Here is a 245583-nt window from a genome sequence, read left to right on the forward strand (position 1 = left end):
ATGCCCTCAAACGACCCACACGCAGAGGCGGGTCCAAATCCAAAGCTGAACCCCAGGAGCTGTGTGAACAAAGAAGAGAAAGGAAAATTTCTCCTAGTAGCCTCAGGAGCAGCGGATTAAAGCTCCACAATCAACTTGATGTACCGTGCATCGGTGAAGTACCTGAATAGACAACGAATCATCCCAAACTGAGGAGGTGGACTTTGGGAGCAAAGATATATATTTTTTCCCCTTTTTCTCTTTTTGTGAGTTTGTATGTTTCTGTGTGTGATTTTGCCTGTATAGCTTTGCTTTTACCATTTAACCTAGGGTTCTGTCCGTCCTTTTTTTGTTTTTACTTAAAAAATTTTTTTTCTTAATAATTAATTTTTATTTTAATAACTTTATCTTATTTTATTTTACTTTAATTTATCCTCTTTCTTTCTTTCTACTTTTTCTCCCTTTTATTCTGAGCTGTGTGGATGAAAGGCTCTTAGTGCTCCAGCCAAGAGTCAGTGCTGTGCCCCTGAGGTGGGAGAGCCAACGTCAGGACACTGGTCCACAAGAGACCACCCAGCTCCATGTAATATCAAACGGTGAAAATCTCCCAGAGATCTCTGTCTCAATGCCAAGATCCAGTTTCACTCAATGACCAGCAAGCTACAGTGCTGGCCACCCTATGCCAAACAACTAGCAAGACAAGAACACAACCCCATCCATTAGCAGAGAGGCTGCCTAAAATCATAATAAGGCCACAGATACCCCAAAACACACCACCAGACGTGGACCTGCCCAGCAGAAAGATAAGATCCAGCCTCATCCACCAGAACATAGGCACTAGTCCCCTCCACCAGGAAGCCTACACAACCCACTGAACCAACCTTAGCCACTTCGGACAGACACCAAAAACAATGGGAACTACGAACCTGCAGCCTGCGAAAAGGAGACACCAAACACAGTAAGTTAAGCAAAATGAGAAGACAGAAAAATATACAGCACATGAAGGAGCAAGGTAAAAAACGCACCAGACCTAACAAATGAAGAGGAAATACGCAGTCTATCTGAAAAAGAATTCAGAATAATGATAGTAAAGATGATCCAAAATCTTGGAAATAGAATAGAGAAAATACAAGAAACGTTTAAGAAGGACCTAGAAGAACTGAAGAGCAAACAAACAATGATGAACAACAGAATAAATGAAATTAAAAATTCTCTAGAAGGGATCAAGAGCAGAATAACTGAGGCAGAAGAACGGATAAGTGACCTGGAAGATAAAATAGTGGAAATAACTACTGCAGAGCAGAATAAAGAAAAAAGAATGAAAAGAACTGAGGACAGTCTCAGAGACCTCTGGGACAACATGAAACACACCAACATTTGAATTATAGGAGTCCCAGAAGAAGAAGAGAAAAAGAAAGGGACTGACAAAATATTTGAAGAGATTATAGTTGAAATTTCCCTAATATGGGAAAGGAAAAAGTCAATCAAGTTCAGGAAGCACAGAGTCCCATAAAGGATAAATCCAAGGAGAAACACTCCAAGACACATATTAATCAAACTGTCAAAAATTAAATACAAAGAAAACATATTAAAAGCAGCAAGGGAAAAACAACAAATAACACACAAGGGAATTCCCATAAGGTTAACAGCCGATCTTTCAGCAGAAACTCTGCAAGCCAGAAGGGAGTGGCAGGACATATTTAAAGTGATGAAGGAGAAAAACCTACAACCAAGATTACTCTATCCAGCATGGATCCCATTCAGATTTGATGGAGAAATTAAAACCTTCACAGACAAGCAAAAGCTAAGAGAATTCAGCACCACCAAACCAGCTTTACAACAAATGCTAAAGGAACTTCTCTAGGCAGGAAACACAAGAGAAGGAAAACACCTATAATAACAAACCCAAAACAATTAAGAAAATGGGAATAGGAACATACATATCGATAATTACCTTAAATGTAAATGGATTAAATGTTCCAACCAAAAGATACAGACTGGCTGAATGGATACAAAAACAAGACCCATATATATGCTGTCTACAAGACACCCACTTCAGACCTAGGGACACATACAGCCTGAAAGTGAGGGCATGGAAAAAGATATTCCATGCAAATGGAAACCAAAAGAAAGCTGGAGTAGCAATTCTCTTATCAGACAAAATAGACTTTAAAATAAAGACTATTAGAAGAGACAAAGAAGGACACTACATAATGATCAAGGGATTGATCCAAGAAGAAGATATAACAAGTGTAAATATTTATGCACTCAACATAGGAGCACCTCAATAAATAAGGCAAATACTAAAAGCCATAAAAGGGGAAAGTGACAGTAACACAAACATAGTAGGGGACTTTAACACCCCACTTTCACCAATGGACAGATCATCCAAAATGAAAATAAATAAGGAAACACAAGCTTTAAATGATACATTAAACAAGATGGACTTAATTGATATTTATAGGACATTCCATCCAAAAACAACAGAATACACTTTCTTCTCAAGTTCTCATGGAACATTCTCCAGGATAGATCATATCTTGGGTCACAAATCAAGCCTTGGTGAATTTAAGGAGATTGAAATCATATCAAGTATCTTTGCCAACCATAATGCTATGAAACTAGGTATCAATTACAGGAAAAAATCTGTAAAAAAACCAAACACATGGAGGCTAAACAATACACTACTTAGTAACCAAGAGGTCACTGAAGAAATCAAAGAGGAAATCAAAAAATACCTAGAAACAAATGACAATGGAGACATGATGACCCAAAACCTATGGGATGCAGCAAAAGCAGTTCTAAGAGGGAAGTTTATAGCAATACAATCCTACCTTAAGAAACAAGAAACATCTTGAATGAACAACCTAACCTTGCACCTAAAACAATTAGAGAAAGAAGAACAAAAAAACCCCAGAGTTAGCCGAAGGAAAGAAATCATAAAGATCAGATCAGAAATAAATGAAAAAGAAAGGAAGGAAACTATAGCAAAGATCAACAAAACTAAAAGCTGGTACTTTGAGAAGATAAACAAAATTGATAAACCATTAGTCAGATTCATCAAGAAAAAAAGGGAGAAGAGTCAAATCAATAGAATTAGAAATGAAAAAGGAGAAGTAACAACTAACACTGCAGAAATACAAAGGATCACGAGAGATTACTACAAGCAACTCTATGACAATAAAATGGACAACCTGGAAGAAATGGACAAATTCTTAGAAATGCACAACCTGCTGAGACTGAACCAGGAAGAAACAGAAAATATGAACAGACCAATCACAAGCACTGAAGTTGAAACTGTGATTAAAAATCTTCCAACAAGCAAAAGCTCAGGACCAGATGGCTTCACAGGTGAATTCTATCAAACATTTAGAGAAGAGCTAACACCTATCCTTCTCAAACTCTTCCAAAATATAGCAGAGGGAGGAACACTCCCAAACTCATTCTACGAGGCCACCATCACCCTGATACCAAAACCAGACAAAGATGTGACAAAGAAAGAAAACTACAGGCCAATATCACTGATGAACATAGATGCAAAAATCCTCAACAAAATACTAGCAAACAGCACATTAAAAGGATCATACACCATGATCAAGTGGGTTTGTCCCAGGAATGCAAGGGTTCTTCAATATATGCAAATCAATCAACGTGACATACCATATTAACAAATTGAAGTAGAAAAACCATATAATCATCTCAATCTATGCAGAGAAAGCTCTTGACAAAATTCAACACCCATTTATGATAAAAACCCTGCAGAAAGTAGGCATAGAGGGAACTTTCCTCAACATAATAAAGGCCATATATGACAAACCCACAGCAAACATTGTTCTCAATGGTGAAAAACTGAAAGCATTTCCACTAAGATCAGGAACAAGACAATGTTGCCCACTCTCACCGCTATTATTCAACATAGTTTTCGAAGTTTTAGCCACAGCAATCAGAGAAGAAAAGGAAATAAAAGGAATCCAAATTGAAAAAGAAGAAGTAAAGCTGTCACTGTTTGCAGGTGACATAATACTATACATAGAGAATCCTAAAGATGTTACCAGAAAAACCCTAGAGCTAATCAATGAATTTGGTAAAGGTGCAGGATACAAAATTAATGCACAGAAATCTCTGGCATTCCTATACACTAATGATGAAAAATATGAAAGTGAAATTAAGAACACACTCCCATTTACCATTGCAACAAAAAGAATAAAACACCTAGGAATAAATCTACCTAAGGAGACAAAAGTACTCTATGCAGAAAATTATAAGACACTAATGAAAGAAATTCAAGATGATACCAATAGATGGAGAGATACACCATGTTCTTGGATTGGAAGAATCAACATTGTGAAAATGACTCTACTACCCAAAGCAATCTACAGATTCAATGCAATCCCTATCAAAGTACCACTGGCATTTTTCACGGAACTAGAACAAAAAATGCCACAATTTGTATGGAAACACAAAAGACCCCGAATAGCCAAAGCAATCTTGAGAACGAAAAACAGAGCTGGAGGAAACAGGCTCCCTGACTTCAGACTATACTACAAAGCTACAGTAATCAAGATAGTATGGTACTGGCACAAAAACAGAAATATAGATCAATGGAACAGGATAGAAATCCCAGAGACAAACCCACACACATATGGTCACCTTATCTTTGATAAAGGAGGCAACAAGATACAGTGGAGAAAAGACAGCCTCTTCAAATAGTGGTGCTGGGAAAATTGGACAGGTACATGTAAAAGTATGAAATTAGAACATTCCCTAACACCATACACAAAAATAAACTCAAAATGGATTAAAGACCTAAACGTAAGGCCAGACACTATCAAACTCTTAGAGGAAAACATAGGAAGAACACTATGACATGAATCACAGCAAGATACTTTTTGACCCACCTCCTAGAGAAATGGAAATAAAAACAAAAATAAACTAATGGAACCGAATGAAACTTAAAAGCTTTTGCACAGCAAAGGAAACCATAAACAAGACCAAAAGACAACCCTCAGAATGGGAGAAAATATTTACAAATGAAGCAACTGACAAAGGATTAATCTCCAAAATTTACAAGCAGCTCCTGCAGCTCAATACCAAAAAAAAAAAAAAAAAAAACAACCCAATCCAAAAATGGGCAAAAGACCTAAATAGACATTTCTCCAAAGAAGGTATACAGATTGCCAACAAACACATGAAAGAATGCTCAACATCACTAATCATTAGAGAAATGCAAATCAAAACTACAATGAGCTATCATCTCACACCAGAATGGTCAGAATGGCCATCATCAAAACATCTAGAAACAATAAATGCTGGAGGGGGTGTGGAGAAAAGCGAACATTCTTGCACTGCTGGTGGGAATGTAAATTGATACAGCCACTATGGAGAACAGAATGGAGGTTCCTTAAAAAACTACAAATAGAACTATCATATGACCCAGCAATCCCACTACTGGGCATATACCCTGAGAAAACCATAATTCAAAAAGAGTTATGTACCAAAATGTTCACTGCAGCTCTATTTACAATAGCCAGGACATGGAAGCAACCTAAGTGTCCATCGACAGATGAATGGATAAACAAGATGTGGCACATATATACAATGGAATATTACTCAGCCATAAAAAGAAAGAAAATTGAGTTATTTGTAGTGAGGTGGATGGACCTAGAGTCTGTCATACAGAGTGAAGTAAATCAGAAAGAGAAAAACAAATACCGTATGCTAACACATATATATGGAATCTAAGAAAAAAAAAAGGGTCATGATGAACCTAGGGGCAAGATGGGAATAAAGACCGAGACCTACTAGAGAATGGACTTGAGGATATGGGGAGGTGGAAGGGTAACCTGTGACAAGGTGATAGAGTGGCATGGACATATATACACTACCAAACGTAAAATAGATAGCTAGTGGGAAGCAGCCCCATAGCACAGGGAGATCAGCTAGGTGCTTTGTGATCACCTAGAGGGGTGGGATAGGGAGTTTCGGAGGGAGGGAGACGGAAGAGGGAAGAGATATGGGAACATATGTGTATGTATAACTGATTCACTTTGTTATAAAGCAGAAACTAACACACCATTGTAAAGCAATTAAACTCCAATAAAGATGTTAAAAAAAAAAAAGAAAACCCATCTTATTTTTTTCAACTTTTAAAAAAATTTATCTATTTTATTTATTTATTTGTGGCTGCATTGGGTCTTTGTTGCTGCGTGTGGGCTTTCTTTAGTTGAGGCAAGCCGAGGCTACTGTTCATTGTGGTGCATGGGCTTCTCACTGCCGTGGCTTCTCTTGTTGCAGAGCACAGCCTCTAGGCATGAGGTCTTCAGTAGTTGTGGCATGAGGGCTCAGTAGTTGTGGCTTTTGGGCTCGAGAGCACAGGCTCAGTATTTGTGGCACAAAGGCTTAGCTGCTCTGCGGCATGTGGGATCTTCCTGTACCAGGGCTCGATCCTGAATCCCCTGCATTGGCAGGCGGATTCTTAACCATTGCACCACCAGGGAAGCCCCAAGAAAACCCACTTTAAATACAAACACTCAGAAAAGTTAAAGGCTGGGATGGGAAAAGATACACTGGGATGGGAAAACAATCCTAAGGAAACTGGAATGGCTGTATTTATATGAGATGAAATGGATTTCAAGACAGTGATTACTGTCAAAGACAAGAGATATTCTGCAATAATAAAGTGGTCAAATCCTCAAGAAGACATAATCCTACATGTGTATACATCCAAAAACAGATCTTAAAAAAATACAAAAAGCAAAAACTAACAAAACTGCAACAAACTTTTAACACTGTTTTCAGTTATTGATAGAAGTAAATAGAAAATCAGTAGAGATATAGATCAGAACCACACGTGGCCTAATTAACATTTACAGTTGACCCTTAAACATCATCGGTTTGAACTGCATGGGTCCACTTATACATGGATTTTTTTTCCAGTAAATATCTGCTACAAAATTAGTGCAGCCATTGTGGAAAATGGTATGGAGGTCTCTCAGAAAACTAAAAATAGAACTACCATATGACCTAGCAATTACACTCCTGGGTATACGCCTAATTGAAACAAAAACACTAATTTGAATAGATATGTGCATCCCAATGTTCACAGCAGCATTATTCACAATTGCCAAGACACGGAAACAACCGAAGAGTCCATCAACAGATGAATAGATGAAGAAGCTGTGAGATACACACACACACACACACACACTGGAACACTACTCAGCCATAAAAAAGAACAAAATTTTGCCATTTGCAGCAACATTCATGGACTTGAAGGGCATTATGCTAAGTGAAGTAAGTCAGAGAAAGATAAATACTGTATGGTCTTTGGTGGGGCTAATGGCAGACTCTCGGAGGTCTCATGCCAAGGAGTACTTCCCAGAACTTCTGCTGCCAGTGTCCTTGTCCCTACAGTGAGCAACAGCCACCCCCCGCCTCTGCAGGAGACCCTCCAACACTAGCAGGTGGGACTCCCCTGGGCAGCTGACATGAACCTGGTCTTCTCAGGACCTGCTGGGGCTTTGGCTTCTGGAACACATGGGGCTGAGTCCATGCTGACAGCGCGGGGGCTTCGGGACAACACAGGGTCGAGTCCACACTAACGGGAGCCAAGTCTCCTCAGGAGTTGCTGAGGCTTCGGCTTTGGGATGTTGTTGAGTCCAGCTCACGCTGACGGGAGCCCCGTCTCCTCAGGACCGGCCGGGAGGTGATGCGGCTGACGGAAAAGCCGTGTAGATGAAAGGCTCTTGGTGCTGCAGCCAGGAGTGAGTGCTGTGCCTCTGAGGTGGGAGACCCAACTTCAGGACCCTGGTACACAAGAGACCTCCCAGCTCCACATAATATCAAACGGCAAAAACCTCTCAGATATCTCCATCTCAACACCAGCAGCCAGCTTCACTGAATGACCAGCAAGCTACAGTGCTGGACACCCTATGCCAAACAACTAGCAAGACAGGAACACAACCCCATCTATTAGCAGAGAGGCTACCTAAAATCATAATAAGGCCACAGACACCCAAAACACACCAAAAACGTGGACATGACCACCAGAAAGACAAGATCCAGCCTCATCCACCAGAACACAGGCACTAGTCTCCTCCACCAGGAAGCCTACACAACCAACTGAACCAATCTTAGCCACTGGGGACAGACACCAAAAACAATGGGAACTACGAACCTGCAGCCTGCAAAAAGGAGACCCCAAACGCAGTAAGTTAAGCAAAATGAGAAGACAGAAAAACACACAACAGTTCAAGGAGCAAGATAAAAACCCACCAGACCTAACAAATGAAGAGGAAATAGGCAGTCTACCTGAAAAAGATTCAGAATACTGATAGTAAAGATGATCCAAAATCTTGGAAATAGAATAGACAAAATGCAAGAAACATTTAACAAGGACCTAGAAGAACTGGAGATGAAACAAGCAACGATAAACAACACAATAAATGAAATTAAAAATTCTCTAGATGGGATCAAGAGCAGAATAACTGAAGCAGAAAAACGGATAAATGACCTGGAAGATAAATAGTGGAAATAACTACTGCAGAGCAGAATAAAGAAAAAAGAAAGAAAAGAACTGAGGACAGTCTCAGAGACCTCTGGGACAACATGAAACACACCAACATTCAAATTATAGGGGCTCCAGAAGAAGGGAAAAGAAAGAGACTGAGAAAATATTTGAAGAGATTATAGTTGAAAACTTCCCTAATATGGGAAAGGAAATAGTTAATCAAGTCCAGGAAGCACAGAGAGTCCCATAAAGGATAAATCAAAGGAGAAATACGCCAAGACACATACTAACCAAACTGTCAAAAATTAAATACAAAGAAAGCATATTAAAAGCAGCAAGGGAAAAACAACAAATAACACACAAGGGAATCCCCATAAGGTTAACCACTGATCTTTCAGCAGAAACTCTGCTAGCCAGAAGGGAAAGGCAGGACATATTTAAAGTGATGAAGGAGAAAAACCTACAACCAAGATTACTCTATGCAGCAAGGATCCCATTCAGATTTGATGGAGAAACTAAAACTGTTACAGACAAGCAAAAGCTGAGACAGTTCAGCACCACCAAACCAGCTTTACAACAAATGCTAAAGGAACTTCTCTAGGCAAGAAACACAAGAGAAGGAAAAGACCTACAATAACAAACCCAAAACAATTAAGAAAATGGGAATAGGAACATACATATTGATAATTACCTTAAATGTAAGTGGATTAAATGCTCCCACCAAAAGACACAGATTGGCTGAATGGATACAAAAACAAGACCCTTATATGCTGTCTACAAGAGACCCACTTCAGACCTAGAGACAACATACAGACTGAAAGTAAGGGGATGGAAAAAGATATTCCATGCAAATGGAAACCAAAAGAAAGCTGGAGTAGCAATTCTCATATGAGACAAAATAGACTTTAAAATAAACACTATTAGAAGAGATAAAGAAGGACACTACATAATGATCAAGGGATCAATCCAAGAAGAAGATATAATAATAGTAAATATTTATGCACCCAACATAGGAGCAACTCAATACATAAGGCAGATACTAACAGCCATAAAAGGAGAAAGTGACAGTAACACATTCATAGTAGGGGACTTTAACACCCCACTTTCACCAATGGACAGATCATCCAAAATGAAAATAAATAAGGAAACACAAGCTTTAAATGATACATTAAACAAGATGGACTTAATTGATAATTATAGGACATTCCATCCAAAAACAACAGAATACACATTTTTCTCAAGTGCTCATGGAACATTCACCAGGATAGATCATATCTTGGGTCACAAATCAAGCCTTGGTACAATTAAGAGAATTGAAATTGTATCAAGTATCTTTGCCGACCACAATGTTATGAGACTAGGTATTACAGGAAAAGATCTGAAAAAAATACAGACACATGGAGGCTAAACAATACGCTACTTAATAACAAAGTAATCACTGAAGAAATCAAAGAGGAAATCAAAAAATACTTAGAAACAAATGACAGTGGAGACACGACGACCCAAATCCTATGGGATGCAGCAAAAGCAGTTCTAAGAGGGAAGTTTATAGCAATACAATCCTACCTTAAGAAACAAGAAACATCTTGAATGAACAACCTAACCTTGCACCTAAAGCAATTAGAGAAAGAAGAACAAAAAACCCCCCAAAGTTAGCAGAAGGAAAGAAATCATAAAGATCAGATCAGAAATAAATGAAAAGGAAATGAAGGAAACGATAGCAAAGATCAGTAAAACTAAAAGCTGGTTCTTTGAGAAGATAAACAAAATTGATAAATCATTAGCCAGACTCATCAAGAAAAAAAGGGAGAAGAGTCAAATCAATGGACTTAGAAATGAAAAAGGAGAAGTAACAACTGACACTGCAGAAATACAAAAGATCATGAGAGATTACTACAAGCAATTCTATGCCAATAAAATGGACAACCTGGAAGAAATGGACAAATTCTTAGAAATGCACAACGTGCCAAGACTGAATCAGGAAGAGATAGAAAGTATGAACAGACCAATCACAGGCACTGAAATTGAAGCAGAGATGAAAAATCTTCCAACAAGCAAAAGCTCAGGACCAGATGGCTTCACAGGCGAATTCTATCAAACATTTAGAGAAGAGCTAACACCTATCCTTCTCAAACTCTTCCAAAATATAGCAGAGGGAGGAACACTCCCAAACTCATTCTACGAGGCCACCATCACCTTGATACCAAAACCAGACAAGGATGTCACAAAGAAAGAAAACTACAGGCCAATATCACTGATGAACACACATGCAAAAATCTTCAACAAAATACTAGTAAACAGAATCCAACAGCACATTAAAAGGATCACACACCATGATCAAGTGGAGTTTATTCCAGGAATGCAAGGATTCTTCAGTATATGCAAATCAATCAACGTGATACACCATATTAACAAATTGAAGGAGAAAAACCATATGATCATCTCAATAGATGCAGAGAAAGCTTTTGACAAAATTCAACACCCATTTATGATAAAAAAAAACCCTGCAGAAAGTAGGCACAGAGGGAATTTTCCTCAAGATAATAAAGGCCATATATGACAAACCCACAGCGAACATCGTCCTCAATGGTGAAAAACTGAAAGCATTTCCACTAAGATCAGGAATAAGACAAGGTTGCCCACTCTCACCACTCTTATTCAACATAGTTTTGGAAGTTTTAGCCACAGCAATCAGAGAAGAAAAGGAAATAAAAGGAATCCAAATCGGAAAAGAAGAAATAAAGCTGTCACTGTTTGCAGATGTCATGATACTACACATAGAGAATCCTAAAGATGCTATGAGAAAACTACAAGAGCTAAATAATGAATTCGGTAATGTAACAGGATACAAAATTAATGCACAGAAATCTCTGGCATTCCTATACACTAATGATGAAAAATCTGAAAGTGAAATCAAGAAAACACTCCCATTTACCATTGCAACAAAAAGAATTAAATATCTAGGAATAAACCTACCTAAGGAGACAAAAGACCTGTATGCAGAAAAGTATAAGACACTGATGAAAGAAATTAAAGATGATCCAAATAGATGGAGAGATATACCATGTTCTTGGATTGGAAGAATCAACATTGTGAAAATGACTCTACTACCCAAAGCAATCTACAGATTCAATGCAATCCCTATCAAAGTACCACTGGCATTTTTCACGGAACTAGAACAAAAAATGCCACAATTTGTATGGAAACACAAAAGACCCCAAAAAGCCAAAGCAATCTTGAGAACGAAAAACAGAGCTGGAGGAAACAGGCTCCCTGACTTCAGACTATACTACAAAGGTACAATAATCAAGACAGTATGGTACTGGCACAAAAACAGAAAGACAGATCAATGGAACAGGATAGAAAGATAAACCCACGCACATATGGTCACCTTATCTTTGATAAAGGAGGCAGGAATGTACAGTGGATAAAGGACAGCCTCTTCAAATAGTGGTGCTGGGAAAACTGGACAGGTACATGTAAAAGTATAAGATTAGATCACTCCCTAACACCATACACAAAAATAAGCTCAAAATGGATTAAAGACCTAATCATAAGGCCAGACACTATCAAACTCTTAGAGGAAAACATAGGCAGGACACTCTATGACATAAATCACAGCAAGATCCTTTTTGACCCACTTCCTAGAGAAACGCAAATAGAAACAAAAATAAACAAATGGGACCAAATGAAACTTAAAAGCTTTTGCACAGCAAAGGAAACCATAAAGAAGACCAAAAGACAACCCTCAGAATGGGAGAAAATATTTACAAATGAAGCAACTGACAAAGGATTAATCTCCAAAATTTATAAGCAGCTCATGCAGCTCAATACCAAAAAAACAACCAACCCAATCCAAAAATGAGCAGAAGACCTAAATAGACATTTCTCCAAAGAAGATATACAGATTGCCAACAAACACATGAAAGAATGCTCAACATGACTAATCATTAGAGAAATGCAAATCAAAACTACAATGAGCTATCATCTCACACCAGAATGGTCAGAATGGCCATCATCAAAACATCTAGAAACAATAAATGCTGGAGAGGGTGTAGAGAAAAGGGAACACTCTTGCACTGCTGGTGGGAATGTGAATTGGTACAGTCACTATGGAGAACAGAATGGAGGTTCCTTAAAAAACTACAAATAGAACTACCATATGTCCCAGCAATCCCACTACTGGGCATATACCCTGAGAAAACCATAATTCAAAAAGAGTTATGTACCAAAATGTTCACTGCAGCTCTATTTACAATAGCCTGGAGGTGGAAGCAACCTAAGTGTCCATCATCGGTTGAATGGATAAAGAAGATGTGGCACATATATACAATGGAATATTACTCAGCCATAAAAAGAAACGAAATTGAGCTATTTGTAATGAGGTGGATAGACCTAGAGTCTCTCATACAAAGTGAAGTAAGTCAGGAAGAGAAATACAAATACCGTGTGCTAACACATATATATGGAATTTAAGAAACAAAAATTTCATGGGAAACCTAGGGGTAAGACAGGAATAAAGACACAGACCTACTAGAGAATGGACTTGAGGATATGGGGAATGGAAAGGGTAAGCTGTGACAAAGCGAGAGAGAGGCATGGACATATATACACTACCAAACATAAGGTAGATAGCTAGTGGGAAGCAGCCGCATAGCACAGGGAGATCAGCTCTGTGCTTTGTGACCGCCTGGAGGGGTGGGATAGGGAGGGTGGGAGGGAGGGAGAGGCAAGAAGGAAAAGATATGGGAACAGATGTATATGTATAACTGATTCACTTTGTTATAAAGCAGAAACTAACACACCATTTGTAAAGCAATTATACTCCAATAAAGATGTAAAAAAAAATACTTTATGATATCACTGACAAGTGGAATCTAAAACAAAATACAAACTAGTGACTATAATGTTCAAGAAGCAGACTCATGGATACAGAGAACAAACTAGTGGTTACTAGTGAGCAGTGGGGTGAGGGGTGATATAGGGGTGGGGGACAGGGAGGTACAAACTATTGGGTGTAAGATAGATTCAAGGGTATATTGTACAACATGGGGAACAGAACCAATATTTTGTAATAACTGTAAATGGAAGGTAAACTTTAAAAATTGTATTAAAAAAAGAAAAAACTTACTACAGTCCTACACAATCCACAGTTAGTGGAATCCTCAGATGTGGAACGGGGGATAAGGAGGGCCAACTGTAAAGTTATCCACAAATTTCTGACCACACAAGTGTTGGTGTCCCTAACCTCCATGTTGTTCAAGGGTCAGACCATCACACCCAAAAATAGCATAATAACATCTTTTCTTTTCTGCTATTTCATGCTGGTGATTTTTCTTTTTTAAAATGTAAGCCACTAATGTTTTAAGAAAAAATTTTAAACTAAAATTTGTATATTATTATTACACAAACTGAAACATAAGTGACTTTTAGCAAGTATATTCATGCTTACATAAACTCAAATATTTATACATTTAAAACAATTTCCATTCAACATACGAAATTTCTGAAATACATAAAAGCATTAATACTTTCTATAAAACTACAATTAAAACATCAATTTGCTACAAGCATATAAAACATCAAGTGCTTTCTTGGAGTTTCAAGTCACCTCTTTAAAATGAGATCTTGCTTGCATATACAGTCTTTCTCCAATAATCAGTGTGAGCTTTTTTTTTCCCCAGGAGGTTTATTTTCCAGGTACATTATAAGCTCAAGAAAACGGACCCAACAATTATGCAATGTAATTATGTCATAACAACTTAATTGCACATAATGCTTTAAAGTAGGTTTGGATGAAGTTCTCAAACTCTTTGGTATATGTTCTTCAGGGACTCCTATTAGAAAAAGCAGGAATTATAAGTCCCTTCAATCCACATTTTGTTTAAAATGGACAAGACTTTGGTTAAAGTTCTATGTTTTGGGCATTTATTATTAATTAAAATGGTCTCCAAACCAATAAATGGGGCTGATGTATTATTAGTTCACAAGATTTCATTTAACTTGTTCCTGATGCAGTGGGAGGCTATAGATATTCATTTATTATAACATGTCATTGATAGTTTCAATCTTTCACTTTTAAGCAGAGAAGTCAATAGGTTTAGTCAGTACTTCTCTGTTCATTTTCTGTTATAATCTAAATGAAACAGTAATTTGCAGTAACTATCAATACTGTTCCACAGTATATGTGATTACGATTGGAAAGATGTATAGAATTAAATTTAGAGTTACTCAGGCTAAGTCAATATTAGACTGTTCAGTAATTCTGCATTATCTATAGTAGGTTGTCAGGTAATGCTTATTTAAAAACCCCAAACCATTCCATTTACAAGAGAAATTGTTGCAAGTGTATAAAACAGCAGGTATACAAGGAGAACATCAAACATACTTTATTTTACACAAAAAAAGCAGCCATAACAAGGCACAGCAAGCAGAAACATACATTAGCAGTCAAAGGGTTAGTGTTGCAAACACAATGTGTTTTTGTGTGTGGCCTTGGCGATAGCCATTGCGATGTAAAATAACTTTCTGTAGCAGCAGGTAAGGAAACTACGGAGCACTCACCAGTGGTACAGAGCACGTTAACAAAAAGACACAAGAATGAATTCAACTACTTTAGTGCAAAATGTCTAGGACGGAACAGTAAATTCATTTCAATACTAAGCAGCAAACACTAGAACTTGGTATTACTTCCAAAATGGCTCACTCAAGTAGTATTGCATGCTATTCTAAGTGACAAAAAGGTGCTAAGTTATTTATAGATACAATGGTTGTACAGTTAACTTAAAACACATTGGGAATAGCTGCAGCAAGGTAGGCCTGCGTGTGATTTTTTAAGTTGACATGTGCAGTCGAATCACGGATTCATTAAAGTTGAATCTTTTTCTGTGCCTGTGATGACTTTGTGAACCATGAAGAAAATGAGACTAGAGGATTCCCAAACAAGTCAGATAAGGATAACTACAGTGGTTGCTGATTGTTGAGATTACTGTTAAACTGTAATTCATAATTTGGATGGCAGTATTTATCTCTGTTGTAAAGCCTCATAGCTGAATTGCTTAAGTACAAGCTATAGAATTTCAGCACACTTAATTTTTAATAGAATAACATCTTTTCAAGTATACATAATCAATTTATAGACAATGGCTCTAGGCCATGAAACATGCCTCAATGCATTTAACAGGATTGAAATTATACTTAATGTGTTCTGTGATGACATAAGAATTAAGCTAGAAATCACTAACAAAAAATATATAGGCAGAGCCTCTAAATATTTAGAAATTAAACAATGCACTTCTAACTATCCCATGGGTCAAAGAGGAAATATTACAAATATTCTCTACACAGAAAATTAGGAAATATTTTGAACTGAAATATTATGGAGATACATCATATTAAAATTTGTGGGATGCAACTAAAGCAGTACTTAGAGGGAAATTTATAGCTTTAAATGCTTATATTAGAAAAGAAAAAAGCCTCAAATCAATTATCTAAGCTTTCATCTTAAGAAGCTAGAAAATGAAGAGAAAATTCAACCAAACACAGGAGAAAACAGACATGGGCCAAGACGGAGTGAGACGATTACACTGACAGGCTGTTACACTGATATAAACTAAAATACTGGACAAAATACTAAGGGAACTACATGAGAACTCTGAAAAGTAAAGAAAAACAGGCAGATTGAGGAGTCCAAATATGAAGAAGCAACCTACATGGGGGTGCGTTTCCAGGGTCCCCCCGCCCCCTTGTTTTGCTTATGCTTTTGACCCAAGGGTGGGCTGTAGTCATGGTCCCCATGGAGTCTCCAGTCATTAAGGAAAATCAAAAGAGTTCTAAAAGAAATGCTAAAGGAAGTTCTTCAGGCAGAAGGAAGATGTTATCAGAGGAAAACTTGGAATTTCGGGAATGAGGAAGAGCATCAGATATGGTAAATATCTGTACTAATAAAAAACTATTTCTCTCCCCTTAAAATATGTACGACTATTGAAAACAAAAATCATAAGATTGTATGGTTCACATTTCCATGTATGTAGGTGTAGTACATTTGACAGTTATAACATAGAGAGGGGAAAGTAAAGACCAATAGGATTTTAAGTCTTCTACATGTTACTTGAAGCAGTAAAATATTACCTCTAAGTAGACAAAATTTATATATATAGTATATCCTAAAGCACCACTAAAACTAAAACAAACAAACAAAAAATCCCCACAAAAAAACAAAAGTTAAAGTCAAAAAGCCAACAGAAAAATTGAAATGGAATACTTATAATTCAAATGGAAATTAATCAATAATATTAAATGTCTAAATAATCTAAAAGAAGGTGTGAAATAGAAAACAGAGGAACAAAAATTAGAGTGGAAAACAAGACATAAGAAATCCTCTTCAAACATAAAAAAAGAGATAGGTCACAAGTAAAAAGATGGAGAAAAATATACCATGCTGGATTGGCTATACTATTATAAGACAAAGCAGATTTCAGAGCAAGGGCTTTTTCATAGATAAAGAGGGGCATTTCATAAAAATAAAGGCTCAATTCTCCAAGAAGACATAGCAATTTTAAATGTGTATGCCCCTAACAACAGAATTTCAAAATATGTGAAGCACAAACTTAACTGAAAAGATAGAGAGATCCACAATTATAGCTGGAGATTTCAACACTCTTCTCTCAGTGATCAATAAAACGAGTAGACAGAAGATTAGCAAGCATATAGAAGACATGAACAACAAGATCAACAATCTTGACCTGAATGATATTGATATGGAACACTTTACCCAACAGCAGCAGAATACACATTCTTTTCAAGTGCACATGGAACATTCACAATAGATCACATTCTGTGCCATAAAGAAAACATAGCAAATGTAAAATAATTGAAAGCAAGCTCTATTCTCTGAACATAATAGAATTAATCTAGAAATCAGTAACAGAAAGATATTTGGAAAATGCTAATATTTTTAATCACCAGAGCATCTGTATGTTTACGTATTACTTTTCTGTTTTATATACTTAAAAATTTCACAGTAAAAATGTAAACTAAAACTTTAAATGTTTAAACTAGTACAGAAGGATAGCTTGGTGAGAGTTAAAATAATGAGAGCTCCTCCTTATGACTAGATTGTTCTCAGAGACTGATAAAACTCGAAGGAGGGAGTGGGATGGATGGAAGAAAAGTGAAGACCCCTCCCAAACTACACGGAAAAATCTGTAATAATTAAGAACACCATAGCGTTGTCAATAGCAAGTGAAATCTGCAATGTAAATTATTAAATTGTGAAATGTAAGCCGTGGTTTTGTATGTTCTGTGACATTTGGTAAAGGTAGAAAATAAGAGAAGATTGAGAGCTTGCTGTCTCTCCAATAGCCTCTATTTGCCACTCCTCCCTTTGTCGGCCTCCTTTGTCTGCCACCACCAACTCTTTTCAACTTTAGAATCCCAGGCAGAGACTGGACAGAATCACAGCCTCCAGGTTTCATGAGCAATGTCGATTCAGGCCATGGAGAACATCCCACTCCTCTCCCCGCAACATAAGATATTTTGGTCAAACTCCACCTAAGCTTAGCAGACACCACTATTTCCAGGACGTGGCAATGAGAAGGCCCTGAGTCTCAACTGTGGGAATTTGGGCATGCCACCTGACTGCCTAGCCTTGGTTTCCTTATCTGGGAACTAGAGGTAATTAACCCACCTCACAGGAGTCGTGAGGATGAAATAAGATAATTGGTGTGAAAGTGCTTTGTCAGCAGGAAAAGTGCCTCTCAAATGATTTACTGCTAAAGACACCAGTCTCAGGATCTGGTGGTGGTGCTCACCTGGGGTAGTGATCAGTTTCTCTCAACCTCCTAGAAATGGTGTGACCTGAGTCGGTGAATCGTCCTGTCATACTTACTAGAGGGAGGGCAGAGATGGCCAGCTGACCACTCAAATCCCTGCTCCCCCTCCCATGGTGCAGAGTTGGTGCTAGAAAGTGGCTGACCAGCCAGAAACTGCATTTCCCAGTGCCCTTGGCATCCATGTGAGACCAAGGGTCTAGTTCTTGCCACTGGAATGTGAGCCACAGCTTTTACGAAGCAGAAGTGCTTTCTTGTTGCTTTTTTCTCTCCTTCTAGCTAGCTAAACGTGTAGGAAAACGATCTGACCCAGCTAATAGGCAGCCACAAGGCAGAAAGAACCCGAGTCCTGAATCAGCACATGGAAGAAGAGAGGCATCCAGTCACAAGAAACGCCTGCCTGGGGCCATTACATGAGAATGAAATAAAGATCTATGATGGATGTTTGAGCAGTCATACATTTTTGGAACATTTGATAAAGCAGTTGGCATGACCTTAACAAGGAGGGTACATAATGCTTCTAGGTTTAATTCCTCAATCTGTCAAGCTTTTGTGACCATGACCATGGTCCCATGGTACCTATACTCTTTATACCTCAGTTCCCTCACCAGTAAAATATGGATGATAATAGTTCTTAATGTGAACTCTGGGCTGTTGTGAACGCTAATTGATGTCACGCATACAAGGTAACAATAATGATAAATGTTCAATAAATGTGGGCTACTATTATTATTAAACAGCATAGAATTACCAAGCCTTTTTTGAAAGTTCATTCATTCCAGAAAAAAAATTTCTAACCCTGTAGCTTGTCTCCAGGTGACTGTGGCCATTATGCGCATATCAAATATTTTCCAAAGAAATTTTTTCAGGGCCTTAGCATTTTTCCTGGACAGTTTTTAATCTTTATTTGAACACAGTTAACTGGCAAATCTCCAAGTCTAAAGCTTAAGGCTCAGCTTATACCTGAAAGGTCATGTGTATTGATTTAATGATAGTTTGTGACTTGACCAACAACTTCTTAGAAGCCTCACGGACCTGCCCTCTCCAGGGTGTGGTCAAGAAGCCAAGGATGAGTTGCCTTACAGCTGCAGGTCCGACTGTAACCAGCAGAGGGAAATGCTGCACACACACCGCTGCAACGTTTGAAGATGCCCAGGGCCTTTCCATTATGAAGTTTTTTTTCCTCCCCATTTTCATTCCTTGCCTTTAGAACAATGACCATGATATTTCAAAAAAATCTGGTTATCCTCGGTTGAGCTCAGTTTTTACAGATCTTCTGAGTCTCTTGTGTGGTCACTGGCACTGGTGTGGTTGGGAGAGGCGTATTCCCTGAATGTAACAACAGGAGACCTCGTGCTCTCCTGGATCTGCTGGTCCAGCTGCCTGTGCTCCTCGTCCTCCCTTCCTGAGTCACTTGACACCCACCAGTTTCTGCAAATGATCCCCCCCGCCCATCTTCTCCCACCCATGGCAGATTCCAGGACTCTGGCCTGTTACCTCAGTCATTCTCAGCGGTGTGTTGGAAATGGAGTGGGAGGTTATGATGCATTTCAGAGTCTCCTATATGAAGTGTTCTGAAAACACACGTGCCTGGGTCTCACTCCAGAGCTCCTGAATCCGAGGCAGGGGTGGGCGAGGCTTTGAAGCAGCTCCTGGGGTGATCAAGGTCTGACAAGCACTCCCACTGCCACCCGGCATGCCGCTGGCGTAGTTAATGAGGACCCAGATGAGGCAAATAGCAGGCGAGGGAGAGGAGGGCCCAGTTGGGGGTGGAGTTGGCATGACTCAGTGATTGAACGGTGCTCTTACTCTCCCCATTTTTCCCCAGAGGGAAAATCTGAAACCCACTCCCTCCCAACAGGTGATTCACCTCTTTCTTAACTGAGAAAATTAAAGCTCTCCAACAGTTCTGCCCTCCTCTTAACACTGACTTCTTATCCACATTCTCCATCCTTCCTCCCCACCGGGTGCTCAGCCTGTCTTGGCCTCCACAGGTGTCTGGAGCCTGCTCACCTTCCCTTGGCTCTCTGGGGACCCCTCTACTCCGTTATCTGTTCCCCACCTGCACCTTTGGTTCTCCCTCTCTGGGGCTCCTTTCCTCCTTCCACAGCCCCATGGCCTGTGCTCAAAGCTTCCCTGTTACTCGCTCTCTCATGCAATCATCACCAGTTCTATGAGTTCTCTCTGCTCTGGATGATCCTTCCATTCCATCCCCTCTTCCCTGTCCTGTGCTGACCTCTGTTACTCCTTCCATGACAACAACACATCCTCTGAACTGGCCCGTGTCCACAAAGCTCACTCCCCAGACTGACTCCAGAGAGATTCTTTTAACATGCTAATCAGACATACTTTGCCCTGACTGCAGACTTTCACTGTCCCCGCCCACCACTGCTGGACAACCCCCCACACACACCTCACACATCACACAGGCCTTTCTCCATTTGCCCTTCCCCAGCCCTGCACTTCTCACTATGCACCCGCAAGCCTCTTAGGGAATCTTTGCCTTTGCTTAGTACTCCTTTCCCCATTTCGCTTCCTGAAGCAAACTCCCATTCATCCTACAAAACCCAGCTTGGGTACCATCTCGCATGAAGAGCTCCCTGATACCCTTGGAGAGATTTCATCCTTCTCTCTTGAAGAAGAGAGGGCTCTCACTGGTGCCCCTTCCTTCTCTTCAACGTTGGAGTCACTAAGTATTCCTTCTCTGCATACTCCATTCATTCACAATTCTCTCTTCTTTCCAAGCTGTGAGCTTCTTGAGGGCATAGGCTGAGAATGACTCATTTCAGCCCTCCTAGTGCCTAGCACAGCGCCTCTCTCAGTAATTGTGGGGAAGGCTTAGAGCTAGCCTCTCTGCTTCCTTTCACAGATCAAGTTCTTTAAAATATCAAATCCCTGCCTCTTCGGTATTTCCACTCCCACTCACCCCTGCACCCCCTAAAATCTGTTCTCCTCCCATGTTTCTGATCTTTTAAAGAAACAAATGACTCAGTCACATGTCTAAAGTACACTGTGCCCATTCCCTTCCCACCTTCTTTGACCTCTGGGTCTTCTGACCCTGGTGACTACCACCTGCTTTGACATTCTTCCCTTGGTTTGTGTAGTGGAGAGTCATTGTTTTGGCTGTATCCATTCTACCTCCCTCTGGGAACAGCACCCCAATCCTCCTCTAGGGAACTGTCCCTCCCTCATTCTCAGTCCATGTGGTTTGGATGCCTCCATTCGTAACTCGAGATGGATGTTGACTTAATTCTAAGCATCAGAGCATGACAACCCATTGGCTTAGAAATGGGCATATAATGGGCTACACCAGAGTCAGACTCATTCATAGAACTTCACTGAAACTGTCTGGAGGAGACCTGCTCTTCCTGATGGAGAAGATAGAATGGAGCTCCTAGCAGCTGTTTTGCCAGCATAAGGACAAGGTTCCTGGGCCAACATAGGGAAGAATAAGGTGAAAAGAGTAAAAACAAGTCCCCAAATCACTGAGTCCCTGAATACATCTGAGCCTGGACTACCCTGGGCTTACCTGTTACATGAGTCAATATACTCTTTTATTATTATTAAACCAATTTGAATTGAGTTTCCTATCACTTGTAAAAAAAAAATCCTATACACTACTATATATAAAATATATAACCAACAAGGACCTGCTGTATAGCACAGGAAACTCAATATTTTATAATAATCTATAAGGAAAAAGAATCTGAAAAAGAATATATATATATATACATATATATAAGTGAATCACTTTGCTGTACACCTGAAACTAACACAACCTTGTAAATCAACTATACATCAATTTAAAAAAATCCTGACTAATTGTGGTTATTATGATCTATAGTATATGAGGCCTCCCACAACATTCTCTTTCTCCTTCACTGGTTTCTCATTTTCCTCCTATCTCACACATGTAATCCTGATGCTAATAGAAATTTTCGTTTGCAGAATGTTTACAGCTCACAAGCCGCCTGGACAGAGCCCTCCCAGCTTTCACACATACTCTCCCTGTTGAACACACCAATTCTGTAGCTCCAGTTCCCCTATCTACAGGATGACCCAAATTCTCATCTCCAATTCCAACTTCCCCACAGAACCCCCAGCCTCACTGTTCTAACCACCTGCCATTCATTAGCATCCCACCAATTCCTCTGAATTGCCTGAAACCCAATTCTTCCTTTCCAATTTTTTCCAAAACCAGATTATCCTTTTTTCTTTTTTTTTTATTGAAGTATAATGGATTTACAATGCTGTGCCAATCTCTGCTATACAGCAAAGCGACTGCTTTACACATATAGTCATTTTTAAAAAATATTCTTTTCCAGTATGGTTTATCCCAGAAAACTGGATATAGTTCCCTGTGATTATCTTAATTTTGGTCAAGGTATTAAACTTTTCCATTTTCCCCTGGTCTGAAACCCAGGAGTTACCCTTCATTACTCCTTCCCTCTTAGTTTGGGAATCAGCCCTGACTCAAGCTGGGCTAATGAGAGTGCCCAAGACTAGTAGGAAAGAGATGTTCTCTCCTTCCTGAGTTCCAGGCTGGTAGGAGCTTTGAGTTGCGGGGGGGGGGGGGTCACTGTGCCTGCCTGAGGATGAAGCCAAGCTCGAGGGAAGCAGGGCTGAGAGAGGGAGAGGGCAGAAGACTCTCAATGGTGCCATCTGAACCCCTACACCCCGCCTTGATTGAAGCCAGACCTAAGCCCTGGACATTTCAGTTATATGAGCTATTAAATTACCTTTTTTGCTTCAGCCAGGTTGCCAATTTTCTCTTATAACCCTCTTGTAATACTGACACAGACTTTGTCTGTTGCTTGTCTCAAGGGTGCCAGAGCTGACTGTAGATGTTTAAGAAAGGTCAGACGACCACTGGCTGGTTACAGCTCTCATAGGGATCTGGACGGGATGGACTTAGATGTCCTTCCAGACTCTGAGAACCAGCGCTGGGTTCACTTGCAAACCTTCTCCCTTTTGGGAACATAGCCCCTCCCTTCCCAGCTCTTTCCCACAGGCACGTCTCACGTTCCGCCCTTCATCAGAGCTGCCACTGCTGCCTTTTCCTGTCTTCCCTATTAATGCAGGACCTCTTTGAGGGGATGTGGAGGCTGTGAGCTTTTCTTCTTAGTTTGGTCAGTGTTTACGGGAAAGAAGGGAGGGAGGAAAGGAGAGAACGATACAAAGGGAAGGGAAAGGAAGGCGAGAAATCTACTGTTCACGGTATTCTAAGCACATAATTGTGAAGCTCCATCTAGTCTCTTAATTATTGATTCAAAATCCCTCCTTGTTGTATTTGCTACTTTTTAAAATCTGAAATGCTCCTCTATGCTTTCAGGTCAATTTTAAAAATACAATCCATAGAGGACAGTGCTATGTAGCAAAGACGTCTGCAGCAAAGACGCTTTCACTCTAAACTCCAGTGTCGCCCTCTCTTGACCTTGTCTTCCTGCTCACCTCTCTTTTTTCTTGTGATTTTCTTAGTTTCCTTCTTTATCAGAATGAAGTGCCCGGACCCACAGCTGATACACTGGCTCGTAATGGTGTATCGGGGCATAGTTGCCAAGGATCCTTCCAGAGATATTTAGACAAGTGACACTATTGTCTAACTTGTCAAAGGAAAACTAGATAATGAGATAATACTCCCCAGTGAGTTACAGAAGCAAGTAATCTAAGATATGCCCTCTCTGTTTTCATTATCAGAGACTTGACACCTCCCACCAAAAAAAAAAAAAAAAAAAAGGAAGAAAGAAACACCCTAGGCACCATCTACTTTCCATTGTCTGGGAAGTTTTTCCATCCAGACATTTCTTAAGTAGTTAGAATGGTGCTGAGTGTAATTGTGGTGATGGGTCCAGCTGGCCCAGACTTCCCTACAAGGACCTCTGCATTGCAGCATGTTTAAAATAATAGTCACTGCCTCAAGTGGATGAGATTTCTAAGCGAATGTTACTGTTTCTCTACGCACCCAAGAATTCATATTTAAATGCTTACTGAGAACCCATTGTGTACTGCACTCTGTTAAACTGAGGGAGGAGATGCCAAAACAGGGAGGCACTGTCCTCGCTCCCTGGGTGTTTATCATCTAATTAGAGACAGGCCACATCCCCACACCTACAGATTTCACTTCAGCTGAGAACCTGAATCCAGGGGTTCTCAACTCTGGCCGCACATTAGTGTCACCTGAGAAGCTTTAGGAGCACTGTTGATGCCCGTGCCTCATGCTCAACAATTAAATGAGAAATATCTGGGTAGAGCCCAGGCATGTGAATACTGTTAACCCCTGCCTCGCCCACCCTCTCCCCACCTCCCGGCAAGTCTAAGGTGCAGTCAGATTTGAGAAACTTTGGCCTAAATGCTACCACTTCTTAAACACAGTGATCAGTTTGTCCTCCCTGACTGCCCCAGCCAGAAGGACTAAATATTACTGATTCTCAAAAGCCCAAGTGTTTCCATCAAAGAAACACTCAGGAAACTTCAGGCCAAGTCCTCTTTCCCAGAAGGCACAGGAGGAGGAGGTGGCAGGACAGTCGACATGCTGTAGCCCTTGCCCTCACCTGGAAGGTTTCTTTGCTCAGTACTAACAAAAGGCAGGGCCAATCAGCCAGCCTGGGAGATCATGGAGGTCCATCCAAATACATCCCAACTCTTGGACTAACTGTATATTTCTTTGCAGCCACTTGACTTGCTGGAAGGTGCCTCTGTTCATAAACTCGGGGTCTGGAAGTTACCTGGACCAAATGAGAAGTATATTTCAAATCATAAAACTGAAATCTTCAGAGGCAACAGAGATTGACCTAGATTTTCTCCTCCTAGGCCTCCATCTCTGACCACATTCCTGGCCAGTGCAGGTGCAGCGTCCCAGCTAACAGAAGCAGGCCGGGCCTTAGTGTCCCAGAACAGACATTCTTAGGCCCTGACTACAGCTGCCTGGCTGGGAGATATGACTTAGCCTTGATTAAAGTAGTCTTTTATTTCCCCTGAGTGACCCCATTCAGCCAGCATGAATCTGTTTGTCCAACTGATTCTAACCTAATCGCTGGCACAGCAGCCAAAACCTCTAAGGCCCTGACCTCTCTCTGTAATTGCTCTGACCAACATATCTGCGTCCTCTCTCTGACAGTTCAGATGAGCCGGGCCTCCAAGCTCTACCTCAGAATGTGATTCATCCAGAACATCAGAGCACGGGAGACGCAGACTGGAAACTTCTATGTTCTACGGGCAAAAATAAAGCGAGACTGAGCAATGGAGATGTAAGCTTCCATTTTTATAATTGTTTCTTAAGGGTATGGGCAGGATGCTTTGTGCAGAAGGTGGAAAGTTTTCCAAGGCTCCAGAGGGGCTCCTACTGCCGAGAAGGAAACAAGAGCTTTGTCACCAGTAGAAAAATTCAGCCCTTGAGCCCACTTGGACACCCAGTGTCAGAGTGGTCCGGGCCTCCCAGAAGGAGCCTGGCATCATAAAATCTCACTTGATCACAGCTGTGGTTGCTGGGAAGCAGTGACACCTGTGGCTCTGGTCCCTCAAGTACCTCCCCCAAATGTTGGCCCTGCCCTGAGGGGTAAGATCAGGCCATTTGACCCCCTTTGGCCCTCAGCCCTCCTGCCTCCGAGTCTCCAAGTATCACGATCATAAATGTCACCTCAAGACCATCTCTAGTCAATTCTCTTCTTCCCAGCCCTTATTTTGAATGAGCTTGGAGGGAGAGTGGAAATGCCCACCTCGAGCCTGTGTTCACAGAGGGCATTTCTGCAACAGCAGCAACAGAAGGTGGGGCCTGCTTTCCTGGGGGAGGCCCCTCACAGCACCAGCTGCATTGTAATGGTTCACTCCACCAACATTCACTCTGTTTCTACTACATGCCAGGTAAGAGATAAGCTGCACACTATACAGGATGCAAAGCTGAGCACGGAGGAGCCCCCAGGGAGCTTCTTCTCTAACAGACAGAAGGGAGGCTAGTGCTGCTCAGAATTCCTGGGGAGGGGCAGCAATATCAAGTGCTGTGATACTGATGTTGATCTAAAAGGATATCTCATACTTCGTTCAGGCCATTTACAAAAGGGGAAATTCCTCATCCGGATTCCATCTCAGAAGGAATTTGGAAACTTATCCCCTGTTGTCTCAGAGCTCCTCACTGAGACACTTGCTAATTTTCTGCTGTCCTGGCAGGGCAACTCCACAGGTGATTCATGTGGATTTCTGTATGGCTGTCCTGTTCATCACTGGTCATTGTCCTTCTTAAGAAGAGAGCAGCCTTAGGTATTCTACATAAGAATATGTGTGTTCCCTTCTGAACTTATTCTATGAGGTCAGCATCACCCTGATACCAAAACCAAAGATAACGCCAAAAAAAAAAAAAAAAAAACACAGGCCAATATCACTGATAAACATGGATGCAAAAATCCCCAACAACAAATAATTAGCAAACCAAATCCAACAATACATTAAAAGAATCATACACCATGATCAAGTGGGATTTATCCCAGGGATACAAGGATTTTTCGGTATCTGCAAATCAATTAATGTGATACACCACATGAACAAACTGAAGAATAAAAACCATATGATCATCTCAATAGATGCAGAAAAGGCTTTGACAAAATTCAAAATCCATTTATGATAAAAACTCTCCAGAAAGTGGGCTTAAAGGGAACCTACCTCAACATAATAAAGGCCATATATGACAAAGCCACAGCTAACATCATACTCAATGGTGAAAAGCTGAAAGCATTTCTTCTAAGATCAGGAACAAGACAAGAATGCCCACTCTTGCCACTTTTGTTTAACACAGTTTTAGAAGTTCTAGCCACAGTAATCAGATTAGAAAAAGAAATAAAATGAATACAAATTGGAAAGGAAGAAGTAAAACTGTCACTGTTTGCACATGACATGATACTACACATAGGAAATCCTAAAGATGCCACCAGAAAAATTATTAGAGCTCGTCAATGAATTCAGTAGTTGCAGGATACAAAATTAATATACAGAAATCTGTTGTATTTTTATATTAACGGTGAACTGTCAGAAAGAGAAATTAAGGAAACAGTCCCATTTATCATCGCATCAAAAAGGATGAAATACCTAGGAATAAACCTACCTAAGGAGGTAAAAGACCTGTACTTGGAAAACTATAAGATGCTGATGAAGGAACTTGAAGATGGCACAAAGAGATGGAAAGATATACCCTGTTCTTAGATTGGAAGAATTAACATTGTTAAAATGCCTATACTTCCCAAGGCAATCTACATATTCAGTGCAATCCCTATCAAAATACCAATGGCATTTTTCACAGAACAAGAACAAATAATTTTAAAATTTGTATGGAAACACAAAAAACCCTGAATAGCCAAAACAACTTTGAGAAAGAAGAACAGAGCTGGAGGAATCACATTACCTGACATCAGACTATACTACAAAGCTACAGTAATAAAAACAGTATGGTACTGGCACAAAAACAGACACATGGATCGATGGAAGAGAATAGAGAGGCCAGAAATAAACCAATGCACTTATGGTCAATTAATTTATGACAAAGGAGGCAAGAATATACAATGGAGAAAAGACAGTCACTTCAATAAGTGGTGCTAGGAAAACTGAACATCTACATGTAAAATAATGAAATTATAACATTCTCTAACACCATAAACAAAAATAAACTCAAAATGGATTAAAGACCTGAATGTAAGACCGGATACCATAAAACTCCTAGAGGAAAACATAGACAGAACACTCTTTGACACAAATTGTAGCAGTATTTTTTTTAACCTGTCTCCTCAAACAAAGGAAATAAAAGCAAAAATAAACAAATGGGACCTAATTAAACTTAAAAACTTTTGAACAGCAAAGGAAACTATCAACAAAATGAAAACACAACCTACTGAATGGGAGAAAATATTTGCAAATGACATGACCAATAAGGGGTTAGCATCCAACATATATAAATAGCTCATGCAACTCAACATCAAAAAAAAATCAAACAACCTGATTTTAAAATGGGCAGAAGAACTGAATAGACATTTTTCCAAAGAGGAGATGCAGATGGTCAACAGGCACATGGAAAGATGCTCAACATCACTCAACTTCAGGGAAATGCAAATCAAAACCACAATGAAATATTACTTCACACCTGTCAGAATGGCTATCATCAAAAAGAACACAAATGACAAATGTTGGCAAGGATGTGGAGAAAAGGGAACCCTCATGCACTGTTGGTGGTAACGTAAACTGGTGCAGCCTCTGGGGAAAACAGTATGGAGGTTTCTCAAAAAGCTAAAAACAGAACTACCATGTGAACCAGAAATTCCACTCCTGGGTATATATCCAATAAAAACAAAAACACTAATTCAAGAAGATACATGCACCCCAATGTCCATAGCTGCATTATTTATAACTGCAAAGATATGGAAACAACCTAAGTGTCCATCAACAGATGAATGGATAAAGAAGATGTGGTATATATACACAATGAAATATCACTCAGCCATAATAAAGAACAAAATCTTGCCATTTGCAGCAACATGGATGGAATTGGAGGGCATTATGCTAAGTAAAATAAGTCAGAGAAAGACAAATACTGTATGATATCACTTATATGTGGAATCTAAAAATACAACAAATTAGTGAACATAATAAAAATGAAGCAGACTCACAGATATAGAGAGCAAACTAGTGATTACCAGTGGGAAGAGGGAAGTGGGGTGGGGCAATATAGGGGTATGGGATTAAGAGATACAAACTATTAGGTATAAAATAAGCTACAAGAATATATCATACAGCACAGGGAATATAGCCAATATTTTATACTAACTATAAATGGAGTATAAGCTTTAAAATTTGTGAATCACTAAATTGTACACCTGTAACTCATATATTATTATACATCAACTATACTTCAATTTAAAAAAACTAAAAACCGGGCTTCCCTGGTGGCGCAGTGGTTGAGAGTCCGCCTGCCGATGCAGGGGACAAGGGTTCGTGCCCCGGTCCGGGAAGATCCCACGTGCCGCGGAGCGGCTGGGCCCGTGAGCCATGGCCGCTGAGCCTGCGCGTCCGGAGCCTGTGCTCCGCAACGGGAGAGGCCACAACAGTGAGAGGCCCGCGTACCACACACACACACAAAAAACAAAAACAAAAACCTAAAAACCAATTTTTTAAAACGGCAACCATCAGCAACAACAGGGATGGACCCTGAGGGCATTATGCTAAGTGAAATAAGTCAGACAGAAAAAGACAAATACTGCGTGTTCACAATAGATACACATACCAAATCATTATATTGTACACCTAAAACTGACACAATGTTATGTCAATTATGTCTCAATAAAAAGATAATTTAAAAAGTTTAAACAAAACAAAAAAGAGTACGTGTGTTCCCTTAGCTAATTCCCCCACCCGTAACGCAGAGCGGGGCAAAGAACCACATGAATTGGGGCATTTATCACCCTTCTCCCAGTGCTCAAAATAGTTCATTTGGAATAAAGATTAATTAAGGCAAAAGTGGGGAAAGTGTTCTTACATTCAGCTGTCCAGCAAAGTCCCACGGCAGTTCAACCAGAGAGAGTGCGGTGTCTTCGACCACGACAGGCCCTGCCCTTCATTCTGACCTCTTGAATCACCCCCAGCTTTTGTTCTCAATCACGCTTCCAGGAGAAGGCTTTGTGTGGCCATCCCCCATCTCATTGCAGCTATTTCGGTACATCTTCCTTTCCTAAGTCAGCATTTTTGGGACACATCTCTTAAACCGGGCTTCTTAACCTTGGCAGGGGGCTTTAAGTACTGATGCCTGAGCACAGCCCCAGGGTTCTGACTGGGTTGGTTTGGGGTGGGGCCAGGCATTGTGGGTTTCCAGCTTCCCAGGTGATTCTCATGTGTTGTTAAAGGGCTGCGCCTTTGGTTTTCTCTTGCCAGGCTTTCTCTTACACTTTGTATTCTATGTGCTCATTGTTATAAAGAGAGGGCTGAAGCCAGGGCAATAGCTCGGTTCTGGAAGTTCAACATTACACCACTGAAGGAATTTATCTCCCTTGTCTCTGGCCAGGGCTAAGAGACCTCTGGTTCCAGGGTCTTTTGAAATTTTATCCTCAATGTCACCAGTTCCCAGGAGAAGTACTCCCCATATTTCTGCTTGTATTTGTGGAAACCTAACCACATCTTTATAATCTAAAAAGCCACACAATGGGGCTGTGACTCCATATAAGTTGTGGCCATGTGTGGCACTCTGAGTGTGTCTTTTTCCATTTCTTTTTGTCTCTACTCTGCCCCTCAGTTTGTTCACCTTTAAAAAAGTCTTTGAATTATTATAAAATATAACTAAAATCCTTAATTTTTTCATGTTTATTTGAGACAAATTTTTGACCTTCATTCTTATTTTTTTTTAAGATACATTTGTCTCTGAAAGAAAAATAAATGCATTGCTACTTAGGTGGCCTCCCTCCAGTTTGTAAAGGCTGGGTGGGGTGGACAGAGCACTGTCCAGAGGTAACTAGAAGGCCCAAGCTTGCCTCCATCATTCACTAGCTACGTACCCTGAGATGCAAGCCACCAAAACATTCCTCTCTTCTCTCAGCCAGAAAATGTAGGATAACAGCTTCACGGTCCGTATCCACAGCCCACAACCATGGGTCATTATGAGAATCAAATGAGCCAGTATCTGTGAATAGTCTGAGGGGGAAGAAATGATTCCTTTTCGTCAGGTATATTGTGAGCTCGAATCTTTCCGCAAGAGAAATTTTCCATGCTCATTTCGATTTCTTTGGAAACCTTGCATTCAATCGTGTGATCAGAGCCCTTGCTGGTCTATAGGAGGCTCTTCTTTTTCTGGGAAGGCTGATCTTCAGACTGTCTGCTGTTTTCTGGAAGTTCCATTTCAGAAGGCAGCTCTGGGGAGCTCCATCTCGACATCTGCAAATCACATCCACGGGGAAAATGTGACTCACTTGAGTGACTGTATTAAGTTTTCATGGGTATTGTTCAGGGAGTAGGTGTTGTCTTTGGGCCAAATCACTTGAAACCATCATGACATCAGCCCCATCACTGAAAAACCGACTGTGCCCGCAACAGGAAGCAGAGAAAAAGGTGGAGGCTGGGAAGCAAGGTTACTCTAAGAAAAGTCGCTTTCCCAGCCCTCTGAAGTGTTAGAGATAAGGCAGTCAACAAACACAGCAGAGCACCCCGAGTACAGTAGGAGAGCAGTAAAGCGTGACCAGCCATTCCGGCCCTCTCATAAATAACCCAGTACAAACTGAAACAGCTAAGGTGACTCAACTCCTGCGAATGAGGAGAGACGCAAACAGCCCACACTTGAAGCTGCACAGGTGATGAGTATATGAAATTCCCACTCCCTTTTTTGGCTACATCTGACGTCACTAATTGGTTATCACATTGTCTGCAGGTGACCCTTGATGCAACTCCAGAATCCTTCGGGACTCAGTTTCAACAGCTGCTACTGGTCAATCCAGGATGTCAATTGCTATGAAACTGTTGGACGTTCCCAGTGAAAAGGTTTCAATTACCAGATCAATTCATGCATGTCACTAGGTCACTCAGATCCCAGCTTCCTCCTTCTCATCTTCATCATCAGTGACATCACTGTACCTATCACCATAAAGCAGACGAGAAGAATAGCCCCCTGAGGGGTCTGCAGGGTTTCTGGCCTGCAAACAAACAGGGGACCCAGCCCCCACATCCTCTAGTGCAGGCTCTCCTAAGGCAGCTTAGCAGGCTCTGACAATGCAGCTGTCAAAGCTGGTGGGCCAGAGACATGGCCACCTGCCCTTCTGAAGAAGATTCATGGGCATCTCTTTCCACTGCCACCAGATGAAGACTTCTACCCTAGGCTCATACGAAGGATTCTCCAGTATATAAGCTGGAAGAGAATATGTTAAGGTATAGGTGGAGGGTGAATGTAGGACAAGATGAAACTTACAAAAATTACTTTTAAAGAAATAGAATAAATGCCCTAAATTGTTTGTAAGTCATCACTTAGAATTCCCCTTGAATACAGTGCTGGAGAGATATGATGACCCAGTCAAATTAGAGAAACCCAAGAGGCCTTGATTGATCAGGAAACACAGACTGCTGTATGGAAATGAATGAACTCACCTCTGAGCCCTCCAGCCACTCCCACTGGATAGCCAGGCTAAAGGGGAGCTGAAGCATCAGGAGCGCCAAGCACACGTGCTGTGGGTGTGTGCTCACATGGGGGGCAGCTTGGTCTAGCACAAACCTGAGCAAAGAGTACAAGGCTCTCATTCAGACACACCTGTCATCACCTGGTCTCAGCAATCACTGTGGGAAACAAAGATTCCCAGGGCAGTGAGTCACGAAGGCCAGAAAAATCAGAGAGGACAGAAGTTACCCCATTTCAAGACTGACCAAGGAGCAGGCTGTGAGTAGACTCCCACTGAATATCCAAGGTCCTTCCCCTAGAATCTGAAAGATGGATGTGAAGGAGGGGTTGGAAGCCTTGAGTTTCCTCAAGAGCTGCCCAGTGAAGGTAGCTATGGACACCAGACTCTGAAATCCTAGGCCAAAAGGCACTAGGGCCCCCAATTCCAGCTTCACCGGGCCCTATGTTGTAGATGTGATGGAAATTGAGGCTTGAGGTGCGATAAGAAAGGAATTGAAATGATCACCTGTCTTGTGACGGGTCAAGATCCTTACTTATGTTTTCAGAGGTGGGAAAGAGGAATGTAGGATACAGATGGGAGGGAGGAAGCTGATGAGAATGGAGTAGAAATGCCATTAACATTTCCTCATTCTGGAGCAAAGGGAGTTTGGCTCTGTAAATAGCTTTTTTACCCCAAGTAAAACCAGTCATCACATCCCAACTCAGCCTGGGCCCATAATTTCCCAGGATAGTGTTACACCGTATACGACACCGTCATCCTCTGTGAATTCCTCAGCAACGCTATGGCGCCAAGGTAGGTAGATACTCCCACCTCTTAAGGAAATACTTGTCTCAGTCTCCCTGACTGGGACTGGGTGCATCGTTTGATGTCCTGTCTTGAAGGAAGCCTTCCCTGATTTCACCGCATCCTTCCTCTCACTCTCTAGCCGATACGCCTCTCATTGGTACTCCACAATATCTCGCCCACTGTGTCTCCATCCCATTAGAATGTGAGATTACCGAGGGCTGAAGCTTTATCATATTCCTGATATGTCCGCAGGGTCATATTACAGTCCATTAAACGTTTCTGGAAGAGAAAAGGGGGATCAACTGACCAACTTGCCCAGGTTTGCTGGGACTTTCCTGATTTTAGCATTGTAAGTCTTGTGTCCTGGGAAATCCCTCAGACTTGGGCAAACCGAACAACTGGTCACTCTGCCAGATGGGAAAGAGGGAGGGAGGGAGGAAGGAAGCCAAGAAAGAGGGAGGAAGGAATGGGCCTGGGGCAGGACCCTGGGTGCTCTGTCTTGCTGGCATGGGAGCCGCCTTCCTGTCCAGGTGGTGGCAGCTGAGCAACAGGTGAGCTGCTGGGGATTGCGGGACAGTCTATGAGCTCATCCCTATAAAGGAGCAAAGAGACAACGGGCCAGCCGTGATCCAGTCATAACTGAATTCTGAAAATAGACCTATTATATTCCCTCAGGGAGCATCTGTTGAGCACCAACCCTTTGTCAGGTTCCAGACGCTGAGAATATGGAAGAAGTAAGGACAGGCCCCGCCCGCTGGAAGCCAGAGGAGGCCGGACACGCTGAGGGAACGTGCTGTGCGCGTCCTGTTTCATCCCGTGGGTAGAGCTCTGCATACACAGCTGATGCACACAGCCACAGTGGGCAGTGTGTCTGCCAAGCTGGCAGACACATTGTCTACCTTGGGAATCCTAGCGGACACTGTTACCACCTCTAGAACAGAACTTCACCACGCATTCCCTTGTCTGTAAAACCCCCAGTGTAAGAGGGCTATTGGCTGCTTGGTTTTTGTTTTTGTTTTTTTTTGCAGTACGCGGGCCTCTTACTGTTGTGGCCTCTCCCGTTGCGGAGTACAGGCTCCGGACGCGCAGGCTCAGCGACCATGGCTCACGGGCCCAGCCGCTCCGCGGCATGTGGGATCTTCCTGGATCGGGGCACGAACCCGTATCCCCTGCATCGGCAGGCAGACTCTCAACCACTGCGCCACCAGGGAAGCCCGTCTGCTTGGTTTGTAACCAACACGCAGGCCTTCTCCGAGGGTTGTTAAGAGGATCACCAGGCCCCTCGCTTAAATTAGACTTGATGTCACGGCCAACAGACGTGAGGTTGCCAGGACCAGCTGGGGGCCAGGCACCGCGAGGAGGCCCAGGGAAGAGAAGGATGCGGGTTTCTGCTGAGCTCAGGGCTGATGGAGCTAATCCCCAGGTATCAGCCCCGCCTGCTCGTCCACCGCCCTCCAGTGAGCAGCTGCAGGGCCAATGGCCAGGCAGCTGCCTCCGAGCCCAGAGACGTGGCACAACCAGGCCTGTGGAACTGGACACAATGTCCTGCCCTGTTTTTCTTTACTCCCGATTTTCCGTTCTCAGCCACACGTTGTGGACCGAGAGGACTATTGCGGTGATTTTCTATCATGGCCCACGGAAGACAGACACGGCAAATGTAGAGTGCAGCTGACCATCTATCTCTTGGTTGGTCTCCAACCTATCCTGAGCATCAACCTCCACAGATCTGGCATTGTGTCTATTTGGCTCTTAATAACAGATGCATGATTTTTGTCCCCGAACTCCCGCCCCACCCTGATCCCCTACTGTGCATTCTGAGAATGGACTGGTTCATGGAAAAAGAAATATCACCTCTCTGAGTTGTTTCAGAACTCAGAAACATTGTGCAAGGCACTTTGTTTTACAAATCAGAGGGAAACAGACATGGAATAAGTCTCAGAATTAAGATAAAAACACCAAGCCTATAAATGATTTCTTTCCCTCTCCTCTTATCTGTTTATAGATTTTCTCTTTCTTCCTTCCCTCCCTTGTTTATGGCCATGAGCTGGGTGTATAACAGGAAAACTGGACGTGTTTTATGCCTTCTGGGAATTCACATGTAATTGGGGGTTATTACTATCACAAGGCAAAGACTTGGAGTTCAGCTCCTTAACAAGCAGGGTCATAGATGAAGCCCTCCCTCAATCTCCTGCCATTGCATTCATGTTAATAAAGTATTTAAACACAGTATGCTCAGCAAAGAGGGATTAACTAGGAGGGCCGGAGGGGAGAGAGGAAGGAGTAATCAGAAAGGCTTCACAGAGGAGTTGACAGTCAAGTTGAGATTTGGAGGATGAATAAGAGCGTATTATGTAGTTAAACTCAAACACAAATTCTCAGCAATCCATGATTAGGATAAGTCAAAAACATGAAAAAGGAAGTTTATAAGCAGAGATTTTGCTTTCAGGATAAACATGGGGGTTCTACGTATATTTCACCCAGGCTGGGACGCCTCCTTCCACAGACTCTCCAGCGTGCAATTGGTGTTCATGTCCAGGCTGCTGCCCTTTCAGGTGCTGTAAGAGCCCATGTTCCCCATCTGTAATGGAGATAAGAAAGTGAACTAACACTCTGTAGAAAGCTTTTCTAAATTTAGGGTTAAGACAGAACGATTTTGGCTCCATTTGTATTTAACTAGAAACTTCCATTAACCAAAATGTGCCATTCCCCAGGCCAGCTGGCTAATGGAGGTTGCGGCATTTCTCTCTTTGTTTTGCTTTCTTCCTTTCACTCTGGGTTCCTGTGCTCCTGTCTCTGCAGCAGCATCTTCTTCCCTTCCTCTCTCCTCTCCGCCCTCTCACTTGTCAGTGCCTGACTCAGCGGAGGTGTGTGGGATCGGGTGGGGAGTGAATCAGTGAGTTGAGATGCAGAAGGAGAGTCACTGTGCATTTACTCTTCACTTGCTAAGGTACACCTAGGGCCTCCCTAGCTGACCACTCTCGGTGAAGCTGTCTTTGTGGGCGAGGCCATAATCCCAGACCCCAGACCAAGTATAAAAAAGCAAAGCTCCTGGGATGGATGGTCAGAGAGATTTATGCTTCCGAGGGAGGAGACTGGAACCCTGACAAGACACAGCTGGCTGAGGGAGTGAGCTGGAAGACTCCGCCCTGGGGTGAGGCAGAAGAGTTGGGGGGTGTCTTTAAATAGCAGGTGGCTTCACTGTTTCTATAAGTGAAAACAGTACGTTTTCACTGAACACTGATTACGAAAATGGTCTTTTATTAGATAGCTGCCTCAACCCAAAGGACAGCCCTGGAGATGCTGGCTGGGGAACCTTCCCTGCAGTTCATAAACATGGTTGACTGCAGCTCACCATGGCGCCAGGAGTGTTTGTTATTTCTTTCTGCTCAAGGACTCTGCACAGGGCAGGAATGAGGGACCCGTGAGGGTATAAGGGCAGTAATAGTCCAGGGCTTTGCTTCAAGCGCCTGCCAGATGTAATTATCCTTGCCGTTTGTGTATTTATCTGAGAGTCATTCATCCTTCGAGGAGATTGAAAAAGAGTTCTGCCCTGGGGCCTTGGGGGAGGGCAGGGAGGAGGGTGCTGGGAAGAGCAAAGCTTGTAAAGACACCACTAAGTCTTCTTTCCACAAGGCAGAGCTGAATGTAATTGGTCTCTCCTCTCTTTAATTAACCGAAAAAGCCCTTCTGAAATGGCAGAGTTGGCAAGAGACTGAGGAGCACTGAGTAAATTACCTCTGAGTAAATCACCTGCCTTCTAGCCTCCTTGCTTTGAGGAAGCTGACCCCAATGTCTCACGGCAGGTTGGGGTAGCCCACTCCACTTGCCAACTCCCGGGAAAAACATGGTGGCCCAAGTGGTCGAGAAACCAGAGTCAGGGATGAGTCCAGACCTCACCACCTCACCCATGCTAAGCCAGGGGGTTCGCTGGTATTTCCCAAGAAGGAGTGAATAATAACAGCTGACATTTATTGAGCACATGCTATGCGCCAGGCACAGTGCTAGATGTTTTATACCCATGAACTCATTTCATTCTAGCAACTCCATGAAGACGTTCTATGTTCAGATAAAGCTGCCAAGAAGAGAGGAAAGAACCTACTCACAGAGACACAGCTGGTTGATGGCAGAGCCAGGATGCACACCCAGGTTGGTCAGAAGCCTAACACTCTTAACTACCCCCCTACACTGCCTCTCTTCACGCCGCATTGGGAAGGAGCTCAGAATATGCCACCCCCAAACAGGCCACTCTGGCACATTGACTATTTTGAGGTAAAGGCACTTGAAAAACAACAAGTACAAGAAAAACACTCTGACCGTCCTTCTTTTTCTTAGAAGCTGGAGATGAAATTCCCGCGTGAAAGATGTCTTCACCATAGAAAACAAATGTACGGCTACCAAAGGGGAAAGGAGGTGAAGGATAAATTAGGAGCTTGGGATTAACAGATACGCACTACTACATGCAAAATAGATAACCAACAAGGACCTACTGGTATAGCACAGGAACGCTGCTCAACAGTTTGTGATAACCTATAAGGGAAAAGAATGTGAAAATGAATAGATATGCATAACTGAATCGCTTTGCTGTACACCTGAAACTAACATGACATTGTAAATCAACTACACTTTAATAAAATAAAAAAATAAATAATAAAAAAAGAAAGATGTCTTCCCTATACCAGAAGGAAAGTAACATTCATATCACCAAGGATAAGATCAGATCGAGAGAACTCTATGCGAACAGACCTCGTTCAAAGAATGCCTATCTTCCTTTTGACTCCCCACGTAGTTTAGTCACTTTACAATTGCCTGTCTTTGTTCAACCTCATATAAAAGCAAGTAGGCTGCACCATTTCTTGGGTCTTCTTTTCCTTATGAGGGCTCCCATGTCACATAAAACTCGTATTAAATAAATGTGTATGTTGTTCTCCCGTTGATCTGCCTTCTGTCCGTTTAATTCGTAGGCCCAGCCAAAAAGAACCCTAAGAGGGTAAAGGTCAAAATTTGCCTGCCCCACAGCTGTTCCCTTCCAAATTCACCCTGTTCTCCCACCCTCATTTTATCTACTCAGCTGTCTTCCCAGACTTTCCTATGGACAGGTGGCATTGCGGTGGGGACTCCGTAAATGTCAGGTTTCCTTGGGCAGGTTTGCTTAGTGTGGGATTTTCTGCCAAGATATATCAGGGATATATATTACCACTTTGGATAATGCAAGCAGAAGTTGTGTGCGATCCATGTGTTAGGTGATGAAAAGAAATGCTGAAAGGCTACCTGGTCGAACCTCCCTCTTTAGAATCCTGAGAGGACAAGGAAGCCATAAGTGGAGTCAAGATCCCATCTAATCTAAGCCCTTCCAAGAGACAGCATTGTCCGGAGGCACATGATTCAAGAATATCCTACAGAATGAAGGCCTCTCTCAAATGTACATGTTGAAAAGCCATTTCAGCCAAGTGAGGAAGACTGATTTCTCAACATGGAAAGATAGTTTTGCCAGCAGCCCTGGAAAAAACACTGGGTCTTGGACATTCAGTCAAGTAAATTAGCTTGGAGGCTCAGCTGGGTTCCCCAAGCAAAGAGTGTGCAGCTTTGAAAACCCTTCTCGCCCTCAGAGGGACGGTAAGCAAACAGACACCCAAACGTTCCAGGAGCAGGCCTCGCAGGCGTCTTGTGGTGTGTCCAGTCCCCAGGGGAAGCACAAGGCAGCTCATCTACTTCCCAGATGGCGTGTTTTGACAGGGGCTGGCTGTTTCCCAAGCCCTTTCCTGATGGCCTGACTTTGGCTTAGGGACAAGGGTGGAGGCTGCTGCTCTGAGAAATGCATTTGCTCTTCCGTTGCAAAACATCTCCGGGTGATTGATGAACCAGCTCCAGGGAAGAAGAAATAAGTCACCAGCACCTGAAATACAGCCGCCGCTAGAAGAAAATATTTCATCCTTTCAGGAAGCCCCCAATCCACATAGACATTAATTAGAACAGAAATGAAAGAGGGTCAGATTCTGCTGCAGTTGTAGGGGCGATGGGCAGGCAAACAGAGGAGCCATGGTCCTCGTAAGAAGATGAGAAATGTAATCACTATAAACCGTGACCTTTGTTTTCCCCTTTGGCTAAATGTCCCTAGTATCGGATCCAGCCCCCCGCGGGGGCTATAACTCTTTCTCACCAGATGCTGTCGGCCAGCCCTAGGAAATCAAGCAACAGCCCTCCAGTCTGCATGTGGAAAGGTGGCAGACCCTACTGGCTAAGGGCACACTGCTGGCTTGGGGCAGAGCTGAGCTCAGAGCTCTTCCCTCAGGGAAACCACCAGCCTTGTTCAGGACAGATCACCAAACTTGGTGTCCTCATTTTGTGACCTTGTGACGGCAAAGTCACCTCTCTGGGCCTTTGATTCTTCTTGTATAAAAGGTAGGGATCAGACTAGAGATGTATTTTCACACCTGTACGAGCAGTGGAACCCATTTTATAGACTAAATACTATAAGACACCCAATAACACATAAAACAAATGCAAACAGAGCTTCTTCAAGATTGGTGTCATGTGATGGTGAGGAGTTTTATCATTCACGTTTCAGCTCTGTCACTTACTAGTTGTGTGACGTTGAGCAAGTTGCTTGTCTGCCGAGCCCTAGCCTTCTCATCCATAACATAGGAATTATAATAAGACCTACTTCATAGAGTGATTACAGGGAGTGTTGAGATAATGCATGTACAGCGCTTCCCATAGAAGGGTTGGCTAAGCACTTGTGACTACTATTCACCATCATCAGATTGTAGTGGGTGGCGAGGTCTCGAGTTTCACCCACTCAATCCTTCCCCTTCATTTGACTGCATCCTTCTGTAGCTCCAAAGAAGTGTTGAGAGACCTCGGGGCTCTGTGGGGCTCAGCTCAAAAACCACTGGATGGAGAGATGAGTGTTGCCCTGACTTTCTGAGATCGGTGTCTCCAGAGGTGCTTACCAGATACCTAGGGGACCAGACTTCAGGAGGTATGTGCAAGTCCCAGGGCTGTGTGCTTAACCTGCACACAAGGTGCTTCTTATGTTCAAGTTCTCTGGGGGAACACCGGAAGAGGATCCCAAGAGTCCCTTCAGCTCTAGTATGCCCGGATTCCACTTTGTTCTTTGCTCTACCAGGCTGGTTGGGAATGGCCTGAGCCCAGCTCTGGGGTGCCTGCTAGGAGAGACGGGGCTCACCCTCTCACTGACCTCCAGGACTCTGGCTTCTCACTCTAAACCCATGGCCCTTGCCTGTCCTCTCAGCCTCAGCTGACTTTCCTGGCCCTTGCATGTGCCTGCCCAGAACCAAGGTCTCTGCTTGACCTCCCCTTGGCCTGCCCTGTTCCCTTATTGCCAGCATCCTGGTGGGACAATTTCACAGGTGGAATCAGACTGAGTTACATAAGAAATTCCAAGAGATGCTATTTTCTGCCTAATCTGTTTTCTCTCCATGGGTCAATTTGGTTGCACTTTTATTTTGAAAGAAAAGAACCTAGAAACAAATGAGCAAACACCTTATTATTGAGAACCATCTGCGGAAAATCCCACGGAGCAGCTCCAAGGTCAAAGCTTATCTGTTCTGCCTCACACACAAAACAGCCAGCAGGCAGGCAGGATGGGAAATCATAGTATCATAAGAAGTCTGGGTAAAAGCAAGTATCTTCTTTTCAGTTGAATATAAAAGTAAGAGTTCTCTCTGCAACCCAAATCTTGAAACTAAGAGCTTCACAGAAACAACAATGATCCTATTGGGTTGGCTGGGGGGTGGTCAGGGAAGAATCCACAGCAGCCCGAAGACTCACGCTTGACTCTTTCCTTCTCTTTGATCTCAGATTTTCATTTTTTTAAAAAGTGCCATCTGTTCTTTCTGTCACTTTCACATTGAAGAAAAATAATTTCAGTTCTTGAAATTGTGTATCTTCTGACATTCTTTCCCCCAGGCTGGTTCCCTCTTTCGGCACAGGTGAAGGTAAGGGAGGGCATCAGAACTGAGTTTCTATTAATACTGTTTGTGACTAACTCCCACCAGAAAGGACGAGCCCTGTGAAGCCAGGCTCGTGAGCAGTGTTCCGAGTAGACACACAGTAGGGTTGGCTTGGCTTTGCCTGACGATGGGAACATTCTATATCTGCATTGGTCTGTAGGGTGGCCACTAGCCACATCTGGCTCATGAGCTCTTGAAATGTGCCTAGTGCAAGAGAGGAAGTGAATTTTTAAATTTATTTCATTTAAATTAATTTAAATCTGAAGTTAAATATTTAGATATGTGACACAGTTTAGGGGATTCGTTTTGTGTATGTGTGTGTGTGTGTGTGTGTGTGTGTGTGTGTGTGTGTGTGTGTATTAGGGGAGTCTTTAGGGGAGGTAGGCCATGCTAGGACGCTACAGCGGCAGGCTTTCACCCCCTCTGTCCTCTCTTGGTCTTCTCTTGGTCCATGGCCCTCCCATGCACCACCACCAATTGCCCCCCGAAAATATGGATGACTTGGAGGTGCATTTATTAGGCTGTTATTGTGTTATTATGGTTCATAGGACTTCTCTGTTACCAGTAGGCTTGGGGAAACTGGGTTACACAGTCATAAACAGAAACACAATAGTCTGAAATTAATTTTAAAATGTGATCTCAGCTCTTACAAAGGATCCTTCCCTGCTCAGGCAGTGTGGTCAGACCCTCAGTGTGATCTGAGGCAGAAGAAAGCCAGTGAAGGAAGTAAAACAAAGCACAGCACTTTTACAAAATGCTCACCTGTTTGCAGAAAAAATATGTTTTCAAAGAGAAGGGGAAAAAAGAAAGAAAGAAAACACCTGGGTGTCTTAGTAGTGGGCCAAGAAGAGACCCTGGAGGAGCAGGTAAGGCTACCAGCAACAACAACTAGCCCAGATCAGGCCTCGTGCCCTTCTGGGGCACAGCGAGGCCAAGGGGGTCTGGCCTCACTGCGTCTAGGGAGGCTTGCAGGCCTCCAAACACAGGATGCTCAACGAATACTCGTTAGCTGACTACCTAACTTTAAACTCTCAGGCATTTATATTTTTCAAGGAAATTTGGCAAAGGAAACCAAGTAACTATTTTTGGTTTCGCTTGAGGTTACACTTTATTCTGCACAATTTTGAGCCAATACAGTAAGAATATATAATTACATATGGGGTAGCTTTAGCAACTTCACAGAAGATGAACTTCCTGCCACTGGTATTTATGTTCTGGTGCAGAAGACATCAAAAGGAGGTGTCAGTGAACAGTTCACAGTTCCAGACATTTTATCCTCAATCTGCATTCTCTTTTCACCCATTTCCACGTCTTCTTTTCCTGGGAGAGTGGGGCTGAGGGTTGGGAGCACAGCCCAGCAAGATCGAGGGCTCTAGAACGTTCCTTTCCTTCAGGGCCTCTCGTATAGGGAGGGTGAACCAAGGAGCAGGGTCAGCACAATCCAGGCCTGTGGGGCAACGTCCGGGACAAGGAGGGAAAGAGGGGCTCTTGACTTCCTGTCACCTGGCTCTTCACCCTCCAAAATAAATGGCACCCCTTGAGGTGCTGGCCACTTCCAGGGAGAAGCTGTGTCCACACAGCTGACCTGCGTCTTCCTCACCCCCTTTGTCTTTCACCCAACTCTAAATTTTAAAACTCTTCATTTTCACTCTATCCTACATATGTATATTTTAATTTTATATAGTGTTTACAAATCCCATGTTATCATTAGCTTCACTTACTAACATGTTTTAAACTTCTCACCTCATGGCTTTTGGGTTTGATTTTAATCATGTATCACTTCATTTTTTATGTTTTTAATCCCCTGTTGGAGTTCAGCCATTTGTCTTATTTTAAATCTCGTCTAGTTGGAGTGTCTCTTTTGGAAAAAAACCCTAATATTCTTTTATCAGAATAACTTTTCTTCCAATTTCCTAGACACAAACTTTCTTACATCTTATTTTTTGAACTTGAAGACTTTTATTTCTCTCATTTTAAAACCCAATTTATTTTAATTATTTCTTCTTTATGTATTTTGAAATTTCAAAGTGCTTATTTTTAAACTTATTTTGACATAACTTTGTGTTTAATATGTTTGATTTTAAGCCCATCTTAATATTTCAGTCTTCCTTTGTTTTTTGAAATTAAATCTTCAGAAAGGTCATAACCTTTCTGTTCTTCATATATATAATATGTATATATGTGTATATATATGTATGTGTATATGCACATATATGTGTGTGTATTTTTTATTTTACATGATTTGTTTTCCAAATGGTCAGTGAAGTTGTAGCCCCAGAAGTATTAATAGTGGGGAGCTCCCCATAGACAGGATGGAGGTCACGTTCACTCCTGCTGCCCCTGAAGGCTCCCCTCTCTTCTCTTAACAGAGGAACCGCCCCAGTTCAGCGCTGTTTGACAAAGACCCTCTCCTCAACCAGCTGGAGAGCTCTAAATGTTAAAGCCCACCAGCCCCCAGGCAGTAAACCTCATTGTACACATGGAACCTTAGGAAAAATAATCCTGTGGGCCTCCATCCATTTCTGCCTCTCCTGTGCTCTGAGGATCTTCGGGGCCTGCCTGTGATCTGTGTGTCCTACTCTAAGCTTCCCCACTCTTCTCCGCTCTGCCGTGGGGAAAAGGATGCCATTCTGAGGAGATGAGCAGACAGCAGCGTGCCCAGGATGCCTGGCTCAACTCTCAGAGCCCCACTGGATTGATGAGATGCTGACACTATGTAATTTGCCTTCAAATCCCCTTTGAGTCCCTTTGGAGGAGTCCCCAAGCGGGGCCGTCTTCCCAAGATGGGGTCTGCCCCACTACTGCATACTCTGCAAACTACGTTCCCGCCTATTTGGTGAAGGGTATCTTCCTTACACCTTCCCTGACAGAGATTGGCCATCCCAACTGCCCTTCACTCCTGTCCCTGATGGTGCCGTCCCTGGTGGTGCCCCTTGAGAATGCTCCGCTGGCTCTGTTACTGGTGAGCTACCCCAGTGTAGAAGGCATGGCTCAGAGAGCCTGTGAGCCCCTTAATTCCAGAAAGTGTCTAAACATAAACTGTCGTAGCTTGGAGGAGTTTGGTCCACCAGATCTGATGAACCGTCTTACCAGGAAAAGTCCAACCAAATTCCACTCTAAAAAGCTGGACCTAAAGTCTCTGAGTATCAAATAAGAGAATCAGGTGGAGAAGCAGGTAAAGAATTCAGTGTGATTTGGGTATATTTAGGCCCAACTTTAGGCTGTGGAATTCTCTACTTAACCTGGGTAAAAACTGTCCTGTTGAGGAATAGTGACAGGATCCACTTTGTTTGGGTACATTATTCTCTGGGGAACCAAGAGCCGAAAGAAAAAAGGGTTTTTTTCCCCAGGAAACATGCCAGGTTTGCATTCGCCACAGTCCAATCTGCTGCTTTCTGTAGCTCTGTACCCAGAGAAGTCTCCTGCCTGTACCCAAGGAGCGAGCAGATGGGTCGGGGTGGGGTGGGGATCCGTGGAACTGGTGCCATAAAAAGCTCTCGACAGAAATAAAACCTTGTCTTTCCTACCGCACTTAATACTGCCTTTCCTACGGCGGATGCTTATTAAAATGTGTTGCGTGGCATCAAACCCAGGCCACAGGCTTCCCTTGCTGCCTCTGGGATGGCTAGACGGAGACCCTCCACATCAGTGGTGCTTCCTGGCCTCCAGAGGAAGCTCAAGGTTCCTCCAATCCTGAGCCCTGGGGTAGAGAGAGGAGAGAAGGAGGTGCAGGGAGGAGCCTCAAGCAGCGTGCTCTAGGCATTAGGACAGCGCTTGGCCCACCAGCTCCCTGGGCAGTGCTTGGCCGTGGTGCCACCTTGCCACCGGAGCTGTGAGTGTGGACAGAGGGGAAGGGAGCTGTGGATGCCCGAGGCCATTCAGGGGTGCCTGTCTCCCCCAGGTACTAGGTGGGGTGTGGCAGCAAAGGTCTGTGGCAACAGGGAGCCTGCATGGGCTCATCCTCATTCTCTGTACTTGTTCTGCTTCTCCCAGGAGACTCTGGGCTGGACTGGGAGGGAGGGAGGGAGGGAGGGAAAGAGGGAGGAGAAAGAGTGCCAGGAGAAGCACTGAGGACTGACAACCTTCAAATTCAGAAAAAGACCCTCCACCTGATGACAGTGACCTATAATATTCAACGCCACTGGCTATGCTGAAGGATGAGCGCTCTGACAATACTGATGAAGGCTAAGCTGAAGAACCTTTTTGAAGGACAATACGATCACAGGAAACCAATGCTTTTAAAAAGTTAATATCCTGAATTTGTGGACCATCCCTTAAGGGGTGAAAAATCATATTTGGAGCAAAGACTTAGGTAAAAGGAAGTCTATCACAACATTATCTACAATCCTGAAAAAACAGAGCAAACCAAAAAACCCCACAACTTAAATGCCAAGGGGTAGAGCTTAGTTAAATACATTCTAGTACATTCAGATGATGGACTATTTTGCAGTCATTATCCACCAGATTCTCACTACCTATCGACACAGGAAGATGCTCCAGTATAATCCCTATCTTTAAAAAACAACAAAAATTGGCCATATTTCCTCATTTTGAAGATACTAACAACTGAATAAGGCACCAGAGGCTTAACAAAAGTCTTTTAGGGAGAAACAATAATAGGACACTAAACATATATCAACTGTAAAATACATCCCAATTTAAGGAACATTAGAAAGTGAGAAATATGTGCCTTAGAATAGAAGAAATATATCTCTGGGATTACGGCTGATTTTTATTTTATTCTTTATACTTTTCTGTAATTTCCAAATCTTTAACAGTAAACATAATTGGGCTGTAGGAATGCCTGGACCCATGTCTGATGTTTTCTGCCATGTGAAGGCAAGTACCACTGCGGTTTCTCCCTGCCCCGACTCCCTCCATTCAGGGAGACCACAGGAGTCACCAGATTGGTGGGTTTAGAAGAGACACTGAACTTCCCAGCTCCTGCCAATCCCCTTCCATCATGGAACCCACCTACCAGCCCAGAGCACATCCTCTAGATCGCCCCAGCTCTTGGGAGGAAGGTTGGAGGGGCTGTCATTTGGGGATTCAGTTCAGCTCTGGGAGTCAATATTAGGAAGCCCACTTGCCTGCAGATATAAGCCCCATTCTCTAATATCAACTTTATCAGTGAACTGGTCATATTTTTTTGTCTTTTGCCTACTTTTTTGTCTTATTTCTCAGTTCGAAACCCAAGCATGGAAGACGGGTGCTATACTGAACTCTCTCAAAACCTCCAACAAACAGGCTGAATTTTATAGTCAGATAAGATCATTGAGCAAAGAAGAAATCCAGTTAAGCATAGCCAAGCCCCTTAGGGAACGATGCTTCCCGCACAGTGAGTTCTGCGTGGGCTCTAGGGAGGGGACAGGGACCAGGGCATTCAGGGCAGGCCCCTCTGGAGACCAGCGAGCAAGCGGGAACCCTAGGTCAGAGGTGCCTCTTCTCTTTGTGCTTCCGCATCTCAGTTACAAGATGCCACTGAGAGAAGAATCTGCTTTTCCTCTCCTTGCAGCATCTCTTGGTTGCTAAGCAGATCCCTTGGGTAACTATGTGGGCACAAAACCTTTGCAGAACTGCCAGGAATCTGCTTCACCCAATTGTCAAAGTGAAAAATGAAATCATTCCTCTCACCTGTCACTACTTTGCACAAAGCTTCCATTATTGAATGGTGATGGCCCAGAATGTTATTCTCACCTACTTGTGGGAATATAAATGAGTTTTGCATATTTCACCCCCAAGAGAGTGGGAGGGGAGGAAGCGGGTGTTGGGATCTCTCAGGTTGATACTCTTGTGAGTTAATGATTGCGGAGAAGCAGGTGGAACAAATCAGCAGTGTCCTCTGCCCTTGGAAAAATGGTGCTTCAGGCAGGTGAAGACTATTCTGATTTAGAGGACGCTCTCCTTAGGCCCAGAGATGCTCATGAACCCCTCTGATGGCCTCCTGAATTAGAGTCAGAATCTCTAAAGAGGAGGACAAGAAATTTCTGCATTTTAAAGAAATTCCTTAGATGATCCTTATGTGGACTGTGCACTTTAAAGTTTGAAAACCACTGCTTTTCTCTAACATGGATATGTATACAAACAAGTGCATTAAGAGGTGTTATGATAAATGTACGTCCTGGAAGGAGTGAGACACTATCGGAGGGAGGGTCCATTTTAACCGAGTGCAAGGAAAGTGTTGTTTTGAGTCTTGAGCAATGAGTACACATTGTCCAGGTAGAGGAGGAAGGGGAAAAGGACATCTTAGGCAGAGGAGAAATGCTAGCAAAGATACAGCTGCCTGAGGCTGGCCTGATGAGCTAAAAGTAATAAAAGCTTGAATGCACAGTGTTAGGAGGGGAACCACAAGTGAGGGGATGACAGAGGGGAGGATCTGGAGGTTTAGGAGTTTGGAATTTAACCTGTGGCCTGTGAGTTGCCCCCAAGAGTGGTATGTTCAGATTTGCATCTTAGAAAAGTCACTGTAAAGACTGGCACAGAAGATAGGTTGGGAGGGGCAAAACAGGAGGCGGGAAGACCACTAGAGGCTGTCCTAGCAGCCTGAGCCAGGCCCAGGCTGGGTATGAAGGTGACAGGAATCAAGCCACTTTTCTTCCTTGGCCCCGATCCACGCAGCCACCAAGTGTACAGCACCAAACCTGAACCACAACACTGCTCAAATACCCTACCTATGTATTGGAATAATCAAAACATACGGAAGTATTGCTTAAGCACCAAATACGATGATGATACTGCTTTCCAGATACTTAAAAATACAATTTTAAATCATCTCATGAAACAAGCTGTAATTCTTAGGCAAGTGGATTAATCTGGTGCTTCTCAAACCAGGGTATGATGGTGCTAAGGGTTACCAGAAGCCCCAAGGTCAGAAGAGTGTATCTTCTAGGAGCATACAACTTCTTTGAAGATTGGGGGGCATTATTTTTTATTAGTTCAAATGCAAACATACTATACTGTGGCGCACCAGTTTGGACTCTGATGGCTCATTCTTCTCAGCTATTGGCACATCTGTAAAATGCAGGGTTTGGTTTCCATGACCTCTAAAGTCTTTTCACGCTCCAATATGTAATTATTTTTTTCCTAACTAGTTAACATCGTCCTCCTTTCCCTCTAGATCTCAGAGATAGGTCATTTTTTTCTATTTCTGTAAGGTCACCCTCCTTAATTTGTACTCCTGCTGCTGGCAGCTCTTCTCCCAGTTCTCAGATCCTTTTAAGCATGAGGTGGGGCCTCTCACCCTCCGCCCCTGCAACGCTTGCTCAGCCAGAGTTTCTTGATCTCCCTCCATCTATCTTCTCTAGAGTTTGTCACCTTCCTCATCTCTAATTTAAAAAAGGAGGAGTGGGGGAGGCAATCAAGACAGAGTAGCCCTTTCTTCTGGACAGGGAGACTTCCATCCTCCTTTTGACCTTTCCCTCAATTACTGCTGGTTTGACATTTTTCCCCTTTCGTTCTAAGTCCCTCCTGAACTCTCTCATTTGGAGTTTGAATTATTTTGTATTCAATGACTTTTTCAGGTTTTGGTTTAACATTTAACAACTTTGCCTGTCAACCTCCCTTCTTTTTCCTCCAAAATGCTGAAATGCAGTAAAAGAGCAGAAAGGACTTTCCCTCACTTACAGTCATCACATCACTCAGAGTGGAATTTGGCTGAAACTTGAACCAAAATGTGATTGGTTTCATCAAGCAAGGAGTTAAGGATGTAAACCTGACGTCGCTAAGTTCATCATCTGCATTTTCCCAAACTTTTGATGTAATCACACACAGACACACGCATACACACACACACACACACACACACACACACGCACACACACCCCTCACTCCTAAAAACTATTTTTAGGGATTTGGTTGGAGATTGGAAAATACTGTCATGAAGAGAACACGGGTTTAAGACAGAAAACAAAGGCTAGGGATAAGTAAATTGATCTTTCAATGGAGAAGGAACCACAATAAAGTTTCTAGGGAGCACTCATTTAAATTTTAAAAATTAAATGTAGAGTATGAAACACTCACGAGGGCTTCCCTGGTGGCGCAGTGGTTGAGAGTCCTCCTGCCGATGCAGGGGACACGGGTTCGTGCCCCGGTCCGGGAAGATCCCACATGCCGCAGAGAGGCTGGGCCCGTGAGCCATGGCCGCTGAGCCTGCACGTCCGGAGCCTGTGCTCCGCAACGGGAGAGGCCACAGCAGTGAGAGGCCCGCGTACCACGCAAAAAAAAAAAAAGAAACACTCAGGAAACCTCCAGTTTTCAGAAGACTTTTCAGGTTATTAAATGATAATCTGATCAGGGCAAACCACAGAGTGGTCCCTCAATGATAGATGAATGGACGAGAACCTTGATAAAAGATCAGGGAGAAAAAGAGTTCAGTTACATATTTAGGGAGAAAGAATTTAAATTATACCTGTAAAATGATATCTGAATTTTCTATTATGTCCCAGAAAGTGTACAACATCATAAAGAAGTACAAATTAAAACCACAGTGCGATAACTCAGTACATGAACTATGCTAGTCAATATGGAACTTAGGAGTCACTGGAGGTTTATTAAGGAAATTAACCGGGTTCAATTGCTGGGGCTGAAACTAGAGTGAATGCTTTTGTATATTTAATGAGGATGTTGGAAACCAGAGTATGTGTGCGATAATGACAATGACAATAGTAGTGACGATGACAGTAACAATAAAGGGTAGAAGAAGCTACTCTTTATTGTGCCAAAGAAGGCATATTAGGAATTGAAACAATGGGGCAAAAGAACACTAAGTAATTATTTGAAGTTTCTGGATAGGGAAGAAAGAGAGAAAAATCAAGACTTCTCAGTTTAGAGAGACAAAGACTAATGGGATTTTATTAGTTTGCCATACACTGATAGCGCTAATTCCAACTAACTCCAATTGATCTAATTGCATAGTTTCCAATCAATCTTCCAATAATAATTTGGCTTTCCACATGGATTTGCCTATAGAAATATAAGTGCTGCTCCTGTGACCCGGCCTCTCCAGACCCTTGCCAGTTGGGACTGGCCAACTGCAGGACCAAGTTCAATCTTTGATTCTTTCAGGGATGCTTTCCCATCATCTATAAAATGAATGAGGTCTGAAAGGAGGAAATAGTTCTTTAAGCACTCTGAACTCTTGCAAATGAAGGTGCCATATACATGTAGGTAGAACTTAATATAATTTATCCTCCAAACTGGAATACTTTTGAAAGCGCTATTAATAATTAGGCTGGGCAACAGGTATACATAAAGACTATCATTCTGCACCATCACTGTGAGCAAGGACATGGTTTCCAAATGCTAGCTCAGTGACCAGGAGAAATCTCCATTATCCCACTGCAAAATCAGAGAAACGAGGGTCTGAAATAAATTTTTCTTAAATATTACAAAATATTTCATGCAAACAAAGAAGATTTGCAATTTATGTGTAAGGTATAAAGAATAAAATAACAGACAGATGAAGTCTTTATAAATTTCTTCTCAAACACATTCCTCTCCCTCTTCCCTAGATTCTATCATTATTCTGAATTTGTTTATCCTGACTCTTGAATTTGTGTTATCATTCCCTTGATTTTCTTTATAGCATTACTAGATACATATGTATCTCTAAAAATAGTTAGTTTGTAGGGTTTTTTTTAACATTATGTAAATGGAATAATCATTTGGTAGGTATTTTTATAGGATTTTTTTTTCCTAACATCTTATAAGTCAGGAAGGACACAGCATCACTTCTGCAGTATTCCTACCAAAAAACCTCAACCTGAATCAAATCATAAGGAGACATCAAGCAACCCTAATTGATTATTCTACCAATGACTTGCCTATAATTTTCAAAAGAGTCAAGATTATGAAAGTCAAGAAAAGACTGTGGAATTGTTCCAGATTGATGAAAACTAAAGAGACACAACTAAATGCAACGTGTGATTCGGAACCATATACTTTTGCTATAAAGGACATTTTGGGGACAATTAATGAAACTTGAATGGGGGTCTGAGAATTAGATGATAGTAATGTATCAGTACTAATTTTCTGATTTTGGTAGTTCTATCATGGTTATATAGGCTATCATTCTTGCTTGTAGAAAGTATAAATAAGAAATTTGTAGTATCTAATTTTTTCCCCAATAGCTAAATGTTCCAGTACCATTTATTGAATAGGCATCCTTTCCACACTAATATCAGTGCTAGTTCCATGGCATTTCAAGTTTCCATACATATTGGCTCAGTATCTGGGCACTCAAGTCCATTCCACTGGCCTTTCTGTCTGTCCCTGAGCCATAGAATCATGTTCATTTTTCCTGAAGAACATTTGGGATAAAAAAATTAAAATCCACTTACAATCAATTTGTACTATGACGGGGCCACCAGTCTGAATTGCTTCCCCCAGCCCCTCCCCCCTACCTTATATCTCACATGCCAGCCACTAAGAGGCTGCTGGCTTTCTGTTTCTCGCACACACACCAAGCCTGTGAAGCTGGACGCCATTTCTGGAGGAGCAGCCCCAAGCCCTTGGCTTCACCCCACGCCTCGGCTCCTGCCTGTAGCTTTTTTGATTGTGATGCCTCCATTCCTTGGTTCTGGACACCACCCTCCTTCCCCAACTCTGGACATTCTATGCTTGGAAATGAAACACCAGAGATTTCTTTTCTCACCATCTTTGGAAAGCAATGGTGCTTCGGAAAGAAGTAGCCATCAGTTAAAATAGTGCTCGCTGACGAGGAAAGCATGCGAGCAAGGAAAACAGGTTATAAGGCCTCTTCCACATGGGAGCTGTTAGGCCCCAGCTCACAAAAGAGGCTCTTCCTTTTGGAGCCCTACAACAGCCTCAGGCAGCGGCTCTCAGAGTGTGGTCTCCTGATCATCAGCGCCACCACCACCTAGGAACTTGTTAAAAATGCCTCTTCTCAGGACCCACCCTTGACCTAACTGAATCAGAAACACTGGGCTTTAGGAAGCCCTCCAGTAATTCTGATGCACTCAAGTTTGAAACCACTGGCCTGATGAATCTTCAGCCTGGACAAAAGTCTCTTCCCCCAGCTCTTGGTGGTACACAGGTGTGCTCAAATGTATAAAATTACTTTCTGCAGCAGAGCCCCAAGAAATCATCTGTCCGCACAATCAGCAAATGATTCATTGCACAAGTCTTGTCTCCTGAGCCAAGCTAAGGTTTCTAAGCACCTGCTGGGAACCTTCCCCACACCTGTCCTCCTGGGATGTCAGGCTCAGTGTTTCTTCTCCCTTAACCATTGCCAACTCCTGTGTAGATAAATGGCACTACTATTCCCTAGCCTAGAAACCTTGATACTTTCTTCAAATCCTCCCTCATCCTTCCTGTTCACATGCAATTACCAAATCCTATAGATTCTAAAGTCTCTGCTTTTCCATGTATAAGGGCTTTCTAGGTGTACTGCTTTTTGCTAAGCAGTTTATGTGTTACTTTATTTAGTCCCCACAACAAACCATGGAAGATAATACTATGATTATCATCCCCATCTTACATGGAGGAAACTGAGGTTTAGAGAGGAAGAGGAACTTCTCCAGAATCATCCAGCTATAATACTTCAAAGGCAGATATTTTAAAGGCAGATATGTCTGTCATACAACTCAACAAAAAAAACCCAGACAACCCAATTGAAAAATGGGCAGAAGACTTAAAGAGACATTTCTCCAAAGAAGAAATATGGATGAGCAACAGGCACATGAAAAGATGCTCAACTTGGCTAATTATTAGAAAGATGCAAATCAAAACTACAGTGAGGTACCACCTCATACCAGTCAGAATGGCCATCATTAAAAAGTCTACAAATAACAAATGATGGAGAGGGTGTGGAGAAAAGGGAACCCTCCTACACTGTTGGCGGGAAGGTACATTGGTACAGCCACTATGGAAAGCAGTATGGAGGTTCCTCAGAAAACTAAAAATAGAATTATCATATGATCCAGCAATCCCACTCCTGGGTATATATCCGGACAAAACTATACTTCAGAAAGACACATGCACTCCTATGTTCATAGTAGCACTATTCACAATAGCCAAAACATGGAAATAACCTAAATGTCCATCAACAGATGAATGGATAAAGAAGATGTGGTACATATATACAATGGAATACTACTCAGCCATAAAAAAGAACGAAATAATGCCATTTGAAGCAACATGGATACAACTAGAGATTATCATACTAAGTGAAGTAAGCCAGAAAGAGAAAGACAAATACCATATGGTATCACTTATATGTGGAATCTAAAATATGACACAAATGAACCTATCTATGAAACAGAAGCAGACTCAGACATAGAGAACATACTTGTGGTTGCCAAGAGGTAGGGGGTTGGAGGAGGGATGGAGTGGGAGGTTGGGGTTAGCAGATGTAAGCTATTATATATGGAATGGATAAAATACAAGGTCCTACAGTATAGCCCAGAGAACTATATTCAATATCTTACGATAAACCATAATGGAAAAGAATATTTTAAAAAGAATGTATGTATATAGATATGTATAACTGTATATATATGTACACTTTGCTGTACAGCAGAAATTAACACAACATTGTAAATCAACTATACTTTAATTAAAATAAGTAAATAAAAAAATAAATAATAAGTAATAAATAAATAAGCAAGGCAAATATGTCTGAAACTGAAATCAAATTCTGGATTTTAACCATCCTTATCTCCTTTTTCCCAAAAGAACTCTAAAATCATCATTACTTTCCTAGTGATGGTTTCTAACTGATACCTGGTCTTCAATTAATCCTTAATAACACCTTCAGGGATCTTTCTAGGAAGAGGGGGCATCCCATCACTCAAATCTTCCATGGAACTTCACTGCCTAAAGAATAATTCTAAACCCCCTAGTGCCTAAGGCCCTCCACACCCAGGCTCCACCTTCTTCCCCAAGCTTGCCTCCCACTCCATTCCTCCAACCTAAATCACATCTTGAACTTTGCATCTATTGCTGCTCAACTCAGGCATCCTGAAAGACCTTTAACCATCCAGGCAGTGGTACTTATCACTCAGGTTCTCCCACTGTTTCAAAGATGGCATATAAACGTCCCACCAGTATGTGTAAGTTAAGGTGGTAATTTTACAATAAAATTGAGAAATAACTCCCTCAGTGACCAAATGTCGCAGATTGTATTATTTTCCACAATTATCTCATCCTATTCCCTGGGGGAGGATTATCTTTTCCCTGTACCACTGACAGCAGCCTTGGCCATATGACTGACTTTGGCCAGTGGAATTGTAGTGGAAGAGCCTTAGATGACTTCCAAGCAGAAGTTTTAAAAGCTAACAGGTGGTTCACTGAACTCCCCAGCAGGAAATAGCAATGTTCTAGTTAGGGCCTACTGCATCAGCCTCAGTCCCAGAGTAGAGATAAGATGGGACACAGCCACAGCCAACTCACAATAGACACACAGCAAAAGCAAGAAATCAAACTTTGGTTTATAAGCTATGGAGCTTTCCAGGGTGTTGATGTTGAGGCACCATCCTGACTAAAGAAACAGAGAGTTGTTTTTTTCAATCTTCTCTCAATGGAACCAATTAGCCCTAGTCTGCATCCCTGACATCAAAAGAAGTAGAACTTGGCCAGTAGGGTGGGTGTGTTCTGTGTGATAAGAAGATGCTTGATCTGACTGACTTGGCCTTTCCCTGGGGCAAGTGAATAGATAGAACTTCAGTCCAGCTGCACCACAATCTAGATGGGTAATTACTATCCCACCCCCTAGTGCCGCAGATAGGAGATGAGCATCAGCAGCAAAAATGTCCTAACATAGGGGAGGGTAGAAGAGGAGAGTTGTGTCTATGTTCCCCACTTCCAACAGGCTCCTGCTTGAGGAGACTCAGTGTCAAAAACTCAAAGCCATTGGCTCAGGTGGCTCAGCAGTTGGAAAGAATTGGGATGCACCCCTTCCTCAACCTGAGCCAGTTCATCCCAGAAAGGTCAGACTCAATGCTGAATCAGATTAAAGCCAGGGGACCAAGAAGAACCTCCTGGTCACCCCACACACCTGTCTTGGTTGATAAGGCCCTATACACAGACTGGGATTAAGCTCAGGACAGACTGGAAGACTCCTCCTGGCTTTGGGACAGCTTATATGCTGCCTTCCTCAGGAGTGACCACTGTGCTTTTCACCTCTGATCCAGTGATCTCCTCTGCCCTTTCTGTAAAAACTAACCCAGGGTTGCCTGTGACAACATTGGACTTGTTCCTGAAGGTCAGCTCTGATGACACTTCCTCCACAAAGCCTTTCTTCCTCCGACTGCCAACTTTCTCCTCATTCTGGAAAGCGGTGGGCACTGTGCCAGACTGATTGAATTCTACATGCCATCGTCCACAGCAGCATCCTTGAGTAGTCACAATATTCATCATAATGGAGCAAGAACCTCCCACACATTCTGTCTTATTTTTTAAACCTAGCATTGATTGACCAAAGCCAATATAACAATTTCAAATGAAGCATGACATTGGCTTTAAGATTAGTTGCTAAGAGATGACGTCACTGTAACTTCAAAATCCAGAATCTCATTTTAACCTGCTTGATTCAATGTAAACTTTGTACCCTTAAGAGAGAGACAATCATCACTAAGACTCAGGTTTATAATCAGTGTTCAGGGAGTGAAGAGTGAGAATAATTGTACTTCAATCACTTTTTTAAAGTATTTATCTGCTAACACTAAAAAAAGTTCAGGTACCACAACAAAGTGAATACAGTTAGTTCCACCCGTCTGAGGGGGATACGGTCCAAGATCCCCAGTGATGCCTGAAACCGCAGACAGTACTGAACCCTGTATATACTATGCTTTTTCCTATACAGGCATACTTATGATAATGTTTAATTTATAAATTAGGCATGTAAAAGAATATCTGAATTGCCAGCATCACTATTCTTGCACTTTGGGCCGTTATTAAATAAAGTGTTGCCTTGACAGTTGATCTGATCGTTGTCACGGGAGGGATAGAACAGGATGGCATGAGATTTCATCATACTATGCAGAATGGCATGCAATTTAAAATTTATGAATTGTTTATTTTTGGAATTTTCCATTTAACATTTTCAGACCACAGCTGACCGTGGGTAACTGAAACCACAGAAAGCAAAACCACGGGTAAGGGGGAGACTGCTATATACTTATCCCTAAATCACACATTTAAAGTTTGTTACGACTTTAAAGGTATGTTATATGCTTTTCACCAAAATTTTTTAAAAGTTAAAGTCCAACTAGAACTACATAATGTGCCTTGGAAGGTCTCAGCGCCTCTGAATCCCCAAATGTGACGAGGGTAAGTCAAGCTGTAAGGGAATGCTATAGGCAAGAACCATTCTGTAGCTAAGTGCAGTTCTGTCTTTGCTCCACCCACATATTGGCTCAGATCTCCTGTGTCACTCACCACAGCAGGGGTGCTGTAAGCCCCATGGCCTGCTCATGAATGTCCTAGGGCTGCCATAGCAAATTCCCACACGCTGGGAGACTTAAAACAACAGAACTGTGTTCTCTCACAGGCTGGAGGTCAGAAGTCTGAAACCAGGATGTCAGCTGGGCCATGCTCCCCCCTAAGCTCTAGAGGAGAATTTCTCCTTGCCTCCTCTGAGCGCCTGGCGGTTGCTGGTTGTCAGCAATCCTTGGCACATCTTGACTTTTAGATGCACCACTCCAACCCCTGCCTGCGTCTTCACATGGGCCTCTTCCCTGTGGGTGAATCTCTCCACTCACACGGATTTAGGGCCCACCCGACTCCAGTTGACAACATCTGCAAAGACTCTATTCCCAAATAAGGTCATGTTCATAGGCACCAGGCTTAGGATGTCAACACACATTTTTGAGACACAAGTCAACCTACAACAGTCTGAAACTATTTTTTTCTTCACATTTCTTTGGCCAAGACAAAAATCAGAGACTTTCTAAAGGGACATTATGAAGAAAGTAAACACAAACAAACAATAGCAACAATACAACAGAAAGTACAAAGGCATGAAAATGGAGATGTTTATTCAAAGATTGTTGAAGTCTGGCCATGGTTTGACTTGTCTGCCAGAACGCATGAAGCCCTCTGGGGAAACCCTCCCCAAAGCATCCATTTCCTTCTCTTCCTTTTAGGGTTTCAACTCCTACAGGCCCAGGTGCCTTCCCAGATGGTCAGTGGAGGTGGATGAGCCCCTCCTGAAAGGTATACACACCTCCAGTTCCTCTGGGAGCTCTCAGGCTGCCCTATCACCTTCCTCAGTCAGAAATGTAAAAGAACAGTTTCCTTCCCAGTGCTTATAATTATTACCCAACCACCATTGTTTTAGATCCGGCACAAACCACACAAGGGCCCTTCCTTTGGGCTCAGACAGATTTCTCTGGGCCAGCCCAGGAGGCAGCGGCAGACCTGCAAGTGTTAGAGAGTCAGGCGCTGTCTCTGTGGCTTACATTCCAGCCAGCCCTTCTCAGCCGTCCAAATCTACTCACAAAGACCCTGTTCCTGAACCTTAAGGGATACAGTTTTGACTTTGCTTGGAAGAATAAATCCTCACCTTTGTGAAGGTAAGTCAGAGCCCTCCCACTAAACCCTGCATCACCATGGCAACAGAGAGTCCCCTTCTCTAATTCAGAAGGGTGTCTTTTGTGAAACTCTGCAGAAATAGCCATGGTGGCACCTTTCGCTCAGTCTGCTCGGTCTGAGAAGAGGTGACTACAATTAGTGTGCAGTCTTTCTAAGTCTTTCATAATCCCTTTAGAGTGGGAACTCCACCTCCCCTGATGCTGCTTCTCCTTTCCTCCATCTCTCCTTTCCTCGAAGAATTGTGGGCTAGGGTATTCAGGAGCAGTTTCCTACCACCACCTCTCCCTTCCCCCCACCAATCAAGTCCTCCATGCCTCCAAAACACCATATTATCTCCATGCCATTCCTGCATCCTCTATAGCCTACGAAAGAAAAGAAAATGGCAACAGCAAAATAAAGGAAAAAAGGACTCTATGAACTGAAAGAGACAGCAGGGATACTGTGATGAATATAAGGACTACCTGCTCCCCTTGCTTGCATTCTAAGCTTCAAGTACTAGAAATAAATAGGCAGGCTTTTATGTTGAAATTTTTTTGTATCCCCAGACAGCCAATCTCACATTTAGGGCAAGTAATTTCCAATCTGCTGAATTCTATTGTCATTAGGAAGGTAAATGGTAGAAAAAAATCAGTGAAATTTATTAAAACAAAAGTTAAATGAACACATTTGTATTTTAAAGGTGGTATTATCAGCTTCTCTACTGCAGGACTGCAGTACTTTAAAAGCACGTTCTCCACATGTTTCTTTTTTCAGGTTGTGTTCAACTCTATGTTGATTTGGCAGTATCTATCAAAAGGCTTTAAAAATTTGTACATTTTAACTCATAATTCCATTTTTAGAACTTGCTGAAAGAAAATAATGAGATGTATGTGCAAATATTTATAGACAAGGATACTCATTTTAGAATCATTTATAATAACCACAAGTTGGAAACAAATGTCCAGCATCAGATTATTGGTTAAATAGATGATGCTACATCATTATAATGGAATATTTACCACATATTAAAAATTATACTCAATGAATATTTAAGGATACGAAGGAAAATACTGTATACACACTCATACACATACACATACATCAGATGGGATTCTCTGGCTGCTGGTAACAACAAAAAATAATTTGAAATGGCTTAAGCTGGCAAAGGTGACTTTGCAGTGCATTGGAGAAGGGATGATACTCCATGAATGGGACTGGATCAATTCTTTGTCCATGAGGGAAAAGCTGCATTTTGATTTCTACCTTATATCATACATGAAAAATCAGTATCTATATATGTAACCTAAATGTGAAAGCTAGAATAAAACAGGAAAACTTTTAAAAAGAAACATACGAAAATCTCTCGATTACTACAGGGGTAAGGTAGGCAAAGTTTTCTTATATTGAACACAAAAACTAATGGTAAAGGAAAAAAGATAAATTGAATTTTACTAAAATAAACTTTGGTTTATCAAAAATCACTAAGAGAGTGAAAAATTAAGCTACAAAACGTTGGGGGGCTTGCAAAATATATATCCAACAAAGAACTCATATTCAGAACATGTACAGGAATCCTACCAAACAAACAAACAGACAGACAACATAATAGAAAAGTGGGCAAAAGATATGGACGGAAACTTAAAAAGATATCCAAATGGCCAATAAATCAATAAGTATATACAAAGATGTTCATCTTCTATAACCATCAGGGAAATGCAAATTTAAACCATAATGTGGTACCACTATAGAACCAACAGAATGGTTAAAGAGAAATAGACAAATAATACCAAGTGGTAACAAAGATATGAAACAACTGAAAATCTCACACAGTGCTGGTTGGAACTCAACTTTGGAAATATTTTGGCAGTGTCTACTAAAGCTGAACATAGGCATGCCACAACCCAGCAATTCTGTTCCTAGGTATTTACCCAGAAGAAAGGGTACACATACTCACTAAAAGATAGGTACAAGAATGTTCATAGCAGTACCATTTGTAATAGCCCCAAACTGGAAACAACTCAAATGTCCACCAACAGCAGATGAATAAATAAATTGGTGCATTTATAAACTGTACTACTGTATAGCAAAGAGAATGAACAAATAATGCTACAAACAACAGCATGGATAAATCTCACAAATGGTGAGCAGAAGAAGCCAAAAACAAAGGAAAAAAATATTGTGATTCCATTCACATGAAGCTGAAAAAACTAATTTATGGTTACTTGCAGATACTGGTTACCTAAGGAAGTGGGAGTGACTGGTAATCAATTATGGAAATGGTCTTTTTCTCGATATACCTATATTACATGTCTACACATGGATTAATAGCATACATGACTATACACATATCAGCTTTGAAAAAAATTCATCATGCTGTAAACTTGTGATTCATTTTCTGAATGTACTTCAAAATGAAAGCTATATTAATGGCTTAAAAGGGTAGAGGTTTATTTAACTCAAGCCACTCAAAGTTTAGAATTAGGCACTAAAGAACGTGAATGTTGTCTCAACAATGTTGTTGAGAATCCCGGCTCCCATCTTTATGCTCCTTCATGCTCAGCATGTGAATTTCATCCTCAAGTTTGCAAGATGGCTGTGATACCTCTAGGCATTGCATCTGCATTTGAGGAAGGCAGAAGGCAAAAGGCCCAAAATCAAAGACCCTACCAACTGAGTCTAGATCTATGGAATTGTGCATACTGTTTATTTTAGTCATCATTTTCCATAGTTTCCAAAAGTTCCACGGTGATACGTATTAAGGTTATTTTTTAAAAGAAAGCTCTATACATGTAAAAGAATCAAATTAGAACACTCCCTAACACCATACACAGAAATAAACTCAAAATGGATTAAAGACCTAAATGTAAGACTGGACACTATAAAACTCTTAGAGGAAAACAGAGGAAGAACATTCTTTGACATAAATCACAGCAAGATCTTTTTTGATCCACCTCCTAGAGTAATGGAAATAAAAACAAAAATAAACAAATGGGACCTAATGAAACTTAAAAGATTTTGCACAGCAAAGGAAACCATAAACAAGATGAAAAGACAACCCTCAGAATGGGAGAAAATATTTGCAAATGAAGCAACTGACAAAGGATTAATCTCCAAAATTTACAAGCAGCTCAACATTAAAAAAACAAACAACCCAATCCAAAAATGGGTAGAAGACCTAAATAGACATTTCTCCAAAGAAGACATACAGATGGCCAAGAAGCACATGAAAAGCTGCTCAACATCACTAATTATTAGAGAAATGCAAATCAAAACTACAATGAGGTACCACCTCACACCAGTTAGAATGGGCATCATCAGAAAATCTACAAACAACAAATGCTGGAGAGGGTGTGGAGAAAAGGGAACCCTCTTGTACTGTTGGTGGGAATGTAAATTGATACAGCCACTATGGAGTACAGTATGGAGGTTCCTTAAAAAACTAAAAATAGAATTACCATATGATACAGCAATCCTACTACTGGGCATATACCCAGAGAAAGCCATAATTCAAAAAGACACATGCACCCCAATGTTCATTGCAGCGCTATGTACAATAACCAGGTCATGGAAGCAACCTAAATGCCCATCGACAGACAAATGGATAAAGAAGATGTGGTACATATATACAATGGAATATTAGCCATAACAAGGAACGAAATTGGGTCATTTTTTGAGACGTGGATGGATCTAGAGACTGTCATACAGAGTGAAGTAAGTCAGAAAGAGAAAAACAAATATCGTATATTAACGCATATATGTGGAACCTAGAAAAATGGTACAGATGAACCGGTTTGCAGGGCAGAAACAGACACAGATGTAGAGAACACACCTATGGGCACCAATGGGGAAAAGCAGCAGGGGGGTGGGTGGGTGGGTATGAATTGGGCGATTGGGATTGACATGTATACACTGATGTGTATAAAATGGATGACTAATAGGGACCTGCTGTATAAAAAAAAAAATTAAATTAAATTAAAAAATTTAAAAAACAAAATAAAAAGAAAGCTCTAATTGAATGGGAACAAAGCAAAAATAATTTTCCGATTTTGAACTTCAAGCCCCGTAGAGGTAATTCACAGGGTTTCCCATCGGGCTGAATAAATGGAGACTCATTTCTATGCCTACAGGGGCAAAAAAGTAGCCCCGAACTCATTCTTGGGAGAGTGCAGAACAATGCACGGCTCCCCACTTCTCACATTATAAGGTGCATGCAAAGACTTTGTGTGGGGGCCCCCTAAATGCTACTCTTTGGGAGCAGAGGTGTTTCTGACCTGAAATGACTTGGGGAAAATGGCAACATCCCACACAGCCAGGGCTGGTGTGTAGGTGTCTGCTGCTGCTGTTCAACGCTCAAATGCATATTTTATCCATTTTCTGGAGCTCTGCAGGGTAGAACTTAGCTCAGAATAGTTAAGGAGAAATGCAAATCAAGAAATAAGCTTAGTTATAGTTTAATTCACTGAAGGAAGACAAGTAAAAAGCATTATAAATATTTCAACAGAGGTGATTTCCTGAAAAATGCCATTGATCAACAATTTTTCCTTAGAAAACGACCTTTGAAATAGCTTGTGTTTTGAATGAGTCAGGTTTATTCTCCCTATCTGGGTGATAATGCTTGACCTTGAGGTTTCAATCCTTCACTCACCTCCAGTCACTGAGAAAACTAGGTGACCGGCAAACAGACTCTGTTTGAAGCTTCTGCTTGAAGGACCCAAACATTTTTCTCCATCTGACTTACAATCCAAGGACTGTTTGGAGACAGCCCTCAAATATTCAAGTGGAGAGAAGCAGAAAGTTGACACACAGTGATTCTGAATGGTGAGAAGGGAAACTGTGTTAAAGAAGAACCAAAAATCTATATGATTTTCAGACTTCACTTTCAACAACATTTATTTACCACCCGATTTGTATGGGCCCTAAGCTAAAACCTAGGGTCTTCAGAGACAATCTCTCCCCCACAGGAGTCCTCCACTGCCATGCCCTAGAGTCATCCCAAAAGCCACTCCTTCCCCCTCCGTCCTTCTCCCCATCCCCAAGAGCTACACTGACCTTTGAGTCCCTCTCAGGCATCAGGCTATTTCTCACCTCCTCACCTCTTGCTTCCATAACCCACTCCCCTCAATCTGGCCAACTCCTATTCAGCCATCAGGTCTTACTGCAGACATTTCTTGTAAGAAAGCCCACCTAAGTCCTCCCAAGTGCCTCTGCCTACACTTTCACTTAGAACTTCTTTCCACTGAATAAACTTAAAAAGGCACAAAGAGACAAAAATAAAATGCCTTTTATGACTATACCTCTGGAGTCTTGCTTATTCAACACGCTAGTGATGTAAAACTAATGTTACTTGGTCACAAGATACGTTCTCTCCCTGCTTTGTACCCCATGATTCTTCAGCCTATATGCTCATTAGATCCCTGTGCTCCTGCCCTGGCCTCCTTGAAGGTGGGAATTGTGTCTTACTCATCTTTGTTCCCAGCAGGAATCAGTATGGTATCTTGATACAGTAGATGTTAAAAAATACATATTCAGATTGAACATAGTTAAATATAATATATTGAATTGACTCTAAATAAAGCTGGGCACTAAGCTTGCACCATCAAGGAGTCTCTATTCAGTCTTCCCAACTGGGTTTATACAAACTGGTTCAAGTTCACAGTAAATATGGAAACAATACACAATTTCCCATGACAAATTCAAGAAAAACTCTAGGCCAAATAGTGAAGTTGGTGCCTTTAAAACCAGACTTTTATAGAAATGAAAACTTGGAGGTCTATTGAATACCTATCAGTAATGAACTGGTTGAGTAGTCTATGATCCACCTTTCCAGTGGACTACATTTGGGCATTAAAATAGTGATGTGAATCTGTTTGTTGATGTGAGAAGATGTTCATGACATAGCTTTAAGTAACAAGAGCAGACTATGTAATAGTGATTTTATTTACATTTTTTAAAGCACGTGTGTGTGTGTCTGTGTGTGTATGCGTGCATGCACACACATACGAGGGAAAAAAGAGAAGAGCCTAGGAGGACACACACCAAATGTTAACACTGCTTCCCTCTGAGTGGTGAAATTAAGGATAATTTATCTTTTGCTCTAAATACTTTCCCTGAATGTTTGCAATGAGTAAAAACAGGAAAATATTAAGCTTTCATTGGAGATACAATGGCCATGGATAGTATGCCATGGAGAGCATGCGAAGGTGTGTGTGAGGACACTCTGCTTTTCTGAGGGGTACACTAGGCTCTTTGATTGTAATAAGTCCCTGCACTATAGCTGAATTAATAACAGCTAAAATCTTTGCTATTGTCATGTGCTGGCACTCTGCTAAGAATTTTACATACGTTAATTCTTTCTTTTACATGACACAACAACCCTTCCCTGCTTTATTTTTTTTTTATAGCACTTATCACTTTCTGATACTAAACAGTTTACTTATTTATCTCCTTTATTGTGTGTTGTTCCTCTCACTAGAATGTAAACTTCCTGTGGGCAGGGCTATTTGTTTTGATCACTGCTGGATCCCTAGTACCTATGGCAGTGCCTGGCAACTTAGTTAGTACTCAAATAAATGAATGAATAAATAACTAGTACTATTCCTTCCTTACAATGAGGACTCTAAAGGAGGCTAAACAATTCGCCCAAAGTCACACACTGTGAAGGAGCAGAGCCATGTCTCTCTCAACACAGATCTACATGATGATCTGTGTTCTAACCCGCTCTCATCAGTTACAACAAATCCTTGAATGAGAGTGTCCTCCTCCTCCCCCAACATGCAATCAGTCCCCAGGAGAGACAGTGAGATGTCACATAACAACTTTCAACTGTGGTTTCCTTCTGACTATTAAATTGGTAAGATCTTGACATAACAGAAGATGTTCTATCATTTGCAATGGTCATCTAACAGGCATGATATTTTTTCAGATCAAAAGCAGGAGGGACAGGGCCTAGAAATCTAATCAAGTATTCACTAAATGAAAAAAAAAAAAAACTAGAGCCTGGAAAATGCCCTTAAGGCATCTTTTTTTTTTTTTTTTAATTGTGAGTATAAGAATTTGGACTGAATAGATAAAACCCCCAAAGGACAAGGATTTTCTCAGGGAAAAATCCTCAGGGATGATGCAAGGAGAAAGTACTTGGAGCAGGAAACCCAAGTATTTGGGCCCATGGCTGGTCATGGCAGTTTAATAATGCTGACCATTAAGATCTTGCACATAACTTGCCTTGCTTTCCACATAACCAAACAATCTTTTGACTTACACAGAGCTTCCCATGTAAAAATCTGTCAGTTCTCCTGAGCATGTGGGATTTGAGAGGTAAAGAGCCACAGGCAGTATGTGCAGCCCAACACTGACCACGGTGGGTACCCGCAGGTCTTGGAGCTCAGGGCCCTAGAGAGAGAATCCTCTGACCAGAGATGTATGTTCTCCAGCCCCTTTGGCAATTTGATTTCTCACTACAGATTAAGCGATTGGCATCCTAAATTATCAATCAGTCTTCTGTGGGCTTGATTAATGTGGGTGAATCCCTGTGGAACTGACAACCTTTGGGAGCTCTGACCAATCCAGTTCCTAGATCTTCAGTGGGAAAACCAGCCCTGAATTGTAATGACAATTCTAACCCGGGAAGACCAGACCCTTCCCCTATACACACACATACACACACATATGAAATATGCACAACATACAGATGCACACACAAATACACTCACATACACACTTATATACACACCTGTGAGGCCCTGTCTGAGGCCCTGTTTGGCCAGGCAACTCCTTGGATGACATCATTATCTCATTTTCCCTGTAACTGAAAATTCATGCAGTTGAAAGATATAAAACATTTCCTTCAAATTTCCTTGTATTTCTCCATCTTTGGTGGTTGCCAACTTTTCATTGAGGGTAAACAGACTCAGTTCAACACAAAGTCTGCCCAGGTACAACAGCAGTTTTTCCCCACAGTTCTGCACTAGGCTGGTTCTAAAGGCAACTAGTGGTACATGTAAAAGTATGAGATTAGAACACTCCCTAACACTACACACAAAAATAATCTCAAAATGGATTAAAGACCTAAATGTAAGGCCAGACACTATCAAACTCTTAGAGGAAACACAGGCAGAACACTCTATGACATAAATCACAGCAAGATCCTTTTTGACCCACCTCCTAGACAAATGGAAATAAAAACAAAAATAAACAAATGGAACCTAATGAAACTTAAAAGCTTTTGCACAGCAAAGGAAACCATAAACAAGACCAAAAGACAACACTCAGAATGGGAGAAAATATTTGCAAATGAAGCAACTGACAAAGGATTAATCTCCAAAATATACAAGCAGCTCATGCAGCTCAATAACAAAAAAACAAACAACCCAATCCAAAAATGGGCAGAAGACCTAAACAGACATTTCTCCAAAGAAGATATACAGACTGCCAACAAACACATGAAGGATGCTCAACATCACTAACCATCAGAGAAATGAAAATCAAAACTACAGTGAGATATCATCTCACACCGGTCAAAATGGCCATCATCAAAAAATCTACAAACAATAAATGCTGGAGAGGGTGTGGAGAAAAGGGAACCCTCCTACACTGTTGCTGGGAATGTAAATTGATACAGCCACTATGGAGAACAGTATGGAGGTTCCTTAAAAAACTAAAAATAGAACTACCATATGACCCAGCAATCCCACTACTGGGCATATACCCTGAGAAAACCATAATTCAAAAAGAGTCATGTACCAAAATGTTCACTGCAGCTCTATTTACAATAGCCAGGACATGGAAGCAACCTAAGTGTCCATCAACAGATGAATGGATAAAGAAGGTGTGGCACATATATACAATGGAATATTACTCAGCCATAAAAAGAATGAAATTGAGTTATTTGTAGTGAGGTGGATGGACCTAGAGTCTGTCATACAGAGTGAAGTAAGTCAGAAAGAGAAAGACAAACACCATATGCTAACACATATATATAGAATCTAAGAAAAAAAAAAAGGTCATGAAGAACCTAGGGGTAAGATGGGAATAACGACACAGACCTACTAGAGAATGGACTTGAGGATATGGTGAGGGGGAAGGGTAAGCTGGAACGAAGTGAGAGAGTGGCATGGACATATATACACTACCAAACGTAAAATAGATAGCTAGTGGGAAGCAGCCACATAGCACAGGGAGATCAGCTCGGTGCTTTGTGACCACCTAGAGGGGTGGGATAGGGAGGGTGGAAGGGAGGGAGACACAAGAGGGAAGAGATATGGGAACATATGTATATGTATAACTGATTCACTTTGTTATAAAGCAGAAACTAACACACCATTGTAAAGCAATTATACTCCAATAAAGCTGTTAAATAAATAAATAAAGGCAACTAGTCAGCAGGGCTGCTCCCCTAGAAGGAGTGAGCAGGGCCACAGGGTTCCTGGACAGAGCTGAGAAGGGGACAGAGAACACCTTTTCTTCTCTCCCACCCATACCAGGCCCTTTCTTTGCAGGAGCTGAAAGCTGGCAAAGGCCAGCCCAGGGGACCTTTATGAAACATCCTGTTTAATGCTGAAAAACGCAATACCCAAACAAGTGAAAAGCCAGTTCTTTGAGACTGCCACTGCATTACTCCTCATACCTGTTACTTCTTGTTAACTCACCCAGAATATAACCTAAAGTCCTTACTTGGCCTTTAAGGGCATTATGAGCTGGTCCCCAGCTACTGTCTGCAGCCACAGCATTCTCTCCTCCTTGATTATTCCACTCCAGTCCCCTGGCCTCCTCACTGGTCTTTTAACACACCCCCATGCTGCTGCCTCAGGACTTCTACACTGCTGTTCTTTCTGTAGGGAATACTATTCCTTTGCAGATATCCACATGACCTGTTCCCTTACTTCATTTAGGTCTTTATTCAAATATCACCTTACTAGAGACGCTGTCCCGTCATACCTCCAATATATAGCAGTACTTGCCTCCTTTTGCTCATTCTCTCACCCTGATTTATTTTTCTTCCTAATTCTTATTCCCCACTGACATACTATGTATGTGTTTATTGTCTGTCTTCCTCCACTAAAATATAAGCTCCTTGCAAGCAGGGATTTTGTCTGATTTGATGACTGCCATTTTGCCAGGGTCTAGAATAGCACCCGACCCATAGTAAGTACTCAATAAATCTGTGTTGAATGAATGAAATGTGCTTCTCCTTCCCCATTTTCCTTTTTCCTATTTATTTTTCCTGAGGCCTCCAAAGTTACAAAGTCCTCAAATAACATGTTGACTCTGGAAGTGTATCATTCTCCCTGAAGTGCCTAACATGTAGTAAGGTCCTCTGTGGTGTCAGGCAGCCCAACACGAAGTCTGGAAGCTCGGGTTAGGTTGAGAAAGGATTTCCAATCATTAGCTAGTTGTACAGAAATCCACGGAAGGGAAGATACTACGGGATTCTAAAACCATTCTAAGGAGTAAGGGCCAAATTCATCTTTGGAAAAGAAGTGCTCTTTGGTTCAGGGAATTGCTTTTAATGGACCTTTTAGTTCTGCAAAGAAAGGCCTAAAGTCTGGGCAGGATAGAAGAGGCTGAGATTGAAGGGCACAATTTTGCTCTCAGTCTATTACAAAGGTGTCTATATTGGTAAGAGAAGTGTTTTTATGTTTTCTAGTTGCACTGGCTGATCTGAAAAAAACAAAGTTTAAACAGAGCTAGAAACTTAAAGAATAAAGTAGAATGGAGAGGTTTTCTGTTCAATATGTCTGGAAGACTGGGCTGAAGAAGGTATCAGAGGGGGCTCCTGGCAACATGAGGTGCTTCACATTCAGTTTTATTTTGTCTCATAATCTATGAAGAAATTTCCCTTATTAACCCCAAGTCTTCAACAGAAGCTATGTTAACCACTGCCAACGTCAGCCTTGTGTTAGCACTGCCTTAAGGAATCAATGGAGACTATGTCAATGTTTTGGATGGTGAAGGTCAAATGGGACCAGGGAAGCATGAAGAAGTAGTGGTGAGGCGGCTAGAGGAGGTGGAGGAGAATTTGGAGGACAGAGATGTCAACAAGGAGAATGTAATCACTTAGAGAAATTCTTGGAAATTTGACATAGGAATCAGAATTTCTTGCAATCAATATAATATCCGTATTTGGATAGTAAAAGAAAAGGGACTCGGAGAGAATGAGAAATTTAGGGACTTTGCGGTCCCTGAAGTGAATTCTGCATCACAGAATTCAGACTTGAATCTCAGTGGTTATCTACTTTTAAAACTTTATTTAGCCATAGAAACCTGTTCATCAAATAAACTATTATATAGAACCCAGCAGGTAAAACAGAATAAAACTGAGCCACTGCGATGGAAAGGGATAGAGGTTTGAATTTATGCCCAGTTGGCTTTCCCACTGGATCCCACGTTGGCCCTCAGGCCCCTCTGGGGAATCCCAGTACCCCAGGAACATAGTTTAAAAACCATGGATCTGGAACTCAAAGCAAGAATATACTCTTTAATATTCCAGATGTTTGATCTTTCAGCCTGACTCTGAGGGCTCATTACCTGCTAAGCAGCATGTCTCTGAGCCAGCTGTCACTGATGGGGTGTTCTCCTTTCTCTTGAACCAAATTCCTCAACCCTGGGACTTCTACCCACTGGTCCTGGTGTAAAAATCAAAATAAGCCTATTCTTCCCTTCAAGTCTTTGAAGACCTCTAATTTCCTTCCTTAACTTGTCTTTGTTCCAAGTTAAACATTCTCAACCCTCCAACTATTCGCAAACTATTCTTACAGTTCATATGCTATTTGGGCACCTGAAATTACTGATATTGATTAGAGAAAACAAACAGCATAGATAGAGTTAAGACCAAAACAGGGGCACATAAAAGAGAGGTACAACCACACACACTATTGAGGGTAGTAAAGGAAAATGAGAGATGTTGACCTGCTACTCTGAAAACTGTACAGAAATATGTCCTCCCCCCTACCCAACCCTGCCCGCCCCTGGCACTGTGAAGTGGGCTGGAAATCAGGTCGAACTTCATTCATCTCAGGGCTGTGCCCTGGATCACTCCCTAATAGTCACCAAATCAGAGATACGAGGGGATGGCTATCGACAGTGGAGGCACTCAGCTCTTACTATTATTATTTTGAAAACACCCCCAGCAGCTGGGCTCCGGAATTCAGGACAGTAAGTGCCTAGCATGGGTTCATCCCCACTAGTCTTAATTGACCACATGTGTATCCACACAGTTATTGATCCTTGCCTAATGCCATGGACTCTATTAAATAAAAACAAGTGACATTCTGTAACCATGGATCCATCACTTGTTTCGGAGCAGCATGTATCAGAATGTCAGCATCGTTCAGTGGTTATTATTGGATTTATCTTGGGCACTGGCTTTGGTGGAGGCTGTAGGGGTCAGGGAGGCGAGCTGCAACACGTAGGGCTAGTTGCACAGCTGGAAAGTATGCGGCCAGCTCAGTATGAGGGCGCCCCACCAACCTCCGTGAAACAAAACTTCGGCTTCCTGCTATCGAGGTGCTTCACACACACCCTATTGGTGGCTTGAGGCTTGGAGACACATGCATGTTGTGCATACCAGCAGTGGCAGACAAGGAAAACTGCACTTGACATAGGAAGGTCCTTTCAGTGCCGATCCTGCCTCTGCGTGCCTGGACCATATCCTTTGCCTGTGATAAAGCTCTTCCATGAGTATAAACTGCTTCAGTCCTGTGAGTTCCTTCAGAGATGATTAATGGGTAATTAACACAGCAAGGGTGAGAAGGGACTTCAGACACAAGCCATTCTGCGGCCTGAAGGGTGCTTCTGATGGGAGAGTGTTAGTGTTTGGTGCTGAAAGCACACAGTTTTGTAAGTGGGTGTGATGAAGTACAATACTTAGTTCTGTTGGATGTTAGGGAAGCACGTCCAGAAAAACAACAGGCACGTGGTCTGGTTTGCTCCAACAGAAAAATATTTCTAACTTTGAAAAAGAATGCATCCAGCCAGAGTTGCCAGGTATGTGTGCAAACAGATAGAGAAGGACCACAGTGTTCGTCCTCATTTTTTTTCTTTTTCCCACACGCTCTTTTATTTTGTCCCTGTACCTGATAGGGGCAACACTGTGGTTTCATGTCTTTTTTCCACAAATAGAATATTATACATGCTTCTGAATCCTAAATAACGTCATTGGTATTGAAGAAAGAATCAAGGTATCCCATGTCTGCCAGGACTATGACAGCATTGACAACAAAACAGAGGCTTGGGAAGGAAGTCAGTTCAGGAGGGAAGAGAATGTGTATATATGAATGAATGTATGTGTGCATACATGTATATTCAGATGTGTATGTGTGGTATGTGTGTGAGAGAGTATGTATACACACACGTAATTTTCACACACCACGTATATGTAGAAAAAATGATCTGTGATTAAAAATGAAACAAAATATAACCATTTTATTCTCTTAGCTCAGGATTTGAGCTATATCTAAATCCAGGCTCTGCCACCTGCCGGCTGTGACTATGTACAAGTCAGTTAACTGCTCTGAGACTGGTTTCCTCATCTATAAAATGGCAATTTTTATTGTGCAAGGTTCTGATGGGGATTAAAAGAGATAATGCATGGGCTCTACATGTTATCAACCATCAACAGATTTCCAGAAGAGAAATTTTGACCAAAATTTGCTAACTTCCTTTCTTTTCTCTGAGGATCTGTAGTGAGAAGAGGAAGGACAAGAAGGGAATGGAACTCAGAGAAGAAGGACCAAGGAGGAGGACATGAGGAAATAGCATTAACTTCACTCTACTTGTCTGCACTGGAATAATCCCCTAGGAACCAACCAGGAACTCGCCTATCAGTCAACAAAGGCAGCTAAAACATGATCTCCTGACCCCACTGTCCTCCCTGCCACCATCCACTTGCTACGGAGTCAGAGACAGGAGGCCACTTACTGGGGATGCAGTGGAGGGTTGGCCACAGAGGGTCTCCAGCATCCCCTGTCAGGATGTTTTAGCTAAAAATGCTGTGCCATTTCACATGCTTCTTTAATCTCATGTTTACAATTATCCTGAGAAAAAGGCATCACTAAAGCATCTGAGTTGCATAACGTGCTGACCTGTAAGGGCTGAATCACGATTTGAACCTAGTTCTTCCCATTACTACACGGCTTCCTCCTCGATACCAGAGCTGCTTCCAACTTGATGGGCGTTGCTGGCGTCCTGTCCCATTCGCCCCAGCTCACCTGAGTGCACCAGCAGCTGTATTAGAGGGTTGTCAGCCCTCTGTCAACTGTGTCAGGCACCTATGTTTCTTGTGCTCTTTGAGGGTTTTCTTGTGACCACAGGAGCTTGCAAGGAACACAACCTGGAAAGGTAGGGAGAGGGAATTTAATGTCCCCTAGGGTCCCCTGGGGCAATGCTCAACCAACTGGGGTTGGAGAGAAGCACTTACATTTCAGCCTCTGGCATGTTCTGAGTGGTTTCTGGGGATGCCCCCAGCATGAGAGCCCCAGATGTTCACAGTGTAATAACCCACCCATAAAACATGTCCTTCATCCGCTCTTGCCCCTTCCTGTCTCACTTTCCCCACTTCCTCACACGTGCTTCCTCGGACACCTCCTATGTAAAGAACCCAGGCTAAATCTTTACCTCGAGATCGACTTTTGGAGGAACCCCAACTGAGTCAAATTCTAAATTCCATGTGGTTGCTGCTACTGTTGTTATTGTTTTGAATTACACTACATTCCCACCAAAAAAAGTAACAATGACCGTGGGGTGCTGATCAGTCAGAACCTCATTAACACTTTTAAGGCTTGAAAACACTGAAGATAGTGTTTCCCATAAAGCAACAAGTTATTCCTCCTGTTTCACGAAGTACCCTTCTTCCCAGCAGCTGCTCCAATTTCAAAGCAGGATGATGAAGGCTTTGAAGGCGCTCTGTTAATGCAGTTACAGATCCAGATTGGGTATGCTAGCTCTTAAACAATGGACTTCAGGATATATGCCAAAAGTAGGACATTGTCTCTCGACATAAGAAAACAACTGAATTGGTAATATTAAAAAAAAATCTGTAAGTATGATCAAAGTGTTTATATTATGGAGAACAAGAGCAATCAGCTCAACATGCATTCTAGATTTATCAACTCTGCACACATATTTTAGGAAGATTTTGAGAGATTTCAATACAATGTCTAAAAATGACCCACCATTTTATTTTTAGCAAAAAGAGATTCTCAGTTTCTGGTAGTTGTCTGTAACTATAGGCTGAAAATGTTTCGATTTTAAAACATATATGTGTAAAATTCTCACATGAAAATGAGCGGTAGCACAACCCACTGCAGTGTGATGGCTTTTTATTCACAGTTTGTCCCGTCCAGAGATGCCAGACTCACGTCACATGCAGTAAGTTCACATCACACGTGTTGTTTTACAGACTCTAACCATTTATTTAACAAAATGGAAATTTCTAATATCTAGCACTTTTCTACATTTAAAATTACAGGGAAAAGAGACTCGTGTTCTACAGTATATAATGATTACAAAAGAGTTCGTTATCAGCTTTGAATGGTTAAAACACTTTCTCTGCTGGTTAGGACTCCACATCCTTTAGTGAAGTGAGATGACATTTTTCTTGTGGAAAAGGCCAGTGTTTCTTGTTGGAGGAGATGTGTCACCAGCACAACCTTCCCTTCACTCAGACCTGTCTATCTGAGGATTTCTTTTACCAGTGAAACAGGTGGGAGTCCATTTCACTATTTTGATTCCCAAGTCAGATATCAATCCTTTTAACTTAGGGAAGAACTCAAACGTATATAAACCAAAAGGCGGAGATTGCTTTTTCCATCCTTTTTACTCACATCACGCTCTGGAAAGTCACAGTTTTCTCGGTGGTTTTGCTCGTGTGCTGATCCCTGTTCCTGGAGCTATTACTAGTGCTCATGTGCAGGAGACGTTTTGAATAATGTCTAGCACCCACAGGAAAGAACAACAGACCCCCCAAATTTGAATTTTGTTCTTGCAAACTCTAAAAGCCAATGATCACTTGTGCCTTGCAGAATCTGGGGGCTCTATTCCCAGGTGCAAAGTGCATTTTCCGGGTTTCTCCAGAGCAAAGGCAGGGTGGACGCCCTCATTAAACCTGTGCCTGATGATGAAGAGCAACTGTCCAGTCTCAGAGTTTATAAACAGGAGCCTTTGGGTGGTGTAGTCCAGTAGGATGCCCACTCTGGCGGGACGCTCTGTCACGTGGACATCGCTCACAATGCCACTGTAGAAAAATGTGTATCTGAAATGGAATGGAATGGGAAGTGAAAACTTTGGAAATCTTGAAGGACCATGATAAAGAAAATCACTTGGAGATAACCGATTGTGCAGTTGTTCACCTCAATTCACAATGAGTTGCAATAACATTGTCCCAAATACTTTAACCAGATCCCTCCTAGATGCCAAAATGCATAGCTCTTCCCAACAGACGAGTATTTTTAATAATTTTGCTCCTTCTACATTAGGAGGCAGTCCCAGAATAACCAACATATGCCTCCCTTGTGATTTTTCTCAACATTTTAATTCTTTCCCAGCTGCCCACGTGTTTTAACTACTGCATTCATGGTGTGTCATTCTTTTGAATAAAACTCCTTTGAGCCTGCCATGTACTTTAAAAAGTACCGCGGGCTTGCCTTCCATAAAGTGTATTAATTTTACCATTTAAAAATTTTGTAAGTAACTTACATAAGGACCTTTATGAAGTTTAAGAAATATTTCATTATTTTTGCCCAACTTCATCTTTTGTACACTCCCACTGCCCCAAATCAACTTTCCTTTTCATCTTCTCACCCTTACAGCCAAGGGGAGGTGCCTTTGATTTCTTTCTTCAATTCAAACAAATTCAGTTCAACATGTAGTCATTGGGCATATCTGTGTGTCCTGTACTTTGCTGGACCTCTGCACCTCTGGGGGATATGCAGACCATAGCATACTGTCCTTGCCCCCAGGGACCCCATACTCTACTAAGCAGGAATGAAAATTGTTGATGACTTAAACATGGGCTGGGGCTGAGTGAGACTCCAGTTTAGAGCACAGATTGGTAAAGCGTTTCCTTACACATTTAATGGACCTGGTTTAGTTGTGAAAGGAAAGGTTCAAGGCCAGGCTGGCAAGGAGAAATTGCTGAACAGAAGAAGTTAAATTGCTCTATGCAAAAAAGTAACACAAGGTGGGAGTTTTCTCCTGGCAATCTTAGAAACAGAGGGTGGAGCCCTGAAAACAGAAGAATAGAAGAAATGAGAGATGGAAGAGAAGAAAAGAGATGAGGGACAGATCTGTGGATATGATAGGTCTGAGGGTGGGAGTGACACTGGGAAGACTGGGGCCGGAGAAACTGGGTGACTCTGGTGTGGCTGAGAAGGACAAGGACCTTGAAGACCTGTGACATCTCTCTTAAAGGCCCAGAAGCTTGAGTGCAGGAATATTTAGGAAATGGCAAGTTAGCAATTTCCTCGCTGAATGACGCTCATGTGAAAGGGCAGAGGTTCACAGGGATGGAAGGTAAGCGAGACTTCCACAATGATAAAGGACCTCTTCAGTGCCTTGCTAATGTGAAATACGGCAGAACATTATGAAGTTTTAGAACCTGTAAAGCACACAGAGGCTGCAGGTGGCAATGACGGAGAACAGCAGTGGGCTGTTGTTGGGCTGCCCAACTTCACCCTTGGAGAACAGATGGAGAACAGGCTGGGGCTCTTACAGAAGGGGCTTGGGGAGCAGATGGGCTCACATTCAGCCAAAGAAGAATGGTCAGAACCGGATGGGGAGAAAAGGGAGAAGGCGATCCAAGCCATCGGGGCAGCAGAAGCAGTGATGAGGTGGCAGAATAAACCTGTATGTCATGGAGAACATCACCATCTGATTGAGGGGTTAGGAGGGGACATGGGAATGACTTTAAGGATATTACCCGGATAGGTAAGTCAGAGGCCAGGCTCTAGACCTGCCCTGTCCAATAGAGTGGCCACCAGGCACATGTGGCCACTTAAATTAAAATTAAGTAAAATTAAGTAAAATTCAAAATTCAGTTCGTCAGTCCTATTAACCACATTTCAAGTTCTCAAGAGCCACATATGACACCATTTTTCTATTTTTGCAGAACGTGTGATTGCGCAGCACTGGTCTAGAGGGTTCTGAATGCCCATATAAGCCATCTCCCTACCCTGCTTAGAAGGTCCCCGGTGCCCACAGGCCCAGCCCTGGTCAGTCCCTGAGCTAATCGCTACCATGGAGGTCAAGGAGGGAAAGACATTCCTTGAAGCCTTGGACCCACCAGTTCTACAGGGCCTGGAATTCGCCCTGTCTTGTTTCTGCCTCCATTTCCTACTGAGCACATCACTTCCTTCTCCAACCTGCACTCCGGCCTGAAACCAAGCCTATCTGCCGCGGCCTGACTCCCTCCCTATCCTTTGGACTGCTGGTCCCTGCTCAAACAAAGGTCATCCAGAAGCCTGATTCTTGACGCCTGCATGACCCTGGAACTACCTTGGCGAGGTTTCCCACCTGGGTGGACCACCCTTGTGAATCTCACTGATGGCCCAGAATGAGCCCAGCCAGACTCCTCCCCACCCTGGTGGCCACTCCCCTCAGGCCTCCTCATACTCCAGCCTGGTCACATTCTTCCTGGCTTCCCCCTTCACTGTGGTCCCACCTGAGTGTCGACACCACTGTAGATGTTTGTAGATTTTTGAGCAGAAAAGGAAGGGACGTGATGCAAATGATGTTTGAGAAATATTTGTCAGCTGTGACACACAGAATGGCTTGGAGTGGGTGGAGACTGGAAGAAGAACACAGGCATGTTGGCTGTGGATGAAACTAGTAAAGGAAACAAAGCCTTGAACTAGAGAAGTAAGTTAGGAACAGACAGGATGAAATACCGTTGATTCTTTCTCCTTAGAATCTCTTCATTTCTCCTATCCAGTTGTGACATCTTAAAGCCTGATGCAAGTAGAATCAAGAGTAATACCGCTTGGGGCTTCCCTGGTGGCGCAGTGGTTGAGAGTCCGCCTGCCGATGCAGGGGACACGGGTTCGTGCCCCGGTCCGGGAAGATCCCACATGCCGCGGAGCGGCTGGGCCCGTGAGCCATGGCCGCTGAGCCTGCGCATCCGGAGCCTGTGCTCCTCAACGGGAGAGGCCACAACAGTGAGAGGCCCGCGTACCGCAAAAAAAAAAAAAAAAAAAAAAAGAGTAATACCGCTTGGTTTAAATCATGAAGAGAGAAAAATGGAAAAACACAGGAGGGTCTGCTATAGCAGTACTCTCAGTAACCTGAAGGCCAGGGTGCTCTGATTGGGAACATGAAATGAGGCATTTAAGACCTGACCTCTCTGTGCTGTGACCACACACAGCACACTCCTCCTCCCAAAATCTACAGAACCTACCCTGGGCCCACAAGAGCCAAAGACCAAAGTTGTTGAACCTGCTGAATGAAATGAACAGTTCTGTTTTCTAGAGTCTAGAACTCTGTATTGGACTCTCGTCTTTGGTTTGGGTTCTTAAGGGTTCAAGTGTCTAAGGAAATTTTCATGAAATCAATACCTAGTTCCAGCTCTAAGTCTACCGATGATAAACTCTGGGTTTGAATGATCTTTCAGCTCTAGGAGGAGGCTGAATATCAATTAATCATCATGGCTCTGCCTTGATGGAATGTGACTTTAAATAGCTCTTGGAGATGGTGTCCTTATGAACCATGTCAGAGAATCAAACTCTGTCAAGTAGGATGCAGGGAGAGATGTGCAGCCAGAAATATGCAAAATCCCAATCTGTGGGCCTTTTTCTGGGAACTTGCGAGCACTGCTTCCTTTTTAAGCATTACATTTGAATAATTCCTCACATTTGATTCTTTATGATTTCAAAGCTCTTCCTTGTACCTGACTTCATGTGATCCTCACAACCGTAAAATGTAGCAGACCAGGCATCACTGTCCCCTGACAAGACAGATGAGGCACATCAGATATGCTCATTAGATTAGCCAACTTCTGGGGAGTAGTCAATATGAGGCTAGTCGAGAAGGGAGCCAGGACTAAAATCAGGTTCCTGGCTCCAGTCTCATGCTCTTTTATTAGACTATCTTGTGCACATATTCAGTTCATAACATGCTCGCCTTAGCTAACACAGGTTAACAGCTTTTTCACATCAAGCGATTAAACAATACTAATGAGACAGGCTGGGACTTGGGACCCTTTACTGCAGCACTTGCACCTGGACAAATGTCTTCTTGAGCAACAAAATACAAAGAAACTATAAAGGACTAAAAATAACTGCATGCATGTCCACTTGGGGCAAAGTATGAACAACAAGATACAAAAAGGCCAAAACCCAACTGCCACTTCTGAGGTGCCGGGAGCAAAAGCAGGGTACTGCGCATGATCCGTGCCCGTGACACCGCCAAGGGGGTGGGCGGACCACCTAAGCCACGCCTCCCGCCTGACCCAGCAATCCTCCCCTACCCTCAGCCCATATGACGGACCAGCTCACCCCCCCTCACGGAGCGAGCGTGGGTACCTATTACTTGTTCTCGCTCTCTCCTGCTGCGGCAGGAGTCCCAATAAAGCCTTGCTTGCATTCCTCGTCTGGCCTCTTATCAATTTCTATTGATTAAAGAGTCCAAGAACCCAGGTCGGTAACACTAATAAGACCAGAGGTTAGTCAGCTTTGTCTGTAAAGGGCCAGAGAGTAAATATCTTAGGCTTTGGGGCCATTCAATCTCTTACAACTAGTCGTCTCTGCCATTGTAGCACAAAGGCAGCCGTAGGCAATACGTAAACAAATGAGCTTGACTGTGTTCCAATAAAACCACATTTACAAAAAAAGCAGCGGGTCATATTTGGCCTATTGGGCTATAGTTTGCCAACCCTTAATATAGACCAACGGCGGTGGGGTAGGGGGGTGGTACTGGGGACCTACTTCTTCCTCAGTCCTGTTGACTCCTCTGTGGAGGGAGCCCTTTTGGCCTTACCCTTGTGGTCTCTCCCCACCCTGGGGTGAGTTTTGAAGGAAAAATTGGCCATGCATGTGTTTCCCTAACTCTTCCTGACGAGTTTCCTGAGGAGATGCACATGCTTCTCCAGGAACCTACTCTGCCCCACAGGATGGGAAGCTGCCCTGGCCAAGGCTCTGCGTGGGGACAAGTCTGTCTATTAATAGGGTTCGATATAAGAAACATTCTTGCTTTCACATAGGAACCACATTCTCTAAAACCGGCTTCCTCAGTAATCAGAGTAGTAGTTGAATTTCCAAATACTTGAGTCTTCTGTTTTCTTTCTCAGCTGACTCAGAACTTGGGCAGGGAAGTGAGAGGTTATTTATTAGGTCCCTCAGAGCCCTCTGCCTAGACATCAACGCATGACACTTTGATTAAGTGGGGAGGGGCAGGCTCCGGCTTACCTCTGCGGCTCAGAGCAGTGCATGTACCACGCGGTCTCTCCTTGTCCCAGGGCACCAGCCTGCACCGCCGAGCTGGAGCAGATGCCCAGTCGGTACGCTGGGCAGTCTGTGACAGTGGTTTCCCAGTAGTGCTGGCCACAGGCAGGCAGCTCCTCACCCAGCACTGATGGGATTCTGCAGGCAAAGTTGATCAGGAATTGCCAGGCTTTGTCTCATAAACACCAACATTCATAAATGTGTACACAGTTTAAGCAGGATTCTATCCTCGGAAACTGCTGGAGTTTGACTAAAGACATTCATTGTTCATTGTGCCCCTGACCGTGACCTGATGGCCACAGAATTCCCCAAACCCTCAACATGTATTTAACACATTTCTACTGCCACACTCAACACACATGTATTACACATAGCGTCTCTTGGAGGGACTGGGAAACTGGAAATTAGAATAATGGCAGGATAAAAAGAAATGGCACAATCTCTGCTTTCAAAGAGAGTGAGGAAATATAAGGGAGGCAGGTGGAGAATTCCAAGAGAGCATGACTTGCAAAGTTTTCTTCCAAAACTTGCACATACACAAAAAGGAGTCTCTAAAACCTTCTCTCACAATGGGTTCCAGTGTCTGCTGACTTTCCTGGGCACAGAGACTGAAGACGGTGCTGCTCCTGAAGAGCAAGCTGTCTGGGGAGGCCAGAGCAGAGCGGAGTTCCACCTGGATGAACCAGGTGTAATGCTTGTGCTCCTCAGAGGCTTGTGGTCAACAGTCTTTGGGACTCTGGCCTCTTTAGATGGTAGCAGGTACACCTGAGAGGTTGTCGAAAGGTCTCTTTTTGTCTCACCTCAGCTATTTTTGTAACAGACACGGTGAAGTGAACCAAAGCACTTTCCACTGCGGATGGGTGACCTTGTTTGCATGAATTGCTCAATTTTGCTTTGAAATGGCTGAGACAGCAAGGAAGCATTTTTAATTTAAGCAGCATTAATATTCAGTCAGCACCCTCTCCCTCTCCCCTTTAACAGATGAGAAAGTGATTAATGCAAAGGAATGTACTTCATTTTCTCGTGTCTTTACCCAACAACCTCATTTCAGAGAGGGGGCTACTGATGGGCCCTTGCTCTCTGGAGCAAAGCCCAGCTGCCTGATATTTATGAGTTAATTTTCAGGTTAATAATAAATAAGTAAAATTCTATCAAATACATTAGTTATTATCTATGAACTCTTACCAACCTCCAATCTATTTCTTTTCTCTTTGATTTTTTTGAGAAATCCAAAAGAGACAGAAAAGCCCAATCTATTTCTTAAATCTTTTTTTCCCCTGAATTCACTCATTTGTACATGCTTAGCATCTCCAGTGTTCTGGGCCCCAGGCTAGATTCCGGAGATTAAAGATGCGGAAGACGAGGCTGTTGCTTGAGGACTAGTCAAAATAGAGCATCTGACCAACGACTCCACAAGTGCTCAGACCTTTTTGCGGATAAGATCAAGGGTGCCAGGGCCCAGAAAAGGCTTGGTCATTTCCAGGAGCAGGTAACACCTGAGCTGAGCCACAGACAGATGAATAGCAGACTGAGAGGAAAACAGCACAAGTCGCCGTTGGTGGGCTCAGGGCTATACTGTGAGAGCACCCTGGGCGCATCAGTGCCAACAGCAGTGTGTTTCACATGCTTTTCACGTACTTTCTCCCATTTGACCATTTTGACCCTCAAAATAACCACGAGAGAGTGCAGGCAAATTGCAGAGCAATCTCCCCACCGTGCCCTCAGCTTTTGGATTTCTTTACTTTGCTTCTTCCTTTTGTGGGAGCTTCTGGGGGATGTGGTGGTGGGGGGGAGGGCAAGATCCTGAAAGTCCTGCATGTGGCCAGAACCGGAAACTCAACAAAATGTCATTCTCCTCTATTCCTTTTCAAGTGGATAGATTCAAAATCTGGTTTGCTGTTGAAATAATAGAAGAATTAACCCAGGCTCTTTTTTCATTGAACCAGAGATAATGCCTTAGAACAGCCTATATGTTAAACAAAACCATCTGTGCTTATATTTCCAATAAAAATACTGACACTTGCTCCAAGTTTGAATGATCTCTGTCACTTTCCCCCTAGTAACGAACCATAACTGAACTGTATGTGTGCGTACCAATTTATGCTCAATGTCACACATACCAGGCATGTGCACTACACCAAGAATGTGCTCAGGTGAGGCCACACTGAGGTGACACCCTCAGAAGACTCTCCTGCGGAGGCATCTCGTGCTTTCTTCTTCTACTTACTCTGTCAGCCGTCTCCTCTCAGCGAAGCTGATCTCTGTGCCATCTGAGGAAATCTGCAGAGCGGGATGAGCCGTTTCCCTCAGCAGGAGAAATCTCGTTCCTATTATAGTTAGAAAATAGGATTATAACATTACTGCAATGTCGAGCGCTATCCCTGGGCCAAGCCCCGCATTTCAGATCGTAGTCTCCCTTGCTTCTAACATCAAAATCCTCTGCTCAGTGTTTTCAGATCCACAGCAAAATTTCATCCGTGATAAGGACTAGTGAACATCAGTGGCTGGTCACCTCACCCGGTGTGCTTCTCCCGTACTAGCGCTCACTCTATTATGCAAAGTATGCTCCCTGCACCAGCAGCACCTACCTACCTCACCTGGAAACTAGTTAGAAATGCAGAATCTCGGGCCTGCCCCAGACCTCCTGAACCACAATCGGTATTTTAACAAGCTTCTTGGGAGATTCACGCGCACATTAAAGTTGGAAGATGCAATGGTCTATCTAACCTCCAGGAGTGGTTCTAACAGTGGACAGTACAGGCACCATTTGGGACTGCAGGGAACACACTTCTGGACAGACAGCCCTCATGCCCTGTCTTTATAAACATCAGGCTGGCCCTAACCACATCACACCCAAGGTGCGTGCACAAGTTTTTGCTGGTTAAGCAAATCACGTAATGTGCCACCCTCAATCTTGCCATCTTTGGGTCTAGCATAAGATAATAAAATGATCACTCTTCCACTCCTCATTTCTTTTCACAATAATTGAGAACAGCCAAGCATTTTTTTGTTGGCACCATCAAGGGTATTTTCCCCAAAATGCCCTTGAACAGTTTCATCACTTTTTTGAGTTGCTCACTCATTCATTCATTCAACAAACATTAATGGGCACAAACCATGTGCTAGGCATGGAAAATAAACAGAAGAATAAGACTAGAAGCTTGTTCATAGAGTTCACAGTGTAATAAAATAAGAATATCCTCATCCCACTCTTCCCCCAACATACACACACTCAAAACATACCCACAAACGATAGCACATTGTGAACCAAACAAGGATCATCTGAGGAGATTTAAAACACTTGTCAGAGTCCATATCCAGGTAAATTAGACCAGGATCTCCAGGAGTGGGCTCCCCACATCAGTATTTTCTTAAGCACCTGGACTGATTGCTAATGGGTGGCCAAGGTTGAGAATGTCTTAAACCAGAAAAACAAAAGAAACACCTTGACCTTTGGCCAATCTTGGGTCCTCATGCCAAAAACCTAGCCCTGCCAGCAGGTTGGGGGCGTGAAGAAGTGGCCCTCTAGGATGTCTTCTCTGGGTGGTGGAAGGGAAGGAATGGGAAGGCTTGGAAATAGTTCTCTGTGTGCAAAGGAGAAGGTACCTCTGGTGGAAATGAGGGCAGCTTCACTCTGTTCACTTGTCCCAAATGCACTGATGGCTTTCACGTAGAAAAAGTAATTGTCATTGGGTTGGAGGTTAACTTTCAGTTGGAGTCCTTTAATTCCAGAGAAAGATCTAAATATGAAGGGAAAATAATAATTTTAAATATAACCCTATATGCTAAACAACTCATCATATTTCAATCCTGTAGTGAATGAACATCTTTTATTCACAACAAATCACTTATTTTTCCCTTTTTATGACCACCGAGTTAGCAAGCCAGATTTTATAAAATGGCCATTGTCCACTAAATTTACTTTATCAAATCATTTCTACCTTGATCAACTTTTGTCCAATATTGTGACTTCCAGAATGCTCTTTGGAATAGAGCCAACCAAACTTTTTTTTTTTAAATTCAGAAAATAGACTAATTTTGTGGTTATTGAGTCCCCAAGGATATGTTGTTTTCTCTATCAAATTTTGGCTGAGAGGGCACTTGTGGATTAAGATGATATTAAACCAACCTGTAACGCAAAAGACACCATCTCATTAACAGATCCTGAATAGTGGAAAACTTAAGGTGAGTGTTGATTTTGTACATGGTCATCATGCCAAAGCCAGCCAACTTATAGAAACTGAAGATCTCTAAAGAAGACAATACCCTTTAGAGCAAACTTAATCCTGGAGAGAAAAGAGAATTCTAACTGCCAAATACAATCCCCAAAGCTGCTGTTCCTAAACCTCCCATTTACATTAAAAGAAAAGTGCTGGTCGTGGTATCTAAATGGCAGCAGGCTTGGCAAGAACACTGTAACAGCCCAACCATTTAAGCACAAATGGACCTGTTGGATTTGAAGATGGAGCTCTGAACTTGCCAATGAGCTGGAATAATTTTTGTGCCTCTTTTCCATTCTCTTTTATCTGCTTGATATCGCGTCCTAGAGCATTTATACAAATAAAGTATACAAGTGCTCTTTCTTTTAGCCTCCATTTGGAGAGGCATTGGAGAGAGTTACAAGTTAGGCTCCTTGCTAATAAAAGAAGTCCTAATCTGAGTACTAAAGAATCAGAATCCTGTTCCTGTTAGATGTGCATTGGATACTAGTCATTGAAAACAATAGTACAATAGCCTTCAAGTTCATTCTCAGAGGGAGATGCGGGTTTTTTTAATCTGTTTGTTCCCTTTGTTTGTTTTTTATTTTCTTTGTGTTTGTTTTATTATTAATGAAGGTACCACGAAATCATTAGAATCAAAGAGTGGCCACTGTTCATTCTCAGACTGATTTTTGTTTTCAGGTTATTTCTACTTCTGTTGACTTACTTCATTCTCAGTACCTACCTTAGAGAATACCATGGAGAACCAGGAGAAGGAAAAAGTATCATTGACCCAAAAAACAGATGAACTTAGACTTTTTAGAAGCAGAAAATCTGTACAGAGTAACAATCCCTCCCCCATCAAAGCCCCATGTCTAAAAGCACAGAAAACTCACAGTGTGTTCCTCAGCAGGAGGGGGCAGGGAGGGGAGAAGCCTGGGTCTATTTGTATATTTGCTATTTAGTGCCTGCATCTGGTAAAGGTCAGTACAAACTCCCCAAACCTTATTGGTTGTTATTTCAGAACCTACCACCTGAGCAGGTCCTCACAGAGTACTATCTTTAGATGCATGGAGAATGCATGGATTGAGCCACACGTCCACTGACAACTAATAATGCTTCAATTTATTAACAAAAAAACCAGGTCCTATGACTGAGAATGCAATTCCCAACTGATACCTAGATTGTTATTCTGGGGTAGATGTATTTCTGATCTTATTTGCATTGATGACTGAAGAGATGTTTTCAATGTACATTAATTATAACAAGCTTATTGTCTCAATAAGCACACTCAGATCTGAACTGAATTTCAGACTTCATCCACTCATCAAATAAATACTTATTGATCACGTATCATGTGCCCAGGCCCTGTCCCTGCTTGAGGTGTAAGTGACAAGGAGAGGTGAGGAAATTTCATCTCTAGAAACTGGATAGAACATATGGGTTTCATTTTGTGATAATGCAGGTGTTAAATGCCAAGGATGCTGTTTTTTGGGTAAGTTTTGCTTTTAAATTTTATGCAGTCTGTCAAGGAGGAAATTCCATATATATAGTCAATTGTATGCTAAGTCTTATTAGTCATTTAAAGAATAAAAGTTTACATGGTACAGAAGCCAATATATGGGATAAGATCTGCTTTCAGTGCACGAACATGTCATGCAGACGTGACAAATATGCCTAATGCCCTCGCTGACTCTATAAAAGCACCAGGCATGAAAATGAAAGTAATATGAAATATGGTAGGGCTTTATTGTTTATAAGTTGCTGTCTTATGCTCAAGCACCAAGAACAAAGCAAAAAAGCTCAGCTACGAATGGTTCATTTCCACGTCTGTTTATTGTCTGACCTCACTTGAATGTCATAAAAGCCTTCATGTCAGCTGTCCCTGCTGTTTAGCCAAATGAAAGCTTCAAAAATTTTGGAATTTGAAATCTGAAGAGTGGCACTCTTCCATAGATTATATTTTTTACTTCAAAACCAAAAACTTGTCATAATTGCAACTGAAACCACGTGAGTTATAATAAGTTTTGCATAGTTTGGAGTAGAATTCAAATTCACAGAATATCCAAACTGAAGTAAGTGATTAGACAGCAAATGGAACCACAGCAAGTTGTTGATGCTTAGATAAGAAGAGATTTCAGCCTTATCAATAATGTGACTAACCTGACGATGTTAGAAGTCTAGAGCCAGTAATAAAATTCAAAAGGCAATAAGAAATTTGACTCAAAGGGTCTCACTTTGGGTCCTAAGTGTGGGATCCTCCCTACAAGTATCATAGTGCAATGGAAAGGGAAGGCTTTATATGTGGAGGTTCCGGGAATGTGAGGACAAGGAAGCATCTAGGAACCCTGACAGAGCAAATTAGCTGATTGCTGGTAGGGCATAAGCATGCTGTGGGGTTTGATCACAGAGCTCTGCACCCAGCAGGTCTTCAAAGGACTTTCGGCTTGCTCATTGGTAGGACAAAGGACATTTGTTAAACTCCAATGTTGTAAGGCAGAGAGAAATGATTCAAAGGAGACCCCTTGTCTCCTCAGAAGTCTGAAGGGCTGCCATGTAAATGAGAGTGGTCTCCTCTTCTGCTGTTTCAGAAGGAAACGAGTGGAAGCCCCCAGGAGGCTGACGTTTGTCCAATATAACAAAGACCTCTCTAGCCTGAGCCTTTTCCTTCTTTAATTTTTGCAAGGAATGACGGAAAAGTTTGCCACAACTAACCATAGACAATGAGGCAAGAATTATTGATATTTCACATGGGAATTGAAAAGGATCTTTATGAAGAAAAAAAACATTAGGGACTTAATGCTTAACGGGAAAATACTAAAAGCATTCCCATTAAGTCAGAGAGACAGACATGAGGTTAAAAAAAATTGGGAGGTAGGAGGTAAAATTATTACCATTTGCAGATGATATGACTGCTATCTAGAAAACCTAAGAAAATCAGACAAAAAACTCAGAATTTAGTGGAAGAGCTAGATGTGAAACTAATATAAGAAATCAAAACCGTTCATATACAAAAAACAACTAGATAGAAGATAAAGCAAAAGAAAGATCTTATTTAGAATAGTGGCAAACATAACAAAAGTATATAAGATTTATATGAAAAATATTTTTGAAAATGGTACTGAAGGAAAGCACACAAAAGACTTGACTAAAAGGAAAGGCATATCAGTTCTTGGGTACAAAAATGCAACATCACAAAAATTTCAATACTCCCTAAATTAATCTATCAATTTAACATGATCTCTAAAAATACCAAATTGTCAGGGGCAGGGGAGTAGAGGTGACTACACAGTCTGATTCTAAAGATCATATGAAAAATAAACTAGCAAATAGCAAAAAAAAAAAAAAAAAAAAAAAAACCGTCATGAAGGGGTAACCTAACCTACATGAATTCTAAAATTATAAAGCTATAATAATAAAAACAGCATGGTACTAGGGCATAAATAGATGGGTCAATGGAATAGATTATAAAGGTGAGGAATAGACCCAAATACATAGGTTCTTTAGTATATAATAGTGGAGGTATTTCAAATCAGAAGGGGGGTTTTCTTGCTGGCACAGCGGGATAGCCATAGCAGAAAAAATAAAGTTGGATTCCCTACTGCGTACTTCCTCCTGAAAGTAGATCTAAACTAACATTAACATTAACAAATACGTATGGAGAGGAGCTTTAAGATGGCAGAAGAGTAAGACGCGGAGATCACCTTCCTCCCCACACATACATCAGAAATACATCTACATGTGGAGCAACTCCTACAGAACACCTACTGAACGCTGGCAGAAGACCTCAGACCTCCCAAAAGGCAAGAAACCCCCCACGTACCTGGGTAGGGCAAAAGAAAAAAGAAAAAACAGAGACAAAAGAATAGGGACGGGACCTGCACCAGTGGGAGGGAGCTGTGAAGGAGGAAAGGTTTCCGCACACTAGGAAGCCCCTTCGCGGGAGGGGACTGCGGGTGGCGGAGGGGGTAAGCTTCAGAGCCGTGGAGAAGAGCGCAGCCACAGGGGTGCGGAGGGCAAAGCGGAGAGATTCCCGCACAGAGGATCCGTGCCAACCAGCCCGAGAGGCTTGTCTGCTCCGCGGGGGCTGGGAGCTGAGGCTCGGGCTTCAGAGGTCGGATGGCAGGGAGAGGACTTGGGTTGGTGGCGTGAACACAGCCTGCAGAGGGTTAGTGCACCACAGCTAGCCGGTAGGGAGTCCGGGGAAAAGTCTGGACCTGCTGAAGAGGCAAGAGACTTTTTCTTCCCTCTTTGTTTCCTGGTACGCGAGGAGAGGGGATTAAGAGCGCCGCTTAAAAGAGCTCCAGAGACAGGCGCGAGCCGCGGCTAACAGGGCGGACCCCAGAGACGGGCATGAGACGCTAAGGCTGCTGCTGCCGCCACCAAGAAGCCTGTGTGTGAGCACAGGTCACTATCCACACCCCCCTTCCGAAGAGCCTGTGCAGCCCGCCACTGCCAGAGTCCCAGGAACCAGGGACAACTCCCCCGGGAGAACGCACGGCGCGCCTCAGGCTGGTGCAACGTCCCTCCGGCCTCTGCCGCCGCAGGCTCGCCCCGCACTCAGTACCCCTCCCTGCCCCCGGCCTGAGTGAGCCAGAGCCCCCTAATCAACTGTTACTTTAACCCTGTCTTGTCTGAGTGAAGAACAGACTCCCTCAGGCGACCTACACACAGAGGCGGATCCAAATCCAAAACTGAGCCCCTGGGAGCTGTGAGAACAAAGAAGAGAAAGGGAAATCTCTCCCAGCAGCCTCAGGAGCTGCGGATTATATCTCCACAATCAATTTGATGTACTCTGCTTCTGCGGAATATCTGAATAGACAACGAATCATCCCAAATGGAGGAGGTGGACTTTGGGAGCAACGATATATATATATTTTTCCCTTTTTCTCTCTCTTTTTTTTTTTTTCCGGTATGCGGGCCTCTCACCGCTGTGGCCCCTCTCGTTGCGGAGCACAGGCTCCAGACGCGCAGGCTCAGTGGCCATGGCTCACGGGCCCAGCCTCCCTGCAGCACGCGGGATCCTCCCGGACATGGGCACGAACCCACGTTCCCTGAATTGGCAGGCGGACCCCCAACCACTGTGCCACCAGGGAAGCCCCCTTTTTCTCTTTTTGTGAGTGTGTATGTGTATGCTTCTGTGTGTGATTTTGTCTGTATAGCTTTGCTTTTACCATTTGTCCTAGGGTTCTGTCTGTCCGTTTTTTTTTTGTTGTTTTATTTTAGTATAGTTTTTAGCACTTCTTATCATTGGTGGATTTGTTTTTTGGTTTGGTTGCTCTCTTCTTTCTTTCTTTTTTCTTTTTATATTACTTAAAAAATAACTATTTTTTACTTTAATAACTGTATTTTATCTTCTTCTTTCTTTCTTTCTTTCTTTTCTCCCTTTTATTCTGAGCTGTGTGCATGACAGGCTCTTGGTGCTCCAGACAGGAGTCAGGGCTGTGCCTCTGAGGTGGGAGAGCCAAGTTCAGGACACCGGTCCACAAGAGACCTCACAGCTCCACGTAATATAAAAGGGCGAAAATCTCCCAGAGATCTCCATCTCAACACCAAGACCCAGCTCCACTCAATGACCACCAAGCTACAGTGCTGGACACACTAAGCCAAATAACTAGCAAGACAGGAACACAACCCCATCCATTAGCAGAGAGGCTGCCTAAAATCATAATAAGGCCACAGACACCCCAAAACACACCACCAGATGTGGACCTGCCCAGCAGAAAGACAAGATCCAGCCTCATCCACCAGAACACAGGCACTAGTCCCCTCCACCAGGAAGCCTACACAACCCAATTAACCAACCTTAGCCACTGGGAACACACACCAAAAACAACGGGAACTAAGAACCTGCAGCCTGCAAAAATAAGACCCCAAACAGTAAGTTAAGCAAAATGAGAAGACAGAGAAACAGCAGATGAAGGAGCAAGGCAAAAACCCAGAAGACCTAACAAATGAAGAGGAAATAGACATTCTACCTGAAAAAGAATTCAGAATAATGATGGTAAAGATGATTCAAGGTCTTAGAAATAGAATGGAGAAAATACAAGAAACGTTTAACAAGGACCTTGAAGAACTAAAGAGCAAACAAACGTGATGAACAACACAATAAATGAAATTAAAAATTCTCTAGAAGGGATCAATAGCAGAATAACTGAGGCAGAAGAACGGATCAGTGACCTCGAAGATAAAATAGTGGAAATAACTACTGCAGAGCAGAATAAAGAAAAAAGAATAAAAAGAATTGAGGACAGTCTCAGAGACCTCTGGGACAACATTAAATGCATTAACATTCGAATTATAGGGGTCCCGGAAAAGAAGAGAAAAAGAAAGGGACTAAGAAAATATTTGAAGAGATTATAGTTGAAAACTTCCCTAATGTGGGAAAGGAAATAGTTAATCAAGTCCAGGAAGCAAGAGAGTCCCATAAAGGATAAATCCAAGGAGAAACATGCCAAGACACATATTAATCAAACTATCAAAAATTAAATACAATGAAAAAATATTAAAAGCAACAAGGGAAAAACAACAAATAACACACAAGGGAATCCCCATAAGGTTAACAGCTGATCTTTCAGCAGAAACTCTGCAAGCCAGAAGGGAGTGGCAGGATATACTTAAAGTGATGAAGGAGAAAAACCTACAACCAAGATTACTCTAACCAGCAAGGATCTCATTCAGATTTGATGGAGAAATTAAAACCTTTACAGACAAGCAAAAGCTAACAATTCAGCACCACCAAACTAGCTTTACAACAAATGATAAAGGAACTTCTCTAGGCAGGAAACACAAGAGAAGGAAAATACCTACAATAACAAACCCAAAACAATTAAGAAAATGGTAATAGGAACATACATATCGATAATTGCCTTAAATGTAAATGGATTAAATGCTCCAACCAAAAGACATAGACTGGCTGAATGGATACAAAAACAATACCCATATACAAGCTGTCTACAAGACACCCACTTAAAACCTAGGGACACATACAGACTGAAAGTGAGGGGATGGAAAAAGATATTCCATGCAAATGCAAATCAAAAGAAAACTGGAGTAGCAATTCTCATATCAGACAAAATAGACTTTAAAACAAAGACTATTATTACAAGAGACAAAGACACTACATAATGATCAAGGGATCAATCCAAGACGAACATATAACAATTATAAATATTTATGCACCCAACACAGGAGCACCTCAATACATAAGGCAAATACTAACAGCCATAAAAGGGGAAATCGACAGTAACACAATCATAGGAGGGGACTTTAACACCCCACTTTCACCAATGGACAGAACATCACGAATGAAAATAAATAAGGAAACACAAGCTTTAAATGATACATTAAACAAGACGGACTTAATTGATATTTATAGGACATTCCATCCCAAAACAACAGAATACACATTCTTCTCTAGTGCTCATGGAACATTCTCCAGGATAGATCATATCTTGGGTCACAAATCAAGCCTTGGTAAATTTAAGAAAACTGAAATCGTATCAGGTATCTTTTTGGACCACAATGCTATGAGACTAGATATCAATTACAGGAAAACATCTGTAAAAAATAGAAACACATGGAGGCTAAACAGTACACTACTTAATAACCAAGAGATCACTGAAGAAATCAAAAAATACCAAGAAACAAATGACAATGAAAACACGATGACCCAAAACCTATGAGATGCAGCAAAAGCAGTTCTAAGAGGGAAGTTTATAGCAATACAATCATACCTTAAGAAAAAAGAAACATCTCAAATAAACAACCTAACCTTACACCTAAAGCAATTAGAGAAGAACAAAAATACCTCAAAGTTAGCAGAAGGAAAGAAATCATAAAGATCAGATCAGAAATAAGTGAAAAAGAAATGAAGGAAACAACAGCAAAGATCAATAAAACTAAAAGCTGGTTCTTTGAGAAGATAAACAAAATTGATAAACCATTAGCCAGACTCATCAAGAAAAGAAGGGAGAAGACTCAAATCAATAGAATCAGAAATGAAAGAGGAGAAGTAACAACTGACTGCAGAAATACAAAGGATCATGAGAGATTACTACAAGCAACTCTATGCCAATAAAATGGACAACCTGGAAGAAATGGACAAATTCTTAGAAATGCACAACCTTCAGAGACTGAACCAGGAAGAAATACAAAATATGAACAGACCAATCACAAGCACTGAAATTGAAACTGTGATTAAAAATCTTCCAACAAACAAAAGCCCAGGACCAGATGGCTTCACAGGCGAATTCTATCAAACATTTAGAGAAGAGCTAACACCTATCCTTCTCAAACTCTTCCAAAATATAGCAGAGGGAGGAACACTCCCAAACTCTTTCTACGAGGCCACCATCACCTTGATACCAAAACCAGACAAGGATGTCACAAAGAAAGAAAACTACAGGCCAATATCACTGATGAACACACATGCAAAAATCCTCAACAAAATACTAGCAAACAGAATCCAACAACACATTAAAAGGATCATACACCATGATCAAGTGGGGTTTATTCCAGGAATGCAAGGATTCTTCAATATACACAAATCTATCAATGTGATAAACCATATTAACAAATTGAAGGAGAAAAACCATACGATCATCTCAATAGATGCAGAGAAAGCTTTTGACAAAATTCAACACCCATTTATGATAAAAACCCTGCAGAAAGTAGGCATAGAGTGAACTTTCCTCAACATAATAAAGGCCATATATGACAAGCCCACAGCAAACATCATCCTCAATGGTGAAAAACTGAAAGCATTTCAACTAAGATCAGGAACAAGACAAGGTGGCCCACTCTCACCACTCTTATTCAACATAGTTTTGGAAGTTTTAGCCACAGCAATCAGAGAAGAAAAGGAAATAAAAGGAATCCAAATCGGAAAAGAAGAAGTAAAGCTGTCACTGTTTGCAGATTACATGATCCTATACATAGAGAATCCTAAAGATGCTACCAGAAAACTACTAGAGCTAATCAATGAATTTGGTAAAGTGGCAGGATACAAAATTAATGCACAGAAATCTCTGGCATTCCTATATACTAATGATGAAAAATCTGAAAGTGAAATCAAGAAAACACTCCCATTTACCACTGCAACAAAAAGAATAAAATATCTAGGAATAAACCTACCTAAGGAGACAAAAGACCTGTATGCAGAAAATTATAAGACACTGATGAAAGAAATTAAAGATGATACAAATAGATGGAGAGATATACCATGTTCTTGGATTGGAAGAATCAACATTGTGAAAATGACTCTACTACCCAAAGCAATCTATAGATTCAATGCAATCCCTATCAAACTACCACTGGCATTTTTCACAGAACTAGAACAAAAAATGTCACAATTTGTATGCAAACACAAAAGACCCCGAATAGCCAAAGCCATCTTGAGAACGAAAAAAGGAACTGGAGGAATCAGGCTCCCTGACTTCAGACTATACTACAAAGCTACAGTTATCAAGATGGTATGGTACTGGCATAAAAACAGAAAGATAGATCAATGGAACAGGATAGAAAGCCCAGAGATAAACCCACGGACATATGGACACCTTATCTTTGATAAAGGTGGCAGGAATGTACAGTGGAGAAAGGACAGCCTCTTCAATAAGTGGTGCTGGGAAAACTGGACAGGTACATGTAAAAGTATGAGATTAGATCACTCCCTAACACCATACACAAAAATAAGCTCATAATGGATTAAAGACCTAAATGTAAGGCCAGAAACTATCAAACTCTTAGAGGAAAACATAGGCAGAACACTCTATGACATAAATCACAGCAAGATCCTTTCTGACCCACCTCCTAGAGTAATGGAAATAAAAACAAAAATAAACAAATGGGACCTAATGAAACTTCAAAACTTTTGCACAGCAAAGGAAACCATAAAGAAGACCAAAAGACAACCCTCAGAATGGGAGAAAATATTTGCAAATGAAGCAACCGACAAAGGATTAATCTCCAAAATTTACAAGCAGCTCATGAAGCTCAATAACAAAAAAACAAACAACCCAATCCAAAAATGGGCAGAAGACCTAAATAGACATTTCTCCAAAGAAGATATACAGATTGCCAACAAACACATGAAAGAATGCTCAACATCATTAATCATTAGAGAAATGCAAATCAAAACTACAATGAGATATCATCTCACACCAGTCAGAATGGCCATCATCAAAAAATCTAGAAACAATAAATGCTGGAGAGGGTGTGGAGAAAAGGGAACACTCTTGCACTGCTGGTGGGAATGTGAATTGGTTCAGCCACTATGGAGAACAGTATGGAGGTTCCTTAAAAAACTACAAATAGAACTACCATATGTCCCAGCAATCCCACTACTGGGCATATACCCTGAGAAAACCATAATTCATAAAGAGTCATGTACCAAAATGTTCATTGCAGCTCTATTTACAATAGCCCGGAGATGGAAACTACCTAAGTGTCCATCATCGGATGAATGGATAAAGAAGATGTGGCACATATATACAATGGAATATTACTCAGCCATAAAAAGAAACGAAATTGAGCTATTTGTAATGAGGCGGATAGACCTAGAGTCTGTCATACAGAGTGAAGTAAGTCAGAAAGAAAAAGACAAATACCGTATGCTAACACATATATATGGAATTTAAGAAAAAAAAAATGTCATGAAGAACCTAGGGGTAAGGCAGGAATAAAGACGCAGACCTCCTAGAGAACGGACTTGAGGTTATGGGGAGGGGGAAGGGTGAGCTGTGACAGGGCGAGAGAGAGTCATGGACATATACATACTAACAAACATAGTAAGGTAGATAGCTAGTGGGAAGCAGCCGCATGGCACAGGGATACTGGCTCGGTGCTTTGTGACAGCCTGGAGGGGTGGGATAGGGAGGGTGGGAGGGAGGGAGACGCAAGAGGGAAGACATATGGGAACATATGTTTATGTATGACTGATTCACTTTGTTATAAAGCAGAAACTAACACACCATTGTAAAGCAATTATACCCCAATAAAGATGTTAAAAAAAAAAAATCTTCCAACAAACAAAAGCCCAGGACCAGACGGCTTCACAGGCAAATTCTATCAAACATTTAGAGAAGAGCTAACACCTATCCTTCTCAAACTCTTCCAAAATATAGCAGAGGGAGGAACACTCACTCCCAAACTCATTCTACGAGGCCACCATCACCCTGATACCAAAACCAGACAAAGATGTCACAAAGAAAGAAAACTACAGGCCAATATCACTGAGGAACATAGATGCAAAAATCCTCAACAAAATACTAGCAAACAGAATCCAACAACACATTAAAAGGATCATACACCATGATCAAGTGGGGTTTATCCCAGGAATGCAAGGATTCTTCAATATACACAAATCAATCAATGTGATACAGCATATTAACAAACTGAAGGAGAAAAACCATATGATCATCCCAATAGATGCAGAGAAAGCTTTCGACAAAATTCAACACGCATTTATGATCAAAATTCTCCAGAAAGTAGGTATAGAGGGAACTTTCCTCGACATAATAAAGGCCATATATGACAAACCCATAGTCAACATCATCCTCAATGGTGAAAAACTGAAACCATTTCCACTAAGATCAGGAACAAGACAATGTTGCCCACTCTCACCACTGTTATTCAACATAGTTTTGGAAATTTTAGCCACAGCAATCAGAGAAGAAAAAGAAATAAAAGGAATCCAAATTGGAAAAGAAGAAATAAAACTGTCACTGTTTGCAGATGACATAATACTATACACAGAGAATCCTAAAGATGCTACCAGAAAACTACTAGAGCTAATCAATGAATTTGGTAAAGTAGCAGGATACAAAATTAATGCACAGAAATCTCTGGCATTCCTATACACTAATGATGAAAAATCTGAAAGTGAAATTAAGAAAACACTCCCATTTACCATTGCAACAAAAAAAATAAAACATCTAGGAATAAACCTACCTAAGGAGAGAAAAGAACTGTATGCAGAAAACTATAAGACACTGAAGAAAGATATTAAAGATGAAAAAAACAGATGGAGAGATATACCATGTTCTTCGACTGGAAGAATCAACATTGTGAACATGACTATACTACCCAAAGCAATCTACAGTTTCAATGGAATCCTTACCAAACTACCAATGGCATTTTTCGCAAACTAGAACAAAAAATGTCACAATTTGTATGGAAACACAAAAGACCCTGTATAGCCAAAGCAACTTCAGAAAGAAAAAAGGAGCTGCAGGAATCAGGCTCCCTGACTTCAGACTATACTCCAAAGCTATGGTAATCAAGACAGTATGGTACTGGCACAAAAACAGAAATATAGATCAATGGAACAGGACAGAAAGCCCAGAGATAAACCCATGCACATGTGGTCACCTTATCTTTGATAAAGGAGGCAAGAATATACAGTGGAGAAAAGACAGCCTCTTCAATAAGTGGTGCTGGGAAAACTGGAAAGCTACATGTAAAAGAATGAGATTAGAACACTCCATAACACCATACACAAAAATAAACTAAAAATGGATTAAAGACCTAAATGTAAGGTCAGACATGATAAAACTCCTAGAGGACAACACAGGTAGAACACTCTATGACATCAATCACAGCAAGATCTTTTCTGACCCACTTCCAAGAGAAATGGAAATAAAAACAAAAATAAACAAATGGGAACTAATGAAACTTAAAAGCTTTTGCACAGCAAAGGAAACCATAAACAAGACAAAAAGACAACCCTCAGAATGGGAGAAAATATTTGCAAATGAAGCAACTGACAAAGGATTAATCTCCAAAATTTACAAGTAGCTCATGCAGCTCAATATCAAAAAAACAAACAACCCAATCCAAAAATGGGCAGAAGACCTAAATAGACATTTCTCCAAAGATGATATACAGATTGCCAACAAACACATGAAAGAATGCTCAACATCATTGATCATTAGAGAAATGCAAATCAAAACTACAATGAGATATCATCTCACACCGGTCAAAATGGCCATCATCAAAAAATCTACAAACAAGAAATGCTGGAGAGGGTGTGGAGAAAAGGGAACCCTCTTGCACTGTTGCTGGGAATGTAAATTGATACAGCCACTATGGAGAACAGTATGGAGGTTCCTTAAAAAACTACAAATAGAACTACCATGCGACTCAGCAATCCCACTACTGGGCATATACCCTGAGAAAACCATAATTCAAAAAGAGTCATGTACCAAAATGTTCATTGCAGCTCTATTTACAATAGCTAGGACATGGAAGCAACCTAAGTGTCCATCGACAGATGAAGGGATAAAGAAGATGTGGCACATATATACAATGGAATATTACTCAGCCATAAAAAGAAGTGAAATTGAGTTATTTGTAGTGACGTGGATGGACCTAGAGTCTGTCATACAAAGTGAAGAAAGTCAGAAAGAGAAAAACAAATACCATATGCTAACACATATATATGGAATCTAAAAAAAAAAGGTCATGAAGAACCTAGGGGCAAGATAGGAATAAAGACACAGACCTACTAAAGAATGGAGTTGAGGATACGGGGAGGGGGAAGGGTAAACTGGGACAAAGTGAGAGAGTGGCATGGACATATAGACACTACCAAATGTAAAATAGATAGCTAGTGGGAAGCATCCGCATAGCACAGGGAGATAAGTTCGGTGTTTTGTGATGACCTAGAGGGGTGGGAGGGAGGCTCCAGAGGGAGGAGATGGGGGATATATGTATACATATAGCTGATTCACTTTGTTGTACAATAGAAACTAACACAACATTGTAAAGCAGTTATACTCTAATAAAGATGTATAAAAAAAAAGAAGAAGGGGCTTCCCTGGTGGCGCAGTCGTTGAGTCCGCCTGCCGATGCAGGGGATATGGGTTCGTGCCCCGGTCCGGGAAGACCCCACATGCCGCGAAGCGGCCGGGCCCGTGGGCCGTGGCCGCTAAGCCTGCACGTCCGGAGCCTGTGCTCCACAGCGGGAGAGGTCACAGCAGTGAGAGGCCCGCGTACAGAAAAAAAAAAAAAAAAGAAGAAGAAGAAGAGATTAGGACACAGACAGACACAGAGGTACCATACGAAGACACAGAGAAAAAACAGTCACCCACAAACCAAAGAGAGAGGCCTCAGAAGAAATCAACTCTGCAGACACCTTGATCTTGGATTTTGAGCTTCCAGAATTGAAAATACGTATCTATTGTTTTAGCCAAAAAAATATACGTATGGCAAAAAATTTTTTAAATTGCAACTCATATCATAGATGAAGGCTAATGTTCTTTATAAATCAGAGCTTCTACAAATCAGTAAGAAAAAAATACTACACTCTAACAGGAAAAAATGGGTAAAGGAAATGAACAGTTCATAGAAAAGGAAGTACATGCGTCTGAAACAGACAAAAAGATGTTCAACCTAATAACAGAAATGCACAATTAAACTATAATCAGATTCCATTTTCTACTTATCAAACTGTCAAGTTTTATCACACCCTGTGTAGGCAAAGGTATGAAGAACCAAGCACACTTACATGTTGCTAGCCAGAGTGTAAACAGCTACAGCCTCTATGGAGACAATTTGGTAATATCTATCAAAATTCAAAATGTTCATACCTTCTAACCAATCACGGTACTTCTAGGAATTTATCCTACAGATATACCTGCACATGTATGAAACGATATATGCACAAGGATTTTTCTGCAGCACTCTTTGTGAGAATGGAAACAACTTAAGTGCCTCTCAACTGGTCAAATAAATTAATTACAGTCTTAGACTACAACAGAATTGTTTTTTAAAAAACTGATGCAGTTCCATTTGTACTGATATGAGATACCAGGAAATATTTTTAAACAAGAAAAGTAAGGTGGTAGAAATATATATATAGTATGCTACCATTTGTTGACAAAATATAGATGCTGTGTATGCACAGATTATCTTAAAAGATAAATATGAATCAGATAACAGTAATTGTCTCTGGGGAGGAGAACTAAGTAAATGAAGTATAGATAGAAAGGAGACAATTTTCACTGTATTCCTTTTTGTATCTTTTGAATTTGTACCATATGTGTGCATTATCTATCCAAAATTAATTAAACAATTAACTTTTAGAGCTACATTACAAGTTCAGGAGTTAGTTGAATGTGTTTGCAAAATGCAAACATTAGTTGGAACTCTGTAAAGTAACTTCTCTAGGAATTTTATAATTCAACAATTTGTGTTGGATGGAAGGAAGGGGTGTACATGTGCTCAAGGTAAGTTGAGGGGCTGGTCACCACAAGGAGTGGCTGTCCTCCGCACTGCCATGTCTAATACCTGGATCTACACATGTTTTCTCCCAGGAAAAGGGGGCAGCATGTGTACAAACAATATGGAGGAACCCAGTGCCGTGACTCCTGGAAGCAGCCTACAGATGGTGCTGTCACTGCAGTGCACAACAGATGGCTAAGTATGAATTGTTTTTTAAAAACACAGTGGGCTCTTACTGTTGGCAGCACCAACATTCAGCTAGTCAATCAACACCATTTAATGTGAACTGTGAACAGAGCACACTGCTGGGCCCTATGGGGACCAGCTAGTAAAGTAGTGTTCCCCATACCTGCCTGGGCACAGTAGACCTTCTGAATCGGAATCTCTTAAGAGGAGCCCGTGAATATAAACTCCAACAAGCATCCCAGTTGTTTTTCTATGATCAGTTAGGTTTGAAAAACATAATCATAAGATAGTGTGGGGTGAGAAGGGGTGGGCAGGAGAAACAGGAAAAAAGAAGAAAAATCCATGAGAACATAAACAACATGAAATACGAGAACAGCTAACTAAATAGTTTTAGCTATTGGAAGCCATTTATAAAACCTTAACTAACCATAAACATGGAATTTTTTGTTTAAGATGAAAAATTTTGGTTAAATCAAGATTAAGAAGAACATTATATACTGACTTTTGGGGTTATTTTAAACTTGGTAGATAAAAATTTTTGAACAGGACTATTCTTCATTTGATAAATGAGGATATTATGAGATTCAGTGGTAACTAAACATCACTATTAGTTCATAATAGTATAGAAACATAACACGAGGGCTGAATCCTGACCCACGGAACTTAGGCTTTCCTGTAATTAGCATCTCGCACAAAATCAAAGAGAGCCAAAGGATTCCAGCAGAAGGATCCTGCAGCTTTGTTTTCTCTGTAGCTAGTTACCCTCCCAAGTTTGAATGATACCATTTATATTTCAGGCAGAGAATCCCAGGAGCCTAGTAACATTCATTCATTCCTCTGGATTCTCTAAGCTCTCCTTTACCACTCAGAGGTCACATAGGCGGACAATTACTTGAGGTCCCATAGAACTGCCTGCACAGAATGGCGACTTAACGTTGTGCTTTCAAGAGCCCCTTTAAAAGATGGTTACACAGGGAATGTTTTTGTATCTTTTGTAAAACTGTTCTTAAAGACAATCACTACTATCTTGTTCAATAGCCCTTATATAAAGATCTACGTGAAAAATTCATCTTAGAACTGAATGTCAAGAAATATAATTGTCTCTCTTAGTGAAGTGCTGTGTTTCCTTTTATTTAAAAAAAAGATGCGTTATGTAATCTCTTTCTTTCTCCCTCTTGCTCTCTCTCCCCACTCTCCTGTTTTCACTTTAGCTGCCAGGAAGTTCATATTCAAATTGTATGTTCCGTTGAGGTACTGTTCTTAGCCTATGCTTTCTGATACAACCTCCTTCTGCATGACCTGGCTCTTGCTCTTACAGGGTTGTTTTTAGTGGCTCTAGCGTGCCTGGGTCTTTTATTGTGAACTAGAATACTTGGGGAAATTGACAGATCATACGTTAGAAGTGAAGGAATAGGCTGGTTTTCCACTGACTGAGGTTTTACTACACAACCAGGAGGTGTATAGGATTTTCAATGATCAAAGTTAAGTCAGATTCATTTGGGAAGAAAATTCATTTAGAAAAAGCTGACTGCCAAGAATTTCAGTGGGAGCGGGGGGGGGGGGGGGTGGATTAGCTTCCGGTAACTCTCTCTCCCAAGGGCTCCCTGAAGAGGAATATTACAACTTGGGTCAGGAAAACAATACCATATGAAGATTGTCTATTAATATTGTCTCTTAATTACTCAATGCATTTTCTCCCAGTCATGTCAGTTGTCCTTCCTGTCACCCTGTGAAGCAAGCACAGGGCAGGAATGACTGCCTCTTTTACCCATAGGTTGTGCAGAAGGTCAAATCATTTGCCCTTGGCCCTATGGTCAGTCATCACCTCTCCAGCTGAAAGCTTCGTAAAGACTTTTTAAAAAGAAAAAAATTCCGGGATTCTTCATCTCCTGCTCAGGCACTAAGTTCATTAGGAAATTCACCCTTATTTGTCCTTATTATATGGACAAAGTGGCAGTCATCCCCAGCTAGAATACCCAGCTGTGACAGACAATCCTGTTCCTGTCCCATCACGTGTAACCCCAAAAGCTAGAAGCAGGAGCTCACGAGTCCAGCACCCAGAGCCTCACCCACGCTGGGGAGGCTCCCAGGGAGGGTGGCCCGGGAGGGTCTCCCTGCCCACAGCCTTGGCCGGGGCTGGGGAGCAGGAAGTTCACTACCAACCACTTCTGTGGCGTATTGAGTCTCACAGATTTGTCATTCAGTACACAGCTTCTTTCTGCACAGCCTACACAGCTAAGCCCTGTACTATATTTCTCGCAGTTTTCCCTCCTCCACCCACAGTTCTGCTGACTTCTTTCCACACAGGAGAGACAGAACAGCTGAGGAAACAGCAGAGCGGTGGAAAATTTTTGCAAGTGTTTTGAGCCCACCCAACCTGAGGAGAGCATTCAAAGAAAAACAGGAAAGGGTGAGTAGGAGCTCCCTCAGCCCCCGCACACAAGCCGGGGATTGTCACTCCCGCCCACCCCCAAGCCCAGTAGGGGCCGACTGCTGGGACAGAGCCGCAGTGCCCACACACCAAAATATGCAAATGCGTCTTCTGGAAGGATGATGGAATGGAGGCAACTGCTCGGCTATTTCAGACACCACATCATGGAACTCGGGAGCCCAGTAGGCACATTGCATTCAAACACCTACTCTGAGAGGTCAACCAGCAACTTTGGTCTTAGATTGGAATTTCTAGAGGCCGTCATACGGGAGAGTGAATGCAGGTCCGAAGCTGATGTGTTTCTGTTCTGGCAACCACAATTAGACTCCCTAATCTAAAGGGTAATCAATGCCCTCCATGTGTGTATGTGCAATTTCATATTACTCATCCTTTTCTCCCTTCTCATTTCCTTTCAACTTCTCTTCCCACTCCAGACCGGAGCTTTTAAGTCTGTCTGTCTTTTCAGGGATTGAGGGTGAGAAAGAGATGTAAATTCATTTAGTTCTTAGTCCTGTTGGGTTCTCCATCTCTCCTTTGCTAGAGATTCCAGCCAGTTAGAGGACTTGGAGTTGGCAAGGGCAGAAGGAGACCGGCTAATGCCATCATTCATCTACTCGTTCACTCATTAAATAGACCTTTAATAAACAGCTGCATAGATAAGGTTCCTGTCCTTACCCATTTTTTTGTGGGGTTTCTTTTGTGGTTTGTTTTCTTTTCTTTTTGCATCTGATTTAGAATAGGGGTTTTGCATAGAACCTAAAATGTATGTAAGGGTTATGTAACCAATGGATCAACAAGATTATCCATGTCCTTCCCTATAAATGATCCATGAAAAGGCTTCCAGTCCACAGGTTAGACTAGTCTTATCTCCTACTTAAGTATCCAAGCACTAAAATTAACTCATTCACCATTCTTCTTTACTTTGTTGGCACAGTTTATTTTTTTTCCCATTGTGAATAGGAGATTATCCTCAAAGCTGACCTAACTTTTTTTTGGTGGTGTCAATATTATGTGTTCAATGTTGATGATATTTACCCATCCAGGTACCACATATGTACTGAGTAGCTACAATATGCCAGATGCTGTCTCAGGCACTGACGCTGCCACTTTAAATAATAACCCCTTCATGGAGCCAACAAGTGAGCGGGATCAGACAATCCTTGGCTTGCTGTTCTTTCCAAGACACAAAAGGACTTTAATTATGCACTGCTATGCAGAAAAACAAAGTGAAGAATGTGGTTCTAATAGAATGGAACAGTAGGGATTGTTTGCCTTTGTTGGCTAGGGGTGATCAAGTGTTGAGGTTCTTTGTTTATCAATTCTACTGTCTGACTAGCTGTCTACAACTGACATCCTAGAGATTGGACCATATAGATGATAGTAAATAGTTAATGTTTTGTAGGGTTTTGAACCATCAGACATTGTAGGGAATGTTTTAAAGTTGGCTGTAAGAACCAGATGGTCAAAGACCTAAGACACATGGCTACTCCAGAAGAGTAGAATTTTCCTTCCCTCCTGAACTCTTAAATTGGAGAACAAAAGGGATACAGATGCGTTTTGCAGCACTGGGACTCTGAAATTAAGGATGAATTATTTCACAGTCTGTTGATGCCAACCAGAGGTATAAGGCATTGAGGTTTCTTGTATTCGTGAGGGATCACAGGGTAGTGATTTGTGGCCAACACAATTGTGCTTGCCTCAAAAAATTACCTATTGTAGGATTCAGCAGGGATCCAGAGAGGCTGGAGAGTCATCCCTGGGCTGCGGATTGAACATACCATTCTACCTCCTGGCACTGGGGGGTCTTTTAGCACGTAATTGGAAAAGAGCTCCATCTCCAACACAGCCCCGAACTGTCAGCAAGCCTTCTGCATGTGGAATTTCCCTTCACTTCTAGCTTGCTGGATCACATCCATTCAATAACAAAGGATTCTTGTAGTGTTCCGTAACTTCTACAAACTTCTGCTTATCCAGCCTCTCAAATGCTCTCCTTTGGCAAGAAAAATAAAAATGAACCCCCTGGCAAAGCCTCAAAGGGATAAACTAATGACAAGTCATGTTTTAATAAGCTCAACTTTTGTCTTAATGAAATTGGTGGATGGCCATTTTTTCCCTAGAAATGGAACCGTCAATGATTTCTCTGGCTTTGATGAAGGATTTGTTTGGAATGCATTATTCCCTGTTGATATCAAATGGACTTTTTTTTTTTGAGGGCCCCAGGATGATCAGAGAAAGGAAAAACTTTAATTAAAGGGGTTTTGAATGGACTGTGTTCTCTCTTTACATCTATGTTTTTCGTGTGACAAAGGAAACCCAGGATACACGATAACTTCCAGTTGTCAGGCTGTTAAGGTCTGCTAACTCAGTCTGTGTAATGACACAAGATTTAGAACTAGTGGAAAGAATAAGACAAACCTGAGTGTGCATCCTGACTCCACTCCGTCATTTAATACCTTGGCCAAACTATTTAACCTCCCTGAGTCTCATTCAATGGAAGTCATGACCTCCCTCCTAGAATTGTCGAGAGGGTTAGATGAGATTTAGCACAGCTCCTGGCATGTTGAAGGCCCTCGGTGATGCCATTCCCCCTTCCATCCCCCCATTCCCTTCTCCCTGTAGCCGCATTTATGAGATGACATCACAGTTCCCTCAGTGGGATGGCTACTAGGTCTCAGGGTTTCTCTCAGATTTCTGCTGATTTAAGAATCCAACTGTGCTGGTATTATTTATGCAAATGTCAGCTGGGGACCGATGCTATAACAAGGATGAGTCACTTCAGAGCATTCCTTCACAGTCTCATCTTGCCTCGGAAAGAACTGGGCTTTCCTCACTGATGGTGAAGAACGATGGGAGAGATTGCCCTGGGACTCAGGCACTCCAGACCAAATGCTCTCCTAGCACCAAGAGTCTTTTGCAGAGAATGTCCAGGACTCTCCTGGGTGACATTCAACAGTGGTTAGCAGCTTGGACTGTGAAATCTAAGAAAACAAGGTTTGAATCCTGATCGCCACTCACTAGCTGCTAGCGTCTCAAAGCATATGTTTTCTCTCAGAGTTCGTTTGAGGATTAAATAAGGCAACATACATAAGGCACTTAGAATAGTGACTTGGCACATAGTAAATGCTCAATAGAAGCCAGTTATAATCTCTTTCTCTTTGTCTCTGTCTTTGTCTCCCTCTCTCTCCCTCTTTTCTCTCTCTTCCGTCTCTCTGTTTCTGTCTCTGTTGGTCTGTCTGTCTGTCTGTCTCTCTCTGAGTTAACCTCTCGGCTATTTGCTGATCATTGAAGCCTGCCTTCTAGCAATTGGCACATTAATAGTATGTTGTTTCCTGTACATTTACTACGTTCTCACTTCTGCTGAAATGTCTACATCCCACCTATACGCACTCCACTCAACATTAATTTGTCCTTTGATCGTTATTTTGTGAAGCCTGCCTTCACATACTTGAAAGAAACTATAATTATTGCTCGGTCGTATGAAACCTCAAATCATAACTAAATAAATAGCTGTTGATTGATAATGAAAATAATCAAGAACTTAAATAATATACTTTATTAAAAAGCTAATTTCATACCATTATTTCCAAGTTCCATATCCTGCCAAAATAGTTTATCTCAATAAATTTGGTTTAAAAAAATCCCTATCAAAATATGAATATTAATAATAATGATTTGAATATTCATCATGGAACACAAAGTTGCCCTATTGCCGTGGATTGGAGGTTAAGAAGTAAATGAAGTAACATTTACCAAAGGTCCTCTGGATGCACAGCCCTTTATTGATAAATTTTAGCTTCATAATTTTAGTGAGAGAGCTTTACATTTCTTTTTTCCAGAAAAAGTCTCTAGATTCTTCATGCTCTTGAAGAGGCATCTGCCTCTTCAAGAGCATGAAGGTAATATATATTACCACATATATATATGTATCTCTGTGGTAATATATATGTCATTAGGTCCTTTATATTACCAATATATCACGGAGACATTCAAATTTACATTATATACAAGCTCGCTATTAGTTTCCTGAGTTAGGTGGTACCTATTCTGATCTAACTACTAAAAAGCAGATAACGTATGCATGTATCCTGTGTAATGACTCAAGTTAAATATACCTCAAAGAATGTTCTATCTTATTAAAATTCACATATATTTTTCTTACAAGGGAGTGATTATTCTGCATTGCAGCATGTGTTTATTACAAACTTAGAGTTCATCGACGAATAGTGATGGAATTGCAAATCAAGTCAACGGCTTAATTAGCTCAGGAGGATTTTAGGAAGCTTTTCTCCCTCTGTGAGCATAAGCTTAGAGGTTAGCTTGGAGGCCTGCGCTGGGTTCCTGGCACCCCAGGCTCTCCCCATGGAGAGGGATCTTTACCTGAGGCCCTCGCCCTCGGGAGAGTGCTGTCTGCAGTACTCCAAAGTGTAGGTCTCAGTGGCCTCTGGGTTGGCAGGCCGCCATCGGATGGTGGCCGTGTTCCAACACACAGTACAGTCCTCGGCACAGATCACAGGGGTGGAGGGCGCTGCAGAGAGAGAACCAAGTCAATTGTGGAGCAGTCTATGGCAGTTCTGCTTCCCTGGTACTCTGGGAAGAATGCTTGGGCATGATTTTGTTTTAATTTTTGACTAAAAAATACATTCTGGGTTGAAAATCCAAAAGGTATAAAAATGTATACAGTGAAAAGTCTCCCTGTCACCCCTGCCTTCCAAATTGCCCAGTTTTTACCCATCCCCAGTCTCTAAAAGCAGCTTCCTATAAATCCTACCAGGCTTCTTCATACATATACAAGTAAATCAAAGTATTCTTGTCCCCTTCCTTTACACAAAAGTTAGCCATGATTTTGCCATCAATAGGTGCTCAATAAATACTTGTTTTAAAAGGCAAGAAGAAAGGATAAACCAGTGGAAGTAAGTTAACTGCCTCAGAAGGGTATCCAAGACAGGCCAGGGCAGGGACAGTTAGAATTATCTTAAAGGTGGGCTTCCCTGGTGGCACAGTGGTTCAGAGTCCAACTGCTGATGCAGGGGACACGGGTTCGTGCCCCGGTCCGGGAAGATCCCACATGCCGCGGACTGGCTGGGCCCGTGAGCCATGGCCGCTGAGCCTGTGCGTCCGGAGCCTGTGCTCCGCAACGGGAGAGGCCACAACAGTGAGAGGCCCACGTACCGCAAAAAAAAAAAAAAAAAAAAAAAATTATTATCTTAAAGGCAATGCAAACTCAGCTTATCCTACACCTGCTTCAGCCCCCTGTGAAAAGGTTCCATCATGGGAATGCATTCCCAGCTGAATACCATTGCTGAGAAACATTTTGGGGTTTCCCAGCACCTATACGAGGAAGCCTGAGCTTCTTACCTTAGCAAATGTGGACTCTATACACTAGCCTTTCTCATCTCATGTCTCCCCTCTCCTTGTTTTTAAGTCAAAGAAATAATACCAAAATTCTTGTTGTATCCTGCACACTCCATACTCTTTCTTACCTGGGCACCTGTGCTCATTTGTCTTCTTCAAATGGAATACACTCCTTTAACACATTATTCCTACTGATCCTTTACGGATTCCATTCAGACATCAATTCTAGGAAGCCATTCCTGACCCTGTCCCTGCCCTGGCCTGTCTCAGATACTCCTCTGGAGTGTTGTGGATCACGGCCCTTACCACACATTTTTTATAATCTTTTGTTTTGTGTCTCCCACACTTGAGTATGAGCTTTGTGAGAGGAGCCCAGTCTTATTTCTTGTTGTAAACCCAGCACTGCACAATACCCAGCGCACAACAGGTGCTTAACAAATGCTTATTGGTTGATCTTAATAGTCTGTGAAGAATTGAGTATTGCCTCCTAACACCCCCTTAACATCTCTTTACCTGTTCTAAAAATTGCCCTTTCGCTGGGCAGGCTACATCCGGTGAAATTCACAGCCATTACCCATACTTGATAGCATCGGTCAGGTTCTAAATCTTCAAAAACGCAGTAGCTTTCTTTCACGGTCACTCTGTATTCTTCTACCAAATCTAGCATAAAACACAATCATAAACTCTAGGGTATCTTCCTAAGTTAGTTGAAAGTTACATTTATTGGAAAAGTGACACATTTTTCAGTGGGGAAACACAAACTGATAAACTTACAGATACTACTATGTGATAGATAGCACTTTAGAACGCTTAAAGCAACAGCATTCTGAAAGATATTTAGAATGACACAGTATTACTTGTGAACACTTACCAGAAAATAATAGTATAGTATATTATTATAGTATAATATTAATATAGTATAATAATTATTATACTATATTAATATAGTATAATAATATACTAATAGCATATTAGTAAGATCCTGAGCTTCATATTCTGCAATTAAAGTAACTTATTTCAATAGCACATAGTACAATTGCAGAGTTTATGTTAACTTAAATCTCAGTAATACATTCTCAAGAAAATTCTTAAGAAGCAATGCCAATATTTCAGGAGAGTATGTAATAAAATAAGGACAATCCCATGTTTTCTAAATTTATGATGTTAAAAAGCATTTTTACAGATTAGTAAATCATTTGTATTCAGTATGGTTTTCAAAGTTTCAAATCCTGCTTCCTTCTCATGAATTCCAGAATCCTTTCACCTAGAGATTTCCACAATTTATAGAAATACTTAAACACCTTTGATAGAGCATAAACTATTCTAAGAAATAACTTTGTTTAGTCAAGACGTTTCCTAAAATTACTTACATTATTTTCAAGATGTTAATAGTAAATATTACTCAATAACATTCTGAACACCTGCCCCTTGGGCCAATCTGATTATTCTTACTGAAATTTTCTCTCCTTTTAAAAGAACAATTTTCTTTTCTAAATTAGCCTATGGTAATTCCAGTTATCCTCTCTTATTACTCTATGATGTTACATCTTCAAAACCCCTCCAGTTAAGAAACCCAGATTGTTCCCTTTTAAAGTAAATTTAAGAGATCTTCAACTCAGAAGGTTTCTTCAACTGCATCTCTCTTTCCCAATGAGCTATACTTTCTGCGCAGAAAGTTTGGCTTAAATAATGTCATAAAGACATACACACTGAAAAAATTTCCCCATAACCTAGAACTTGTGACTGTAGTTTTCAATGGAATTATCCTTTTAGGCTAAGTCCTGTTAGCCTGGTACTCCTTTTAACAGAGCACATAACATATGTTACTGGAGACCTATTACTCACAGCATGGTATCACAGTCTAGAGCATCAGATTAATGAACTGGCATCAGCAGAGTTCAAGGCATTGAATGAATGAGACACAGGACAGGTAAGTGGGGCATGGTGCGGGGGGTCAGGGGGCGGTGGCAGTGAAGCACTTTTAAAAAGCACTCCAGGAAATAAACAGTTGTTAAGAGGAGTCTTGGAGAGTCATGAAGTTCCATGATATAACTGGATATACACGGTGAAGTGTGGTATAACAGAACAAACACAGAGTCAAGCAAATAAAAACATAAGCTTTGGAGTCTGAAAGATCTGTATTTAAAACCTGCCCTGGTCCCGAGTAACTTGCGTGCTCTTGGGCAAATTATTTATTCTCACATCAGTTTTCTCATTTGCCAATGTGGATAAGGGCACTTTCCTTGTTGTGCTGTGACAGGTATATGGTAATAGGTCCCCACTAAGATAGGAGTTCTTATAGACAAACTTAGCCAACTTTACAATATGCCTATGGTTGCTTTCTTACTTTTTTCCTAATTTAAATAAGTATCATATGACATCTGAAAAGACTTAAATACTGGTTAACAGTGAAATACGTTATAATTCATTCCTTATTACAAATTGGGTTCCTATGCCATGTCAATCCTGTCACATGCTCATCTGATTTCCAAAATACATGGGTCTATCCTTAACAAGCAACACAGAATGCCAGCAGTCCCAGCTCTGATTCATCAGGAAGTACAACCTCAAACTGCCTGGCTTCTAGGTCTTATTAGAGGTCCTAGAGATATTTACAGAGGCTCAACCATATGACGTGCCACCCATTCACCCTCCTAAGCACTTTCACCTCTATCTTCACATTAATTTGGGACACCAGAAGACTACACCATACAGTCTTCTCATGCCTTGAGAAATGTGAACTCAGAATTTACCTTTATAGTTTTCAGCTTTTATCAAAGGTGGATCTGAGAAATGCCAACCATGACATCCAATGCTGCATTTGCACGAAAATTACTGTGGAGGACAGTGTCCTATATACAGCTCATTTCTCCTCTACAAAGTGGCACACTTTATACTTGTCTTTTAGACTTCAGTACTGATTGAAACTTTGTTTTCAACACTTTGGTACATTACCTCCTGCCTGAAAATGAGAATCAATTTCTCCCGTTAACCTGAATACTCAAAGCCAAATTTGAATTTCAATTACAGTATTCATGTTGATCATTAGGATGATATTTATGCATTTTTGTTTTCCTTGATCCTGATTTCCAAATTTTGCTTACATGTTATTTCATTATACGATTGTTGGTTCATTGTTGTTTTTGTAAGTGGCTACAAGGGCTTTGTGGAAAGAGTCATAATATGTATATGTTTAAATATTACACATTAAGACATAGAAATGTACATATGCATCTGAATTTGTGTTAGCAATCCTACCATTTACTTCCTGGTCATCTTGTGGCTCCTCCATGCAGTAAACTTGGAATGAGTCAACGACATCTTCCTTGTTCACGCTCCAGTAAACTGCAATCGTTGTGCTAGTGGCAGAATTTGGTTCCTGAGGTTCTAATCTAGGAGGCTGTGGAACTGGAATATAAGCAAGATTTATTATCACTAATGCTGCTTTTATTGATTGATTTCTTTTTCTTTTTGCAAAAGTCACTTGTACTTACTGATAAAAATGGAAACAATACAGAAGTACATGGAGTAAAGCTGGGAGGGCTACCTTGTTCCCAACAGCCCCCAACCCTAAGGATATTCCTTGGAGGCAACTACTGTTACAGTTGAGTGTGTCTCCCTCCAAAATGTCTTGTCTGCATGTGTACATATATACATATAATATACATAGAAGTAAACAAAAAATGGATCTCCCAATGGGATCACTTGATAATATTCTTCTGTAATCCTATATTTAGAGCAATAAACTTATACAAGTTAGAGGATTCATCAAATGATTTGGTTTTCCTTCAAAACAAAACTTTGAGAAAGCATTGCTAGATAACCAATGTTGTATCCTTCTACATCAGTATAGAAACTATATTCAAATAGAGACAAATGAAACCCTTTTTAGCTATAGTTGCTATATTATCAAGGCTGAAAAAGACTTGCATGAATAAAATATCAAAATATACTTTCTGAAACTACTATCCCATTTTTCCATCTCCAACATGACTATATCTACAACTTTTTAAAACAAAATGTAAAAATTACATGGGGGAAAAAGTACCCTATTAACTGATTCAAATATAAGGTTTAGGTATCTAGTATAAATCCATTGTTCTGAATTTTAAAGAAAACAATATTCTCAAGTGTTTAACTAGAGATTTCAAAGGTTTATAATTATGCATATTGAACATTAACAGCATATACGACACCATAAATCAAGCTCCTATACAATTCTCCTCCAAAATTTTTGAGATAAAAAAGCATTGAACATAGTTTACAAATTAGAGGAAAAGGTTATTCCCATAGTTGAAAAGATGTCCTGTTTTTAAATTTATTTGTGTTGTTATTTTCCTGTCAACAATTTCCTGAGAGATGAGCTTGCTGAATAATACAGGCCAAATTTTATGAGATTACTTTATTAAAAGTCAACACTGAAGGGAAAGAAAACAAAGGTTAGTTCAACAGGAAAGTAGAAAGTAGAAGAAATAAATGGGTCTAAATTTAGTAAATGGAACAAAAAGAGACACATTGAAAAGATTCGATAAAGAGATAAAGACCTGAGGAAATACACAGTTATGAAAAATGAGAAGCAGGATATGAGAGTGGGCAAGTTCATGGGCTTTGGAGCAGAGAGGCTGGCCTAAGGTTAAATGCCAGATCCCCCACTTAGGAGCTGTGTTATCTCAGCTTCAGTTCCTCCATCTTTAAAAATAGGAAAACGACAATAATACCATTTCCTCCCAGGGCTGTTTTAAAAAGCAAGATAATGTATATTAAATGCTTAGCAATGTATCTGACACATAACCGGTGTTAACATTCAGAAAGCAACATGGCCTTTTGCAGGAGCACAGAAAATGGAGGGGAGAAGGCAGGAAGCCCCTGAAGATGGGAGCTGAAGTAGAGACCCATCATCTGGTAAATCACAGAGGGACCACAGAGGTAAGACATGCTGGGAGCCTGCATGATAAGGCAGGAAGCCTGCCTGTCAGAGCACCTCCGCAAGGACTGATAGTGGTTCAGAGACTCTTATACTATCTTTGACTTTTCTGTCTTCCCAGCAGGAAATCAGTGTCACATTGTAAAGGAGTCCATCCGGATAAATGCAGTTCAGTAAATTTTCATGTTGCCCAGGTTTATGGAAGAGCCAAGCAGATTGACTATTATCAATCATCTTTGAAGCAGTGCTGGAGAACTTCTTGAGGCATGAACAACGAAAATGCTGCTTTTTTCTCTATGAATTATAAATTGAGCTATAGCTGCTTTTTAAAACTGGCAACATCTTTTCAAAAATCTCTCTCTCAGGTAACTTAACGGACTTAAAATTGATAATTGACCCCAAAATCAACAAATTCTAAGGAATAAGCAGTTGTAGGGAATTAAGCAAAGAATGTAGGCTAGAAATAATTTTGTACTTAATCTACTCCTTTAAAAACATTAAAATTAAAACATCTTTTTTCAAAACAAGAACCACTTTTATTCTTCAAAGTATTCTAAAACTAAGAAGGGAGTATGAATATTCCATAGATGTAATCTAATAACAGTTGGCTGGATTTACAATTCCTGTGTGGCAAAAGGACATCAGAAGCTCAGATTTTATACGTTAGCAATGCTATTTACGCTTCTGTAGTAATAAACTTGAGTGGGAGTAATGCCAAAAAATGCAAAATGATCTTAAGGCTTCTTTGCCAGAGGCTAAGGAGCTAGGCACAGCATCACCCCATGGATTCCCTCTGCCTGACAGTGTGCCCATAAAGAGCTGTCTTGCTCGGCGAGCTAAGCACTAGATCAACCTGCACTTTAGTACCTGTGGTGGATACAGATTCCCACTAAACCTAGCTTTCAAAAAAGTCCCCAGGAGAACAGCATTATTTGCAGTAGCCAAAATGTGAAAGGAACCCAAAAGTACATCGATGAGTGAATCGATAATGGATAAGCAAAATGCAGTACAGACATCCAATGGAATTTATTCAGCTTTAATAAGGAAGGGCATTCTGACACGTGGTACAACACGGATGAACTTTGAGGGCATTATGCTAAGTGAAATAAGCAGTCACAAAAAGACAGATACTGCATAATTCCACTTATATGAGGTACCTAGAGTACTTTAAATTCATAGAGACAGGAGGTAGAATGGTGGTTGCCAGAGGCTGGGGGGAGGGGATGGGGGCAGGAGGAATGAGGAGTTATTATTTAATAGATACAGTTTCAGGGCTTCCCCGGTGGCGCAGTGGTTGAGGGCCGCCTGCCGATGCAGCGGACACAGGTTCATGCCCCGGTCTGGGAGGATCCCACATGCCGCGGAGCGGCTGGGCCCGTGAGCCATGGCCGCTGAGCCTGCGCGTCCGGAGCCTGTGCTCCGCAACGGGAGAGGCCACAACAGTGAGAGGCCCGCGTACCGCAAAAAAAAAAAAAAAAAAAAAAAGATACAGTTTCAGTTTTGCAAGATGAAAAGAATTCGGGAGATGGATTAGTGGTGATGGTTGTACGATGGTGGCTTCAACATGGTTAAAATGGTAAATTTTATTTTACGCATATTTTACCACAATTTAAAAAAAAAAGTTCTTAGGAGCAGAGTCCAGAAAGCCTTGGATGTCACTAATCTATAGTTATCCCTCCTTTCACAGCAGTGCACTCAGCCTCTTTGGTGTAGAGCAGTGGTTCAAGTGCAAAGACTCTGAAGCCAGACTCCACTCGCCACACACACCCCAAATAGCTGTGTATCTTGGGCAATATGAGAGGCGTTTCTCTGTTCCCTTTATTTCCTCACCTGTCAAATGGGAATAACAATAAAACCTACCTCCTAGAGTTGCTGTGAGATTAGATGACGGTCTAATTAGATAACAATCTCCACACTGCCAGGCATCATGTAAGCACGGAAGAAATGTTAGGGGCTGCTCTGTTTCTCATCATAAAGTTCACATCCTTTCCTTATTGTATCTGTTTATTACAGTGATCACATTAGCTTTTCAGGCACCTGGTGAGGACTTTATAGCTGAGAGATGTTGTTGGTCACAAAATGAGCAAAAGCTATCTAGCAGCAAGTCAACACCCTGGGCTCCAATTCTGGGAAGCAGATGTACAACGAGTGCCATTTATATCTCAGAGACCAGTCTCCCCATAACAGTTTGGAACTACTGGGACTGCCACATGCACTGTTTCTGAATGAATCATTAACACTGTGACAAATTTAACTCTGTGACCTCTAAAATATACAAAATGCCCTCTTATTGCCCATCAGATATTCAAAAGAATATCCTTCTAAATGAACAACAGCATATAACGAATCCCTTAAAAGCAAAAGAGCTACTTTCTTGACCAGAATTTCTTGGTTTGCAATCGCTGCTCCATTCAAATGCTTCTTAAAGACATTACAAGAAAATACCCTTTTGTTCTGAGATATTTCTAGAGAAAACCCGTTAGGACAAATGACTGAATTTTTCATTTTATATAGGGTTGATGGGTTTTGTGGGGGCGGGGTGCTTTTTTGTTTTTCAGTTTTTTTTAAAGACATAGTAACTTTTACTAGTTACTAAATTAAAACTCTTCCCACAGGAATGAAAATTAATTGTCAATTTGAAAACAGAAGTTGTCTTTAAGGTTTGCTTTGGAAGACTATAGCATCTTTTAAGGAGGGCATCTAAGTACATTTTACAGTAAGTGGAACTTGGTTACTTCACTGAAACACAGCAGCTTCGAAAAATCTAAAGAAATGTCATTGTCTTGTTTGTTAAAATAGCACATTAAAAAATATTCTGAAGAGCCGGCAGGATGCTTTTCACAGCTGAGTAGGAGGCTCCTGGCTACAGAGCATGATGCTGAGCTGTTAGTTCTCTAAGTTAATCTGTTTAGTTTGAAAAAAGGAAAAAGAACTCAATTGAAGAGGGGAAAACCACTCAGAAAGAAAAATCTGTTCAACACATATGAAAATATTTGATTTATTTTTCCTTCTATACCTGGCTGCTGGCATGAAGCAAATAATCTCTAGAAGAGAGAGAGAAATCCTCTTTTAAAAGGAAAAAAAAAAAAAGAGAGAAGACCCTTCAATTCCATTGCTACTTCCTTCCACCTCCACAATATCCCAGCACAGTCATAAAGCTTCAAATGGAAATGCAGTTTATAACTGAAATGGTTTGCTAGTCTCACGCTTTATTTCAGAATCTAGCTTTAAATTTTTACAGCTAAGATTTTTCTTTTTCCACTTATATTTCCTTACATTCAAAAACTTTACAAAACAGATAAGAAAAAACTGTCAAATTTCATCAAGGTAAATAATATATTGAAGTTCCTACCAGCCACTTGTTTTAACATCTGGTCGCTTCTTGCCGAGCTGTCGTCATAATGTTCAAAAAGTGAAAACGCAGCAGGCATTTTCTCTAAAGAAGCAGTGCTCTCCATTGCAGAAAGCAACCTATCAGGAGGAAATATTTCTATATAAGTCAAGAAATTATTAGCATACAAAATGAAAGCTAAGAACAGTTATTCAAAATGAAGTTGTTGTTGTTGGTGGTGGTGATGGTGGTGGTTTCTGTGAGGTGTTGTATCCAAAAAGAATTTAAACTGTTTCAAAATCTGGAAATATATGTATAAAATCTATTCACAGGATTCTTCAGTGCAACTGGTAATATTAGAAACTCCATTCCTATACCCTTAAATCTGAATAGATTCCATTGAATTATACAGTCTTAATTTTGCCTCTATAAAGTTAGTCCTAAAAATGATTACATTATAATGGTTGTTTATACTCTCTAAAGATAAAAATGTTTGGAGCCCATCTGGAAATTCACATACTGTGTGATATCTTTGCTGTTTTCAACCGTCACTATTATACATCTCACCATTTAGTCTTTCAAGAAAATATGTTCACCTACTATGTGCCAGGCACTGTTCTGGGTTCTGGGATACAGCAATGAAGGAGGAAGGTCTATCTATTCTTAAAAGACTAAATAAGCCACAGTATATAAATTAATAGCTTTCTTTATACTCAAGACCGTCTTAGGAGGGATGCCAACAAATACTCAGCATTGGTATCCAGGTGAAATCTGGACTTAAAATTAAAAAAAAAAAAAAAAGGTAGATTCTGAAGAGGGAAAAGGGGAAGGGAGAATTGCAAAAACATTTATCTTTAGCATGAGGGACCTAAACTTTGGTTGGGCTCTCTCCTCTGTGCACCTCACTCACAGAGGACTGGAATTACCTTCCAGAAATTAAGTCAACCACTAGGAACTCCATCAGCTTCATAATCATGGACGTTGGGGTTTGGGCAGCACAGACCCATCTCTAAGCCTTTCACCTGCTGTTGGAACTTTCTTCTCCTAAATACTTGTGTGTCTCCTTCCTCACTAAATTTAGATCTCTGTTCAAATGTCAGCTCTTCAGAGAGGGCAGCCCTCTCCCTTCTTCTGTTCCTTACTCTGTCGTGTTTTCTCCTCTAACTCATTACAACCTATGTGTTTTTGTCTGTCTACTTCACCTGACTATAATCTACATGCAAAAAAAGGACTTTGCTGGGTTTACTACTGTACTGTAATGTGTTATGTGGCACATAGTAGGCTTTTAATAGATATATTTTGAATGAATAAGAGGACAAGGTTTCATTTGGATGAGAATATCAGGATCTCAGGTCTGGAAAATTTATCAATATGAGGGGAAAAGATTATAAAATATAACTGAAATATTTAGAGTGCCCACTAGGCTTACTTGTGTTAGGAATAATAAAATTCACTATCATCTGATTTGGGGGAGATGTTCCAGTAGGGGCTTTGAAGAGGAGGTGACATTTGGTTGAGTCTTAAAGAATAAGTAGGAGTTTCCTAGGCAGAAAAGATAGTACGGGTGTTGCAGAAAGAAGAACAGCATGAATAAAGGCATGGGGTTGTGAAAGAGGCACTCAAGGCCCAGAGGGGACCATGGGCTACCTTGAGAACTGGGAAAGGGAGACAGTTAGAGATGATTTTCATATCCACCAAGAGTTTCCATTTTGTTTTTAAGGCAGGGAGAGCCATAGAAGTGTTTACACAGGGAAGTTTAGAAGAGTACCCTGGCATGAGTCTGAGGGAGGATCACAGCAAGTAGACTAGAGAGGTAGTGAGGCCAGTTGGGGGGACCCCACGACGCTCGTGATGAGGGAAGACAACATGAGCCTTAATTAAGGCTTTGGAGACGTAGAGGGTGGAAATGATAGGCTCAAAATGAATAAACAGGGGTGACTAGTGCACATACTAAGCCCTCTCAGTACATGTCACTGACGAAATGGAGGACTTTTTTGTAGCACAGAAGCTGTAGCTCTAGATAGAACACATAAAGTGTTTGAATTTTCCCTTATGCACTGATCTGTTCAATTTTAACATCAGTGTGTGTAAGGGCATCTTTTTATGAGCAGGTCCTACAATGGTTGTGACTCTCTTTCATTATTAGAACACAAAAAAAGCAAAACAGAGGAAAAAAAATTATCCTCTTAACAGAACAGCATTTTCTAAGCAAATGTGTTTTTTAAAATATGCAAATTTTGAGTCTAAATATCCTTGACAGCATTCTTTAATTTAAGCATTTTCAGTGTCGAGAAAAATCATTTAATATATGAGCACTGCCTTTAGATATATAATATGATGGCAGGGAAAAAAAAAGCAGCAAGGGGAAAAATCTAGGAGAAAAAGCTAGATAATTAGCATTTCTCATAGAAAGGAACACCAATGACATTGAGACTTTGAGGCAGAAGTTGTCTTGAGAACGTGAAAGGCTTCATTTTAGTGAAAAAAATCAAGCTTCATCATATGTGTGCACATTTAACAGGATTTTCTTTAATTGCTTATATTGCTTCACCAAATCCTGAATTTTGTTATCTTTTTTCTTTACAGAAAAATAATGGTTATCTCAAGTGTATGCTCCTTTAGGCAACATGCAGCTTCCGCAAAGATTAATTCATTGTCAATTGGACAATGAGATCAAAATTAATTAAAATGACACACAGATGAACAAGTTCAAGCACAAAACCAAAAAAAATGGTATTTAGAATTAAATGCATGTCAATTCGTATTAGCAAGTTAATATTCTAATGTTTAGAAAAGTAAAAATGTGAAACTATAGCATTTTTAAAGGTAAACACATTTGCAAATTTTCATTCATCAAGTTTTCTTGCTGATCAGTATCTTCCACGAGTGAATGAAATATAATAAATAAGCAAATATGCCCCTACATTGTCCAGTGCATACGGAATGGCACTCTAAATCCATATACTTTGGGGGTAAAAATAAATATCGGTAATACTTAGAAGAAATGTGTAATTTTTAAAAAATAAAGAAAACTGGGAGCAAGGCCTGGGTATCAGTTTCCAGACCTTCCCGGTGGGCCTCTGACTCCTGCGTGAGAACTGGTACATGTGCAGGTGCCTGGTGCCACCTGGATTCTCCTGTAGTGGATCTGGGGTGGAGCTCCAGAAGCTTTGGTTTAACAAACTGCACAGGTAACTCAGAAGCCAGTCTGGGGCACCACCAGGCCAGAGGACAGGTTGTTATAAACCAGAGGTTCTCAACCCTGCCTGTGCACTGAAATCACCTAGCAAGCTTTAAAAATACCCTGGCCACACCCCACATCAGTTAAGCCAGAATCGCATGAGATAAGATAGAGGCATCAGCATTTTTTAAAACTCCCTGAGTAATTCTATTTATAACAGAGCCACTATAATAAAACCCTTATTGATTAATGCCAATATTAATATACAAACTATTAAAGCGTCTTGACAATATTCTGTTGAACATATTTTTTTAAAGATAAATAAGATTCATCTGTACAGTTTTCATTATCTAAAAAATCAGGTTTCTAATCCAAACCCATCTTTCTATATTTTAATATATCACAAATACAAATTTCTGATTTTACTTTATGCTATATCACAATTTGGCATTGAATGAAATGAACTGAAGATAATATTTACAATTTTAGAAATTTACATTAAAGGGGTAAAAATGATCTAAAAAAAAAAATTAGGTTCTAACAGGAGGAAAGACCTCAGGCCTGGCTATGAGGCAGAAGGGAAAACGTGTCATATCAGTATGAGCACTTCACTATCAGATGCTCCAGACGATAAGCATAGATCTGCTACGTGTTTTTATAGACAACATTTCCTGATTTCTTGTTGAGTGTTTTGCCTTTTAAATGAATGAAGAACTTCTCTTAGATTGAGTGTTAAAAAACAACAACAAAAACAAAACAAAATCAAAAGAGGAACATTCATTTAGGTGAGCTGAGCAGAAAAAGAAGATAAATTCATGCCTGTCTTCTGAAGAGAAAGTGAGAGAACATTCCCTGAAGGTTACATAAATCATCAAATTGCTCAAGGCAGATATGAATGATTCTCTCAAATACTCATATTTAACCAGAAAGTCTAAGTATCTACAAAATGTTCTGTATGCAGTGACAGGAAAGATAGCCTAGTCTAGATTAGGCTGGAAATACAGAATACATCTCAACGAAGCAGTTAAAAATCTACATTATGATAATTGTTATTTAACTAAAGCACATGCAATTTCCTTTCAAAAGCTATCATTTAGCTTTCAAAAGCACTGTATCTATAATAAAAGTGCAAATCCAGGAGCTCACTAAATGTATGCATTTTTTAACTGGCAGCTCATTTTCTATAAAGCATCAAAATATTAAAATAAAGCATACAGTCATGCTAGTCTCAGTTGCCACTACATTGTGCCACATTTTCTATACCTTTCATTGATTTCCTCAAACGACTTATGGGGGAATGAGAGAGATTGAGAGAGGAGAAGGGAGGGAAGGAGGGAGGGAAGAAGGGAGGGGGGAGGGGAGAGAGAGAGAGAGAAACTAATTAACAACCAAAAGGAAAACCAACCTCAAGCATTAAGATCACGTATGTTCTAAAAGTCATTACTCCTCAGCCACCTTTGAGGCTGTTTCCTCTGGGGGGCTTCATTCCAGGCAGCAAAGAAATTAGTGCTCAGAAGGGGTGGCGGACAGGGTCTGGGATGGAGGGGGCTTTAGTTTTACTCTCTACCATCAGCAAGGCCAGCAACAGTTGCTTCTGCTCTGCTTCTCTATTCATTAATAAATGGCTTAGCTTCCAGAATAGAATTCTCTGAAGCAAGGAAAGTGACTTAAATTCGTCTGAAATGGATATATATTACTTTTATGAGGAGGAATAACATGCTTCCTTTTCTACAGCTTGTTCTTCTGGAGAGGAGAAAATATTCTTATCAAACCAAGGTAAGGTTCTTAGGAAACACAAAGCACTTTATTAGTGCTAGACTTCCAAGGAGGTGTTTAATTTTAAAATGCTAAAGCTTTGCCTTAATTAAGCATAAAGCAACTGAATGATTTTCATCCTCCTTTGAGGATGCCATGTCCACCTCACCCAAATTTGCACTGGATGGAGGCATCCCCAAAGGCAAATCAAAAGCCTAACATTGCCCCATTTGGCCTTGTTCTATCTCCAGTCTTTAGTAGAAGGCTGGGAGGATTGCGGAGCTTTGAAAGGGAGGTTCCCACTCATCATAAAATGGTGCTTTTCTCGTTTGACAATTAGGTTTAGGATTGCCTTCAGGGAAAACATCTCCATCACTCCTGGTTAATCCTGGCTCCATGGAGAACCAGTATTCTACTGAAGGTTCTAGGGAATTAGGAGAGCAAAGAGCTGTCTCTGTGAGTAGTTTGAGGAGCACCCAAGGGACTCTGTCCACAAGGTACTTGCTTGAATTAAGGAATCTGATCACCAGGAAGACCCTTGTAAAAAGATCAACATGGTACCTGAGAGAGGTATCATGTCATCCTTTTGCATGCTGAAAGTGTACCAAAATGTTACTCTCAACTTGGTAAGGTTCAGAGGCAATGGTCCCTATGAGAAGTCATTTCAGATTAGGGAGTGGGAGTGGAGGGGGGAGAGGCACTAGAAGATGAGGCCAGCACCCAGGGAGCATGGCATGAATAAAGTTTTTAGGCTGCTTTCCCTCCCTCTTAGAAGGTGACCGATCCATTGTGACAGAGCAGAAAGATGATGCTGCGGCCTGGCTTCCATGTGTCCTTCAACTGGATCTGGGTGTTACGGCTTTAAGGATTGGCTGGGCCTTTTCAATAGGCATGAGGCATGCCCTAATAACTTTTAAATGAGAATTATATAAACCCCACATAGAGATATAAATCATCTTAGGGAATAGTAAAAGATGAGTTTTTTTAAAGTAAACTTGGGTCAGAGTGGGTTCAAGGTGTCTGGACCTGTTTGAATTGGTGCTTACAGTCAAGAAAACGGTCTCATCAAGCTCCTCGACTTCTCTCACGATGGTCTCCAGGGTGTCCTTGGCAGTGTCCATGCTCTGCAGAAAGTGGACCATCTGGTCATGTAGGAACTCCATCTTCTTTTTCTTCACTTCCTCAAAGCTCTGGGCTTTCTCATCATACTGCGCTAAAACCTTTTTCATCATTTCCTCATTCTGTTCTTCTAGGCTTTTCTCATTTTTACTACAGTTTTCCTTTAAAAACAAACAAAAAAACCCTTCTGAATGAAACAAGAAGTGCGTGTGTGTGTGTTTGTGTGTGTGTTTTAAGAGAAATACTAGCCTTTAAAATAATTAACCTCTGGCATCCTGGTAAGAGAATCACAGATTACATGCAGAGTCTAAATTTCCAGCCCATCAACCCCCTTTGCCATAGTTAGCTTTGCAACAGAATTCACTGTAAGAGAACTGTCAAGAAGGATTTAGTTAATGAAACACACATAAAAATGTTTGTAGGGAAGTATTGCCTGCCCGCATTCCCACATGATAAAATTTGAAAGTGGCATCACGGTGAATGAAGATCAGGTAGCAGAGAAGGTTTAGTACCATTTTCACCACTCCACTAAAATCACAGTGTGAGGGCGGGCACAGCCAGGGTATTGGACAGGGTGCTACATTCATAAATGCTCTCCAGGGAAGGGGTAGCTTCCGCCAGAGCAGGAGAAACTTTATTGCCCGTCTGGACAAACTCAGATGCTTAGAGGGCTAGTGATAAGGTGATCATATTACTTACTGTCTAAAAGGAACACTTTGATGGCAGTGAGGGGTAGGGGCAATAACACTAAAAATAATCAACAGGTGTTAACTGATCTACAACAGGAATTAAGCAGACCTCTCACAAGCAAACTGGGATGAGGAGTCACCCGAGTGATGGGGAAACTGTGCACCAGCCTTCCACAGGGGCCCTCTACCAGTCCTGACTGACAAGTAAGGATGCCTGGGCTGTGATTGTATATGGATGGAGCACTGCTACCCCCTTCTTTCACTGCAGAGGGAGCAGGGTCAGCATGAACTCATCGAAGACAGTGGTACCATGAGAGGCACTCATCTGTCCTGGGCATGAAATACTGGGCAGTGCTTTAGAGCACCTCTGCAGAGCTAACCCAGTGAAAAGCAGGATGGTAGGGCAAGTCAGAACTCAGACCTGAATTCAAATCTTGGCTCTCAACTTACTATAAACTTACTATGACCTTGGTTAATATATTTCACTCTAAGTCTCAGTTTCTTATCTATAAAATGGGGGCAATAATAATAGCTCCTATTTCATATGGTTACTGTAAGGATGAAATTGGATAAAGCATGTAAAGCAGTTGCCCTATCATAGTAAGTGCCTAATAAATGTGCATGTGTTTTTAAGGGCAAGTCATTTATCCTTAGAAAGTAGTCTCACTGATGAAACAGAGGGAAGACTTAAGGACTTTTACTTTTAATGGAAGAAAACCAACAATGGCAAACCACATATGCACACACAACCCCCAATTCAGGTCCTTTTAGCTTAGAATCATTTATTTGTGATGCCATGAGCAGACCAAGTTAAAGTAAAAAGGATAAGGTAACCTACCTCAATGGTATTAAAAAAGGATTCTATCTCACTAACAAAGGCTTCAATCCTCAAGGATTTTTCTTGTAAATCTTCTAGAAAGTCTGCTAATTGAACCTGAAGAAAAGAATTAAGATATCCTTAGTATATGAGATTTGAGAAAAGAACTTCAAGCAGTGAATTCCAATTTTCTTATAAATTTAGTATGTTTGGTAGAGAGCCACTATATCATGTTCACTAACAAATCAATCTTTAACTTTTCTTTGCTGCTTCATCTAAATTGACTATAGGTAATGTATGATAAACAATTAGGAGGTTTGTGAGTGACAGCAATAGTTTATTTTCTTATGCAAGAGGAAGGACTTCTTGGTAAGCTGGTGAGTTCAAAGCATACTTGTTTTAGTAAACTATGAATTGAATTCTTCCTCCTTAATTAGGCCTTGATTTTTATATATTGTCATTCCTCTAAGATGGCAGACTTTTTTCTGAACTGGTCCAACATATCTGAGTAGATTTCTCACATTCACACCAATGGTTTCAGGTGTCCCTGCCCCACCTGATCCTGAGAAGGTGAACAGAGTGTCACCAGGCCGAATGTCTAGTATACCAAATGATGAAAACTATCTACTACAGAGACCTTAAGGTTCTAATGACCCTCAAAGGGTTAAAATACTCTCAAGGAGTGACAGCCAACTAGAAAATGTATGGGTGATGGGGGAAGATGGTACCTATTAGTTATAAAACTAGCTGCAATCTATCCTGTGAAACTTAACAAGTAACAACGCAATAAAAGAGCTTCCGTCTGCCTGATTCACTATCCACAGAATGATGGAGAAATTACACTGAGAAAAGTCCCTTCAGGATCTGGTCTCTGCTTCCCTCTCTAGCCCCTGCCTCTTCTCCACAAGCCCCCAGGCTCCAATCACACAAGCCCCACCTTTCCTTGGACTCTTTCCCACCTATGTGCCTTTTTATATGGCATTCCCTTTCTCTAGAATGTCCTCCCTGCCCTTGTTTACTAGAAGAACTCTACCTTACTTAAGGCTCACCCAAGCTTCACCCTTTTGTGACACCTTTCCAATCCTTCCCAGTCTCCCTCCACCATTTCATTTACTCCCAGAGGGTTCCTGTCTCAGAACACTGTGCTCCCATAATGCTGTATGATCTGGGGGAGCTACAAGTCTATCTTCCTTTATTTTTGTTTTGTTTTCATTCTCTATGATTAGCACAGTTCTTGACATGGAATGGAAGGTCAATAAATATTGAGAAAGAAGGAAGGGAGAGAGTGAAGGAAGAAAACAAATGACAGATAAAAGATAAGGCACCACAAAGGGGATGGAGTGGTGGGGAGAAGCCAGGACCGGGACAATCTACAAATGCAGCCATCAGTTCCTGAATAATCACAAATGGCCTACTCACAAGATGCTAGAGAATTCTCAAGTGACAATTTTTTAAATTTAATTTTAAAAATGTGCCAACCAACTCAATCTTCACAGTTGATTTAATGAACGAAGCAAGTCTCTGGCTTAGTCAATTTGTTTTCCACTTTCTCTTCATACTATATGGAGAAGGTCCAGAAAAAAAACTTTAAAATGGTTTTAAAGTAGGAGACATCATATCTCCCTGTTTTTGAAGTTTGTTTTAAATTAACAGTACTTAGAATTATTTTTTTAATTTCTAAAACTCATGGAGATAAACAAAACATAATTAAGAAAGCTTAAGAAAATCTACTCTTCTTTCTACTGACACTACCCAGTAGTTGTTAGTTAACAAAACCAAGCGTCATCAAAGAATGGGGCATATTTCACTGGTGTTGACGCATCCCAATGCCTGAGATTCCAAAAAGAAATTGACCCATGCCCTACCCCAAACTTGACCAGGTAAAGTTTCAACAAAATTTCACCCTGCAGATATAAAACCGTATCATATCAGTTGAGAAGGATTACTTTTCCAGGAAAAAAAAAAAAAAGCCAAGATTCTAATATGTTTTCCTACTGAATCAAAATGAGCCTGACAATCATTTATCAGTGACCTAACTGAATAATCATATTGAAAATTGCTACCATTAGGAAGGCACTAAGCAGAGCAACATGAATACACAGTCAAGGGCATGAGCTCTAGCATCAGACAGACCTGGGTACCAGTCCTAGTGCTGTCTTCTATGACCTTGGACTTAAACTATCTGAGCCCATGTCATTATCTGCAAATCGATGACAATGACAGGGTTGTCATATGGATTAAAAGATATCTTGTATATAAAGACCTTAACACATTGCCTGGCCCACAGTAAGTGCTCAATTCTTGCTATTACTTGCAATTTTAGATGATTCTGGCTACTGTATGGAGAATACATTGATGAGATAAGAGTGGAGATTCCAGTTAGAAGGCTACTGAAAGGTAGATGAGAATCTTAAAGACTAAATGTTTGATTTCCAATAGTATCTCTGAGGGAGTAGAATACTTATAATCACATACATAAGGATATATGTTGCGACTAACTTTCTAACATTGGGAGTCTATAGACATAGCCAGAAGGAATGCAAAAGTTTTCCATTTCTAACATCAATTTTATAAATAAAGAAGAAATGTGGAGAAAACCAAAATTTAAAATGTCTTACTGTCTTGAGTATTTTATAAAACTTGCAATAAAATTGCTTAGTATAATGTAAATGTGTATTTTTAAAGGATGATATTGTAGATAACAGAAAATAAATTGTGCTTTATGCTCAAGTGCATATTTTTAAATTTAAAATTATTTGCCTTTTTAAGATAATGTTAAGGGCTACTGTCATAAGATCTCTCAAAGGCAATGCCCCATGTTATTTATCCTGGTATCTCCAGAATCTAGAAAAATACCTGGCACATACTATGTACCCAATAAATGTTTGTCAAAGTGATCTTAACTAAATAACTAGGGAAATATGCTTAGTTTTTTTCAGACTATTATGCCTAAAGATGAGTGTATCAAATATTGGTCATTTTTTAAAATTGAGAAAATGAGAAAGTCAATTAAACATCTATGTTTGATTACACACTTGTATGCTTTAAAATCTATTTACCTTTATAGCACTTATAGCTGTATCAAGCGTTGAAACCTCATGGTCTTTGTGGGTACCAAACAGCTTGTCAACAGCAGAAATTGGGCTTTTACATGTGTGGCAATATGTGTCAATCTGGGACTTTTTCAATTCCTTTTGTTCCTTCTCGGTTACCAACTCTGATGATAACTGGTCTTGTTCTGTCATCTCTCTGTCCAACTCTTCCTGTTCAGCAGACTTACTTTGTTCCACCTCACTCACAAATTCATTTTCACTGACATGTTCAGAGGATTCCTTTCCACGAGATAACACATCTTCAGGGGTGGATTCTGAATACAGTTCTTCTGATAGAGTGTCTTGAGTAACCACTTCGTAATTCAGGGATTCAGCAAATTCATACTCATCCTGAACAGGGCTACTGCAGAGCCGGTCTTCACTCAGCTCAGGCGGAACCATTATTTGAGGTTCTTCTTGCAGTGTTTCTTGAACACAAGTTGCACCAGATGCAAATTCTTCCTCTGGGAAGGACACTTGTACTGGGACATTCAGACTGACCTCTGGATTTGCATTTGCTGCTTCATTAGTCTGGCTGCTCATTTCATCTACTCTCTCCAGGACATGATGAGTGTCTTCAAATGGAACCGCATAGCTTACCCTCTGGGTAACCACTCTGACTTCCTCGGTGATGGAAGCTTTCCTCTGCATAGCTACACTGTCAAGAGCCTCCACGTGGCCTACTGATTCTCCTTCTCTGTAAGCTGCTTTCTGTTTCTCTTCCAGACTCTCCTCCCCGCAAATAGTTTCAAACCTCCCCCAAATTTCCCCTTCTTCAATTATTGATCGGTATGAATCATCCTTACCAACTGGCTTTTCTTCTAGACCTTGGCCTTGGTCCTTTTCAGTTACAGATGTGTCATGGAGAATGTCATCTTTGAGTATGTACTTCTCAAAATATATTCCTGTTCCATCATCAGTGTCAGAATTTCTGCTTGGAAATGATGCTTCAGAATTCACACTGTCACCTTCAGAAGCTGTCTCCCCTTCTTCCTTTTTCTCTCCAACTGCTTCTTCATATAGATCTTTATATAAAAATGCCAGTGCGGGTGGCTCCTCCAGAAGTTCAGGATTAATGGCTTTAGCAGTGGTAGGAAATATCTGGGTTCGTGACAAAACTCCTTCCTCTTCATCAAATAAAGGCATCCCAGGTGACTTTGAGTCCACATCTCTATTTATGCTCTTTGGAGCATCTCTGTCAGCTGATTTTTGGATAACCGAAGACTTTTGGGTCTCTGGGTCAGATAATTTGCTGTAGTCCTTTTCTAGTCCATAAAAACTTTCATCTAATTTCACCAATTCATATTCATATTCTAGGGCACTTTCCTCTGAACGTTCTGGGAGAGAGACAGCTTCTCCTGGAACTTCCTTTGACAGCTCTCCTTCAACATTTAATTTCCATGGAGTTCTCTGTTTTTCTGGGTCTGGGGAGATGTTATAATCAATCAATGTATATTTTTCAAAATAGTCCTCTTCACTGGGAATTTCAGGCTGATTAAAGGCTAAATCACCAGTTTCTGAATCTGTGGATATCTCCTCTTTGGTTGTATGAGTTTCCTTTTTTTGGTCTTCTTTCGATGGTGTAACTTTTTTATCAGAATCTTCTAACTTACTCTGTAATGTTTTATAGCAAGCAACTGCCTCACTCTCATCATGGAAGGGTATAGGCTTAAAGGAGGCCTTCTCTTCCAAATATTCTAACTTATCTTGGATTTGTTCACTTTCTTCCTCATCAACTGAAGAAATAAATGCAGGAGCATGAATGTTCAATATCTCACAACCTTCAGAAATGATACTGAAGGCACTCTTTTGCTCTTCTGAAAGTCCAGCTGGCTTACTAGTCACTGTAAATTCTTCATCTCTTACACATGTGTCTTCAGGCTCCTTGGAAATCATCTCATCAATACTGATTGTTGTTGCATTAGTTATAAATTGAGCATAGTTGCTGCTCACTGAAGAGCGTGGTTCATTTACATGGGCGTCTTCCACAGCTTCCAAGTGGTGCTTTGAAACAAGAACAGATTGTTCAGACATTTCACATGCTTGATCTTGAGATGTTTGAATAGTATGGACCATATGCCTCTCTGGAGTAAATTCTGACCATGGATCTAAAATCCTTTCAGATTCTTTAGATGGAGATCTTTGTTTACTTTCTTTTGTGGTATCTACTGAGCCACCTGTTGGCAGCTCTGACGCTGTGACCTGTCCCTTTTCTTCATTGTGACTTACCACATCCCTGCTTGACTTGTCCAATACCAGATTTCCTTCCTTCGGTAAAGAGTGATCATTTATTTCATCATGATAAGGAAGATCTACTGGAAGGAAAGTCCTGGTTTTCTCCACCAAAACTTTACGTTCTTCTAATGGATGTGGTTGGGTTCCTACTGCCTTTGTTTCCCTGATTTCTGGGTGAGCCTCTGAGATCATGGTTTCTGATTTTTCAGTAATTTCTGTAGTTTTAACTAATGAAAATGGTTGAGTTTCACCCAAAGAATGACTGAAAGAGATATCTGACTCTTCAGGCATATGCCTGGCTATATTCATGGAATAAGGCTGAATTTCCTGCTGCTCTTTTCCTTCTAAAAATGCATGTGATGGCTCTTCTTTTTCTTCTCCTTTACCCTCCTCAATAATTTTGTATCTTTCTTTGTGGTCATCATTTTGATAGACTTGCTGCAGCGCAGCAGCAGCTTTTGGTTCTTCCAATTTAATAGGGCTAGATCCGTGTGTAATTTGTGCCTTCCCTATTTCATTATTACCTCTAAGCTCTAATGGGGCCACCGTTTCTTGTTTTTCTGCCACCACCTTCTTTTCTTCCAAGGAATATGATCTCATTCCCAAGTTACCTTTCTCCTCAGTTGGGCTAACAGATCTGAGTTTTATTTCCTCTTCAGAAATTTTCAAGGAAGTAGGTTTTGGCATCTCTTTCTCTAGTCTGTCTTCACCAAGATCAATTAAACTGTCTTTAGATTCTTCTACTGGCAAAATTATTGACTGCAGCTCCTCTGATTCCTCTGTGATATTTTTACTTGCAAAGCTAGATGAAGCTGATTTGGGCTGTTGTGGCACCTTATCTATTGCATCAAATAAAAAGAGTGATTTTTCTTTTTGATCACTTCCTGGCTCTTCTTTAAGGATAGAAATATTCCATTTAGATGGAGGGGAGATTTCTGGCATCTGGGGTCTTTTACCATCAGTGATATGAAGACAAGCAGCATTTTTGGCTTCTTCCATAATGGATTTCTCACCCATGGGAGAATAAGATTGAATTCTAAGATGTCCCTCACCATCAGCAGAAGTAACTACTGAGTTTAGGTCCATTTCCTCTGAATAGTCTAGGACTTCTTTCTTCCCATAATCTTCACTAGATGCCTCAAAGTTGGATTTTGGCTGTGGCAAAACTTCTACATTTGATAACAATGTGGGTTTTTCTTTAAAGTCTTGACCTTCACCAGATTTAACTAAAGAACCTGTGGATTCTGCAGCAGTTTCAGGTTTGGCCTCTAGCAACAGATGATCCGCTGGCTTCTCATTTGCATGAACGTCAGCTGGAGCAGGACCTCTAGGCTCTATCACAGTCACTGCTTTTTCTACAGATGGGCTTGGCTGAGCTTCTAAATCTTCTTTTTCAGCAACTGTGTTATCTGGAGTGCTTGACTGTAAAAATAAACTGGACAACCACGATGTGAAAGATGAAATTCCTTTCTTTCCCTTTTCCTCAGAGAGGCCTGGCTCCACTGCCTTCTGCTGCTTGGGCGGCTTTTGTATGACCTCAGGTGACTCTGGGGGTTGAGGTTCTTCATTTTCTTGGGTTGAGGAGAGGGGTTTTATTTGTGTGGGTGTTTTCACTTCAGATGCTGGTTTCCCTCTCTCAGCATCATCTACAACCTCTGACTGAACCACTTTTGATTCTTCTCCAGGTAAGGGAGATATACGCCTGTGTGCTTCTTTTTCATTGCCCAGTGCAAGTTCTGCCTCTTCTGCCAGGAAATGGGCTGCTTTGGCAAGAGAGGGAAGAGTTTCTGATTTGACCTCTTCTGTTGATGGGCCAGACACTGGTTTCTGGAAGATTCTTTCAGATGGTGTTTTGATTTCTTCCCAGCTGTCTTCTTTGCAAGGCCTGGAAAATTCTGTGTTTGCTTTCTCCGATACCAAACTTTCACTTCCCACTAAAGAAAGGGTCTGCTTCCCTTCTGCTTCATTTCTCTCCACATTTCCAGCTGGAACTAAAGATTTTGGTTTGGGGGCCAGCTTTATTTCTTCAGAAGAATAAGTTTTAGTTGCTAAGGTCTCTATGTTACCACTAGAGGTATCGAGAGTAGACACTGGTTCTTGTAATGATAAGTGAGATTCTTCTGCAGAATGTGGCAGAATTTGCCTTCTGATTTCAGTTGCGTGGTCTTTCTCTGACAGAGCAGGCTTGAGCTGCCCTGTCATCAGATCACTGGTACCAGAGGAACCCAACGGCACAGATCCAGGGACTCTTTCTTCATGGTGACTTGCCAAGTCTCTCTCTGGCTTTTTCAGCATCCAATTTTCATCCTTTGGAGAAATAAGGGCCTCTTTCATGTGTGTTTCTTTGACATCTGTAGGCTCAGTTGTCATAAATGATTTTGATTCTTCCAAAGACAAATTTTCTTTCATAGACAAAAATTGTTTAATACCCATATCTTGTTTATCTGCAAAAGATCTGTTTACTTCAGGTAATTTAACAGCTTGGTCTGAATGAAGTTCTTTTTCAGGCTTCTCTTCTTCCACAGGGAGGTCTGAAGAAGCAATCTTTGATGGCTCTGTTATACTCTGGGGTACATGAAATGAATTTGGTTGGTCAGTTTCTTCATTTAATTTAGTTACAGTATTATCTGTCACTTGTGCCTTCAAATTTTCTGTTGGCAGTAACAGGCTTATTTCTTGTTTTCCTTCTTTTTTAAAGTCAACTGAATGGTTCAACTCTCCTGATAATCCTTTTAAAGAAAAAGTGTGTGGCTGAAGTTCTTCTGGGTTGTCTCCTTCAACTAGAGAGGTAAATGCTTCCCTTGATCCTAAGCTAACTACCTTAGGAGAGAAAGCTTTAATTTCTTGAATCTGAGGTTCCTCCCTAAGGCATGATGAAACCTCTGAAATTTCAGGCACTGTAGTTGACACATGAAGTCCCCTGTTTTCTTCTTTTCCTTCTCCTCTGCTTCTAAGTTCAGCTAGGCCCTTTTCTAAGGCAGAATCCCCTGTTTCAGTTATGGGAGATTTTATTTGTTTTGTATCTATGGATTCACTTTGCCTACCTAAACCACCAGTGAATTCAGAGCCAGAATTTGGTAATTCTGATACTTGATGTGGCTTGTCTTCCTTCTCAGGTTCCAAAGACAGCTGTGCCAGAGCAAGATCTTGATTTTCTGACAGGAAATCTCCCTGAACTACAGAAGGTGTCTCCATTGCCTGTTTGCTCTTATCACCACAGAGGGTTGGTAATGTTGAAGCTAAATCTTCTGATGCTAAATATTCTAACTCAGGAAAAGAACTTGCTGTTTGCTCATTTTTGCCTTTTGTAACTATATATTTGAGTGCAGGTGACACGTTCTGTGAGGAAGGAAGTTCAGTTTCTGTTTTCTTTATCTCACCACCTAGGTTGAGCGAAAGCACATGGTCAGGTCCTGACATCTCTGAGGCAGAAATAGAATTTTTTTTCTGTGACACATCCAAATATTCAGAGTCGAAGACTGTAGAAAATGGAAGATCTTGTTTGTTTTCCACCCTTGCTTCCTTTGATATATCTGAATGCTGAGAAGACAATGTTTTGGTTACTGCCAACCCAGGTTTAATGTCTTCAGTTTCTACCTTTGACAAAACAGAATGCTCTGGTATAGAGGATATGCTTGCAGGTAAATCAAATTTAATTTCTTTCCCTATTTCTGACCAAGCCGGATGTTGGGATGCAGCAGTTTCAGCGGGAGAAGAACTAGCTTTAATTGCTACATTGTCTTCTTCTTTAAGAAGTGAATGCTTATCTACAGATGTTACCATCTGAAGCGGCAAACCAATTCCTAATTCACTCTTTCCTACTTTTGTTAAGACTGGATATTCTGTAGGGGTGGGAAGAGATAAATCTGTTGGGATTTCTTCTTTTGCTAATTTGGTTAAGCTTGAATCATGCTTTGTTACAGATGTCGTGGTTATTGAAGAACTGGGTTCAATTTCTTTCTTTATGTCTTCTGACAAAGCTGAAAATTCTGATATGGGTGGTGCATGCTCAACTTCCTTTTCCACTCCTGGTGATGCTGAATGCAGCACTCTAGGTGTACCAGTTATTTTAGAATCATGTTGCACTTCTGCAACACAAATCTCAGGTCCAGATAAAGATGTTTCCTTTAGAGGTGAATATGGCTTTATTACTTCAGGCTCATTCTCTGACAACCTTCTCTGTTCTAGTTCAGATGTCACAGTTAAATTGGGTTTGACATCCTTCTTTGGCTCATCTACCAAGTCAGGCAGAACTGAATCTTTCATCCCAGACTCTGGAACATTTGGAGGCTGAGGCTCCATTTCTTGATCCCGTAATACATGTGCTATAGCTTCTTGAGAATCAGGCACAATTTCTTCCTTACTTTTAACTTTTAACAAAGCCATCTGTTCATCTGCAGATTTTGGAGTGAGTGATGTTTTGGGTTCTTGTTCTTTCTTAATTGCATGGACTGAATCAGGTGAAACTGAACACTGAGATACAGGCAAAACAGGTTTGGTTTCTTCCTTTACCATGGACAATTGTGCAGGTGTTGCAGCTAGTGATGAACTAGTCTTAATTTCTCCCTTCTCTGAATCACTGGTTAAACATGGCAGAATCAAGTCTTCAGACTCAGGTTCTAAATATGCTCCAGTTCTCTGCTTCTGTGCCATAATGAGATATTCAGATACAGTTGTTGATGTTGTCTGAGCATCTGGTTTAATCTCTCCCTCATTTGTTGAAGGGAGCCAACTCAAGTCTTCAGGTGCAGACACCAAAGGAGAAGTTTCAGTTCTTTGCTTCTGTGATGAACTTAGATGCTCAGGTACAGGTGTAGCAGTTGGTGCAATTTCTTCCTCATCTGCTTCTGAGAAGCAGGAATATCCTGACACAGCCATTGCAGTTAACAGTGAATCAGGCTCAGTTTCCTCCTTATTTGTTTCTGGGATCCTATATGGTGGGATGGAAGCTTGTGATGCTGAATCTGGAGAAAAAAGTTCAGCTTCTTCGGTGTCTTCATCTGACAAAATCGTGTGTTCAGATGGTGATGTTAAACATATTGGAGAATCACACTCAAATTCTCTTTTCTCTGTCTCCTGAGTTCCATAGGATGGAAATGAGAATTCTGACACAAATGCAGAGTCTGGAGAAAAAGGTCCAATGTCTTCTTGCTCTTCTTCTGAGAAATTCATGGGTGAGGAGGCATCTTTTAGATTTAAAGGGGATCTGTGGACAATTGCTTCCTCCTGTGACTCCAGTGTTGCATATGGCGGTACTGAAAATTCAGACACAGAGGTGGAAGAGGGTGTGTACCACTCCATCTCTACTGTCTCTTCTTCTGAGAGGACCACATGTTCAGATGGGGTGGCTGAAAGTGGTGGGGCCTGGCATTCAGGAGTCCCCTCAGTTGTGTATGGTGGCAGAGAGCATTCAGATACAGAGGCCACCTCTGGGGGATAGAATCTGGTGTCCTCCTTCTCTTCTTCTAACAGCGTCTTGTGCTCAGAAATACCTTTTGATTTCAACAGGGAGACATCACCAATTATTTTCTTTGGGGATTCCTGTGTTACATTTGGCGGGACTGCATATTGGGAGGTCAGTGTTAAATCTGGTGTGAAATGCTCATTTCCTAGGTTCTCCTCTTCTGATAGGACCATGTGTTCAGATGTAGCAGTTGAAAGCAGTGGTGACTGGCATTCAGAAGTCCCTTCAGTTGTGTATGGCGAGAGAGAATGTTCAGATACAGAGGCCACCTCTGGGGAATACAGCCTAGTGTCTTCCTTCTCTTCTTCTGACGGAATCAGGGGCTCAGACACACCTTTTGATGTTAATGGGAACTTACGGTCAGTTGTTTTCTTTGGTGACTCTTTTGTTGCCTGTGAGGGAATTGAATATTCAGAAGCAGATGTGGAATGTGGTGTGTAATGCCCATTTTCTGAAGCCTCTTCTCTGGACAGGACCACGTGCTCTGCTGTAGCTGTTGAAAACAGTGGGGACTGGCATTCAGGAGTCTTCTCAGTTGTGGATGGTGAGACAGATGTAGAGGTTGAAGCTGGGGAATAAGGCTCAAATTCATCATTCTCCTCTTCTGACAAAACTGCATGTTCAGATACAGGTTTTACATTAGGTGAAGAAACTGGCTCAACTTCTTGCTTCTCTCGTTCATAGTTCAAATCCTGTGTGACTGAATACTCCGATATGAAAGCAGAATCAGTAGAAACAGACTCATTTTCCTCTCTTTCTTCCTCAGATAAGGTGACATGTTCAGGTGTTGATGTCGTCAGTAATGGCAGAATGGTCTCGTCTTCTTTCTGCTCCACTTCAGGGGCCAAGCGTGGTGGGAAGGGCTCCTCAGAAACTGATGGACTTTCTGGGTAATCAAGTTCTATGATCTCTTCTTCCACTAAATTAGAATCTTCAGGTTCAGGGGTAGCAGATATTGGTAGAGGCGTTTCTATTTCTTCTTTCTCTGGTTCCTCTAACACTAGAGGTTCAGAAAGAGAAATGGATGTCTCGGGCATGTTTTCATCCTTCTCTCCTTTGACAGCGAGATGAGGAGGGTTCAGTCGTTCAGAGACTGGTTTTGCCCTTTCTGGTGAAGTCAGATCCAGTTCTTCTCTCTCTGGGCCAAAATCTTCCTGGATAGAGGCTGTCAGACCTGGTGAAAGTGTTTCCAGAGAACCCTTCTCTGACTCCAGTGAAATGGAATGGTCAGCAGAAGATACGTCTTCCCTCTTTACCTCGTCCACTAACGGCAGTGAGACTGAAGAGTCATGCTCTGCAGTTACCATTTCTTGTGAATCAGCCTCATATTCTTCCTTTGCTGTTTCCAGGAACGCAGGTGCAGATGTATTGGGTGTAAGAGAGGAAGGCTCTATCTCACGGGGTTTTGCTTCATCAGCTGGCAGCTGTGGCACTGACTGTGGAGTGCTGAGCTGTGTTTCTTGTTCTGCTGTGTCATTACTTGTATAAGAGGAAGGTGTGTGCTTGGTAGTAGATGCAGCCCTTAAGGGAGAATCAGCGTAAATTTTCTTTAGATCTTCATGACTGAATGAGGTCAGGGACTTTGATCCTTTGGAAACTGCACCTCTCCAGGGTGCAGCAAGCTCTTTTACTTCATCATCGTCTATGCTTTGGGCTACTGATTTGCCTGTTTTGGAAACTACATTAGAATCATGATTGCCCAAATCTGGCTCTAGACTAATGGACGCATCTTTCCCCTTCCTATAATGTATTTCTTTAATTACATAACCCTTTGGCAATGTTCCATAAAATTGTAAAGGAATTAATTCTTCTTTAACAGAATTAAACATCTTAATTTTATATTGTACTGTTCCTATGTAAACTGGCCTTAACACTAACGGTTTGTGTTCTTTGTATATCGCTCCAGTGATAGGAGGTGTATTTGAGGTGGTCTTCTTGTTTCTCATCTTATCGTAAATGCCAGTAGATGAATTCTTTTTCTGGGTCTTTAGTTCCTGGCTTTCTGAAATTAAAGGATTACTTGTTTTGTTTGCTGGAACATCTTGGGATTCAAAAGAATTTCTTTTTTTGTTGCCTTTCCGACGCAATGATGGTGAGCCATACTTTGACTTAGGCTTTCTTTTCCGAACTTTTTTAACTTCATCCACAATAAAGGAAACATTCCCTGGAGGAGACTTCAGAGTCGACCCTTCCAGACTACACACACCAGAGGTCTGACTTTCTTCCAAGGCCCAAGGAGTGGAAGACCTACTTGAATTGGTCTCCCAGGTTATTCCACTATCTTCCCGTTGAACTGTTACCATGGAAAAGGAGGGGTCAGATATGATACACTTCTGCTTGGTCTTGCCCTCTTCATTCTGGTCTGATAACCTAGAGTAAATAATGATATTATTAATAATTCTACATATATTAATAATAAAAATAACAGTAATTACATATTCTAATAATAAGGTCAATGTCCTACTCTTACTAGGTAAAGGATTAATGTAAAATTAAAACATACAGATGAATAGTGCCATCCATATCAAAAATAAGGATGTATACAAAATAAAGTTTAAAAATTGAAGTCAGGATACCAAATACAATAACACATCCCAGGGTGGAATAAATCAATATCCTGCAAAGTCAAAAAAAAGCTAAAGTGAAATTCCCTACCTTCCCCTATCAGGATTGCCCCCAGACCTCCTGTGGCTCACCCAGTCCCTCAGGCTCACTATCTACTCACCAGGACCTTCATAATGGCCCTTGCACCTGTGCCTTCCCTGTTACTGCTATCACTACCTTGACCTAGCTTTTTATCACATCACCCCTTGATTATTTCATTAGCTTCCTAACTGGTCAGCTAGTATCACGTTTACCTCCTGCCCTCCCCCCACCCTCAATCCATCCTGCCTATCTTTCCAGACCAAGTTTACTAAAAATTTTCATCATGCCACTTCCTGCTCAAAAACGTCAGTAAATTCCTTATATCTATAGAAAAATAAATTCAAAATACTTAACTCTCTGATCCCTACCTGACCTTCTTTCCAAGTACCCACTTCCACCCTATCCCTACATGGTACATTTCTGTTTTAACTAGATAATTCTGTGTTCAGTAAATATATCACGGAAACTCTGAGTCAGGGCCATGAAGGGAAAGTAGTGAATATAGAGAGATCACAAAAAAACCCAGCAGCCTACTGTGCTGTATTTAACTCATCTGTAAACCAGGAATCATAATAGAACCTACTTCACGGGATTGCTGTGAGGTTTAAATTAGCTAATACACATGAAATGCTTAGAAAATGTGCCTGGCATGTAATTAACACTCAAAAAACATGATCTGTAATCAGGTCCTCCATATAATCCTTGAACTAGAGATCAAAGGAGCCTGGGCATGTTCATTTTCAATGGCTAAAGAGGTTTGGAAAGATGGTCACCTTGGACTGCTCTCATATGCTGGCTTTGGCTGTCCCTTTCAATTGCCATTGGGCCTTTGTCTCAGACTCTGCAGCACTCTTCCCTGGAATTTTCCTACACTTTCTCCTCCCCTGTGCTCATGCCATTCTTCCACTTACAATTCTTATCCCCCACCTTCATCTACCTTTCCTGCATATTTAAATTCTATCTACTCTTCAAGGCTTAGTTTTAAAACCTCCAGTGTTACCATCCCTGACCAATTCAGCAGGCATATTTGCCTTTAAGTTCAAGACTGAGATAAATACAGAACTATTGACTGACTGATACACTTTTCTACAACAATAAAAACACAAACAAAAATCTATGCTAAAAAACCACTAAGCATAAGTATTCAATTAAGGCACTTTTAAAAAACATACAGAGATAAAATTTAGGTCCCTAACCAATCATTTTTTTTATCATCAGTCACTGCTTATATTAGCGGTCCTTAATTCTGGATACATTTTAGAGTCATCTGTAGAGAGATTTTAAAAAATACTGATGCCACACTATACCCCTTCCCACAGAGACGCTAGTTTAATCGTACTAGGGTAGGAAGTTTTAAGAGCTTCCAGGTGACTCCATTATGCATCCAGAGTTGCAAATCACTGGGCTAAACAATCCTAGCTATGAAACTTAACTAGTACCTGCCTTTCTAGCTTACCCTGAATGCTTTTTAGTTTGTTAGGTTAGGCTGAAAGCCAAGACCATAAATCTTTGCAGGTACATTCAACTCCCCTTTCTGAAACTTCAGAGTTTCCCCAGTAGTCATCCGCAAAGGGCTTATGGACTGCTGAGATCCTGATCTCCTTAGATCTCACCCATGACCAAGTCGAGCCTGGGGCAGCCAGAACCCCTGGACCACTGGTCTTCAGTAGCAAGCATCCTCATCCGTTTACCCCAGGATGCTGAAAACAATTTCATTTTCTACACATGCAGTGAGTGAAAATGGCTGGAAAGTGGTGAGAACAACTGGTTTCTCCATTTCCCTGGTAACTCTGCTCTCACTTATTTGCTTTGGTATTGAACTTAATTAGTAATTGATACCTTATCTTGGTTCTGAACTGAATCTTATTTTTAATGTTTTTCAGGCTCCTTTACATATCTAATTAAACTTATTCCTTGAAATTTTCAATTCCTTCTACCCCTTCTCCCTTCTGTTTAACTTAACAAAGGCAGAACGAAATTAAAAATTAAGGTTATAGCATGCAACTGAAAAGTCAGCATTTCGAATGCCCATCATTGTAGTAGTATTACAAAAGCAATTATAATTCAAAGTTAATTACTGATTGTAAATTCAATGTACTCAACCAGAGAAGTTTTCATTACTCATTAGAATGAGTTCATGAGTGCTTAGCAGAATATCCAAATGTTGATCATAAAAAGATAGAGGCCTACTGAGGTGGGTTCACTCAATCATTTACTTATTCATTCACTCATTTATTTCTTCATTTAATAAAATTTTATTGAGTTTAAATACTAGGAATACAAATATAAAGACACAGAATCTTCTCTCAAGAAATTCAAAATCTAACAGGGAGACAGAACTAAACATTTTAATACAGTGTGGTAAGTTCATTTACAGAAGATAGGCAAGATACAGTGAGAACATAAAGAAGGGAAGACCTCAAGAGGAAAGATACTTGCACTGGATTCTGAAGAGGAAATAGGAGTTTGCCAAATGGATGAAGAGTGGTGGTGGTGTAAGGATGGGAAGCTCATTCCAGGAAAATGTCACAGGATATGAAAAAAACGTACACATGAATAAATCAGTCTGGCTCACTGAGAAACCCAAAGTATTTGGGGATATCTTGATTATTGGATGGGAGCAAAGGAATAGAAGAAAAACACAGCCAACAGGAATCAGAGAATAACTATATTAGCATGTGTAAAGTCATAGCCCAAGTATTCAAATTACACTCAGTGTAAAGAAACCATTTTCCTTAATAGAAGACCAATGATCTCCCTAGAATTCAGAAGTGTTTCTTACTCAGGAACACAAATGTTCTCATCTATGCAAAGATGTATACATCAATTTTCCATAATTAATGGATATTGGCTATGAACATGATCTTATTCATTCTCCTCTGATTCTCACGAAGCAACCTTCTGATTATTACTTGGCTTCCCAAGCAGATTTATCTGAGAGTGAGAAGAAACACTTCTTGATGACCTGGGGAGCTCACTTCCTCCTTTCAGAATTGGTCAAGGAGAAGGTTCAGTAGATTTGAGTTAGATCCAGGAAAGAACAGACTGATACCGAGTTGAGTGCCAAAGACTTCTTCCTTTTCAGGATAAACTTTATCTGATTTCCTTCTATTCCTATTTATTAAGAGACATTTTTAATAATGAATGAATGCTAAATTTTATTATACAATTTTTATGCAAAATTGACCATATTCTTTATTCTGTTAATGTGGTGAATTACGATTGATTTCCAGATGTCAAACCAACCCTGAACTCCTGAAATGACTTCAACATGGTTGTGATGTATTATATTTTTTATATTAAAAAGCTGGATTTTGTTTAGGAATTTTGCTCCTGTGTTCCTGAATAATTGGCCTATAATATCCTTTCTTACAACGTGCTTGTCAGGTTTTTGTATCAAGATTGTGCTGCCTCTTGTAATAATCAGGGCAGGGTAAACATTTGCTATATTAAGACCATGCATGTGTCCCCAGACCTAGTTCTTTCCCAAGGTCTGGTTTTGTAAATGCTGAGGATAAACCAAAAAAGAAAAACAAAACATTGTGCTGCCTCAAAGAACAAATTGGGAAGTGTTCTCTCCTTCACTATTCTCTGGAAGAGTTTGTAGAAGATTGTATTATTTCTCTCTTGAGTGCTTGGTAGACTTTACTGGTGAAGTCATCTGCACCTGTAGTCTTCTCTATGGTAAGGTTTTAATTAGCAGTTTAATTTATTTAATAGTTATGTGACTACCTGAAATTTCTTTTTGTGTCACTTTGGATATGTTGTATTTTTCTAAGAATTGACATATTTAACCTAAATTTTAAAAAATCATTGGATTAAATTTGTTCATAGTATTCTTTCAGGATCTTTTAAGTTTCTGTAAGATCTAAAATTGTATCCATTTTTTCAATTCTGATATTGGTCATTTGTGTCTCCTTTTTATGTTCTTCATCTTTATAAAAATTGACAGACATTATAATTTGGTAATCTTTTCAATAAAGTTTGGCTTTATTGATGTTTCCTTTTTCATAAATGTCTGCTTTCTATTATTTGCTTTTTCAACTTTGAGTTTAGTTAGCAAGTATTTTTCTACCTTCTTGAGATAGATTCTTATATCATTAATTTCTATCTTTCTCCCTTTCTAATGTTTCTAATATTTCTCCTTTACTATAACTTAAGACTAGGCATTTCTCTTTAACCAAAGATTTTGATGCATCACATAAAAGTTGGTATATAGTATTTTCATCATTATTATTATTAATCTCAAAATATTTTTGAATTTCCATTGTGATATCTTATCTGACCCAGAAATTATTTACTTCTTTTTATTCCAAGTTTACTCAGATATAATTGACATAGAACACTGTATAAGTTTAAGGTGTACAGCTTAACAATTTGGCTTATATACATCATGAAATGATTACAATAAATTTAATTAACATCCATCATTTCATATAGATATGAAATAAAAGGAAAAGAAAACATTTTTCCTTGTGATGAGAATGCTTAGGATTTACTCACCTAAGAACTTTCATAAAGCTAATTATATTTATCATGTTGTACATTACATCCCTAGTACTTGTTTATTTTATAACTGGGAGTTTGTACCTTTTGACCACCTCCATCCAATTCCCTCGCTCCTTGCCTCTGGTAACAACAAAGCTGATCTCTTTCTCTAAAAGTCTGTTTGTTTGTTTGTTTTTTAAGTATAACTGACCTATAACACTATGTTAGTTCCTGGTACATAACGTGGTGATTCAATATTTCTATACATTTCAAAATGATCACTATAGTAACTCTGGTTACCATCTGTCTCCATACAAAGATATTATATCATCACTGACTATATTCTCCACACTGAACATTTCATACCTCTGACTCATTTATTATGCAACTAGAAGCTTGTGCCTCTTAATCTCCCTCACTTATTTCTCTCCTCTCTCCATTCCCCTCTCTTCTGGCAATGACCTCTTTGTTCTCTGTGTCTATAACTCTGTTTTTATCTTGTTTGTTCATGTGTTTTGTTTTTTAGATTCCACATATAAGTGAAATTATACAGTAGTTTTCTTTCTCTGACTTATTTCACTTTAGCATAATAACCTCTAGGTCTACGCATGTTGTCACAAATGGCAAGATTTCATTCTTTTTTATGGCTGAGTAAAATTCCATTGTGCATATGTGTGTGTGTGTAGGTTGATTCCATATCTTGGCTATTGTAAATAATGCTGTAATGAACATAGGGGTGCAGATATCTTTTTGTATTCGTGTTTCATTTTCTTCAGATAAATATTGCTGGATTTATGGAGTGGAATTGCTGGATCATATGATAATTCTATTTTTAATTTTTTGAGGAACCTCCATAATGTTTTCCATAGTGGTGGCACCAATTTACATTCCCACCAACAGTACATAAGGGTTCCCTTTCCTCCACATCCTCATCAACACTTATTATTGTTGTCTTTTTGATACTAGCCATTCTGACAGGTGTGAGGTGATACCTCATTGTGGTTTTGATTTGCATTTTCCTGATGATGAGTGATGTTGAGCATTTTTCATGAGCCCGTTGGCTACTTGAATGTCTTCTTTGGAAAAAGTGCCTATTCAGATCCTCTGCCCATTTTTTAAGTAAGTTGTATGGTTTTTTGTTGTTGTTTTTGATGTTCAGTTGTGTGATTTCTTTATATATTTTGGATATTAACCTCTTATCAGGTATTTCATTAGCAAATATCTTGTCCCATTCAGTAGGCAGTCTTTACATTTTGTTGATAGTTCTCTTGCTGTGCTTTTTAGTTTGATGTAGTCCCATTTGTTTATTTTTGCTTTTGCTTCCTCTGCCTGAGGAAACATATCAAAAAATATTGCTAAGATCAATGTCAAAGAGCATACTGCCTATGTTTTCTTTTAGAAGATTTATGGTTTCAGGTCTTATATCTAATCCTTTAATCCATTTTGAGTTTATTTTTGTATATGGTGTAAGAAAGTAGTCCAATAAGATTTTTTTCCATGTAGCTGTCATTTTCCCAACACCATTTATTGAAGAGGCTGTCTTTTCCTCACTGTATATTCTTGTCTCCTGCATCATAGATTAATTGACCATATAAGTGTGGGTTTATTTCTGGGCTCTCTGTTTTGTTTCATTGATCTGTGTGTCTGTTTTTGTGCCAGTACCATGCTGTTTTGATTACTGTAGCTTTGTCATATAGTTTGAAATCAGGGCACGTGATACCTCCAGGTTTGTTCTTCTTTCTCAAGATTGCTTTGGCTATTCAGGGTCTTTCATGGTTCCCACAAATTTTAGAAATATTTTTTCTAGTTCTGTGAAATATGCCATTGGTATTTTGATAGGGATTACATTGAATCTGTAGGTTGCCTTGAGTAGTATGGTCATTTTAACAACATTAATTCTTCCAATTCATAGGCACGGTGTGTCTTTCCATCTGTTTATGTTGTCCTCAATTTCTTTCATCAGCATATTATAGGTTTCTGAGTACAGGTCTTTCATTTCCTTAGTTAGATTTATTCCTGGGTATTTTATTCTTTTTGATGCAATTGTAAATGGGATTGTTTTCTCAATTTCTCTTTCTGATAGTTCATTGTTCATGTATAGAAAAGCAATAGATTTCTGTATATTAATTTTGTGTCCTGCACTTTTACTGTATTCACTGATGAGTTCTACTAGTTTTTGGTGGCATCTTGAGGATATTCTGTGTATAATATCACACCATCTGCAAACAGTGACAGTTTTACTTCTTTCTTTCCAGTTAGAATTCCTTTTATTTCTTTTTCTAATCTGATTGCTGTGGTTAGGGCTTCCAATACTATGATGAATAAAAGTGGTGAGAGCGGGCATCCTTGTCTTCTTCCTGACCTTAGAGGAAATGCTTTCAGCTTTTCACTATTGAGTATGATGTTAGCTGAGGGCTTGTCATATGTAGCCTTTATTATGTTGAGATATGTTCTTTCTATACCCACTTTACTGGGAGTTTTTTTTTTAATCATAAATATATGCTGAATTTTGTAAAAAGCTTTTTTTGCATCTATTGATATGATCATGTGATTTTTATTCTTCAGTTTGTTAATGTGGTGTATCATACTGATTGATTTGTGAATATTGAACCATCCTTGCACCCCTGGGATAAATCCCACTTGATCATGGTGTATGATCCTTTTAAAGTATGGTTGAATTTGTTTGCTAGTATTTTGTTGAGGATATATGATTATTTTAAGATGCTGATCTCTTAAGGTCAATCACATTTTAACAATCTTGCATTTTTACTCCCCTCCCCCATACACACATTTAATGCTTTTTACATCATATTTTATATCTTTTTTTGCATCTTTTGTATCCCTTAACTACATATTGTGAATATTGATGATTTTACTACTTTTGTCTTATAACCTTCCTACTAGGTTTATAAGTGGTTGATCTACTACCTTTCCTGTATATATGCCTTTACCAATGAAATTTTTCCTTTTGTAATTTTCACATTTCTACTTATAGCCTGTTTTGTACACTCAGAAAATTCACTTTAATGTTTCTTGCAAAGCTGGGTTTTTTGTTGCTAAACTCTTTTAGCTTTTGCTAGACTGTAAATCTCTTGATCTCTCCTTAAAATCTGAATGATAGTTTGCCAGGTGGAGTATTCTTAGTTGTACATCTTTTCGTTTTATCACTTTAAACATATCACGCTACTCCTTCTGGCCTGAAGAGTTTCTGCTGAAAAGTCATCTGATAGCTTTATGAAAGTTCTCTTGTACATAACATGTTCATTTTCCCTTGCTGCTTTTAGTATTCTCTCTTTTTCTTTAATTTTTGCCATTTTAATTGTAACATGTCTTGGTGTGGTCCTCTTTAGGTTGATTTTGTTTGGCACTCCCTGCTTCTTGGACCTTTTTGCTTCTGTTTCCCTTCCTTGGTTAGGGAAGCTTTCAGCTATTATGTTTTCTGCTCCTTTCTCTCTCTCTCTCCTCTCCTTCTGGGGCCCCTAAAATATGAATGTTAGTATGTTTGATATTGCTCTAGAAGTCTCTTAAACTGTCCGCATTTTTAAAAATTCTTTTCTCCTGTTTAGCTTGACTGATTTCCACTACTCTGTCTTCCAGTTTGCTGATCTGCCTCTCTGTATCATCTAAGCTATTGTTGATTCCTTCTAGTGTATTTTTTATTTCAATTATTATTATTATATTCTTCAGCTGTGTTTGGTTTTCCTTTACATTTTCTAACTCTTTGTTAGAAACTACTGACTGCTCACTGTATTCATACATTCTTATCCCAAGTTCTTTCAACATCATTACGATCATTACCTTGAACTCTTTGTCAGATAGACTGCTTATCTCCACTTCACTTAGTTCTTCTTCTGGGGTTTTATCTTGTTCCTTCATTCAGAACATATTCCCTGTCACTTCATTTTGCCTAACTCTCTGTTTTTATTTCTATGTATATGGCATGTTGATTTCATTTTCCAATCTTAGAGAACTAGCCTTAAGTAGGAAACATACTATACGCCCCAGCAGCACACTCCCCTTTGGTCACCATAGCTATATGCTGCAGGGGTGCCCTCTATATGGGCTGAATTGGTCTTTCTGCTGTGGCAGGCTGACTACTGTGGGTGCACTGCTAGGTAGATGTGGCTGGCCCTCAGCTCAATTGGTTGCCAAGCCCTGCCTAGTCAGAGATTATCTTAAAACATATTCTTTAATTTCAAAATACATGGGGATTTCCTAGTTATTTTTTTTGTTAATGCTTTCTAGTTTAACTGCATTGTCACCAAAGAATTTATTTTATAGAAGTTATACTTTGAAATTTCTTGAGATTTGCTTTATGGCTATATGGCCAAATTTTGGTTGTTTGTTTGTTTAAATATTTATGTGTTCTGGAAAAGAATATGTGTCTTGTGGTTTTTCAGTATTGTTCTATGTACATCAGGTAGGTCAGACTTATTAGTTGTGTTATTCAAATATTTTTATTATTTTTTTTTAATATTATTATCTGCTTTACTATGTGTTGTATAATTCTCATACAGCAATTCCATAAGTAGATATATTAATTTACCAGATGAGGAAACAGGCCTGGGGGATTAAGTATTTTTTGCAAATCAAGTCTTTTTACCTTTAATGATATTATGGGATCTTAGTTCCCTTGGTCCAGAGCAGTGAAAGTACTGAGACCTAACCACTGGACCCCCAGGGAACTCCCACAAAGATTTTCTAAAACTCTGCCAATTTAAATGGAGCACTTAGTCCATTTAAGCTTAATATAATTACCAATACAATTACCATATATTTGGGGTTAAATCTTCCATCTTATTATGTGCTTTCTATTTGTACTACCTAGTCTATGTTCCTTTTTCTCTCCTTTCTTGCCTTGTTTTAAATTGAACATTTATTATTATTCTATTTACCCACTTTATTAGCTTGGCAGTTATATTTTACTATTCTTTTAGTGATTATCCTAGAGATTTCAACATCCTTGAATCATTAATGTCTAACATAAATTGGTATTTTTATCTCTTCCAAGACAACACAAGGACCATAAATTATAATTTCAACTTACATGCTGTTATAATTGTACATTTTAATTCTGTAAATATTTTAAAATCTCATAGCCATAATTTTATTATTGTTTTAAACAGCCAATATTCATTTAGATTTCTCTATATACTGAATTTTCAAAAATTGTGTTCCATTCCTTCCTCCACCTCCAATATTCCATCTGGAATCATTTTCCTCCTCCCTAAAAAATTCGCTTTAGTACTTCATTTACTGTGAATTTTCTGGTGGTAAATTCACCCTACATATTCCTTAAAAAGTGTTTTTACATATCCATTCTAAGAGTCTTTTTTCAGGGTATAAAATTCTATATTGGCAGGTATTTTTCTCTGAAGACTTGATTCCACCATGTTTAACCAGTATTTTCTCTCAATACTTTATTTTTTAAATTTTTATTCAAGTAGAGTTGCTTTACAATACTGTGTTAGTTGCTACTGTACAGCAAAGTGAATCAGCTGTATGTATACATATATCTCCTTTCTTTTGGATTTCCTTCCCATTTAGATAACCACAGAGCACTGAGTAGAATTCTCTGAGCTATACACTAGGTTCTCATTAGTTATTTATTTTATACATAGTATTAAGTGTCAATACTGTATATATGTCAATGCCAATCTCCCAATTCATCCCATCACCCCTTTCCCCCTAGATATCCATATGCTTCTTCTCTCTGTCTGTGTCTCTGCTTTGTAAATAAGATCGTCTATACAATTTTTTTCAAATTCCATATATATGCATTAATATACAATATTTGTTTTTCTCTTTATGACTTAATTCATTATTTATGACAATCTCTAGGTCCATCAACGACTCTACAAATGACCCAATTTCATTCCTTTTTATGGCCGAGTAATGTTCCATTAAAAATGTCATTCCGGGCTTCCCTGGTGGCACAGTGGTTGAGAGTCCGCCTCCCAATGCAGGGGACACGGGTTTGTGCCCCGGTCCGGGAAGATCCCACATGCCGCAGAGCAGCTGGGCCCATGAGCCATGGCCGCTGAGCCCGCGCGTCCGGAGCCTGTGCTCCGCAATGGGAGAGGCCACAGCAGTGAGAGGCCCGCATACCACAAAAAAAAAAAAAAAATGTCATTCCAAGAGGGCAGACAGCAGAAGCAAGAAGAACTACAATCCTGCAGCCGTGGAACAAAAACCACATTCACAGAGAGAGACAGACAAGAAGAAAAGGCAGAGGGCTATGTACCAGATGAAAGAACAAGATAAAACCCCCAAAAAACAACTAAGTGAAGTGGAGATAGGCAACCTTCCAGAAAAAGAATTCAGAATAATGATAGTGAAGATGACCCAGAACCTCAGAAAAAGAATGGAAGCAAAGATCGAGAAGATGCAACAAATGTTTAACAAAGACCTACAAGAATTAAAGAACAAACAAACAGAGATGAACAATACAATAACTGAAATGAAAAATACACTAGAAGGAATCAATAGCAGAAGAACTGATAAGTAACCTGGAAGACAGAATGGTGGAATTCACTGCTGCGGAACAGAATAAAGAAAAAAGAATGAAAACAGCCTAAGAGACCTCTGGGACAACATTAAACGCAACAACATTCGCATTATAGGGGTTGCAGAAGGAGAAGAGAGAGAAAAAGGACCAGAGAAAATATCTGAAGAGATTATAGTCAAACACTTCCCTAACATGGGAAAGGAAATAGCCACCCAAGTCCAGGAAGTGCAGCGAGTCCAATACAGGATAAACCCAAGAAGAAACACGCCGAGACACATAGTAATTAAATCGGCAAAAATTAAAGACAAAGAAAAATTATTGAAAGCAGCAAGGGAAAAATGACAAATAACATACAAGGGAACTCCCATAAGGTTAACAGCTGATTTCTCAGCAGAAACTCTACAAGCCAGAAGGGAGTGGCATGATATATGTAAAGTGATGAAAGGGAAGAACCTACAATCAAGATTACTGTACCCGGCAAGGATCTCATTCAAATCCGATGGAGAAATGAAAAGCTTCACAGACAAGTAAAAGCTAAGAGAATTCAGCACCACCAAACCAGCACCACAATGAATGCTAAAGAAACTTCTCTAAGTGGGAAACACAAGAGAAGAAAAGGACCTACAAAAACAAACCCAAAACAATTAAGAAAATGGTAATAGGAACATATAAATCAATAATTACCTTAAACATGAATGGATTAAATGCTCCAACCAAAAGACACAGGCTTGTTGAATGGATACAAAAAAAAAGACCCATCTATATTCTGTCTACGAGAGACCCACTTCAGACCTAGGGACACATGCAGACTGAAAGTGAGGGCATGGAAAAAGATATTTCATTCAAATGGAAATCAAAAGAAAGCTGGAGTAGCTATACTCATATCAGATAAAATAGACTTTAAAATAAAGAATGTTACAAGAGACAAGGACACTACATAATGATAAAGGGATCAATCCAAGAAAAAGATATAACAATTATAAATATATATGCATGCAACATTGGAGCACCTCAATACATAAGGCAGCTGCTAACAGCTATAAAAGCAGAAATCGACAGTAACACAATAATAGTGGGGGACTTTAACACCTCACTTACACCAATGGACAGATCATCCAAACAGAAAATTAATAAGGAAACAGAAGCTTCAAATGACACAATAGACCAGATTGAGTTAATTGATATTTATAGGACATTCCATCCAAAAACAGCAGATTACACTTTCTTCTCAAGTGCACATGGAACATTCTCCAGGATAGATCACATCCTGGGTCACAAATCAAGCCTCAGTAAAGTTAAGAAAATTGAAATCATATCAACCATCTTTACTGACAATAACGCTATGAGACTAGAAATGAATTACAAGGAAAAAAACGTAAAAACCACAAACACATGGAGGCTAAAGAATACGTTACTAAATAACCAAGAGATTACTGAAGAAATCAAAATATACCTAGAGACAAATCACAATGAAAACACGACGATCCAAAACCTATGGGATGCAGCAAAAGCAGTTCTAAGAGGGAATTTTATAGCTATACAAGCCTACCTCAAGAAACAAGAAACATCTCAAGTAAACAATCTAACCTTACACCTAAAGGAACTAGAGAAAGAAGAACAAACAAAACCCAAAGTTAGCAGAAGGAAAGATATCATAAAGATCAGAGCAGAAATAAATGATATAGAAACTAAGAAAACAATAGCAAAGATCAATAAAACTAAAAGCTGGTTCTTTGAGAAGATAAATAACATTGATAAACCATTAGCCAGACTCATCAAGAGAAAGAGGGAGAGGACTCAAATCAATAAAATTAGAAATGAAAAAGGAGAAGTTACAACAGACACCGCAGAAATACAAAGAATCCTAAGAGACTACTACAAGCAACTCTATGCCAATAAAATGGACAACCTGGAAGAAATGGACAAATTCTTAGAAAGGTATAACCTTCCAAGACTGAACCAGGAAGAAACAGAAAATATGAACAGACCAATCACAAGCAATGAAATTGAAACTGTGATTAAAAATCTTCCAACAAACAAAAGTTCAGGACCAGATGGCTTCACAGGTGAATTCTATCAAACATTTAGAGAAGAGCTAACACCCATCCTTCTTAGACTCTTCCAAAAAACTTCAGAGGGAGGAACACTCCCAAACTCATTCTATGAGGCCACCATCACCCTGATACCAAAACCAGACAAAGATACTACAAAAAAAGAAAATTACAGACCAATATCACTGATGAATATAGATTCAAAAATCCTCAACAAAATCCCAGCAAAGAGAATCCAACAACACATTAAAAGGATCATACACCACTCTCAAGTGGGATTTATCCCAGGGATGCAAGGATTCTTCAATATACACAAATCAATGAATGTGATACACCATATTAACATATTGAAGAATAAAAACCATATGATCATCTTGATGCAGAAAAAGCTTTTGAAAAAATTCAACACCCATTTATGATAAAAGCCTTCCAGAAAGTGGGCATAGAGGGAACCTACCTCAACATAATAAAGGCCATATACAACAAACCCACAGCAAACATCATTCTCAATGGTGTAAAAATGAAAGCACTTCCTCTAAGATCAGGAACGAGACAAGGATGTCCACTCTCACCACTATTATTCAACATAGTTTTGGAAGTCCTAGCCATGGCAATCAGAGAAGAAAAAGAAATAAAAGGAATCCAAATTGGAAAAGAAGAAGTAAAACCGTCACTGTTTGCAGATGACATGATACTATACATAGAGAATCCTAAAGATGCCACCAGAAAACTACTAGAGCTAATCAATGAATTTGGAAAAGTTGCAGGATACAAAATTAATGCACAGAAATCTCTGGCATTCGTATACACTAATGATGAAAAATCTGAAAGAGAAATTATGGAAACAGTCCCATTTACCATTGCAACAAAAAGAATAAAATACCTAGGAATAAACCTACCTAGGAAGACAAAAGACCTGTATGCAGAAAACTATAAGACGCTGATGAAAGAACTTAAAGATGATACCAACAGATGGAGAGATATACCATGTTCTTGGATTGAAAGAATCAATATTGTGAAAATGACTATACTACCCAAAGCAATCTACAGATTCAATGCAATCCCTATCAAATTACCATTGGCATTTTTTAAAGACCTAGAACAAATCATCTTAAAATTTGTATGGAGACACAAAAGACCCCGAATAGCCAAAGCAGTCTTGAGGGAAAAAAACGGAGCTGGAGGAATCAGACCCCCTGATTTCAGACTATACTACAAAGCTACAGTAATCAAGACAATATGGTACTGGAACAAAAACAGAAACATAGATCAATGGAACAAGATAGAAAGCCCAGAGATAAACCCATGCAACTATGGTCAACTAATCTATGACAAAGGAGGCAAGGATATAAAATAGAGAAAAGACAGCCTCTTCAATAAGTGGTGCTGGGAAAACTGGACAGCTATATGTAAAAGAATGAAATTAGAACACTCCCTAACACCATACACAAAAATAAACTCAAAATGGATTAGAGATCTAAATATAAGACCGGACACTATAAAACTCTTAGAGGAAAACATAAGAAGAACACTCTTTGACATAAATCACAGCAAGGTCTTTTTTGATCCGCCTCCTAGAGTAATGGAAATAAAAACAAAAATAAATAAATGGGACCTAATGAAATTTAAAAGCTTTTGCACAGCAAAGGAAACCATAAACAAGACGAAAAGACAACCCTCAGAATGGGAGAAAATATTTGCAAACGAATCAACGGACAAAGGATTAATCTCCAAAATATACAAACAGCTCATGCAGCTCAATATGAAAAAAACAAACAACCCAATCCAAATATGGGCAGAAGATCTAAATAGACATTTCTCCAAAGAAGGCATACAGATGGCCAAGAAGCACATGAAAAGCTGCTCAACATCACTAATTATTAGAGAAATGCAAATCAAAACTACAATGAGGTATCACCTCACACCAGTTAGAATGGGCATCATCAGAAAATCTACAAACAACAAACGCTGGAGAGGGTGTGGAGAAAAGGGAACCCTCTTGCACTGTTGGTGGGAATGAAAATGGATACAGCCACTATGGAGGTTCATCAATAAACTAAAAATAGAATTACCATATGACCCAGCAATTCCACTACTGGCCATATACCCAGAGAGAACCATAATTCAAAAAGACACGTGCACCCCAATGTTCATTGCAGCACTATTTATAATAGCTAGGTCGTGGAAGCAACTTCATGTCCATTGATAGATGAATGGATAAAGAAGATGTGGTACATATATACAGTGGAATATTACTCAGCCATAAAAAGGAATGAAATTGGGTCATTTGTTGAGACGTGGATGGATCTAGAGATTGTCATACAGAGTGAAGTAAGTCAGAAAGAGAAAAACAAGTATCGCATATTAACACAGATATATGTGGAACCTAGAAAAATGGTACAGATGAACCGGTTTGCAGGGTAGAAATTGAGACACAGATGTAGAGAACAAACATATGGACACGAAGCAGGGAAAGTGGCAGGGTGGTTGGGGTGGTGGTGTGATGAATTGGGCAATTGGGATTGAAATGTATACAATGATGTGTATAAAACTGATGACTGATAAGAATCTGCTGTATAAAAAAATAAAATAAAATTCAAAAAAAAATGTCATTCCACTGTTTTCTACTTCCATTGTTTCACCTAAATCAGCTGTTAGTGTGTTGTTGCTTTGCTGAAGGTAATCTGGGTTGTTTCCCCATCACCACCCACAAGCTGTTTTTAGGATCTTGTTGTTGTCTTTAGTTTTCAAAAATTTTACTAACATGTGCTTAGGAATCTTATCCTGCTTGGAGTTTGTATGGCTTCTTCAATCTACACATTGATGTCTTTCATCATTTTTGAGAAATTCTCAGTCATACTCTGTTCAAATATTACTTCTGTCCCATTTTTCTCTTCTCTTGTTCTGAGATTCTAATATTTCATAACTTAGAACTTCTCATAGTGTCTTATCCGTGCTTCATTTGGATGTTTCTTCCGATCTATTATCCAGTACACTAATTCTCTTTTCAACTGTGTCTAAACTGCTACTAAAATCATCAAATATGTTACTTTTTGTTATTGTATTTTTCAATTCTAGGATTTCTATTCTACTAATTGTTTCCAGTTCTCTAACAGTTCTCAATCTTGCCTTTTATATCCATGTCCCTACAATAACTTAAGCATTACATAAGCACAGTCCCCCTCCAGGAGCCCTTCCCTTCCCATAACAGTCCAGCTATGCCCTAATAAGTATGACTCTTTGTGAGATAAGAACTTGAAGGAATTGTGTGCTATGCTATTTCTTCATTTCTAAACTTCCCCTTAATAAGCCCTATATTTGCATTGTGTGACATAGTAGTGTGTATATGTCCATGCCCCTTTGTATAGTAAGGCTGGATGTGATAACTCCTTAATGGTGTTTTGGTATGCTTGCCGATGATATCCTTATATCCCACTGTTAAATTGACATTATATTTTCTAAATTTATTTTGAGCTGTACTAGTATAAATCATTTCTAAAAAGATGAATTTTGTTAAATGTGCTGGAAAAATCTAACTTCTGAAGTTCCAGAATGGAGGATAAAGTCCTGGAATATGACCATGTCAAAAAAGTCCCTGTTTCCTGTTTAAGCCCTTTCACTTTAGCTGAAACTGAAACTACTAACTTGTTGAAAATTAAGTAATTGATCATGAATGGAAAGAGCCTTGTGGTTTTATAATATTTCTTATTTTATAAGTAAGGGAACCAAAGAAAGGTAATACATACATATCCAAATTGAAATTTTTAAAGAACAAAATGGCTACCAAAGAGGAGCTACCAAAATAATAATTTCCCTTATTTTATCATATTTGTTTCGAATTGGCACTTTGATTTTTTACTTAAAGAAAAAAAAAACTACACTTCTGAAGAAGTGAAACAGGTCCTCAAACTATTTTTATCTGAAAGCTAAGATTTATAACTATCAGATTTTATTTTTCTTAGGCTAAAGCTTTGTATTTCAGGAACTGGTAGTCCTGTCCTCTGATTAGCAGTTAAAGTGACATTAAAGTTCCTTATAGGAATATAACTATGAACAATACCTTAGCTTTTTATGCTATCTTATTCTACTCTCAAGCAACCACAGTGGACTAACGGGAAGTATATCAAACAAAAGGAGGTAATGGGTAGAATTTTTTCCTACTAAATCTGCCAAAATGCGTTTGGTATCTATTATAACACAGCAATGAAGTCATATATAATCTTGCTTATGTTGCAGACTTTGAAAACATTTTTTAAAGCATAAAATGCTAAGCAAGCTTGTGATTTTATAATATGATTTGTTAATATTTTATGTGGGCCCTAAAAAAGAACCAGCAGGTCTTAAAAGTATAATCACTAATTCTACAATTAATATTTCACCAAGAATTAATTGAATAACCATGTCCTTCACAGAAAATTAATCATATGCATTGCTGAACAAAAGTAATATAAAATAGCTTGGGTTAAAAGCTTATAAGCCATGAAAAAAACCATGAAACTATGAATGAAAAAATTATTATACGGATTATCATGCCCTAATATACTCGTTTTGTGGGTATAATAAAGACCACTCAAGTTCATTGTGGATGAGAAGAATAAGCGTCTTATTGTCACAGTGACCAGACATTTCATAAGCCTGGAAGTTAGGGCCCCATACTATTTGAAACCCAGTTATCTTTCTAGCTTTACCTTCTGCTCTTCTCTTTCATGAATCCTGTGCTCCAGCCAAACATTGGCCTTACCCCTCATGCTTTGCTTACATACTTCTCTGCAATAGGAATGAATCATCTCTGCACATTCTAACTTTACAGCCTTCAGAGACCAGCTCATATATCAACTTCTCCATGTAGCTGTCAATGACTCTTCAAGCCAAAAGTAATTTTCTTCCTCTGAAATTCTAGAATCCTCATGTAATCTTCTCCTATGGCATTTACACCATACATTAGAGTTATTTTGTCATATATCTTAGCTACTCTACAAGGCTGTAAACTACCTGTGAGCAGGGTTCATATCTTTTAGCGCTTCTTTTAGGGGCTTTCCTCTTGCGAAGTCTTTCCAAAACATTCACCTTCATTTTCAGAGGAACAAGTCTTTTACTTTTGCACTCATTTCATCAGCTTTGGTAATATTTAATTATATCACGAAATAACAAGTGCAACCAGGATAAAAAGGTTTAGAATAATCACAACTGACCCTTAGTAAAACTGCAACTCAAAATGATGGGTATTATTAGATAGGAGCCTCCTATGAGGAGTGGTTAACTTGCCTTAGGCATTAGTCTATTTTACAGAGAAAATGGGGAGCTTTGGTTACACCAGCCAATTAGGTTTAGTGGAAAGTAATTTTAAAAAGCTTATATTCCTTTCTCTTTCATTTCTAGTTTCCATTCATTAGCATTTATACCCATAAAATTTCTGTTTCAGATAATTTCAGAACTATGAAACTTCAACCATCATTGACTTTCAACTGATTTCACATTGAAGCCCAAGGTCAAGATTCATTCATCCAACAAGTATTTATTGAGCTCCAATTATGTACTAAGTACTATGTTAGACATGATTTTTTACAGCAAGACAGCCATTTGCTGCAAATTTTCTAGAAGATCTTTACAGTCACTTTAGATTAACCAATTTGGTCTGAGCTATAGATTTATGGTAGAACTGTAAATTAACTTTTCCTTATTTTGTTCTTTTGAAATCTAAGGTGATTTCAATGTTGCCACTAGAGGCAGCTCAACAGTAAAGCAAATTAGGTGCTTGCCTCAGCCCTCACCCGTATAAGAGCATCACTAGATACAGTCAGCATTCTCCCAGCCTAGCTTGAGAACACTCAGTGTGTGAACATTTTCCTGCTTCATCCATACAAGGGTGCATGAAGAAACTCCATTCACATCTTTTTAGCCTTTTTAAAGGACTTTTTTAATCTGTAAAATATTTTAAAATACACGATAGCAATTAATTTAAAATTATTAGCTGGGACATTAATTTCTCATTCCAGGTGCTTCTTTCCATGTGGAAGGACATCTATTAGTGTAACACTCCTTCCTGGCTAGCTTCCCTCTGTCTCTTCCCCATTCTACTCTGTTCCTTCTACTGTTAAGTACACAGGTATGTTCTCATGTGGAGAGGCCTGTAGGTCTTCAGAGATCATGACTGGGTCTATAAATCTGTCTCTGAGATTTGGTATGAGAAAGCACATTGTGGTCCTATACCTGAGCCACATTCTTTGATATTAGGTTTATCAGTAATAATTGATGTTTTGATCTCTATCTGCTATTCCTTTGATTATCTACCAATTATTTCAGAACTTAGGCAGGGACAAGAGGTAATTATACTTGCCAAAGCCCAATATAAATAAATGGACACACGTACAGCAGCTGGTAAAGCCCAAAGGACATCACTTGACATCAAGAACAGATATGATAGCTAACCTACATGCTTGTGATTATCCACCATAAACTGATATGTGGACCAATCAGACCAAGAGAAATTCACCAATCAGACTCAGTAATGCCCTGATGACATAGGGGTCTCCTTCACAAACACACAGGCATGTGTCTCTTTATATGCACAAGCTTTAAGAACCCCATAACTACAATGGTCGAAACGATGCTTTATAAGCAACATAGACCAATTTTAAAAGTGTACTACCCATGGTCAGTGATAAATAATAGTATATCCATGGCAAAAATGTCCATGAGCTGTCAAGAATAAGGGTTGACAATTTGAGTCAGAATATGCAAAAAAGATAAAAGTTGGTATTCTTTTTTTTTTTTTTTTTTTTTTTTTGCAGTACGCGAGCCCCTCACTGCTGTGGCCTCTCCCGCTGCGGAGCACAGGCTCCGGACGCGCAGGCTCAGCGGCCATGGCTCACGGGCCCGGCCGCTCCACGGCATGTGGGACCTTCCCAGACCGGGGCACGAACCCGTGTCCCCTGCATCGGCAGGCAGACTCCCAACCACTGCGCCACCAGGGAAGCCCAAAAGTTGGTATTCTTAAATGTCTCAGGTTACTTTGGCTTAGGGCCATGCTAGCTCTAAGGCTGATTCCTCTGCCACCAGCTAACAGGAAGAAGGCAACCTGGATTTTCTCGTGCTTGCTCTGACGCTTACCCACTGTCTGGTTTTCAGCATGTAAACAAAACAAAGTCTATGCTCTCATGTTGCTTAAATTTTATTAGAGGGGAAGACAGAGAATGAATAAATGTTGGGTGGTGATAAGTGCTATGAAGAAAATGAAACAGGATAAATGGGATAGAGGGCAACGGTTATGATCTGGGGTGCTATAATACATAAGGTAGCCAAGGAAGAGCTCACAATTAAAGAGATATTTGAGCAGAGATTTGAAGGGAATGGGCATGCAAATATTAGGAGAAAGAGCATAGCAAACAATAGTATTAAAGTCGCTGACGTGAGACTGCTTGGCAAACACAAACAGCAAAGACGGCAGTGTATTGGAGTATAATGAGAGAGAAAGGTGAGGTCAGAAAAGTAGCCAGGAGCCAGTTCACTTGGGCTTATAGGCCACGGGAAGGGTTTGGATTTCACTCCCAATGAGACGGTAAGCCACTGGACTGTCAGCCCTGCCATCTTCGAGGAGCTCAGAGACTGGCAGCGACTCAGTCTAAGCTGGTTGGGGTTCATTTACCCCCCTGCCCTACCTCAATCAGGAATTTGAATCTTAAGCAGGGTGACTAGAAGGCTGAAGATCCACGGCACTCAGGCCAGATCATCAGTCCTTCTTGTTCCCTGGACCCCACCCAGCACTCCGCTGGCTCCTGCCTGGTTCTCCAGTCTACCTGGGAGCTCTTTGAAGTTCTTCTAATAGATTCCATTTTCTGTTTGGTATATAAAGAGTTGTTTCTTTGCTCGCTATTAGAGATGGCTAACTTACCACTGCTTATTTCGCATCTTCGGGGGCCTCCAGATACTCTCCATTTCCCAGCATCCCTTGAGTTAGGTGTGGCCAGGTGGCAGTCAAGTGATGGAGTTCCAACCAATGGAAGGTGAGCACTAGTAACGTTTCTAGGCATTTCTAGGCATTTTGAGGCATGGATCGCTAAGATCTCCCAGACATGATCCTCTGTACTTTTTCCCATGCATAGCTTGAAGCATGGCAACCTTAAATGCCACATACTGAAGAGGATAGAGCCACAACAGCTAAGGTGCCTCAGTCACTAATTGGAGGAGCCCTGCCTAATGAGGAATACCTGCATAGTACTTTTAATCAAGCTCAAGAGAAACTTTTATTATACTAAGTTACTGAGATTTGGTTTGCTACAGCAGCTAGGGCTATCTTTTTTTTTTTAAAATAAATTTATTTATTTATTTTTGGCTGTGTTGGGTCTTCATTGCTGCACATGGGCTTTCTGTGGTTGCGGTGAGCAGGGGCTACTCTTCGTTGCGGTGGGCATGCTTCTCATTGTGGTGGCTTTTCTTGTTGCAGAGCATGGGCTCTAGGCGTGCGGGCTTCAGTAGTTGCAGCACATGGGCTCAGTAGTTGTGACTCGAGGGCTCTAGAGCGCAGGCTCAGCAGTTGTGGTGCACGGGCTTAGTTGCTCTGCGGCAGGTGGGATCTTCCCGGACCAGGGCTCGAACCCACGTACCCTGCATTGGGAGGCAGATTCTTAACCACTGCGCCACCAGGCAAGTCCCTAGGGCTATCTTATCTAATACCTTTCATTTAAACCTGAACTACACCTCTCAGTCATCATTAAACATCTCACTCCAACATTAAACATCTGTACTCCTTGACACAGAAAACATTTTTTTGAGATATATATAAATATAATGTTAACTCTGATTACACAAGTAAATGAGAATATTCTTGTTGTAAAAAATTAATCTAGGGGCTTCCCTGGTGGCGCAGTGGTTGAGAGTCCGCCTCCCAATGCAGGGTTCGTGCCCCGGTCCGGGAAGATCCCACATGCCGCGGAGCAGCCGGGCCCGTGAGCCATGGCCGCTGAGCCTGCGCGTCCGGAGCCTGTGCTTCGCAACGGGAGAGGCCACAACAATGAGAGGCCCGCGTACCGCAAAAAAAAAAAAAAAAAATTAATCTAACATTGATAGGCAAAATCTCCCATAACTACCACAGCCCCCATTTCAGTCCCATAACCAGAGATAATGCTGTTAATCGATATTTTGCAAAATAAAAAACAAAACAAAAACTGAGCCTCGTAAAATAAATAATGGAAATTCCACTTTTAAATTCTAACAAGTACTCACCATGTGCAAACTAACGGGAATCTAAGAAGAATAAACACAGTGCCAGCCTTCCAGGAGCTTAGAGCTAGCATGTAAGAATATCTGCAAACGGATCATTATAATACAGTGCAACACATGTGAGAACAGAAAGAATGTGCAAAGCGCATCAGACATGGATGTACAGAGACGGAAATTTTTTAAAATTTGGAGTGGATTCAGGCAGGCTGTGTGAATACACGTGTGAAAGGAGGGGTCTGGAATATAATACAGAGTTTAAAAGGCTGATGTAAGGTTTTGCAAGATGAAAATTAGTTTTCCAGGAGGACCAGGTTGGGGGTAATTCAGGTAAAAGGAACAACATAGGCAAAAGGAGGGAGGTGTGACACCATACGGTATGTCTGGGGGTACTTTGGGGCACCTTCAAAAACGTCTGTAATCTTAAAAATCAAAAGACTCAGTGGCACATATGTTAGTATTAGGTAGATGCTTCCAATGCTACTCCAACCCCAAGCAGATTGGGAAATACCCATCACCCTGTCTTTCCCAGGGCTTTAGAACAGTCCTGATAATTAGTTAATGATGGGATGCACATATATTTGCTATTAAAGGCTGAGATAACTTGAGTCATTGAGTGCCTAAGACATGTGCTTGACCTTACAACAAGGACTAGATGAAGAAGTGATCCATTTGAAAGTACAAGGTTTCAAAATAGTGACTATCTTCCTTCTTTCTTACTCCCACCCCTCCCCAACCAAATTATTACATGTGGACCACATGCCTAAGCTTTTCCATTTACTTCAAGTAAGAAATGTCTACCTGCTAGTGGATAAAGGTGTTATATGACCCATAAGAACAGTGAAATTATAGGAGTTACTTATCTGCCCAGAGTTAAAAAGAGTACTTTGAATTTTGGACTGAGTAATCAAGTTATAAATACTTAGGGAGTGGACTTCCCTGGTGACACAGTGTTTAAGAATCCGCCTGCCAATGCAGGGGACATGGGTTCAAGCCCTGGTCCAGGAAGATCCCACATGCTGCAGAGCAACTAAGCCCATGCGCCACAACTACTGAGCCTGCGCTCTAGAGCCCGCAAGCCACAGCTACTGAGCCCACGTGCCACAACTACTGAAGCCCACAGGCTCTAGGCACATGTGCCTAGAGCCCATGCTCTGCAACAAGAGAAACCACGACAATGAGAAGCCCGCGCACTGCAACGAAGAGCAGCCCTCGCTCGCCGCAACTAGAGAAAGCCCGAGTGCAGCAATGAAGACCCAGCACAGCCAAAAATAAATAAATAAATTTATAAAAAAAAGAAAATACTTAGGGAGTATCTATCCATTCAGGGCCTGCATGAGCTGGGGGCTATGTCTCAATTGAATAAATTGCAGGCAGACGTCTGAATGCACCAAAGAAAAGTATAAAACTCATCCACTAAATTCTCCACTATCGTAGAAAACTAAGGGCAAAAGATGCCAGGTCTAGAGAACCAAAGTAAATGACCTACGTACAGTGTGACAGGGCTAGTTCATAGCTTAGTGCCTACTACAGAGCAAAACATGGGCAAGTCAATTATTTGTGGTCTTGGCAGCTCCTCGACAGTGGGAGTTCCTCAGTGTCACTACTGACATTTTGGGCTACATAAATTCCTTGCTGTGGGAGCTAGCATGCGTGCTCAGTGGCACCCTGACCTCTACCTACCAGATGCCAACAGTACCCTACTCCTAGTTCTGACAACGAAAAATGTGTCCTCAGAATTATACTAGCTGAGAACCACTGGTATAGATATATACCCAAGAGTGAAAGAGCAAATGAATAGATAAATAAGTAAGTAAATAAATAAATAAATAATCAACCATGGGCAACATTAACCTTGGCTGAGGATATATGGAAAAACCACGGAGGATAAGAACATTCCATGTTCTGGGATTCCCAGTTGAGGAGTTAAATACAGGCTTAGCTCTTTAGCACTAGAATTCTTCAAAAGCTACTGAGTATTAGCACAGAACAGAAACGGTACCCCACCAGCCACTGCTGTCAAATTCCTGTGAAAGTTGAGTGGTGGTTACTAAGAGACAGAGTACTTCATCTGAATAGAATGTGTCAGGCTGGGATCTTTTAAAATAAATCAGTGAATCGGGACAGACTTCTCCCCTGCTGTTCCACAGACTTTTTTTTTTTTTTTTTACTACAATTATAATTCCATAAAAGCACAGAGGATTAGGGCCAATTGATCCAAAAAGTAGGAGAAATTTGATCAAGTTCCCTCATTTCCTTAGTGACCCTCCTGCAATTTTTCTTAAGTTTGCAACAGAGAAAGAGCCATTAAATTGTGACCTTGAAAATAAACATAATACATTTAAAAATGAAACTCAACTCCTCTATTAGATGGAACGGGGGTTTGTCCACATGCCTAGTATATAATGGCAACAGTTTTTCTTTTTTCTGTTGTTTTTTAAAGGAAATAATAGTAATAAAACACAACTGAAGATTCCGCATACCGCAACAAATATCCTGCATGCAGCAACTAAGACCCAGTGTAGCCAAATAAATAAATATTAAGACACACACACACACCCCCAAAGCCTCACTCCAGCAGATACTAGAGAAATGAGCAAGGCTGGGTGAAAATCCTCCCAGCCCTGAAGCTTCAAGAGGGAAGACACTTGTGCCTGTGTCAGCAGAGAGGCTTTGGGGCCAGGGGGTTGGCTGTCCTGGGGCTTTCTGGATCAACCTCACAGAGCTATACCACTGGAGGCACAATGAGGGCGCCCTCCAGCTATGGAGAGAACATCCTTGAGAATCTCGTGTGCTACATATAGAGGAGTACAAGATGTACAGGGGAGAGGAGTTAAACCAGAACATTCTGACTGAGTGACAACCACACACCTTCGCTTCAATTCCCAAGTGCTCCTCCAGGGACTTTTGATCTAGTCCCCAAACTAATGCTGCCAATAATCCCTCAAGGAAAATTAATCATAACGTTACAGCTACTGACAAACCCTCAGACATTTTTTGCTAGATCAGCTCTGGACAATAACTCATTAACATCATTAACTGTATGGTTTCTGCAAGTGCGGTATTAGGAAGTGTGTTCTTTTGTGCACACGTAAAATGTTTAGAAAATTTTCCAATCTCCATTTTTTTCTTTATTCTCAAATCAATGATCTATAAAGGTTGTGTGGGACACTTTACCTTTTTTAAAAATGCATTTTTTATTTCCCTCTCCAATGCAGCCTTAATACGGGAGAATTGCAACCTAAAAGATTCATCTCTCAAGAACACAGTTTACAAAGTCTGGTCATAAAATCTACATTGATAACTAAATTTTGTATCTCTCCTTTTCAACTTTCCAAGCAGTTGTCTGGGTATCTTACATTCTTATACTCATTCTACCTTTAGTGGTTATTACACTTTAATCAAACTCTGTCATGCTAGGTTGGCGGCAGGGGTACCTGATTCCCACAAAGTTGAAAGCACATCAGCAGTATCCTGGCTAGAGCCAGCAGGTAAGAAACTCCGGAAGAACCTATCTGATAGTCTCTCCTCCTCAGGCTCAAACACCACTGCTAGGAAGCAACAAGGAATATTTGACCTACAACAAAATGCAGACAGCAAAACCAACACCATAGAAGGAAGCATCTCAAATTCCAGAGGGAAAAAGAAACAAAGATATTAAATAAAATTCCTGTCGATACAGTATTCTAAACTCACACAAGAGAATGAAAGTGGGAAATGCAAACCTTAGTATTACAATGAAAACAGTTTTGCCCTTGAGGATGCCCTGAAATGGGACCACACTTTGAGAACCACTATCCTACAACCTCCTATTTAATGGTTAGCCTAGCATTCTACCACAGGATATAACACTTTATCCAACACCATGTTGTTGAACATTTAGACTGTTTCCAGGATTTTGCCATTATACAAAAAGCTACAACAAACATCCTTAGAGATAGCTCTTTCTGCACATTTGTTTCCTTAGAATTAACACCTCAGGAAGTAGAATTTGAGAGTCAAAAACAAAGTTATTTTGTCAGGCTTTTTATACACACTGCCAATTTTCCCTCCAGAAAGGTTTATTAATTTGCATTCCTATCAGTGGCCTGTGCAAGTGCCTTCCATCTGACCCACATGCCTATCAGCACCAGGTACCACGTGAGCTCTGTCCTGAGAGCTGTTTTTAGAAAATCGAAATGTAACTGAGCTGGAGGTTAGTGAGCTCTGTCTCTTAGATGAACCACAATACTTGAGATTTACTGGAATTCTCTGCTTGCAGAGTACTTCTCTGATAATTCTACCAGAGTGTTTATTTACTGCTACTTTGAATTATTACATTAGTATTACCATGTGTTTTCCACTTGACAATAAGTTTCTTGAGACAGAAACCATGCCTCATTATCACAGAATATACCACAGTGCTGAGCCCATGGGACAGAGACCGCACTGGGTAGTAGTGGAAAGAGCACTTTTCACCTCAGTGAGACAGACCTGGGTTTAAATCGTCGCTTCCCACTTACTAGCTGTGCAAGCTTGGGCGACTTCCTTCCCCTTCCTTCCCTGAGCTTGAAGGTCATCACGGTAACAGGGAGACTAATACTTACTTCATAAGACAGCTGTGTTGAAATGCTGTGTGTAAAATGTATCATACCATACTAGGCAAATAACAAATGTTCCATTTGTTTGTTCTCTCTCTTTTCCTTTCCTGTGTTGAACTAACCTTGTGAAATCCAAACTCTGAGGATCTAAAAATTCACTCTGATTTACGAATAAGGCTATAATTAATGAAGGCAGAACGCATCTCTTTAACAATGATTACCTCTGGGAAGTGTAACTAAGCAAAATTGACAAGCATTCTAATTATTCTTCCTTGCATCACTCAATCGTTACTCATTCTCTCAGTCAGTCAATATCTATGAGTGTGTACCGTGTGTTCCAAAGACAGATTACACCCAGTCCCTAAACAAAACAGAAATGTAAAATGAAATCCTTTTTAGTGCCAGAATGCTAATTCTCTGATCACACTGAAACCTGAATTCAGAGAGAAGCCATTCAGAAAGTTATGCTGAGAGAGCTGTTCTAATTGTACATCTCTGCGGCTGCAGGAACATCACCCCGGGCCCTATTCTGGTTCAAAGCTGACACTTATTGCAGTGGGGCTTTAGGACTAGAATATTTTAATGTGACCCTGAAATGTATCTAAATATGAACAAGAAGGCTTTGACATTTTCTGATAACCCAACCAAGGAAATTAGAGAAAAGACACTAGTGAGATAGGTGCAGTCCAGGTTGAAGTTCACTCCTGGTTTTACCTCAAAATTTAAACAAAGCACAAATCAAGGAGAGTTACCTGTGCATCTGGGAGTACACCCCAACAAAGGTGTAGGGTGAGGAGTGTTCTCTGGGGAATAGCATTGCTAGTGATGGCAGTATGAACCCACAAAAATACTCAAGCCAGGGTATTTATACTGAAGGAAGGGAGGGGGAACTGACACTCATTCATGCTCTACTCTGTCCCAGGCACATGTGATTTCCTTGTGCATTTCATATTCTTGTTTACCTCACCCCACTGACACCTACATCTTACAGAGTCTGAGGCTCAAAGAGGTCAAGTGGTTCTCAGAGGTATATTCTGGAGAACTGTGCGTGCTCAGGCTTTAACAACTCCAGGAGAGATGTAAAGAAACTCTGGGACTCTGATGCTTGAGGTCAAACTGAGACTGATCAAGAGCTTTTTGCTACCAGCACCTGAACGGTATATGCTAAAGTTGGTGTTAGTTCATCAGAAACTTCTCTTCAGGTCTATAACTCTATGTTCAGCAGACCTTAAAATATTGGCAATGGGAAGGCATGTGGATGGGAAGGATTAGTTCCTTCAGATCTGAGACAGGTTTTAAAAAATATGCTGGTGGCATGTTGTGGTCATGATATACCAGTGGCAGCTTTGGGTTTTGATAGTGTGGCTATCGATGTTCAAAAGATTCCTGACGGTGGGGAAAAAAAAAAGTATTTCTTGAAATGTGGGGCATGACTCCAGCTTTAGGGGGTTCTTCTGACTAGCCCTGAGGAAGGGCACATGTGTAGCCAAGGTCTGTAGGGGAACAAGAACGTTAGAAATGTTAAGAAGACGTGAGGGACTCGTGGTATTAAGGGCAAATGCCCTCAAGCTTGCTTAAATAGAAGGGATTTATCTTAAGGAAACAGATGTCTCATGAAATCCAAGGGCAGGCAGGAGGGGTATCCAGGCCTCACAGGGAAGAGAAAAAAGGAAAACCACCAGGAATCAAGGGATGTGTCTCTCTGTCTCCGTGTATGTGTCTCTCTCTCCTCTAACACAGCTACCTCTCTTTCTCTTGCACATGGCTCAACACAGCTGCCACCAAAGGACACCTTCAGTCCCAGAGTCTACAAAATTGTCTTGGAGTTCTTAGGGGGTTTTTTTTGGTAACATACAATTTGTTCCCAAGGAGATTAAGCGATACACCAAAAACAAAAGCAGAAGCATCTGGCTTTCTGAAAAGGTGTTTTATTGCTTCTCCCTCTTCCCATCTCTAGATTCCAGCGAACAAAGAGAAAGGGATGGGAAAAGCGACATTACCTCACCTCTGGCTGTTGGCCTAACCTGCCTTGATGAAGGATGGAGCCCTTGTGGGTGACAGGACAGCTTCAAACATCTTTCTCTCTCTTACAGATGGGTAGACAGTAAGGTATACTCACAGAATTCTGAGCCAGTCATTCCTTGTAGGTGCTCTGTTTTGGGTGGATTGTTTTAAGGTTTTAGAAACTCATTTGGGTGATCCTGAATACAGAGTCTTAGCCTTCCCCTCTGTATAGGGTCTCCTCAAAACCCATCTTCTATACAAAAGTCCTCCCTTCTTCACAGTTTCACTTTCTATGGTTACCCACAGTCAGCGATGGTCCAAAAATATCAAATAGAAAATTCCAGAAATAAACAACTCATCAGTTTTCAATTGCGTGCCATTCAGAGCAGCGTGATCAAATCTTGCACCATGCCGCTCCATCCCACCCCACATGGACACCGTCTGCTCCTGACACCCAACCATCAACATCACACGGGCTCCATGATCCAGATCACCCAAAGCTGATGATCCTGCTACTGACATACTGTCAGGTCAGTAGTAGCCTAACCCTACATCATAATGCCTACGTCATTCACATCCCTTTATCTCATCACATAGGCATGTTACCATCTCACAGAACCACAAGAAGAGTGAATGAAATACAGTAAGGTATTTTGAGAGAGAGACCACATTCATATAACTCGTTATAATATATAGTTGTAACTGTTCTATTTTGTTATTAGTTATTGTTGTTAATCTCTTACTGTTCCTAAGGGTTCAGTACTACCTGTGGTTTCAGGCATCCACTGGGGATCTTGGAAAATATCCACTGTGTATAAGAGGCGACTACTGTACTCTGGGCTCCCTGACCTGACAGATAGCTTTTATTTAGCATTACATAGCAATTTTTTCTGGATACCATCCCAGATACCAAATTATGCTCAGCAATTTTAGCTAGTGTTCTTCTTGGACAGTTGTAAATTTAAAATCTTTTTTTAACTAACAGAAAAATAAACTAATAATTTTCGAAAACATGACAACCAATATTCTATGACAAAATATTATTAAAAAGATCAAAATAACATTGAACAGATCTCCAAAAAGTCGAGACCTGTCCTCAAACCCTTCTCTTCTAAAACTAGCTAAACAGAATTCGTGTCTCCATTTCTAAGTTACCAGAAAAGAGAATCTGACACTACTTGAGTCTCATTTCTCCCCGTGACCAGGGTCAGAGCAGCCCACTTTGTGAGTTGCAGCACAATTCTCCACAGGAGGATTGACCTAGGTATACAGACTAAAAGGATTAGAAGGCAATTAATTTTCTGATAATAGCAAACAGATAGTTGACAGATTTTAATAGGGCTTTGAAACCCCAAAGCAGAGATACCAAGGTACGTAAGATAGGCCATGCTGAGGCCTAAATGAAAGAATTGTTTGTTTTTATCATAAAATGTAAAGTCAAAGCTAGACTAAACAGGGATATTCAGATTCAGCAGATATTTAATGGGAAAAGGTACTTCAACCTTATATGGTTGTGTATTTGGTCATTGCTCTGTGTTGTATTTTCAATTAAATTCCTTATGGAAATGTTAACTAGTTGATTTGCTCCATTGTTTAAATAAAGTGTTGTATATCCATAGAAAAGGCAAAATCTACTGCATCATATGTTAAAAATCCTGAGGGTCAGGTAACACCTGGTGAAAGCCTAGCCCAGTGCCCCATACTGTCCTAGTGGACATCTGACATCATTTTTGACTGTCCAGCTTCTGACCTCTCTTCCCATTTGGTACATTCCCCACCTTGGGGGTCCTGGAGGAGGTAGATCTGACAGTGCCAGCTACTCGTGATGACCTTCACACCCATTACAGACTGACTTGAGAGCTAGTGATGGAGGAAGTGGAGGTGGGGTTCCTCACTCTCTCTGAAGGAAGCGGAGGTTACAGCTGATGCCATGTTGAGCTGCTGGTATGGAAGTGGAAATAGTATAAACTATGACATCTAGCACCCAACAGTAATGACAACTGTTTCCTTACCAGAGAACTCAAAAAAAAAAAAAAAAAACAGCTTTATTGAGATATAATTCACATACCATACAATTCACCCATTTAAACTGTATAATTCACTGGCTTTTAGTATATTCACAGAGTTGTGCAACCATCACCACAATCAAGTTTAAAACATTTTCATCACCCCAAAATTAACCCCACACCCCTTAAGCAACATCCCCTAATTCCTCCCCCTATCTCCCTCCCAGCTCTAGGTAACCACTAATCTACTTTCTGTCTCTAAAGATTTGCCTATTTCTGGACATTTTATATAAATGGAAATATACAATGTGATCCTTTGTGTCTGCCTTCTTTCACATAGCATACTGTTTTCAGGGTTCATCCACGTTGTAGCAAGAATCAGTATTTCATTCCTTTTTATGGCTGAATAATATTCCATTGTATGAATGTACATTTTTTTTATCCATTCAATAGTTGATGGACATTTCCGTTGTTTCCACTTTTTGGCTATTATGAATAATGCTGCTAGGAACACTTGTGTACAAGTTTTTATGTGGACATACATGTTCACTTCTCTGCATGTTCACTTCTCTCCACCAGACCAGTTTTGAGGCATGGTTTTAAGAGTTGTTCCTGGCTACAATAAACCTACTTTTCAACAATTCTCACAATTCTGTGAGCTATCAACATCTTTTGAATAAAGTCATTTTCTGCTTAAATCGGTCACAGTTTCTATTGCAACTCAAAACACTGACTGGGGGCTTCCCTGGTGGCACAGTGGTTGAGAGTCCACCTGCCGATGCAGGGGACACGAGTTCGTGCCCCGGTCCGGGAAGATCCCACATGCCGTGGAGCGGCTGGGCCCGTGAGCCATGGCCGCTGAGCCTGAGCGTCCGGAGCCTGTGCTCTGCAACGGGAGAGGCCACAACAGTGAGACGCCTGCGTACCTCAAAAAAAAAAAAAAAAAAAACACTGACTGACACCGACTCTGGAACCCAAGGCAGCACCCCTCACCTAGAGAAAATCACTTACATATGTCTCTACCGGCAACTAGAAACCTGTTCAATGTCAGTATTGTTACTAAAGCTTGGGTTTCTGAATTCATGATTCTAAACTCTTAATCTATGCAAACTCAGTCCATGGGAACTTATGGGATTGACAAGTGGAAACTTTGGCAGGTTGAGCAGCAAGGAGGAACTGGAGCAGAGAGAAATAGAAAACTCTTAGGAAGTGGTTGCCATTTCTTGCCATTTTCCTTCAAGATAAAGTAGGTCATTGATTCTTGTTATTCAGATGATAAGGTGCTGACTGATGCTAGCAGTCCTCTCTCTGCCTTGGTCCTCCATCACCCTGCCAACCTAGGTTGCCATCAGGGACTCCACTAGGATTTTCTTCCAAATGGTCAAATATGTAAATAAAGTAAGAGTCCTAATTCTATCAGCCTGAAACAGGAGGGAAGGGGACAGGGCACAATCTTTAAAAGAATGACACAGGGCTTCCCTGGTGGCACAGTGGTTGAGAGTCCACTTGCCGATGCAGGGAACGCGGGTTCGTGCCCCGGTCTGGGAAGATCCCACATGCCGCGGAGCAGCTAGGCCAGTGAGCCATGGCCGCTGAGCCTGCGCGTCCGGAGCCTGTGCTCTGCAATGGGAGATGCCACAACAGTGAGAGGCTCGCGTACGGCCAAAAAAAAAAAAAAAAAAAGACACAACCCTTGAGGATGTGACATAAACTGGTTAGAACCAACTAGGTCCAAGATGGCAGGAAGATTCGACTCCCAGTAGACCTTGAGCCTCACTATATGTTCACTGTACTACATTAGCATGCTAAATGACACACTCACCAGCGCCCTCACAGTTCCGAGGCTGACCATACTGGGCATATACCCAGAGAAAAACATAATTCAAAAAGACACATGCACCCCAGTGTTCATTGCAGCACTATTTACAATAGCCAGGACATGGAAACAACATAAATGTCCATGAACAGAGGAATGGATAAAGAAGATGTGGTACATATATACAATGGAATATTACTCAGGCATAAAAAGGAACGAAATTGGGTCATTTTTAGAGACATGGATGGACCTAGAGACTGTCATACAGAGTGAAGTAAGTCAGAAAGAGAAAAACAAATATTGTATATTAACGGGTATATGTGGAATCTGAAAAAATTGGTATAGACAATCTTATTACAAAGCAGAAACAGAGACACAGACGTAGAGAACAAATGTATGGATACCAAGGGGGAAGGAGGGGGTGGAATGAATTGGGAGATTGGGTTTGACATATACACTATTGATACTTGATACTATGGATAAAATAGATAACTAATGAGAACCTACTAGCACAGGGAACTCTATTCAGTGCTCTGTGGGTGACCTAAATGGGAAGGAAATCCATAAAAGAGGGGATATATGTATACATATAGCTGATTCACTTTGCTGTACAGCAGAAACTAACACAACATTGTAAAGCAACTATACTCTAATAAAAATTTTTAAAAAACAAAAACAAAACAAATAAAAACAAAACAAAAAGGCCAAAAAGTGGGCAGTGGCCAAATCCTGGAAATCTCCGCCCTTTCTCCAAGATAGGTGGAATAATCCTCCCATTCATTAGCCTATGAAATTACCCAGCTCATAAAAACTAACCACCCCATATTATGGGGTCACTCTCACCTTTTGAGATGGACTGCATTCTGTCTATGGAGTGTGTATCTCTCTCAATAAATCTACTTCTTACCTATAACTTTGCCTCTGGCTGAATTCCTTCTGCACTGAGACATAAAGAACCTGAACTTCAGTAAGTCCTGAGACCAGGTGTGCAATCTCAACTAAAAGACAGTGGGGGACTTCCCTGGTGGTGCAGTGGTTAAGAATCTGCCTGCCAATGCAGGGTACCCAGGTTCGACCCCTGGTCTGGGAAGATCCCACATGCCGCAGAGCAACTAAGCCCGTGCACCTCAACTACTGAGCCTGCGCTCTGGAGACCACAAGCCACCACTACTGAAGCCCGCGTGCCGCAACTACTGAAGCCCACGTGCCTAGAGCCCGTGCTCCGCAACAAGAGAAGCCACCACAATGAGAAGCCCATGCACCACAACGAAGAGTAGCCCCCGCTCACCGCAACTAGAGAAAGCCTGAGCGCAGCAATGAAGACCCAACGCAGCCAAAAAAATAAATAAATAAAAGACTGTGGGTTCAAGTCCCAATCTGAGTTTTGGCTGGGTTTGAGTCCCGGCCTGTGAGTTCAAGTCCCAGTGTAAGTTGTGCGGTTTCAGGCCAAATGAACTATACATTCGGTTATCAGGCAATTTTAGTTCAGATATCGACACTGTTAACTTTGTGTATGCTTTCTCCCAACCCCCATGCCTCTTTTGATAAGAATATCACTGCCTCCCAGGGCTGTTAGTGATCTGAAGCCAAGGGTTTGGAGAAAGTTGTTTTCTGCAGTTTCCTAGGTAATACCCTTAGCTCCCTCCTCTGTGCAGCATAGATAGGGGTGCAGCTATAATGCCAGTCTGCCCTTAGTGCCCTCTCACTACTCTTCTAAGCACTCATTTCCCCTTCCAGGTCCCCTCTTCTCCCAGGAGAGTCTCTTAGATCCTATATTTGAAGGTATTTGTTCCAAAGGGAATCCAACCTAAAACAGATGCTGATATGTTTAAGCTATTAACCTTCTCAAAGGCATTTACATTTCAATGTCATTAATCTCTCTCTGTTGACTTGCATTTTCCAAATTCAAAGACCACTCTCAGTTCTCATTCTCCCTATCCTTGCTTTGGCACCTAAGAACAAGGTGTTGAAGAGTGGTATTGATCTGAGAGAAGGAAACCTGAGATCCTAGAATGAAACATTTTGTGTTGCAATCCAACCACTTATGCACTTAACCATTTCTTAAGCACCTACTGTGTGCCTGACACTGTGTTCTAGCTGCTGGAGATGTAGCAGAGAAGAGAAGCAAGGCCCCCGCCCTCATGCAGCTTCCACTCTAGTGGTGGCAATAAACTATAAATACACAAAAAGATACCATTTCAGACAGTGACAGGTGCCATGAAGAGGAATGTGAAACAGTGAACAATGCGATAGTGAAAGATGTGAAGAAAGCCCATCAGGCAGGATGGTTGCAGAAAGCCTCTTTAAGAAGGTGGCATTTCCACCGAAAGGTGAAGGGTGGATTTAAGGAAAAAGTGTTCCAGGGAGAGAAAACAGCAAGAGCGAAGACCTGGATTCAGGGACAGGCTTAGCACAGCACACAGGAGGTTCAGAAAAAAGCCAGTGTGGCTGGAATGTAGCAGAGGAAGGGTATGAGATGAGCTGAGAAGTAATCAGGTCAGGTAGGGCCTTGGAAGCCATGGTAAAGATGCAGAGAGGCTATCTTGCCCCAAGTCACACAGTTGGTAAATGGCAGAGCCAGGATGATAACCCAGGTCTTTTCAATCCTATCAAGTGTTTTTGCATTGTAATCTGGTTTATGCCCAAAATGGTGCTAGATGAAGAGAGACTTTACTGGACATTCCAAAACTGTCCTTCTTGGACATTCCAAAACTCTAAGAAGAGACAGACTGTTGTCTCACTCTCTTCTCTTCATTCTCTCTTAAAAAAAAAAAATACTAGATATGAAAACTTCAGAGTATACCATGCTAAATCATACAAATTCTGTCTTTTAAACAGAGGATCTGAATTTTATAGATATTATAAGTAAATACCTATTGAACATTTATCATATGATCCCATAGAGCATGCAGAGAAGTTATTTTGGTGTTGCTATGTTTGACCTTATTAAAACTCAAGCACACAGGAGTGCCTAACATCTTTTTTTTTTTTTCCTAACATCTATTTTTAAACATAAGACCTACTCTCCCTATTACACATTAGGAAACTTAATATAGCTGAGGTGCTGGTCAGGATTAGCTACTACATAGATTGTCTGGGGCTTTTATGTTTTGCTTTTAAAATCAGAAGTAAATCAAAATAATTGTTTTTTAAAAGTAAATTTATGCTCAAAAAAAGAAAGAAATTGGCTAGTAAACACCAGATGTGTGTTAGAGCTGGTGATGAGCACTGAACTCATGAGTGTTCCAGGATTGGCTATGCCATTAGACTAGGGTTAGAATCCTAGCATACTTACTAGCCATCTGACATTAGGTAAATTACTCAAGATTGCTAAGTCTCCATTTTCTCTTCCATAAAATGGGAATGAAAACAATGCATATATCATAGAGCTATTGTGAAAATAGACCAAACTAACAAGTGACCATGCTTGGAATAGACTAGCTATTCCTTGAGTTGATGTCGGTTTCCCTTCCTTCTCTGGGTCTCTGTTCACTCATCAGAAGCATAAACAGGTCAGGGAGATGATGCTAAAGTCCTGTCTAGGATAAATGTCATCAGCAGCCAGGCCTTCCAGCAATATGTGGACCACAGGGCAGTGAAACCTCCTGTTGTAGGCAGATAGAGAAGTTGGTAGCAAGATGACAAGGAGACCAACAGAAAACTCCCAGAGGAAGGAGCAAGGAGGCCTCAGAGACTGGGACTTGAAGGACCGGGATCCTAGCAGAACCCTGCCTCTGCTCCCCAGGCACAATTCATTTTACCAATGTATTTGCTTCAACTAATTACTTGTGAGATTATTTGTTTAATGCCTGCCCTCTCCAGAGACTAAACTCTAAAGATTAGGACCTCTGTTTTCTTCACTCATTCTAGATTTAATTTACTTTGTTTCGCACACAGTAGGCCCTCATCAAATATCTGCTGAATGAATGAGCCTCTTTTCTTTCAGTAGGTACATTTCTGAAATTGGAGGTGTCTCGAATTTAGCTAAGCAACATGGCGGCATTACTGCTCTGGCATTCATTTTGTTGGACCAAGTGGCCTGCAGGGGCCTTAAACTGACACCAGCCTCCTCATGTAAGAACATGTCCCGGAGACAGTCCTCATAGTAAGCTCCTGATATGACTTCCCCAACAGTTTTTGTGATCAATAGTCTCCCTCACCTTCCATCGTCTTCCCCTGTGCGCCCCTTAGATAAGACTCCTGTGAAATTTACCAAAACCCCATGCATTTTGGTTTGAATTGACTGATCCAGTCTTAGCCCAAGAACCCCCAAGAATTCCACACATAGACCCTAATAAAGGCATGTGTGCCAGGTTTTGTCTCTCCCTTTGCCTGTACTCACTCTGCCTTGACCTCCCTGTATGGCCCCTTGAGGTACGCTGTGCATTTCCTCCAGGACTTGTGAGTAGTAAACTTCTCTAGCTCAATTTCTCTTGTGGTCTTTTGTTGTTGAATTGCTACTCATGCTCACCATCCGGCACCCTATGTTCCACTTAATAAATGTTAATTTAATGAAGTCATAACAGGAGGAAATTCATTTTATTTACAAATCAACAATTTTAAGTGCCCTAGTGAACTCAGCCAATAAGAGGAAATTTGTGATGAAAATTTCTGTTTAGCTGTGGATTTTTTTTTTTTAAGAGAAGTGTACCCAAACTAAGAAAGCATAGTAATGGCTCCATGAGAGGGCTTTGAGCATTTAGAGTTTGGTAGCATCAATTAACCCTCCCACATATCTTGGACTTTATCAGACTAGGATGTAGAGTTCTGGAACTGAATACACTCCGGTTGCCTTAAGAGAGGACTTTTCTCTGGGCAAAATGCAAAGCCTATTCTTAACTGTCCATCTATGATCCAGCTCAAGGGTCAGTCTAGGGGAGGCTTCCCAATGAGTCACAGAAGGTGGGAATGATAACCACAGACATCCTAATTGAACAATCCCTCAGTACTTATCACTGTCGCCTCCAAGCTATTGTGTTTCCAGAGTCCCTGGCTATTGTCAATTCCTGGAAAATGAATGGTCAGCAACTAATGAAATTCTACCTAATCTAACAGGTTCAGCATCCCAACTAAATTTGCTTCTCAAGGGAATCTGGATGACTTGATATTCACCTGCTCATTCATTCACTCATTTATCCATGCCATTCACTTATTAATTCAACAAATATTCCCAGTCCTGGAAATTCTGAGTGATTCTGGATGAGAAAAAGAAAGCTCAAACAGAGCAGGAATTAGCACAAGAGCTGGAACCAGGAACTAAAGAATATCTAATCACATATTGTGTCTGGAATATCTTTCTGCCCAGCTGGAGTATCACCTCTGCAAAATCTTTCTAAATTTCATTTTAAGAAGAATATACTTCTTTTCTCTGTTCCCTTGTTAATATCCTCAGTGTAGTGCTATGACATTATGTTGGAGTTACCTGCTTCCCCTCACCAGGCTGTGAGCTCCTTAAGAAGGAACTGTGCCATCCAACCACCCTTATGTCTCTGGTGCCTTGCATAGGGCCAAGCATATAGAACTCATTATCAGTGGAACAGTTCTCTGCATTCCAGTGAAGTTAATGGATTTCTAGGTATTATCAGGCCTGTATTGTCCAATATGGTAGCCACTAGCCACATGTGGCTACTGAGCATTTGAAATGTAGCCTGGGGGTGGGGAAGAAGAATTGAGACGTACTGTAAATGTAAAACACACATCAAATTTCAAAGACTTGGCACACAAAAATGTAAAATATCCCATTAATAGTTTTTATATTGATCATATGTTGAAATGATAATACTTTGGATATTGAGTTAAATAAACATATTATTAAAATTAATTTCACCTGTTTCTTTTTACTTTTTCATGTAGCTGTTAGAAAATTATAAATTATATATGTGGTTCACATTGTAAGTATTTTATTATCCAATAGAAATATTGGATAATACTGGGCTACATCAAAGATTACTATTTCAGGTACAAACCACATCCAGTCTCTTATACCTGATTCTCTCTTTTGGTAGGAAGGAAGGGGAATTTGGTTACTTTGTCCGAATTGAGTCAAGGCTTTCACTGAGCCTAGGTTCAGAATATCCAGGGAATATAAGACACCTTTTTTTTTTTTTGGCAAAATTCTATCAGTTAAAATGTCCCACATTTTGGTTGGTTTGCTGTTTTAAAGAAAAAAAATCCAACTCTTGCTGTAGTCCCCTATACGGAGTCAAAGTCTCACCAAGGGCATGTAACACCCTTGCAGCCAACACTTAAATAGCTCTTCAATTCCTGGCTCCAAGAGCCTCTGCTTTATCTTCTCTCCTCCCTCAGTCTCTGGCATCCTAAGTAGTCACCCCTCCCATCTCAGCTTTTTCCACTGACCTCAGAAGAGGGCTGTCTCAAATAACACACTTGTCAAAACACCTAGGTAAGCACAGAAGTGAGAGACATCATATAAATAGACATATGGCAACAGACTGCTCCATACTGATAACAAAAACCATTTACAAACTCCCCTCACCTTCCAATAGGTTTCTTTCTTACAATGATTAAACGTAAATGTCACTAATAAGTTTAATTCTATCAGCTTAGGCAGACCTTTTTTATACAGGCACTGGCAAAGCTGCAAATGAACATGATTTTTAAGATTTGGGCACTGTTGTAGCAAAAACCTCTGCGCTTAAACAGAGAAATTAAAATTGACCAACAGAAAAGATCCAAAACAAAAATTCTGAAAAATTTCCAAGTGATCTGTGGGAAAGACCAAAAGAGTCAGGCTTCGTCGGACTACAGTCAGAAAAATACAAAACTCATGGATGTCTATTTACATAACTTCCTCCATACAGGAGACCATAAGCTTGAAACATTTAGTACAGTGTTGGGCACCCAACAGGTGTTCAATGAGTATACAAGAGTACAGGCGCTTACTATTTAATGGGATAATGCAATCACCGTGCTTTTCTTTTCTTTTTTTAACCCTGAGTGGTATGGTAGGCAGAACCCAACTTCCTATTTTACTCTGAATACAATCAGAAGCCCTTATCAGGGCCTGCAAAGTCCTACATGATTTGCAACCCAACCATCTCTTAGACTCATTTCCCATCACTCTCCCCTTATTTACTCTGCTCTTGTGTTCCTCAAATAAGCCACACACAGTCCTGCCTCAGCGCCCTTGCACCAGCTCTCCTCTTTGCCTAGAATACTCATGCCTTCAGTCTCTGGTCAAATGTCACCTCATCACAGAGGCTTTCTTCACCACCTTATCCAAAACAGTATAACCCTTATCTGCTGTACTTGTCCTCATATCACTGATTGCCACCTGACATACTACATATTTGTTTGTCTATTTGTCTCCCCAACCTGGAAAGCCACTCCCAGGAGGGCAGGGACTTGGTTCATTTTGTTCACTGCTGTATCCTTTGTGCCTAGAAAGTGCGTGACACATAGTAAGAGTTCAATAAGTAGTTGTTGAATGAATAAACAAATGAACATAGATTGGAGTCCAGACACCGGGATCTAGTCCTAATTCTACCGCTAAAAAGTTGTGTGACTTTGAACAAACGTCCCCTGAAACTCAGTTGCTGAATCTGTAAAAGGATTGGTTGGGAAAAGATGTTTCTATAGCCTCTCCCAGCTCTCAAATCCTGCAGGTTTTATAGAGATGCTTTTTACATACAACTTTTGTATGAAGTTTTAGCAACATGAAAATCTTTTTCTTATATCCACAAACAATGAGCCCTCTGGGCACTTCATTATGATTGAAGACCCTGCTCCAAAGGCCCTGGATGAAGTCTTCCCCCATCCTTCCAGGCAGGATAGACCCCAGGACTTCCTGCCTACTTTGAGGTGTTTCATACAGACCTTTTCTTCCTTATATCTCTTATAACAGTTAATGACATAATTACATTTTTCTGTTTCTCCACCTAGAATGTGACTATCTTGAGGACAGTAATGGAGGTCTTAGTAATGTTTGTATCCCCAGCATGGTCCTTGGCAATTAGTAGGCATTCCATGAATGTTTAGTGAATGAAGGAACACAGGAAAGCCAAAGTGGAATAGGACCATTTCTCATACTGAAAATGGAGACATCACTCTCCCCTCATTGATGAATGGTGGGCAGAAGGTAGCTTGGCTGCTAGTAATGATTCATCTGAAGGGATGTAAAGAAATTAAAACTTACCGGTAACCTACTGAAGGCCAAGCACTCTTACACATGTTCACATAGTTTATTTAATCCTGTGACAACCTATGAATTAGGAATTATCACTAATTATCCTTTTTTATAAATCTGTAAAATTATCCCAATTTAGAGATGAGAAATATGGAGCTCAGAGAGGATGGGAGATTTGCCCATGATGGAATGGCAAACAGGGTTGCCACTCAGGACTCTTCATGCCAATGATATTCATATCACTGAATGATATATCAGAAGGGTAGTTCTCTAATGTAATACAAATACCGGCATGTATAATGGTGAGCTTCCCTGCACTTTACAATTAAAGGTGATTTTTTTCCTTGATTCAGAAAGGTGGCTATAGATAATTCTATATATTATTGCTGGAAGAACAAAGAAAAGATGCACAAGCAGATGACGCTTTGTACCTTTTGAGTTTTTAAAAGTGAAGTCTTTTTCTGATAATAAAGTGCACTGTCTGTTCATTACAGAAAAACCAAAAAATACAGTTAAAGAAAAAAGTTTAGTCGACCATTATCCCATCACTCAGAGACAATGACTATTAACCTTTTTTCAACCTTAAGGTTAATAAAAGTTACTATAACCTTTATTATGCTAAGCTTTATTAACCTTTTAAGCCTTTTTCCAATACACACTTTATTTTATAGTGAGATCATTCTAAATTATAAAATGAACTTTTTTTCAAATTCAATATATGCACTTCCCATACTGTTAGAAATCTTCATAAATAACATTTTAATAATGGCTTAATAATACCAAAAGAGATGCCATCATCAATCATTCTGTTATTATTACTTAAGCTATTTCCGTTCAGTTACTTTCATGTTACTTTCATGCCTCTCAATTAAAAAAAAAATCAGTCTGTAAATCAACTTCTGCAAATAGTTCTGATCTTTGAGGAAACAGAGACAGAGACAACTTTTCCATTCAAGAAGGGGAAAACTCCCATTATTATTCGGAATAGTGAATAAAAGGTCTTTCCCTTTCCTCCAATAACCTTTCCATATAGAAGTTAGTTGGAGCCATTCAAGTTTCCCCTACAGTAAGAAAGGGTCTTTCCTCCAAAAGAAGGGAGGTGTGGAAGTCTAGCAGTGGCTGGGAGTAAACAGACAGAGGCTCACATCTTGGTTCTTACATTTACTTGCCTTATACCCTCAGTAAATTACGTAAAGCCTCGGTTTCCTCACGTATAACAGGACAGTTACCTCACAGCGCTGCTGGGAGGGTTTAAAATGAGAACTGAGCCTGGCATGGAGTGAGCCCTCTTTTAACTGTAAAACTTGGATGGAGGATTTGAGAGGAAGAATGTCTCATCATTTTTCCTTCCCATAAATTAGAGAATATTCGAAGCTCTCACCTCTAGTCTCAGAAGAAAGAAGAACTTTAGGCCATATTTGTAAACTCACGCCCACCAAAATGGTTTGGTTTCTGATCACACTTTGAGGTTAGAAAACATTCAAGAACTCCCACTTCCCAGAGGAGTTCCTGCCAACAGAAACCTCTCTCCTGAAAGAGCCTACAGCTGCCACCTCCCTTCGCCTTGCCCCACCATGAAGCAATCCCTACATATCTCCCTTCCTTCTCTCTGCTGCTGCCTCTCTGCTCTGAGCCCTCCCCAAACACAACTTTCCAATCTGCCTGTCAGTCTCCTTTCTCAATGACACCAATCTGTTCTCCTAAATCCTCTCCAGAAGTTTACTGATTTCTTGTTACCCATGTCATCAAATCCAAAATTTTTTAAATGGGATGGCTTTCAAGGCCTCCACCACCACCATCTACCTCTTCCCCCACATTTCCCTCCACTCTACTTTCTGACGCTTGGCCTGGTGTCCACCTTATCATCTGTAGTCAGAGCAGGCTGACATTTACTGCAGATAAATTATGCCTTTACCTGAAGATCTTGACCTTTGGCAAAGGGCAACACAACACCAAAGTGGTATTTTGAATCTCTATCAGCTGCTCACATTTTAGAGTAAATGAGTTTTCAGATTCTTGGGTGGCAGGGGTGCAAATTTTGCTTGGGCAAAAGGATATGAGGATCCTGGATGCCATTAAGGGAAAAGGCTGGATTGACAGACTTCCCCTTCTCCGTACTGCCCAGGAATCACAGGTCCCTACTCCTGTTCCATCTCCCACAGGTGCCTTCTCTTCTGCGTCTCCTTTCTGCAATTCTTGCCCATTCTCCAGGGCCTAAGTCATGCCCACTACTTTTGAAGGCAGCCGCACATCTACACACTCTTCTGACCTTCCACGGTACCATGGTCTGTTCTTCCCTCCCCTCTCGTGTATTCAGCACACTGTCTCATGGTCCCCATATTGCTTCCTAACTTCTTCCATAAAGTCTTTGAGGGCAGGGACTGTGCCTGCTCCCCACTTGGTAAATATGTGACCGATATTCCAGACTTCTTATCTGACTGACAGTTCACCCTAATCAATGCCCCTCTGTGGGCTGTTTCAGCTTCAGCTCTGCTGTCTTTGGTTGGGCGGCACTTTTAACTTTGGGTAAGATGGGTGCTCTGCAGTGCTGCACAACCATCTGTCACCTACAAAGCCTTTCTACTGATATTAATAGATTTAGGAAGGGACACAACTAACAAACTGAAAAACAAACAAAAAACCTAAAACTAAAAACAAACACCCTACCCCCATCCCCATACTCAAAGAGAACAAGGAAAGGTAAAAACAAATCCAAATCTACAGGAGATGATTCCTGCTGTTCTCATTTTAGGGCCTGCAAGAAAGAAGGGAGGCAGGGAGACCACATTTGTGTATAGTTATTACCTAATTGTATTCACATGTAATGTTGATAAATGTTTGAGACCAAAAAAAAAAAAAAAAAAGCAGAATTTTAATAACAGGGGTGACTGAAATTCATGCTTCTTTTTTCCAAAGAATGTATGGGCGTTTGTACAAAACTTAAGTCCTCTTCTAGCAACCTAGGTCAGTGCTGGGCATCCAGGAGACTTTCAGTCCTTTGAAGTTTCCAGAGCGGCTTCTCGGCCTCCACCCCACCCCATACCCTCTTCTCCTCTAGCTCAGGGTTTCAAGATTGTTCCTAGGCTTTGGGCCAAATGTAGGCATTTCTGCGCAAGTCTGCAGTTCGGCAGAACCCGAAGTAAATCCCCAAGAATAAACAAGAGCAGCAGCAAGTCACAAGGAGCCGGCTGGGGGGAGGGGGTGGTAATGAGGGCGGAAAGGGGGATGGGGAGGGATGAATTTTGCTGCTCCAGCCGGGCCTGTCACTCCAGCTGACAGCAAGCACCTTCACCTTCAAGTTCTTCCCAAGGCAGCGCCCCCAGAGAGAAAGTGCTTAGCTCGAGGGAAATGAACCCCAGCGCTTAAAAAGAGCGAAAGGAAGGGTGCGGCGTTTCCCCCGCGCAGCACCCGCCCAGCCTCGCTGCCGCCCTCCCGGCCCAGGCGGCGCGCGTCTGGCTGCGGGCCCGGAGCGAGGGGCCCACGCTACCTGGCGTCCGGCTCCGGTTCCGACTCCGACTCCGCGGCCGTCTCGTCCTCCTCGCCCCCCGACTCCTCCTCAGTGTCCAGCCTCCGGGTCACCTCCTCGTCCGCGTCGGAGCCCAGGGCGCTGTCCGCGGCGTGGCTGCTCTCGCTGCTAGCCATCGCGCCTCTCCCGGGCCGGAGCTGGAGCCGGAACCGCCCGCGCAGCGCCTGGTGTTCTCCCTCTGACGGTGCCTCCGGCCCGGCCCGGCCCTGCCCTGTCCTGGCGGGGCGGCTCGGGTTCCCTCCTGGGGGCGGGCGAGCCCCGCGACTTTAAATAGAAAGCGTCAGAAAGTTTCACCACCGAGCTTCTGGGGCCGGGGCTCGGCGTCTCCTGTTCCCTGCGCGTCTAACTTCCCGCAGCCCTCCCCGCCCCAATTTAGGCGGGTCCCTGGCGGGCCCTTTGGGCAACTGGAGAGCACCACTCCGAGGGGCGCAGGCTCCCGCTGCATCCGGGAGTTGGGAGGAGGAAAGGCACACAGCCCCCCTGCTTCTCTTCCCTCTAGAGTGGGTTTGGTAGGCTTCAGGTTTGCAGCAGAACTGAGCTACTCGATGGGCCCTTATCCCAACCAAATAACTACTCCCTTTTACAGAGCAGAACACTTACTACTAGTTCAGGCACTCGTAATTTCCCCCTCACAACTCTGCTGTGGTAGGTTTAACTAAGATGCTGGTTTTATAAATGAGAAAACAGGCTCAGAAGAGCTTGGGTACCTAGCTTGCTCAAGGTCTCCTTTTGCTAGCAAGGTGACCCAATGGGAAACAAAGTCTGCCCATTTCAAAAGCCCAGTTTTGAACCATTGTTCAGTACTGGCTCCTTTTATATTTGCAAATCAATATTGTGTATTCTCTTCCTCAGTGACCCCTGGATTATTCAGCCAGGAAACTTTTATCTCCACAAATCTTAAAACTTTGAAGAGGAATAATTTCCCTACATTGGCCAAAGTCTGTTTTGTCTGAAATTCAACCCAAAGTCCCAGATCATGCCATGCCCATGTTTAAGAGCCCTCAATGGCTTCCCACTGTTCTAGGACTAAAGCACAAGGTCCTTGGGAAGATAAATGCTAACAACCCACATCTTAGCTGTCTGGTCTTGTCTTTGGAAGTCAGGAGTTCTAACATTTATCAAGTCACACCACTGTGCCTTTATGTACACAATTCCTTCCACCTGAAACGTTCTTCCCATCTTTATTTACCTGGGTACTCATCATTCAAGATCACACTTTTCTCTGAAATCCCCAGCTTAAGCTCAATAACACTGTTTTAGGTTCCCACATTATCCTATATTCAAATTATGTTTGTGTCTCTTTCCCCAGTAGACTGTAAGTTTATCTTTGTCCCATTATCCCCATCTCATACAAGCGCAGAAGCTTAGCAAAGTACTTAGCACATAGTAGGTGCTTAATGAACGGTCCCTGCACTGAAGAGAACAGGCCTGCTATGTACAACAGGTAGAGATATCTTCACAATACATAAAGATCTTTTTTTTCATAAGAATGATTTTATGGCTAAAAGAGCTAACACTGATTTTTAATTACAGCAAATTCTATTCACAGAGTTGTTAAATATGATAAATGTAAATTAGGTAGTATTCCCCAGTTACAGTTATCCCTAGCTCATATGTGTGCATTAGGTCTGTGGGCAAAGAACCGCAGGTAGTTGAGGTACAGTACAGAAGCATCAGCTAGGGGGCATGAGAGGGAAGACAGCAATAGTCCAGCCTTCCAGGGTTCACTAAACCAGGTGTAACATCAGCAGTATGCATTCTCTTACAGCAGGTTGGCTTTTGCATTAGTAATCCCAAGTGTCTGCTCATTAGGACAAAAAGGAATCAATTGCAGCTGTGGGATCTATTAAACACTAATCAAAACTACAGGTGGGCTTCCCTGGTGGCGCAGTGGTTGAGAGTCCGCCTGCCAATGCAGGGGACGTGCGTCCGTGCCCTGGACTGGGAGGATTCCACATGCCGTGGAGCGGCTGGCTGTGAGCCATGGCCGCTGAGCGTCTGGAGCCTGCAACGGGAGAGGCCACAACAGTGAGAGGCCCGCGTATCACACACACACAAAAAAACTACAGGTATATTCCCTCCATTTAACTCAAAATTTCTTAGGAACACTAACTATAATCAACAAGATTTGTGGAGATCTTAGCTCAAACCAATCCAAAATTTAGAACTGCAGTACAGATTGCACATTTTAAACTTTCTAACACTACTTTCCTGAGTAACAACATAAATAGAAATGGCCAGATCAATACAAATAGAAAAGAATGTATTATTCACAACACAATTAAATAATTCATATCGAAAATAATTTAAAAGCCTAAAAATTCTCTCAGGGCTTCCCTGGTGGCGCAGTGGTTGAGAGTCCGTCTGCCGATGCAGGGGACACGGGTTCGTGCCCTGGTCCGGGAAGATTCCACATGCCACGGGGCGGCTGGGCCCGTGAGACATGGCCGCTGAGCCTGCGCGTCCGGAGCCTGTGCTCCGCAACGGGAGACGCCACAACAGTGAGAGGCCCGCATACCGAAAAAAAAAAAAAAAAAATTCTCTCATATATTGACAGACCACTTATCTGACATATTTAGCAGTCACAAAGTGCATAATCTTAGGTTTCAGTCTATTGATTTACGACTGGGTGTAAATTTATTAACTTCTTATCTGTTATAGCGATATGGCTGAAAAGCAGCAGCAGTGAGATAGGGGGCCTGGTGGTCATTGAAAGCTGAGGAAACAGTGGCATGAAGGAGTCCATGGTAAATTCTGGGGCTTTATTAGGAAATGTCATAATACTGTAGAGGCAGAATGCCCCAGACACTTACCCATGTCTGACAGCTACACAGTATTACTATGGAGTACTATGGCTATTATTTATTGTTTATAATTATTACCTGGAGTCATTACTGGAATATTAATTATACTCAACACATTCTGATAAAGAAGAGTTGCATAGTGTAAATTACATTTTAGGGAAATTTCCAAAAAGAACTAGTACATAAAGCTTAATTGCTTCAAAAGCATTAATCATCAGTAAACTGAAAAATTCACCTGTGTGGAAAGCTTCATTCCTAATAATGCCAGAGAAATAGGGTGTTGATGTGGCTAGTTGGCTTAAAGATGAATGAACTTGATTCCAAGATTCTCTGCATAATCTAAATAATTACACACAATAACTGGATTCGGTTCAGCTCCAGATGATAACTACAGCCTCAATCTCATCTCAGAAGTAAAGACTTTCACAGAAGAAAGAAAAAAAAAAGCAAAAAACACATCGACAATTTCCATATATAAACTTTATTCCATTTGATCATACAAAAATTTAAACTTAAAGAAAAAATGAAAATATGCACCTTTTATAAGTCAAAAAGCAAAAGTCTTGTTAGCATTTGAATTGGTCTGCAAAAAAACCAAATACATTAGAGGTACAAACTGTGCTACAGCAGGTCTAAAAGAAGTTGTACACAGTCCTTTTGAAAGTCCTTTTGAAAAAGTTAAAACTGTTTTTAAGATTATTTATATTTAAATTTACAGGCACTGACCAATTTACAAATATTTACATAAACCAAAAACGACCTCAATAAACACTGTAGCATTTTTAGCAGCCACCACTATTTCTTCTTGTGGAAAAGATATCTTTACAAACATTAAGCTTTTATTTATAATAATGTTATGTCTTATCTAGAACATTTTATAGTGGCTTACTGCCTAAAAATTCCAGTTTAGATTACAATCCTATAATTATACACAGAAAAAACTCTGATACTATCAATAGGATATAATCTCAACTTTGATCTTTCAGTTTCTGTTGCTTCATGTCACAGGAAAAATAAAAGCAGGAAAACGGGAAGTAAAACAAAAGTGCAAATTGCACTAAGCTACCATAAAGCACAGAGGACTTAACCTTTTCAAAATGTCTACACTGAACTGATTGTTCAAAACAATTCCCTAACTGCTGTACAATACACAGTTAGTGCTCATATTATTACAGTGCAAAATGTAGTTGTTTCAACACAAAATTTAAAGCAATCACAAGTACACCAAAAGCATGTGAGGTACTAATGAAATGCTAATATCGACACAAAGCCTCAGTTTATCCTGATGAGTCAAGTGAGGACTTAAGGCAATTGTCCAGTATTTCATGCCTCTGCAGTGATTTCACTGAAATAAAAGATTTCATTTTGCTTCAAGTAACTGAATAACTGACTCGAATCTTCACTTCACTAGAACAGACTCAGGCAACAAACCATCTACCGAAGGTGATACTTTTAAGTATGTATACATCAGACCCTTTCCAAAACAGTCCACACATCTCTTCAGTATTAGCATGTGGTACAATTAATTACAGTTATAGCAAAAAACTTTTATTTGATAATTCTCAAAAAAATATTTTATTTGATCTCCTGAAAATTCATGCCATATTACTAATTATCAATGTAAACATTTTCAAAAATACATCTTTAAATCAAAGGGTTTTATTAGGAAATGTCATAATAAAATATGCATATATAAGTATGTCCTCTTAAGAATAAAACATGAAAACAAGAAGAACAATTAAAAAGAAACCATGATGAAGGTAAACAAAATGCATTATGATGTTACTACTGTTCTTTATTAAGAAATAGAGGCCAGTTATCTTTTCAGGACAGCAGTTCTTAACGGTAGTATACTGTTCAAATCTCGTTTGTTTTTCAATCTGTGCCATGACTGGAAGAGAAAGAAAAATCATTCTTAAAACCTAAAATATATGTGGAACAAAAGGCTGAAAGGAGAGTTACTAGAATGTTAACAGTGATTTCTCAAGGCAGTAAAATTTGGGGTGACTTTTTTGTGTCTGTGTTTTTATCTCCCAAGTTTTTAACACAGTAAAAGTATTGTTTCTGTCATCAGAAAGATGTTATTTAAAAACTTTACACCTGTGTAGTTCCAATTCATTAATAAAGAAATGAGCACATAGGTTGTACAAAAAGATGCAACTGACAATATTAACATTTATTCACCGATTTAGATAATGTCATTTAAAACAGCAAAGTAATTAATACAAAACCTTTGGGTTTGAGAGGGTAAGGAAAGATTACTTCAATTATTTGACTGACTATTTTGTATCTAGAAAGCTCTTCCAATTAAAAACTGTATTTATGAAGAAAGAGAGAGTAAATCTATAATAAAGCACCTTATACAATACATCTAGACAAGAAGAGTGAAAAGAATTTTTAAGAGAAAAAAGAAACTGAAATTCTTGTTCATAAGCTAAAAATCTGGCCCACTACCAAAAAATCTGGCTGCAGATCTTTGCAGTTTGCTCTTACTTCAGTTGTTCAACTGACTAAAAGTACTGGTTTTATAGCTAAACAATCATAAATGAAAGCTCACCCATCAGTAAGAACAGAAATGTACAAATGCTATTTTTGAGTTCTCAATTTAATCTGATAGAGAAAAACATTCCCTCTTGGATACTTGTTTTGCCCTACAGAATTCCATTTCATTCTAAATTTTCTATTCTGGTTGACAAACTGAGAGGGCCTAATTTGAAGGACAGCCTGTAAACATGATACACTTGCATTTTTAATAATCATCAAAATAAAGTCCACTTTATGATGTCTCGGTAATGAAAAAATATGCCTCTAAAATGATCTTCACAAGTTCCTTGATCTTTATATTCTATGAAGTATTCTCTCCTATATGTCTCATAATATTACTATACATATTTCTATCAATGTGTTTCTACTCTGTATTGTTGAATAACTTGAAGCTAGGAATCAAACCTAGCAAAATCACTGATGAAAAAATTCATACTGTGGACTAGAGAGCTGAGGAATAAACTACAGTTTACATATATATGACTTTATATATATAAAATGTGTGTGCACACAAACACATACATTTTGTTTAACTTCTCAGAATATAAACAAAGATAAAATGGAGCTCTAGTTCCTTGTTACAGGGGGTATATAGAAGAAAAATATGGAACAGACATGGCTTTCTTCTAAGGCTATATTTCTTCCCCAATATTTTAAGGAGGGAAAGGAGTCCTTTAGGTTTTATTCATTCATTTTGAGAGCTTAATAAGCTCACTGTGAAAATGCTTATTTCCACAAAGGGAAAGCCATGTGAGTAAAAGCGGAGTCAGATCTCTCTGAAGGAGTATTTCTAAATTCAAGTAATAAATTCCCTATTGCGCCACATTAATTGCTTCACAACACAGGAACCAGAGCTGTTCTTTCCTATTACCTATATGTTTTTTTTAATTTTCAAAGCACACTAGTGCACTAATGCTTCTAGAGTTAATCTGATGCATTGTTTACCTTTAAAAATTGATCCTTGATCATGTCAAACTTCTGCTTTTCATGCACAGCTCTGGCTGTATTTGTTCCATCAAAAGGTTCTACAATGTTAAATGCACATATAAACAAGAAATTATTAAAATGAGAACTTCAGTTTTTTATTTGGTTGAATTATATGAAATTGCCAATATTTGACAGTTTCTGACCTACACAGTAGCAATTGCATGTGGTTTAGCCTAACATCAGATTTATGTGTATAATAAATAGTTTTATAATAGCTATGAGCTGTCTAACAAGGTAGATAAAATTCAAGTGAGAAGATGTCTAAAGTAAACATCTTTAAGTAAACAGCATAGGTATATTAAGTATAAATCATAAAAATAGGTAAGATTTCTGAAGAATCATAGAGTCAAGAACCTACTGTGAGGTACTTCCCTGGTGGTGCAGTGGTTAAGACTCCGCCTGCCAATGCAGGGGACACAGGTTCGAGCCCTGGTCTGGGAAGATCCCATATGCCACGGAGCAGCTAGGCCTGTGCGCCACAACTACTGAGCCTGTGCTCTAGAGCCCACAAGCCACAACTACTGAAGCCCATGCACGTAGAGCCTGTGCTCTGCAGCAAGAGAAGCCACCGCAATGAGAAGCCCATGCACTGCAACGAAGAGTAGCCCCCGCTCGTCACAACTAGAGGAAGCCTGCACACAGCAATGAAGACCCAAGGCAGCCAAAAATAAATAAATAAATAAATAAATAAATAATAAAAACCCACTGATTTGTCTAGTAGGAGAAAGGTCAATGCCTTTGAAAGTAGAGGTTTAATACCAGGGAGGATGGAAGACAGTGCAGAGAATTATGGTGTGACTAAATGGCTTAAAAAAAATGCAATGAGAACGGTAACTTGTATTAGAAATTTGGCAGTGAAAGACAGAAAAACAGGATAGAGAAAAAAGTGGACAAGACAGGAAGAGAACAAAATAAGAGATTTTATGTGTGTGTCTCCAATATTACTTTCCATGTCCCTACCCTCACCCCACTCACCCTTCACCCACAAAATAAGAGAGAAGAGTTCATATATAGAGACAAAGAAACTGATTCTATATAAGAGAATGAGGAAACTGAAGATAACAGTGAGAAAAGAAGGATAACTAAAGGCATCAGGAGTGAGATGGGAGGTGAAATAATGCCAGCAGTATGTTAAAATTACTAGAGTTGAAGAATTTTGGCATAAAAAAGAGGAAAAAAAGTACTCAGAAAAGCCAGTAGGATCAAGTCAAGAGTACTTTTCAAGGATGAGAAGACCTATGTATGCTGTAAAGCTGAAAGAGAGAGACTAGTGAGAAAGAGAATGAAGTTGCTAGAATGAGGGGAAAGACCTCAAAAAAGGTGTGAAAGAATAGGAAATTTGATGGAGATGTTAATTTTAGATTTGTCATATAACCAGGTACGTAATTTTAAAAACTCCTTTTGCTTATTTTTTTATTGCTCAGAAAGGCTATTTCAAAAAACTTTATTGTCACAGTACTTTTCAAAATAAAATAACGCCATATGCTAAACTATCAGATCACAGTACGTAGCACTTTACAACTGTATTTAATATTCAAAAGAACCAAGTAACTAAAATAACATACACACACTGTGCAATTTAGCAAACGAAAGACCAAAGCAGGAGATTCAATTTCACATTTATAAACTCTTAATGTGTTGCATTATAATTCAAGATTAAAATACTCTAAATTTGATGTTTTCCTGCAAATGCCAAATCTCAACCCTTTATGTTACCTCAAGATTTACAAAAGTCATCAACTTGGCATCTGTGAGAACAATATTGCCTCTTGAAGTCAGTTTCCACTGACTTAAAGAAATATTCAACTACATGTAAATTAATTTTAGAGAACAGACTATCTGCAGACCATTTAATTTTTAAAGGAAAATCAATTTAATATTCATAAAAATCTAGCTTGTATTAATTATCAATATTTAAGTATAAAAGAACTCATTTTATTTCAAAGAATCATTTTCTTCTACCTGTATGTAAGTCATGAAACTAAATTTCAACCAACTACAAGCATGAGAGGTGCGTGAAGACTGCTCAAATCCTACTGACTGGAAAGATTCGACACCTAAATTCATGTTTATTATTTTACAACTAAAGAATTTTAAATTATTTTTTAATTAAAATCTTACAATTAAAAGACTTATAAACCACTTCAGAACATAAATGTATTACTTTTAGATGAAATATAAGCTGAAAGTATTCAAGTAATTCTCTCAGTACCATGATGATAGTTGGATAGGAAATAGAGAGTGTTGTGGGAAAGCTACCTTCTACACAGATGTATTTATTTCTCCACTCAATACCATCAGGCCTGGGAATGGCTTTGGCTTCACGAACTGAAATCATTTGACTGTTCCAGCTATCAAAAGAAAAACATTAATCATGTTAACTATTTTCTTAACTTCCCTTTTATTATTTTTATTATATCAGTAGTTAAGCCTACTCTGATCTTCTCATAGAACTGGAATTTGCTTCAACCCTCTGCACCTCGATCCCCATTTCCCCTTCTCTACTTCGTTTGTCTCCACAGCACTTACATTCTAACAATTTGCTTATTTATTATGTTATTGTGTGTCTCCCCTAAATAGAATGAAAGCTCCAAGATGCTGAGCTATTTGTGTATTTTACTCTTCACCTAGTTGCTTAGTATAAACTAGGTATTCAATACATATTTTTTGAATAAATGAAGTAATATGAAAAATAAAATGTAAGTAAGCAAAAAAACTATGTTCCTTGTTAACACCCCAGTAAGAATTTTTTATTTGGTAAGAGAGAGGTAATCTTCTTGTGTTGTTTTCTGGCATCATTAAATAATTTCTGTTCAGGTGCACCTCTACCGATATGATTTATAGTAGAAAAATTTTTAGTTTTCCAGTAGAAGCAAGAAGATGCTGTTTTAAGAAAAGAAAAATACTCTATGAAAACATACCGTTATTGCTGTATATCAGATGTAGATGTTAACAGTGAAGTTTTATTCAAGTAAAACAATTTTATCAGCATGCTTGAAGGTAAACTGTCCCGTCTTTAGTATATCCTAACCTTACACTGTTCTTTTAAATTTATAATAATTTTGTACAAGTTCAAATTATAATAATTTTATACAAGTACAATTTTCCTTTTTTCAAAAACATTTTAAAAACACATAACCACTCAGCTTGTATTCAATAGAAAAATGAGTTTGGGGTATAGCTGATATCTTTTTTTCAGCTGTATTTAGCTTTCTCCATCATTTCAGTAGGAGAAAGACCATGGTTTGGGACATTCCAAATGCAACACTTGTCCTACTCTGTCTCTATTTATTAGAGAATCCATAAGGATATAATCGTGGGTCCAGTATGGCATTTGTTTCTGGAAAATTGACTAATTTCTATGTTAAACATGCAAGAAAATATTGCATCTTGTAAAGTTTGATAACTGAAAAGAATCCTCAAAGTATGATTTTCTATTTTTTCTTACCAAGAATACAGTTTAGAAATAGTTTGCAAAGACAGCTTTAAGTTCTTTAAAAATATATATCAGAATTTATGTTTTTTAAAAATAAGTGGGTTGTCAAAAAGAAATACTTAGGATTGGTTACAGTAAGATGTTTTAGATCCTTCATGTGCAGCAGCTCTGTTAGTTTGGACTCCAAACAGAAAAGAAGTACACTGCTCTACTGGTCCAAGTGTGTTACCAAAATTTTCTTAAAAATAACAATGTAAAGGGGAGAGTTATATAACCACATTGCTGACCCACACAAAATTACAGTAGAATTACATTTTGTGCTACTTCACTTTATACCGCATAAGACAAATTTCACTAATGAAATGAACTTTTTCCTGAGACTACTTGTTTCTAATTTCAACTTATAGGACAGTGGAATCTGCAGTAGAATTAAAATAGGAAATATTATGTTAAAAGGAGGTGGACTGATTTTTTTCTCTCAGACAAGTTTAAAATATTGAAATACTGTATCCTGCTGTTAAACTAAAACTTTTACTTTCTTAAATCAAAGGAACTCTCTTCACCACTATATTTCTATTAAATCCAATCCTGAATTTATATTACATGCCAGTATTTGATTCTAAACTGGATCACAGAAACATATGTGACACAACCATATTCACTTTTTCATCACTAATCAGATAGTGTTTAATCTTCAACCTATAAACAACCCAAACAATTCAGTTATTTAAATGACTGTATCATTTGAAGTACTTCATAGAGGAATTAAAAAAGAATATTTGAACCACTACTATTTGGACTGATTCAATCTACTGCATTTTTGAAGAACTTTCAAATATTTGAAATTATTAAATATTTCAAATCATAAACATGATACATAACTTATATACTACTTTTAATCTTAGAGGTGAATTTAAATGTAGAATTCAAATGGTAACTTAGAAATATTTTCCCTATACATTTCCTTCTTTAAAACAGGCTCTAAACTAAGCCTTTTATCATACCATATTTCTCTACCATAATTTGCTTGCCATGTGAAAATCTGTCATTGTCACTCAATAATTAAAGTATAAAATAAGATACAATCTATAAAAGAGGGATGTTTCAGAAAAGACTAGAACAACAGATATGGGGCTTAATCTAAAACAGATCTGATAATGTATGATAATCTTTTGAATATAAAACAGATTTCTGACTATATTGGTAAGATGCTTGCTTTTTTTCTTCAGTAATGATAATGAGCTGGTACTCATTTATTAATTCTCTTCTAGCCATTCTTTTTGTGACAAACAAAGTATTTTGAGACAATTGATTAAATTGGAAATGCAGACTTCAACAACATTACAAAGAAAAATTTAAGTCTAATATAGACAAAATTATGTGTCCGATACCACATGACTGCATATATGCTAAGACTAGTCAAAGTAAGTGAAAAAATTGTATATTTTTATTCTATTACTAAGGGTTGGGAAGCAAATAATCAAACAAACAAACACTTTGTTAGGGATTTCAAATCTTGTAAACAGAGAAAAAGCTTGACTCTAATCCTGGAGTTTTGTTTTGTTTTGACTGGCTCCTCTTCTGCCTGACCCTTTAAATGCTGGTGTCTATCAGGACTTTGTCTTTTTCAATCTTTTTCAAATGCTAGAGCACCCATCCGGGCTTCAGTACTCTGATGTTTCTTTCCCAAATCTTCTTCTCCAGCTACTAAGCCCCACGACAAAATGTACAAGTACCTATTGGAAACTGCCACCTAGATGTCATGTAGGCAACACTGTGCCCATTTTCAAGACTGAATTTAATATGTCCTGTCCATGGTCAATTATTAAAATCACTCCCTTGCATATCTCTCAACTCTCTTACCTGCTCTTGCTGCACTGAACTTACTTGGCTGATACAACTATAATTAAATCTTTGTTTACTCCAATCCTTTCCCAAGCAGCTAAACAGCGCTGGAGAAAAAATGCAACCATATTGACCTTTCCGTTTATGATCACTTTAAATTCATGATGACTTAGCTCAAAATGATCCTAAATGCCACTACCCACCAATCATACTATATTTCCATAGTTAATTCACTCCTTTACTCTTCTACGTGACAATTCATACCTTCTCCTCACTTCTCAAATCTACTCCCTCACAATCCTTCCTGGCTGATGTCCATGCTTCATTTCACTAAAAAAACTGAAACAATCAAAAGATAGTTTCCTCTAGCTCCCACCACATCAACCTGCATTTGTCTGTATCTATATATTCTTTTTTTCCTCATTATTATTAATGAATTGTCAGCGCTTCTATTCCACTGGTGCTCTAGATTCCAATCCTTCTCTACTCAAACAAGTAGACTGTTCAACAATTTACTACAATTTTTCTGGTATCATCAATTTTGCCATAAAGATGGCAAAATTTCTTTCTAAAAACAAAATCTCAACCCTGCTTAATCCTCCAATTTCTACCCCACTTTTTCTGCTCCCTTTACAAGTATGTAAATTTCCCTAGAGAGTTAGCTACACTACCTAAATCCTCCCCTCCTTTTCTCTCTTTAGCTCACACCAATGACACTTTTTTTTTTTTTTTTATAGGGAAGAAGTGGATTTATTTAGAAAGAAACACACTGCACAGAGAGAGTGTGGGCCATCTCAGAAGGCGAGACCAGCCTTGGGAGAAACACACTCCACAGAGTATGGGCCATCTCAGAAGGTGAGAAAGGCCCCAATGACGCTTTTTATCCACTGCTCCTGTCAAGGGTCCAGTAGCCTCCACATGGACAGATGCTTCAATGGTCAGCTTTTAGTTCTCATCTTGTACTTGATCTATCAAAAAATGTGACGCACATAATCACTCCCTCCTCCTCAAAACGTTTTTCCCCGTTGGATTCCAAGACACCACATTCTATTGGCTTTCCTCCTTTCTCAATGATTCTTCCTTTTTTGATTACTATATATTAGTTCCTTCTCATACCTAATCTATTTTTATTTCATCTCTGTATTGACATTTTTCAAAGGGAAAAATGAAAAGCATAAAACTTAAAAGCAGTGCAACAGTGGTTAATATTTTGCCACATTTGCTTGTGTATATGTGTATGTTTTGAACTGACCCTTTTGTTTAAGCTGCAGACAGAGTGAAACTTCATTTCTTTATCCTTTGGCATATATCTAAGAATAAGGCTATTCTCCTTTGTAATACCAACAGCATCAAGAAATTAATGTAACTCAAATGCCTTTTATAATTTTTCCACCCTCTCTACAATCAGATTGTAATCCAGGTTCATCCACTGTATTTGATTGTTCCATCTCTTTAATCTGGAAATGTCCCCTCCACTTTTTTTTTTTTTAAGATATTGACTTTTTGAGAGACTAGGCCAATTGTTTCACGGAATATCTACATTCTGAATTTGTCTTTCTCTCTTCACTGTCATTTAAAACACTCTTTTATCTTCTGTATTTCCTGTACCCCTCTTAACACTGGAGTATCTAAGGGTTTAGTCTTTGGACTAAACCTTTTCTATCTATATTCCCTTGGTTTTCTCAAAAAGTTTCCTAGCATTAAATACCATCTACCTGCTGACAACTCCCAAATATAAAGCTCTAACTGTGACCTCGCTCCTGAACTCTAGAGTTGTATATCCAACTCTACTCAGTATCTCTACTTGAATATTTTGTGGGTATCTCAACCTTAAAATGTTCAAAATCAGTAATGTTCCTCCCTTGTCTTCCGCATCACACCTAATGGCAACTCCACCTTTGCAGTTGCTCAGGCCAAAATCTTAGAAGCCATTCTTGGCTCCTCGCTTTCTCTTAGGTCACATCTAATCTATGGCAAATCAAAATGTAAGTGGAATCTAACCACTTCTCATCCACTTCCACTGCAACCACCTTTACCCAAGCTACATGACTTCTCTTAGATTACTACAACACCTTTCTAAACAGTCTCCTTGCTTCTGCCTTCGGCTCCCCCTTCAGTCTATTCTTATCCACCAACCAGGATGAGCATGTTATAAACTAAATCAGATCACTCAATTTCTCTACTGAAATCCCTCCAGTGGTTTCCCATTTTACCCAGAGGAAAAGCCAAAGTCATCAAAATTAACCACAAGACCCTACATGACATGGACTTCCTTAACTCTCTGACATCATTGACTTCTACACTCTCTTCCAGTCACACTGGCCTCTTTGCTGTTCCTTGAACATGTTAGGCAAACCTCCACCTCAGGGTCTTTGCAGTTGTTTTTCCTTCTGTTTGGAAAGCTCTTCTCCCATATAGACACATAACTCACACTTTCCTCTCCGTTGGGTCTTTATTTCAAAGGTCACCTTTTCGGTGAGACTGTCTTACCACGCTAGGTATTAAACGGCAATACAGGTATTAAAATTGCAACAACTACACACACCAGAATATCCTTTCTTGCTTTTGCTTTATTTTTCTCTACTTACCACCATCTAACATACTGTACATTTGTTTACTGTCTATCTCTCCATACTACAAGATAAGCTCCATAAAGACACTTTTGTTAACTGCTATATCCCCAGTGCATAGAAAATAGCTTGGTATAGAGTAGGCACTCAATGATTTACTGATGAAATAAAATGAGGAAAAAATAGTAAGAAAGGAGATAGAAAAATTGTTCTTTGTATTTCCGTTTTCAAAAAATGTATGTATTTAAGTATATAGGTATGTATTTTTAATCCAACATATAAACTAGCAGTAATGACATGTGATTGGGCATCCAGAAAATAAAGAGAATTATAAAACAGATACCTTTTAAGGTTCCTAGAATCTCCAGTAGCTATGAGTCTGTAAGATATTTAGAATTTAAAATTTTCTTTTCTTTTTTGTTGTTTTGCTAAGTTACAAAGTGATTAAATTCTGACTGTATGTTTTTCTAGACTCCTGAACCACCTGATCCTTTTTTTTCCTATTGTGTCAGTTCCTCATTCCTAGGTACATTTCTAGAAAGCTGGCTTCATTTTAAGAATTTTCAGCAGCAAGGTTTAAGGAGAAAGCTGCGAGTGAAGTAGGTAAGAAAATCTTTTTAATGGTAATTTTAAATGGCCATATAAAATTTCTGCACCATTCATACCAGGTACTCAAGCATCCTTTCACAGGCACTTAATTCTTTGTCTTCAAGTAAAGGGAATTTTTTAATAGTATCTCAAAGTTCAGAAAACATCCTTACAAATGCTTCTAATGGCTGCCAGAATTCTTCTGCACAGCACCTAGTTCATTACCATGACTACACTCTTGGCTATGCTCCCTACAGTCAAATTTCTGAAAATATCTGGTATGAAACAACAATGCACTATATGATGAAACAGTAGGTGAAGATGTCACCTAACTCATGTAGCATCATAACAAGTGCGTCCAAAAGTTCAAAACCTCTTAGCCAGATTCATTTGGCACAGCAAGCTAGTTTCTGTTAATACTAAACTAACATACAAACCTGCACATCTACCATTTTGTTTCAGTCCAACAAAGCAGATGATTTTCAAAGTATTTCTCTAGATGCTCTAATCCTAAACTCTACATGGCAGAAAAATATCTTTCTTCTATGAACTTGCCCCAATATCTAATTTACATGACACAACAGATGATGCCAATACAGTCTAACAACTAAGAATGTGGTTTTAGTCACCTGAATTTGAATCCCAGTTCTCTAGCTATCTAACTGTATCGTTACGGGCAAGTTTCAAGTTCACAAATTCCTGAAGTTTGAAAGGGGTTATTGTGAGGATTAAATGAGATAATACATGGGATTCACTCGGCATACTGCAGGACACTAGGTAAACATTCACGAAACATTAGCTATTATCATTGCAACATCTTAAAAAATCTTAACTCTAGAATAACCTTTATATTCTCTTATGTCCCATGTCTCATACAGTCTTAAATCTTTCCTCATCTTTATACAGATGAAAGCTCCTTCCTTTTTATCTTTGTTGCCTAGACTTACATTCAGGTCCTGGTCATTTTTAACCTGGATTATTATAACTTCATTCTTCTTGAACTACTTTTCTTCAGCACTTTTCTTACTCCTTTTGTTAACCTAATTCAGTAATTTCTAAGTCACCTTGACGATCTCTGACTCATATCCATAATCTTACTTTCTGCTTCAAAATTATTTACCTATAGCAAGTATTTTTCAAGTACCACTACCTGGCATTGGGCTAGGTAATGGAGACACAACCATAAACAAAACAGGCAGTCTGATAGAAACTTTACTTGGAGAAATGTAAAGAACACTTCTTCCTTCAGGTCCTATGTTTCAAATCATCTTATATGAGTCAAGTTTCTTTAAAACTCCTGTATGATAGCAGATAATATCAACATTTCAGTAAAGTATCATAGTTAAGAGAGTGAATTTTGCAGTCAAAACTATCTGAAGTATTCCCCTTACTACCTGTGTGATCTTTGGGCCAGTTTCCTCACCTCTCTATATGCCTCACTGGTAAAATAGGCATAAAATAATACCAACTCATTTGGCTATTATGTAAACTAATGACATAATACATATAATCTGCTTAGAACAGTTCTTCCCACCAAGTAATAGCAATTTATTAGGCTTACTATTATTGTTCCCCTCTCCAAACCTCTTCAAACTGGCACCCTATGGTCACTGTACCCTCCTCCTCTAATTGTACAACTTCTAAGTTCTCTCATTCATTCTCTCCTTCAAGCTTTTCCAAATTGATCAGAAGAGCTGCAAACAACCCCTAATCCCATTCTATCTGGACTAAAAACTCCTGTAAGAACTTTCAGTTATGGCCAGCCTGACTACACACTTTACTGTTTCATGTTTATGTATCACCCTCACCAAAAAAAAAAAAAAAAAAAAAGGAAAAGGAGTAGTCTTTGATTTGTATATCATACAAACACAACTATTTATTCAGGTATCAAGTATTAAGTAGAACTTTTTCCAAGTTGTTTTAGCTGTGTTTTTTATTACAAATTTTAAGTTCCGGGAAAACAGATGTTCCATACTATACAGCACCTACACAGGACCAACACAAACATTTATTCAGGCCCTACAGTGGAAAGAGGTGGCTAAATATAAAATGGGATCACTACTGAAATCAACTAAAACTGGGCTTATTGAACTATAATTTTTTTTATTAGCTAGAAACAGGAAAGCTATTTAGTTTCTAATTAATTATTAGATATTAAATTTTATAAACTACACATTTTTGGAGTAGTTTACAACACTGAAATTGATAAATACAGTTTATGACCCAATTTGTAGCATTCACTTATTTACAAACAAATAAACACAATTTGAAATTTCACTTACTCAAATTCTGTAGCATAATATTTAAGAAAGCCCAGTAAGAGGTCCCCAAGATTTGATTCATTCTTTGAGAGGTAAGGAGGAACATTACACGGAGCTTGATGTACAAGGTGCAGCTGTATAGCAGGACTAAAAGATTCCTATCAAAAAGAAAAAGGGAAAAATGTGAGGCCATTTAAAAACACACCAAAAAACTTTATAAATCCTAACATAAGGCTGTCTGAAGAAGAGAGAATTTTCTTTATGTTGGCAATTTGGAAATCTGAAGATTTTCTTCCAGTAAAGGTTTCACCAATGTTTGGAGTAGGCCAGAAAGGACCTGAAAAACTAAGATATTCTAACCTTGACTGAGGTATATCACTCAGTTAACCAAATGAATTCCTATGGTAGCAAAAGATTTTCTAATTCATAAATAAAACCTCACTGTACATACCAAGATTCCATCCAATAATATTTAGATTTCTTTATAAATGTATATCCTTCTCAATTATTTCTATAAAGAGCAGTTGTACTTTCTGAAGTGTATCAAGGACAAGATGAGAGCTTTCTCCAACTGTCACTTAAAATTTCTCTCAAAGGTCATATATGTAATTTTAATACATAAACAGTACTTATGCTGATTTTAAGATTTTTTGAAATTTTATTTCATTTTGTATTTTGTATCTTAGAGGGAACAGAAATAATGATGTTCAACATGAATTGAACTTGCAAAGACAAAGAAGGCAGGGAAAAGAAGAAAGATAGGAAACATATCAGCAAGCAATATTCAGCAATTTACTTTTAGCACAATATGCATAAAGGAGGATATCATCTGCTTGCAATCCAGGCCCAAACAAGATACTTATTAGAAAGAATACTAATGAGTACTTATTATTTTTGCCTATGGTATGCCATTCATTTTCATATCTGATCTTTCCTCTATTATTTCCTCTATTATTTCCTCTATTATTGCAAGTTATGGCTCTAAAATAAACTAAATGAACTATAGAAATTCTCAAATAATACATATCCATTACATTAGAAAATACTCTTTCTCAGGTAATTTTCACAGTGCCCTCAAGAAAGGTTTTCTATATTCCCCTTTGCCATCAGAAAAGAAAGATTTAAAAAACAAACAAAAAAACCCAATTGGTTAAGACAGCAGAATGACAACTACACTTAAGGTTCTCAACTACCCAACAGATCAACTTTGGGTTTATAGATATTAATTCAATTAGTAATATCTGAATAACTCCAATATTTAAAAAAATAGAGGGTCCCCAAATAACTAAGTGGTAATACCGAGAAATAGGGTAGTGCATCTATTTAATGATAGTCCTCAAAAAACATCAGTAAAAACAAAGAGCAAGAAAATAAAAATATATTCTCTCCCTGCCCCACTACCTATAATTCTATCAACAATTTTTAACTACCAAGAAGTGATTACCTTTCTGTCAGAAGAAAAATTCTACTCCAACCACAACTCACAAAGTTAGCATTCCTAAATGTGGGGCTTCCCTTACACTTCTAACAGATTTATTATTACGTTATATGACTCAAGTAGAAATCTTATTTGTCTCTAGGACTAGGGGGACTAGGAGAGAAGCACTAATTTGTAATAAAGAGTAAAGGCAGAAGGAAGAGCAGGTTTCTTACTTGTCTTGCTCTTACTTGTTAAGTGTAAAATTGGACTTAGGATAACATTATTTAAAACTGTAAAACTGGCTCCAGCTCTGACATCGCCTGTGCTCCTTGAGGAGTGACGATACCATGGAACCGGAGCCATGACTGAGGCTGATGTAAATCTGAAAGCCTACCCTCTTGCAGATGCCGACCTCACCAAGAAACTATTGGACCTCGTTCAGCAGTCATGTAACTACAAGCAGCTTCACAAAGGAGCCAATGAGGCCACCAAAACGCTCAAGAGAGGAATCTCTGAGTTCATCGTGATGGCTGCAGACACCGAGCCCCTGGAGATCATCCTGCACCTCCCACTGCTGTGTGAGGACAAGAATGTGCCCTACGTGTTTGTGCGCTCCAAGCAGGCCCTGGGGCAAGCCTGTGGGGTCTCCAGGCTGTCATCGCCTGTTCTGTCACCATCAAAGAAGGCTCACAACTGAAGCAGCAGATCCAGTCCATCCAGCAGTCCACTGAAAGGTTCTTAGTCTAAACAGGTGGCCTCTGCCACACTCCCTGCTGACTCCTACTGCAGGGGTTATGTATCATTTGTCTGTTAGCATACAGTATTTTGAGCTACCTTCTATTGTTATAAAATATTATAGTGCTCAAAAAAAAATATAAAATTTAATATTCTCTAGGGAATTAAACAAAAAAGGTATAAGTTCAAATGACAGGGAAAAGAAAAGTGGGTCACTGTTTAATAGTTTCTGCTCTGAAAGCTTCTTATTTTGATTTCTAGCACCTAGCACAATAAGCATTCAAGTTATGAAATGATGCTGAGACAGAGCAGCCATTTTCTTACCTGAAGTTTAAAACTGTTTGAACCCCCTTTAAAATTTTTATTTTGTTCAATAATTTAAAGAAACATATCAGTAATTGTGAGATTAAAACTATAGAGTTGTGAGACCTACTATATTAAAATGCTGGAGGACCCTGAACCAACAGTTTGGCCAGTGTTCTCTTAGCCTCACTGTTCTTTTTCAAGGTCATATATAAAAAGGGCCATGTCATACCTATTGAGGGAGAACTGAAGGAGAAATCCAAGCAAACAAACAAACAAAAAATAGGATCCAACTAAAAGAAGCTACAAGTAAATAGGGATTCTATTTAACCTTAAGTAATCCCCATTTTTGGTAATCATTCATATTACAGAAAGATTTTCTGCTTTAAAAAAAATTTCATTGAAGAATTTTTTTAAAAGGAGCTCCCCAACTGCATTTATGTATTGAAGAACAATATATGTTACTTCAGATAGGATGAGGGCACGTAAGCAGCAATCCAAAAGCCAAAGAAATAAAAGCAGCCTTTAAAATTACAATCTAAATCCAGAGAAAAACAATTTAACCAATACAATATAACATCTATTTCTTAAAGCATTTTTTCCTTTGGATTACTGATATTTACTTTTTTTTTTAACTTAGGGAAGATATATCTATTATTTTTTAAGGTTATATCTTATTTTGGGCTTCTGATATCCAGATATGTAATAACTAAATCCTGAAAACATTTTCCAAATGATATTTAAATGCTGAAGACACATATCTTCCATTTTCTCTTCACAATGCCAAGTTAAGAAAAATTTAAATAAGTAATCTCTTGAAAAACATTTGAAAAGTCTCACTGTTTTTGCCCATATAATTGCCTAGCAAAACACCTTTTGCCAGATTCCATGATCTTTTGAGGCTATATCATCATATCTTACTTTACCTTCAAAGTTTGAAAATTTGGATAATTAAACACTTTCTGGACTAAATTAGACTGGCTGAACTTTTACTTGGTAACTGTTCTTTAAAATGATGTATAGCTTAAATGAAAGATGACTGTTTTCCATTTCTAGGCAAAGAAATTTAAGTTGCACAATTTTCTAACAATATGAATTTTTAAAGCCTAGAAACGTTGAGGAAGATCTCAAAGAAAAGGATAACTGATATGGAGCATTTAAGTGGAGTTTTACCTATATAGAGAAAGAACTAAATGATACATTGAAGTTCTACCAAGACTTCTTAATTTTATGCAGATCACCACTAATCTAGTGATGTACATTAAAGACTGATCATTAAATTGCCTTTAAACTATATCTGATATGAATGAGATCTTTAAAGTTTTGAAAGGAATGTAAGTATTTAACACAAAGTAGAAGTACTATTATGAAGTGGTTAAGAGCATGAGCTCTGGAGTCAGACCTAGGTTTGCAACCTTGTTCTTCTACAGCTATGTGAACTTAACCAAGTTATCTAGCTTTCCAAAGGTTAAGCTCCTTCATCCATAATATAAAGAAAGTAACAGTATTCATAGGGTTGTTATACAAATTAAATGATACACTGTATGGAAAGCATAGTAGCAATATTATCTATTTATTAATTATTCAGTATATGCGAGGCATGATGATTATTTTAACTATACATTTACAACACAGTATGTGGTTACCTCCTGCAACTTTCAATGCATTATTGTGGAATTATCTTTGGCTTCTGAGAATAGGAAGATACCACTAGGGAAGGAAACAAATATAAGTTGTCTTGATAAATCTACCTAGCATAAATCTAGGTGAATCTCATAATATGCTTGCATTAAAATAAAGATCCCTTCATACGCCTAATCTGAGTTTATATATTTAAACCTTCTCAACTTCATTTCTTTAACTCAACAGTAAACACTCTGTCCTCTATCATTTATGTTGCTTTTTCAGTCAATAGTTAAGTAGTAATAATCAATAATGCTATATATCATGATATAGTTGATAAAGATGTTTATAATCTTTCATCTTTTCCTTTCATAATTTAATAACAACTGAATTGCAAGACCATACCAATTTTTTAATTGAAAGTTTGTTACTGTAAAGTTTTAAATCATTCTCAAACTTTTTTATCAAGCTGAAATTTTGTCATATCAGCTTTTCTTAAAGGTATATAAATATATCTGTATAGGAACAATCAGATATATATAAATAAAATGTAGTAAGCAATGCAAATTAGATGAAATGGTATCTTAGTGACTACTACTATCATTTTGCCTTTCCATAGGCAGCACAGTCTAATGGAAAAAATACCAGTTGCTGCATCCATAAGTTGTGACTAAACAGCCTGGATCAATCATGTAATCTTTCTAACATTCAACTGTGAAACAAGGGGAGTACTTTAGAAGTTTATTTGCTTAGGATTGAAGATACTGTATATAAAATTTATATGTGCTGATATAAAATAGATACTAAATAAATGATAGTTACTGTTAGTAATAAGAAACAAGCTAATTTGCTTGTTCCATCAGATGGCCCACTGAAAAAAGCACTTCACTGATCAGTTTACAGGTTTCATACAAAACAAAAAAACCTGCTAAGAAGGGGTATTAAGTCCTTATCCATGTAAGTATCAATCTTATAGTAAAGATAATGTGGTTTAAATATTTATGACAATGTAAGCACACATGAAAGCAAATTAAGATATTCTTAAGTCTAGTGGGGCCTGCTATTAGTACTTTTTAAAGCCTTGGGGCTGGGCAGGTATTAAATCTATTTCCTGGTTACAGGTGTAGAAATAAGATTATTAGCAAAACAGGGTGGAGAATATAGGCTTAGAGGTAGTACATGTGAACAGAAATCAGGACCCTGTCATGGGAGAAAGCTAGGTGATTAGAAAAATGAAACACAGAAGTAAAAATGAGGTTCTTCAAACTAGAATATACTAGTAAGAATCTATCTTATAAAAGTAATACCTCTGTCTCCCAGCATAGTGCTATTAAACTGAAATTTCATCAGTATTTTACATTAGTAAAGAGAGTTCCAAGTAGTACATGGTTTTAAGTGAGATCTCTGTAGAAGCATCTTTTCAATACACAATAATAGATTCTTTAAAGGGTAAATTTAACTTAGATCCTTTGTATGTTGAAAAATATATGCAGCTCTTTCTACACTGAAACCTAGGTCTTAAAGAAAAATAAAGTTGAGACAATGCAATGAAATAGTAAACACCCAGTCATTATCTTTGACCATTCAGTATGAGCTAAAGAATAAAAACTGTAGAGGGAGGAAAACATTCAAGAATAGGCCCAAAAGTTCATGTTATTTTCATTTCTATACCTTCTGATGCTTTCATTTACCATAATCCTTAAAAAAGCATAAATACTTATACATAGCTATACTGTAAACTCATTATAATAGTTCTTCACAGCAGCAATTTGTTTTTAAAAGGAGGAAGATAAGATAGCCAGATTCCAAAAGGTTCTTGTGTTAAACAGTCTCTTCTAGTAGATGACACCACAAACTGGGAGGCCCCCACTACAGCAAGACTCTATTTACAGTGAACCCTTTATTATCCAGTACCTCATATGTGTGCATTATAAGAATAACTGATGTTCAAAAACAAGAACATCAGTTCTCAATCATCAAAGATTAAATTACATTTAATTTAGGTTCCAGGTCAATATATTTATTATATTTTGTCTGACACATATAAAATAAATAAGTTCTTTGAAAACTGATCACTCAAGATGGATGTTATGTTTTCCTTTGTAATATGATTATTTAGTAAGTTTAGAAAACACCTCTTCTTATAAGTTTATGAACTAACAGGTAAAAAATTATGTGGTTTCAGAAGGTTGGTCAAACATTCTGAACAAGCTGCCTAAATATTATTTCCAAAAAAAACCAGGAACAAGAATGACTATGGAAGAAAACAGAAATGGTAAGACTATAAACAAAGAAACAGCAAATTCTGGAGAAAAGAACACAAAAACTAGAAAAGAAACAAAAATACTCATATAGATTATGAATAAGTACATTACCTAGGTTTCTCTAAACTCAAACTGAGTACATACTAAACTTTTTCTAGTAGGCACACTTCATTTCTTGAGTGTTTCCAATTAACTTCACCAGGATTCTTAATAGTGTACACACAAGGACAGTGTACTAATGTTACCTCTTAGAATATTACTTGGTAAGATCAAATGAAAGATAAAAAGATTACCCAATTGTTCATCATCTTAATTTTTTTCCCTGATTTCAAATTATACATATGTTAGGCTATAAAACTTCTGAGTTACTAACTAAAGATATGTTCTAAACATGAAAAAAAGTAGCAAGAAAAAACTGGTAGCATGAAAAAAACTGGTATGAGTCCAAATGGGCCTTCACCAACTAAGTATATTTAATTCCCATTAGTGATAATCATGAGCATCACACAAAAAGTTCCACCATTAACATGAATGACAAGATTGTCTGCCAATAACCAAATAAAATAGCAGAGTCTTCTGAAAAATTATATGAAACATTTTTGCATTCTAGTGGCCAATGCCTCAGTCTATGTAGAAAATGTTATCATATATTTAGAAGGTAATTAATACTACTTTTATATTCACATTAATACTGCACATAATAGTTCCACATATACTTGTCATAACATGTATTGTAATAATTTATAAGGAACACTTACTGGGTAAATTTTTTGGATGGATGGAAGGATGGGTTCAGGTAGGGCTATAAAAAGAAAAAGTTTAAAGCTTCCGTGATTCACGTAATTCATTTTACAAAGCAATAATTTGTCAGCTACACCCCAGGTATGAGACTATATGGGTTTATGCTAAAATTCAACAGCTTTCATATACTTTGTGAAATTAATTCTGATCCCTAAAAATTTAAATTCAAAATATATCTAAGTAGACAATTTAAGGTCTGTTAATAAATTACATATATTTCTACGTAAACCAATGTTCCTTACATGGTTTTAGAATAATAGGTCATCAATAAATGGACACACATCATTTGGTCCAACATCAGACACACACACAAAATAAGCAAGACAATTGTTGTGCTACAGATATTAAAAAGACATTGTTAAGATGGATGTAGCTATCAAAACAAAAATTTTTTAAGTACAATCCAATGGCACTACAACATAAGAATAACAGCTCTATCATAATTGTCCCTTTATTATTTAATTTCTTCTAACAATAATACCAAAATTGAGATAGTTTTGGGAAATTGATCTATTGGGAAAAAAAATGAAAAGATCTTCAACTTCATTAATACATTTTTAAAAAGAAAACCTCAGCAAAGGTTAGAAATCTAAATCAGGAGATTTGTACCAATCTGCTATATAATAAATAAAATTTCATACAAAAGAATCATTATCGTCATATGTCTCTGCATTTTTTAACTGCCATTCTGCACCCTTCAACAGCTTTACCCAAATCCAACCTCATTAAATGTGCTAACTGTAATCTCACATCATTAGAATGTAGATGGAATAACATGAAAGGCAGAGTGTTTAATATTCACAATATAAGAAGTAACTGTAAAATATAGTATCTTGAATATGGTAAGATACAAATAATACATTTTCAAGATTTCTTTAAGATTAAAGACCAAATATAGTACTGCATGATAAACTATGTATTTAAGAATTAGAAATAATTACATATACAGTTGACGCTTGAACAATACAGGGGTTAAGGGTGCCAACCCCTGTGCAGTCCAAAATCTGCATATAACTTTATAGTTGACCCTCCATATCTGAGGTTTCAAATCTACAGATTCAACCAGCTGCAGATCATGTAGTAAGTACTGCAATACATATATACCGAAAAAAATCTGTATATAAGTAGACCCGCACAGTTCAAACCTGGGTTGTTCAAGGGTCAACTGTAATTAAATAAATTCAGTAACAAAGAATCATTACTTGACTTTTAATTTGCTATTTAGCAAAAAAATTTTTTAATGACTCCTGGAATACATTAATGAACACATAATCAACCATTATGACCAATTTACATGGTTTCCAACTATGATTATAAATGTATAAATTTCTACCACATAGTACAAAGTAGGATGCTTTATTTAAATATCTCTTCATCATGCTTTATTCCCAAGTTGAAAACTGGAAACTGTAATAAAATAAAATTCCATGATAGTATGGAACGTTCACAGTGTATGACTAAGAATATTAGGGGAAAAAACTCAGTCATTACTTACCAGAATCACTCTCAGGAAGTAAGGATACATATTTTTTTCCCCAAAGACATTCAAATGCTAAAATTCTAGAAGACCCTACAAATAAACTCAAGCCCCAGTCACTTAATTCTAAAAGTCTCTATATTTGTATAACATTTTTAATGGCTTTTTAATAATTTTCATTATAATATAGAAGTCAAATTGGAAACTCTTATTAGAAATTAGTTTAAGTTTTAAATCTAAAAACCTGAGTTCTATTCCCATGTAACACTGCTAGTAAAATAAAATTATAACTTAAAAAAGGATGAAGAAAAGACTGTAGAAAATTAGGAAAAAAATAGTATCTCGTTCTAGTTATCTCATAACTAGAATGCTAGGAGAGAAAAATAAACACAAACCACTGGTATAGGGTCTTTCAGTAGATAAAGAGCTTTTAGAACTAAGCAATTTGGAAGCTTTTGGGGGCAAGGTTATCATTCAAAAAATCCCCTGCCTTACAACCTTAAAGATTTAAAAACACTCGTCATTAGAGAAGCAGTTAGTGTACCCTGGCAATTATTTATCAATGTTATCCTGATAGTAACCTCAAAACATTTAGTAGTTTTTCAAATGTTTACTTTATTCCAAACCAACATACACTCTGAAAGAATCTCTCTGTAACAACATCTATTTTAATTTCAAAATTCTGGACTTCAATCTTTTACTTTTCTCTCTCAAAAGCAAAATAAGACAAAAGTTTATTATTGCAGGATATGATCAATAGATAATGCCTTGAATATATTTAATCTATAAGATTTTACTTTGCCTGTAGTTTGGATGAGAGCTTTCTGGTCAGGCCTTCACAAATTTATACACATAAAAGTTACATACTAATTTATCAAAAGTTAAACTAAAAAAAAAAAAGCAGACCTTCAACAACACTAAACAACCACTAATTTTGAAAATACAAGAACAATTTTAAAATGCCTAAGAGATATTTCTATACCTGGTAATACGGTAAATATTCCATGAATATTCATTCATATTGTTGTTTCTAACCAACTGACACTTTTGCCTTTATTATTAACTCATAATCTTAAATTGCTATTAAATTCTCTTCTCAATAGGTTTTTCCCTTCATGCTTTCATCAGTCACTTTTTCAAGCATATGTAGTTTGTAACTGTTGAAATTCATTCTAGGAAATGCTTTAATCTTTTCAACCTTTCTACATAGAAAGGACCTGTCTCCCTTCTCTGTTCATGGCAGAAAAGATATTAAAGCATTTAAACAAAACTTAAAGGTCATCTAATCCAACCATTAGTGTTACAGATGAATATTAAAGCCAGAGAGGTAGAATAACTTGGCCAAAATCACACAAACTAGTTCACTGTGGCAGAGCTGGAACTGCTCAATACACCTTGCAGACTCTTGTATGACAAGAAAAGCAATTATTAATACTTATTTCAATCTCTGTAATTTCTTCTGTGGAGGAGTAGGTTAAATCTGCCAAAGTACAGAACTACACAGTAGGTCTGGTTAGCTGATGTCTTTTAACAAACACCTAGAAATGGTTGATGAGAGTGCCATTAATTACTAACCATCTTAGTAAACAGGACCACTTTATCAAGAATAAAATGTTTAACAAAATCTAAACCAAATTTTAACATGATTTCATTACACTGGTAAAATACTAACATTTGAACTTTTAACTTGCTTACAAAACCACCAAGGGGCATCTGTGATTAAAGTACATTTTTCTAAAAAAGCAATCAAATTAAAATTTCTAATGTAACCCAAAAGAATGGAGGGATAGGGCACATATTATGAATGTTCACGCATGTTATATGCTTTAGTCAAATCTAATGTTTAAATCTCAACTAAAACTAAAAAATGAATAGACACTAGGTGGTAGTACATGAATGTTATTCTTCTTCATATATTCTATATGTATTTTACAAGAACTATTTCTAATCTATTCAATTTTTAATAAAAGTGAACTGCAATCCATAAGATTGGACAGAGTTCACTAAAAAAGCATCAAAAGTAATGTATGTTTCAGATTGAACTATAAAATTGGACAAAAATGATCAGTGATATATAAAGAAGTATCTAAAGCAGCCAACATCATGTTTCAAACCCTTTTGGAAGGGCAAATCAATCATCAAATTAGCATATATCCAAGACTGTTCAGCAACAAAAATACATGTATTATAATTAGCCTGAAATTCTTTAACAACAAAGAGGAAGATTAAACCTTTCTGATGATTACTGATTCACAAAATTATGGTCCATTTAAACTATTGTAAGTCTCTCTCATTACCTCAAAAAAATTCACCTGATTCCACTGTTCAAATAAAAATATACTCTCTTATGTAATATATTGTAAAATATCTACAAATACAGTAATATATAAAGGAAACGAATCCTACTGTCCATAAGTAATAACACTTGATAAATTTTTGGCACATACCTTTTCTGTATTTGTATACATATGAATATATACACACTCAAGTATAGCTACTGTCTTTTAAATAAAATTGGTATTATGTTGTATATGACATTGTTATCATAAATATTTCCTTATATCAATAAATATCTTTAAAACATGGTTTTTAGTATCTGTATAAATTTCATATTAGGATATATCATAATTAATTTGACCATTCCTCCTACTCTGAAAAACTTAGATTATTTTTAATCTTTCATTATTTCAACAAACACCATGAAAAACCTTATATAAATTCATATGTACATCGCTGATTATTTACCTTAGGATAAGTTCCTAGAAATGGAATCACTGAGTCAAAGAGTATAAACAAATATTACAACAATTGTTTTCTAAACTGTGCAATATTAACCCACAACTTCCTGGTAAATGGTATTACATTAATATCAAGTCTTTCACCCAATCTCCATGCCAGTTCACAGGAAATAAAAGCTTCTTTAAACCAACAAGAAAATCATTTAATTCCTGTCTCAAGTGAAAAATAAAAAACATGATGAATGGTGCTTGAGCAAGATAATGGGTCCACAATACAGTGGTGAAAGTTCTTTGAATACAAGAGCGAATACAGGAAACTGTCAAAAAATAAAAACACAGTGAAACTTCTTTATAATGTTTTCCAGGGATAACATTACTAAAACATCTCTTCAAAGCAACAAAATAGGAAATGTGGTTGTATGTGCCTTAGAAAAAACTTTTTAAAACAATGATATTTGAATATAAGGTCAACAGGGAAGACACCATAATGAAGTTTAACTGCATTTCCGTTTTAAAAATTGGGAAAACTCCACAATACTTACTTTGTAAATAGTGCAAAACCATCAATACAAGACTATAGCTGCTTAAAGTACCACGACTGGCATCATTTATCTCATGGTGACTCGCCCACTTCTTAATCACCAGTACTAACGGACGAACTCGATTTTCAACTGAAAGTAAAATTAAAACTTAAAAATGGTAAGAAGATTTTACAGTTTCTTTGAAAATTTACATTATTTCCGAACTCCATGCCAATAGAAAGAGCAATGCCTCCAGTTATTAAACACTGTTCACCATAAATGTGTCTTACTTCTAAAATGTACTTGTTACCTTTTAAAAATGACCAATTATTAAAATTCATTTTATTGACCTATTACTCTGGTAGTATGTGATTTTAGTGTAGCAACATATTATGTATATGAGAAAATGAGACACACTGTACATAAACACAAAGAGGTATCAGTATTTACTACACACATCTTTATGAAGGAATAAAGAATGAAGGATAAATACAGAAAGTATTAATTGTTTGGAAATAAACACAAAACTTACGGTATGCATACGTTCTGAGAAGGAATGTGTTTCTTATTCCAACAATATTGTTTACATTCAAGTCGAACTCCACACAACTATTTTAAAAAATGAAAAAAACTTCAGCTCAAATACAAAATAAACTAACTCCCTAGTAACTAAATTCACATCCATCCATCCATCCAATGATACAAAATAGCATGGGCCCAAAGACCTTAAAATGAGACACTACAGAAATAAGAATGAAAACATACTTTTAGTATGATCGGGGGTCTATTAAAGATATAAAATAAGATTACTGTTGAAAGATCCATAATGTACCAGTAAGGCTTCAATTATTCTTAACAAAAAAAAACAAAAAAAAAAACTTTTAATTTTGTAATCTTTTCCAGATAAACAAAATTATATGGCCAAACACATTTCTGGGCAAGTTATCCCACTAAGTTATTTATTCTCAATCAATTTTGAACGACAGCATCATCTGCTTTAAAATAGGAATGAAAAGCAAAATAAAGTACATGTGAAAAAATAAAAGTTCTGTCTACACTTTATATTCCCTCCAAAAGGGTTGCTAAATTATAGTATCATGACAAACTTGGCTACTGACATCTAGGAAGAACTATAACAACCAAACACATAACAGAAGGGACACTTCTTTGAAATCAAAGATATCATGCAGTTCACAATTTAGAAAATATGGCAATAATGGTGGGATACATAAAGAATGTCTAAACTCAAAATAACAAGGACTAACTAATGCATAAGTAACAGGACCATATACTATCAGGTCCAACTGCTGAACAATGAGTCTTTCTGTGAAAAGTGTCTAAAATAAAAACGAAAGTCCTTTCTATAGCTTTTAACTGTAAAATTTGAAATTTACCTTTTCAGATTTTCTAGTTATGGGAAAAGAAATCCTATAATCTTTCAATTATCCATACACATTAATAAAAATTGATGGTGAAATTAACACTTCAGATATATTTGGCTTTGGGAAGCTTATGGTAACAGTAAAGTTACATTCTTTGTGTTTGTACAAATCTAACACTGAAACCAGTTTGCACTCCCTGTATATAACTCAATAAAGAGGAAAAAACACTTAGATGGAAACTAGTGTGCAAATAAAAACTTCCAAAAATATGAATTCAGAACTTTAAAAATATCCACAGTACTTGCTTCAAATTCTACTTCTGGAAATACTGAAGTAACCCTTAATAAGGAAAGAATTTTATGCACAAAATGCTTATTTAAACAGGGAGTGGTTAAGTTAAAGTCAATAAATTCACACAATGAAATACCGTAAAGCAACTGAAAATGAAGCCAGAAGATATTCAATGATAAAAGCAAGTATTCATGATATACTGTTAAGTAACAAAGTATGATTTCAATTTTAATTTTAAAAGCTTTTATGCAGGGTTTCCCTGGTGGCGCAGTAGTTAAGAGTCCGCCTGCCGATGCAGGGCACACAGGTTCGTGCCCCGGTCCGGGAAGATCCCACATGTCGCGGGGCGGCTGGGCCCGTGAGCCATGGCCACTGAGCCTGCGCGTCCGGAGCCTGTGCTCCGCGACGGGAGGCCACAACAGTGAGAGGCCCGCGTACCACAAAAAAAAAAAAAACCTTTTATGCACTCATACGCATAGAAAAGGGTCTGAAAGGCTTATACCAAAACGTTAACATCAGTTATCTTTGGATGTTAGAAGTGCAGTTGTTTTTTTCCTTAATGGTGTGTATAGAGAAGAATTATAAAATGGTGCTTATATAGAACACTTAACAATGAAAAAACCTTGTATAATAATCTTAAATAGAAAAAGAATTGTTTATATAACTACATTTTTCAAAACAATTATAATTAGCTAATAGTTTTACTTACATTTACTTTATGTTTTATCTCTCTATATCTTCGTGCTTTAAAAAAAAAACTTCACCATTAAAAACAGAAAACTCCATCGTTACTTGATAGAAATTCAGTAAATATTTATAGATTAGATGGATGTTTGAATGAATGAGGGGGAAAGTTTGAGCCAGCACTTATCTAAAGATTTGTTTAAAATATATATATTCAGTCAATTCTGATTATTCACAGTAGTTATGTTCTATATAGTCACTGCAAACACTAAATTAGTGAACAGTGAACCATTGCTCCTAGAGGAAACAAAGGATTAGGTTTCTAGGAGCCTCCAGTCACATTTTCATCAGCGGATCAATATGTCTCCAGTCACATTTCATTGGGTTGGCCAAAAAGTTTGTTCGGGCTTTTCTATCACATCGTATGGAAAAACCCGGATGAATATTTTTGGCAACACTATATTTTATTTTATTTTTTCGTGGCCGCACTGTATGGGATGTGAGATCTTACTTCCCTGACCAGGGATCAAACCTGTGCCCCCTGCAGTGGAAGCGCACAGTCTTAACCACTGGACTGCCAGGGAAGTCCCTCCAGTCACATTTTCCTCAACTGATCAATATGTAACTTTGTTTTATGTATATTTCAACTTAAAGACACCTCATTTAATATACTGTTCATTCAATAACAGTGAAGTCATTGCAAAGAGCACTGTACTCTACTCGTGCTTGAATGAAGCACATCTAACACACATATTTCCTCCATATGGCACATCACAGCTTTGTGCAAAAGGACTCTAGACAGTACCTCAGCATTATGTTCGGGACTCACTTTAAGCAGCAAAATCAAGCACGAAAGCACAAAAATGTGAAAAACAGCACTAACTAGACTGTGAAAAGGACATTTGTTTATAGTATGAGAGCTGAAACAAGAAAACAGAGTGTCACATTGTTAAACTCAGTTGGGAACACCTACATCAGGTGACTCAAAATTTTCCCCACTCTGTGCATGTCTATGAATAATCATAAAAGTGTTGCAAGTGTTAATTTGGGGGGTTACAAAATATATTTTATCAAGTATGCAAATTCATAAATATGGAATCCATGAATAATGATCAACTGTGTATATACTTATATAATTTCAGTATTACTTTTATAAACTGGGCTAGAAAATGTGATTTATCACAATCCTATATATTTTTTAGAAAATAAATCTTTTTTAACCAATAAAACAAACACCTATTTACATTTTATAAAATGTAAATAGATAGATATTATATAAAAGATTCTAATTCCAATGCCTATAAGAAATCCAGAACCCAAACTAGAATACGTAGATAGATATAATTATATTAGTAACAACCCCCTATGATATAAATATACATCAAATTTCATCAATTAAGATATGTTCTCAAGAGCACATTACATTTCCAAAAGGCAAGAGGATCATTTAAAACTCTAAAATATAAATACGTATATATTCTTTCAATTGGATAGTCCCAAATACTCAAAACGTCAACCAGAATAACTAAGTACAGTTAAGTATGAACAACTGCTCAGACTATTTTAAAAAATCATTTCAAAAACCAAATCATCTCTAAATGGAGATAAGCTATTACGTGATAGCATACACTTCTTAATTATCTACCTCAGAAGAATACCTAAAAATTATCTAAGGCAACTTAAAAAAAAGAACTCAATAATCACTGACCTGACTTTATCCCTGAACTTCACAATTGGCACTTTTGCTCGAATCAGCTGAGGTCTCTCAATGTAACCAGCTGAAGGATAAAAGATAATATGGATATCTGTAAATGTTTCTCAAATTCATAGTGTTCCAATGCACATTTTTTAAAAGTAGTATTTTACTTAGCTAAAACAATTTGAGAAAATATAGTCTTTGAGACAGAAAGCAAAGACAAAAGGACGTTATCAAATTCTTCTAAGTTTGGAACTTCCAGTACCATGTACAGGACTTTATATATTAATACGTTATTTTCAGAAATGTGGTCTAATATTTAATAACATCTATAAAGAATTTCATCAGAGCATTATAAGAGAAGTATCTATGCCAGCAGCAGGGGGATAGCTAAATTCTGGTACAGCACACGGCAAGATATTATGGCAGCCATAGAAATGACATTTACAAAGAATCTTAAATGTGGAAATGTTGGCAACATGATACAGGGGGCAGTGATACATTCAAATAAGTATGATCTGTAAGAGGAAAAACACATATATACATATTTTTTTATTCCACCAAACTTAAAAAAATGTTTTTTTGTGAGTTGAAATACATGTTCATTGTAGAAAATTAGGAAAACACAGAAATGTATATAAAAAAGAAACTGCGAACTTTTCCCAAAAGAGCAATTTCCTAATGTTTCAACTAAAGAAAAACGTAATAACATATTGTAACACTAAAAATTTTCTGTTATAATGCTTCTAACACAAAAATCATAAAATACATCAAGCTTGAAATAGAATTATGTGCAGGAATTCAGTGAAGTTTAATGAAAAATAAGATTAAGAGTTAAAGGTTTTGAGTTCCAAGTACAGGTTCAGACACCAACAAACTATACTCCTCGGGCAAGTTACTAAGCCCACTGATGACCAGTTTCCTTAATTATTAAAAACACTAATTAAAAAGAAAATTTTCATTTGAATTATATGATCTCTTAGCTCCCTTTCACTTCTAATATTTTATGATTTTAATAATAGTTATTAAAAATTCATTTATGGTACAAATTACTCCTTTATTTTACAGATGTGAAATTCAAGTCCACTGAAATAAATCTCTTGATTTGTTTCTTTCCTACGACTGATATGTTATTCAAGGGCAATAACTCGTTAAGTGACTTTGTATTTTCCAGCTCAAAGCCTGACACATAAGGAGTATTTGTTAAATAAACAGACAAACTATCTTTCCAACATCACAGTTAGTGTGACTTCAAATGTCCACAATATTCTGTGTAAGTTTAAATAAATTATTTGAGATGGCTTAACATGAGGATTAAAATCTGCTTCGTCAGCTTATTCAAAGAATAAAATCTTACAATAAAATGGCCTAAGTCAATAATTTTGTTTTCTGTTGGAGTAATATATCTGGGCTTCATGTTCAGTGATAATGTTTTTAAAACAAGTAAAGATATATGTCATTGCAAAACAGATGAAATTCTCTCTTCCTCATATGAATACCTATAAGACTTCACCTGTATACTTCTTTTGGCTTGTCAGATACTCTGCATTACAGCTATTTACATTCATGCTTTAGCTTCCCTAATGGTCTACAACCTTTTGAGAAAGAACTGAAGCTTACATATCTTTGAATTCCCCACTACCTTCAGTGGGACAGCTTACAAGTAAACTCAATAAAGATTTGCTGAATTATACATTTCTGTGTTGAATGGTTTACTCTTCTTTTTAATCAAAAGTTAAAAGGAATTTATTTGGGAAAAAGGATCTACATTATACCTAACCTAACCAGAAAATAAAAAATCCTTACCAGAAAATAAATATAGTGCGAGACATTTTAAATAAATAGTTGTCAAATGACATATGAACGTGAAGCATGTCAGACTTACAAAGTCTAGTACAGAAGTGTTTATGGACTAAGGTGAGGATATGCCGTGCTTCAGTCTTCTGATTTACCTGAAAAAAACACTGAAAAGTTAAAAATAAAGTGTTTTTTCATTATCTTTCTAAACTTAGTGTTTTATTTTCTTAATGTACCTCAACAAAAAGAAAACATAAAGTATACTTTTCATTGGAGTTGTTTTTCAATATACAGTAAATTACATTGTTTAAAAGTCAACCTTTATGCTATCTTTTACATCAATATTTCTAAATCAATTTCTGACTTTAAACTTAAAAGCACAATTTTAAAAGAAATACTGAAACAGCCATATGTCATTTTTTCACTTTAGTATATAAATGTAAAAAAACAATCTTCTCCAAGAAAAATAAACAGAATTTTAACTTTCTGTAACATGTTTTATTTCCCTATCTAGACTGTGAGTTGCTTAAAAATAAGATTCAAATCTATGGTGTTTCAGTATGAGTTGTAACAACATGATTCAGACATGTGAATAAGACTAGAGGATTAGTGTGATGTACCTAAGTATAACCTAATTGTATGGGAGAAAGTTTTAATTAAAACTCTAGTATTCTCCACTATGTTTATTATTTCTGAGGGGTTTTTTTTTTTTCTTTTTCAGTTTTCCTTTATATGATTTCAAAGCCTAGAAAAATATCAAGAGTTTCTTTCCTGGAATAAATCTCTTTCTGATTTGCAGTAACTAGAAGTCAATTTTGTTAGTGGACTAACAGGAATAGTAAAAATATATATTACCATTCAACAGAGGTTTTTGTATTTTTTAAGAGGTGGAATATAAGGCATATTAAAATTATACTGAAATTAACTTAATCTTTGGTGATCCAGAAGAGACTTCAGGGCTTCCCTGGTGGTACAGTGGTTAAGAATCTGCCTGCCAATGCAGGGGACACGGGTTCGAGCCCTGGTCCGGGAAGATCCCACATGCCGCAGAGCAACTAAGCCCGTGCACCACAACTACTGAGCCTGCGCTCTAGAGCCTGAGAGGCACAGCTACTGAGCCCATGTGCCACCAACTACTGAAGCCTGCGTGCCTAGAGCCCGTGCTCCACAACAAGAGAAGCCACCACAATGAGAAGCCCGCTCACTGCAACAAAGAGTAGCCGTTGTTCGTGGCAACAAAGACCCAATGCAGCCAAAAATAAATAAATAAATTTATATTAAAAAAAAAGAAGAGACTTCATTCAGCATATTAAAGAGGCTGTTCAGGTCAGCTTAATGAACAACAATTATTGTGGAATTAAGGATACACAAGAGTATCAGTTAACAGGGAATTCAAATAAACATAATACTAAATAGCAAAATTTGGTTGCTAAATAAGAAGAAACAAAGTCAAAATATCAGAGACGATTACGTTAAATCACAGTAGTCTTACTTTAAATTTCAGTGAAATCTCTCTTTTTGAATTCCCAAAATAAGTACTCCAAATCCCATAGTACTTTCAAAGGGAAAACAATAAAGATTAAAAATAGAATCACTGAGAATAGAAATGGAAGGAAATATATCAAGATAAAGAAAAACTCTTCCTCTTTGCTGCATCCTGGTAACATACCCAACCTAATAACATTTCAAAATAGAGGCAGAGCTCTTTAAAAACACATAGTGCAACCACCTCACTTTAATAGTTTAGAAATAAATTAATGCTAGAATTTGTTACGTTTATTGTGTACATGCCTGGAAAAAAAAAAAGCAGCAGCATTTCCTGGCTTTCCTTGAATTCTTATAAACAGAGAATTCAAAGAAGCAATTAAACAAAACAGGTTTTTTTCCTCAATGACTCTTACATGAAATTTCTTAAATGACTTAACATGAGAAACACACTTGGAATAAATGTTTCATTACTTACTGGTTCCTCTTTAACAACCAGACATAAATCACCATCACTGCTCCGAGTACCAAATCCATTTAAAGAGGACCCAACTAAAAAAAGTCTGCTTTCTAGAGAAACAGAAGAGAATTATAAGGTATTATTTAAAATTTAAAATTGGGATGCATGTACTCAAAGGGCATGCAAAACAAGGAAACATACGTGGAAATATCAGCTGAATTTCTCTCTGCAGCTCTGTTCGACAGAGTTCTTTCTTCTTTAAATCACTTACTTGCTGCTGACATGCTTCAAATAACTCCAGTATCTGCTGACTCAACTTGGATGCACCACAAAAAAAGAAGTAAAAATTTTGTTCAGAAATGTAAAAGTTATTACTGTATTGAGAAATATAAAATTACTGATAGTATTTTTTAAATATATATTATCTCCTTAACACTTTCTAATACAAAACTACCTTTATTCAAGTAACAATAATTACTTAGTAACTGAAATAGTTACCAACTTTTACATAGTAAAGTATCACTGACAAGTCACAGAGAATTCATAATGAGTGTAATTCACAGGTCATCAAACTACAACCTTCAGTTACTGCCTGTTTTTGTATGGGACATGAGCTAAGAATGGTTTTTACATTTTTAAAGGGTTATAAAAACAAACAAAAATATGCAATAGAAACCATATGTGAGTGGCAAAGTCTAAAATATTTACTATCTGGCCTTTTAAAGAAGAAGTTTACGCAACCCCTGGTATTCATACCACAAATACCAAATACAACAGACTTTAGAAGAAAAGTCCCTGGTTGTCTATGCTCATGCAAACCACCCTCTTCCCTATTCTTACAACACCGCCCTGAACCCTGCCTTCTTGTGGCCATCTATGGACAGATCTCCCTGTTTATCTACCTATCTGGTTCACACTTTCCCCTCCAACTGATCTCTTGCCATCACCACAGGTGACACCCTTACCTAAAATGGGCTAAGTATCATAACATACTCCCAGCATCTCTGAACTTCTTTTACTTTAATGTTTTTTATCAGTGTTACACTCCCAGAGCCATATCATGGTCTTTACAGTAAAACAGAACTTCTTTACCTCTGAAATTTTAAATTCCAATATACTATCTTGGCTTCAATCTCCTGTCCAATTTTCACTTTCTTACCCTCCTCATACCTTCTCTAGAACCACACAGACCTGGATTCTCTTGAATCCTCCCTTTTCTCCCAACCCAACAGCTCCTGAAATAGCATGATTTCCTTCTCTACGCAGTCTATACCCCACAATGCATCCCTTGAACCACTCATTTTTATCATGCCTTAACAACATTACACCCTTGTCATGCTCTAACAAAATCCTAATTTTAGGTTCACTACAAACAACTACCTTCTCTGCTCTTATATCTGAGTTGCTAACTTTAAAAAAAATCACAAAATTGGCATCTTTCAAATTTATAGTTTAAGAACAAACCTAAGATTGACCCTTAGCTTCTCTCAGCAATTACTTCCATGTCTCTGGTTAGATATTGCTTCCTTTTTTCACCATCAGCATTCCAAAATGTTTACACCTTTCCTCAAGTTCCCTACACTTATCTCACTTTCTTTAGCAGATAACTTCACATTAAAGTTTACTAAGAAAACTGAGGATACCAAATGTGACATTCCTCAGCTTCCTAACTACAAACTTGCAAACTACTATCTGTATGAAATCTCATCTCCTTACCTCTCCTGTCAAACTGTCCTCTTCCTCGGTTCAAAGTTAATCCCTCTATCAATACTTCTGTATCCATCCCTTCTGGTAGCCTCTAGGGCACAAATATTCCATCAGTTTTTTGGTCTGTCTTTTGCATTTTCAACCTCTCCCTCTCTAGGCCATTCCCCAAGTCCATGACCAGGCACAAGTCTCACCCATCATTTAAAACAGTTTCTTTTATGATGTTTAGAATACTCATTTTAAGAAGGCAGAGGCAGTCTGGGCAACTTGGCAGTGAAAGAGACAATTATTTAATATCCCTGAGTAGCCATCACCCCCTCAAAAAGACAAAGCAATTAGGAAAATAAAACAAACAGATCAAACCAAACCAGAACAAAATAAAAATGGCCAACGAATACAGCACAAGTGACTATAAATTACTCATGAACCCTAAAATACTGGCAGTTAGGACCCAACACCAATAGCAGCAAGACCCACATGGTATCAGGACATAACAGAAAGAAGACGAAAGAGATCTGGGACAGCCCCAAAGCCAAAACATCCAGAAATCAAACTGCCTAGAGGTACTACTTCCCACCCCCTTCCTTAAATTGGCAGGTCCAACTTGGTGTGGAATAGCAACCAAAACTGGGAGGGAGCTTCACAGGCTACAACTCATAAGTAAATGCAAGAGGATCACACAGAGATCAGAAATCTCAAAACTAAGTGAAACTCCCTTCTAAAACACAGCAACACACCAAGGAGAAATTGCCAGTAAGAGAAATCTAAACTAAGTAGCACAGAGCCATTAGGTGTAAAGGAAAGAAAGTCTAAAACTAGAATGATTCTGACTTCCAGAGGACATCTGACAATGTCTGGAAACAGTTTTGGTTATCATATTTGCGGGAATGGGTACGACAGGGTGGTCACTGGCAAGCAGCAGGTAGAGGCCAGGATGCTACTAAACATCCTACAATGCCCAGGACAATTCCCCACAGCAAAGATTATCTAACCAAAAACGTTAATATTGTAGAAAGTGAAAAACCCAATCTAGATAAAAGCAGGGAAGGAGAAGAGAAAAGGTCTCAGAAAGTATATTTTTGAATACTACATAGCAACAGAAGAGGATTCCTACAGCCACAAATCTAGCAAAGCTAGCTTATCCAACTCTCCTCATCTAAAAGTAGTATAGGAAAAGTTGCCTCACTTAAACAGAAAGGAACTGGAATCTCAAAAAGAGAGGTGAGAATGGGAGGACAGAAAAATAATATTTGAAGAAATAATGTCTAAAAAGGATTCTAGTCAATTCACATACAAAGTTTTTATTAAAAAAATGAGAAGAGTAACATTCCTACAGATAACGAAGCATACCAGAAAGATATGCCCACAAAACTAATGAACATTTTAATATAGTATGTAGAACCAAGGCTTTTTCTCTCATGTTTTAATTTCCTAAAAAGATAACTGACTATAAAGTATACATACCAGCAAAAAATAATTGGGAATTTACATTTTTTAAATTATCAAAAGCAGTTAAAAATATGAAATAGTTGGAAATATATTAAACAAAAGATATACAAAACCTGTACACTGAAAATTATAAATATTGATGAGAGAAATTAAACACCTAAATAAATGGAGAGATAGAAGGAAAAAGTTGAAGGATTTACCATACCTAACTTCTAGACTTAACCATACAACTACAGTAATCAAAACAGTATAGCCCTGGGAAAAGGAGACACAAAAAAAATAACAAAACAGAATACTGAAATATTTATGAATGAAATGATGACACCTGGAATTTGCTTCAAACTAATAAGGGAGGGAGGTACAGACAAAATAAGATTGGTCAAATGTCAGTAATTGTTAAAGCTTGGTGTTATGAGGATTTATAATACTATATTCTATTTCTGTATATATTTGATACTTTCCATAATAAAAAGCTTTACTTTTAAGAAGCTTTTTTAAAAAGGCATCCATCTTTACAAAAAGACTTGAAAAAGGCTTCCAGTTAGAGTGGTTAATATAAAATTTTAAATGGCGCTTGAATAATTAAGTTTTATCCACTCAGAGCAAGGTATTAGTGTTAATTAGTATTAATCCACTTAGTATTTGGCCCTGTAGGCCAAATACTGTCTCTGGCCTGTTCTGTAGGGCCAGCAAACTAAAAATGATCCATACATTTTTAAAGCATTGTTTAAAAAAAGAAAGAAAAGAAAAGAAAATGTGACAGGGGGGCCATGTAGCTCATATACCTAAAATATTTACTAACTGGCCCTTCATAGAAAAAGTTTTGCCAACCCCATGATCTAGAGAATCCGTTAGGCAGATCAAAACTACTACAAGTCAGAGTAGGTACTCAACATTTGTTGAATAACAAAAAGAAATAAATTTCTTGGGAATTCCCTGGCGGTGCAGTGATTAAGACTTGGCGCTTTCACTGCGGTTGCCCAGGTTCAATCCCTGGTCTGGGAACTAAGATACTGCAAGCCACACAGTGTGGCCAAAAAAAAAAAAAAAAAAGCAAGGAAGAAATTTCTTTACAACAATGCCCAAATGAAATGTTATTATACTTAAAAAATTTTTTCGTCTGAAGGATCATGTTCATGTAGAAACATTCACATATGAAAAAATGTATGACTAGGTAGAAAATACGTTATTCCATATATTTGCTCCTCTTCTTTTTTCTACATTCATAGAACATTTCTTCTCTCTCAAGTACTACTATAAATGGAGACCTAGTAGATTGTTATACAAATGAATTTTCCTCCCTATCCAGCCGCCTTATTGATTATCCTACACCAGACATACAGAGTCCAAATAAGACAAAAACTCAAAAGAAATGCACATATATGCTGAAACAAGACTTCTCTTGCTTAAATTTAGAGAAATATTTCAGAAGATGGCTCAATGGTCTTATAATTCTGGAAAAATAGAGGAATGTATGATATGAAATCTCCTTGGCTGAATATCAAGCATCAAATATTTAGATCATATATGTAATAAGCTGACTATGCATAACGGCATTTCAAGACTTTGTTTTTGTTTCATTCGAAAGTCAAGTCTTCCTAATCATTAGTTTAAAAAAAAAAAACTATTGCAACAAAGTATCTGTAAAATACATTATTCTTAAAGTTGTTTAAATCTCTACAATACTACCAGTTTAGGCTGCCTGCCAAGATCTATTACTTTAATTTAAAATTAATTATAGAAAATATCTATTTCTCACTGTATATAAAAATTATATCTTCTCAAAATTGTATAAAAAATAAGATTTACATAATAGTTTAAAATATTTAAATTAATATTTGTTCCAAATATCAATGTTCCTTTTTCCTAAAAAATATTATAACCTGTCCTCAAACTCGGGCTCAAACCAAATTACCAATAAAGTTATCATTGTCTGAGATCAACACAAGATCAACAACAACTTAAAGACAAGTTAAGTATGGATTTAGATTCAGAAAAGTTTTTAAATGTGTCAGTAAAGAAAGCTTAAGGTATAACTTTTGCATGGTATTCTCAGTAGATTCTCCATTTGTCCCTGTTAGCTGGGTCCCCATGTAAAAGAAAGTGAAAAAAACCTTTCAGCTGGGAGTATCAAGACCTGATCACTTACTATAATACATGAAAATTGGTAACAGGGTTTGGGCTAAATATAAGTGCTATCTACAAACAACAAACACAAATTAGCAATGAGCTTTCAAGACAGGAGAAATAAAATTAAATATCGTACAGAAAATAGGTCATTAGTTCACAAACACTTCAACAAAAACTAGCAATTCCTCAGGCTCTCTCATTGCCACAATCTTTGTTACACATGTAACTGTAGAAAAAGCTAGTACCAATTACTGAGTAAAATAAAGCTAGTTATGAAATAAAAGTTTAAATTCATTCTTGATACTGAATTCCCTTTCTCTTCAAATTAAATAAAATAGAATCAGGAAAATGTCATGCTGAAAACAACCCACTCTTTATTAATGTGTTAAATTACTATGGTTTTTTTTGTGTGTGGCCACAATGTAGAGCCTTCATTGGCTTACAAGATAATAAGCCAATTAAGATAAGCTTTCATTGGCTTATCTTAATCAAGATAAATTAATCTCTTGATTAATTTATCAACTGGTACACTGATTAGGCAGTTTGAATTACTGATTTTTTTTCCCTGAACCCTGACTGCTTTTAGGCACATACTATTATCTGAACTTAGCCAAGAAAGAACTGCCTAATAAAAGGAGGATGAAAAAAAACCAAACAAAACAAGCTTTCATTTGAGGATCTCTTGTGCTGAGTCCTGGTCTAGATTTTCTACATGAATTTACATCTCAGTGGCTTTAAAACATTTTTGACAGACACATACATTATAAAGATAGAGCCCCAAGAATAAATTTAACCAAGGAGGTAAAAGATCTGTACACTGAAAACTATAAAACACTGGTGAGAGAAATTAAAGACTACAAATAAATGAAAAGATATCCCATTCATGGATCCGAAGAATCAAAATTGTTAAAATGTTCACAGTACCCAAAGCTATCTACAGATTCAATGCAATGCCTATCAAAATTCCAGTGGCATTTCACACAGAAATAGAAAAAGCAATCCTAAAATTCACATGGAACCACCAATGACCCAGAATAGCTACAGCAGTTTTAAGCAAGAAGAACAAAGCTGGACGCATGACACTTTCTGATTTCAAATTCTATTACAAAGCTATAGTAATCAAAACAGTATAGTACTGGCATAAAAATGGACACACAGACCAATGAACATAATAGAGAGCCCAGGAAAAAACCCATGCACATATGGTTATCTAAAAGGTGTCAAGACTATACAATAGAAAAAGCACAGTCTTCAACAGTGTTGGGAAACCTGGATATCCCCATGCAAAAGAATGAAAATGGGCCCTTACCTTACACCATACACAAAAATCAACTCAAAACGGATTAAAGATTTAATTGTAAGACCTGAAACTGTAAAACTCATATAAGAAAACATAAAGGGAAAGCTTCATGACCTTGGTCTTGACAATGATTTTTCAGATTTGACACCAAAAGCATAGGCAACAAAAGCGAAAATCAACAAGCGGAGCTACGTCAAATAAAAGTTTCTGTACAGCAAAAAAAATCAACAATATGAAAAAGCAGCATAAAGAATGGGAGAAAATATTTGCAAACCATATATCTGAGAAGGGGTTAATATCCAAAATATATAAGAAACTCATACAACTCAGTAGCAAAAATACAAATGACCCAATTTAAAAATGGACAAAGGACCTAAAGAGACATTTTTCCAAAGAAGACATACAAATGGCCAACAGGTACATGAAAAGATGTTCAGTATTACTTAGCACCAGGAAAATGAAAATCAAAACCACAATGAGGCGCTTCCCTGGTGGCGCTGTAGTTGAGAATCTGCCTGCCAATGTAGGGGACACGGGTTCGAGCCCTGGTCTCGGAAGATCCCACGTGCCGTGGCGCAACTAGGCCTGTGAGCCACAACTACTGAGCCTGCACGTCTGGAGCCTGTGCTCCGCAACAACAGAGGCCACGATAGTGAGAGGCCCGCGCACCGCGATGAAGAGCGGCCCCCGCTTGCCGCAACTAGAGAAAGCCCTCGCACAGAAACGAAGACCCCACAAGCCAAAAATAAATAAATTAATTAATAAATTAAAAAAAAAACCACAATGAGATATCGCCTCACACTTGTTAAGATGGCTATTACCAAAAAGTCAAAAGATAAGTGTTGGTGAGGATGTGGAGAAAGGGAACCCTTACACAGTATTCATAGGAAGTACAACCATATTGGAAAACAGCAAGGAGATTCCTCAAAAAATTAAAAATAGAACTACCATATGTTCTCTAGCTATCCCACTTCTGGGTATATATCTAAAGGAAAAAAGTCTCTATCTCAACAAGGAATCTGCACTCCCATGTTCATTGCAGCATTATTCACAGTAGCCAAGATATGGAGAAAACCTAAGTGTGTCCACTGATGGATGAATGGATAAAGAAAATTGTGTGTGTGTGTGTGTGTGTGCATGTATACATACACAATGGAATATTATTCGGCCTTAAAAAGGAAGGAAATTCTGCTATTTGCAACATGGATGAACCTGGAAGACATTATGCTAAATGAAATGAGCTAGACACAGAAAGACAAATATTGCATGACCTCACTTACATGTGGACTCTAAAAAAGTCAAATTCACTGTAGCAGAGAGTGGAATGGCAGTTATTAGGGGCTGAGGAGTAGGATGAGGAAAATGGGGAAATACTGCTCAAAGGATACAAACTTTCAGTTATAAGATGAATAACTTCTGGAGACATAATGTACAATTACAGTGAATACGTTCAGTTAATAATATTGTACACTTGAAATTTGCTGAGAGTAGATTTCAAGTGTTCTCATCACAAAAAAATATAACTGTGAGGTGATGAATATCACCTTAATTATCTTGATTATGGTAATCATTTCACAACATATACATACATCAAAACATCACGTATACTTTAAATATATACAATTTTTATTTGTTACTCATATCTCAGTAAAGCTGGAAAAAAACTGATAGGAGATATGGGCATATACATTTGTTCTGTTTCTAAATAAGGTGGAATATTGAAAATTTTAAAGATAGAGCCTCTGAAAAATCTGCAAGATAACTGTCCCCAAATTGTTCCTCCTAGGGTGTCAAGAGGTTCCATAAAATTTGCTCCTTTCCAAAACTGAACATTACACAAGAAATCTTGAACAATTCATTCATAATCATCTTTTTACTTTACACTCAGTACCAAGAAAACCTCAACCTATCCTCATCTCAACTCAAAATTCAAAACCAATTACTTCAATTCACTTAATACCTTCAAACTACCCAGAATTTTCAAAAATCAGTTATTATAGATGGAATTCAGGAGTTCAGATAATTGATTCCTCTACAAGCCTCTTTTTTGTTCAGGCAACCATATCTTCACCTAAAAACTAGAATGAAATAAAAGTTAAAATCCAGAAAAGTACCTCAGATTTTTTTACTGAGAAGAGTTCTGTTTGCTAATATAGCAACTTGAAAAACAGAGAAAAGACTTTAAAATGGAGGAAAAATTTAAACTCAGAACGTACTCATTTCCAAAAATTTAATTTTTTAGGTTTAGTTCTCTAACTAATTAAAACTTCTACTAACAAAATATTTCCCTGGAACTTACTAAAGCAGCTGACTGATACTATTAATAGTAAATTCATTATTACCAATGTTAAGTGAGCTCTTTACACTACCCAGCAAATACTGTTTCAAACCTTCTCCACTATTCTTAAACCTCAGACATCCCATTTCATCTTCTCTACTCTCAACAGATAACCTTGCATAGTAATTCAGAGAGAAAACATGAAGAAGCCACTCAACTATGGAAACTCCGTTAACTTCTCCATACCATATGTACAAATCTACCTATCTTCCTTTTACCTACACCTATCCTCTCCTCCTATATCCTCCAGTTCCAAAAAGCTTTTCTCTTACCTAAAGCCAATCACTCCACCTATAGGCAGGACCCATGCCCTTTCCACCTTCTAAGGAATCTTTCCCATAAACATTTATATGTGCTTAAAGTTTCTTCCACCTCAAAAACAAAACAAAAAAACTCCTTTGTTCCAACTTCCCATCTTTGGCTCCTCCTCTTCACAGCCAAACTTCCCAAAACAATTGTAAATAAGCTTAGTTTCCGTATCTGTTTTCCTACCCTTTCCTCAACCTATTTCAATCAGTCTTGGATCCAGGCTCACCACTCCCCCTAGACAATCATACCCATCCTCTTGGCTTCAATTATCATCTACATGCCAATGATCACCAAATGTACACTTCTGGTCAATACCTTTCCTCTTAATTCCAGATTTATATGTATTAAACTATCAACTCTAAATATCTAATTTGATGTTTCAAATGCACATTTAAGACAACATGTCCACAGAACTCATGACATCCCTGCTCACCCTTCAATTCCTATTAAATACACATACTCCTAAAGCTTGCTCCTCTTGCATTTTGTTCTGTCTCAGTGAATGGTACCACCATGCATCCAGTTATAGAAGCCAGAAATCTGGGAGTAATCTTCAATATTTTCTTCTCTACCTAAACCAGCGGTTCTCAACTAGAGGCAATTCTGCCCCCCAGGGGACATCTGGCAATATCTATAGATATTTTTAGTTGTCATAACCAGCGATAAGTGGCATCTAGTGAATTGAAGCCAGGAATGTGGCTAAACATCCCATGATGCAGATGCTTAGATGACCTAATCTCTAACCCATCATCAAATCCTATCAATTTCACTTCCCCCAACAAAGCTTAAATCCAGTTTTTCTTCATCTTAACTACCAGCACTTCCTAATTCAAGGCACCATTACCTTTCACAACCACAAATTCCCTACATCCACACTTGTTCAACTGCTTAAAATGAAGTCAGAATAATTTTAACTCATCTCTTTCCTGCTTAAAAAACTCCTAAACCAATCAAACTCTAGCCACCTTGGCCTCCTTTCAGTTCTTTGCATACTCCATGCTCCCTTCTACAATTTTTCGGACCCTCAAATACACTGTTCCCTCTCCCTAAAGCATTCTCTCCACCCCCACTACTCTTGCACTAGTTAACTCCTACTCACCCGTCAGATCTCAGCTCAAACATTACCTCCTCTAGACCATCACTGAAATTTCAAATAAATTCTCTTACCACTCTGCAATTTTCCTTTATAGCACTTACATATAAATAAAACTGTGATTTGCATGATTATTTTTTAATGGCTCTCCCTCTCACTATACTGTATGTACATGTTAAAGAGACCATGTACGTTTACCAAAATGTTTTGGCACAACGTTGTAGCATATAGCTGTCACTCACAAATATTTGCTGGATACTAAAAAAATACAGAATCTAATCTACTTCAGGAGTTTCAATTGTCACTTCTATTTCAGGTGACTTCAGGATTCATATCTCTGGCCCCAGTCTTGCTTCTGAAATATATATGGCCAGTTCAGCTACAACATGTTTTTCTACAATACAGATTAGCTTACAGATGATTGGTAAATAAGGGAACAGTATCAATTTAATGTATTAATTGGGTTGACTTGTATGTGGAGCTGAAATTGTGGAATTATAACCTTATAAGAAAAAAAAAAAAGCCCTCAGCTTGGCTGCTCACAGGCAGGAGTCCTTATAGATCTAAGACAACTAAAAATAAGCATCCATACCCAGGGCTCCCACTTGCTAGGCAAACCCCCAGACTCACACAGCTGTCTGCTGGTGTATTTCCTTCTGAGTCTATCTTAACAGCAGACTCATTGACTCAGAGCGCCACTTTTAACTGCCTTGTCTCAGTGCCCTCCACAAGCCAGCACATCTCAACTCTGTAATGTATATTTTTAATATCCCATGCAGCAGCATCCAACCATGCTAAGCCACCTACCTGGTCTGTCCAAGTCATTTCCTAAGATATCAATTATTATTCTTGATAGCGTTCTGGTTACAAAACTGTTTAGGTTTTGAGTAGTGTCCTCCAGCCCTATTTTCCCATAGCCCTATATTCTTAGTGTGCAATCTGCAGAACATGAGGTCTTTCAAGAGCACAAACGTTACAGCAGATTTCCCCATAGTTCAAAAAAACTCTTGACTACTTCCTCAATCAGCTTATACACCCAAAATCTGAGTTCCTTATCTCTGTTAACAGTCCAGAATCAAATCATTAAAGTTATTGATATCTCTCTCTCCCTCTCCCTCTCTCCCCTATATTCAATCATTCCACACATCTATCAATTTTCCTTATGCATGGTCTCTCACATCTTTTCCACAATCATCCACTGTAACTGAAAGCTTCAGCACCTCTCATCTGAAAGAATTTGATAATTAATAGCCTTCAAGGTAATCATCCAACTTCCAGGCCCTCCTATTCCAAACCAAACTCCACTATACTCTAAGAACTATCTTCCCAAAAATGCCAATCTAATTGGGATAGTCCTCTACTCAAAAACCTTCAATGGCATTCTACTGTGCATTCAAAGCCTCAAACTACTGCTCCACTTTTATTTCTCACTGAACCTCCCACTCATTTTACAATCCAGCAGAGATAAACAGAGGTAAACCATACAAACTACTGAGCTCACTGCTGGCAAAGAAAGACACTCAGTATACATTAGCTATTACTGCCACAGATTACCAGCTATTATAGTCAGTTCTAAGAATGTCATCTCCCTACTCTTGATTTTAAGCATCTTAAGTTCCTCCTGTTTATATTATTAGAGATGAGGGTCACATCTTGGTTCTGTCACTTACTAGCTGTGACCTTGAGCAAGTTATTTAGCTTTCTGAGTCTCAGTAAAATTAGGATAATATCCATGTCATGGGGTTGTTGAAAAGACTAAATAATATAGCATATGTAGAATGCCTAGAAGAGAAGAGGCATCAATAAATGTTAGTTTTCTTAAAAAGTGTTCACTTAAAGAATGGACACAGAACTAACTACTTGCCTTCTTTCTCCCACAACTAGGCAAGTACAGAGTAGCACTCAAAGAAATTGGTTTAACAACAGAATATTGTCTTTATCCCTTGAGATACGTGCTTATGCCAAAAACATAAGATTTAGGACAATCTTTTTCTATGCTACTAAGCAAAGAAAAACTTACTGATATGGAAGCATACTTTACTAGATGATTTATACTGACTAATGTGAATCATGTTATTACATTTACTGAGACTCAGTATATCTCTGATCCATATGCAGAACTAGTAGTTATTTAGTTAGTTCTAAGAATTAACTATTACAAACATACAAATAAATAAATGCAAAAATAGAGAACTTCAATACTCATGCATAATATATTCCATAAAAAATGGGCCTACCTGCATGTATATATCAAAAACCCACACGTAGTAAAAGGTGGTTATATCGTCATTCAAAGAATTGGTCTCATGTGATTTATACCACAGGCTTTCACAATATAGTATTACATGAGTTTCTTTAAAATGAGAAAGCAAAGAAAGGACAAACAGTCGAGGGGGGGTGGGGGGGGTACCAAAACATCCCAAGTTAGTCACTCTGCTTTTTCCTTCCTCCCACTGGTATTGACTAAATGCTTTTCCTACTTCACAGTAAGAAAAGAATGACAGCCTTTTTCCTAAACAGTGCTGGGACAATTGGACCAAGAGCAAAAAATTAAGTTAGATCCCCTACTTCACATCATATATAAAGATTAACTCAAAATGGATCGAAGACCTAAATCTAAGAACACTATAAAACTCTTAGAATAACATGGAGGCATTAATTTTTGTGACCCTGGATTAGGCAATGGTTTCTTAGATATGCCACCAGAAGCTCAAGCAACCAAAGAAAAACAAATTGGACTTCGTCAAAATGAAAAAAGTTTTTGCGCTTCAAAGGAGACCATCAAGAAAGTAAAAAGAGACACCACAGAATGGAAGAATATATTTGCAAATCATCTATCTGATAAAAGTCTAGTATTCAGACCATATAAACAACTCTTACAACTCAACAAGAATAACAAAAACAATTTAAAAATGGACAAAGGATCTGAATAGACAATTCTCCAAAGAAGATACACATTCCAACACACAAATGAAAAGATGATCAACATCATTAGTCATTAGGGAAATGCAAACCAAAATCAAAATGAGATACCATTTCGCACCCACTAGGTTATAACCCACCTGGTTATAATCAAGAAGACAAACAATAAAAAGTGTTAGCAAAGATGTGAAGAAACTGGAACACTCACACACTGCTGGTAGAAATGTAAAATGGTGCAGCCACTTTAGAAAATATGTTGGCAATTCCTCAAAAAGTTTTACACAGAGCTACTGCATAACTCTGCAATTTCACCCCTAGGTATAGACCCAAGAGAAATGAAAACATGTCCACACAAAAACTTGTACACAGATATGGCAGAATGGTCAAAAAGTGGAAACAGCCCAAAAATCCATCAACTGATGCACAAATAAAATATGGTTTATCTATACAATGGAATATTACTCAGCTATAAAAAGGAATAAAGAACTGAGAAATGCTACGACATGGATGAATCTTGAAAACGTGTTAAATGAAAGAATCAAGACCACATATTGTATGACTCCATTTATACGAAATGTTCAAAACAGACAAATCCATACTGATAAAAAATCGATTAGTGGTTGCCAGAGGCTGGGGGAGAGGGGCAGAGATGAGAAAGGAACTGCTACTGGGTACAAGGTGTCTTTTGGGGGTGATAAAAGGTACTGGAATTAGACAGTGGTAATGGTTGCACAACCTTGTGAATACAATAAAAACCACTGAATAATGCACTTTAAAAGAGTGAATTTTACATGGACTTACTTCCCTGGTGGCACAGTGGTTAAGAATCCTCCTGCCAATGCAGGGGACATGGGTTCAAGCCCTGGTCTGGGAAGATCCCACATGCCACGGAGCAACTAAGCCCATGTGCCACAACTACTGAAGCCTGCGCGCCTAGAGCCCGTGCTCCACAACAAGAGAAGCCACTGCAATGAGAAGTCCACACACCACAATGAAGAGTAGCCCCCGCTTGCCCAACTAGAGAAAGCCCATGTGCAGCAACGAAGACCCAACGCAGCCAAAAAAAAGAAAGAATTTCATGATACAATTACATCTCAATTAAAGAAAAAAAAGGAATGATAGGAGGATAAAAAGCAGCACAACTAAGGAATGCAGCAAGTGTTCCTTTTTGACCCAACATTTTCTGTACACTTACTATGTTCCAGACCTACGCTGGTTGCTAGGAACCCAAAATAAAGTCACTACACTCTTTTCAGGCTCCTTCTCCTTAGCCTACAAATGTCATATTTCTCCAGAGTAGTGCAGCTTTGAAAATGCAAAAACAACAAATATAAGCCACAGACAATTCCAGAGAATGCAGATATTTACATTATAAACTCTTCTAAATTACCCAGAATTTTTTTTTTGGGTTTCACTAAATATGGGCAGAGAGAAGAGATATGCTTCTAATACTGGTATTAAATAACTCATTGTTCCCCAATGCTGATAATGTCATTTCCCAAGAATTATTATTTTAAGAGCTTCATTTCATTTATTCGAAATTTTTTTTACAAATAATGTTTTTGATAAATCTTTCCTGATCATATCCCTTTGGAAGTATTACTTTCTCACTGACTCCTGGGTTCTCTATTTTTGACATTAAAAACCTCATGATAAAAACAAATATCCCAAAAGATGCTTTTTAATACTTTACTACAATATCCATATGAAAGCTTGTTTTTCTGTAATAAGAATAGGTAACAACAGAATTCTCTAAACTAAGAAATCAAACGTTTTAGGCTCTAATCCCAGATTTTTATGAATCACAGAAAATCTGATATCCTGATATGAAAGCTGCATTTCCATAGAAGAACAGCTCACAAAAATCAAAGAATCAAATTTAGACAGAAAGCTCTGAATAGTACTTTAAATAGTGCAAAAAAGGGCATGTTCTACTTAATCCAAGACATTAGATATTTCTGATACTTTCAATACACTATTTATATTAACTTCCCAAAAGATAAAAGTAAAATCTACATTAAAATTACCTTATCTTTGGCCTCAGGCAGTGTGATTTCTCTAGGTTCTAAAAATGGTATTTCTCGAAAAGGCGGAACACCTCTGACTATATCTGGTACATAGTGTGTATGAAACAATGGCGGCATTGAGTATCTTCTTTCACCTGATAAAGGCACTATGTGGTTAACTATAGTTGGCTCTTGGTGAGGTGAATGGAAACGTTGTCGTTTACCATCAAGAGGAAGATTCTTTTCATCGTTTAATCTCCTGAAAACAAACAATATACCTTAGTGATTAAAGATATAATTTTCTGATTACAAATAGAAAACACTAAAAATATATAAATAGATGACAATACTGACTTTTTCAGCGAGGCCACATTAGCTCTAAATCAATCTTAAAATATTCATTTTCAGCATAAGAGATGCCTTAGAGAACGCTTTAGGAAAAATGTGTAATAATGATGCATATTTTTTAAAAAAACAAACCACATATATACATTAGGGTTGGTCTCCTGCATTTGAACTACCACAATACTTCTTATCAGCAGCAAAAACTTGGCAGAAGAATTTCTATTTATAGAATCACTAACAATAAAAGATCCAAACTCTAACATAGGGAGGATAAGATTAACTGAACTGAGTGCTATATATAAAAAAGGGCTCTTTGAGACCACCCATGTTCTGGTTTATCAGTAGGAAAGACCAAATTAAGAGACAGTTACTTTTTTAAAAAGCTTTATATAAAGACATTGGACAACTAAAGAAATCTGAAAATGAACTGCATTTCAGATAACAGTATTGTACTAATGTTAAATTTCTTGGGCATGATCAATATATTTTTGGTTATACAAGAGAATATCCTTGTTCTTAGGAGGAATGCACTGATGTGTTGCGGGGTAAAGTGCAACGATGTCAACAACCTTCTTTCATATCACTCAGAAAAAAGTAGCGATAGGGAAGGAAAAAGGCAGAATAAAACAAATCTCGCAGAACCGATCAACCTAGGAAAACCACATACAGGTGTTCATTATACTATTCAAATTTTTCTGGAGGCTTAAAAATATTCAAAACAAAAAGGGAAAAATAATTTAAAAGTAATTATTTGTGGGAAAAGAAAGGTATTTACTTTCTTAAGTTGTTTACAACATAGGAAATTATCCAATTCCTTTTGAACTCTAAAATTTTATGAGTCATAGCCACCTGAAGGTTTTTATTTTAATACTCTTGGGATTATGTCAATTACTCTCTCCTTGACAGACCCACAAAATAACTGGTACTCCTACCCACAGGTAAAGATGCTAAAAACATAAGTGTATATTTAATTTTTTTTTATTTTTTAAAAATTTATTTATTCATTTAATTTTGGCTGTGTTGAGTCTTTGTTGCTGCGTGCGGGCTTTCTCTAATTGCGGTGAGCGGGGTCTTCATTGTGGTGCGCAGGCTTCTCATTGTGGTAGCTTCTCTTGTTGCACAGCACGGGCTCTAGGTGCGTGGGTTTCAGTAGTTGTGGCACGTGAGCTCAGTAGTTGTGGCTCACGGGCTCTAGAGCGCAGGCTCAGTAGTTGTGGTGCACAGGTTTAGTTGCTCCACAGCATGTGGGATCTTCCCCGACCAGGGCGCGAACCCACGTCCCCTGCATTGGCAGGCGAATTCTTAACCACTGAGCCACGAGAGAAGCCCCTTTAACATTTTTTAAACATAAAATTTAGAGCTTTATATGCTGAATACCTTCTATTGAGAATGTCAATTTTAGTTTTAAAATTACATATGTATAATTATGAACTAGTGGAATTTATTTTCATTCATGATTCACAAATGGGCTATCAAGGCAATTTCTAAAAAATGAAAATTTGAATAAAGTCAATAATTTAAGCATCATTATACAGTTTTCCACAATGGCAGCTTTGAAGAACAATTCACAGTGCTTCTAAGTATGGGATGTAGAGCCAAACCACCTGGTTTCAAATCCCAGTTATGCTACTCCTACCTGAATAACCAGATCATTACTTCTGTGTGCTTCAGCTTTCTCCTCAAAAGAAGAGGCGTAACAGTACTTACCTCATAAAGTGTTGTGAAACTTAGTCAATCCATTATCTGCAAAGTCCTTAGAACAATGCCTACTACGCATAGTGAGTGATCAATAATTCTTAGCTACTGTTATTTCTAGTTGGACATGAAAGTTACGGAATGTTTATACAGACTATAAATAGTAGTATCTTGCAAATATTGCCAAATATTATTTTAATAATCACCCCTAAAGTTCTATCATAATTACCCCATGATACATCAATTTCTTTTAATCAAATTGGTTAAAATGAATTGATTCCTGACTTCTCTATAGAAAGCTTTATGTCATGTAGAAATTTTCACTATAATAACGTTTATCGTGGAAACTTACCTGTGTAAGACAAATCAAATAGTAAACTTTACTAGAAAGAAGGTGTTATAGGCTGAATTATGTCCTCTCAAAATTCATATGTTTAAGTCTTAACCCCTAGTACTTCAAAATGTGACTGTATTTGGACACAGGTCCTTTAAAGAAGTAACTGAGTTAAAATGGGGTCATTAGAGTGAGCCCTAATCCAATATAACTAGTGTCCTCAGAAGAACAGATTAGGACACCGAAAACACAGACAGAGGGATGACCATCTGAGGACAGAGAAAGAAGGCAGCCATCTATAAGCTAAAGAGGGAGGCCTCCGAGGAAACCAAACCTACCAACACCTTGATCTTGGACTTCTAGCCCCCAGAATTTTGAGAAAATTAATTTCTGTTGTTTAAGTCACCAAGTCTATTGTACTTTGTTATGGCGGCCCTAACAAACAGATACGGAAACCCATCTTAATTAGTTAAAAATCTCAATTAAAAGTAGTTATCTGAAGACAGTTATCCCTAAAATTTTTTAAATACTTTGAAGTTTTAAAATTCTGTTACAGGACTGATCACACACATCCCAGAAAACAAAATGTAGGGCATAGTGTCCATTCAACTTAATACAAGATATAGTGTTAAACAGTTCCCCAAAATGCAATTTTTTCTTTTAAAATAAGTAAGAAATACTTACTTCCTTCCTCGAAATAATGGAGAAGTTGAGGTCTGTACTGGACTGACATTTCCATATGTCAACTGCTGTAATGATACAGCTCTAGACAAGCTACCAAAGACAAAGAAAGAACAGTAGTAGTATACATTTTTTTCCTTAAAAACAAAAAACTAATTTCAGAAAAACTAAACAGTTCACTGATCACAAGAAAACAAGACATGATGACATTTTCTCTAGCTCCAAATGTTTCATATAAAAAGGATTTGTGTCAAGTAGAAAATGAAACTTACAAATGACATGGGCCAAAATAACACCGTACTTACTCTGTATTCTGAAAGTTGAACTGTGCATCTATAAGCTGCTGGTGTGAATAAAGACTTGGTGACAGGGTGAAGAAGTTATTATGTTGTTGATGGTTTGGAGTGAAAGGCGGGCGACCCAAAATTGAGTTTGGGAACATGCTCTTGTTCACTAAGAGTAAACATGTATTCTTCTACCTACAATAGTTTTAAAGATAATTTATTATAGCTTAAAGACATTGAACTCTTTGATAACTAGCATCTGCTAATTAATAAACAATTAGTTACCAAGTTACGAATTTCATTCGCAAAGTTATTTTTTAAAGTTCAAACAGATCTCTTAAGTCACACCATAAGTAACAAAAAAACTTACTAATAATAAATTTTAAATCTAGATTAACCACATTATTCAAATGATAGTAAAATCTGTGCATTTCTAATTTTGTGAAGAATTTTCTCTAATAAATTTATCCTAATATCAACAAATCTTTTAGAATCAAGTTAACACCACTATACTCTGATAATAAAAAGAAACCACCCAAGTGAGACATTTAATGAAATCCTACAATTTCTTACATTTATTCCCAATCTAATTTATTCAAAGGTATAAGCTGTCATATGACAACCTGATTCCCAGGATTTAGATCGTACAGATCTGATCAAACAAGGGATGGAATTTGTATCACCTAATAACTATTTATAAAATGCTGAGATTCCCCTCAAAGTCTAAACAACTTATAAAAAGAACTTCCAATAAAAGACAGTTTGCTCCACACGAATGGGGAAAACCTAGGTACAAAGCAATGAGAATCATTCACTGTCCCAAGCAGAAGACTAGATATTTATTATTTGCAATGACTGACCCCAAGAGGCTATAGACTTACAAAGAGTAGGGTAAGAAAACAAACTGAAAACAAGTATTAAGTCTACAAAGTAAAAATAGGATCCCCAGCCTGCATTCCCAATTCAGGCAATTAGAAAACTCATCTATGGAATAATGGAACAAGAAACCATATAATACAGTAACCAAAGAACCTGTAACATAGGAACAGTCGCTCACCAAGAAAAAGTTAAGCTCACTCGCAACCTACAATGAAGCCTACTATTGAACTGCCTACTCATGCACATAAGCTTCCAATTTAGATTTCTAGTTAGAAAACAGACATCCATGGATCATCGAAAGTTAAAAAAAAAAAAAAAGGCCTAGGAATAAACAGAAACAATACCTGCAACAAATGAAAAATGAGGAAAAAAAAAAACCTCCATAATTAATGAAATAACATTGAATATGTAAATAAGAATGTGTTTTTTAAAAAGCAGAAAGGGCTCTTGGAAAATTAAAAGCAGAAATATCCAGCAGAAAGCTAAAAATAACATTGAGGAATGAACAAAAAGGAAAAATTGGTGAGGGCAGACAGGAGGCAGGACAGTAAGTGAAAAAAATATAATAAAACCAAATTATGTGGTCCAACATCCAATACAACAGAAGTTCCAGGAAGAACAGAGAAAACACAGAAATTACCAAGTAAATAAAACAAGAAAATGTGCAAGACTGAAGAACACCAAGCCTTAGATTGAAAGGACCCAATGAGTATAAAGCACAACTTAATATATGTATATACATATATATATATATATATACATACACACACACACATATAAAGGTATATTACAGTGACATTTCAGAATATCAGGTAAAAGAAGCTTATAAATATTACAGAGAAAGAAAATGTTATAAACAAAGGGATGGTATGGATAAACAACAAGGTCCTACCATATAGCACAGAGAACTATATTCAATACCCTGAGATAAACCATAATGGAAAAGAATATAAAAAAGAATGTATAATTGTATCACTTTGCTATACAGCAGAAATTAACACAACATTGTAAATCAACTACACTTCAATTAAAAAAAAAAAAACACCAAGGGATGGTAATCAAAATGGCTTTGGCCCTCTCAGTAGCAACAGTGGAAACAAAACAAGGAAGTGAATGCCTTCAAGGCTCCGAAGGAAATGCTTTCAAGCTATAATTTTATACCCAGCTATACTATCAGTGCAAAAGGAAAATAAAAACATTTTTAGACATGTAAAGTATCAAAAAAAGAAAAATGAAAAGAAAATCTGGGATCTAGGAAAAGGGAGCTCTGACACAGGGCAGAGACAAATTCCCCAGGATGATGGTGAAGGGAAGCTAAACAGCTTAAGTTAGAACACATAGAGGTCTTCAAGAAGATATCCAAGGAGGAAAAAGATTAACTGGTAGATTACCTTATATATTTGACCACAGAGAGGAGTTCGGCTAACAGAGCAGAAAGTATAGGAACAGAAATGCAGCAAGTTAATAATAAATTTCTAAACTACGGACAAAACACACTCAAAAGGTCATATAAAAAAGGAAATATAATCAGTCACCTACTTGGTTCTTACAATAACATGAACATTGAACATACTGATTTAAACAGAAATTGTAATATATTTATTATATATTTACTACACTGTATTTATTTACAGATTACATATGCTACATAAAATATACTATATGCTACATATATTTACATGTTTATACACACATAAATCTCACAATTTATGATGAGAGAGGGTACATAAAAGTGGTAAATCCTCATTTTCAGTAGATCAGTAGATGTCAATCCAAAAACCAAGCTGTATAAAAATTTCTACGTTTTTTTTTTTTTTTTTTTTAGAACAACAGAGGAAAATAACATATAAGCTGCTAAAAGAAATGGTAATTGCCTCTGGGACTAAGACAAGATGGCTGGAAAAATTAGAATAGGAGACAACAAGAGAGAAAAGAGAAAGATCTGGGAAGAGACAAATAAGTCACTCACAGAAACTTTATTCCTTTTCAATTCTGTAAGATTAAAATTTCCTAGACTGGCCAAAGAGTGAGATTCACCAGTCCAAGGTTCATAACGGATTATGGACAATAGTCTTGGGCCACCATCAGATCCCATCCCAAGTGCCTGACTCTAATTTGGACCAGAGACAAGGTGTTACCTCCAGAAAACAAGAGTTTGTCAGCTTTCTTCAGCAGGCCTTTATCCCTTGTTACAGGAAATTGATTAAAACAAAAAATCAATCCTATCAAATCTGCTAAACTGTACTCTCTGATGTTCACTGATCAGAGGAAATATCTTGAACCAAGCAGGATTCCAGAGAATTCTTTATTAAAAGTACACTCAATAATTGCAGAATGCCAGATCTAAGGCTGTCAACTAATGCTTTCTTCTCCCTTTGCCTGGGCTTACACTCCTTCTTGGCTTCCTTGACTCTGCTACTCTGACTCAACTCCCCATAAAACAATTACTATTTCAAAGAATTCATGAGAAAATGACATTAAATACAATTCATTATAATGAATTTTGCTTGATATTTAATTTTGTTGTAACACAGATACTATAGATCTGATCAAACAAGAGAAGAAATTTGTATTCAGAAAAACTAGAATTAAAACACTCTATATTCAGATTTATTTAAATCAATTCGTAGTTAAAATTCTAGACATTTTGTTTATACCTATAAATAATATGCTTGTGTTTTTCTTCAGGCTTGAGACCCAAAATGACATAATAGCCCAGACCTCACCTAATTTCTATTGCATTACATGGTCAGATTCAAACTTAAGAATAAGTCAAAAGATGTCTTGTAGCCCAGAAGTACTCTTCAAACGACCACGGCTTAAAAGCTGAGAATGATTCCATACTCAAAAGTGTACTTTAGGGCAGTTATCTAAATCAGCCTATCCCTAATTACCAGATAAGCATCAAAGGTTTTCCAGCGCCTCCAAAACAAAGTTATCTGTCGGGTTCTCCTCAGGATGAATTTTTGGCCCTCAAGTCTGGCTCTTAACCAGGCCAGCCTTCAAAGTGGGGAGGATCATTCCTAGGGAATGTAATCAATGACATTCAATGCTCTCCAACACAAGTATTCTGCATGACCATCTAGAGATAAGGAAGTAAACCAAAAGCCCATGAATTTCAATTCCTCTTTCGAATATTTCTAATACATTCCAACACTAATTTTGATGAAGATAAAAATGACACCAAAATAATAACCTATTATAATAAAACAATATAAGGGATCATTTTTTAAACAGAATAGAGTTTCTGAGAATAAAATCCAGCAAAACTATTACCATACCAGATTTAAGGGGACCTCTACAAAATTTTAAATCTTTTTCTTTATATTCTGAATGAAAGCCTTCTTCACCAAGTAGACAATGATCCATAAAAAAGAATTACTCCACATTAACATTGGTAGCAGGTGTAAGAAATTTTATGATAAATAAAATCCAGATATTGGTGGTATCCTATTTTTCTTAGTTTGAAAATTATCAATTTCTCAATCTGTACTTGACTATAAAAAAAATAATCTAGGTAAATTTTGAACTGCTTTAAAACTGTTGCATTGGTTCTTGCCTTAAGGAGACAATCTTAAGGATTACTTCTTGACTAAGGTTGCCCATTTGGAAGTTACACAGATTTATTTGTAAATAGTCATATATGAGACAAGTTAGTAAAGGAGTAGTTCACAAAGTAATTCCTAGTGATATAGCATTTGGTCCTATAACTTACAACCCGGAATTTCTGTCCTAAACTTGACCTCTCCTCCAAGGAATTAGAGAACACTCAAGATTACATAATTCCTTCATCAAGATTCTCTGGAAAGTGGAATCTACCTAGTATAAAAACCAGAAATGTAGTAGCAAATCTAGTTATCTGTCCACTTTGTCCAAATGCCTTTGATCCCCTAAACTCACTTTTTTTCTCCATAATGCAACAAGTCCAACTCCTAAATCCTGCTCACCCTCTGTCAAACCACCCACAGGTTTTGATAACGACAGTCCTTTTTTTAAATTAATTTTTATTGGAGTATAGTTGCTTTTACAATGTTGTGTTAGTTTCTACTGTACAGCAAAGTCAACCAGCTATACATATATCCCCTCTGATCAAGAATTAGATCCCATCCAAGTATTAAAAAATAATCTAGCCACATGATTCCAAATGGACATTTCTTAAATTACCTATTTCACACACAGCTTGTTACACTTCCTGATCAGACAGAATTGAGACTATTCACACCAACAGAGTACTGCTACTATTATTGGGCTATTCATCAGTACATATTAAGAGCCTTCTAGCTGTTAATGCCATGTTTAAAGCCTTGTGGTAATAAAGCATACAATATGAGGGTATTTACAAAAGTAGTATGTCGCCTGTAATTCAAATACGCAGACTTAGTGTTCGGTTCTGATCTTTCCCCACAAAACCATACACCACACGTTTGTTAAGTTGCCAATGTAGCTTGAGTTTTAGTTTCATTTTCTTTTTTGTTCACCCTATTGGTATACCAATATAAATAAACGACTGCTATTTTAAACAAAGAGCTGAGAGAGGATCAAACAAGGCAGGGAACTTGGATAGTAGAGGATTTATGAGACACATAAGCCCCCCGTGTTCTGACCTAGAAAGATAGATGGAGAACCTATCTACAAAGGCTGAACGGTGCAAAAACAAAAGGGATAGACAACAATCTGACAGTCCTAACCTGTGCGGTTTCCTGTAAAGCTAAAAACTGAGACAATTTCACAACCATTTAGTGAAAAGTCTTAAATTTTAAATTATTAATCCTGATATTTACCTTAGTTCTTCACCACCCTTTGAAACCCCATGCAGTGTCCCAAGACAGTCTTCCTTGTTTGGTCCTAGACTGAGGACGGGGCGCGAGAAAGACAAACGAATGGGAAACGTTTAAGAGTTCCTAAGATTCTTCAGAAAGTACCGCAGCCTGGGGGCCGCCCATACGTCTGGGATATCAGAGAGATTATGCCGGAACCTCCCACGCAAAACACTACAGTTTCCGAAAAAGTTCCCGGCGCCCCGCCCCGCACCCGGGCCTACACCGTTGCTTTCCTCTCCGAAACCCCCTAACTCACAAGTGTCCTCGGGGAAGACTAAGCAGGAGAATCTACCGGCACCGCCAGCCCAGGAGCTCCAGAGCCGGAGCAGGGACGGCCCGGCGCGCTCGGTCCTAGCTTTCTCCAGAGCCAAAGGTGGTAGTGCCCGCGCGGAATGGGTAGGCCCGGCTCCGGCTCCGGATTGCGATCTAATTCCCGGGCTCGGCGGCCGGGGAGGTACGACACAAGAAAAGGCAGGGGCAGCAAGGGTGAGGGAACTCGAGGGAGGTGGCAAGAGACGGAAGACCAAAATGTAGCCGGAAGAAAGCGGCGTAGAAAGCCCTGTCGGAAACACCCGGAAGACCGACGTGACCCCGGATGGAAACGGCGAGTACGGGGACGAAGGTCATACTTCCGGCAGCCGCCTCACTCTCTCCTGCGAGGTCTTCGCTCGAGTGCGCAAGCGCACGGCTCTTGGGGGCCCGGCTGGGAGGGCGTGCGACGTTCAGCAGCTGCGAGAGCGAGCGCGAGCGCGTAGGGGAAGGGCTGGGACTGCCTAGAGAAAGGCGGAGCGGCAGACGGAGGAGGGTGGTTGGCAGAGCGCTGCCCTGGACCCGCTCCTCAAGCTCAAATTCTGATAAACATTTTTTTTACTGATCCTTCCTGTCTCTCAGCCGGGTGACTCCTCCCCAGAGAAGATTTTCCTGGCCAAGTTTTCCCTCACTCTTCTACACTGATCAGTATTAAGCTTTGTTTTTCCCCGTTAATGAACTGAGAGCTGCTTGGGGACCCTTATTTATCTATAAAGCCCGGACTCAACTCCCTGCCTTAGTAGCTAACATTCACTAATAAAACAAATATTTAATATTTATTCTTGAGTGAGCTTTAATAGTTGTGAAAATATAAGTTGTTGAAATTTATTCGTGTAAATCTGTTAACAATATTCCTTTATTGTCCTTTTTACTCCTGAAATTTGTAACTTGTGTCTTTTTTCTTTTTTCCTGATCGACCCGGCAAGAGGCAATATTAATCTCACTGATTTCAAATCTCAAAGTCAACTTTTGGTTTCATAGATTTTCTTTATTTTTCTTTTCTCTTTCATTGATTTCTACTGTTATGTTTATTTCCTTTATTCTTTTTTTTTTTGAAGTTTTTAAAATTAATTTTCCAGTTTCTTGGAAACTGAGGTCTTTGATTTGAGATGTTTCTTCCTTTGTAATATAGGCATTTAGTGGTATGAGTTTCCTTCAAAGTACTGTGTTAGCTGTATCCCACACATTTTAATATATTGTGTTTTCATTTTACTTCATTTCAAAATACTTTCTAATTTCCCTATATGGGTTTTTTTCTTTGATCCTCGGATTATTTATGTTATTTAGTCTCCAAGTATCAGACTTTCCAGATACCTTTCTGTTTTTGATTTCTAATTCAATCCCATTATCATCAAAGAACATATTTCATATAATTCGAATCATTTTAAATTTATTGAGATTTGTTCTGTGGCCCAGAATATGGTTGGTCTGTCTTGGTAAGTGTTCAGTGTACATTTAAAATAAATGTGTATTCTGTAGCTGTTGGGTGAAATGCTCCACAAATGTGAATCACGTCAAGTTGCCTGATATCACTGTTCAAATCTAAATCCTGGGGGGGATTTAGAACATACTTACTGATTTTCTGTCTACTTATTTTATTAATTATTAAGGGAAGAGCACTGAAATCCCTCACTATAATTATGGATTTTTCTAGTTTTCCTTGCTGTTCTATCAGTTTTTGCTTTATGTGTTGTGAAGCTCTGCTGTTAGTTGCATAAACATTTAGAATTGTTCTATTATTTAGGTGAATTTATCTTTAATGAAATGAATATGAAAATTATTATGTCATTATGAAATGATTCACTTTATAAATGACCCTCTTTTTTTCCTGGTAATATTCTTTGCTCTAACTGTACTCTGTCTGATGGTAATACAATCACTACAGCTTTCTTTTTTATAGCGTTAACATGGTTTTTTTTGTTTTTTTGGGGGGGGTTTTTTTTTTTTGGTTTTTTTTTTTTGGTTTTTTTTGCTGTATGCAGGCCTCTCACCGCTGTGGCCTCTCCCGTTGCAGAGCACAGGCTCTGGATGCACAGGCCCAGCGGCCATGGCTCACGGGCCCAGCCGCTCCACGGCATGTGGGATCTTCCCGGACCAGGGCACGAACCCGTGTCCCCTGCATCAGCAGGCGGACTCTCAACCACTGTGCCACCAGGGAAGCCCAACATGGTTTATTTTTAAGGGAAAAAGTTATTCCAGTTCTACAAAAGTCTTCCAGGAATTTGAAGGGTAAATACTTCCCAGATCATTCTATAAAGACAGCATTACTCTGGTACCCAAACTCAAGATGTTCCAAGAAAAGAAAACAATGGGCCAATAGCCTCATAAACATAGATGCAAAAATTCTTAATAAAATTCTACCTATTTTTGTTCCACAATATATAAAAAAATATTATACATTATGACAAATGAGGGCTTATCCCAGGAATGCTAGGCTGAATTAACATTGGAAAATCAAACAACATAATTCACCATTAGCTAAGACTAAGAAAGAAAAATTGTATGATCATTTCAATAGGTGCAACAAAAGCATTGGAAAAATTCAATACCCATTCCTAGGAATATAAGAGAAAACATACAACTTGATAGAAAATGTCAATAAAAAGCAGCACACTTAATGGGAAAGAACTGAATATTTTCTTCCTAAGATCAGGAATAAGGCAAGAATTTCTGCACTCACCACCTCTTCAACATTGTACTGGGGGAGTTCTAGCCTGCACAATAAGGCAAGAAAAAGAAATAAAAGGCATTCAAATTGGAAAGGAAGAAGTAAAACTGGCTTTATTTACAGGTGACATGATATATGGTCAAAATTCTATAGAACCTAAAAAAAGCTACTGGAACTCAAATGAGATCATCAAGACTACATTATACAAAAATCAATATACAAAAGTGAATTGATTTGTATTATACTAGCAACAAACAATCTGAAATTGAAATTAAAAATACCAAATGCTTAGAGATGAGTTGATAAATAAATATACATTTATTTATTTATACATATTGTACACTGAAAACTACAAAATACACTGAGAGAAATTTAAAAAGACACAGATAAACAGAAAGATATATATCATGGGTTAGAAGACTCAATACAGTAAAAGTGTCAATTTCCAAATCAAAATCCCAGCAGGCTTTCTTAAGTAATTGACAAAGTGATTCTAAAATTTATATGGAAATACAAAGGACAGAATAACTGAAACAACTTTAAAAGAGAAGAACAAAGTTGGAAATTTTACACTACACTACCTGATTTCAATGTTTATTATAAAGCTACATTAACCCAGATAGTATAGAACTGATATAAAGAGAGACAAACAGATCAATGAAACTGAATAGTGAGGTTTTTAAAAGTCACATATATCTCTATGGCCAAATGATCTTCAACAAAGACCAAGGGCAATTCAATGGGGAAAAGAAAGATTTTTCAGCTAATAATGCTGGAATATTTGGGTATCCATATGTAAAAATCAATCAATCTATCTATCTATCTCATACTGTATGTGAAAACACAAAACGGATCATATATCTAGCTGTAAAACTTTAAACTTCTGGAAGAAAACAAGAAAAAATTATTTGCAACCTTAGGCTAGGCAAAGATTTCTTAGGTATGGTATTAAAGCACTATCCTTAAAAGAAAAAAAGTGATAAACTGGACTTTATCAAAATTAAGTACTTCTCTTCAAGACACTGTTAAGAAAATGAAAAGACTAGGCAGAAACAGAAGATGCATCCAACCCCCAATTTGGGGCAGAGTCAGGGAAGAAGGGACTTGGGGTGTTTTGATGATGTGGTTTTTGCGATTATTAATTTTATATTTGGTATGTGATTGGCAACATGAGCTCTTCTGTGATGTGGAGTCATCTACAACTTCTAGGCTTGGATGTAGCAATGTGGAATAGAATGGATACAAATAAGGACTACTATTGTATTTTGTACCTATTATATGCCATCTCATCTGGGGCATCTTGGGAATGGAGTAGTAAACAAAATTAACCCAGTCTGTTCTCTCCTGTAGTTTACAGTTCAGAGAGAATAAACTTTACAAATTTAGAAAACAAAAATCTAATTTTATTTTTTTTAAACTGGTGCTTCTGAAAGGAATGCCCTTTATACATACATATATATATA

The 245583-nt window shown here is 39.1% G+C and overlaps 2 protein-coding genes, 1 non-coding gene and 1 pseudogene across 8 annotated transcripts; 2 read left to right on the forward strand and 2 right to left on the reverse strand.

The window, feature by feature from the left end:
• Window positions 1-73116: 73116 nt before the first annotated feature.
• CMYA5 (cardiomyopathy associated 5) lies at window positions 73117-180679 on the reverse strand. 2 transcript variants are annotated; one of them, XM_027100741.1, is made up of 13 exons: window positions 180101-180678; window positions 125421-135522; window positions 122383-122478; window positions 120783-121016; window positions 119245-119267; window positions 114822-114940; window positions 109804-109953; window positions 107059-107205; window positions 105571-105718; window positions 82762-82895; window positions 81383-81482; window positions 79120-79293; window positions 73117-73976 (listed from the first exon to the last, which is right to left on the reverse strand). In XM_027100741.1, the coding sequence occupies exons 1-13, from the start codon at window positions 180253-180255 to the stop codon at window positions 73730-73732; spliced, it is 11829 nt and encodes a 3942-aa protein (XP_026956542.1). In that variant the 5' UTR covers window positions 180256-180678; the 3' UTR covers window positions 73117-73729. The 2 variants fall into 2 exon arrangements, 1 of the variants encoding a protein (XP_026956542.1); XR_003431631.1 differs by lacking the exon at window positions 119245-119267 and having other exon boundaries at window positions 180101-180679.
• On the forward strand, window positions 139190-139318 carry LOC113617764 (small nucleolar RNA SNORA72). The gene has a single exon (XR_003431770.1). It is a non-coding gene; the product is annotated as a small nucleolar RNA SNORA72 (small nucleolar RNA).
• Window positions 180680-183403: 2724 nt separating the features above from the next.
• Window positions 183404-241724, reverse strand: TENT2 (terminal nucleotidyltransferase 2). Of its 5 annotated transcripts, none has more exons than XM_027100742.1 (16): window positions 241400-241724; window positions 241105-241173; window positions 235466-235639; window positions 235164-235253; window positions 232127-232364; window positions 217053-217167; window positions 216870-216961; window positions 214995-215073; window positions 213122-213191; window positions 209589-209665; window positions 209078-209206; window positions 204278-204321; window positions 197196-197332; window positions 188734-188825; window positions 186433-186512; window positions 183404-184834 (listed from the first exon to the last, which is right to left on the reverse strand). In XM_027100742.1, the coding sequence occupies exons 3-16, from the start codon at window positions 235600-235602 to the stop codon at window positions 184760-184762; spliced, it is 1455 nt and encodes a 484-aa protein (XP_026956543.1). In that variant the 5' UTR covers window positions 235603-235639; window positions 241105-241173; window positions 241400-241724; the 3' UTR covers window positions 183404-184759. The 5 variants fall into 5 exon arrangements, with proteins under 5 accessions (XP_026956543.1, XP_026956544.1, XP_026956546.1 ...); XM_027100743.1 differs by having other exon boundaries at window positions 241105-241168; window positions 241400-241710; XM_027100745.1 differs by having other exon boundaries at window positions 214995-215061; window positions 241400-241647.
• On the forward strand, window positions 198595-199341 carry LOC113617390 (NHP2-like protein 1 pseudogene; annotated as a pseudogene).
• Window positions 241725-245583: the final 3859 nt, after the last annotated feature.

Source organism: Aethalodelphis obliquidens, unplaced genomic scaffold (genome assembly GCF_003676395.1).
Source record: "Aethalodelphis obliquidens isolate GAN/ISIS:26980383/991018 unplaced genomic scaffold, ASM367639v1 scaffold4, whole genome shotgun sequence".
Lineage (NCBI taxonomy): Eukaryota > Metazoa > Chordata > Mammalia > Artiodactyla > Delphinidae > Aethalodelphis > Aethalodelphis obliquidens.

Coding starts and splice junctions, on each gene's coding strand:
- CMYA5 (XM_027100741.1), bottom strand. CDS start 180,255: ATGGCTAGCAGCGAGAGCAGCCACGCCGCGGACAGCGCCCTGGGCTCC. Junction 114,941..119,244: donor TTTGAGGAAATCAATGAAAG/GTATAGAAAATG, acceptor TCCTCCTGATAG/GTTGCTTTCTGCAATGGAGA. Junction 107,206..109,803: donor AGATGACCAGGAAGTAAATG/GTAGGATTGCTA, acceptor GTTTTATGCTAG/ATTTGGTAGAAGAATACAGA.
- TENT2 (XM_027100742.1), bottom strand. CDS start 235,602: ATGTTCCCAAACTCAATTTTGGGTCGCCCGCCTTTCACTCCAAACCAT. Junction 232,365..235,163: donor CCATTATTTCGAGGAAGGAA/GTAAGTATTTCT, acceptor GTTTGTTTTCAG/GAGATTAAACGATGAAAAGA. Junction 197,333..204,277: donor CCATCCAAAAAATTTACCCA/GTAAGTGTTCCT, acceptor TCTTTTTGATAG/GAATCTTTTAGTCCTGCTAT.